At 39.7% G+C, this 288358-nt stretch overlaps 4 protein-coding genes across 14 annotated transcripts; 2 read left to right on the top strand and 2 right to left on the bottom strand.

Moving 5' to 3' along the window:
* Positions 1–6521: 6521 nt before the first annotated feature.
* DDX28 (DEAD-box helicase 28) lies at positions 6522–9707 on the bottom strand. The gene is given in 4 exon segments (XM_023495058.2): positions 6522–8085; positions 8088–8600; positions 8603–8862; positions 8864–9707. Coding segments are annotated over 4 exon segments (1719 nt in total). The 5' UTR covers positions 9673–9707; the 3' UTR covers positions 6522–7948.
* Positions 9633–70718, top strand: DUS2 (dihydrouridine synthase 2). Of its 5 annotated transcripts, XR_004231644.1 has the most exons (17): positions 9633–9796; positions 27016–27158; positions 36606–36651; positions 44206–44297; positions 45330–45373; positions 46886–46946; positions 48436–48483; positions 49800–49865; positions 50158–50228; positions 52627–52713; positions 54144–54312; positions 57238–57359; positions 59751–59894; positions 61766–61853; positions 67343–67416; positions 68054–69314; positions 69461–69506. XR_004231644.1 is itself a non-coding variant. In XM_031950228.1 (16 exons), the coding sequence occupies exons 2-16, from the start codon at positions 27033–27035 to the stop codon at positions 68289–68291; spliced, it is 1476 nt and encodes a 491-aa protein (XP_031806088.1). In that variant the 5' UTR covers positions 9633–9796; positions 27016–27032; the 3' UTR covers positions 68292–70718. The 5 variants fall into 5 exon arrangements, 4 of the variants coding, with proteins under 4 accessions (XP_031806088.1, XP_031806090.1, XP_012395784.1 ...); XM_031950228.1 differs by having other exon boundaries at positions 68054–70718; XM_031950230.1 differs by lacking the exons at positions 9633–9796; positions 27016–27158 and adding an exon at positions 32804–33352 and having other exon boundaries at positions 68054–70718.
* A 23783-nt stretch (positions 70719–94501) lies between these two features.
* Positions 94502–244097, top strand: NFATC3 (nuclear factor of activated T cells 3). Of its 3 annotated transcripts, XM_031950221.1 has the most exons (12): positions 94502–94573; positions 95057–95308; positions 136738–137872; positions 148845–149007; positions 176373–176572; positions 178830–179002; positions 179480–179620; positions 188445–188500; positions 189408–189534; positions 202971–204014; positions 220778–220882; positions 241133–244097. In XM_031950221.1, the coding sequence occupies exons 2-11, from the start codon at positions 95209–95211 to the stop codon at positions 220876–220878; spliced, it is 3240 nt and encodes a 1079-aa protein (XP_031806081.1). In that variant the 5' UTR covers positions 94502–94573; positions 95057–95208; the 3' UTR covers positions 220879–220882; positions 241133–244097. The 3 variants fall into 3 exon arrangements, with proteins under 3 accessions (XP_031806081.1, XP_031806080.1, XP_031806082.1); XM_031950220.1 differs by lacking the exon at positions 94502–94573 and having other exon boundaries at positions 94967–95308; XM_031950222.1 differs by lacking the exons at positions 94502–94573; positions 220778–220882 and having other exon boundaries at positions 94967–95308.
* A 2502-nt stretch (positions 244098–246599) lies between these two features.
* Positions 246600–259119, bottom strand: ESRP2 (epithelial splicing regulatory protein 2). 5 transcript variants are annotated; one of them, XM_031950225.1, is made up of 17 exons: positions 256678–256841; positions 256408–256572; positions 255996–256124; positions 250387–250500; positions 250180–250294; positions 249898–249993; positions 249717–249771; positions 249529–249639; positions 249317–249449; positions 249175–249217; positions 248654–248955; positions 248353–248574; positions 248051–248249; positions 247768–247957; positions 247405–247570; positions 247112–247220; positions 246776–246851 (listed from the first exon to the last, which is right to left on the bottom strand). In XM_031950225.1, the coding sequence occupies exons 1-16, from the start codon at positions 256792–256794 to the stop codon at positions 247131–247133; spliced, it is 2247 nt and encodes a 748-aa protein (XP_031806085.1). In that variant the 5' UTR covers positions 256795–256841; the 3' UTR covers positions 246776–246851; positions 247112–247130. The 5 variants fall into 5 exon arrangements, with proteins under 5 accessions (XP_031806086.1, XP_031806083.1, XP_031806087.1 ...); XM_031950224.1 differs by having other exon boundaries at positions 246800–246883; XM_031950226.1 differs by lacking the exons at positions 247112–247220; positions 256678–256841 and adding an exon at positions 258958–259119 and having other exon boundaries at positions 246600–246883.
* Between the last annotated feature and the right edge of the window lie 29239 nt (positions 259120–288358).

The raw sequence follows: 288358 nt of genomic DNA, 5'->3' as shown, positions 1-288358 counted from the left end.
ATGGACTTGTGATGAAGAGAGCCATCCGTACCCAGAGAGAGGACTGTGGGGACTGAGGGTGAATCACAACATAGTATTTTCACTTTTGTTATTGTTGTTTGCTTGCATTTTGTTTTCTTTCTCACTTTTTTTCTTTTTGATCTGATTTTTTTTGTGCAGCATGATAATTTTGGAAATATGTATGGTAGAATTGTACATGTTTAACATATATTGGATTACTTGCCATCTAGGGAGGAGGTGAAGAAGGGAGGGAGAAAAAAAAATGGAACACAAGGTTTGACAAGGGTGAATGCTGAAAATTATCTATGCATATGTTTTGAAAATAAAAAGCTTTTTAAAAATTTATTGCTAAGGATTGTAAAGCTTAAAAAAAAAGATTTTTAGCCATATAAAATGCCTTTTACTAATACCTGACATTGATGAATCATTTTAAGATTTACAAAGCCCATTGATTACAATATTTCATTTGGTCCTCACAACAGCATGTTTTAGGATAGGCATATCAATTGATCAATAAGTGCCTAGTATGTTCTAGAACCTGAACCAGGAGCCAGAGATACAAATTAAGAAACTGGGAAATTTTCTGTCTTCAAGCAATTTATATTCTAGGAAGCATTTTCACAGTTAAGTACAATCTATCTCCAAAGCAGGGGTGAATGTTGGGGATGGGAGTTGAAGTAAAGGCTTCTAAGGGCTCACTTCTAAAGAGTGAGAGCTAAAGAAGAATAACAAAGGGCACAAGAGGTATCCCAGACAAAAGCCCAGAAGAAGGAGACAGGCTGGAACATTATAAAGGGCTCTAATTACTAAAGTGAGAAGTTTATATTTTATCCTGAAGGCATTAAGGAGGTACTGAAGTCCCTTAGGGAGGGAAACAAGGTCAAATTTGTGTTTTAGAAATTTGAATTTGGTAACTGTGTGGAGGTAAGATTGGGGGAGAAATACCCATCAGGAAGCCACTGAAATATCCCAAGCAAGAAGTGTTGAAGACCTAAATTAGAGTAGTAGATATGCAAATAGAGAAAGGGAACAGATGTGAAGTATTATGGAGATAGAACTGAAAAGGTTTGGGAGAAGCAGCTAGATGGAGCAGTGAATAGAGCATAGAGGACCTGAGTCAAATTTGACGTCAGATACTTAACACTTAATAGTTTATGACTCTGGACAAGTCACTTAACCCCAATAGCATCAGGGTAAAAAAAAAAAAAAAAAAAAAAAAAGAAAAAGAAAAAATAAAAGATTGGGGAACTGATTGAATATGGGAAGGTAGTAATAGAGAAGAGCTGAAGATGACATTAATTCACTGTTGATGAAAACAGGGAGTTTTTACTATAATTCTGGAAGGAAATTTGGAACTATATCCAAAAAGCTACTATGCTGTATATAACTTTCAACCTCCCAGCATGGTACCATTACAATAACTACACCCCAAAGATATCAAAGAAAAAAGAAAAGAACTCATACATACAAAAATATTTATAGCAACTCTTTGTGGAAGCAAAGAATTAGGAAGTATTCATTATCTGGGGAATGGTGGAACAAATGGATGTATGTGAATCTAATGGAATACTATTATGCTATAAGAAATGATGAAAGAGATGGTTTCAGAAGAACCTAGGAAGACTTATATGAAGTGATATAGAATAAAGTGAATAGAAGCAGGAGAACAATTTATATAATGACATTATAAAGACAATTTTGAAAGATTTAAGAACTCTGATCAACAAAATGACCAACTGCAATTCCAGAGGACCAACGATGAAGTATGCTACCCACCTTCCAACAGAAGTGAAGCAATTTTTCTTTCATGGACAAATTTGTTTTGCTTAACTATGCATATTTGTTGCAAGGACTTCTCCCCACCCTACCCTGCAACAGTGATGGAAGGACAAGGATAGAAAAAAGAGGTATAAGGGAAAGAAAACAGATTTTTTTTCTAAGTGAAATAAATTTAATTTTTTTAAGCAGAGGGTAACTTCTAGGTTGTAAATATAAGTGAATAGAAGAATAGCAGTGAGCTCTTCTCAACAATGTGGTAATATAAGACAATTCCAATAGACCTATGATGGAAAATGATATCTGCATCCAGAGAGAGAACTATGGAGACTCAATGTGGATCAAAACAGTTTTTCCTCCTTTTTTGTTTTATTTTGTTTGATTTTTCTTTCTCATGGGCTTTTTCTCTTTTGGTCTGATTTTTCTTGTACAACATGACAAACATGGAAATGTGTTTAAAAGGGTTGCATATATTTAATCTATATTGGATTTCTTGCAGCCTTGGGAAAGGGAGAGGTAAGGGAGAGAGGGAGAAAAATTTGAAACTCAAACTCGTACAAAAATGAATGATGAAAACTATCTTTACATATATTTGGAAAAATAAAACACTATTGAGAAAAAATGGAAGAATAGTAGTAACTCAATAGAAATAAGGAAGTTAAAGAAAGGGGTAAAAAATGAGCTTGATTTTTGGAGGGAGATGTTGAATTTGAAATGCCTATTGGATACCCCACAAAAATCCAACAAGAAGTTATAGTTATAGAATTAGTGCTCAGGAGGAAGATGAGATTTGAGAGTCATTTGAATAATAGAACCTACAGGAACTGATGAAATTATCAAGACTCAATCAATCACAGTATTTATTAAGCACCTCTGTCTCTTGGCATCCTTAATTTCCTTCAAAGCTATAGTGGGCCTTTTGACACAACACTAATTCCTGGAGACATCAAGAAAGACAAAAGACAAGCTTACAGTCTAAATAGGAGAGACCAGATAGAAAGATATGTTGGAGATAATCTCAGAGGGATGGCACTCAGATGAAGGAGGACTAGGAAAGGCTTCTTTCAAAGGTGAGAATTTAGCTAAAACTTAAAGAAATCCAGAAAGCCAAGAGATACAGATTAGGAGGGAGAGCATTCCAGGCATGGGAAAGAGCCAGTAACATACCTTAGAGTCAGGAGATGGAGTGTCTACTTGGGAGACTATACAGTATCACTGGATAGGAATATAGAGATGGGAAGGAAGAGGTGGTATGAACAAACTGGCTGAATTTGATGTAAGACTGGAAAGGTAGCAAGGGACTAGTTTATGAAGGAGCTTGAACACCAAATAAAGGATTTTGGATTTGATCCTGGAGGCAATAGGGAGTGATTAAAGTTTATTGAATATGGGTTCACAGACTTTCAGTGAGGGAAGTTAGAGAGGAACGGGCCCAGGTACACCCAGGAATAGGGGACAGAATAAGAATTCTTATCCTGCAAAAGAGATGAAAAAGGATTTGTCAGATAGGCAAAAAGAGAGCCAGGAGAGAGCAATGTTACTAAAACTCAAGAGAAAGAAGTATCCAGAAAGAGGATGACCAACAGTTCTGAGAAATTCCATTAGATTAAGCAATAAAGAAATTATGATTTTGGAGAGAACAATTTTAGCTGAGTGATCAAAAGGGAAGTAGTTTGCAAGGAATTACAAAGCAGAGACAAAGCAAAGGAGACATCTTTTCTAGATGTTTGACTGTTAAAGGGAGGAAAAAATATAGGATTAAGGAGATAGTAAGATCAAATCAAAGTTTTTTAAGGATCAATGAATCAGCAAGCATTTATTAAGCACTGAGTATGTGTTTGCTGTTGTTGGAAATACAGAGACAAAAACTAGGTTATCCATAGTCCCCTTAATTGTTGTCTTGCCATTGGACCCCATGATTGTTGATTCTGGAGGAAAGTAAGGCTAAAGACTTGCCTCACTTAAATCCAATTCACTTGCAAGTCAATACACCCTCCTCCTGATGTCATTGTTCCTTTCTGAGAATGGGAGAGTAAAATAACAGTGACAAAAATCAAACAGTGCCTACCTTAATACAGTACACATTCTATCGAAGGAAACAAGAGCACTCTGTACTTTGCCCTCATTAGGAATCTATTGTGTTCAGTATAAACTGCAAGTTTAAGCAAGATGTTCATAATCTGGAGAATATTCTGAGAAAAATCATGTTACATAAAGATTGGCTAAAGCAGTAGTTCTTAAACATTTTGGTCTGATGACCCCTTTATACTCTTAAAAATTATGTAAAACCCTGCCCCCAAAAGCTTTTGTGTATGCAGGCTATGTCTATTGGTATTTACTGTATTTTAAATTAAGACATCTTAGTTATTAAGAAAATAGTTTTGACCTAGCAGACCCCCTGAAGGGCTCTTGGGTATCTCTCAAGGATCTCCAGACTACATTTTTAGAATCAATGGGTTGAAAGGATTAGAGGCATTTAGCTTAGAGAAGAAAATACTCATGGAGGTACATATATTAGATTTCTTCAAGAATCTGAAGGGCTGTCATGTGAAGGAGAAACACGACTTATTTTGTTTGACCATGGAAAGTACAAATAGGAAAAATTCCACATTCTATGGATGTGTGTGCAATGTATGAAAAGTGAATGGAAAATAATTTTGAGGGAGAAGACAACTGTTAGTGGCTGAGGAGAGATAATCAGTTACTAAGCATTTATTAAGTATTATGTCAGGTTTGCACTAGGTGCTTGGAATACATACATAAAGAATAAAATCATCTCTACTCTCAAGAAGCTAACATTCTAAGTATATAGATATAATATATATGCATCTATATTATGTGTATATGTAAGTATATAAATATAATCTATATCTATACCTATATATGTATATGTATATGAATATATTTGTGTATATTCATACATATATATGCAGTGTAAATATAGAGAAAATAAATGCAATTAAATACAAGGTGGTTGGGGAGGAGGTACTAGCAGTTGGAAGGATCAGAAAAGGCTGTCAAAGTATTTTAGAGATCTCCTGTTTCCCAGAGTAAAGCCCAAGCTGGCTGTTTCCTGAGCTTGACATAATTCTTTGTGAAGAGTATGGATCACAACATAGCATTTCCACTCTTTTTGCTTTTGTTTGCTTACATTTTGTTTTATCTCTTTTTTTTCCTTTTTGATCTGATTTTTCCTGTGCAGCATAATAATTGTATAAATATGTATACATATGTTGGATTTAACATATATTGGATTACTTACTATCTAAGGGAGGGAGGAAAGGGGGATGAATTTGGAACACAAGGTTTTGCAAGGGTCAGTGCTGAAAAATTATCCATGCATGTTTTGAAAATAAAAAGCTTTAATAAAAACAAACAAAAACCAATTCTTTGCACTCAGGAATGTATCACCTCTAACAAAGTATATTGTTTGGACTAGCACCACGTATTCACTGAGATATTTAACTCCCCTTATTACCCAGGGCTATCCATCACATATTAACAAGCTCTGTTCTTTGCCACTGACAGGTACTACACTTGTTTCTGTCATAGAACTGATTCTGTGCCTTGAAAAGTGACTGTGACCCCCAAAGACTTGAGACAATACTATTCTCACAAAAAATGCAAGACCTAAAAATTATGTCATAATCCAGCCTATTTGTTGATATATAAGAGTTGCCTTTGGTCCAACATGAAGTCCTCCTATTGGGAGGGATTCCACCTGAAACTAAATTACTCTGTCCTTTCTTATCTCTAGCTTGCAATGTTTTGCCTCCAAAGACCCAAAGATTAGAGGCGGGTTCTAGTCTAGGTGACACTTCATATAGATGATGTTTGAACTATGTCTTGAAGAGAGGGATTCTATGCAGAAATGAAGAGGGAGTGAATTCCAGGCATGAAGAACAATCAATACAAGAGCATGGATGTGAGAGAGAATGGAGACTGTAGGAGGGGAAGTCATGTCCAATGAGGCTGGAAAGATAAGGGCTAGGTTGGGTAGGTGTTGAAGAGCTAAACAAAAAACTGTATGCTTGTTCCTAGAGGTAATAGGGAGACACCGAAATTATCTGAGAAGAGTAGTTTGATTATATCTGGGCTTTGGGAAAATCATTCTGGCAGCTGTGTGGATGGATTGGAGAGGAGTAAAGATCAATTAGGAGGCTGGTAATAATCTAGGTGAGAGGGGATGAGGTCCTGAGCTAAAATGTGAGCTGTGTGAATAGAGATGAAATGTGATATTGTTGCAATTAAAATGGCAGGATACCCATGACAAGAAAGTATAAGGACTCAGGGTTAAATTCCCTGGAAAATGGTGCTGCCCTTGATAGTAGTATGTATGTTCATTTGAAAAGATGGGTTTTGAGGAAAATTTTGAGGAAAATTTAAAAAAAAAAAAGAAGAAGAAGAAGAAGAAGAAGAAAAGGTGAGGTTTGAGGATCAGCAAAGATCCAGAATAGAAAAGTAGTATTTGTTCAGCTTTGAAGGAAACTAGGGATGCTAAAAAGCAGGGGTGAGGAGCGAGTGAATTTGTTGTGAGGGAAAACATGCAAAGACACAGGACTGTTGTTCAGTCATTTCAATTGTGCATCTTTGTGACTATATTTGGGGTTTTCTTGGCAAAGATACTGCAGCGGTTTGGCATTTTCTTCAACTCATTTTTCACGTAAAAAAACTGAGGCACACCGGGTGAAGTGACTTGCCCAATCACAGAGCTAGGTAGAATCTGAGGATGGATTTGAACTCAGATTCTTCTGATTCCAGGCCAGTTACTGAGCTGCATACCTAGCTGTTATACAATAAGGCAAACTGACTGGACCACAAGGTGGATGACAGTCAGTCAAGTATAGTAAGGCTGGAAAGGGAGGATGGAGCCCGATTGGAAAGGAGTAATAGCATCACAGATTTAGATTTATAATAGACTTTAAAGGCTATGTTGTCCAAACCCCTCATTTAAACAGGAAACAGAGTGAAAGGACTTTCATGGTCACAGAACTTGGTACAAAAGATGGGATGTGAACACCATTCCTCTTGACTCTAAACCTAGCTCTTTATTCATTTTATCTAAAGCTTTAAATGCTAAGCAGGAGTTTTCACTTGACCCTATTATTTAATAGGGTGCCCAGGAGTTTGATCAGATCTGAGGTTTAGGAAGAAGAGATATGGTCACGTTTGAAGAAAGGAGGAGGCAGTGGACAAGATAGACATTTTAAGAAAAAGGATGATGGAAGGAGCAAACTCTCAAGACAAGTCAGCAGGACGTCCAGCCCTCTATTCATTGCTTATTTCACTTTGCATCACTTCCTATAATTTTCCAAGCTATCACGTTTACAGCTTGTATCACAATATTTCATTTACATGCACATTACAATTTGTTTAGTCATTCCCTAATGAATGTTTCCAGTTTTTTGTAACCAAAAAAATAGTTTGGTGTATATATTTAAGGCCGATCACCTTAGGATACATCTAGCAGTGATATCTTTGGGTCCAAGCATATGTATGGACACTTCAGATGATGGGGCAATGATGGAGCAAATTATGGTATGTAAATATAACAAATCCTTCTATAAAGTAATGTGGCAAGTGCTGGACAAGAACAGGCTTCAGAATGAGCAAGAGCAGGATTTTTTACTACCTAAAGCAACTAGCCATCAAGCCAAAAGTTGCTAAGTGTTAAAGATCTGCAATCATAGAGAGTTGCCTACACCCACAAAATCACTGATCTGGATACCAAGAAATTTAAAAAAAATCTTGAGAAATACGAGGGGAAAAAATATAGGGCATAGTAAGCAGAACCAGAACAACTTACATGACTACAGAGTTGAATGTGGAAGACCCAGGTTGACATAGGCGCTCTATTGCTAAACTGTTTGTTACAAGAGGAAGGATAAAGACTATATAAAGAAATGATTGAGATGTGAAAAAGACACTAATAAAACCCGGAAAAAGTAGGCTATATTTTGCCATATAGAAAATTCACATGGCTTGCACAATTATTCATGTATTGCATATTAAAAAACTTTGGACATCCCCACCCCATACAGATAGAACAGGTGATTAATGATTGAGGTAGTTTACACTAAATGCAAAACAGTTAAATTAGATTTTATTGCACAAAAGTTGACCCTAACAAGTAGAGCTACACAAAATCCATCCCTGAAGTTTGGCAACCCTCCTATAGAGAAAGACTTTTCCCGTGGCACTTAAATCCTCCCCTCCCTCTGAAGGGGGCTCTTTCACCTCCTTGGACAGCCAGAAGTGTCCTTTGTTCACAGTCATAAATAACTGCATTGTTAGCATCACTGGCTAACCAGTCAATTCTACTGGGGGTAAAGGTTCCTGAACGACTGTCTTGATTCCTGGGAGGTTTCTCCGCCTGCGAGCAGCCAGCTCAATTTTCTGGACCAGTTCTACGTCCCAAGGATGCGTCACAAAGCTGATCACAGACCCGGGCTGCTGGCTGCCCACTCGGCCCACTCTGCCGGCTCGGTGGATGTAGTCCTGCAAGGTGGGCGGGAAGTCGTAGTTGATCACCAGCTGCACCCGAGTGCTGTCCAGGCCGCGAGAGGCTATGTCTGTACAGAGGAGAACGTCCTTGAGGCCGCTCTGGAAGGAGCGGAAGACGCCCGCTCTCATGGCCGCCGGCATCTGTCCCTGCAGCCGCCAGTGTGCGACCTTGTGGTCGTCCAGGATGTAGCCCAGCCAGTTCACGGTGCTGGAACTGTTACAGAAGACCAGAACGGCCCCCGCGCGGCCCGGCCCGGCCTCTGCGTGCAGCTTGAGGCTCCTAATCGCCCGCCACCTTCTGGCCTTTGAGCCGAGGGAAGGCGCCCCACGTGGGGCAAGGAGGCAGCCGGGGCTGGGACGGTGCGAGGGGCTCAAGGCCGTGGACTCTGCCTCAGCAGCCTCCCACCCGGGAAAGGTGGCCCACCAGCACCACGCCTGGGGCAAAGGGGGTCCTCCAGCCGGGGGTCCCCGCCACGGGGCTCTGGTCCAATGTACCGCGGCCCGGGTCCCCGCAGGGTGTCCGCTTCGTCCAGAACCAGAAAGCGCAGCTGCTCCAGGCTCAGCAGCTTCCCCTTCAGCGCCCCAGGGTTGGGGGGCCAAGACGCCGGCAGGCGGGAGGGCCAGGTGCCGCCGGACGCTGCCCATGCCCCGGCCCCCGCCGATCTCCCGCACGCACAGCCGCAGGGCCTGGCCCAAGGGCGCCGCCACCGCCCGCACCTGCTCGGCCAGCTCCCGGGAGGGCACGAGGACCAGGCCGCGGGGGGCAGGGCGGGAGGAGGTCAGCGCGGGCTGCTCCAGCAGGCGCTGCAACAAGGGCAGCAGGTAGCTCAGCGTCTTGCCGCTGCCCGTCTCGGCGGCGCAGAGCAGGTGGCGGCCGCGCAGCAGCGGAGGCACGGCCCGGAGCTGCACCCACGTGGGCCGCACCACGGCGGGCGCCGCCTGCTGCAGGGCCTCCAGCACGCGGGGCTGCAGGCCCAGGGCGGAGAAGCCGGCGCAGGCGGCGCCCCCCGCCCCCTCCTCCGCCTCGGGCTCAGGGGGCAACGCCGGCACTTGGCGGGCGGTGCGCTCGATGGAGAAGTGGTCGCCACGCGAGCGCCGGTGCTTCCACCCGCGGGAGGCCAGCGGCGCGCGCTCCCAACGGCCCACCGTGAGACGCGCCGGCTGGTTGAACTCGGGCCTCCGCGCGGCGATCAGCAGCGGCCCGGGCCGAGGCACCGTAACCCGCGGCGCGGCCCCGTCTCGGATCCCCGTCCCGCGCCGCGGCTTTAGAGGCTGCGGGACACGGATCACGGGCAGCGGCTCCCGAGGCCCCTCCGAGGCCAGGCCCCGGCTGAGCACCGCAGGTGTCGGCCAGAGCAGCAGCACCCGGAGCGTCGGGGGTCGGAGCGCCATGACCGCGGTGCCGCCACTCGAGGAGGCGCGCGCGGTGACGTCACCGGCGCGCAACACTGACGCGCTACGGAGGCCCACGTGCGAAGGGCCGTCTGCGGCATCGCCTGATCGCCGAGAGAACTAGGTCGGTAGTCAGTCCCTGGCAGCGCGGCCGGTCGTGGGGTCTGCTTTCGCCCTAGCCCCAGAGCTCGCCGCCCCGGGGTTCGGCTTGGCGGAGGGTCGGGGTTCGTCGGGGCAGGGTTCCCTTAGCCTCAGGTGGGGGGGAGGGGGGCCGAAGGACCGGAAGCTGCGGAGGCCCGCCGGCGGGGCGGGCGCCGGGACCCATGGACGCTTCTGGTGGCGGCCTGAGTCCGGGGGTCCGTGGTGCCAGGCCGCTCCTCCCTGAGAATTCGCGGAAGGAGCTGCACGGGCCCGGGGGAGCGGACCCGAGATCTCCCCCCCCCACGGACGTCCGTGTCCGCGAACACGAGCCCCACCCACGAACATGCGTTCTTTGGGAGGAGTCCGCAGGCTTCGCCCAGGCTGGCCCGGGGCCTCTGGGCAGGGCCTGCGGGTCATTCTCCCGCGGCGGGCCGGGGGCCCGGGACAGTGAGACCCGGCCGCGGACGCCGGTGGCGTGGCGTTTAAGCGCCGCCCGCCTCGGTTTCCTTAACTACGTGGGGCTCCTCAGAACCTTCCTCCCTAGTCCTGCGAGTTACCTTAGCAAAGTACCCGGCACGCGGGAAGGGCTTAATAAACGCGCTTGTCGCTCGCGCTAGTGTCCGCTCACATGGAAACCTGTTGCTGTGCATTTTAGGGCCGGCCTGGAACCATCATTCTTAGACTAGCATCGCCTTTGTCTGGTTACTGTCCCGCCCCGCCCCCCTGTGTTGCTCCAAGCCTTCATGTTCTGTAGGTGGGCTCCCTCTGCTTCTAACTAGTCATCTTCATCCCCGTCCTTACGGCGCTACGTCAAGTCCAGTCACCCTCCGTTTGGTCCGTTAGTAGTTATTCTTCTGGCCGGTTTGGCGGAAAGGGAGTGCACTTGGATTCAGGAAAGGACTGCGTTTGAATCCTGGCTCTGAAATTTGCCCGTGTTATGATCATGGACGAGCCACTTTCATCTTTTGATTTCTTTTAAATGTTCTAGTGTTGTATCATTTTACAGAGAAGGAAACTGAGGCAAACAGGATTGAGTGATTTGAGCAGGATCTCAGGGGTACTAAGTCTCTGAGACCAGATGTGAACTCAGAAAAGGAGTTTTCCTGACACTATTGTGACACGTTGTGCCATCTCTTTGGTTTTGGTTTTGTATTATGGACTTTGGTTTGGTTTGGTTTTTTTGCAAGAAAGTTGGGGTTAAGTGACTTGCCCAGGATCCCACAGCTAGGAAGTGTTGTGTGTCTGAGGCCAGATTTGAACTCAGATCCTCCTGACTCCAAGGTACTCAATCCATCTGACCATTTAGCTGTTTTCTGTTGTGCTTTCTAGCTAATTTATTCCAGATAATTCATGAGAATTGTTTTTAGATATTTGCATTATTCATTAAAGGAAAGGAACAAGCATTTATTAACCATCTGCTATGTGGTAGGCACTAGCTAGAAACTTCACAATTATTTTATTTAATCCTCACAACAACCCTTCCCCCCAATCAGTAGTATTTTATTTTTACCAAATACATGTACAGATAATTTTCATCATTCATTCTTGTAAGACTTTGTTATTCCAAACTTTTTCTCCATTTCTCCCTTATGTCCTCCCTTTCCCAAGACAGCAGGCATTCTGATATAGGTTAAATATGTGCAGTCCTCTTAAACATGTTTCCATATGTACAACAACTCTTTTAAGGAGGCGTTTCTGTAATCCCCTTTTTCCAGCTGAGGAAACTGAGGCAGAGGATATGTTTACACTGCCAGCAAGTGCCTGAGAACAGATTTTAATTCAAGTCTTTCTGAATGCAAATAGAGCCCAGTTCGCAATCCCCTCTATCACCTTGCTGCCTCAGGTTAATTACATCCTTATTGGCTCCAGCAGTTTTTGTTCAGGGCAGTTGGGTAGTGGTCCAGATGGTGACTGCCATTTGACTCATGGGGCACCTGCTGTCCTTGTCTCTCCTTTAGTCACCCTGAAGCTCACCTGATTTAACCTGCCCCAGAGGTGCCAGGTGATTGGCAGTTGAGGATAACTGGCCCCTTTTAAAGTGTATTAAAAAGGCAAGAGTGTTGGATTTTGAATTAGGAGACTTGGATTTGAATCTTAGCTGTATTTTTTTTTTTAACAAATCTCTAAATTTCTCCATGCCAGCAATCTCTTCCTGCCTAAAACGAGAAGAATGAACTAGAGGAATCTTCCAGTTCTAAATGAGTGACTTGTAACTGAGGGTTTAGGGGAAGTTCTCCCATAAAACCAGGATAAGTCCCTGACATTGGGATAACAGGATTGGGAAATAACTAAGGTGTGCAGTTCAGTTAAGCATATTTATTAATTATTAGTAATAGTGTCTACACTCTGCTTGAAAGGGGGACAGAAAAATGATCAATAATGGATTCCCATTGCATAGGAATAAAACATGGTTCCTTTTCTCTGGATGCTCAAGGGAGCACATGCATGTATATTGGACAGTAGACCCTAGTGTGCCGGGGACAGGGGAGGGGCAGAGACAAAGGAAGACACATGAGAGAAGGAGAAAGAAAGAGGAGTGGGAATTGGGGAGGGAAGGGGGTAGGTGGCTTTAGCAGTCTGGGCCTGGAATTTTTCCTTGAGGGGGCCATTGGGACTGGGACCTATGGGACAGATTTACATTTATCTTCTGCCAAATTAGGCAGGAAAGGGTGGTATGGGCTTGAGTAGAGAGATAAGCAGCCGGAAGTTCTGGGAAAATGTGGGGTCAAAAATTACCCTTGTTTTCTTGAACTGTTGCCACCTCTTATGCCACTTCCCTTCCTGTCACTTTATCAGTCACTGTTTGAAGCTGCTTTATTTGCTACCCACGCAGAGTTGTCTCTGAGTAAATAGCTGATAGCAACTCTGAATTTTAAGTTTTGTTGTAATGCTTTGCAAAAGAAAAAAAAATCACCCATGGAAGTTGTTTTAAACATCAGAGAGAAGTCACCTTGCTGTGTAATTTTTCTTTAGTGTTGCTAATATACTATTTGAGGTGATCCATACATTTGAACCTCCATTAGTCATCTTCTAGACAGCTAGGTGGCACAGTGGTTAGAGGACTAGACCTGGCATCAGGAACACCTGAGTTCACATCCCGCTGGATGTGTGACCCAACTGGATAAGTCACCTAATGTCTGTTTCAGCTTCCTCAGCTATATATTTCCTCACCCTGTCTTGCAGGGTTGTTGTGAGGATAAAATATGGTAATGTTTGTAAAAGTATTCAGCACAGTGGCTGGTACTTAGAGATACTATATTGTGATGATGATGTGGAGGATGATGATGTCGTTGTCGTCAAGGTGACCCTGGACTCCTGATGCTTGAGTCACTAGAGCAAACATTCTGATAGATCTGATGAAACTGAAAAATCTCTGAATATGGCCATACCCAGTGAAAAATTGGGCATATTGTCTATTATGTCCAGGATCAAATTTAAAGTCCTCTGTTTTACTTTTATAACTGTTCAAATCCACACTCCCTATACTCCAATTTAATTGCCCCTTACCCTGGCCACATATTCTACTATTTAGTGAGGTGGCTTTCTTTGCTGTGCTTCCAGTAAGTCACTCCATCTCCCTATATTTTTTTCCTAGTAAATTTATTTTTAATACACATTGCTTTGTAAATCATATTGGGAGAGAAAAATCAGAGCAAAAGAGAAAAACTATGGGAGAGAAAAGAAAAAAGAAATGAATTTACATTCAGTCTCCTTAGTTCTTTTTCTGGATGCAGACGGCATTTTCTGTCCAAAGTCTATTGGGATTTCTTTGGATCACTGAACCACTGAGAAGAATCAAGTCTTTCATAGTTGATCATCGCACAGTCTTGCTGTTACTGTATACAATGTACTCCTGGTTCTGCTTGTTTTGCTTAGCATCAATTGATGTAAATCTTTCCAGGCCTCTCTAAAAATCAGCTTGTTTATTAATTTTTCTAGAACAATAGTATTCCATTACCTTAATATATCACAAGTTGTTCAGCTCAACTGAGGAGCATGTATTCATTTTCTTTGGTACCACAAAAAGAGCTGCTACAAACATTTTTACACATTTGGGTCCTTTTCCCTCCTTTATGCTTCACTACTGGGTCAAAATATATGTACAGTTTGATAGTCCTTTGGGCAAAGTTCCAAATTCCTCTCCAGAATTGTTGGGTCATTTCACAACTCCACCAACAATGCATTAATGTCTCAGTTTTCCTACATCCCCTTCAACATTTGTTATCTTTTCCTGTCATCTTAGCCAATCTGAGAGCTGTGAGGTGGTACTTCAGAGTTGTTTTAATTTGCATATCTCTAATCAATAGTGATTTATAATATTTTTCACATAATTAATTATATTAATAAATTATATTAATAATTCGTGCTGAAAATTGTCTGTTCATATTCTTTGACCATTTATCAATTGGAGAATGACTTGTAGTCTTCATAAATTTGACACAGTTCTTTATATACTTTAGAAATTAGACCCTTATCAAAAATACTGGCTATAAGAAGTTTTTCTCAGCTTTAATCTTGTTTGTCTTGGTTTTGTTTGTGCAAAACCTTTTTAATTTAATGTAATCAAAGTTGTTCATTTTGCTTTTCATAATGTTCTCTGGTTCTTCTTTGGCCATAAAGCATCTCACTATATTTTCACTGGCTCTCCTCCATACCTGAAATTCTTCCTTTTCCTTATGGAATCTGAATACACATCAAAGCATGCTATTGTTAGTGTGTGTATGTTTCTGTTTCTTTTACAGCATGGCTAATATGGAAATATTTTTACATGATTGAACATGTATAATCTATATCAAATTGCTTGCTGTCTTAGGGAGGGTGGAGCGCAGGGATACAATTTGGAACTCAAAATCTTATAAAAAAAATGAATGCTAAAGATTGTCTTTAGATGTAATTGGAAAAAAAAATTAAATTCTCCCTCTTCATTTCTGCTTCCTGGCTTCCTATAGTTTCCCAGCTAAAATCCCACCTTCTATAGGAAAACTTTGTTGCTCCTCTTCTGCCTTCTGTTGAATATCATTAATCTCTTCTGTTCTAGGCATTTCTTCTCCCTCATCACACTGTGAGTTTCTTCAGGAGAAAATTTTATTTTTCTTTGTAGCTCCCGTGTTTGGCCCAGTGGTTGGCAAATAACAGACACTTAATGTTTCTGGCATTGTCATCTCTATCCTCAACTACCCCAGCAAAGTTAGAAAAGGATTTTATCATCAAAAGGTTAGACTTGGAATTTGAATCCTTCTGGCGACATTAACAAATTAGGCTATCTGCTAAAGCACGGAAGGACTGTGATCCATATTGACAAATGGAATGGAATGACTGAGAACAATCACAGCTGAAACTCATTTTAAGATTTACAGAATATTTTAAATATTTTATCTCACTTGTTCATCTGCATTGTAGCAAGTTACTGTAGTTTCCTCATCTGTAAAATGGGGATGATTTCTCCTCTAAAACTGAAAAAGGTTCATTTGAGAGTCATCCATCAGCAGATATCTATTGAATACCTCCTTTTTGCTATGTATCAAGTGCTAGGAGATGGGAGTACAAGTAAAAAGAACGAAAATGCTAATGTAAGGAGCTTATGTTTCTAATGAAGGAGGCAAGTACATGTAAAAATATGTGCAGCATAAATTCAAAATTAATCCATACAAATAGTTTGCAAGAGAGGATACAGGTCTGTGCCAAAATGTTTGTGGCAGCTTTTTTTGTAGTGGCTAGAAACTGGAAAATGAATGGATGCCCATCAATTGGAGAATGGCCGAATACATTGTGGTATATGAATGTTAAGGAATATTATTGTTCGGTAAGAAATGACCAGCAGGATGAATATAGAGAGGCTTGGAGAGAATTACATGAACTGAATGAAATGAGCAGAACCAGGAGATCATTATATACTTCAACAACGATACTGTATGAGGATGTATTCTGATGGAAGTGGATTTCTTTGACAAAGTTAAGATGTAACTCAGTTTCAATTGATCAATGATGGGCAGAATCAGCTACACCCAGAGAAGGATCACTGGGAAATGAATGTAAATTGTTTGCATTTTTGTTTTTCTTCCCAGATTATTTTTACCTTCTGAATCCAATTCTCCCTGTGCAACAAGAGAGCTCTTCAGTTCTACACACATATATTGTATCTAGGACACACTTTAACATATTTAACATCTATAAGACTGCCTGCCATTTAGGGGAGGGGGTGGAGGGAGGGAAGGAAAAAGTCGGAACAGAAGTGAATACAAGGGATAATGTAAAAAAAAAATTTACCCAGGCATGGGTTCTGTCAATAAAAAGTTTTAATTTTTAAAAAAGAGAGAGAAAGGATACAGGTCACAGCAACAAGATTATTTGATGATCAACTGTGATGGGCGTGGCTCTTTTCAGCCATGAGGTGATTCCAAACCATTCCAGTAGAGTGGGAGGGAAAGCACCATCCGCAGACAGAATGTGGGTCAGAGTATAGTTATTTTCTTCTATTTGTTGTTGGTTGCTTATTGTTTTTTCTCTTTGATTTTTTGGACATGACAAATATGGAAATATATTTAGAAGAGTTGTGCGTGTTTAACCTATATCAAATTGCTTGCTGTCTTGGGGAGGGAGTAAGGATGAGGGAAGGAGAAAGATTTGAAACACAGGTTTTGCAAGGGTGAATGTTGAAAATTATCTTGGCATGAGTTTGGAAAAATAAAAAGGTATTTTAAAAAGAGAGAGGATATAGGCAGTCGGTAATAAAGTTTGGAAGATGGAGTATTGTGTTTGAGCAGTAAAAAGAAGACGAATTTTATTGATTGCAAAATGCAGGAGGGATAGTAATGTCCAAAGAGGCTGGACCTAATTGTGAAGGGCTTTAACGCTAAGCAGAGGAGTTTCTATCTGACCCTGGGGGTCCAGGGAAACCACTAGAGTTAATGAGTGGGGAAGTAACAGTCTTGTACTGAAGGTTACTTTATTACTTACTGGAGGAATGATGGAATGGAGTAGAGAGCCTTATGGCAGTGAGGCTGTTTGAGCAGTTTAGCAGACTACTCAGGTGGTAGCCCTGTTAGGAGCCCTAACTGGGGGAGAAATGTTGTGAAGGTAAGAAAGATTTGGCAACTGATAGGCCGTGTAGGGATGATGGAGAGGAGTTCAGGATCACCTGGAGGTTATAAATCTAGGAGCCAGGAAGGCTTGTGGTGCCCTTCAGAAAAATGGGGAAGTTTAAAAATGGGAGATGATTGGGGAATTTTGTACTTGTTGAGTTTGAGACATTTCTAAGACAAATAGTTTGAAATGTCCAATAGGCAAGTGGTGAAGGCTGTGCTTGCAAAAAATTGTGTTCCAATTTTTTTTCTCCCTCCCTTGGATGGCAAGTAATCTGATATGTGTTAAACGTGTGCAGTTCTTCTATACACATTTCCACAGCTATGCTGCACTAGAAAAATCAGATCAAAAGAGGGGAGAAAATGAGAAAGAAAACAAAATGCAAGCAAACAGCAACAAAAAAAAGTAAAAAATACTATATTGTGATCCATACTCAGTCTCCACAGTCCTCTCTCTGGGTGCAGATGACTCTCTCCATCACAAGATCATTGGAAATGGCCTGAATCACCTCTGTTGAAAAGAGCCATGGCCCTCAGAATTGATCATCACATGATCTTATTGTTGCTGTGTACCATGTTCTCTTGGTTCTACTTACTTCACTCAGTATCAGTTCATGTAAGTCTTTCCAGGTCTCTCTGAAATCATCCTGCTTATCATTTCTTACAGAACAATAAAATTCCATAACATTCATATGCCATAACTTATTCAGCCATTTTCCATCTGATGGGCATCCACTCAGTTTCCAGTTCCTTGCCACTACAAAAAGGGCTGCTATGAACATTTTTGCACATATAGATCCTTTTCCCTATTTTATGATCTCTTTGGTACATAAGCCCAGTAGAAACACTGCTGAATCAAAAGGTGTGTAGACAGACAGATAGATAGATAGATAGATAGATAGATAGATAGATAGATAGATAGATAGATAGATAGCCTTTTGGGCATAGTTCTATATTACCCTCCAAAATGGTTGGATCACTTCACAACTCCACTATTAATTAGTGTCCCAGTTTTCCCACATTCCCTCCAGCATTCATCATTATCTTTCCCTGTCATCTTAGCCAATTGATTGATATTGAAACAACAATAATGTTTTAAATAGTAGTCATTGTTGGTTGTCAGATCTCGTTATATTGACAAAATCTGATTTCAGAGATAGTCTAATATGATATATAATTGTTATAATAATGATGCTGTTTATTTTTTTAAATTTTTAATAGCTTTTTATTTACAAGTTATATGCATGGGTAATTTTATAGCATTGACAATTGCCAAACCTTTTGTTCCAATTTTTCCCCTCCTTCCCCCACCCTCTCCCCCAGATGGCAGGTTGACCAATACATGTTAAATATGTTAAAGTATAAATTAAACACAATACTAGTATACATGTCCAAATTGTTATTTTGCTGAACAAAAAGAATCGGACTCTGAAATATTGTACAATTAGCCCGTGAAGGAAATCAAAAATGCAGGCAGACAAAAATATAGGGATGGGGAATTCAATGTAATGGTTCTTAGTCATCTCCCAGAGCTCTTTGGCTGGGCGTAGCTGGTTCAGTTCATTACTGCTCCATTGGAACTGATTTGCTTCATCTCATTGCTGAAGATGGCCAGGTCCATCAGAATTGATAATGATGCAGTTTTGAGCAAATTTAAGACCCAACTATTCATTGCTGATTACTACTTCTCTTAATTTGGGAGTGCATATAAATGAGCAGGCTGTATGTGTAGCTATTATTAGTGATCCACCCACCCATGCAAGCCAATTAAATACAAACATTTATAACTTAGGAGCACTGCTTACAAAACAGGTTAGACCAGACCAGGAAAAGCTGAAACATGTCCACAACTCCATGGAAAGGCAGGCTGTAAACCTACTGTAGAAGTACTTGGGTATTTGTTTACTGACTTTTCTTTTCTTCTTAGATTTCCTGCCAAGCCTGCAAAGGTTGGTCTGAGCACAAAAGGGATATAGAAAGGAGAAAAGCCAGCAAACAGCGACCACTTTCAATAACACCTGTCCAGGAACTAGGGGCTCTATGTTCACTTTTTGCTTTCCATTTCTGAGTGTCCAAGATTGGAAAAAAACTTAGTTTAGCAATTGAATTCAAAACATTTATTGGGCACCTCTTATGGATAAGGCATCTTGCTTAGTTTTAGGGTTAAGATAAGAACCCATTATGCATTTAAGTATAATGCAAGGTAGGGAGTTTGGTGTATAATGTAAGGTAGGGAGCAGGGCAAATGAGAGACTCAGGTGGGTGCTCTGGCAAGATTGAGAAGGGAAAGAATACTTGGAACTGAGGGAATATTGAGTCACTTTTTGAGGGAAGACTAATGAGTGAAGATGAGAAGAGAGTATACTTCAATTATAGTTTGTGGTCTGGAAAAATACAAAAGATGGTAACATGAGCCTGGAGCTACAACCTAGATAGTTCAGAGGGAGGGGAATAGTATAAAATAATATAGAAAAATGGATTCAGATTAAATTAAATGGAGACATTTAAATGCCAGACTAAGGAATATCTGTGTTTTACTCAACAGGCAATAAAGATATAATGAAGGTGGCTCCATTGTTTTAACTGTATTTACAGATACTTTTGAGCAAGAAATCGTAGGAGCTATAAAAGTGAGGAAGACAATTTGCCATCAGAGTTTAGGGTCTATTAGTAGTGTTACAAGTTTGGTTGGAGTGTTAGATGGCTATATCTCAGTTGTTTGACAACACAAAGTACAAGGGGAGGAGGGAGGCAGAGGTTAAGTGGCTTGCCCAGAATCATACAGCTGGAGTCTGAGGCTGAATTCGAACCCAGATCTTCCTGAGGCCAGACCCAGTGCTGTATCATCTCACCACTTGTCATCCTTCAGTTCTTTTGGTGCCTCATGATGACACCGAGGTGACCCTGGGTTTCCCAAATCCTGCCAATGGATCCAAAAGCCTTGTGAGCCCCACCGTGCCTGAGAAGCTTTGGGATACGTCGGAGTCCAGAGACCAGTTCAGTTTGGCTAGGTTTGCTGCATGATGTTGATTTTTTTAGCTGTAACAGCTCCCAAAGTCATTCTAGTGCAGCTGTAGGCAAGTCATGGCTTGTGTAGTGGAATGGATACCCCCCTACCCTCATGAAATCTCAGTGTTTAAGCACACAGACGATTGAAAAGGAAAATAGGCAAAGCCATGGAATTTCCTCATTTCATAAAAATTCATTTGTGATTAACAGATATCTGGATATGGGTGATGAAGCAGAGGACAATGTCCTGCTGCACCTTCTCCCCCCTACGGCTCTGTCCAAACTGGGAGCCCCAGATTGTAATGAGCAGAAAGTTGGCCTCGGAGCCGGGAGCACCTCCCTCCAGGGTCTGACTTCTTGATGCGCTAGCAGTTCTGAGCCCATAGGCTGTTCTGGAAGTTACACGTTATTAAAGCTGAAATCATCACGAAGGTTTCTTAAACATCCTTTATAAATTGCTGTCAATATACCAACTTGAATTGCTAAAGGGAGTCTGTGCATTTGGGAGTATTATCAGTGAAATAGCACATCTGATTCCTATTCTGATTTAATGGCTAGATGATTGGTTCTCAAAATGTAATCTGGGGCCCCTGAGAGTCCTCAAGACTTTAGAAAGGGTTTTGGGGCCAAAACTTTTTATGATAATAAGATCTTATTTGCCTATACTCCTCCCTTTTCCAATTGCATTTCTGTGTGAGGTTAGATTTTCTTCAACCAAAACAATATATTGCAACAGATTGAATACAAAAGCAGATATGAGAATCCAGCTTTTTTCTATTAAACCAGGCATTAAAGAGAAACAATGCCATTTTCACTAAATTTTGTCTTAGAAGTTAATTTTTTTCTTTAAAATATTATATATATACACATATAAATTGTATATCATAATAAATATTTAAGATTTACTAGTTTTAATTTCTGAATATCTATAAATATAAACCCACACAAACAAAAGCTCACTGGGTATAAATCAATTATTATTTTCATGACACCTTTATGCTCTTAAAATCTTATTGAGAGCTATCGGGGTCCTCAAACTTTTTAAATAGGGGGCCAGTTCACTGTCCCTCAGACTGTTGGAGGGCCGGACTATAGCAAAAACAAAAACTTTGTTTTGTGGGCTTTTACATAAAGAAACTTCATAGTCCTGGGTGAGGGGGATAATTGTCCTCAGCTGCCGCACGTGGCCCTTGGGCCATAGTTTGAAGACCCCTGGAGTATTCTGCTATAACATACTAAAAGTAAAATGTCATTACGAGGAACATGACAGTAAACAGGTCTGCAGAATTATACTACCACAGGAATCTTGTTAATAAAAACCTATTCAGAGGAATTACACATGTTAAACATATATATATTGGATCATTTGCCATCTGGGGGAGCAAGTGGGGAGAAGGGAGGGGGAACAATTAGGACACAGGGATGAATGTTAAAAATTATCCATGTATATATTTTGAAAATAAAAAGTTTTAATAAAAAAAATAATCTCTTCATCAGACCAATCTTCCTTGACCATGACATTGATCATGTCATTCACAGAAACCTTTCTTTTGTGTATAGGACAAGCTCTTTAATCTGATGTTCAAAGTTCTCACAATCTGGCCCCTTCTGACCTCTCCAGCTTTATTTTTTTCTCTTAGCTTTATGGAGCACTGCCAGCCTGGTCAGTTCTCTGGGCCTAGAACACATTTGGCACTTTGCTACCCTTCACATTTTTGGTAAGGAAACATGATATGGAAGAGTGCTGAGCTGGAGGTTTGGGATTTTAGGGGTAAGGCCCAGGCACAGCACTTACCAGCCTGGTGATCCTAGGCAAGTCATTTGATTGGGCTGAGTCTTATTGTCCCCTAAAATGGTCTCTAGAGTTCTTCATAGATCTAAAAGTCTGTGATCTATATATCTAACTGCAAAATTCAAATTTTCCCTTTTAAATTTAGTCTTTCCTAAAATATTTAGAGAAATGTACTTTAGAGCATTATAATTATTAACTCATATGGTATGCCATTTATCTATGTTTTCTCCATCATTTTCCCAGTAGTTTATATTGATATAATAATTCATGTTTGTGTGATGCTTTCAGGTTTACATAGTGCTTTCTTCTCAGCAGTCCCATGAGGCTTGTAGTACAGGTGTTAGAGAGGAGCAAACAGACTCAAGAAGTTGCTAAATGATTTGCCCACAATTACACAATTAGTATCAGAGTCACTACCCAATCCCAGGTGTTATGATTTGAGTCCAAAGGCCGTTCCCCTATTCGGGGCTGTTCATAAAATGTTTTAATTTTACCATGCTGTGAACTGATGCTGAGTGAAATGAGCAGAACCAGAAGATCATTATATACCTCAAAAACAATACTGTATGAAGATGTATTCTGATGGAAGTGGATTTCTTCGACAAAGAGAAGATCTAGCTCAGTTTCAATTGATCAAGGATGGACAGAAGCAGCTACACCCAAAGAAAGAACACTAGGAAATGAATGTAAACTGCTGCATTTTTGTTCATCTTCCCGGGTTATTTATACCTTCTAAATCCAATTCTCCCTGAACAACAAGAGAACTGTTCAGTTCTGTACATATATATTGTATCCAAGATCTACTGTAATCTATTTAACATGTATAGGACTGCTTGCCGTCTGGGGGAGGGGGTGGAGGGAGGGAAGGGAAAAATCAGAACAGAAGTGAGTGCAAGGGATAATGTTGTAAAAAAATTACCCTGGCATGGGTTCTGTCAATAAAACGTTATTAAAAAAAATTTTTTTTACCATGCTGCACTGTGAATATTTGGAAGGATATAGAGAGGCTATAGAGATGAGAAGCTGTGGATGGCTTGTTCTCTGCACTGTGGGAGAGAATATTACTTAAACCTGTGAAATTATGATTCTGTCGCATGGGGAATGATGTCATCTGATAGCAGATGATGTCAGGTTCATTCTTCATCTAATCTATACCTAAATCAATTAATCAACAGGCATTTATTGAGCACCTACTGTGTGCCAGAGGTTAATGTTTATATACCTAGTATATCCTTGCAAGCATATTGGATGAAAGTCTAATTGTTGCTTGTATTGTCTAATACCAATCTCCATCCAACTTTAGATAAAGCCTCCTTAATTGGGAATGACATTTTGAAGTTTGGCTGTCCCTTGCAGCCTCTGACAGTGGAGATGCACATGGGGGTTCCTTATGTGCAATTCAGGTATAACTCAGAAGATTGCAAACGATCAGCTGTTGTGTATTGGGTGTCAGTGTTTACAATTGCAGTGAGACTCTCTCCTCCCTCAGAAGGAAAGCATCTCAGGGTAGAAGTAAGCAGTTTTTTAAAGTTGCTTGAGTGGAAAGAATACCTAACTTGGCTTGTGTGATGGAGGCTTCTGAGAAGGATGATTGTGCAGGTTGGGAACCGGGCCGCCTGGGAGCAAAGCTGGTGCACTCTGCAGAAATTAGGGCAGGAAGGCATGTGCAGCAGAATGTGCCTCTATTGGGAGTGCCTGCCAAGGATTAAGGCAGTTTGTGTAATGAGGGAGTAAATTAATTGTTAGTGGGACTCCACCCCCTTGCCCCCAGCCTTCCCCACAATGCCAATGAGCCACGATGAAAGGTGATAAGATGGATTTCACTTCCTACAGTACGTATGCATTGTGTCTTCTGAAGGCCCTCCGGGGTTCTGTTGTCAATGGAGGTCACCAGGGAAGGGGGCCCAGAATTATTGAGATAATGGGACATCCTGTCTCTCACCTCCGTCCTTTCCATTTACCAATACTATTATTGCTGTTAATATCAACATTCTGGCAATGATGCTATATATCTGTGAATATGACTTGGAATAATGAATGCCATTGTTTCTGAAGAATTAAGGTTTCAGGTTATCTAAAGGGGAATGGAGAGATAGGTGGTAGATGTGAGCAGCCTTCAGCACTTACCACTGAAAAGTTCCTTGGTAGAAAGGCCATAAAGGGTATCCGTTGGGAGATCTGTGAGCTGGTCATATTAAGATGGCTGTTCACAAGAGAGGTAGAGGAAGGCCTTTGGAGGAGAGGATCAGAAATCATTTATGGAAAGTGTGAGTGGCTACACGAGGCACTCACACGTGGGAGATCTGGACCTGCATCTCTGCTGATGTGGTATGATCCCCAAATAGACATTACACATCACAGAATATTGTATTCTGTAAAAACTCGTAGTTCAGCATCATGCAGAGGGCAGTGGGAGTGAGGACTCTAGTGTGAGGATGACTCCTAGCTTACATAATGATTTAAGGCTTTAAAAATAGCATTCCTCATGATAACCCTGTGTGTGCAGAATACTGTTGTATCCTTTTTATAAATGGGGAACCTGAGGCACAGAGGTAAAGTGGTTTGTCCAGGGTTACTCGGCTAGTAAGTGTCTGGGTCAGGGTTTGAATTCAAGTCTACTGAATCCAGATCTTTTCCCCACTGCGCTCTCTATGTAATTTCATTTGTGGCTTTCCCTGGGAGGCTGTAATTTGTAATTAGTCTGAAAGCCCAGAAGTTTTCTTTCTTCTGCTGAGTGAGTCATTTTCCCAGGCAGACAGTGTTTTAGGGCTATTCAACTTTTGGTTGAAACAAAAGCTTCCTGTCCCAGAAGTGTCTGTGTGAATAGGTCTTTATCACCTCTGTCTGCTACCATGTATGTGCTAGACTGACCTTCTCAGTGACAAAATGTATTTTCTATTGCTCAAAGATGCCTTGTGGGATATATTTGAAAATCTAGGGATTTCAAAATGGACTTTGAAGTAATTTTTGGTGCAGTTTTTGGTCAACCAAAAGGAGGGAATGCTCATTAGCTTTCATTATAAAATTAATATTAACAAAAGAAGAAAGAGGGGAGAAGGATAAAGGAGAAAATAAGATACTGTTGGTGTAGTCCACAAACCTTACATATACTTTATAGTGAGAGAGGAATCAAATTGAGTATTTTGAAGCTCAAAGTTTTATTAAAATTTTATTTTAACATTTTAAATAAATTTTATTTATAATAAATTATAAACATTCATGATAATATTTATAATAAAACTTGAAAAGAAAATGAATATTTAAATAGATATTTGGAATAGAAACAGTCAAATCTTTGCTCTTATCTTTATTTCTCCCTTGATAGGTTTTTTTCTTCAAAACTCAAATGTAGTATGATCTGACTTCCTCGCAAGATCTCTTATTCAACTTAATTGCTTATAAATTTCCTAGCTTTCATCATCAATTAACAAGCTAAATCAGGGTTAGAAAAATAAGTATAATGATCAAGAGACCCAAATCTATGTCACATAGATACAGAGTTTAAGGTACCAAGGTTGTTTATTTTAGAATAAGTAGCCTTAGGAGGGACCAGCCCACTGTTTTCAAATATTTGAAGGATGTTCCATGGAGGAAGGATTAGCTGTTTTCTGTATGACTCCACAGAGCAGAATGGTGACCACAGGGAGACAAATTACAGGAAAGTGTAAGGAATGGCCATCTAACCATTAGAGCTGCCCAGCTGTTCAATGAGCTCCCTAGTGAGATACTGAATGTCTTGCTTCTTGCAAATGGTTCTGGACAATCATTGGTTGAGGATGTTTCAGTAGATATTCTGCACCAAGTAGGAGTTGTCTAAGAATATTTTTGTGACATTTTTTCAGTAGTTTATTATGGGGCCTTAGACAGATTGAGTATGTGTTGGCCAAATACTAATCTAGCTTCATTTGGAAAACTTATTATCGCTGTTAACTACAAGGTGACCAATCTCTCTGCCAAAGCAACTTTTCAGGGAGACCAAAGTTGTAGAGAGGTTGCTGTCTGCAGTTGGGGGTGGAGAGAGGAGGTAATGCTCTCAATGACAAAGTCATAAATCCCAGTTTTCCTTCCCATAAATTCCAGCTAACTTCATTTCCCACCAGCTATGTTTGCTTCGTTTAGATGCCAGGAACATCATGCTTCCCCCAGCATAAATTTAATTTAGCTTTCATACTCTTTCCTTTGATTCAAATTTTTTTTGCTAACTTCATTTTGTCAACTGTGCTGCTTGATTTCATCATGGCCTAGGAGCTGAGACCCTCTAGCATCCAACATCTCTTTGACAGCAGGGGCTGTCTTTTTCTTATTTACATCCTCAGCACTTAGCACAATGCCTGGCACATAGTAGGAGCTTAATAAATATTTATTGACTATGACTGTGAAGCAAATTTCATAGTAACATTGTAGTCTATTAATAGGATTTGGATTCTTCTAAAACTCAGATCATTAAACCCAAATAATTCCTATGGAAGCTTAACTAGCTTTCTTTTTTCCTCATCTGCAGACTTTTAAAAATTATTTCTTTCTCAGTCAGCAAAAATCTATCTTCTCTCCTTCCCATCTCCTCCCTTCCCTTATCCCCCACTGAGAAAGAAAGAAAAACAAAACCTCTGCTGCAAACACAGGCAAGCAAAATCAATTCCCTTATTGGCCATGGCCTCCCTGCCCCCCAAATCAGTCTCAGTTTGTTCTCTAGGTCAGTCACTTCTATCTAGAAGAGGACACTATGGTTCATCATTAATTCTATGTAATCACAGCTGGTCATTGTGTTGATCAGAATTACTAAGTTTCTCAAAGATGTTTTATCTTTTTAATTAGGTGATTATTATATAAGTTGTTTTCTTGCCTCCACTCATTCATCAGTTTGTACAAGCCTTCCGCGTTTTTCTAAACCATCCCTTTTATCATTTGTTATAAACCAGTTAGATCATAAAAAATTGGGCTTCATCCAGTCAATTTGTTCTCATCTCCAGTGAAACCAGGCAATAGTTTATGAATTAAGGCTCCAGTGGCACAGCTGTGTACAATGTGTGTGTGTGTGTGTTTTGTGCATTTTAATTCCTATGAGAGCCTCTATGACTTTGGGGAGAATGAGTCAGGTATTGTTGGCTGACTATTATTATTCTCTTCCTTGAGATATACTGATATAATATTCCTGCCTTGATGATTTTTTTTTTATGGAGCTAACTAGTTAGATCAAAATAAACGAGGTAAATCGGGGCGCAACAAGGAAATCAGGACCAGATATAAGATGAAAATAAGAATTGTCACTTTGAATGTTAGAGACAATTTTCTCTCTCTGACTCTTGTTTCCTATTTCAGCTCACAGTAGAGGAGGAATGATTGTGAACAGTCTCACGCTGTGTTACCAAGGCAAAGTTATCCTGGCTCCTATGGTTCGAGTAGGGACTCTTCCCATGCGTCTTTTGGCCTTGGATTATGGAGCTGACATAGTCTACTGTGAGGTAAGAAAACTCCAGAATTTCTGAGAGAGGTTTTCCCATGGTGGTTCTCCCCAAGGTATGAGAAGATTCACCAAAGCCCTTGGACTCATTTTTCAGAGACCTCCTGGAGCCACACAGAAGAAAGAAATGTATATTTAATATAGAGGCACACATGCACCCACATGATTTTCCTGAATGAATAGTGTTGACTAAGGAGATCTCATCATTGGGAGCCTGGCATTATTGGGTACTCACCATTGAGAGCCTGGCATTACTGGGTGCTTGGTGTTGAGAGCCTGCCATTACTGGGTACTCAGAAGCAAGAGCCTGGCATTACGGGTACCAGGTAGTCTCGGGGCTCTGGCCTACTCTGTCCTTTGTAGGCATGCTGTGAAGCCAAAGGGAAATGCGTGACCACCTGGTTGGAAGTCTTTTTTCCCTCTTGGAGACTCTCAGCCCCAGAAAAGGAGGTTGACCTGGGAACCTGGCTCTGGTCAGATCTGCCTTGGTGAGGAGGATACATAGATATGTTCTGGAATGGCTTTGGGTCTGAGAGACTAGAAATCAGAAGTGGGCCTGAAGGCTGAGGTCGGCCCCCACACTAATCTAGGGCCATGGGGTCCCGCAGGAGATGAAAGGATTTTGCCTGAAGTTAGGCCAGATGTAAGTTGCTTAGTCTCACTTTGCCTCAGTTCCCTCTTTTATAAAGTGAGGAGGTCCGACTAGATGAGGTCCAAATTCTGTGATTTAGATCAAGTCCATGTGTGCATTAATTTGAACACTCTTAACAAAAACATCCCGTTTGCTTCCATGACACTTTTTCCTTCTCCCTTGTAGAGTTTGTGTGTTCCTTGTTCATTTTTCAACAGTTATTCTACTTTCTTCACATTGCACTTCATCTATGTTTTCCCTCATTTGGTTTAGATTCCTCCTTTATTAATGTCCTTGGCACTTAGGAGAGAGACAAAAATGAAACGGGCCGTATCCTTGAAGAACATACATTTTGGCCAGGAGAAACAATATATATGTAGAATATTCCACACAAAATCTATACAAGTAATTTCTGAGAGGAGGGAGGCTAGCTGCTGTAGGGATCAGGATACATTTCTTGTACAACAAGGCTTTTCAGATAGAATTAGAGAGAGCAGGAGGTGAAGGTCAAGATGAGGTGCACTTCCTGTTGGGGATGACCTGAACACAGCCTTAGGTAGAAAGTAGATGAAGGAGAGTTGATAACCAGTGCCTGGGAAGGCAGAATGGAGTTTAGGAGCCAAGCAGAGGAGTGTGTGTCTTACCCTAGAAGAAAGGCAGACTATTGGGATTTTTGAGTAAGGATGACATTGACTGACTTAGGCTTTAGGAATATTAACTTTGTAACTGTGTGGATGGATGTAGAAAGGAGAAACTTGAAGCAGGGAGTCCAAGTAGGAGACTGCTGGAACAATCCAGAGAAGTGGTGATAAAGGCCTAATCCAGGATGGCGCCCTCGGGGGAAGATAAGGGGACAGATTCCAGGTAAATTGTGGAAACCCCAAGTGCCAACTGATTGGATGTTAAATGGGAGTGGGAGGAAAGTTTCCCTGAGTGACTATTTCCAAGAGGACTCTGACATCAGAGAGGGGACGCCATGACATACAAGGGAACTGGATTTCAGTCAGGGAGACTGAGCAAGGTCCCCTGCCTCACTTTCCCCTTCAGAGCCTTTGAGTCCAGTGGCCCGCTACATGACTGGGGATGGCCCTGGATGCAGTGGGAGTCCTTGGTCTTTTAAGCTAAGGTTTCTGACAGATCTCCGTTTGACTGAGGCTGCAACCATTCAGCGATTAAGGTTAGGTAGCAACTGAGGCAAAGAATCTCCTCTTCAGCTTAGTCCAAAAAAATCTAAATAAATAACTGATGAATGAATCTAAGAGGGGAAGACCCTCTGGGTTTCTGCCAAAGCAGAAATGATTGCTATTTACATTCAATCTGAGTCAGTCAGGACCCTATGGTCCTATGACCAAATGGGGCTTCCTGTAGGACTGATTGTGACCAATTAGAATCAGATTGGTTTTGGTTTAAGGCATGATTCTTAAGAAATCTAGCCAAATAAACCCCAAGATATCTTGGGAGAATTCAGAGGTGCAAAAGAGAAAAAGTGTTTTTAAGAGCATCTGTAGGTAAGAGTATGATACCCTATGTGGATAGAGGGAGAGAAGGAAGACCAAGAACAAGTGGTGGTAGGAAGGAAGAGAATGAGCAATAATATAAAATACCAGGAGCGGCCATGCAGTCCGGGAGAAAGAGGACCAGGAGAGAGTGATGATAGGAGAGGAGAGAGCTGCAATATAAAACACTGCACAATGGAGGAGGACTCGGAAAAGACCATCTATTTGATGTGGCCATTAGTTGATCATGGAGAGAACAGTTTCAAATGACAGATGAGATAAAAAACCAGATTTTAAGGGGTGGTAAGATGAGTGTGAGTGGAGAAGATAGAGGCAGTTCATGTAGAACAGTTTTTCTAGGCATTTGCCTTTGAGAGGGAAGAAAGATACTGGATGATGACTTGTGGGGATGGTAAAATCAAGAGATGATTTTTTTTAAAGATGAGTGGCAATGTTTGTAAATAGTAGATGAGAAGAGTTTGCTAAATAAAAATACCTGAAGATGATCCAGAACAAACTCTCAGAAGAGAGTATATCAGTACCAAGCCAGAAACAGAATCGCTTCCATTTGAATTGTCCCAGGAAGATTTTGAAGATCAGGTACCAGGCACTGAGCTCCTTTCTGGAAGTAAACTGCCAAGTGTTCCAACTACCGCAGAGAGCACAACTCCATTGGGCTGATCATATTGTTCGAATGTCAAATGTATGCTTGCCCAAAAAAGATTATTTTATGGAGAACTCACACAGGGCAAGGGTTCACCAAGTGATTAGAAAAAACGATTCAAGGATCTTCTCAAAATCTCTCTTAAGAATGTTACAATCGATTGTATGACACAGGAGGCACTGGGACAGTACTGCCCAGCATGATGTGCCCTCATCAGAGAAGGTACTGTGTGTGCTCTATGGGCAAAGCAGAATTGAATTAGCTCAGAGGAAAATTAGAGGAGCCCCCAAATGTTCACATGAACTATTGGTATCTGACCTGTGGCAGAGCATTCCAAGGTTGTGTTGGTCTGATTGGCCACAGTTGGACATGCTGCACCTGGACTCTAACATAGTGATGACGTTTTGGTCCTCTTCAAGTACAAAGGACACCAGCCAACCAACGCGGAAGAGATGGGAGAGAGTAGAATCGGGGTACTAGTAGAGGGTATGGCATTTGGTATTTGTCTAACATAATTTCTGGGTAATTTAATAATTTTATTAATAATGCCAGCATCCTGATAAAAGGGCATCATTTGGCTTTTCCCTCTTAGACCAAAGACAATCAAGGCAGTGAACTCCTAAGTTTTATGCCCTTCAAAAGTAGATGTTGTCTAGGGTGGCAGTTAACTCCAAGTGGTTAACAATTAATGAGAAGAGTAAATATTACTGTGAGGCGCTGAGCCTGAGCTTTGATTAAGCCATTTACATCTAAGTTAGCCCCAGTTTTGAGCAGTCTAGTCAAAAAATTTATCCCTACCCAAACCTGAGCAGAACACTTTGGGTGGGTTCTGAACAAAAGTTAGTCCAGTTAATTTTCAGTAGTGTCCTTTCAGAAATCAAACGTTTAAAATCAAGACACTAGAAAAAGAAGGGAATTCTGGATGTCCCCAGATCATTGGTTATTATCATTTTGTTCAAAGGGAAAGGATCACTACAACCTCAGAAACAAAGTAAAGGCCAATGGAGTGGGGGATGCCAGTGAAGTCATTTAGGGTTAGAACTCGGGAGCAGAGGGGGCTGGTTCAGTGGAAGGGAGGAGGCCCTGAGAGGAAAGTTTGAAGCAGGTGCTGAGGTGGGGGGGAGAGAGAGCCTGTCAGTGAAGACTAAGGCATCAGGGAGGCCCAGCCAGGATCGGGGAGCCTCAGTCCATAGTAGTTCTCAGGGACAGCACAGGTCCTTCTTCCATCATGTTCCACAGGAAGTTTTACACAGGAAGGAGAGAGGATCTGTGGTTGTAATGAACCTGGGCTGGGTTTTAAAAGGGGATGACTGGAGGCAAGACCAGCCTCCCCAGTAAAGGGCAGGGGTAACTAGATGAGAGAAGAGTTCTTGCCAGAAGCATTTGTGGGTAAGGAAGAAATAGCAGTCTCTTGGATAAAGAAGGTAGAATGAAGATGTGGATCTTGGGAGCTAAGTTTTGTGAGGGTCATCAAAATGTAAATGGAAGTCCCTGTGTGTGAAGGCAGGGGTGGGGAGAAGAGGAAGACCTTATTTCTTTACATTTCCTGTTTCTCATTTCTTGGGGCACAGTAATATTCCATTACATTCACATAGCACAGTTTGTGTCACCCCTCCCAGATTATTCAACACATGGGTTGCTACCAGCTTTTGTTTACACAAAAGTGTGTATTTTATGCTTTCAAACTCTAGCTGCTCCTGTGCAAGTTAACCAGGAGGGCAAAGCTGAATACTTTTTTTCCGATAGTGTAATTCTCCATGTTTCAAGATGAGAGAGAGAGAGAGAGAGAGTGTAAACCTATCTAGACCTGTATACATACATAAGTACACATGAGTGCGTGGAGTATGGGTGTACTAGTATGTATATATACACACTCATGTGCAAGCATTTTTTTGATGTGTGTATAAGTATATCTGAATACCTATACATATGTGCACATATACATTTGCATGACTACATGTGTATATATATGTATAGATGATTGTAGAGTTCTTCTGTACGTATATTCATATACCTGGATGTATAGAGAATGTGTATGTGTTAAGTTAGCCTGGCATAAGTGACAGAAACATATCCTCAAGAGTCAGGAAAGCCTAAATTCTGCTCTTAACTGTCACATTGACTGTATAGTCCCAGAAAAGTCAATAATTTCTCATTGCTCCAGACTACTCATGCCTGTCAGCATTGGTAGTAGGGTTTTCCCCAATGCAGTCCCTTATATCACTGAAATCCCCGTATTAAAAAGAAAGAGTGTTAGTAAATGCTTGATACCTTTTCAGGACCCATGAGAAGATTTTGGTTATTATTATAATTGTATTAACTAATATTAATTTAGCTAGTCTAGTATTAATACTAGAAAGAATAAGTGGATCAATTAACATAAAAAATTACTTTGAAACAAAGAATTTTATCCTATTTTGATTTCCTCTGCCTTGTGAATTAAGGAAAAAATGTTCTGTTTTGATTCCTCTCAGGTTGGTCTTTCAAAGTTTTCTTAATTTCCAGCCTTTTGGGTATTAATATACAGGACAAAAAAACAATGTCTTAGCTTATTTGTGTCTGTTGACATTTTCTTAGTGTTTGAAGCATTTTCCCTTGAGCATCAAAGAAGTTGGAAACTTATAGGAAAGAAGCTTCTCCACTGAAATGACAAGGAGAAACACTATCGTACTCCCTGTTGAATAGGGCCATGCTGTAGAGGAGTCCTTGCTAGTGTTGGTAGTAACAAAGAAGATTTTTGAAAGCTCAGTTCTGATGAGAATTTTTTTTTTTTTCAGGATTTTTTTTCCATTTTAAAAATTGTGGTCTAATATAAGTTCAATTCAGTTTCTTTCATGCTCTTTACCAGTCACTTTTTAGGGGGTTGAAGATGTATGGTTTTAATTAAAGAAAAACAGTTTTTAAAGTTATAGGCTAGAGACCTCCACATGGCAGAGTGAATAGGACTTGCATACAACCACTCTGACAGTTCCGAATAAGAAGAGCACCAGGCTGAGAGAGGACCACGTAATCTGAGGGCCTTTCTTCCAGTCCGAGGTGCCACAAGGAGATAGCCGGAGGCTTGCAAGCACTTCGAGAAGGGGTCCAGCCGGGAAAGGCTGCCCCAAGGGCAGGAGCTCGAACGCCGATCTGGGAAAGGACCGGAAGCAGGCGAGGGAATCTCGGAGCCTGCGGCGGCCTCACTCCGACCTCAAACCGGGATTAGGGGCCCTCGGGGCTTGGGTTCAGAGAGTCCCTGCCTGAGCTTGCCCTGAGGTCCCTGAAGAACTCACCACTTACAAGGAAGAGACTCTGAGGGACCCCGGAGGGATGTATCGGGACCCAAGTAGGCCCCGCCGCTCCTTCCCACGCCCTACACCTGCCCCTGACTCGGATCCGTTCTTGTACCGCGACTGGGAAAATAAGTAAGCAAGGGAACGTGGTGATAAAGAAACCCCGGGGATCCCGGCTGCCCGAGAAGGGAGAGAGAGCCTCCGCCTGTGAGCGCTACGTGGTGATTACGCCCCGAGGGGGCAGTAACTGAGAGCCCGAGAGCGGCAGGGAGGGGGAACCACACCCGAAAAGGGAGCGGGACGCAGGGGAGCTGCTTGTCCCCCACCCCCCCGGGGGTGCGAGAAAACACAGGCGCGGGGGGAGCCTGGGACAAGGAGCTGCTCCGCAGAGCTCGCTTTCACTCCCAGCAGAGGCCCTGTCCGCGCACGGACTCGGGGCCGCGGCACCAACCCCAGCCGGAAGTTGGCGGGAACGGGGAGAAGGGAGGCGGAGCCGAGGACGTTCCGGCGAGGGCGCCGCTTCGTGGCGGAGTCGCCGGCATGGGTCTCCGTCACTTGTTTGTTGTGGCCAGTGACCGCGCGTTGGTGTTCTCGCAGCTCCCCGCCCTCCGCAGGCTCAGCTGGCGGCTGCACCCTTAGTTATGTAAAGCGCCTCCCCGTGTTCTCGGGTCGGGCTCGCCCCCAGCGGCCGGTCCGGGAGAGCCAGGCCCGGGATCGCTTTGCCCCGAGCACCAAGTGCAGTCTTCATTGGGGAAGAGAGAGGGAGCACGCGGCTGCCTCTTGGGTTTGCATTCTGCGCAGGCAAAGGGACGTGCTGCCCCCTGGCGGCTGGAAGGCTGGCTTTCCGCAGCCCCGGCGGAAGCCGGCGAGCGCGGAACCTCGGGACTCGGGTCTCTCCTTAAATCTGCAGAAGCAGCCGGCCCCGGGGAGGCAGCGGGATTCGAACCCGCGATCTCTGGCTCCGGCGCGAGCGCTCTTTCCCAGCCGCCCCTGGGTCCGGCCAGCCCTCTGTTCCGGGGACAGGGACAGTCTGTTCCGGACCTGGGTCCCCAGCACAGATGATAGCACCGGCCGCACGAGGCCCGGAGGAGGGCCGGGCGGCGGGTGCGGCCCAAGCAGGGCTCCCTGCGAATCGCGTCCTTCCTTCCCTTCCTCCCGTGTCATGGGGAGGAAACCGGGGAGAGAAGCTGGCCAAGGCCCGCGGCTGAGGAGCGCGCTGGGAGCCGGCCTTCTCCGGGGCTGCCGGCTGGCCGCCGGAAGTCGCCTTCGCTCCTGGCCCCTCCTTTCCCTGGCGGCGCTGGGAGCCGGCCTGCACATTCCCGCCGCGTGGGGGTCCGGGGCGGGCTGTTCGCCGGCGGAAGAAAGTGGGGGCGGCCGTGTGGGAAACAAAGTATCACTACAGTGACGCTAAAAGAAAGCGTTTTCGGCTGTCCGAAACGTTGGCACGGGGCTGGTCCTCCGGTGACGGGGTTCGGCGCAACTCGGTGGGGCACCTCGTGCATGGCAGATCCTCTGGCCAGTGAGGCGCCGTAGAGGGGGAGTGCCCGCGGGTCTGGCTCCGAGGGGGCGCGCCGGGTCTCTCGGAGAAGGCTTTGGGACCAGGCTAGAGGAATCGGGAGGAAATGCCGGAGAGAGGGAGGAGATGAGGAAGGGAAGCTTCGGGGAGGAGACGAGACAGGGAGGTGTGGAGGGGACTTCGTGTCAAACGTGAGGAAATGGCCTGCTTAAATGGGGTGAGAGCGGGATGAGCTGGGAGTCCGGCGGGAATGGAGCAGAGAGGGCAGGAGCAGAGGTGATAAGGAATGAGGCTGCAGCCACACTTTTGGAGGGCCTTGCTTACTAGGCTGAGGAATTTGCGTTTTACTCGCCCAATATAGGGAGCCTTAGAAGGTTTTGGAGCAGGGAAGCAACAGGATCAAGGGTGAATACAACTAATTTTGCTGCCTGAACTCTGTTCTTGATTGGGTTCCCTCACCTTGAATCTGGTGGGCACAGTGTTTTCCAAGATAAAAGATTTAAGTGTGGGCAGCTAGGTGTCATAGTGGATAGAGCACCAGCCCTGAAGTCAGGAAGACCTGAAGTCAAATGTGACTTCAAGCACTTCACACTTCCCAGCTGTGTGACTCTGGGCAAGTCACTTAAACCCAATTGCCTCAGGAAATTAAATAGATAAATAAACAAGCAAACGGACAAATACATAAATAAAAATAAAAAAGATTTAGGTGACCAGAGAAAAAGAAAGAATGGTTTATTCAGACTGTCTGTGAGCATATGGCATTCTTTTTCATTTTGGTAGTGCATTGTTTATACTCAAAAATGGGTGAAAAAAAAACTGAGATTCACCAAACCATGCACAGCAGCTGAGATGGCATGTTTCAAAACAAAGCGTGATGATGAACAAACATCAGCTGTAGCTCAAGAGGCCTGTCAGCTGGTCAGAAGGGAAGCTACTGTGTGCTTCTTTGCTGATTGAATCAGAAACACTCAACTCAATACCCGGGGTCCCTGGATTTGGGCCACCCAGATTTCTCCCTAAATTGAAGATTGGTAAATTAGGCCATCCCATTTTTATATCTCTTGGAACCTTGGAAGAGAAGGAAGCCCCAGGAGTCATCAAGTCCAAAGCTTCTTAAACTGGGGGTTGTAACCATGTGGGCTCATGTAATTGAATGAAAGGGTCACAGACTTACGTTATCAGTTAATGTTTGATTTGTGTACCTATTTTACAAAACTATATCCCCAGGGTCACATAAAAAATTTTCTTGGGCAAAAAAGGGTCATGAGTGGAGAAAGTTTAAGAAGCCCTGACTTAGTCAATCCCCTGAGAAATATGAATGTCTGCAACAACATCCCAAAAGAAGGATGACCTTCGAGCTACCGCCCATCCCACCCCTCAAACAGCCCCATGCCATTTCGAGATAACTCAGATTATTAAGTCCTTTCTTATTGAACAAAATATCTTTTTTTCAGTTTCCACTTGGTAGTTCTCATTCCTCTCTCTGGGACAAGGCAGAGTCATCCCTCCTCCCCATGACTGTCTTCCAGATGGTTGAAGGCAGTCCAGGAGCCCACCCCCTTCTCTTCTCCAAAATAAACATCTGCAGTTCCCTCAGAGGGTATGGTCATCCAGACCCCAAATTGGGCATGCCATTCCTAAAATGAGGTCCCAGCATATGTCATCAGCTGGGCTCTGATGGGTGCTGAGTATTTAGGAGAGGATTCATGGTCTTGATGCTGTTGTCTCTGATTACCTTATTTTTAAATGTTGTCACAGGCACAGGCGCTGCTCTGAGAATGCTGGGAAACATCCTTTCCCCCCCCTCCCCCAAGTGGGAGAGCTCTTCCTGCCAAAGGACTAATTTAGTGTACTTTCATTTCTTGACAGGAGCTGATTGACATTAAGATGCTTCAGTGCAAGAGAGTTGTTAATGGTAAGCACAGGGCTCTTCCCTGGCTCTTTTTTGGAATGTTTTATATTTCATATTCAATTTGTGATGGCTGGTTTTAAATAGATTTTCATTTTTCCCATGTCACCCCCTTCCCTACTTTTTAATTTTTTTTTATTATTATACATGTAAATTAATTTTTAAATACACATTTCTTTACAAATCATGTTGGGAGAGAAAAATCAGAACAAAAGGGAAAACCCACAACAGAAAAAAAAAATAGAAAAAGAAAAAAAAAGTGAACATAACATGTATTGATTTACATTCAATCTCTATAGTTCTTTTTCTGCATGTGGATGGCATTTTCTACCAAAAGTTTATTGGGATTGCTTTGGATCACTGAACCACAGAGAAAAACCAAATCTTTCATAATTGATCATCACACATTCTTGCTGTTATTATATAAAATTCCTGGATCTACTTATTTCACTCAGCATCAGTTCATATAAATCTTTCCAGGCCTTTCTAAATTCAACTTTTTTATCTTTTTTTTAATAGAACAATAATATTCCATTACTTTCATATACCACAGCTTCTTCAACCATTCCCCTACTGAGGGGTTTCTACTCTTTTTCCTATTCTTTGCCATCACAAAAAGAGCTGGTGTTTTTGCACGTGGGTCCTTTTCCCTCCAAAATTTCTCTTTACTTTTAGAGGCAATTGGGGTTAAGTGACTTGCGGGGCTCAAACCCAGCCTCAGGTACTTAACTAATCCTGTGACTGGGCAAAGCACTTCAAGGCTTAACCTTAATCTTCTCTTCTGTCAAATGGGGTTAATAATAACACCTGCCTCCCAGGCTTGTTGTGAGGATCAGTTAAGATAATAACTGCAAAATGTTTAGCACAGTGACTGGCACAAAGTAGGTGCTAGAGGAATGTTTCTTCCTTTCCTCTTCCCTGATAAAAGCCTGCTTTTCTGTAAGAACTGCCAGCAGGTTGCCATTGTGTGTTACTGATATGTGACAAACTCACTTTCTCATTTTGTTTTTTTATCTTAAATTTCTATAAGATCAATCTGATTTCTGAAGGTGTTGATAAATGTGAAAAGTACTAGAAATATCTTTCATCTGTAGATATTAGGAAATACTACTTTGTGTCTGAAATGTAGTTGAATTTTATATAGAATTAAGAATGGTATGTTCCTGCTTGCCATCTGGGGGAGGGAGTGGAGGGAGGGAGGGGAAAAATCGGAACAGAAGTGAGTGCAAGGGATAACGTAAAAAATTACCCTGGCGTGGGTTTTGTCAATAAAAAGTTATTTTTAAAATAATAATAAAAAGCTTGGGAGCAAAAAAAAAAGAAAAAAAAGAATGGTGTGTTCATAGCTAATTGATGAAGTTGAAGTTTCTATCATGATTAGCATCGTGTATTCAGCCTTGTGGAATTCATGATGTGTAGGAAGTCTAAAGTTTTCCCCACTTAAGTTTATGCCTCATTTTAAGAAAATCCAGCATACAAAAACATGAATTTACAAATAGATAAATAGGATCATGACTGTGTCATAAAATAACCCATCACAGATTTTCTTTATTAACTTTCTATTCATTAAAATTTTATTTACATGAACTTTTTTTAAAAGAGAAGCACATTTGTTATTATTATTATATTAATATATTATGTTAATATATATTAACATAATATATTATGTTTTTAGAGCTATTAACAGCTCTAATCAAGGCAAAAAACCCTAAATTTAGATAAATAAGCTTCTCAAGTAAAAAACTAAAGAAAACAATAGAACATTCGACATATCTTTTGAAAATCTAGCATGCAAAAAATCCGTTACATGCTAAGTGATCCACACACAGTCTTGCTCTCAAGAGCTCAAAGCTCAATTTCAAGTTTTTCTTGTTTGTGCTTGTGACTTTATCCAGAACTGGCTGTATCTGTGATATTTTCTTATTGATAGGAGTTAGGCTATAAAGGATGGACAAGGGAGGATATTCTCAGTGTAAATAAGACATATAAGACATGCAGCATGTCAAAGGGCCCTTGGAGGGAAGCATGGACAACTGGGGGAACTAGGAAAGGCTAATATAGGAAATATTATTATCTGAGGTCAACCCTGAAAGAAGCTAGGGATTCTCAGAGGCAGAGATAAAGTAGGACCTCATTCCAATTGGACTTCAGTGAATCATTTACAGAGCACCTCCACTGTGCAGGGGTATACAATTACAAAAGTACCTGGTCTTAAAGAGTTTACTTCAATCAGTCAACATTTATTAAGTGGCTATTATGTACTAGGTGCTGTGCAAAGCACTGGGAATACAAGAAAAATAAAAGTTCTTGCCATTGAGTATCTCACAGTCTAATAAGGTAGACAACAGGCAGACAAATATGTACAAACAAGTTGTGTGTATAAACTGGAAATAAATAGGAAATAATTAAAAAGGGAAAGCACTAGAATTAAGAGGTATTGGGAAAGATTTCCTGTAGGAGATGGGATTTTTGTTGGGACTTAAAGGAAGCCAAGAAGTCAAGTAGGCAGAGTGGAAAAGGGAGAAAGAGCATTTCAGGCATGGGGGACAATCAGAAAAAATATTTGGAACCAAGGAGGGGTGTAACTTGTTTGTGAAACAGTAAGGAGCCTAATGCTGCTGGTTAAAGAATATGTCTCTGGGAGTGAGGCATGAGAAGTCTGAAGAGGTAGCAGGGGGCCAGATAGAGAAGGACTTTGAATCCCAATCAGAGAATAATGTTTTTACCTTGGAGAAACAGCCCATGACTGTATATTCATAAATGAGTCAATACAGTGGCAGAAACTAGGCATGGACCCACACTTAACACCATGCACCAAGATAAGATCAAAATGGGTTCATGATTTAGGCATAAAGAACGAGATTATAAATATATTGGAGGAACATAGAATCGTTTGCCTCTCGGACCTGTGGAGGAGGAAGGAATTTGTGACCAAAGAAGAACTAAAGATCATTATTGATCACAAAATAGAAAATTTTGATTATATCAAGTTAAAAAGCTTTTATACAACCAAACCAATGCAAACAATATTAGAAGGGAAGCAATAAACTTTAAAGAAGGGAAAGGGATCCGTATGTGCAAAAATGTTTGTGGCACCCCTTTTTGTAGTGGCTAGAAACTGGAAATTGAGTGGATGCCCATCAATTGGAGAATGGCTGAATAAATTGCGGTATATGAATGTGATGGAATATTATTGTTCTATAAAGAAATGACCCATAGGAGGATTTCAGAGAGGTCTGAAGAGACTTACAGGAACTGATGCTGAGTGAAATGAGCAGAACCAGGAGATCATTATATCAACAACAATACTGTATGAGAGGATGTATTCTGATGGAAATGGATATCTTTGACGATGAAAATATCCAACTCAGTTCCAATTGATCAATGACCAGAACCAGCTATACCCAGAGAAGGAACATTGGGAAATGAATGTGGACTACTTGCATTTTTGTTTTTCTTCCCAGGTTATTTTTACCTTCTGAATCCGATTTTTCTTGTGCAACAAGAGAACTGTACAGATGTATACACATATATTGTATTTAATATATACTTTAACATGTTTAACATGTACAAGACTGCCTGCCATCTAGGGGAAGGAATGGAGGAGGGAAGGGAAAAGTTGGAACAGAAGTGAGTGCAAGGAACAATGTTAAAAAGTTACCCATGTATATATTCTGTCAATAAAAAGCTATAATAAAAATAAATAAAATGAGTCAATACAGGATATGTGCAAAAGAAATACAAAGAAATAAGACAGGTGGGGCAGCACAAACAACTTAGGGCAGAAAGGCCTCGCAAAGGAACATCTGAGCAGAACCTTGAAGGGAGATCCAAGATGGAATGGACTGAGGTGGAAGAGCATTTCTAGCAGAAGGAAAAGCCTGTGCAAAGTGAATTCAGTTCAATACATAAACAATTTCTACCACAGAGCCAGATTCTGAATGAGTGACAAATGCAATTAATTGCATCTAAACTGTCAGGGAAAATGAAGAAACTGAAGTTCTTAGAATTTAAACATAGGAACAAGAGAAGGAAACTTATTCTTAGACAGAAGAAAAGTTTTCCAGAAACACTTTTTTTTTTTTTTTTTGGCCCAGATACCTTACTTCTAATCATGGAAGAATGCCAAAAGCATCAAAGCCTTAAAGCTATTGATTTAAAGTACATGTAAGTTTTGGACATGACTTGGCCTTAAAACCATTGAGGCTGATTTTATACTCTTCTGAGGAATCATCCTAAGATATCCTTTGGGCATATATGATGATTGATCTTCCTCCTGGATCATCAGAAAAGGTTAACACTGGCTAGTGGTGATTAACAGGAATAATAGCATGACAGAGAAGAGGAGGGGGCTCCCAGCATGGTAATTCCCTCCACTGCCTCAGCTTGGTATTGTCTGGGCTTAGTGCATAGAGCTGAGGGATGGACCTGAGGCACATTTAGAGCTGGCAGTGCTTTTTCCAGCCCCTTCATTTTACAGATGAATTTCAGAGAATTGAAGTCAAATCTTCCTGTGGGCCAGGTACTGTTCTGAGTACCAGATTTATCCTAGGCCTTCAAGCAGTAAGTAGCAAAGCCCTGCTTCCAACACAGGCCCTCCCTCACCCTTCCCCAACTCTAAATCTAAGATGCTTTCCAAACCCCCCCCCCCCCCGTCCCCCGTCCCAGAGAGTGGCTAGTATTTATTGTGTCACATTACCTCTAATAGAATTATTATTATGATAGCATTCCTATTACTAATTGTCATTAATGCTATTGGAATAAGCTTCAGTTATCAATCAGTAAAAATTAAACTCCTACAATATGTCAGGCACTGTGCCACTGAGGACACAAAAAGAAGCAAAAGACAATTCCTTCTCTCAAGGACCTTACCGTCTAATGGGGGAGACAAGAAGCAAACAATATATACAGGCAAACTATATCTACAATAAATAAGAAATAATTAACAGAGAAGTCACTAGAATTAAAAGGAGTTGAGAAAAGACTTATTGCAGAAGGTAAAATTTTGGTTGAGGAGTCAGAGCGGAGGAGGAAGAGTATTCTGGACTAGAAAATGCCTGGAGCTGAGAGATGGCCCAGAGTCCAACTTCACTCAGTCAGAATATATAGTGGGAGTATCTTATGAGAAAAGTAGAAAGATAGGGGTGGGCTCGGTAATAAAGGGCACTAGGGAGCCCCTGGAGTTTATGATTGGACCACTGTTTTAGACTTGGCACGTTAGTGGCCAGTTAAAGTGGGAAGAGACTCTGCTGCAGGCTATTGTAGTGCTCAGAGAGTGAAGTGAAAAGGGTGCCCCTGGGGATGGAGAGACTGTGGGGAGGGAATCAGCAGCTCTTGGCAACCAGGAATACCAGGGTGTGAGAGAATAAGGCATCCAAGAGGACTCCAGGTTTTTGAGCCTGCAGGGGGGAATGTCTGCCCTCTACAACCACAGGGAAGGGAGGAGGGAAGGAGGGCTTGGGGGAAGCATGATGAGTTGTATTTTGAACACATTGAGTTTAAGATGTTTCTTGGACACCCAGTTTGAGATGTCTAAAAGACACGTGGAGATTCACGAATTGAGGTCAGCAGAGTGGTTGGGGCAAGCAGAGGAAGATTTGAGAAGCATCCTTATAGTAATAAAATCCATGGGAGCAGACGAAATCACCAGTGAATCAATACGGAAGAAGGAGAGAAAAGCCTCTGAAACAGAACCCTGTGGGAGACCCATGTAGGGGGCAAAATCTGGAGGAGGAATTGTAGAGGAGACAGAGAAGGGCCACACAGAGAGGAAGGTAATATCCTGAAAACCAGTGTCAAGGAAGAATGGGTGAAAGAGCCCAGGAGAGTGAGAACTGAGAAAAGGCCATTGGATTCAGCAATGAGATCATTTATAACTTTGGAGAGAGCAGTGTCAGAAGAAGGATGAGATTGGAAGGGGATTAAGAAGAGAGGAAGAGGAGAGAAAATGGGAGCACCCCATTTTGTAGTTATTGCAGATAGATCAAGTACAGGGGTTTTGTGGTAGTTATCTACAGGATGGAGAAACATGACCAAGTTTGTAAGTACTAAAAGAACCATTAGACAGGGAGAGTTTGAAAATAAATGAAAGAGCAGGAATGACAAAAGGGGCAGTGTGGAGGAGATGGAATGGAATGGGATCTCCCAAATAGAGGGCTTATCCTTGATAAAAAGGAAAGAATGGCTGAAGACACCAGAGTGATAGGAAATGAGGAAGAAGGAAGAACATGGAGTTCATGGCGAATGACCCCAATTTTTTCTGTAAATTATGAGGCAAGTTCTGAGCAGAGAGAGTGAGTAGAGAGCTGAGGAGGTTTGAAGAGTGATTCAAAAGTTTGAAAGATCTGTTGTGGAGTAGGATAGTGAATTGATGAGAGATAAAATAAGATTAGCTGGCAGCAGGGGCTCAAATATAAATTTGTAGTGGACTCAGACTGATTGTGTGTTTCTACCTTCCTTTAGCTGTACATGTGTAGGAGTAAAGGTGACAAATGGCAGCAGGAGCAATTCAATGCTGAGGCTTGGCCAGATGTAATCACCATATACTAAAGAATCTAGGGATTCAAGTAAAGAGTAGAGATTTAATCAGTTCACTAAGGCATCAAGGTAGAAGAGGAAAAGTCTCTCATGTCAGGGAGATGACCTGGGAGAGAATTGACGGGTCTAGGGATTGGAGGTCACAGTGTGGACATTGAGTAGGGTTATCTGGAAAATTCCCTTGTATAGACAATCCAGTTCCACATGGTGCTGAGTCATTAAGATATTTCTGTATGTGAAAGTTGTGTCTTCTACCTGTCTATAAAATCTGAAAGGCAGTTACAGATCCATGTAAAATAATATGTTTTTCCTTAATAAGAATTAATTTTTGATCTGGAAGAGCCTTTAAAGTTCATTTATTCCCCAAACCTCATTGGACAGGTAAGGAAACCAGCTGCAAGATCATTGACTTAAGCATCCATTCTCTTCTTGTAACAATGATCCTTCGCTTTCATTTGATCAGTAGAGCCAATGAATATACTTCAACAACAAGATCAGTTCTAATGGATGCGGCTCTCTTCAACAATGAGAGGATTCAAATCAGTTCCATTGATCAGTAATGAACAGAACCAGCTACCCTCAGTGAAAGAACACTGGGAAATGAGTGTGGACCACAACATAGCATTTGCACTCTTTCTATTTTTATCTGCTTACATTTTTGTTTTTCTTCCCAGATTATTTTTACCTTCTTTCTAAATCCGATTTTTCTTGTGTAACAAAATAACTATATAAATATGTATACATATATTGTATTTAACATATACTTTAACATATTTAACATATATGGGACTATCTGCCATCTGGGGAGGGGGTGAAGGGAACAGAAGTTTTTGCAAGGGTCAATGTTGAAAAATTACCCATGTATAGGTTTTGTCAATAAAAAGCTATTAAAAAAAAAAAGAATAGCCAATGAGAAAATATTGTCAATAAGTATAAAGAGCTTTCTGTGTTCCAGGCATAGTGCTGAGATTGTTGTTCTTCTTTGATTGCATTACTTTTTGTTTTTTTCTTCTTTCCACACAGAGGTGCTGGATACCATTGACTTTGTAGCACCCAATGAGAGAGTAGTTTTCCGTACCTGTGAAAGAGAGCAGAACAAGGTCGTCTTTCAGATGGTGAGACTAAAGGCACTACCTCACTTGATTCAGCCCAATGGTTTCCTTCCCTCTCTCCATTATGACTTAGGATGCTCTTGCTAACCCATATTCTGAACATCACTTCTGCACTTTTGACAGCAAGACTATTATTTCTAAAATTTGCTTCATCAGTCAAAACATTGGCCATCTCTTATGGATCAACTGTGATAACATATGTAAAGCAACCTGCAGTCTCTAAAGTGCTGTATAAGTATCTATTGTTTATCATCATCATTGTTAATTATATCATGATGCCGTTGTGGTCTGTAAGGAACAAGTTGTAGTTTTTCTGAGAATTATAAACACATATTATAGTCCATTTTATTTGAGCTGGTGTATTTTTCTGTTTGAGAATTTAATTTTTATATACTTAAAAGGAATAACTCACCTGTTTGACATGCGTTATTTATCTTTAATCCCTGATATTCCTCACGACTCTTTTCTGGGTCTTCATATTATTCTCTTCTCTGTTTCTTACAGCCAAAATTGGGTTTTTACAGAGACTGATACCCAGATTTTTCCCTCAACTTGTAAAAGATAAGTTTTGGGGGGAGAGAATTTCTTCTCATATCTCTGCCTCTGGGAGGCAGCACAATGCAAGGAAATGCCCCTGGATTCTGGAGATGAGGGTCATTTCACACTTTACCACTTCCTCCCTGGGTGACTGTGGCACCTTAGTGAATCTCTTTTGTCTCAGTGTCCTTATGCTTTAAAGAAAAAGGTGAATGGGTGGGTAGCCTCCCTTCCATGCCGGGGTTTATAATCCTCCCTCTTTATTTTCTGATTTGAACATTTCACAAGTAGATCATCAATGCCCTTCCAGCCTTAAAAAGGGTCAACATCAGCTCCATCCTCTGGTTTTCAAATATTCTCATCCCTTTAAACAGTAATATTTATACAACAACTAATGACTCTGATGATCGCATCCTTGAAAAAGGGAACAGTAGCCAGATTATATTATGACTATACGCTTGGCAGGCTTGTTATTAATGTCTTATTTTTTGTCCCTAGGGATCTGCAGATGCGGAGCGAGCCCTTGCTGTGGCCAGACTTGTGTAAGTTCTGCCCCCCGTTTGTCATTTGTCTTTCTGACAGCACAAGGTACCTGAGGCACCTTACCTCTGCATCGGTATTTCAGACTTCCCTCCCACAGCTCTGACCCAGTGTGGGCCATTCCCCTTCTGGCCAGAGATGCCTCGGTCCCTCTGATGAACTTTAAAATCAAAGCCAAGGTACATGGCTACCCCTGGGACTGAGGGGCACCCGCAAGGATCCGAAGTGGCTGACCTGCCTTCTGAGCTGCATGGGCCAACTTTTCAAACGAATCTCTTCTAAGATACCAATTTGAGGGAGGCTTAGAGTCCCGCATACAGCAGCGTCCAATGGGCTGTTTGTAAACAAGTGTGGGGCTTGCAGATCCCTTCCTAAGTCAGGGCAGACTTAACTCCTTTTTCTGAACATGTAGAGTGTCTACTATTTATATACATGACACCAGGTAGGACAACCTGCTTTCTTCCCCTTTTGTGTGCTGGAAAGCCCATGAGTTGTCCTTGATCTTGGAGCCTCAGTTTCCCCTCTTTGCATAATGCAGTTAATCACCTGTTGTCCCACCAATTCTTGGGGCTGTGGTAGGGAAAGTGCTCTGTGAGTTACTGCATGGGCTCCAGGACGGCCCCTCTAGCCATAAAAGCTTTACCGTGGAGCTCCCAGAAAGCATGGTCTGCGTGGCTGATCGTCAGGCCGACAGCTGCGTTGGGTTCTGGGGGGCCTCCCCCATAAGGGCCATGGGGCTTTCCAGCTACAGCAGCTCCTGATGGTGCACTCCATTCCTAAAGCGGCTGGGGTCTGCCTTGGTTGGGGGCAGCCTGCACCAGAGGAATTGTGGATAGAAAAGGAAGTAGGTAATCATGGCTTCTACTGGAAAGCCCATGTGCCCATCCTTAAGGGGCAGCAGCTCTGGGCCCGAGTGGCTTTCAGCGGCCCCCCTGGAAAGGAAGCTCTCCTGGCTTGTGTCCTGGAGACTTAACGATTGATTGTGCACCTGAGGTCCTGGGGCACATGTGGCTTTGGAGGGTCTGACCTCAGCAGGGAGGGCTGCATCTTAGGTCTGGGGCAGAATAGCCAGGACTTCCTTCTCTCACCGTGATCAAGCACATGCTCAGTAGCAGAGCTCCTCAGCTTCCTTACTGCCTAATAAAGTTGTCATATGTGTCCCTGACGTAACTGAAGATCTCTGGGCACACTCCTGCTTGGAGAGGCTCGTGACAATGCCTTGTGCAGTCCTCCCACCAGTGCGGGCCGCAGCCCCTCCCCATCTTTCCCTCCATCTAGCGCCATTTTCTTCTGCATTCTTGGAGAAATCCTTCACAGAGGATCGCCCTGGCAATTTGCAGGGCTCCTTAGGGTCCTTTTATTTTCCTGGGAATACCAGTATAGTTCTCAGATGACCCTCTATTGCCTCTAATTGTTGCATGATTAGCCTGACTGCCCCCCTTGCTTTTTCTTACTTATGCTTTCTTCTTTTTTTGAATTAAAGATTTCTTTCCTTTGTTCCTTTTTTTCCATAGAGAGAATGATGTAGCTGGTATTGACATTAACATGGGTTGTCCAAAAGAATACTCCACTAAGGTAAACTGATATTTCCTTTTTGATTTAGAAATGTAGAATAAAACATGTGTGATTTCTATGTATTTAATAAATCCTTATACTTATTTTTTATTGAAAGTCATGAGTTCAGTTACATCTATTTCATCTATATCATCTGTTTTTGTCTTTGAAATGATAGTCCAAATGTGACACCCTGAGTGACTGAACTATCTGGTTCAACAGAATATGTTGTTCCATAGTCCCAACTCCATGGGGTAGGAAGATTTGTTTTCAATTACTTTAACAAGTACGTTTTACCTTTTGGGCTGTATAATGCTTTAAGTATCTTTTATTTTGTCTGGGAGGTACAAAGGTCAACAAACCAAGTACAATCTGATGGCCAAATCCAGCCTGTCACTTGTTTTTGTACAGCTTGGAAACCAAGAATATTTTTTACATTTTGAAATGTAATTAAATGTTTAAAAAAAACAAAAAAAAACAAAAACAAAAAACCTCATGTCTCAAGCTGTAGAGTCCAGCTTCATGTGGCCCTCGGGCTGTGGTTTGCTGACCCCTGGTATAGCTTCGTGGAAGGCAAGGGTCTGGACAGCTGGCCTTGCACACTGCCTGGCAATGTGGCTCTGGGCCAGCAGCTTTTCTGCTTGGAACTTCAGCATCCTCAGGTGGTTGCGAGGCTTGATTGAGATAATGTACATAAAGCTTGAAAGTGCTCTCTGGGTCAGTTAGGTTAAGGATAATGTTCCTTCTGAGAACTCTTGGGACCATCTTCTAGCTCTTCATACCTGTCGCCTGTGACCAGATTAGAGTCTCAAGTCTCAGCTGCAGGTGGTCACTCAGGACACATCCACTGGCATCATAGATTCGGCTTGAATGAGTCTTTACAAGTTTAATTATCCCTCTGATACTTAATCTGTCTTCCTCAAATGTAAAAACTAAAGAATAATTATATCAAATAAATCTTTTGAATTGTCCCATGGGCACTCATTAATTCTTGGCACATGTGTTAGAATAATTCCTGCTTGAATTCTGTCCCTCCAATCCCCCATACTGCCATTATGGGGCAGCATGCTAGGCGAGTCATTGGTTTTCACAGTTTTAGATGCTTCATAAGGCTAATGGCCTCCATTAGTTAGAGCTTGAATTGGATTTGATGTCATAGGTTGGGAAAGAGGAGAAGAGAGCTTATAAAACCTTAGACTTAGGATGTTTTAGGTGGACAAGGGAGAAACAACACTGGGCAGGTTGACCCCTCCAGGCCTTCCATTTGTTTTTGTTTTTAATACTTTTCTTACTTACTATGGGATTCAGCTGCACTGTCTCTCAAGCCCGTATATTTTTAGCTCTAACGTGGGCTTTTCTTCTAAATGCAGAGGAGGTATTAATGAAGAGTAATGCTGTCCTTTGATGATAACTTGCTCAGAAGTAGGTCCTTTGCAAGAATGAAGATAATACTGAGAGCCAGTAGGTGTATTGGTTGTAATAGATCTTTTCTCATGTGCTTTTTCTTAAGGGAGGAATGGGAGCAGCACTTCTGTCTGACCCTGACAAAATTGAGAAGGTGAGTGAGTAATTCACACGTCCCTAACCTAGACCACATCATATTCCTGCTAACCTTCTTCAGATTCCAGAAATTACCTCAAATAAAAAGCCTGCCATCTGTTCCCAGCTTGGACAAGATGTCAGCCAAGGTCCTGACCCTTCCCTCACCATATCTTTCTCTGTGCACACTGGGCAAATTGGGTGAATTCCAAAGCTTTCCTACTTAAGTTCACTGCTAGTCTGGACATTTATTACTATTCTTAAAGTGTTCAGACTTCATCTAAATCTGAGATAGAACCCCCCCCCCCCCTCCCCAGAGCTATTATGCTACCAGAGAGATAATCGTAACAGCTTGTGGAGAGGCACTTCAGTTCAGTGGATAGACCCATCCTCAAGCCCTGCCTTTGTGACCAGGACATCACCCAACCTCTATTGCCCTGGGCAGCACTGGGAGAGTATAAACCACAAGGGAGATATTAATGCATTTGCATTTGTTGGGCAAAATGTCTTTTGGATATCTTGTTTCATCCTCACAATAATTCTGTGAGGTGGTAGGTGCTGTTATTTTCCCCATTTTACAGATGAGGGAACTGAGGCAGGGGTTAGGTGGCTTCCCCCATAGTGGGGCCCGATTTAAACTCAGGTCTTTGTAACCCCAAACCCCAATGCTCTACCTACTACCTCCCCTAGCTTCTTAGAAGCAAGGAAAAAAATCATAATCTCTTTTTTGACCCAAAGAACAGTGGAAAGCTAGCTGATGGCAGGGGGTAGAGCACAGGAAAACCTGGGTTCAGACTTGACCTCGGGCACCAGCAGCATATCTTTGAGCAAGTCTTGTAACTTTTCTTAGCCTGTGCCCTCATTTGTAAAATGGGGATAATAATAGCACCCCCTCACAGGGAAGTTGTCTGGATCAAATGAGATGCTATTTGAAAGTCTTAAAATGTTATGTAAACACTGGCGTTGATGATGGTGATGATGGCTGCAGTGATGGGGATTGAGCATAAGTCGTACAGCCCGTCGCTAAGGCTGTCCGGGCATGCGAACAGGGTGAGATGTCAGGGGGATGCATGAGCAGGAGGGTCAGAGGCGTGACTGGCTGTAGGGGGCCGGGGCCTAGACCCTAACAGAAGGGAATAGCAGGCCCAGGGCTGCAGAGGGCGCGGAGGAGGCGTCCAGGGGATGCAGGGCCGACCACAACGCCCCTTCTGCCTCTCAGAGAGGCTAGTTCCTGGGGTTATGCAGGTCTCGTTCTCACATCTTAAACAACTTCTGTAACAACTTGCTGTTTTTAACTAAGGAACTAACAGATTATATTTCTCCCCCTCTCTGTAGATTCTGAGTACCCTTGTTAAAGGGATTTGCAAACCAGTGACCTGCAAAATTCGGATCCTTCCATCGGTAAACACAGTTCCTTACATTCAGAAGAGCTTGTCTAACTCTAATGAAGTTGGGGGGAGGAGGGAGGTGGCAGGAGGAGATGATTAGATGGTAAGCTCCTTGAGGGCAGGGGCTTCTTTTACTGCTTCTTTGTAGCTCAGTGTCTGGCTTGTAGTAAGGCTTAATAAATGTTTATTAGGTTGGAGTTGGGGAAGGTAGACAGAACAAGCTGAGGTCCCTTGTGGGTTAGGTGACAGTCATCCAGTTCCCACAAAAATTGAGTATTTTGCCCCTTCTTGGTCACCTTCCTTAGCTTGAAGAAACACTGAATCTTGTAAAGCGGATAGAAAGAACAGGGGTGGCGGCCATTGCAGTCCATGGCAGGTAAGTACATCTGATGGGAAAGGGGAATTTCTAAGGATTCTCTTTTCATTGGCTCACGGGGGAGAAGGGACTTCTCCAATGGGGCAGAGCTGGGATTTGAACCCAGAACTGACTCCAGTTGTCAAGGCCTTTCCTTTGTCCTGCACTGCTTGTTAGGGAAAAGGAATAGGTCCTTCTGCATCATCAGGCCAGGTGAGCTCCCCTGTCCCTCAGCACAAAGCTCCAGCCTTACACACTCATAACTCTTGTTAGTAAGGATTGAATGAGCTTAGCATGCTCCTCTCAGCTATATAATAGGAAGAGTTCTTTCTTGTTTACCATCGTGGACATTGTTTCTCCATTTTTATTCAGGCTTCTCAGCTGCACTCAGGTGAGCAGCCAAGCTCATGAGACCCTAAAAGCTCCTACTACAGGTGGGGTCCTTGGGGGTCCCACAATCTTGAGATGGCTCAAATTTAACAGAACACCCTAACAGAAGGAAACCAGGGGCTTCCTTCTTCTGAAGATGAGTTTATAGTGCAGAAGGGCTTCTCTGGTCCCCTGTTGTACAGAACGCTCTCTGTGTTGTCCTTGTCCTTGGGCGCTATAGGGCCAGGAGCTTCGCATACAGAATGTAGCGCGGTGACACCATTAGGACCTGCTTGGGTGGACAAGGCTGTTGGCCCAAATTTGCCAATTGCCTTTCTTTTGCCTTTTTCTTCCATGGTCACTTACCACAAGTCTCAATGTCTGATTTGGGCATCCCTTAATAACCAGTGCCCCTCTGGGTCATCACCAGTCAGTCATCTTCCCCAAGCCAAGACAAAATGGATGTTTTCCAAGAAAAAACAAGGAACCATCTTGTTGAGCCTTTGAGCCTCTTGACTCACTCTTGTAGTTTCCTGCCTCTTCCCTGGGTGGTGGTGCTCTCCTGGGGAAGGCTGCTCCCCCTGTGCTGGCTTCTGGATGGCAGAGGATCTGCGCAGCCTCTCGGAGACTGGGGGAGTATAGAAAAAGGTCATCTTGGAGCAGCCATAAATATAGCACCTTGTCTGACTCCTGGTGAATGAGGCAGCCCTGCTCTTTGCTTCATAATCAAAGAGCTCCAAAGCCAAAGGGGCAGTCCTGAAAAAGACTTACCCTCCGAGATGTGTGCCTCCTGGAATGTGATCTGTAACCAGCACAAACATTACCATTTGATTTCACCTCTGTGTCAAAGGAGAAATCATTTACAATTAGTCTTAAAGCATTGAGAAACTTCAACTTTCTTATTGTCATTTTCACCGATAACCATAAATAACTGAGTGATCAGGATCATAATAGGCCATAAGAGATGCTAAGTAGAAAGCTATTTTCTTTAACTTAGCTAACTGAACTATTATATTATCGAATGTCTGAGTATGTTGTATCTCTAATTGAGCTCGATTCTTAGGCCAGAAGTGTTTTGTAATTCACTGGGAGTACTTGTCTATGAGAACTAAGGCTTCAGATGATCTGTGGGTCCCACAGGTTTAGGAGCTGAGTGATGAGGCTCTAGCGGGCCGTTGGGTGGGATCTCTGACTCACATAGACCCCTGGAGTTTCCTGATGAGTAGTGGCCTGGGGTTCTCAGGGGCTAGACTAGGACATTATGGCTGGCTGCAGCAAGCTGCAGTGAGAGCACAGAGAAGCCTCTGAAGCACTTAGCTCGTCTCTACTGAACCTCCCAGGGGTCCTGCAAGAGGAACATTTGGGTTTCCTCATTGGGCAAATGGGGAATTGAGCCCGTGAATGATCATGTATGGTTATGCAGCTTATTTTCTTCTGTCAAAGGCAAAATTTGAACCCAGGTCATCTGCCTATAAGTCAGACACTTTTCCCACCATAACTCGCTGCTTCCTACCAAAATTTCTCTGTCATCCAAAGGCCCATCCACAGTACTATACTAATTTTTGAATGTTCTGACTAGTGGTCTGTTTGTGTCCCACAGACCAGGAGACCCAATATTTGACCATTGTGCCATCTGTATTCAACCTCCAAGGTTGAAAAGATTAATGAATCCAAAGCGATCTTGATACAGAACCAATACAATAAGATAGAAGGTTCTAGGGTCCTCTCTCCCCAGCTCCTCAGAGAGTAATTCCAGAGCTTTATTTTTTTGTAGCTTCTGTCCAGAGATGTGAGTCACGTCCATCTTGTTCTCTCCCCCACCACCAGGGTGCCTTTACTCTTGCCCCACGTTGATGTTGTGCTGGGGAATCTGGGACTGCCAGCAGGAGCATTTGCACAGAAGCACCCTCCACTTCGCAAGGTGCCTTCTGCTTTCATCAGGGGTCAGGCTCTCCAGGAAAAACATGGTTGTGTTACCTGACAACCCAGAGAAAGTTTTGGGTGTGTTTTGTTAACTTTGGTGTTTTCTCTCCCTTCTTTTGTTGTAAAGGAAGAAGGAAGAGAGACCTCAACATCCTGTCCACTGTGATATTATCAAAGCCATTGCTGAAGCTGTCTCCATTCCAGTAATAGCTAAGTAAGTTTTTCTCATTTATCAGTAATTCACTGTGATCCAAATTGGACCTGGATGCTAGCCCATGGAAATTTATCTGGGTAACAGAATGCATTTTGTAGGAATGGGTCTCCTCTTTCTGTCAACATGAAAGCACAGGTTACCACTTATTTTAGAGACAGGGGCCAAGAGTTTGAGAAATCACATGCCTAGTGTGAACATCCTCCGGGGATCTCTTCTGGGTTTCGAGTGGCTCCCAATTCAGTTCTGTCCTGCCTTTTGCAAACCCAGGAATTGTTCCAGGTTCTCCCTTTTTTGGCTGCCACCACTTATTCTTCCAAGTGAGGTTTTCCCTCTTCCAGCATCCACTAAACAGGATCCAGCTTTTCCCTGTGTCTATGAAGAGATTTTACTACTTTCTCTGACTTTACTACCAAACTATTTAAGTTGTTTTACTACTGTGAGGGAAACATGTTAGAAATTGCAAGCTTGGGAAAGTTGAAAGAAATTGCTGCTGTAGACCTATCTGTCTTTCAGCCCCTTTCTTTAGCTCCTTCACTACATCATCCTTGTCTTGCCCCCACCAAGCTCCTTTTTTGTTCTGAGACTCATGGTCTAGGGTTTTCCTTTCCATCCCATATAAGGAGGTTTTACATCTCAAAGGAAACTCTAGGCTACCATCTCTGTTACAATATCTTGCCATTCCACCAAAGACATCCTTTTAGTCACTCCTTGAAGCAAGGTAAGGTTGTAATGTAAGACAGGAGGGGTAGGTAGAGGAACAGACCGGATGGGGGGTAAAGTTGGTGATGGGGGGAGGCCAGAACCAGGGAAGCTGTCACATCAAAGCACTAAGTCAGCAGGTGGTGGGCAAGAACTGGAGAGTAACAGGATTTAGGGGTAGTGTGTACAGTGTATTAGGGAGACCTGCAACAAACCTGACATTAGTATGGCAGGACAAAAGCCAAAGATGTGTCCTTCCTCCCCACCCCACCCCCAGCCTGCAGGTGGGACCATGGGAGCCATGTTTGGGAACCGAATGTCAAGTCAGCTTGGCTGAAAGCAGCAGCTGCTGGTCTCAGACCTAGTTAGGGTGACTGGTCCTCTCCAAGAGGGAGTTGGAGGTGCTTTTGGGAAAACAGAAATCCCCTCCTGGTGCCCACTCTTGGCCCCTGATGCAGGCATCCAGGTCTGGTATTTATGACTTTCATCCTTATCGCAGAAATGTCAGAGGTGGGACCGTGGGTGTGGGCGTGTGATAAGCCAGCTGCTCAGGGTGTCTGGCTGCAGCCTACCAAAGTGGCCTGTGGCTGCCATATCCCTGGATTCCCTGTTGTCTTGTCCCCCACAGGGACTCTCGCAGCTCTCAGGCGGGGAGGTTGCCCAGCACTACTCTCTTGGGGGGGCAGTTCACATAATTGCATATAGCGATAACTCCCTGTGTTGGCTTTCAGTGGAGGATCTCACGACCACATCAAAGTATATTCAGACCTAGAAGCCTTCCGGCAAATGACTTCAGCATCTTCCGTGATGGTGGCCCGCGCAGCCATGTGGAACCCATCCATCTTCAGGAAGGAGGGTCTGCAGCCTCTGGAAAGGATCATGCAAGAGTATATAAAATATGTAGGTCTCCTTACTTGTCAAAACAGTCATAGAGATGTTGGAAGGGACTTTAAGGGTATTGTCCAGAAGTGGAAACAGGCCTTCACTACCAAAGTACTTGTCCAAGGTGATAGAGGTAATTGTGGAGCATTGGTCCTCTACTTTACTCACCCTCACCTTTTTCCATTGTACTCACTTACCCATCCACCCCAGTCCTGTGTGTGTCTGTGTGTGTGTGCGCTGATATTTATGTTGTGCTTAAAGCTGCCAGATTATTTTATTTATACATTATCTCACCTTTTCCCTGTTCATCATACTGCCTCAGGTTAAAGCTTTTTTCTTAAAATTCTTTTCATTCAGGAATATCATATTAATCTATACCCCTGGCCTCCTGCTCTCAAATTTTTTCTTTTCTTAGTTTTTTAAATATTGCTTTTTATCTTTCCTCTGGTTGACTCCACTAAAACAGGGAAGAGACTAAATGAAAGGTCAGTAGAACTGTTTACAGGACTGGCCAAAGACTCAGTTGTTCACCTCAGTAAAGTTTTGTATCTATCTTTTTTTTTTTTTTTTTTTTTTTTTGAAAGAAAGAAAGAAAACATAATTTCTGCCCCAGGAAAGATAGTAATATTTAGTAGTAGGGAGAGAAGGAATGATATAGACATGAATTTTTATAGCACACACAGAATAAACAGCTGCAACAGCAGATTATCCCACCCACAATCTAAGAGTAAATTATGGTAGAATGACCAGAATAGAGGGGTAAGCAGGGTAGAAAGGGTTAACCTAACAGCTGTTGTGGACAAAATTATCTCCATGGCAATGTATCTTTGGGCCATTAATCAAAACCGTTTCTAAGAACCTACTGCTTCATTCCCAGAATATTTTAAACCCATGAGCCAGGAAGGTGAGATTGAGAGTTAGCTATTCCTAAACCAGTTTCCCTTGGGGGGGAGGGCTGGAAAGAGCTGCCAGATGCAGTTATAAATAAATCCTTAATGAGCATAACTAGGTGAGGGGCAAGGGGATAACATTTGAGCCAGAAAGGAGGTTGCTAAAATGTTGTGTCTGTATTGCTTTCATCCCACTGACAGAGGGACCATAACCATATCTTTGACTTGAACAGTGACACAAGTTGGCCGAGTACTGGAGTACTGAATGGTTCTGAGTGACAGAGGGTTACTGGGCCCAGTCTGGAAAGTCTGGGGCAGACCCGTGTTCAACAAGGCCAGTCCCTAAAGCCTGAGGTGGCGTGGCGTGTCCACTCCTGAGCTCAACTTCCTCCCATGGAAAGTCAGGGAGCACTGACATCCTTAGTCCCCGTACTCTGGGATGCGCCCTAGCCACCAGCTGCAGTGGCTTTTTGGGTATTTCAGAAGGGAAATGAGATTAAAAGGGAAAAAGAGTAAGTGGAGCTTGCAAATTTGAAAAACATAAAACTGGTCAAAAAGAGGTGCTCTCTCAGCCTGTGGTTGGCCCATGAGGTTCTTCTCCAGGGGCATGCTGTCACATAGAAGCATCCCACCATGCAGAAACAAGGCACAGTCGCAGGGGCTGCTCCCCGGGAGCCGGTGACGGCTCCTTTCCCACCAATAAGATGCTGAGACAGAGAGAGGGATGTGCTTGGAACAGGACAGAACATGCTCTGGCTGCCAAATGGAAGCAGCGGGGACTGGGGTGAAGCCGTGGCGACCCAGTGCGTCAGCCAGAGGAAATGGGATAAGGCTGGGCCGGGGGAGCAGAAGCAGAGGGCTCATCTCCCCTTCTTCCCTGGCCTGAGTGTACTTGCTGTGCAAAAAGCAAAGACACTTGATTGGTTGCTCTCCATCAGTAAAGGAACAGCCCCTGGAGGACAGGAAAGGGGACTTAGCTCTGCCACTTACCCCCTTAGGCAAGTCATGTAAAATGGGAGAATCAAATGGCAGGGGCCCCTTCCTGGCCTAAAGCCTGGACTTCTGTAAGGTAATGCGTCTGGTGAGAGCCGAGCCCCATGGCCTACTGCACGAGGGTCTAACCAACCACTAGGAGTGGGGGTGAAGGGCTTTCCTGGGAAGTGGGAACTCTGTCATAAAGGACTGTGTGCTCCCTTGGGTCTCTACACCCTAGGAAACATGAATCATAATGTTTATTCATCATCTAGGAAGCATCCTGAAAGCTATAAGTTAGGGAAAGGAACAGTGGAGATAGTGGACAGCAACCTTTGCCCTCACGCTGGGTTCTTCACCCCTTACCTAGGAGGACCAAATACTTGGTTTAAGATACAACTTTTTCTGTAAAAAAAAAAAAGAAACACTCTCCCATTCATGAGAAGATCCCAGGTGTGCAGATTCCTCTGAAAACTGTCCTAGAGAGTCCTCTTGTCGCCAGGGCCTGCCATCTTTGGGTTCAATCAATTCACAATTGTTACAGAATGAATTTTGTTTCTAAGACACAATTCACTTAAAAGCTTAGAAATGGAATAAAAAATAAGTGATACATATCATGTTAAAAAAGAAAGAAAGGAAAAGAGGGAGGGAAGAAGGAAGGAAGGGAAGAAAGAAAGGAAGGAAGGAAGGCGAAAGGGAGGGAAAGAAGAAACCATCTAACTCTGGGTTCAAGTCCTGACTGTGAAACTGCCTAGGCGTAAATATAGTGAGCATCCTCTCACAGCCATGAAAATGTGCATATCATTATTACTCTAACCACAGTGATATCAAGAAAGCTGATCTCTTTCCCCCACTCAGGGTAGATCTCTACAGCAAAGGCTCCCCAAGGTCAGCCAGCCCAAGATCTTACAGATAAGAAAACCGTTCACAGGAGTGGGGGTAGAGGTGGAGGAGGGATCATGGCTTGCTCAGATCACCCAGACAGGAGCTGCACCTCACGAAGGATCCTAAAAAAGGATTCTCTTTTCTCCCTCCGGACTCTTCCTCAGCCTAAGTCTCCTTCTTTTCCCTTTCCTCCCAGGCGGTGAGATATGACAACCACTACACGAACACCAAGTACTGCCTGTGCCAGATGCTGAGAGAACAGCTAGAAACTCCCCAGGGAAAGAAGCTCCATGCTGCTCAGTCTTCCCGGGAAATCTGGTGCGTGTTGGGGAGAACCAGAGAGGTCTGCCTTCTGGGGAGGGGGTCCCTGGACCAGAGCAAGGCCTAGCGGTGTCCAACCTACAGACTCATTCCTTTCCCTCAGGGTCCTTGTCAGCAGTCTTTATTAAGCACCAGCTGTGTGTCAGGACATGAAAATACAAAGACAAAAGCCTGAACCAATCCCAGTCCTGAGGACTTCCACGTCCCCTGCAGAGGGCCTGGTGGAGCACCTCTGAGGAGTTGCTGACACCCTAAGGAGCTTCTTTCCCCTTACTTACATTCTAGAGGCAGGTTTCCTTCTCTGAAAAAGGTGATGACTTTTGTTGTCTGGAACTCCCTATGCACAAGGTGGTAAAGTTCTAGTGGTTTCTGGGAAAAATCCAAAGGAGTGTGAAATCTAGTCTCTGCCCCACACGTACTAAGGTGAAATAGCAGTAGAGGGCTGACATGAACATGTGCTAATAGGAAATGAGAGGGGTTTGCAGCTGTAAGTGCTGGAGAATTTCGGGGGGCAGAGTTGGTACAGGCTCTACTAGGCTGATGGTTAGAAGGGGCCTCATTCAGTGCTCTTCCAGAGCAGTCTGAATCTTCAGAGCAATCTCCTTAAACCAGTGGTTGTCCAGACTTCCCTTGAACCCTGTACTTGAAGCTTACAAAGGCCTTATAATCTCATTCCTGAAGCTGCGGCACAAGACTGAGCAGCTTTTTGGGCTGCCCTGTCATCCTGCTAAATTACCTATAAATCCCCAAGATCTTTTTCAGACAAATTATTCTATATATTTCAGAAGGGAAATGCGAACCCAAATATAAATTGAATTTGGGAATCTGAAAAACATAAAACTGAGTAAAAAAGAGACTCCTCTCTCAAACTTTTTGGTTAACCCATTAAGTGATTCCCTATGCTCTCTTCCAGTGGGCCTGTTATCACATAGGAAGGAAACATCTGGCTTATTAGAGCAAAGCTCCTCTTAGCTTGCCAGATGTTGCCTGCAGAAAACAAGCTAAAATAATTAACCTACATGGCCTTGGAGGCTAGCCTCCCTGCCAGGTACCCATCCTCTAGTGGCGAAATTGATTTTTTGAGCCCTTGTAAACTTTTACATTGGCCCCTATTTAGTTTCACATTATTCAGTTCAGCCCAGTGCTCTGTGTGCTGAGATCTTTTTGGAACCGCCTCTGACAGGCAGGCTGTCATCTGCACATTTGAAGACTGTGCCTTTATCAAAGTCATTAATGAGCATGTTAAACCAGAAGTATTGAACATGTGGCCCACAGCCCTCCAAAATGCTGCCTGGCCTCTAGTAAAGTTAATTGGGAAAACATTGAACAAAATAAAATACAGTAAAACATAAGACATAACATTTTAAAACCAAGGCAGCCACAGGTTCCTCTGGTCCAGATATTTCTATTTGAGTTTGACACTTTTGTAAGAAAGAGCAGAGCATCCCTCAGGGATTTCATTCACTCCTATGTCATCATCCCCTCTGTGCTTGGGATTCTTGTATCCATCAAGCTTCAAATTCAGAATATCCCGCCCCACACTGCATGGGCTTTTCACACCCCCACCCATGCATTGCTGGCTTGGGTGAGTCATCTCTGACTCCCCCTTCTCCTGGACTTTCCCTGCCATCTTTCTCAGGTGCCTCTGAGGCAGCTGCCCCACCCTCTCTTCTCTGGGGGTCTTTTCCCCATGCTGCTGCATCCTCAGAGCCTCCTGCTTGGTCCCATTCCCTGGATGGGAGGGGCCTGTGGAAAGGAAGCTTCCGAGCTGCCAGGGTTTGGGTGCGACAGAGACCCCCCTCGCTGCCCTTAGAAGTGGTTGGCGGGCAGCAGCTTGGCCAGCGGGCCCCCTCATGCTTCTAAAAACCCTCATGCCATCAGGATTGATGGACAGTCTAAGGCAGGCCGAGGGAACCTTTTTCTATCTTTTTTGTCGGCCATACAAAGTTATCAACCCACAGGACTCAAGCAGGGGGAGGTTGTTGTACCTGGGCTTCGGACCGTTGTTACCTGGGGCTGACTGGGCAGACTCTGTCGCAGCCTCCTGGGCCCTGGAAGTCAGAGGTTCCCCACCCAGCAGCAAGACTGCTACAGGGCGCTTCCTACCTGGCCGGAGGTGGCCAGGTGTGTACTTCCAAGGAACCACAGTGCCGTCTTGTGGTGGGGATGAACCATTGCAGCCCCCTGCAATTGATAAACTGTTGGCAGTCTAGGACTTGTGGCCCCTTTACAGCCCCTGCCTGAGTGCGGACCAAGGAGCTGTGACGTGTGGTGGGAGCGCAGCCTGGTCGGGAGAGGGAAGGGGCAGAGGGTGAGCGTGGGCCGGATTCTGGGGGGCCGGAGGGGTCAGGCCCAGGGTTGCGATGGAGGCTCTGGTGTCTTCCACAGTGAGGCCTTCGAATTGGGCAGCTTCTACGAGAGGGTGACGGCAGAGCTGGAGGCCAAAGCAGCCAGCCTCCGGAAGGAAGCTCAGGAGGAGTGGGACCAGGACGCTGGCCCCGACGTCATCCAGATGGCCGTGAAGTTTGACAAGTAAGGCACAAGCTGGGGGGCGCCCCAGAAGGGGCAGCAGGGTCCGCGGGAGCCCAGCAGCAGGGCCTGCCCGAGTCACAGGCTGCAGAAGATGCATTAGGAGATGATCCATCGGGAAAATGGGGCTAATGGTGCTGGGGAGAGAACTCGGGCCACCTGAACACATAAGAATGTGAACCGCTACTGTTCTTGGGTTATTGTAGCAGACCCCTTCATTGAATCAGCTGGGAAGCCTCTCAAGCCTTCGTCAGTGGCCTAGGGCCAAATCCTGATTCATCTTTTTGATCACGTGGAAACAACCTTGACCTTCTGGAATTTCTTTCTCAAAGTATTTGTGTGGATTGTGTGGCCTCTCTGGGAGTCCTCTGGGCCCAGAAGGGAAGTTTTCTTTGGCTTACATTAGGAAGCCTCTCAAAGAAAACCCAAACGTTTCTTTTGTTGTAGACATATCTCTCCCAAGAAAGGGCAGCTTTCGGAACCGAGAAACTCTCCTTTCTGCTAAGAAGTTCGATGAGAGCTTACGATGGCCTCCCTCCCCTATTATCTTCCTGCAGCAGAGCAGCAGGGTGCTGACTAAATCCAGGAAGCCACCTCCCTGCCCTCCCCCTCACTGCCCGTGCTGGGTCTTCTTGCTGGAGGAGGTTGGATCCTCTCAGGGCTCTGGGACAGAAAGTTTAGACTCGGGCCAGCACTGCCTGCCTTCTCCCTCCCGGGCTGCCTGGGCTCTGAGGGCTTTCCCAGAGCCTCTTGGAGCCCCTCTGTTTTCCTGAATCTGTTGTCATTTGTTAGACTGATCATCCTGTTGTGACAGCTGCACAGGCTGCCTAGGATGCTCCTGCTGGTTTTCCCCTGTGAGTCTCTTTGCTTTGAATCATGAATTTCATCCCTGCTTGGGATTCTCCATTCTTTGTGAGATGGGATCTGTCCCTTCCCCCACGCCCTGAGGGCAGGTCTGATGATTGCAGGGCTTTCATTCTGGAGGCCACTTCAGAGTCCAGGGCCAAGGGACGCACCTTTTGTATATGTAGAGGAGCAGCAGTGGGCTGGCTGTCACCTTGTAAGAAGGCCATCAGGTGGTAGTGACAGCAGCTGACTTAGTGGAACATCCAGGTAACAAGGCACGTTAAGTCATGATGCTTGCCTTCCTCTCCCCCACCTCTCACAGCATTTAAGCTGTTCACATCTGTAAAGGTACTTTTTTCCTGTCTCATAGGCCTGATGTTGAGTCTGGCAGTCCTGTGGACCAGAGTGCCTAACTCCTGCCATTCTCCTCGTTCCCGCCCCCCCTTTCTGAATCAGATGGTGCTGCTGGTCACAGGGAATAGAAACTTTGTGAGCTGGGATGGCTCCTCTTGGACTGATGTCCCTGCTCAGTGGACAACTGGACATTGAGAGCTAGAGCTGGGAGGGACCTTTGAGGTGCTTTAGTCTAGCACCTTCATTTAACAGATAAGGAAAGTAAGAACACACGGTATTCAGTCACAGAGCTGGTGTCAAACCCAAATCCTCTGGCTTCAAAGCCAGCGCTTTTTCTGCTTCCACAGCAGTGGGGCTTGGGGAATATTCCAGGAGTTCTCAGCCTCTCCGTAGATGAGTGAGAGATCAGTGTTGCAAGGAGAACTCCCATTCCCACAGCTCACCCAGGTCCTCTTACTGCTCCTCTTGCTCCTCAGAACCAGACATCTGAGATTCACAATCACTATAAGGGAGAACCCCTGTGAGCCACCTTGCAGTTAAACTGCATCCCATTACAGTGTATCCTTTTGTCTTGCTTGCACCCAGGAGGGAAGGAAAAATGAACTGGTTGACCATGTTTCCCCTTCTCTCTTTCTTCCCTTCTCCACTCAGTTTTGACTTTTTTTCTCCTTCAGGAGACAGTATCCACCCCAGATCACACCCAAAATGTGCCTGCTGGAATGGTGCCGGAAGGAGAAGTTAGCCCAACCAGTGTATGAAACAGTGAGTTGATGGTGGGAGTCCATTCTGCTGTTCTGCTGGACAGATAGGAAAATCCATTTCATAAAAATCTTCAGTGAGTTAGGGTAGGCCTATTTGAGACAGCATTTTAGCCCAAAATTAGCTGAAAATAACCCATATTGGTTGATTGGGAGCTAGGAGTGGGTAAAAGTCAGGCTGGTCCAAAGACAGATTTAGGAAGTCTGGCACTAACAAAAGCTTCCATGAGCTCACTAAGAGACCCAATCCACAAATTCTAAAACTGAGAGGAACCTTTCAGAGATCTCAGTCCATCACAGGGCCAGGACAGTGATGATGCCTTCTTGTAACATGTATTTTGCCTTGTTAATGCTGTAAAGTTACCCATGTATATATCCTGTAAATAAAAGGCTATTAAATTAAAAAAAAAAACAAACAAACAAACAAACAAAAAAAAACATGTATTTTGCCCACTGATGAATCCTGATTAATTAAAAAGTTAATTATTAAATTAGAAGCAGTTATCCAATATCTGGCAAAAGCTACTATCATAATTGGTTCCTGGGTGATGATATAGCTAGGTGAATTTTGACCTGATTGATCAAACTTAAAGATTAATAGGCCAATTTAGAAGGAGGTTTCTAGTGGGATCTCCTGTGCCATTCAGCATTTTTTATCAGTGACTTGCAAGGTTTAAAGACACAAATGAAGCTTGCAAGTCTACAAATGACAAAGCCAGGAGGAAAGCTAGCGCTGTGGGTGACAGAGTCGGGTTAAAAAGATCTTTGTAAGATAAGATAAAGTAGTAGACCAAATCAAAATAAGGCTAAATTGGATAGGAATAAATATCATGTACTTGGCTTCAAGAAATCAGCTGCCCAGATAAGGAGGGGAGGAGGCATAGCTAGGCAACCATTTGTGTAAGAATGTTCTGGGAATCGTAGTATGTGGCAAGATCTAGATGATTCATCAGTGGGATAGCGATCTTCTAGGGCTGTCTTAGGAGATGAGGTCAATACAGTCTTGCCTAGGCAGGCCAGATTGGGTGCAATGGGGTGCTCAGTACAGGGGCTCCATTGTGGGAAGAACATCGGCAAGCTGGGGACTGACCCATAGGTACAAAGATTTGAGTGCACATCATTTGGTGAGAAGTTAAAATAGCCAGCAAAGTGACCAGTGCAGAGGTGACTGTGGCTGCACAGACAGCACTGAGCTTAGGGAGATGAGGCCCAGGCCTGGAATGGGGGTTAGGGGGGACCACTCAAACAAGATATAATATGTGATGGTGGTGATGGCCTTGATCTAGGGCTTTAAGGTCTGCTAGGTGTCTTATATATACTTTCTCATTGGATCCTCACAACAACCATGAGATGTAGATGCAATTAGTACCCCCATTTTATAAATGAGGAGACTGAGACAGATAGGTTAAGTGACTTGCCCATGGTGAGCTAGCTAATACATGTCTGAGATCAGATTAAAATTCAAGGCTTCCTGACTCAGGTTTGTGAGGCAGCATTGTACATTAAGGACATGTATTCATATTAGGAGATCCAGGAATCAGTGTGGAAATGTGGTGGGGAGGAACACTTGGGTAAAAATTGATGGAAGCAGAAAAAGAAGTGGTTTTTTTTCTTTTTTGTGTGTGTGATTTCTTTGTTTTTTGTTTTTTTCATTTTCAATAGTATTTTATTTTTTCAACTACATGTAAAGATAATATTCAACATTCATTTTTGTAAGACTTTGTTCCAAATTTTTCTCCCTCCCTTCTTGTCCTCTCCCCTCCCCAAAACAGCAAGCAATCAGATACAGTTAAACCTGTGCAGTCCTTTTAAATATATTTCTATATGTGTCATGTTGTACAAGAAAAATCAGACCCCCCCCAAAAAAAAAAAAAAAAAAACACAAAAAAGAAAAAAAAACAAAGATGAAAACACTGTGCTTTAATCCACATGCAGTGTCCATGGTTCTCAATCTGGATGCGGATGGCACTTTCCATCCCAAGTCTATTAGAGTTACTTTGAATCATTGCATTGTTAAGAAGAGCCAAGTCCATCACAGTTGATTATCATATAACCTTGTTGTTACTGTGTATGATGTTCTTTTGGTTCTGCTCAAGAAATGATCTTTTTGTTAATAGATTTTAACATACCACATAGACCAAAAGGGAAATAAACAAGCTCAGGAAATAAACATGAGCCTGGCCTAAAGGCATAATCTACTAGTGGTGGAGAACTTCAGTTATCCAGACAAAGCAGCTAACAACTTCTTGAATTTGCTTTAAGTAGTTCATCCTTCAAAAGGTGGCAGAAGCACCAAAAAATTCTAGTTTGGATCTGATTCTGAGTAATACAGAAGAATTGATTGCTAAGGAGAAAGTAATGGGAACACTGCAGAGAAAAGTATTAGCTCCTCAGAATTTGTGATAAAGCTGGAAAGGAAAACCATGTATAATCTGACATTCTACTTTGAATTTTGAGAGAACATATATATTTCAGGAAAGTATAAATAGGATCCTACAATTAAAATTGTAACAAGGAAAACCACCCAGAAAGGACATGAAACTCTCAATAATTAAATTTTGAAGTCACATAGAAAAACAATTCCAGCAGAATGAAATACAGGGAATTATCTGAAGAGAACAATATAGGTACACAGAGAGCTTACCCGCCAATTATAATTTTCCAAAGATAAGTACTGAATATGGAAGCAAGAGCAGGCAACACAGGACTGATACAAAGGACTGGCATGATACAGTAAGAATGGCATCAAGAAGGAGAAAGAACATCTCAGTCCAACATTATCATTTTTCAGTGAGAAAGCTGAAGAAGAATTCACTCCAAGGGGCGTCCAGTGTTCTCTTCCCTTCCACCTCTCTCCCTGACTTTTGGGCTAAAAAAGACAGAACAGAAATGGCCGGTAAAGGGTTTAATATCTAGTCTGCTTTAAGGCACTGAGATGCTGAGATATTCCTGATGAATTCAGCTCACCTGGCCCAGATGAACTTCATACTCAGGGACTAGTGAATTTAAATATTACATCACTGTCAGTGAGAGATGAAGGATTATAGTGAATGAGAGGATAACCCAGGGCTAAAGGATAAATGTCCCAATTTTGAAAAGGGAGAAGCAAATAGGATCTGTGAGCTATACATCCATGAGCTAGCTAGACTTAAATTCCTTGCAAAATTCTAAAGCTTTTTTAAAGAGATAGTGAGAGTGTGAAAGAAAAGAAGCAATAATCACAACCAATGTGATTTCAAGAATAGGACATAAAAGTCCAATTGTATCTTAGATTGGTGTGACCATTTGTCAGATATGGTTGTCATAGAGTTTCTGTTTTACATATTAATCAGACTAAATGAACTTCTTTTGGAATTAGTTTGTGGGCAAAGGATGGTACCCTTGATACAAAAGAAGTTTAGAAGATTTCAAAGGAAAGATAATGAGTATGGACATAAATATTTTGAAATGCTTGTGGGGCATCTAGTTAAGATGTCTAAAAGGCAATTGGTAATAAAGGAAAGAGACCGAGCCAGATAGACAAATGATTCTTAAATTTGAATCATTTTCTTGAATATGATCATTAAACCTATGTGAACTAATGAGAATACTAAATGAGATGGTATAGATTAATGATGTCAAACTCAAATAGGAATGGTGACCACTGATCCATATATGATGATCCCTGTGGGCCATATATTGACTGAGTTTTGAAATATTATCTGTGTAAAATGTAAATTGTAAAATGTAAATCTAGGTTTTATTGTATTTTATTTAATTTTGTTAAATGTTTGACAGTTACCTTTTAATTTGGTTGCGGCTGCACTAGAAATGTTGCAGGCTGCATGTAGTCCTTGGGCTGAATATTTGTTACCTCTGCTAGAGAGTGAAGAGAGAAAAGGATCCAGGAGGAAGGTCTGGGTCAAGATCCAGCAAGGGGATAGTTAGATGGAAGAGAACTAAGAGTAGAGTCACATATCTAGGGCAAAGGAATCCAGAAGGAAAAGGCTGTCAGCAGTACCAAATGCTATAGAAGTCATACATGAAAATGGCTATTAAATTTGACAGTTAAAAAAGTAATAACCTAGCATTTTCATCTTTTTTGTTGTTTGCTTGGTTTTTTGTTTCTCTTTATTTTTTCCCCTTTTTGATCTGATTTTTCTTGTGCAACATGATAAATGTGGAAAAATGTTTAGAATTGCACATCTTTAACCTGGGTTACTTGCTGTCTAGAGGAGGGGGAGAGGTAGAAGGGAGGCAAAAAAATTTGGAACACAAAGTTTTGCAAGGGTAAATGTTGAAGATTATCTTTGCATGTATTTTAAAAATAAAAGGCTATTATTAAAATGTTTTAAATAAATAAACAAAAAGTAATAACCAAATTCCTTCCATGATACAAATATATTCTGAATACCTAAACTAGGGAGGCTCAAAACAGAAATAAAACTATAAATCAAAATCCCTAATTAACACTGATGCTAAAAATATTGATAAGGACACTATTTTTATGGCAGCATACCACAAAAAGATATACTATATACTAATATACACACACATACATACTACATATGATATATTATAACCAAGCTGGATTAATACCAGGAGCACAAGGCTGGTTCTATATTAGGAAAATTATTGACCATATTCATAACAAGAGCAACAAAAATCAACAGATGCAGAAAAGGCTTTTGATAAGATATAACCAACAGCCATTCCTGTTAAAAAACACTGGAAAGCATAGGAATAAACAGATCTTTTCTTTATATGATTAGTAACCTCTCATCTAAAACTAAGATTATCTGTATGCATTATCTTTAATGGAGGTGAAGTAATGGCCTTTACATTGAGTGTCCATTATCACCATTATTATTCAACATAGTACTAGAAATTCTAGTTATGACAATTGGACAAGAAAAAGAAATGGAGGGAATAAACATAAGCAGAGGAAAGAAAACAATCACTTTTTGCAAAGAACCTTAGAGACCCAACTGAAAAAAAGTAAGTAAAAATAACCCATATAAATAATTAGTATTTCTCTATGTTACCAGACAAAATCAGAAAGAGATAGAAAGAGAAATTCCCTTTAAAACAACTATAGAAAGTATAAAACAATTGCTGACATACCTAGGAATTCTAATGAACACAATGACAAGAAAAGTGGTGGTAACTTAATAACTTCTCTCTGCCTCAATTTCCTCAAACTAAAATGGGGATAGTGTAGCAGTTAGCTTATTGTGAGGATCAGATGATCAGATTTATGAAGCTCTTAGCAGAGACTCTTAATAGTGACTCTATTAAGAGTCTCTGCTAAGAGCAGCTTCCTGATGGCCTCCTCAGCCTGCCAAACCCCCCTCAATGTGGGGATGGGAGCTTCTGGCATTTTTCTTGGGGCACCCTCCTGTTACTCGTGAGGGTGGACAGCATTGCTCTAGGCTCCCTGCAGGGCCACTTCTTGCTTCTCTGAAGCCGTCACCTGCAGTCTCCATGCCCCCTCTGTACTCTTTTTCCATCTAGATCCAGAGACCAGTGGACCGCTTGTTCCGTTCCATCGTCATTGTTTCTGAGCACAAGTACTGCTCAGCATTATGGTAAGTGGCAAGATTTCACCTTGTCCCACCTACTCCCCATCCAGGTTTAGGTAGAGAGGCAAGAAAGGGGGGCATAAGAAACTTGAATTCTCACCCCACTTGATGCTGACTGTGATCCTTGACCTCCATAGCCTCAGTTTTCCCATCTTTAGACTAAGAATAATACCACCTCATCATTTGGAGTACAGAGGCATCATGGGAAGTAGTCCTGTTCCTCTGGGGGAGCAGCACAGACCCAGAGAAATAAATAGAAGAATAGGCTTTGGGGTAGGAGCAGTGCAAGGGGCAGCCGGCCTACTCAGGGAGATCACCAAGGCCCCCCGAAGCACAGCTACGTGTCACAGTCCCAGAGCTTAGAAACAGAAACCTGTGTGAACCAAGTGCAGATGGTCCTTGTCAATCATCTCTTGTCTCAAACAAGATCCAGGGTAAGAGGCAAAGATCCCTCTTACATGCCCCCCAGTGAGCTCTTGGAGGTAGCCCAAGGAATGGCATCCGTGGTGGTTGGGTCCTGGAGGGAAGGGGCCTGAAAAGTCATCCTTCAGGTCAGGGGCTATGAAGAGCCAGGCCTACGCTCTGGTTGGCCCCAAGACCTTTGCCTTAACCGCCTGTCACTCTGTGCCCGCTCCTCCCCTAGGGACAAGTCCAAGAAGCTGGCGGAACAAGCTGCAGCCATCGTCTGCCTGAGAAGCCTGGGTCTCCCAGAGGGCAACCTCGGGGACCCACAGAGCCCCCTTATGCACAAGCGCAAGGTGGAGGAAAGGGAACTTTGGAAAGTCACAGACGATGAGGAGACTCTTCCTGGAGAAGCCCCTCACAAAAAGCCCCACCTGACCCTGGGGACCAACAACAGCAGCGTTCTGGACAGGCCGTGACTCTTCTCATTCTTGTTCCATGCTCCTTGTCACCCCAAGGATCCCAGAAGGCAGAGCGGCCCCATGGAAAGCCCTGGGCCTTCTTGGAAGAGTGGGGCTGGGGGTGGAGCCTGGGACTCAGGGACTGGGGCTTGGAGCTGCTTAACTTGCTCCACCTCACCAGGTGCAGGGAAAGCCGACTTGAACTGTTTGGCTGAATGTGGAGATGAGAAGTCTGGCTCACCCTTCCAGAAGACAGGTCTGAACACCACCGGAGGGAGTGGGAGGCAGCTTTCAGGCTGTGCACAGGCCAGTGACCAAAGACCTTCATGTTCACCGAGGACGGGCAGAGGGAGTGGAGGGGGCGAATATTGAGTAACAGTGTCTGGAGGCCTGGGGGAGGGGGGGGGAGGGGGGGAAGGTTGGAGAGGACACGGGGATAACTGTTGTCTGGGGCTGACGACACGAGTCCAGAGTCCGGACACTCCTGGTATTTTGTTCCCTGTGGCACAGGCCGTCCCAGAGAGCCGCCTTTTCTGCTTTCCTCAGTAAAAACACCCCTCTCCACTGAGTTGAGCCTTCAGCCCTCTAAGTATCTCAGCCCTCCCTGAGGCTACTGGAAGCACAAAAAGGGCTTTCCTGCCTTGTCTTTACCAGGGTGGTCCAGAGTTTTGAGGGCCCAAACAATGGGGGGTCTTTCTCCTTACCTCAGGTCCAGGTGGGGAAGAGCAAAAGGCTTTCTGCCTTTCCTCCTTCCTGTCTACACACACGCACAAGCACATCGTGCTCCATCTCCCAAGGGAGGTAGTTGGAGCAAGTGAAATGTATCTACTTGGGATGTGATTGCAGTGGTAGTTGGCTGCCATCGGCCATTAGCCATCTTTGCTGCTGCTCATTGGGAGGCCCTGGGAACCGACAGATAGCTGATGGTCAGAACCTGAGCAGCCCTTGGAGCACATAGAAACCTGACAGGCACTCTCCTACAGCCCCAGATGATGTTGGAATTGGGAGCCACCCAAGGGAGCCACCCACTCCTCACCCAAGGTGAGGTGTATTCATGCCTTCTTTACCTCCTTGCGGTCTTTCCTTGAGGAAGGTCATTTGGGTGGGTTGGGTGTCCAGGAGGAGAATTAAAGAGAGTTAATGCCTTCCTATCTGCACAAAACCCATGGTCCCTTTTTTACTAATAGCAACACTGACAAATTGAAGATAAAAACGATCCTTGGAACACGACTGGAAAAAAACACTGCAGACTTTGAGAACCTTTGTAATGGCTGGAGATAGAAAGAAGCCCAGCTTTGAGTCCCTCTTGGGACTCCACCCTTGTGTGCTGGTGAAAATCACTAATCCTAATCTCATTGGGCTACCTGAGAGGAGAGTGAGACTTCCAACTATCCATTCACAAGGTCTCAAGGCAAGTACTTTGTAGAAGTAGAGGCTGCCCTGAGGAGAGAATAGCAAAATTGAAAGTAAACCCACTGGCCTAATAAAACTAGGAGTTACTCTTTTAAAAAATAAAATAGATAAACCATTGGCTAATTTGATTTAAAAAATAAAACAAATTACCAGTTACAAAAATGAAAAAGGTGACTTCACAATTAGGGAAAAGAGCAATTATTAGGAACTGTTTGGTTTGTCTGTTAATAAAACAATCTCAATAAAATGGATGAATATTTGCAAAAATATAAATTGTCCAGATTAATGGAAGAGAAAATGGGATATTTAAATAATCCTATCTTGGGAAAAAAAATTCAACAAGTCATATATATTAATACCCTAAGGGAACAAAACAACCCAGGACTGGATGGATTTGCAAGCTAATTTTACCAAATATCTAAAGAATTAGTTCCAAAACTACATAAACTCTGAAAAAGAATAAATGAAAAGTCTATGACACTAATTTGATCTCTGAACCCAGGAGAGTCAAAACCAAATTCTAGGCAGATTTCCCTTGAGAATATTGATGCAGAAATTTTTAATAAAATACCAGATCATCACACCAATATATCAGAAAGATCATATGTTATGACCAAATTGGATTCATACCAGGAATGCAGGACTGATTCAATAATAGGAAAATTCTTAAGCATCATTGGACACAGGACAAAAACAAAAGTCATTCACTAAATGCAGAAAAAAGCTTTTGACAAAATATAGTATCAGCTAGTAGTTTTGTTTCCTGCTTGGTCCAGCTCTTGCCCTTGCTGGAGATTTCCCCGGAGAGGGTGCTGGGATGTGATGTGGCTGATGGCTCAGGCTAAGCCCAGGGCTGGCTCCCATAAGTAGAGTGGAGAAGGATGGGTGCCTTGGGGTCACGGGCTAATGTGCTTATTGCATCCAGTGCTTCCTAGGTTTTAGAGAACTGTGTGGGTAAGGATAATGGACTGTGGTCATGGTCAATGGTTTAGAATTAAGTAAACAAATGAGAAACCTGGGGAAATCCTGCATGTGGGGAGCTAGGTGGGGCGGGGGGGGCTGGGGGGGGGGAGGTATGGTCTGCATTCAGCAGCTATACAGGACCAGGGAATACTGATTGAGGTCTGCTTCCAAGAGAAGGAAGCAAACAATAGTGCAGGAGTAACCTCCAGGCCCAAAGATTGTGCAGTTCCTGTGGAAAGGGGGGGCGGGGGGAGGGAGATACACCCTGGGGCACTCCACGAAGTGAGCAGAAGGAAGAACTTGTGTGCCCCGGCCTTGGGTCCTGTGCCCCCACCCTTGAGTTCCCCAAGTCCCTGGGTTCCTCCTGCAAGATTGGCTGCTCAACCTGGAAGGAAGTGGCAGGTTCTCATTAATTTCCTCCCAGTAAGAAACAAACATCTCTGACCACATCTTGCGCTGCCTCCCACACTCCTGGCCAGGGAGGGGGTGGTAAGGTTCTTTTTAAAGGTCATCCTGCCAAATCAGCCACCCCAGCTTCCTAAAGTATAAACAAGGTCCCCACCCCTACAGCCCACTGGGGGGAGGGGAGCCCCAACTCCTCAACTCATCTTTCCTTTGCTTAAACAAAACCCACCTACCCCCATTCTCCCAGCTTAAACAAGCTAACTCCCATAATGCTTATTACCCCCATCCTCCCCACACACTTCTGATGGGTCTCCTCTCCAATCAGTGCCTTGATGATGGATAACAGGGGAGACTAAACTGATGATACAGAAGGCAATCAGTCATTCCTGGCCCGCAGCAGGCCTGGAAAATGTCCAAGCTTCAGATTGGTCAGTTTGACTCATCTGGGGCCTTCTGGTAAACCTTGGGCCGCTCTGAGCCAGGTTCCTTATCTGTAAAATGGGAGGTGGGAGGAGATTTGCTACAGGGAGGGAGAAAACGTTGAATTAGATTATAAAATTCCAGCTCTATTATATACTAGTAGGTTCATTGCCCAGGGCTCAGGCAGCAGCCACAGTAACCGGTATACAAAGTAGTCTCCGTGCCCCTGAGCACCCTAATCAGGAAGGAGTTGGATGGAGGTGGGCCCCGGGGTGGAGTTGGGGATGACCTAAATTCCCTCCGTGGCTACGCGTTGGAGAGGACGCACGGATTACCGTCCTCCAGAGCCTCCTTTTCCCGAATTTGATCAGGGTGGAGGGTAAAGGGTTACTAAATACTTTTTGGTTTGCATAGAGGGGGGAAAAAACCTAGCCTGTGATCACGTCCCAGATCCTCCATTTAAGGAGGCCGCCCAGGACGTGGTCCCCTCTCAGCAGCTTCAGGAATTCATTGTGCCCCCACGCCGGGTACCATCTCTTCCCTCCCCCACCTCTTCTGGGTGTTCCTCCTCTAAGCCCCTGAAAGGCAGGAACTGTCTCGCCTTCCTTTGTATCCCCAGGGCTTAAGCTGTGCTTGGCGCGCTGTGGATGTTTAATAAATATTGACTGTTAACTGCACCGCAAGCTACAGAGAGACTCTTGGGGAAAACAGCACCGTCACCACCACCTTCCTTCAAAGAAAACAACTGAACCGAGCTCGGCCCGGGACCGAGAACTGGACCCTGGGCCCAGAAGTTCGGCCCAGCACCCGAGAGCTCTCTAGTCGCTGCTCTGTGGGAGCTTTGAGATGGCCCTGATACTGCTTTGCTGGGGATGTATAAGTATGTCATCCGCCCTCCGTCTGCTCCGCCAGTGGGGAGAGAGCGGTTCTGCCCCGGCTAGCGCGCTCAGCCCAGGGGCCGGAGCTTTAATCTCTCTGGGAAGGACGTTAAAAGGGCATCGGAGTCGGAGAGCCTCAGGGCCGGACTTTTTATCCCGACTCTCCAACCACGAAACGCGGAGCTCTAGCTCTCGGGGAGGACGCTCTCCTGCCACGCTGAGCGCCCCCATCTCGGGTCCCGAACCGTTTCTGCGGGGGTTTTGTTTTCTTACGCGGCCCGGCCCCACACCTGGGGAAGCGATGTCGCCTGGGAGAAGGCGGGACTCTGGGGGGTGGGGGGTGGGCAGAGGCTTGGTCCCCGACCCGCTGAGCTTGTCAGTGGGGGGCCCGGCTCTGGTCTGGCCGGCCAGCATTTCCTAGGAAATTGGGGGACGTGGGAACAAGTGTTGTCTGTTAGTTCAGCTGTGGGCCCTCCTACGTGTCTGGAGAGGAGACAACTCGGGGAGCCGGCCCAAGCTTAGCGGGCAATCCCACTTCCCAGCCCCCACGCGTACACCAGCGGACAGCCGGCTCGGACGGGCGTCACGTGGCCCTAAGCCACCTGCGCCCCCCTCCCAGACCGTGCCCGGAAACGCAGCTCCGCCCCCAGACCCGCCCCGGAGAAGCGAAGTCCCAGTTAGAGAAGCGGAGGGCTCTGGGACTCCTGGGGCGGCCCATGTGCACCACGGGGACGCCCTGGGCGGGGGAGCTTGCTGGGCTCCTTGTGTTCTCCCCCGCCTCCTTACAGACAATGGACCACTCCTCCAGGTGGGCCGGGAGCGGAGACAGAGCAGGCTCCCAGCATCCTCCCAGGGGGGGAGTCCGGGGAACTGGGGGAGGGGAGGGCAGGTGGTCCCGAAAGGGGAAATGAGAGATGCTCCGCCCCCGCCTCGTCCTCCTGAAAGAATATGTGTCAGGCTGTGCGTCAGATAATTCTCTAGGGGTTTCGAGGAAGCTTGTCACTGGCTTTTTTTCTTGCTCTGGCTTCTCTCAGAGTAAAGTTGGCGCTTGAGAGGAGGTCCAGAATTACATTCCAGAACGCGAGTTCTTTGAGATCAGGAAATTTTAATTTGGCTTCGATTTATTTCAGTTCCACAAGCGTTTATAAAGGCCTGCTATGCATCAGGCACCCCACTGCCTCCCCATCCCCCCCAAAAATCTGGAGATGGGGGGAGCAGGAACAAAACTCAATGCAACCTTTACACCAAAGCACAAAATACCGCTCTTTTATAGGTTGTGGGTAATAAAACCCGGGGAGTGGGGCGGGGGGGACTCTCAGGACCGAGCCACCAGCTTAGCTTTGAAGGGACTTGGGAATTCCAAGAAGCAGGGGCCCGTTTGATCAGGGATAGCAATCTAGGAACATGCCAAGGTGCTGGGCAGGAGATGCCGGGGCGTTTCTGATAAAGGAGCCTGGCAGAAGCAAAGACTACGTGGGGAGCATCAGGATGTAATACATCTAGAAAAATAAACTGGGCGAGATTACAGAAGGCTCTTTTCCTCCTTTCCCCGATCTTGGTTTCTCCTTCAGTTTTCAGTTCCCTTTTAGAAGCTGGCTTCTCTCATTAGAAGCTAAGCTCCCTGAAATCAAGGAGTGGTTTTTTCTTTTTTCTTCAACAAGTGTTGGGCATGTAGTGCTTAAATAAATGCTTGTTAATTTGGTCTTAAAACAGAGGATTCACCTTTTATCTTAACCTAGGGATAGTAGGGAGCCATTGAGTTTCAAGAACAGGGAGTTGATAGGGTAACACTAACTCTAAGAACTGTCAATATGGCAGTGATGTAGAAGCTAGACTGGAAGTCTGAGAGATTGGAAAAGGGATAACAATTAAGAGGATAATTCAGTTATCATGATGAAGGGTGCTGAAAACCTGAACTAGGGTGATAGCTATCTCTTGATGTAGGGAGTCAGGCATATAATTAGGCTATTGCAAAGCTTCTTAATCTATGGGTCACAATCCCATCAGAGGTCCTCAAACTACAGCCCGCAGGCCAGATCCAGCAGCTGAGGACAATTATCCTCCTCACCCAGAGCTATGAAGTTTCTTTATTTAAAGGCCCACAAAACAAAGTTTTTATTTTTACTCTAGTCCAGCCCTCCAACAGTCTGAGGGACAGTGAACTGGCCCCCTATTTAAAAAGTTTGAGGACCCCTGCATGAGATAATGCAGCTAAATATGAGCATCCATTGTGAAATTGATTTATTGTCAGTAAATGTTTTATTTGCATACCTATTTTATGTTCCTATATACGGTAAAAATTTCTTGGATGAAAAGTGGTCTTTGGCAAAGAGGAAGCCTGCCTCTTCCTCCGAAGCTCAGGGAGTGAAAAAGAAAAAATGGCATATCTTTCTATCTCCAAAGCTCAACATAACACCTGCCATACATAGAGCAGGCACAGAATAAATGATAGATTATCCAACCTTCCCCAGAATGCCTCATTTTATGGAGGAGAAAATGGAGGCTGATGGCAAAGTGTTGAAGTTCCTTACATAAAATATAGTATCAAGTTTTGAAAGAAGGAACCTGAACTCTTTGGGTCAGTTATTTAGATCCCAATTTCTTTCCTTCCTTCCCCTCATCCTCCATCACCCCTAACTACCTCCCAGAACAGCCAGAGTCTTAGAGAGTCTATTCTCAGACTAGCCTCCTACATAGCTGGCTGGAGACTAGAGACTTGGGGAAAGCAGGAGGTGGGGATGGGAGGAAGATGATAAGATGAGGAACAAATAGTAAGGTTTGGTTTGGTTTGGGCTGCTTGGGGTTCTTAATTTCCTTCCTCTTTTTATTTTTTTCTTGCTCAAAACTTTCTCTTTATTTTTTGTTTTGTTTTTTTACTGAGGCAATTGCAGTTAATTGACTTGGCCAGGATCACACAGCTAGAAAGTGTTAAGTGTGTGAGGTCACATTTGAACTCAGGTCTTCCTGACTTCAGGACTGGTGCTCTATCCACTGCGCCACCTAGCTGCCCTTGTTTGTTTGTTTGTTTGTTTTAATAATGATAGTTTCTTATTTTTCAAAATACATGCATGGATAGTTTTCAACATTGACCTCTGTAAAATCTTGTGTTCCATATTTTTTACCTTCTTTCCTCCCTTTCCCCCTCCCCTAGCAGCAAGTAATTCAATTTAGGCTAAACATGTGCAATTCTTCTAAATATATTGCTACATTTGTCATGCTTGTTGGAGAAAAATCAGATCAAAAGGGGGAAAAAACAGAAAGAAGGGAAACAGCAAATAAATAATAACAACAACAAATGGTGAAAATACCATGCTTTTATCCACATTCAGTCTCCATATTTCTCTCCCTGGTTGTGCATGGCTCTTTCCATCCCAAGTCTGTGGGAATTGGCCTGAATCTCCTCATTGTTGAGAAGAGCCAAGTCCATAAGACTCAATCATCACATAATCTTGTTGCTCAGTACTCGGTTCTAGCCACTTCACTCAGCATCAGGTCATGTCTTTCTCTCCAGGCCTTTCTGAAATCATCCTGCTGGTCATTTCTTACAGAACAATAATATTCCATTACATTCTTATACCATAACTTATTCAGCCATTCCCCAATTGATGGACTCAGTTTCCATCATAAAAAGAGCTGCCACAAACATTTTTGCACATGTGGGACCTTTCCCCCTTTTTTTTTTTTTTTTAATCTCTTTGGGATATAGATCTAGTAGTGAGACTGCTGGATTAAAGGGTATGCACAGTCAAACTTTTCTTGATACAGATTTTGCCTCCTCACCTTCTTGTGTCTCCTCCTCACTCACCCCACCCCCAAGGATGCTGTCACTTTTTTTTTTTTTGCTATCTCTGGGAAAACTGGCCTGTTCCCCGCCCCCCCCCATGCATATATTTCTAGTTTCCTCCCACACTTGGAAAGAAAGAAAGAACACTATAACAGAAGCATAAAATGGAATCAGAGGCAATGGGATTGCACGATCCCAGATCTGGTACTTAGTAGCTATATATAAATATAAACTTAGAGAAGTCCCTTACCTTTTCTGGTCCTCACCTGACCTGTAAAAAAGGTCCTCAGCTCACCTCACCACAACCATCAATTAACCTTTCAATTTTACAGATGAGAAAACAAGGCCTAGACAAGTTGTGCTTTTCTCAAGGTCTCACACATGTTAAATAGCATCACCCAGGTCCATAGTTTTCATACACTACATAACACTGACTAGAATTCAGGATTCTTAACATGGAGTCAGTGAACTTTAAAAAAAAAATGTTTTTTTAATGAATGTATTATAATATAGGTTGATTTCATTTTAGGAATACCTGAGTTCAAATTCAGCTTTATTTATTAGCTGCAGGACCCTGAGAAAGTCCCTTAAAATTGTTTACTTCAATTTCCTCATCAGTAAAATGAGCTGGAGAGGGAGAAGCAAAGATTTTTGCCAAGAAAATCCCCAATAGGGTCACAAAGAGCAAGCACAACTGAAATAACTGAACAACATTTTATGTATAGAGATACCTCACATGTAGTAAGGTCCCACATGTGGCAAAGGCTGTCCCCCCTATGTAGTATGGGGGTATCATATAGCTTGAAAGGAGGCAGAATAGCCACCTTTTTCCTCCCCCTTCTCCGAGGGACTTTAATTCCTGCCAGGAGAGGAAGCAGGAGATTGGGACCAGAGGTCACTCTGCTCTCCTCAGAGAGAGGGAGTATCTGACTAGAATTATATCTCTCTGTTCCCATAAATATTTTTAGTCTTGAGGTTATGGCCAGATTCCATCCAGCTTCTGCTCTCTGAGTCATTATTGGGGGGAAGGAAGACCTCAAGTTTTCTCGTTAAGAATTGACTCCTTTTCCACATCTAGATCTAGAGCAGGTAACCATTTATCCAGATCAGCAGCAAAGCACAAATCGGAGAAGTGATACAAAGGAGAATATATACTAGACAATGCAGAATGAAGGAGCTCTGCCATGCAAGATAATTCAACTCAACTAAGTTCAAGTCTCATCTAGGGGGAAACTCCAGGAAGTCTTGAGAGTAGCAAATTGGGGATAGGGGCAGAATGGAGATTGTCAGCTCCTCTCAGTTTCTCCCAGAGTCCTTTCCTTCAGCAACCTGAAGTAGCCTCTTCTATTTCCCTCTGAAGATGGAGGCCAGAAGTATCCAAAGCAACTTGACACTTGAAGTACATCAAGAACTGAAGCTTTTTCATCACCAACTCTATCCAGCTTCTCACGGAGGGCAAAGCATTCACTTCCCCTACCAATGGACTTTGGGGACTGGGGCTACCTAGTACATTTAAAAACAATCTGAGAAGGCATCCATAGGCTGCTAACGGACTTCATGACACAAAAAGGGTTAAGAACCTGGGATGAGATGAAGTTCAGAGCTTCTTCAGACTCTGAATCTATCTATGATCCTATAAAGGAGCTTTGAGAAGAGTCTGTACATAATAATTATGATTCACATATCTATAGGACTTCGAAGCACCTTCCTTCTAAGAGAGTAAGGGAATAGCAGTTAATAGTCAATAAACATATATTAGGCAACAACTATATAGTATATAAAAAAAGACCACAGACAATCTTTGCCTTCAACAGGGCTTACATTCTAACGAGGAAGATCACAAGCAAACAAAGATGTACAAATACTGACTATAAATAGGAAATAATTAAAAGAGAGACGGTACTAAAATTAAGACATGTTGGGGGAAAAATTTCCTGTAGAAGATAGGATTTTAGTTGGGACTTAAAGAAAATAAGAGAAGCCATAAACAGAGATGAGAAAGGAAAATGCCTAAAGCAGTACCAAACATTATTATCCTGTCTCATTTTTGTCTTGTATCCCTAGTGCCTAGCATAAAATATGCATTTAATAAATGTGTATTGAGAGAAACAGAATTAGAAGCAGGGTTAGAAATAGAATTAGGGTTAATTCTATTAGATATAAATTCTGTTAAATATAAAATTCTGTTAGATATCTATTAGACATAAATTCTGTTAGATATAAAATTCTTTCATCTAGCCCAGATCTCTTCACTTCATGAGAAATAACTTGTTCAACAAATATCTTTTAAAATTAGGCATATTGCATTCTCTTAATCCCCTTAAAGCATGAACCTAGGAACCTTTTCAAAACAGAAAATAAGACTACTCTGGCTTGAACTCATGTTTGGCTTGTAGTGTTCATGACAGTTATGTTTAGGTACAGATGTCTTTTTTTATTTAATTTTTTCTCAATTATATATAAACAAAGATTTTAACATTTAAAAAACAAATTAAGTTCCAAAGTTCCTCCCATCCTGCCTCCTCAAGAAGGCAAGTAATTTGATATAAATTACATATGTACCATCTTGCAAAACATTTCTATATTAGCCATATTGCTAAAGAAAATTCATTCAAAAAACCAACACACAAAAATAATGAAGACAGTTTTTTAAAAAAGTATGCTTTAATCTACATTCACTACATCAGTTCTTTCTCTGGAAATGAATAGAATTTGTCATCATAAATCCTTCAGAATGGTCTTAACTCTTTGCTGAGAATTGCTGAGAATACTAAGTCATTCTCAGCTGATTATTATAATGTATTAATATTACTGTGTACAATGTTTTTCTGGTTCTGCTCATTTCACTTTGTATCATAAGTCTTCCTAGGTCTTTCTGACACCATCTTGTCCATCATTTCTTATAGTATAATAGTATTACATCCCAATTATATACCACAACTTGTTCAGCCATTCTCCATTTGATGGGCATCCCTTCAATTTCTTTTTCACCACAAAAAGAGGTACTATAAATAGTTTTGTATAAGTAGTTCCTTATCCTTAAAAAAATCCCTTTGGAATACAGACATTGCAGTAATAATGCTGAGACAAAGGGTATGCATAATTTTTATAACCTTTTGGACATAATTCCAAATTGCTTTTCAATTCCAAATTGGTCGGCTCAATTCACAATTCCATCAACAATGCATAAATGTCCCTATTTTTCTACATTTTGTCCAACATGTCATTTTCCTTTTTTGTCATATTAGCCAATCTGATAGGTAAAAGATGGTACCTCAGAATTGTTTTAATTTGCATTTCTCTCATCGTTAGTAATTATAGCATTGTATAAAGATAGCTTTATTTTCTTCTGAAATCAGGAAACTCAGAAAAAATTTTACAAAAATTTTCTCTGATAAAGGCCTCATTTCTCAAATATATAGAAAAATGAGTCAAATATACAAGAATATGATTCATTCCCTAATTGATAAATGGTCAAATGATATGAGATAAGAATATCCAGAGTATCAGGAGAGAAGCTTAGGGAGGAATGAAGAAGGAACTGGCCTGGGAGTCCTTAAAATAGAGTTTATGAAAATCAAATCAAAGGGAGTGGTCCTTTGGACAGAGCACTTTATATATGAGAAGTTCAAAAGCAAAGTAAACTTCCAGGCAAAGAAATTTCTGTAGCATGGCAGAGAAAGTCCTGGGAATCAGTAGTGCAGCCTAGGGAGCTTATAGTACAGAAGCTTGTAGGTTAATCACATATCCAGATCAGCAATGACATTAGCATCTCTTTAGGACAGCAGTAAGCATGAATCTGAGAGGCAGAGAGGGATATCAGCTGGGATTTAGCCAGGAATGTATGTTTAAGTGTTTAACAACCAGCTCTCTGAAAGGAAAAAAATGAATACACAACATGCTTTTAAGTTTAATCTGCATTATTAACACTTTCACCAACATTTTCTTAAGTCTAGAAATTCTAGAAAACAAAAGAATAAATTAGTCCAGGATTTGTAGCATTTCCTGATTTCTAAGGTGTAAAGGCTGTTGAAAATTTAACAATCAGCTCTCTAAGGCTAGTTTGAGTTAACTCTAGTACATCCCTGGAAAATAGAGACTAGAGTTTAAGTTCCTCTATCCCACACACATTCCCTGGTTATATCTGTTTTTTATGTGTTTTCTATCCCAAAAGAGATATGGGAATTTTATAGAACATGAATTTTAAACTGGAAAGGTCCTTGAATGTCATTGAATTCAGAAAGTATAAATTTAGGGGGGAGTGGATAGAAGGAGAAAAGTTTCTCATCATTTCTTTTACTATGCTGTTTTGCTAAATATCCTTTACATTTAACTAATAAATCCTATATAATAAATATAGCATTTATTAGGCATTTACTATGAATGAAGCATTATGCAAAGTTCTGAGAACATCCACACAAAAAAGTTTCTGCTTTCAAGAATCTTCCATTCTATATACTGTTCTGGGTGAGAGGGTCCTTATCCCATTTCATACTCACTATGGCAAGTCAGCTTCCCGACTATTGTTCCCCCATAGGGCACTAGTTGTAACTCCAAAGGATCACAGGCTATTGGTCCAAGCCCCCATTTCTGGTGAATTTTCCCAAAAATCATTCCCCATTACAGTCAGTATCTTCCTACATCACTAGTTGACCCAGTAATTAACTTTCTAACAGAACCATCCAGAAATAGAATGCTCTACCTTGAATGGTATTGAGAAATGAATGGAGGTCTTCGAACAAAATTTCAATAACTACTTCCTAGGGAACTGCAAAGGACATTTCTGCTCAGTGATGGGACTAGATCATCCATCACTAGGTGACACAGAAGGTCGCTTCCAGTTCTGAGATTCTGTAAACTTACAAATGTCAGTTATTTTTATTGTTATTCTTTAACAGGCTTTTGAGCAGACCCTGAATGGAAGGTTCATGAAAAGACATAGAGAAGATGAAAAGGAGTGTGTAAATTCTTCTATACTGGCAAAAGGAGCTCCCACATGCTCCTAGGAAACAGAGAGGGTTTCATTTTTTGTCTTTGTACCTTCTCCCTAAGAGGGGAGTATGGGGTGTCCCAGGCGGGTTCCACCAGGGCTGCTCATCTACCTGTGGGGTCCACCTTCACCCAGCTTTCACCTGGGTCTCACCCCAGCAAACCATTTCGGCACACAGACTAAACCAGGGTGAGGGTAACCAGCAGACCTCAGACCATCAGTGAGTTAGGCGGTTGTCCACCGGAGCGTGTGAAGACTTCCGCTGGTGGAAAGGGCAGATGAGAACGACTCGTTCCAGTGGCCGTGAAGGCGGCTAGGTAATGATTACCATTCGGACAGACATCAAAGGCATTCCTGGACGTTTCCAGACATCTTGACTGTTTCCTTGATTCTGGCTTTCAATGACTGGAAGACAGTGTAAAGCTGGTCTGTCCCACTTTGAGCCAATTCTCACCAAGGAAAGACATCCCCTGTGATGACACCGGTCCCCTTCAGAAACAAAGTATGAACACGGAGAACCCAAAGGGGTGACTGGCACAGAGCAGGTGCTTTGTGGATCAGTTTGTTATGAGATGCGAAAAAGAGCACAGCCAGCTTTGGAGTCAGAAAACCTGGCCACAGATCCCAAATCTGCTACTTATTTATTACCTGTGTAAATTTGGGCCGACTGAATAATTTCTTTGGCCCTCAGCTTGTTCCTCCCAATAAGTGCAAAATGATCCTTGAGGTCTATCTCTAAATCTATGGTCCTACTGATGAGGCCCTCTAGCCCTCCTTCCAAACAAACCTCCAGGCCCTTGATGTTTAATCAGTCCCAACACAACATAAAAGCAGCCTCGAAGGGCTGATTAAACACAGGAGGAGACAGGGGGGAATTGCTAATGCACAAAAATGCTAATTTAAAATGTTTTTTTTTTTTTGTCTCAACCTCTCTCACTTTGCCCTCTAACCTTTGTATTAGGGCCCTGTGGTTGGTCACTCAGAGGGGTAAGAGCCCAGATATTCTCTTACTTCCTTTACCCCCAACACACAACACATGTATTCCATCCCCAGGTCTGATCTACTTTCTCTACTCTGTCTCACTCCAATCCTCCACTTCTCTTTCATGTCCTTTAGAACAGGAGGAACCTGAGTCTTGAAATACTTACCGAAATTCTTCCTGCCACTCTCCCTCCCCTTTGGCTGATGACCTTTCTAAATGGGACCCATCCTTCACCCCAACATCTCTGCCCTAAGTCTGAGACAGAGAGGGAGTGAGACTTAGCATCCCAGGGCTGGCAGATGAGGTTCCAAGGGCTATGGTGGGGGGCTGGGGGAGAGAGATGTCGCGAACCAGTCCTTGAGGTCAAGGAGAGGAGTTCCTATGTCTGCAGCAGATGGTGCCGGTCCTGGGAGTGACGCAGGGCGAATTCATCCCCAACGTGACCTGAATAGTGTTGTCTGTCCCATCTGTCCTACGATCTGGGAGGCTCGATAGTTCAGCTGTCTCAGCTCCCCCATTTCTATCTCTGAATCACCTAGCATTTATCTAATAAGCACCTACTATGTGCCAGGCATTGTGCTACCCTAAGGGGATATAAAGAAGGCATTCACAATCTGATGGGGGATGCATCATGCAAGCAGTTATGTACAAACAAGAATTATACAGAATAATGGAGGATAATTAGCAGAGGGAAGGCACTGAGAATGAAGACTGGGAAAGGCTTCTTGCAAAAAGTAAGACATTAGGAAAAAAGGAAACAAGCATTAATTAAGTGATTGCTGTGTGCTTTACAAATATTATCTCATTTGAACCACATAGCAATTCTTGTGATGTAGGTGCTGTTCTTATCCCCATTTTAAATTTCAAATGAAAAAATATTTATACAAAACGCTTAGCACACATCAGTGCTTATTCTCTGTTCTGCCTTCCCCATTCCTTCATTTCATAGTTGGAAAAAGTGAGGCAGAAAGAGGTTAGGTGATTTGCCCAGGATTAAAACTGCCATTAAGTATCTGATGCTGCATTTGAACTCAGATCCTCTTGACTCCAAGCCCAGAATTTTATCCAAAGTCCTTTCTGACTCTGATAATCCATATTCAAAAGCTCCTTCCAGCTCCAATATTCCATGATCTAAGGGTCCTCTCTAATTTTATTTCCCATGATCCTTTGATTCCTACCATGTTCTGGTTATTAGGGGAAATACTGTAGATCAAGAAGACAGAGTCCCTTCCCTTTTTAGAAATTTAAATCTAGGAGAGATAAAACAGTATATCAATAACTACAGTACAAAGGGGAATGTGATAAGTGTCCTAAGAAAGGTACAAAGTACCCTAGGGATTTGAAGGAAAAATCACAGTTGATTAGGGAGAAGGAAGGGCTCTAGAAGGAGGTAACATTTTCTCTGAACTCCTTGGATTTCTCTGACTCAGTCACTAAGTCCTCTAGTTGGGCATTTCTCCTCCCAGCCTTCTGCTTTTTGATTTCCTTTTATGTTATGTTTTCCCCCTATTATACTGTAAATTTCTTGAAGGTAGGGACTTCCTTCCTCCCTCCCTCCCTTCCTTCCTTCTTTCCTTCCTCCTCCCTCCCTTCCTCTCTCCTCCCTCCCTTCCTCCTCCCTCCCTTCCTCCCTTCCTTCCTCCTCCCTCCCTTCCTCTCTCCTCCCTCTCTTCCTTCCTCCCTCCGTTCCTCCCTTCCTTCCTCCTCCCTCCCTTCCTCTCTCCTCTCTCCCTTCCTCCTCCCTTCCTTCCTTCCTCCCTCCCTCCCTTTCTTCCTCCTCTCTCCCTCTCTTTCTCCCTCCCTCCCTCTCTTCCTTCCTTCCTTTTTTCCTTCCTTCCTTCCTTCTTTCTTTCCTTCCTTCCTTCCTTCTTTCCTTCCTTCCTTTCTAAAGCATTCATTTGTCCTCCATTTTTGAAGAATGCTAATGGCATCCCAATGTAATAGGTGATGGCTTTACTTTCTGGGAAATTGGATTTAAGTGAGTCAGAACTGTGCAAAGTCATCATTCTCACTCTCTCTTCCAGAGTGATGGAGGGTGTCAATGATCCGGGATGTAGTATATAATCATGGTATTTGATGTTGGACCAAGCTCGAATTCTAACCAAGCTGGTTGCTTCAGCTGCTTTACACATCTGGAAAGGCTTATATTCAAATTCTGCCTCAGTAACTCACTAGCTGTAGGACCTTAAGCAAATAATTTAATTTCCTTAGGCCTCAGTTTCTGCCACCTATAAAATGGGATAATATATTTTAGTGGATCATTGGGAAACCAAACGAGAACTATAAAGTGCTTTATAAACATCAAGCCCTTTATAAATATTAGTATTTATTATTAATAATCCCAATCATTTTATAGATAAGAAAACTGAGGCCTAGAGATGTTATGATTTTCCTAAGGACATATAAGTAACCTATATCAGAAATAGGATTTAAACCAGGTCTTTTGAACTTCAGAACAATTTTCATCATGGGTTCTTTGGAATAGTCTTGGATCACTATATTGATTAGATTAGCCATCTTTCACAATTGATTATCATTATAACATTGCTGTAATTATGTACAATGATCTCCCATTTTTTCTCACTTTACTTTATATCTGTTCCTATAGGTCTTGCCATGCTTTTCTGAAACCATCCCTTTCCTCATCTTTTTTTAAAAATCTTATTTGATATTTTATTTTTTCCAATTACTTTATAAACTCTTTTTAACTGCTCTAATGATGATAAAGTTCTTCAGAGTTATATGTATCATTTTCCTTTATATGGATAACTATTAACTATCTTGACAATATTGAACAATATTCGGACCCTTAAGGCCACTCTTTGATATTTATCTTTTTAAGCTTCTTTTGAGTGTTGTATTTGGAAATCAAAATTTCTATCCAGCTCTGATCTTTTCATCAGAAATGCTCAAAGATCTTCTATTTCATTAAATATTCATTTCCCCCCATGAAAGATTACATTCAGTTTTGCTGACTAGGTAATTTTTGGCTGTAATCTTAATTCCTCTGTCTCCTAGAATATCATATTCCAGGTCCTCCAATCATTCAAGTTGGAAGCTACTAAATCTTAAGTAATTCTTCTTCTAACTCCAGGATATTTAAATTTTTTTTCCCCCTGGCTACTTGAAGTATTTTCTTTTTGACCTGGGAATTCTGGAATTTGGCTATAATATTCCTGGGAGTCTTCATTTTAGAATTTCTTTCAGGATATGATCAGTTCATTCTTTCCATTTCTATTTTACCATCTGGATCTATTATATTGAAGCAATTTTCCTTTATAATTAAAAAAAAATTATGTCTAAGCTTGTTCTTTGATAATGTCTTTCAGATAGATCAATAATTCTTAAATTATCTCTCCTCAATTTTCCAAGTTAGTTCTTTTTCTGATGGAATATTTCATATTTTCTTTTTTTCATTTTTTACTTTGTTTTATTTTTCTTGATGTCTCAGAGTCATTTACTTCTACTTCCCCACTTCTAATTTTTAAGATATTATTTTCTTCAATGAGATTTTGTACATTTTGTTTTCCAATTTGGCCAGCTCTGTTTTTTATGGAATTCTTTTCTTCAATAAATTTTTGTGCCTCTTTTACCATTAGGCCAATATTGTTTCTTAAGTGACCTTGGCTATCAAGCTGTTAATTCTCTTTTTATAATTTGTTTGCATGCTTCTCATTTCTTTTTCCAATTCTTTCTTTAGTACTCTTATCTCTTTGAGTCTTGCAGGAATTCTTGCTGGACTTGGGTACAGTTAGCATTTTTCTTTGTGCCTTTGTCTATAGCTCTTTGTCACATTGTTATTTTCTTCTGAGTTTATGTATTGTTCTTTCCTGCCCCTATAGCAGCCTTTTATGGTCAAATTATTTTTTATTGTTTGCTCATTTTTTCAGCCCATTTCTTGAATTTGAATTTGATGTTAAAGTTGGTCTGTGCTCATCCGAGGATAAGGAGACAGTGTCCCAAGCTTCAGGCTTTTTTGTGCTGCTGTTTTCAGAGCTAGTTCTGGGGTTCTGCAAGTTTTCTGTGCTTCTAAGTTGGTGTTATCCTGGGAGAAGTGTGGTCATTGTTCTCTTGGTCTGTTCTCTGGTCTAGTCTCAGAAAGGTTTTGGGTCCCCTGCAGCCACAATTGTGACTGTGGCCATGGCCCCTACTTCCTTGTAATCCCTTGTAATCCTGGATCTGGCACAGTGTTTGGCACATAGCAGGCACTCAATATTTGTTGATTGATTGAAAGAACATTAATTAGCATAGTGTGTGCAGGAAACTGGCTAAAAGGATGACTTTAGGGGATGAGCAAACATTAGAGCCGGAAGGGATCTTGGAACACAGAATGCCTGAGTAGAGGAAATCTTCCAGACCATCTACTCCAACCTTCGTTTTACAGAAGAGGAAATTGAGTCCCAAAGAGACAAAGCGATTTGCCCAGGATGACTGGGTATTCGGTGAGGGCTATATTTGGGAATAGTGTTTTTCAAACTACCCAGACAATTTCCACCGTAATAACTGACCTGTGTCTGTCTCTCCTGCTTCCCATCCCCATCCACACTCCTCTGCAAACTCTGGCCTGATCCCCAGCCTTGGAAAAATAAAGGAGAATCAATGCAGAGCAAGGGACCTTGGAGACAATAACCTAGAACAGATGACTTACACAAATTCTTACTGTGGCTAATTGGGGTGGGGGAGAGGAGGTAGTCAAGCATGAGAGGGTGAAGTCATGTCTGGGGAGACAGCAGGCAAAGTCTGACTTTGTGTCTAACAGGAGAGAGAGGCAGGAAATACAATGAAACAGCTGTGCTGGAGGTGGGGATGGGGGGAGCAATCTCCAAAGTGTTATTAAGGGTTTATGGGGAGTGAGTCTGTTAGAGCTCCCTGAAGCCTGGAGACCATGTGCAGAGTCTTGGGGGTCACGTTATAAGGGAGGCACCGATGGGGGCGAGGGCATTGCCAGCCTGGGGAGGTGTTAGAGATTAGATGGGCTAGGGACCCCAAGATGGAGGGAAGGAATGACTTGCCCCAACTTCAAAAGAAGTGAGGAACTAGGGAGGGAGCCTGAAGCAAATTTGAAGGGAAAATTTAGTGGAATCCAAAATCAGAAAATATTGAATACATTCATTAAAGGGTCATAGTATCATTATATATAAAACTGGAGAAACCTTACAGATCATCAAATCTAGCCCCTTATTTTATGGAAGATAAAAGTATTTTGAAGAAAAGAGAATATTTAATGATTTGGAATCAAGTCCTTTTCCTTTGGGAAATGAGCTTCTTCATCTTTCAAAGCTCAGTTCAAGAGGCCTTTCATGAGTGGTTAACACTCCTGTCCCTTGAATTGTTTCACAAATATTTTCCTTATGTTTCATATTTGCAAATATTTTTTCTAGGCTGTTTCCCCCCCCCCCCTTAGATTAAGTTTCTTGAAAACACAATTATTTTGTTCTTGTTTTTATATCCTTAATACCAGTTATCATTCCTTTCACTAACCTTAATTCTGAGATGCTTAATAAGTACTTGCTGAATTGAATGTATTTGAATCTGTAAAATTAAAGGGTTGTACTCAATTATTTCATTGATTCTTTCCAGCTATGAAAATTTTGTGATTTTTATTCTTTTCACTTGTGTCTCTCAGAAGTTAAGGAAATTATTAACCAATCTGATCAGGCTGTGAATTGAGGTGGGCTCAATTCACCCTGCAGATGGGCCCAGAGAAAGGAAAAGGAAGAGAAGCCTAGATTGCATTTGGAAACCTGCACAGCACTTTTAACAGTTTAAAGTGACTTCCTGCTGTAAAAACCTCTCTCTCTCTCTCTCTCTCTCTCTCTCTTAAATGCCAATATTAGTTGGGGGTTGCAAATCATAGAACTCCATAATTTCTAGAGAATCAACATTTGAGTGAGATCAAAGGTAATGGAGAGAGACCCTTGGTGAGTTTAAAAATCATCTGGAGAATTTTACCTAAATAAAACTTGGAATCAAGAAAGAGATATCCTAGAAATGAACAATGGGAAAAGAGATAGCGGGTCCCAACACATAAAAGAACATAAATGAATGAATAATAGAAATATATGAATAAGTACATGTATATTATATATACTTTTATATATGTATGTATCTATACTGTAAATACATGAATGAATGAATGTGTGGATACTTATCTACACATTCATTCATGTGTATATATATATATATAATATATATATACACATATATATTACACACACATATATGTAGATATACATCAGTAGTTCTCATATCTTTATGCTATTAAAAATATTGAGGATCTGTTAAAAAAAAGTTTTTGTTTATGTGAATTTTATAATACATTTATAGATATTTACCATATTAAAAATAAAAAGTAATTGTGGATTTGTAGAACCTCTGAAAGGATTTCAGAGAGCACTAGGATTCTCCGAATCCTGATCTCACTTTGAGAACCACTGATATGTACATGTACACACACACATGTGTCTATACACATGTGCACACATGTGTATATGTGCTGTATATATCACATGTGTACATATACATGAATAGATATGTATAAACAAATATATACTATATAATATATATCTGTATATACATATCTATGTATACTGAGTTGTATATACATGTATGTATATATTATATGTTACATATTACATATATAATGTGCCTCTGTATTTGTATGTGTGTATACACACACACTACATTCATATTGTCATAAAAAAGCAAGGTAATCTGGGGAGAGGGAAGTAGGACAATAGTGAAGAGATGACTCCAGCAAGAGACTGCTTTTTGCTGCCTTTGCTGAAGGCTCTGGCTTCAGTAAGATTGTTACCAGATAACCCCTGTTGAAGTCGGGAATATCTGTAAAGGATTCAGATATGGAGAATAAGGGGAATGAAATTATACACATGAAGAATGTAGAATATGACTACTTACTATTGTACTTTAAATTTTTTTTAAATAATATAACTGCTTTTATTTAAATTCTTTTTCTATTCCACAATGACAAAAGTTCTGAGAGAGTTTCAAGTTTTGTAACCATTTTAACTACCTCTTCTCCTCTTTTTATAAATTTACAAAGCAAAGGAGATCAGAAGCCCAGTTATGGACGGTGTCCTATCTCACCATGGATCCAAAAAACATATTAAAAAAAAATAAACTCTTATTTTTTTACTACCTGTTTTGGGTATGAATGAATATTTTTATGGAAATGCCATTGGAAACCTTGGTTTGCTAATCGAAGAATCAGCTGAATACATTGGAAGTGAACTATGTTTCTGAAAGATTTTAAAATTGAAGTCGAGCAAGCTGAACCAGAAAGGGTATTATGAGACAGGAATCTGCCAGCAGGCTGTCGAAACCCAAGGAATGGTAAAAGACCCGGAGGAAGGCCTGCAGTATGTAATATTCTGCATAGCAGTGGATTTATTGGAGACCAGGAATGGGAATCATCCAGCATGAGGAGGCATGTTTGGGCTGGGATCTGTATTGTTGGGGGAGAAGAGGATAGGGGTGAGGTCAAAGATCAGCAGAAGTGTTTTAGAATTAAAACCTCCTCCGTCCCATTCCTCCTTGGCCATAGGCTCCATGAATATCTGGAATGAAGAGTTAAAAAGGATCCTCAGAAGTCATCTAGACCTAGGCGAACAGCGTATCCAAAGTCATGACGAGAGAAGCAAAATCAGAATTTGAACTCAGATCCTCTACAAATTAAGTGCTCTCTCGATCCAATCCTGTTGCCTTCTCATTCTTTCCACATCCATTCTAATGTGCACATAACCTTTGAGACACTGTGTCTGTGAGTTTGGGGGCATGAGTGCATGCATAAACATGTCCCCATTGATGCTCCAAGCTTGGGTTTGCTGTCCCTGACTGGCTGCATTCTCAAGTCCCAGACTTTCCTGCTCAGCTGGTAGCCATCTCCTCCAAATCTGGGGTCCCCACTAACCAGGGCTGGGATCTAGAGGGTCTAACTTCAGGTCCTGGCTTATCTATGCTCATCGCTGCATAGCTACCCAGGGTCTTGGAGATGTTCTGGGCCAAACTCCTCCTTTTGGAGATGGGAAAACAAAGGTGTCCAGAGGAATGTGAGTTGTCTTAAATTGAAAAGATTACACTAAGTGGAGGAACCAGGGCTAGAATTCAGGATATACAGGGCCATATTCTGGACTCTTGCCAAATCACTCACATGATGGATGATCAGAGAGCCTGAAGCTCCTCTGAGGAAGGTTTGGAAGAAGGGAAAGGAAAGGGAACGGAGGCCAGATTGAGGGGACACAGTGAATCCTGCCAGTCTTGGGGCCAGGAGGATAAACAGAGTGGACCTCCTTCCCCCATCTTCTGCTCTTGGAGCTGCTTCCTTTTCCTTGCTTTGGTGATGAGGGTTTTGTTAAGGAAAGAGGGGAGCTGTTGGGGTTCCAAAGCCAGGCCTTGGAAGGGTAGAGGGCAGTGGGCGTATTTATGCTTTTGTTTTTGTGTGTTGCTTCCCCTGAGAGTCTGTCTGAAAGCTTTCTTCTTCTATCCTCCCCTCCCCATCCATCCCTTTCCCCGGCCTTTACCCTCGGGGGCGGGTGTGGGGGGGGGGGCTTCACACCTGCTCTCCAGGGGATGTTTCTGGGACACCTGCCACTTGTGGCGGTTGGGTTCACTTAGCAACCACTTCACACCTGGAACTACCCTGTGTGGCTTCCCTGGCCCTATTTACCCCTGGAGGTGGTGATAATGCAAGAAAGAGGTTAAGAGAGGATCACAAGGAATCTGAGAGTCATGTGTTTGCCTCTTCCCAGGGCCTCCCAAACACCCGGAAAGCTGGGTCATGCTGAGCTGCCCTAGAGATTCCTTCTGTCTGGGCCCTGTTTGCCCCTTTGTCTAAAAAGGATCCTCTCTCTTTGGAGGTAGGATAGAGCAGGGCTTCTTAAACTTTTTCCACTCGAAATCCCTTTTCATCTGGGAAATTTTTATGTGACTCCAGGTATATAAAATAGGTATACAAATCAGACATTTACTGATAATAAATCATAATTTTGCAACCCACACAGCTAGTTACAGGACCCCATCTGGGACCCCAAGACCACAATTTAAGAAACTGGGGGATAATAGAATACTAAGCTTGGAGTCAGGAAGTTCAGATCTAATTAGGTGTGTAACCCTCACCTGCCTCAGTTTCCTTATCTGTAAAACTTTCTTCAAAGGTTTATGATGAGAACCAAATGAGATAATAATTGTAAAGGACTTAGCACAGTGCCTGACACACAGGTGCTTAACAAAAAAGTTGTTGACCGACTGACTAAAAACCCCATGAGTCCTTCATGTGAGCAAGGTGAGGATTTTTTTCTTGAGTGAGTAAACAAGCCAGACCTTACCTCACCCCTCCTGAATGCTCCTGTGCGACCTCTTCCAGGACTCCTGGGAACCCACCCTTTGGGGATGGGGTGGGAGGAAACTTCAGGCTGCCCAGCGATGTTATTAGTTCTCCTGCAATTAAAATGTCAGGAAGGGCTCCCAAGGCCCCAGGACAAGAGCTACCAGGGCCCACTGGGTAGTGAGCTCCATCCTGAGGTAATCCATGAGTTCTTTTGTCCAGGAGGAGCTGAGGGCTCCTTGGAGATTCAGCTGAGGCCTTGGGGAAGCTGGTAACAACAACTCAATAACTTTCTCCCTTGTAGGCCTGTGGCTCTCTTTAAGGCTTTTGAAATTGTTGTTTTTTAGAAACCATGAGACATAGAGTAGGTAGAGAGAAACTCTCCTTGAACCAGATCAGGAGGAAGGGATTACTATGATAACTCCAGGAAGACAAAAAAAAAAAAAAAAAAAAAAGATTTTGGTTCAATATCCAAAAATACCCAATAAAACACTGTAATATACTCACCATGGGCACAATGGGCCCACTCACTCTAGTAGAACAGCTGACATTTAAGCTTTACAAAGGCTCTGAGCTGCATGGTGGCCCTGCTGGTGTTTGTCCTGGAATTGGAACTGGAGTCCAGAGAATGCTGACATTCCACCATACGGGCCATGGAATCTGCTCTGTCGAAACAGGGTGTCTGAAAATAAGCCTGTGCTGGAGTTAATTATGGCCTGGGTAGGCTGTCCAAGCAACACCTGAACTAGAGAGAGGCAAGAGGTCGAGGGAAGATGCTGGAAGTTGGGGTCAAGAGGAGAGACTGCTGACCACTAGCCTTTAGGGTGATAAACTGGAGGCTGGTTCTCACCTTAGCTCCCATTTACCTCTGCTTCAGCCTGATTTCTAGTTCATCACATGACCCGGACTGACCCGAGGTAATCCTGCAGTGATCAGCTCCTAGGAAGATTTCAGATAGATCACCTTGGGTCACTTCCTGTTGGAAAGAATAGTCCTGAGGGGCATTAAAAGGAGTCCTTCCCAAACCCCGGGGTTTCAGGAAGCCTCAAGCAGACACAGTTAGCTTTGATTCTTGAGGGTCAACAGGGCAGGTTCTGAGAAGGGCCTGAATTGTGAAGAGAAAGTTTTCTTATTCCTCACAATTCATTTTGTCACTGATCCTTCCACTAGAAGAGTGCTGGGTTTAGAGTTAGGTCCTGGGTTCAAATGCTGTTATTGCTACTTTATCTGTGGCACCTTAGACAAAGCCCCTTACCTCCTTGGATATTTGTGGCACCTTAGACAAAGCCCCTTACCTCCTTGGATCTCAGCTTCCTCATTTGTCATGAGGATATTGGACTTAATGACTTTCAAGATCCATTCCAGCTTTACATAGATTATTGACCAGTGGTCTCTATGGTCCCATTTATATCTATAACCCTAGTCCAACCTTCTCATTTTACAGATGAGGAAACCGAGTTAATTAAGGCCTACTGACTTGCTTAGGGTCTTGAAGCTAGCAAGTGTCTGGGCCCAGATTTGAACTCAGGAAGATGAATCTGACTCCAGGTCTGCACCTATCCACTGTACCTCCTAAGCACATGTTAGGAGCTCAATAAATGCTTGTAGACTGAATTTTTCCTTTCTACTATGCTGGCTCTCCTTGGAATTCATGGAAGATGCTGTTGTGACCTGTTTCCCTCAGATAAAGTTATAAAATATAAATGTGTGGTTTTATATATGCTAATGTTTGTGCTGAGAAGAGGGTGGACTAATGTGTGGGCTGGGAGGGGGTACTAATTGCACAACTTGAGTTGGGGGGAGGTTAAAAGGGATCAAGATGGTGAAAAGGGAGGAGTCACAGCACATTAGGATTTGGTGTTAGCTGAAGGACTGCAAAATCGGCCAAAAAGGAGCATTTTATTCGTCCAGGGGCAAGTAAATCAGCTAGAAAAGTCCTGAAAGCAACAAGCAGTGAGAGAAAAATTTCTCTTCCTAGTGAGAAGGGATCCCTGGAGCTACGAAGTGCAGATATGTCTCCTGAACATCGTTCTGTGGTGTACATGAAGAGTAATTATAATCATCATAATTATTCTGAAGGCTATGGCCATGGTTGGAGTACGTTGCCAGGTTCCAGCCAAGTTGTTAGGGCCCGTGGAGTGGTGTTTATCAGTCAGAGAATCAAAGATTCAGAACTCACCGGGTCTAACTGCTTCAAAATACAGATTGGGGAACTGAGGCCCAGAGAGACATCACTTAGTGATGTACCTATGGTTTACACCAGTGGTTTTCAAAGGGATATCTAGAGAATCTCCGTAGATTCCTTTCAGAGGGGCTACACAGTCAAAATTATATTTTTCTAATATGGTAAATGTCCTTAAATATGACGTACATGAACAAACTCTTTGGAGAGATGCTCAACGATTGCCACTAACAGAGATACTGAAAGCAACAGTTTGAGAACCACTGGTTCACACTTTGGGTTAAGCAGCAGAACTGAGGCGAGCCATCCTGGCTCTGGGCGTTTTCCCTCCCCAGCAGGAACGCCCCCCTTCCGTCTCGGCCTCGGACTCCGTGGGCTCCCGCTCTAGGAAGGAGGGGCGCTTGGCGGGGTCAGGAACTTGGGGGCCGCAGAGAGCATCCCGCAAACGGCCAGTCCGCAGAAGTCCGAGAGGGGGCGCTCGGCGACGGGCCCCGAATACAAAACAGGGCCCGCCCGCGGGGAGTTTCAGCTCCCGGGCCACGGCGGAGACTGCAAGCCTACAATTTGCCCGGGAAATAAAAAAAGAATGACAGGAATTCTTTCCCCGTGTGCCGCCCGGGGGGTGGGTCCTTTGTCCCCTGACGGGCTACTCCAGAGCAGAGTCAGACACAGGAGAGAAGCCCCAACGTCCAGGGCCGACGGGAAGGCTCTCCGGGGCTCGGTCCCCACTCGGGCGCCCCCCGGGTCTGCCCATATTCCGCTTCGTCCAATCAGGAGCAGGCTGCCCACCCAATAAGGTGTGTCCTCTTCTTCTATTGGTTGTTGGAGGCCTCTGCCTCCAATAAGGGGCCGTTTACTTTCCTCCTCTCAGCTGCCTCCGGAGTGAGAAGCGGACTTGTTTTCCTTTTCTGCTTCATAGCCTTTCGGTCTCGGGGATTAGGTAGGCGGGGACACCGAATACGAAGGTTCTTCCCGGGACCTTGGCAGGCGCAGAACTACAGCTCCCGGCAGGTCGCGCCGTCTGTCTTTGGGACCACGTGGTTCCCTTTGCTCCTTCCCCCACTCTGTCCCTTGCCCCTCAGGCTCCTCGAGTCACGCGGGTGCAGGGAAAGAGGGCGGGGCTGAAGGGCAGAATGCCGCCTTGGTGACCAATAGGATGGGCCGGGTAGGGGCGCCCTCCCTCGCCCCCGGCCGTGCGCGCCCCGGCGCGGGGCTGGAGGGGAGGGGGAATGTGGAGCGGGGCGGGAGCGCGCCCGGCGGCGGGGGCAGCGACGGCAGCGGCGGCGGCGGCTGTGGTGGTGTAGGCGGCGGCGGCAGCAGCAGCGGCGGCGGTTGGGGGCGGGCGGGCGGCCGTTGGAGGCGGAGGCGGCCCAGCTGAGGGGCGGCTGTGCTCACTCGCTCCTTCACTCCCTTGCGCTGACAGGCAGCAGGCCGGAGCCCGGGACAAGGCCGGGAAGTTTGCGGCGGAGCCAGGCATGAAGCGGCACTGAGGCGGAGCCGAGCCGAGCCGAGCCTCCGCGCCCGAGGAGAAGGAGGCGCCGCCGCTGCCGCCGCTGCTAGTCCCCGGCCACGCCGATGACTACTGCAAACTGCGGCGCCCACGACGACTTGGACTTCAAGCTCATCTTCGGGGAGGACGGGCCGCCGCCGCCGCCCCCGCCCCCGGGGCCCGCAGGTGAGGACGCCTCCGACCCCCAGAGCCCCGCTCCCGCGAGGTGGACCCTCGCCCCTCCCGCTCACTGTCCGCAGGCCTGCCCGCGGGGCCCGCCCGCCCAGGAGTCTGCGCCTTCCTCGGACGGAGCCGGAGAAAAAGAAAAGAGAGAGAGGGGGGGGGGGAATGAAGGAGGGAGCGGGGGTGGGGTGGGGGGGCCGAGAGATGGGGCGGGGGAGGCAGAGCATGGGAAGGGGGCCTGGCTGGCCGGCCGAGAAGGGCGTGTAGGTGTGAGAGCGGGGAAACATGGCCCGAACGTTGCCAGCGTTAGTGTTCCTGTGGCGTGGCTTTACTCCTGGGTCCCGAGGGCGCGTTTGTGTGTGTGGCTGGGGAGGAGGGGTTGGAGAGCCTCATCCCCCGCCACCCTTCCGCCTGGCTGCCCCGCTGTATTTGTGAGTTCGGAAAGCGCTCCCTGCGAGCCGGTCTGTCCGTCTGCTCCTCCAAGGTGAGAGGCGTCAGATGTGGGCTCAGTGTTGCAATGCCTGGGTTCTCGCGACCCTGATGCTTTCTGCTCAGCGAAACCACTTAAGTAGAGGAAGACCGAGGGGCGTTGTGGAAAGAACTTTGGTTTTGGAATCAGTCCCTGGGTTCCTATCTGACCGACGCAGCGGGGTCAGTGTGTTCTCTTAGCTCAGATCTCTCCTGGCCTCAGTTGCCTCATCCGTAAAACGAAGCTGCGGGATCACATCATCTTTTGAAGGCCACTTTCAACCCCAATTCCATCAACTCCTGTGGTTGCCCGTTAGAGAAAGTGAAAAATAAAAACGGACACAATTGCATTCATAGTTACTTTTCTGCGTCCTCGCTGTTTCATTTGGATTAATTTATGTAGTGGAGTCTTTCGAATTTATGCCACAAAAATAGGGCTTCTCCTGCTTGAGTTTTGATTGCTTTATGTGCCATCGGGAATGGACTAATGACATTTTTTTCCTTGATAAATCATAGAAGTTATGATGAAAAACTATTTCAAGCTCTAAAGTGTAAAAGTTTTCAGTATTTTCTGTAGCATAATAGCAGTTGTCAGTAGCTTTTAAATTTCAAAGACCAAAGTGGAATAAGAGAAAACATAAATGAATTTTACTGATGTGAAAGTAACAAATGTTGAAACTTGAAATCTAACGATTAACACTTCATTTTGGAATGCCATTTGGTAGAACAAATGCAAGATTAAGAACAGATTTTTAAATGCTTTGTTTTGTTGACCCTGTTGAGAACAGTTTAATCTTCCATACCTTTTCGGAGGGTAGCATATTGCCAAGAAACTAGTGGGAGAATTCTTTGAAAATTCAGTGCTTTTTTGGGGGGAGGCGGGGGAGTACAGTGTTTATTGTGCTTTTTCGATCTTGGAGTATTTAATAATTTGTGAACATGTTGGTAAAATCTGTACTTAGTTTTGCCAAGGAGGTAAGAATTGTCATTGATCTATTTCAATTTTATATATTTATGGAAATCTAAACCAAGTTTATTTTAAATTATTAAAAGTTTTCTGAGGGTGTATTGGAAGTTGACATTCTTTATGATTTTGCCCCACTGTTCTGAGAATAGGTGTATTTTTTTTTTGTAAGAAAAAGTTCATTATGAAAGATAAAGCATTCTACTATAACCACTTAACTAGTTTACAAGGAATTTTGGAGGGAGGGGAGACCAGTGTATTACTCAGAATCCCCTTGTAATAGTTGTAAGGATTGACCAGCCTTCTATGGAAACTGCTCTTGAGACTCAGGTTGGAATCCTGAGTGTGGGCAACCTTTAATTAGGCTTCATATTGTGCATTTGAATGGTGTAAAATGAGCTAAGTTATTAGAGGAAGTTCAGCAATAAATTGCTTTATTGTAGTCACATTGGTCGAATCTGAGTTAGATTTACATAAATCTATTAGAATTGTCGAGGCTGTTTAGACCACATAAAGATAGATTATGCTTGGAAACAATCTTTTTTTGATCACTTTATCAATGATAGCTTCCTTTTCAACATCAGAAAGACAATTTCAACCCATAATATTCTTAGGTTAATATACATAATATATTTAGGTTTTCATAGATAATTGGATAAACATTTATTACAGAAGAAATCAATCGATTTTTGAATTCTTCCAGCTCTGAATTCTGTGATTTCTGGCAGCAGTTAATAATGAATATTATCTTGTCTCTATATCTAGTATGTTAGAACTTTCTTATCACTATGCCAAAAAAAAAAAAAAAAAGATAGTAATTAAGGTAAAAAAATATTGTGTATTCATCCATTGTTTCTGAAAATAGAGCTTTCCATCATAAGGGGAGAATCCCTCTGATATATTTCATCCTTTTTATTTAAAAAAAAAAAAAGCTTCATTTTGTTTTGACAGCAAATATTTCTTAACAGTCCCCTTTATATAAGTACATTCCACAAATGTCATTTTATTGATTTTTTTTTTTTATAACTGTAAAGGAAGATTCATTTTGCAATTATGCTACGAACATTGAGGGTTATACTTGATTAGAATTTTGTAGTTGTATGCCTTTCCATAGTCCTCTAAATTTTTCATAGTCATCATACCTTCTGGTGCATTGTATATGCTATTCTATCCATCTTCCATAATTTGTTCTGTCATTCCACAATCATTGGGTACTATTTTTTGGATTTTACCTTTTTGTCATTACAAATCATAATTCTGTACATATGATCTTGTTTTTGTAACTTCCTTGGGGATATAGTTAGAGTATTGATAAATCTGATTATTGAGATGGCTAAGGCAAAGGGTATGAACAATTAGGAACTTTTTTTGTGTAACTGCAAATTGTTTTCCAGAACAATTAGGTCATTTACCATTCAGCCTTACCTGATTCAATGGAGAAAGCTTCTTATATTTTAACAATTTTGCTAATTTGTTAGATATGAAAGGCCTAGGCATTTATCAGGCAAAGATATTTTTTCTCCCAAGCCTCAGCTACTGATGTTTAGCGTCATCACTTTTTTTGGAGGTGTCATGCGTAGAGCTTTAAATTAATATACTTATTATGTTTTACATGACTACACATGTGTAACTTGAATAAAATTCTTAACTTCTCTTTGGAGTGGAGGGGGGGAGGGAGAGAGATTTAGAAATTCAAAAAAAAAATTAAAGCATGTTAGAAAAGATTTTTATATATAACTAGGGGAAAAAGTAAGATATAAAATTAGAAAAAAATAACATAATTGTGATTATAATATGATTTCTTCTTTTTTTTTGATGACAGATCTTTGTCTACAAACAAAAGATCTTTCCATTCTCTAATTTTTCTATGCATTTTTAAAAATGCATATTCATTTAGGGTTATGGCATAAGATGTCCTTTTTGTGTGTTTCTTCTGTCATTCCACAATGTGTCCACAATGTGAAAGATGTATAACATCTTTCAGAAGAATTGTGATTTTAGAGTATGTTAAGATTTATTCCAAGAATTACCCACAATCCTAGTATGTTAGAGGTGGAAGAGACCTTACTTAGATGCTTTACAGGAGCATAGTGACCATATAGTCATTAAGTGAAACTCTTCCTTCCATTCTTTTGGCACTTTAGAGTTAATATCTAAAGAAGCAGTTAAAAAATTCAGGGATTAAAATTTATTTGCATGCGAAATCAACATATGTTTTGATGTTCATTATTTTGATCTTTGAATAAATTATAATTTGAAGTAACCAAAAGTGAGTTTAAGAGATTTGCTTTTAGGATGAACTTGCCTGCTAAATTAGCCATAACAGTTTCTGGGATTTTCTGCAGTACAGTTAGTTTTTGTTAAGTAGTCCTTCTTGTCTTTAAGCATGTAGACTTGTTACAGCAGAGGAATCTGATGAAAATTTCTTTGTTTTTTAGTAAACTCCATTTGTCTCAGTTTGTCAAATTACAGATGTGTACTGTTTGAGCATATCCTAGTCTGTCTGATGAACTAGTGTGGTTTTAGATCTTGCTAAAGGTTTATTACCACAACTGAAAATCTATTTGTCACATAACATAAACACAAAAGGAGATTTCTGTTTCTCTAAGAAACCCTTAGGCTTCTTGTGTAAGCTTATTTTGATACCTTTTTACAAATGGACATTTAAAAGTTGGGAGGAAGAGAAAGCAAATCAAAGGACTAACCTTCTATATTAAAGTTATTGTTACAATATAAATGTTCAGCATGCCGAAATGTTTCTTTAAACTATATATTTTTGACATTTTTGACATTAGCTCTTTCAAGGTGGTATTTTTACTAACTAAAGATGCTTGAAATTAAAAGAACTAGTGTTTTGCAGAAACTGACTAGTTCCCTAGATTTATGATATAAGCTTCATAGTGAATTAATTGCCTCGATTTTAAGTTTTGTGTTATCTTTACAAACTTTAAAAATCTTAGACCTAACTTTCAACTATGATACTTCAAATACTAAGTAGGAAACTTAAAATAATATGAATTATCAGTTCTTAGTAAATACTTTGGCTAATATGTTTTATTCATTTCAAAGAATAGATTCCTTGATGAACTTTTGTGAACTTAATCTTAGGGCTTTAATTTAGTTTGACATTTCATTATCTTTATTTTTATGTTTTATTCTCTATATAGATTCAATAATTTTTTCTTCTGGCTAAATTGCTATTTGTTTTCCCTAGGCCTAAGTATTGAATTTCTAGGTCTAAATAGTAAGGAAATTGCTAATATTAGGAAACTCTGGAGTGATACTTCTGCCTTCCCCCATTTGATTCTGTAGTTTCTCCATTTGGTATTTTCTTTGTTTCTTTTTAAAAGAAAAATAATTGGTTTGGTGCATGTTTTTGGTAAGATGTTAAAAAAATTAATTTTAGGCATATACCTATGAGCTACTCTTTCCAACACTCAAAACCACATTCATTCTATTGGAATGCTGGGGGAAATTTGTATTTTCATAATTTCTTTACCTTTATAATTCCCATTCTTCAGAGAATGAAAATAATATTAGCCCTAAACAGAGTTTTTCTTCCTTATTTTTTACATAGTATCTTTGTTTTATGTCACTTTTTAGATTATTTATATATATAGGGCTTTTCTTTATTTTTTTCTTTTTGTTTTTAAAAAATACAAAGAATTTTTAACCTTCACCTTTGCAAGACCTTGCTTTCCAAATTTTTCTACCTCTGTTCCCTCTCCTTCCCAAGACAGTAAGTAATCTGATATGGGTTAAACATGTGCAGTTATAAAGATTTCCATATTTGTCATGCTGTCGCCCCCCCCCCCCCCCCCAAAAAAAAATCATATCAAAAAAGGAAAGAAAAAGCAAAGAATAAGAAAAAGTGAAAATGCTATGCCTTTATCCACATTCAGTCTTCATAGTATTCTGTCTGGATGCAGATGTTCTTTTCATCACAAGTCCACTGAAATAGCCTTGAATCACCTCATTGTTAAAAAAAAGAGCAAAGTCCTTCAGAGTTCATCTTCACTTAATCTTGTTGTTCTTGATGTAATCTTGATGTTCTTTTGGTTCTGCTTACTTCACTCAGCATCAGTTCATGTAAGTCTTTCTAGGCTTTTTTGAAATCGGCTGCTTATTTCTTATAGAACAAATATTATTGTGTTGCTATATATGATGTACATTCATATACCATAATTTATTCAGCCATTTCTCAACTGGTGGACATCCACTCAATTTCCAGTTCCTTGTAGGGCTTTTCTTTAAATGATACTAAAACCCTACCCTAGAATCTTTTGCTTTAAGCAAATAAACAGATAAGGAAAGATTATATGAATATATCCAATTTGAAGTCACATAGTTTGGAATAGTTGAATTCTTGTTTAGTCCCTCTAATTCTGTTTTGATTCTTTGATATGTTTCATTTTCTCTTTTATCACTAACCTCTAGCTGTGAGTACTAATATTCATGTTTTTGCTTGTTATTTTTAAAAGAACTTTTATCTCCTTTGTAGAAATAGGGATTACTTTTACTAAATTTTGTTTTCTTTTTTTAAATTTTTTGTTATAAGGAATGTTATAAGATGGTATAAAAACAAAATATCAAAATGTATTAAAAGTAAAGAGAATTTGCCCATACTCTAGATGAAATTTAATATTACATGTAGAAATCTTATGAAGCATGGAATTATCATCATCATGCTCTACATAGTATCTATATATGCTAGGTACAATGCTAAATATTTTATCAAAATTATTATTAATAGTGGACCTTCTATGTATAAATAAATATTTGGAGGGGTGTATGTGCGTACACAAGAAGACTGCCTTTAAAGGATCTCATGTTACTAGTTTAAAAAAAAAAAACTTACTGTAATTAGTACTGTTAACTCAATTCTTTCTTTGACTTTTCCCTTTGCCAAATTATCGAAGGAATACCTTGGCATTTTTCCCAGTCCCACTGTTAGAGAAGGTAGCTTACCATGTACTAAATTTACAGTTACATTAGATGTTATAACATTAAAACCTTTGTCATCTATGTAGCAACAACTAAAACTTTCTGGGTCTTTAGTAAGAATTGTACCTTAAACTGAAAAAAATTGTTTTAGTATCATAAGAGAAAAAGTCTTAGGCTCAAGAAATCATTTAGCATTCTTCAGTTAGACTTGATTCTAATCAAATTTTATTAGTTCTGACATAGTCCATCTGTTTCTGTTTAAATGTACAGTAAGGGCCCTGATTTGTTCTAGTTTTGTTGTTGCTTTTTGGGGAAGGAAGCAATATAAAGTTATTGCTTTTGTAACATATTTTGAAATTATTTTATGTTGCTGCAAATGGTAACTAAAAAGCCACAATATAAAATTGGAGCGTTTTACAAAAATGTTTATTGTTAACATTATGTAACCTAGAAAATAGAATATGATGGAAATTACTTTTCGCTTTTGCTAGTGCAGTGACAAATGATTCTTCATTACAGTATTTAGCTTTAAATAAGGGAGTGGTGTAAGAATCAATAGTATTGCTCTTAAAGATGTGAGAAACTTGAGTAGGTTGGGCCTCATTTGATAGTAAGCAGCAGTTTGACTGTTCACAGTAGTAACATAAATAAGGGAGGTGTTGTCTAAAGCTGCCCTGGTGGGTCAGGGGAATAGACATCGCAGACTTGGCAGAAAGCCTGGCCTCTAAAACAACATCCAAGTCATCAAATTTGCCCAGGCACGCCGTGTGAGGTTCAAATGACAGTGGAATTTAAGATGAGTGAAATGATCAGTGTGGCTTAGGAGAATCACAAGCAGGAGCAAGCTTTTTAACAAGCCATCATTCTACTCAAACTTCACATGGATTTGCATGTTTTTTTGAATTTGTGTTGTGTTTGTACAGTTTTATGGCCCAATTGTCACCTTCCTTAGTAATGAAATTATTGTTGACTGGCAGAATTTGCCTGGCTTTAGGAAAGACAAACAAGTAAACCTATAAGATTTAGCCGGCATTATGAATCGACAACCTACCAGAAGCTGAAATTTAATCACTGTTATAGTAGTTGAGTATCCTGGTATCACTGCCTGAAAGGGAATTGCAAGTTTGGTAAAGCCAGAAAAATCCTAAGTAAATTGGAAGATAATTTCCAGGTTTTTTGTTTTGTTTTGTTTTGTTTTTTCCAACTATAATTGGATGACACCAGTATGCTTTGTGCCACAACAACAGGTGAGGCAGTTTGTGTGTGTGTGGTGTGTGTGTTTAAAAAATTATGACATGTATTTTTTTTTAACATTATGTTGAATTTTTATTAGTTTTATTAATTTTATATTAGTCAAATAAGGTATAAAATTGGGTTGATTCGAAATCTTTTACAGTAGAACTCTTCCATGTTAATTGTTTTGTAAGAGAAAATGCTGAAGTTGAACCTCTTTTTTAAAAAAGTTTTTCAGTAGAGCAAACAGTGGTCAAAGTATTTTGGTTAATAGCATGTGACTTGTATTTAAATATGTTTTTCACTATACTGTATTTGGAAAAATATTTACTGTAAAGGCCTTTTAAATAGATTTTTGCTAACTATGCAAATTCTTTTAAAATCAAGTTCCAAGATAAGAATAGGAAAAATATTCATTCTACCCCTACTCCTAAAGGATTATGTAATTAAAATAGCAAAATGTCAAGTTGAGTATTGCTTTATTAAGTATATATGTCGTAAAGAAATGAACAAGGCATATGTTGTTTGAAAAATCTGATTCTCATTCATCTTGAAATTTTACTGGGTAGGGATTGGGATTGAGATTATAGCTATGTGGAGGTGGAAGTATGTGGGAATGCAAAATGCTTAGATGGTGTACTCTTTGAGCAGTGTATGTGATTGTGGGTTTAGGTTTTTTTTTGGGGGGGGGGTAAGGGAGAAAATTCTGGTTTACAATTTGGTGCTTTAATTCCAGCTGCCTATGTATTATTGTCACTGAAATGAAGGAAGCATTTATTTATATTTTTATTTTTTTTCTAAATTGCTTGTAAATTTTTTACCTGTAGGTATCTTGTATATAAGGATAGAATTATGAATTAGTGCCACTATTTGAGTTATCTTTTATGATCCTCTGAAAACTACAGTGTTGCTTTGAGTTACAAAACTAATTTTTGTTTGTTGTAAGATTATTATTGAAATAGAGGTTTTGGTGTCTTATGAGGGATAAGGGATAAGATCAGGAATAATGAAGAGAGATTTTCAGTTGGTGAATTTTTTAAGCAAACAGCATCAGTTTTTTTAGATTTTTCCATTGATGAGGAACCATATGCAGTACTAGGAAAAGCAACATTTTTATTGTTAGTAGTTCATGCATATTAGAGGAGAAGAGATAATGTGATATCCATTTAAGGTACTACTTTTATTATTGCAATATCAAAATATTAAGAACATTTAGTGAATGTTCCATCTGACATAACTGCTTAAACTGGGAAATTGGGGTTATAACATTTTCTTGCTATTTAGGTTACATGTCTTCCCTCTTTCACCCATTCCTTAGTTTCTGCCATTTTGTAGAGGCTCAGTGATGTTGTGACTGCACTTGTGTTCAAGAGGCCTGGGAAGGAATCCTCCTCAGGTAGCTTATTGTCTTTGCTATTTGGGGTTTGGAACCTTTCTTTAACTGCAAATTGAGGGTAACATTTGTACTAACTATTTTACAGGAAAGTTAGGAGAAAAGTACTTTGCAAATCTTAAATATGTTATAAATATCTTTGTTTTTTAAAATCTGCTTAGTCTATCATATGTAATTCTGTTACTGTTTCCTGAATATCTACTTTTCACCTTTCTTGAGGCTAAATTCTTAATCTGAATCTTTGGTCTCATTGAGAATACTGTCATATTGTCACAAGGCTAGATTACATTCTGGTTGATTTATCAGGACCATACTCCCACCAACTGTTAATAGGAGTCTTTCCCATATTTCCTCAATTCCATTCTACTTGTGGAATATCATGCATATAGAGAGAGTCAGGTTTTTCTGGATGTATTTATCAGGCCCATAGTGGAATATCATGTATTATATATATATATATATATATATATATATATATATATATATATATATACACACATACACACACATATTATATAAAACGTCAGTTTTTTGGTGGGGATGTATTTATCAATTTTGCTAGGTTTGGGGGGATGTTCTTTTAAAATTTTTATTATAAGGATAGTTTTCGGGAAGGGAAAGGAAAAGGATGCAGGGAAAATGTAACAGATATAAATAAAAGTATTTTTTAAAATGCCTTTATCATATCTTATATAAATCATCTTTATTTTTCTACCTAATTTCCTGCTTTTTATTTACTTTCTACCTGTCAGTAAAATTTTTATATTTTTAGATCACTTAGAGTCTATTTTTCTTAATAAATACAAGTATATGAACCATCTGATTTTACTAGTATTGGAATTCTTACCACCAAGGTCAGAATACAGATTGCAGCTCATCTATGGCTTTGTAGATATGTCCTGGGGAGCTTCCTGTGTGTCACAATAGAAATTAAGCTGCTTAACTCACATGAATCCTGAATGTCAAGAGTGGAATTGAAATGGAAGCAAATTAGTCTCCAAGCCTAAAACCCTATTGACTGTGCCATACACACTTTCTTTAAAATATATTCTAAACATATTAACATTGACTACACAAAAATAAAAACTTACTCATAAAAAATTATAAACTCCACTATTTGTAATTTACTTTTTAAAAGATGAGATGTCATTGTGAGCCCAATTGAGGGCAGAAACTATTTTTTGCCTTTTATCTATAACAGTTAATTCAGTACCTGGCCCATAGTAAGCACTTAATAAATACTGACTGACCCTGATAGTATTTAGAGATTTGCCTGGGACTCATTAAGTTTGTGAATTGCATAAAAGTTATCCTGTGTATCAGAGGCAGGACTTGAGTGAGATCTCTGTAGTTCAAGGCCAGCCTTTTCTAGTTTGTGTATCAGACTGCCTCTCACAAGTTACAGGTCACAGTTTTTAAAGGTAAATGTTAATTTTAAAAAGTACTCTTTCCTTTTATGTTATGCAGATTGGTGGGACAATGGATGGAGTATTGGTCTTGGAAGCAGGAAAACCCTAGTTCATAATAGCTGTGTGACCTTAGGCACTTACCCTCTGTCTGCCTTGATATCCTCAAGTATAAAATGGGATAATAATAGTATCTATACTGTGCAGAGTTGTTGTGAGGATCAAATGAGAGATAGTATTGGTAAAGTGCTTAGTATAGTACCTGACACATAGTAGGTGCAAAGTAAAGTGTTTTCTTCCTTCTCTTTTGAAATTTTTTTTTAACGTATGTTCAGATTTTGTTGCTTTGTCTTTATTTACATCATAGTTTTTATACATATCTTCATTTTGTATCACTTTATATATTTTCCCATATTTGAATTCTTCACATTTGTAATTTCTCGTGGCACATTATGGCTCAGCAATTCCCTAAATTTTATAGTTGGGTTGTTTCTTTTTTTTTTTTTGCTATTACTAAAAATGCTGCATTTATTTATTTATTTAGCACAGTTCTCACTAAAAGCCCTAAAGATGTTTAACAAAAGAAGACACGACAGATCTCTGGTTCAAAGAGTAGGAACAGTTTTGAAGCTTTGATTTTATAGTGCTAATATTGCTTTCCAAAAAGACTTAAGCTGCTTCATTGCTGCACCAACATTGTAAATCATTGTATGTTTCTCTACAGACTGATCAGCATTGAATTTTAATATTTTTTTAAAAGTCTCTTTCACAGTTTAATGTATATATGATGGCTATGAGCATGGATCTTTATAGCTGGTCTAGTCTGGCATCTCACTTTAAGAGAAGATGAAGTTAAGTCTCAGAGACCATAAATGACATGTAGGTAGGCAGAGCTGAGACTTTAATTCAGGTGTCTCAACTTGATCAACGTTCTTTCCATGAAATCATATTGCCTGCATTCCTATAATTCTTTTTCTTGTTCAATTAATAACCTTTTCTATTAGCCATTATTAAAAGATCTTTTAAAAATTACTTCTTACAGAGCCTTTTAAATTAACTGGAAATGAAGTATTTTGTGAGTTCCTTTCTCCAGTAATAATACAATAATAATAGCTAGCATATATGTAGTATTTTAAAGACTCCCATTTATTCTCATAACAACCCAAAGAGTAGGTGTAATTATTATCTCCATTTTACCTATGAAACTGAGACAAAACAAAATTAATATCGTGGCTCTGGTCACATGGTAAGTGTCTGAGGCAGAATTTGAATTTAGGTCTTCCTGACTCCAGGAACAAAGCTTTGCTGGCTCCTAATTCTGATGCAGTATACAAACACTGGGAGATCAAATGCATTTTTGATAACCTCTTCCTCATCTCAGCCACACACAAAGATGATTATACCCTTGATCTTGCCATCATCCACAAATGCACCACTTATGAGTCATAAACCCTGAAATTTTCTTATATAATTATAATCAGCTTTCCATTTCGTCCTCTACCTTTCGATACCAAGCCTTGCTCTTTGTCCACAATGTGATCTCTACTTCCTCAATCCCTCAGTTCATCACCTCTGTACTAGCTATACTCTGCTTCTACATCTGTCTTATCAACTCATTGTCACTGAAGTAGTTCTTCTAAACCTATTCATCCCCTTTTGGACCTTCCGTTGGTCACTCTCTCCAATCCTCTCAGCTGACATTAACTTCATATTTTATTGAAAAAAATTGAGGCCATTTACTGAAAGTTCCCTCTTCCCTTCTCCACCTCATCATTGATGCCTTCTGTCACTATCTCACTTGGTCAGGTTACCCTTCTCTTTGTCAAGGCCAATCTTACCACCTGCACAAATGATCCCAATCAGCCCCATTTCCTCCAACAAATTAAATCCTCTCTATCTCCACTCTCATTTCTCTTAAATCTCTCTGCTTACTGGCTGTCTCTTTACTAGATGCAGACTTGTCTATCTTCCCCAGCACCTCAAATTTTCAACATGTTTACTTTTGAATTCATCTTCCCCATCCAAACCTTTCTGATTCTACTTCCCCCATTTCTTTCTAAAGGTATCATTTTCCTGTTCACTCTGGCTTGAAAACGTAATTTTTTCTTCTTTCTTCCCAGTATCCAATTAATTACTAAGCCTTTATCAAGTCTGCCCCTGAAATACTCTTCCATTAGCTCCTTTCTGTTTCACTCCTTCCACTGCATTCTAATTTAGGCATGTGAAAATCATCATAAAAAGAGCTGGAGGGGTTTAGGTGAATGCAAGCTCAATATAAGAGGTAGCATTGTGATTGGCAACCAAGAAAACTAACATTAGATCTTAGACTAAATTAAGACAGAAATATCTTCAAGAATAAGGAAGCAGTAATCCTCTCTATTATGTCTTAGTTAGATCTTATCTCAAATATCTAATTTACCTTTGAGTGCCATATCTTAAAGGAAGAACGTGATGAACTGGAAAATATCTAGAAGAAGCAAACAGGGTGGCAAAGGCCCTTGAGCTCATGTCCCATAAGGTTAGGTTGAAGACAGTAGGGATGTTTAGTGTAAAGGAGAAAAGGGGAGAAGAGAAGACAGCAGACTGGTGAAACACACTAGCTGTCTGCCACTATTTGAAGGGTGGGTATTGAGAGAGATTAAAATTTGTTGGCATTGGAGTAATGGATAAAGGCTGCAAAGAGGTAAATTTAGAGTTGATGCTAGGGAAAAAAACTTTTAAAAAAGAGAAGTCCAAAAGGGTAGCCTCAGGAGGTAGTAGGCTTTCCCTCTCTTGAAATCCCAAAGTAGAATCTGGACAGCTGCTGTCCAAAATTTATTATGTAGAGGAATTTCCTGTTCCGGCACAGATTGAACTTGATGACCTCTGAAGATCCTTCTAATGCTTACTATTGCTTTTTAAATGTATGATATGTTTAGTTTCAGCTTTCAAGACTCATTCTGGCTCCTTCAGATTACTTTTCTGTCCTTATTTCATAGTACTTCCTTCTCTGTATTCTTTGAGCAAACTGGACTATTAATTCATTGTTTCCCAATTTCACTTTGCTCTGCATTCTAGAGCTTGACTAAGGCCTAGGGGGCCATGTAGTCCAATTTTTTCATTCATAGAGTTAAAGAAATTGAGACCCAGAAGTTAAAAGTGATTTTCCTAATCAGGCAAGATCTAGAAAGGTGTAGAAGGACTTATCTCTCTCTTAATTCCTAAAATTTATGCCTTAATGCACCCCAAGACATTATTAGTCTTTTGACTGTCACACCATATTGCTGATTCAGTTACCTTGTAGTCTACTAAAATTCCTAAATCTTTTTCAGCTTATTGCCTTCTAAGGTTTGGATGGGGAAGATGAATTCAAAAGTAAACATGTTAAAAATTTGAGATGCTGGAAAGATAACAAGGTGAAGTGTTTTTTTTTTTGTTTGTTTGTTTGTTTGTTTGTTTTTGTAAGATTATCCTTATTGGATTTTGTCATTTAGCTTAGTGCTCTAGTTTGTTAGGATCTTTTTGAATCCTTATTCTATACTACATTACTTTTGCTATTTCTCCCAAGTTTGCCGTTTCCTGTACACTTGGTGAACATTTTATTTATGCCCTTCATCCAACTAATTGATTTTAAAATGTTAAACAATGCAAAGCAAAATATAAGTCCTGAGGGTACTTCTCTAGGGAACTTCTAGTAAGTTGACATTGAAATATCAGTAAATTTTCCTTGAGTCAGATCATTTTATCAGTTCTCTATTCATCTAATTGTATTAATTATCCAGTCCACATTTCTTCATTTTTGTCCACAAAAATAATATGAGATCCTTTAGCATATGCTTTGCACAAAGCATATATCTACATCATCTATATCTACATCATCACTATAATCTGTGTCAAAACAGGAAATAAGGTTAACTGGCATGAATTGTCCTAAAATAAAGTCATACTGTTATTTTTCCCTTTTCTTGCCTGCTCCTTATCTCATTAACAATTTTAGAGAATTTTCCTAGTAAATTGGAGTTCATCTCATTGGCTTTTAGTTTTCAGATTCTGATTTCTTCCTTTCTTTTGAAAATAGGGGCAATATGTGTCCTCCTTTAGCCTTTTGTTAACTCTTGTTTCCCATGATTTATATATATATGTATATATATACATATATATATATGTATATATATGCCATTTTGATATTTCTGAAATACAAATCTGACTCATCTATTCAGTTTTTAGTGGCTAATTTGTTTCTGGGATAAATTACAAACTCCTCAGTTTCACATTTAAAACCCTACATATACAATATGGCTCCAGTCTACCTTTTATTTCATATTACTTGCTTTTAATCACTTTCCATTACAGTCAGACCCTGCTGTTACCTATCCACACAGTTCTATCTTCTACCCTTTGGGCTTTTTGAAGGTAATCTCCCATGTCCAGATTATACTTACTCTTTATTTCTACAAACTCTTAGCAATAGAAATAATAGTAATAAAGTGAAAATAACAATAGCTAGGATTTATATAGTGTCTACTGTGTACCAGGCAGTGTGTTTTATGTACTTTACAATGATGTTCTCATTTGATTGTCACAACCTTGGTGGAAGGGATTCTATTGCTTACCCTATTTTCCATCGGAAAAGATTGAGGCACAGTTTTAAGTGATTTGCCAAGGATCAATCAGTGTCTAACACTGGTTTTGAAATCTGGTGTTCCTTACTTCTGGCCCAGTGCTCTTGTTTGCTGTGCTACCTCATTGCCTCTAGTGCTGAGCATCATTAATTTCCTTCTGAGCTCAGGTGCCATCCGCTATGCAAGATCTTTGTTGTTCCACTGGACTTGAAATCATTCTAATTACTTTAGTATACATTTGGTATTATCTCTTTGTATATTGTATCCCCTAGGACAATATAAGCTCTTTGAGGGGAAAGACTGTTTTTGACTTTGTGTTTCTGGTATCTGAAGTGATGCCATTCATATACAGTGGGTACTTCATAAATGTTTGTCATGTCCAGTTGCACTGACTTTTTCCTTTTTAGTAAATAGATTTTCTTGGATTTTGTGCCTGAGTCCCAGAATATTTATCCAAGTTTTATAAAAATTGCATTCTGTTTTTAAAAGTGCAGATTTAATACTTTAAAGTATTCATGCAATAAAAATGGGCATACATGAACCTTAAGGAAATGAGTCATTTAGGATAGTAGATAGTCATAGACCTAGAGCTTGAAGGGAACTCAGAAGCCATCTTGTTGAGTTCAACCCCTTCATTTTAGAATTGAGCAAACTGACTGAGATCCAGGTAATAGGCAGAAGAGGTAGGATTTGAACTGACAACTAATTCCTTTAATAACTAAAAATTGTTTATCATCATCTATCATAAAAGATGATTTTTAAAAGCTTGCGATTTTTTTTGGCTTGTCCTTTGTTGATTTTTATAGTTGATAGAACAGATAGATGATAGAGATAGTATGGAAGGTAGGTGGATTAGGATAACCCTATGACTTTTTATCCTCTTTGTCTAATATATTAGTCTGAAAGGGAAAAACATCTCATTGATTTAATTATCTTTATGGTTTTAGCTATACTAAGTTCATCTACATAACTTTGTGATTCAAAGTCTTCTTATTTAAATTAGTCCTTTCATTTGAGGTAGAGCTCTCAGTTTAGCCAACTTGATATCTTACTACTTTTACCACATTTAATATGTTTTTACAAACTTGCAGAAAAATTAAGAACAAAAGAACAGTTATCTTGTTAGATTCTAATAGTAGCATGGTACAGTGAAATCAGCCCTGTGGTTGCAGTCAGGAGAAACTTAGATTTGAATTATCCTCTGAGAATGTGCTAAATCTGCACATTGGGCGAGTCACTTACCCTTTCAGCCTCAATTTAATTTGTTGTGCAATGGGGATAATTGTAGTACTTCCCTTAACTTAGTGGTTGTGAGGAAGACTCTTTGCAAACCTTAACATGCATATAAATAAGCAGTAGTTATTAATGCCACAAAACTGGGATCCTGGGTACTTAGTTTCATTGTAACTACTGCCAGTGCAGTCGGTTTTTTTAGTCACTTGGTCATTTATGATTACCTAGAGTAAAAAAAACATTGAGTAAGGAGGTTTAACCTCAGCTGATTGTTATTAAAGAGATGCAGTGTTCATCACAACATGTTAAACTGGGGCCCCCTAGTGGCTGATACAAATATTTTAGACTCAGAAGGTGCTGTGTTTTTACAAACTTAATCAGAATGAGATGTCTGGAACCATTTGGTCCAACCTATCCAAAAGAAATCCCCACTATTATTACACACTGAAAAGAACAGAAAAGGAAATAAGTATTTATTAAGTACCTACCATATACCCAGCATTGTGCTGATTGCTTTACAGATCTTAATTTGATTGTCACAATTACTTGTTTGAAGACTTTTAAGGAATTAGCAACCCACCACCTCTCTAAACAGTCCATTATTCTGTCCTTTTACCACGTTTGAAGTAACCTTGTATTCAATATCTTTTTTTGTCAACTCCTTGTACACCTGACCTTAGAAACTTCCCTTGGTTTTAGTTTTAAATACTCATTAAATTCCCCTCTGTTGTCAAAAAATCCTTTACATCCCCACATCCTTTGTGAAAGCCAGTGGGCTTTCATTTTGTTATACTGACAGAATGTGGAATTCTTTGGCATGGCATTATATAGAAGCAGTATTACTACAACAGCTGATCTACTTTACATGATTGGGATTTATGGTAGATGAGTAATATAATCCATCTTATAGGCTGTTTTCTTACACTACTATTTGTAATGCAGTAGGTTTTTATGTCCAAATCTCAGAAAACTAAATTAATCAGATTTCTAGTTGATTGAGGCTTTATGAAAATTGACTAGACTTAGAAGTTAGACTTTTACAACTGTTACTTTTTAGAAAAGTAATGCACATGTGTAATAAAACTTTGGCTATCTGAACTCTTTGCAAAATGAATCTTCTAGATAATCAATTCAAAATGCTTTATTTAAACCACTTTGGGTGAAAATGTTCCTAAAATATATACTTCTTAAATAAAGTAAAACTAAAAAGCTAAACCTCATTTCTTTTTTTTTTTATTTTATTATAGTAACTTTTTATTGACAGAATCCATGCCAGGGTAATTTTTTTTACAACATTATCCCTTGCACTCACTTCTGTTGCGATTTTTTCCCTCCCACCCTCCACCCCCTCCCCTAGATGGCAAGCAGTCCTATATATGTTGAATATGTCCTAGTATATCCTAGATACAATGTATGTGTGCAGATCCAAACAGTTTTCTTATTACACAGGGAGAATTGGATTCAGAAGGTAGAAATAACCCAGGAAGAAAAACAAAAATGCAAACAGTTTACACATTCATTTCCCAGTGTTTTTTTTTCTTTGGGTGTAGCTGCTTCTGTCCATCATTGATCAATTGAAACTGAATTAGGTCTCTTTGTCCAAGAAATCTACTTCCATCAGAGTACATCTTCATACAGTATCGTTGTTGACGTATATAATGATCTCTTGGTTCTGCTCATTTCACTTAGCATCACTTCATGTAATTCTCTCCAAGCTTCTCTGTATTCATCTTGCTGGTCATTTCTTACAGAACAATAATATTCCATAACATTTATATACCACAATTTACCCAACCATTCTCCAATTGATGGGCATCCACTCAGTTTCCAGCTTCTAGCCACTACAAATAGGGCTGCCACAAACATTTTGGCACATACTGGTCCCTTTCCCTTCTTTAGTGACCCAGGGATAATGCATGGAATGAGCACTAACTGGAATCAGAAGCCCTGGAGAGCAAGTCCTAGCTGTGATATTTGTTATTCTGTGGTGACCTTGAGATAAGTCATTTTAAAATTTAGTTTACTCATCTGTAAAATGAGGGAAGGACACAACGTCCCTTCCAGTTCTACATTTATGTGTGATCCTATAATTCAAGTTTAAATTCTGCTTCAATATTGACTAGTCCATTAGATTTACCCTGTGTAAAATCAATCTTTGTGACTTAATTTCCTTCTTTATAAAATATTTGCATTATCTTATTTTATTTACTTATACAATCTATTCCCCCAAACTTGTTGCAAGGAAAGCACTTTGTAAATCCTAAAATTTCAAAAGAAATGAGGTTTAGATCTTCACAGTTAAAGGTTCTGATAAAGGCCTCATTTCCAAAATATATAGAGAGCTGACTCTAATTTATAAGAAACCAAGCCATTCTCCAATTGATAAATGGTCAAAGGATATGAACAGACAATTTTCAGATGATGAAACTGAAATCATTACCACTCATATGAAAGAGTGTTCCAAATCATTATTAATCAGAGAAATGCAAATTAAGACAACTCTGAGATACCACTACACACCTGTCAGATTGGCTAAGATGACAGGAAAAAATAATGATGAGTGTTGGAGGGGATGCGGGAAAACTGGGACACTGATACATTGTTGGTGGAGTTGTGAACGAATCCAACCATTTTGGAGAGTAGTTTGGAACTATGCTCAAAAAGTTATCAAACTGTGCATACCCTTTGATCCAGCAGTGTTACTACTGGGATTATATCCCAAAGAGATTATAAAGAAGGGAAAGGGACCTGTATGTGCACGAATGTTTGTGGCAGCCCTTTTTGTAGTGGCTAAAAACTAGAAACTGAATGGATGTCCATCAGTTGTAGAATGGCTGAATAAATTATGGTATATGAATATTATGGAATATTACTGTTCTGTAAGAAATGACCAACAGGATAATTTCAGAAAGGCCTGGAGAGACTTACACGAACTGATGCTGAGTGAAATGAGCAGGACCAGGAGATCATTATATACTTCAACAACAATACTATATGATGACCAGCTCTGATGGACCAGTCCATCCTCAGCAACAAGATCAACCAAATAATTTCTAATGGAGCAGTAATGAACTGAACTAGCTATGCCCAGAAAAAGAACTCTGGGAGATGACTAAAAACCATTACATTGAATTCCCAATCCCTATATTTATGCACACCTGCATTTTTGATTTCCTTCACAAGCTAATTGTACAATATTTCAGAGTCTGATTCTTTTTGTACAGCAAAATAACGTTTTGGTCATGTATATTTATTGTGTATCTAATTTATATATTTTAATATATTTAAACATCTACTGGTCATCCTGCCATCTAGGGGAGGGGGTGGGGGGGTAAGAGGTGAAAAATTGGAACAAGAGGTTTGGCAATTGTTAATGCTGTAAAGTTACCCATGCATATATCCTGTAAATAAAAGGCTATTAAAAAAAAAAAAAAAAAGAACTGTTCATATCTATTGATGACTTAAATCCATTGATGAATGACTCTCAGTTTTATAAATTTGTTACTTCCCTGTGAATTTTGTCTGCATGTGTCTTAAAAAAAATTTCAAGTTGTTTCTCCCCACCCCCTGGGAGTTTATAATTTAATAGGGAAGAAAGCAAGCAAACAAATTTGTACAAATAAGTTACATACAATTAAGGGTATTTTCAGCAATTGCTGATTTATGCCTCCATACCTCAATTGCCCCCACTTCCTGATTGTGGTAATACTTGTATCATGCTACAAGTTGAGCTCCTATTTGAATTATTTCAGGGGTTCCGGTCTCACCTAGATCTGATTGTAAACTGTTATCTCAGTCTTCTCACCTCCTACATCTAAATCCTAAAAACATACACCTCATTAGCTATAAGAATTCTCCTTCCACTGGACTTTGGGCTAGACATATTCTATGACTATAGTTTTATAATAATAATCAGATGGTTGTCAAATATCTTTGTTATTGTTTTTTCAAGGAATTTTATATGACTTTCATGTAGATAGGAAATACTTTTAAGAAATTTTAATAGTCAACAAACAAGTAGAGTAATAGCTAATTTTCCTATGCTTTCAATAAATTGTGTGAAGGTAAAGTTGTAGTATATTCTGAAATATCCTTTGTGAAAACCTACCTTTAACTTTTCATACCTTTTTCAAGATGTAATAAATAGACATGTCAATTGTACTCATGCAAATTTAATAGGAATGGGAAAATAGGCACATGATAATTATTGGTACGTTTTTCTAAATTGGACTTTAAGTAGTAACAATATTTGTCATTTCCCCCAAATATTTAGTATCCTCTCATCTTTCAGATATCTTGAAAATCAATCTCACAATGCCCTCAAGACTAAAGTACACCTAGAATATACCTTTTGACTACATTGTCTGCTCTTCCCATTTATTTTCTTTGGGATTTCTACTTTCTCATATAGTACAATGAAGGCTGTGCATTACATTCCAAATTAAGAAGCTCACTTATTGAGAGAAATTGTTTCAACTCTTGGTAGATCTTGTTTTCAATATTACCCTGTTTATTTTCCTGCTTCTAGTTTTATACTAAAGTGCTCTCAGAATGATCTGAATTGACTCTTTCTGTAAACTTAATTTCAATGGAGTCTTGTATATCTTTCCAGCTCAGATACTAAATTATTATTAATGTAACTTCAGATGTGTCACTTAATATGTTTCCTTATGCACAAAATGATACTTGTCTTAACTGCATCACAGGGATCTTATGACAATCAAAAGAGAGAATGGTATCTGTAAAATGTTGTGATAGTCCTTAAATGCTAGATAAATAATCATCTATTATCATCCTTAAAGAGATTGAGATGGGAGACTTCAGAAATAATCTTATATAGCTCATTATTTAATAATAATTAATATTAATTAATATATTATTAATAATATATTAATATCAATAATACTTAATCAATAATTAATAAATAATCTTATAGCTCATCTCTTTTTTAAGAGATAAGTCAAATTTTGGGATAATAATTTATTTCATTTTTTTCTCTTTCATTTTTAATCTTTACACAAGGAGTGCCTTGCTGGAGAGAGAAATCTATTCAGAAATGAATGTGATGCTATTGATTAGAGAAATACAGATTGGCTAAGATGACAGGAAAAGGAAAAATAAATGTTGGAGGGAGTGTGGGAAAACTTGAACACTAATGCATTGTTGGTGTAATTCTGTACTGAACTAGCCATTTTGGAGAGCAATATGGAGCTATTGCCCCAAGGCCTATAAAATCATGCATACCCTTTGATACAGCAATGTCACTGGTCTGTATCCCAAAGAGATCTTAAAAGAGAAAAAATGTCCAAAAATTTTTGTTACAGCTCTTTTTGTGGTTGCAAGAAAATGGAAATTGAATAGATGCCCATCAATTGGGGAATGGCTACATAACATATGGTATATGAAGATAATGGAATATTATTGTTCTCTAAGAAATGAACAGACTGATTTCAGAAAAGCCTGGAAAGACTTACATGAACTGGTGCTGAGTGAAGTGAGCAGAACCAGGAAAATGTTGTATCCAGTAACAACAAAATTGTAATGATCAACTATGATATTTAGCTCTTCTCAGCAATTCAGTGTGATCTAAGACAGTTACAATAGACTTGGGATAGAAAATGCTGTCACATCTAGAGAGAGAATTATAGAGACTGAATGGGATTGAATCATACTATTTTCACTTTTTTTGTTTGCTTTTTTCTTTCTTGTGGTTTTTCCCTTTTGTTCTGATTTTTCAGAAGACTTTGAGAAGGCAAACAATGTGATACTGATTATACATGTGAAATCATGCAAAATGTTTTCCTGTTGGAAAAGAATAAACACACGTATACATGCACACTTGAAGAAGTTAAAAAGAAAAAAAGAAAAGTAGCTCTTTTTGTAGTGGCAAAAAATTAACAATTGGATGGATGCCCATCAGTTGGGGAATGGCAGCATAAGTTATGGCATATGAAGGTAATGGAATATTATTGTTGTATAAGAAATAATGAGCAGATTGATTTCAGAAAAGCTTAGAAAAACTTACATAATCTGCTATTAAGTGAAGTGAGAACAGAAAGATGATGTGATGATCAACTGTGATGGATTTTTCTCTTCTCAATGGTGTGGTGATCTGAGACAGTTCAAATAGACTTGGGATGGAATATGCCAATAATCAGATCCAGAGAGAGAACTATGGAGACTGAATGTGGATCGAAACAGAGTTGTTTTCACCTTTGTTGTTTGTTTGCTTTTTTTTCCCTCATCATTTTTCCCCCCTTTTGGTCTAAATTTTCTTGTACAACATGATAAGTATGGAAATATGTTTAAAAGGGTTGCACATGTTTAACCTATATCAGATTTCTTGCTAAATTTGGGGGAAGGGAAAGAGAAAATTTTGGAACACACAGTCTTACAAAAATGAATGTTGAAAATCACTGCAAAAATAAAATATTATTGAGAAATTGAAAAAAAATATGCTTCAATCTGCAGTTGGAGTTCACCACTTCTCTCTCTGGAAATGGACAGCATTTTTCATCATGGGTCCTTTGGAATTGTCTTGAATCATGCTCTTGATCTGAGTAGCTAAGTATTTCACATTTAATCATCTTTACGATGTTGATATTACTATTTACAGTTTTTTTTTGGTTCTGTGCACTTCACTTTGTATCAGTTCATATAAATCTTCACAGGTTTCTCTGAAGCTGTCCTTATTTTATAGAGCATGACGGTATTCCATCACAATTTTAGACCACAACTTGTTCAGCCATTCCCTAATTAAAGGATATCCTTTAATTGACATGTTTTATTTTTTTATGTCACTCCTTTCTGATTATATTCATCTCCCTCCTATAGTCAGTTACCCATCTTTTTTTGACAAATTTTTTAAAAAGGCAGTTCAGCAAAACCACTATATTAATTAAGCATGTCTGACAGTATATGTAATATTCTCTACCTTTAGTTCCTCTCCTGCAAAGAGGGGCGGGAAATAGTCTGTTCAGTTCTTCTGGGAGCCAAGATTTTTATTTTATTTTTTTTTACTTCTTTTTTGTTATGGCTTGGAAAAACAAAATAACAGGGAATTTGAGCAAAGTATGTGAGGTGGGGGACTTGAACCTTGCAACTTCCCTTGGCAGCGCATAGATCATTTTTGCTTCCTTTTTGGTTTTTGAGCCTGTCTTATTTGCTTAAAAGTATATGGAAGATGTCAGTTTTCAAATAAATATACCCTTAAATTCAGACAATATAGACTTTGTTGTACATAGCACAGTGTCTAGCACATAGTAGGTGTTTAATAAAGTTTATTGATAGATACTGATTGGATGGAATATTTGGAATTCTTAAAATTGCAATGAAATATAATTATTATAGAAAGTCCAATATAAGGCAATCATTTACATTTTGTACTTGTGGAGACACTTTGATATAATGATAAGCACTGTGTTAAAATCAGAAGGCTTGGCTTATAGCCCTCGTTTGCCTACATTTTAACACTGTGATGCAGCAATATGTTAGTATGTTGCAAGTGAATGCACAAGAGAGGTCACCAGGGTCAGCCTCTTAATGGTGTTCCATTCTTGCCTCAGAGTACCTACATGATATAAGTGAGAGGTCACTTTTTGACATATGACTGTAAGGACACCAGTGTTAAATATTAAATATTAATAACATTTCCTTTCTTTTTAATTTTTAAACTGATATTTGTTAATTTATTTTCTCAAAATTCATGTAGGCATCAATTATACATTGCTCTTGTTACATCTTGTTAATTAAAAACAACTAATTTGCTGTAAATAAATATTGGGGGTTAGCTAGAACCTAAATGTTACTACTGGCAGGTGATGAATACAGAAACAAGCATTCCATTTGCTTAAGGAAATTAAGTTATTAGGATATTACACTAGAAGGATGATTGATTGGATTAGCCTCTTTAATTTACTATGTCACCTGTTGTTTGAAATATAGAGGGAGGCATATTGTGGTGATCATTCTGGAACACTTATTTAAATTCTACTTATTAATAGATCATCCTGGAGTATTGCCTTGTTCTGAAGGCTATTTCAGAACATTCTTTTTAAACCACTTGTAAATAAAAAAGCAACCATAATTCTTCAAGTACTTTTTTTTTTTTTTTTTTTTTTTTTAAGAAAAATAATACTGTCTAACCAATCTTCAAGTTCTCTTTCTGTATCATTTTACATATACTTGGTGGCTACTTGGATTCTAGTTCAAAACTCTGTCACAGAGTTTGAAAGGAACATTTCCTGTTCGGCTGTCTTCCCGTATTTCTTGGATTTGATATCCTGAAATGCCTGAGCTGTTAAAATGTTACCTTCTTTTATTAGGAGCATCTAAATTTAGTAGTAGGTTTAATTCTTTATCCAAGGGGTCTACAGCAGGCCATAAGGGGGAATGACTTTGTGACAAATTTGAATAACATGATTTTGAGTCTATCTTTACTTTTGTACACTAGACTGATGACAGCACCAGAGCACTGGCCCCACCGGATGGCTCTTAGCGGTGTTCCTAACCAGTCCCTTGCCACTTTCCACTTTATTCAGTTTTATTTGTAGGAGCTCTTGAAAGTTTGAAGCTTGGGGAGAGCTGAAATTATATGGCCATACTTGGCACACAGTGAAAAAGACATTGAGTATTTGTAATTTTTATCTTGAGCCTGTGGCAGTTTTAATGATGGTTTTAGGATTTGAATTTCAGAGAAGCTGAGCTAAATTTTTTATGAGATGCTCTTTGCTCCCAAATTACCTCTATTTATTTTGGTATTTAATGTATGAAGGCTGTCCCTTGTAGAAAGTTTCTTTGCTCACAGGTATGTTTAGTAGCTTGTTCCCCCATGTTTTAGCTGCAGTGCATCTGTTAGCAGAGGGTACCATTATTCTCTTCATTTGTAGAGTTAATGTTGCCATAGCTCATATAAATACTTTAAATCAGATGTAATATTTCTTGAAACCTTTTTTTTCCCCCCATTTAAGCCTGATGTCAGGTCAACAAGCATTTTATATTAAGTACCTATTTATGGGCACTGTGCTAAGAGCTAGAAAGAGAGCTAGTTACTACTCTTAAGGAGCTCCAAGTATAATGGAGGGGGCAATATGCAACCAACTAAATACAAACAAGCTATATATAGGATAAGCAGAAGTTAATTTAGAGGGAAGGCACTGAAATTAAAGATCAGGAAAAACTTCTTGCAGAAAGTGGAATTTAAGTGAGATTTAATGGAAGTCAGGAGTGGGAGATGAAGTAGGAGAGTTCCAGACATGAGGGACAACCATTGAAAATGCCAAGTCTGAAGATAAGAGAAATAGTAAGAAATCCAGTTTTACTGGATTGTAGAGGGGGTGAGTAAGGTGTAAAAAGACTGGAAAAGTAGAGTGGTTAGATTCTTAAGGGCTTTGAAAACCTAAGGCTTTAAAAACCTCCTGATTCTGAAGGTGATAGAGAGCCAATGGAGTTTATCGAATAGGGGATAAAATGATCAGACTAGGTGAGACAGGATTGGAATGGGGAGAGGCTTGTGGCAACAAAGTATTGGATTTTTGTAGTAATCCAGGCTTGAGGAGATGAAGGTCAGGACCAGGGTAGAGGAAGTGCCAGGAGAGAATTCCTGTTTCTTTGAATTCCTCTTTTTTCATTTTATATTATTTGATAATCCATTGCATTTCTATGCCATCTTTTTTTCCATCCATTTTCCTATTCAAAAAGTATTCACTTTGTTTCTGGTCATTTGCTACCATAGATTGCTGTTATAATTGTTTTGGTATATATTGAACCTTAGTTTCTTTGGGCTTATTACTGTCATATTTTTATGGATGAAGAAATTGAGAGGTTCCTCACTGAGGTAGAAAGAAGTAAAGCATTTTTATAGCTGTAAGGAATCTTAATGTTCTTTTACTATGTAACTCTTCACAAATAAGAAAACTGAGAGATTAAGGATTCAGTTTATCATTAAGATAATGGGGAGAGCTGATGTGCAAAGTTCAGTGCTTATAAGTAGTTACCAGTATCTTCAATGCTTTGATACATATACTTGGTGTTTCTTTCACCGTAAACTATGGTGCATGCTTTAAGGATTGCATGGTCCCTTAATGATTTTCATTTTTTCAATATAATTTGAATGGGCCAAAATATGCCTTAATTTTTTATATTCCTCAATGCCATTATATCATTTCACTATAATAGGTGTTTAGTCAAGAAATTAAAATTATAAATGAAAGATTGTTGAAATGATTGTGAAACTATACTCAATCACTTAAGTATAGAATAGCTGCTAGGATATTATAATTTTGAAGCTGGAGAGAAAAAAATGCTTGTTTTTCCCCAGGTGAAATGATTTGCCCAAGTTTACATAGTGAGTCATTGTTTACAGAATCTAGTATTCCTAAATTATAGTATAATGAATTCTTCTAGAGCAGTTAATAGTAAACTAAACTACTTTTGTAAATAACTATTTTATAAGAATAGCTTTAAAACTAGCAAGAATAGTAAAGTTTAATCTGATTTGCCCAAGGGTTTTCTTGAAACCATTGGCTTCCTGTGTTATGAAATTTAAGATGATGAAGCACAACAAATGTGCTTTGACCCTTCTCCCTTTTTTCTTTTTTACATAATTTAAGATCCCCGTAGGGCTTAAAGTTGAATGATTCACAGATAAACAGCAATATTTTGTGAAAGGAAAATATTTATTATCCAGGCAAAACTGAGAGTAATTTAAGTAAAATGATTTAACTGCCCTTCTTTTTGCCTATTTATGCCTTACATTCTTACTCTTAACAGAGTTCTTTCCGGACAAGAATCTCAAGGTAGAAAATTAAAGCAAGTCATGTATGACTTAAAAGCAACATGAAACTTTTGATATCATCTGATCTTGTTTTCATACCATCATACCATCTGTTCCACTTTTCCTTTGAAAAATATTTCATGTTTTTCTTATATGAAGCCTTTCCTGATTTTCCCAGTAAATCAATATTCTCTTTTCTCAAATTACTATCTTTGGAATCATCTATGCACACATTGTATCCCTTAATCACTGCCCATATTAACAGGGATTGTTAATACATAACATGCATAGTATATTACCTTGCATATAATAGATTCATAATGTGTTGTTGAATTGAAAGAAAATAAACACAAAGAACTTGAGCTAATAATGAAGACTTAAATGATGATGTTACATGCCTGTATGTGTATATGTATATATGTAAATCTGTATATATGTGTGTGTATGTACATACACATACATGTGGCAGATAGGTAAAAAGGAAGACAACTGTTTTTGCACGTGAGAAAAGTGAGAAAAACATTATGATTTGCTAAAAGTCATTTTAGAAAGGCAAGTAACAGTTTTTTTTTTTTCTTTGCCAAAAGTTTTCGCCTTACTTCTTGGCAAACTATATTATTTGAAAATGTATTAACACTTACATACTGGAGTAATTGAATGTTTTGCTCACATTTTTAGGGCCTCTCCCCAGTGTAAAAATTATTATAATTAATAAGAGTTATGTTCCATGCAACATTTTACTAGTACTCTTATTCATATAATTCTCCCCAGTGTGGTCTTTTAGGTGTGGACTAAAGAATATGTCAAAAAAAATTTCCATATTGATTATTTTTGTAAAGAACTGTTTCTCCCCTTCCTTATCTTTGTGAATTTGCTTATCAGTGTCAAAAGAGGGTTTATTTGACTGAAATTTGCTTTATAGAAATTGGAATTCATCTATTTGGTGTAAAGGAACAGTGCTTTGGTAGTATAAATTACAAAGGCAGCATAATGTTGGACAGAGTTGTCAAAACTAGTCAACCAGTCACTCTCACACTATTTCCACACTACCCCATGTGGCTGGAACCAGATTAAATTGTAATTGGGAAATGTCGGTTTGTGGCCTGCAGGCATCCTCTGTTTCAATGTGAGTTTGATACTGCTAGTGTACAGGATAGAATATTGGACTTGGGGTCTGGAAGATCTGGATTCAGATCCTGCCTCAATCACGTAAAACTTGTATAACCATAGGTAAATTATTTAACCTTTCTTGCTCTCCATTCCTCATTTGTTAAATGAGATTAGAATCCTTCATTCCTCATTGGTTAAATGAGAAAATTAGAATAGATGGCCTCTCATAAGAGATTGTTTTATTAATATTCTTTTGGTCCACCAAAATTTCTTTCCTTCTTTTACTAAAGGTAAAGTGATTTTAGGGTACTGTTATGTTCTTTAGTTAATGTATTTTTCTGCAAGCCTTTGCACAACACATGGCATTGATTTTCATGGTTTTTATTATCTTTATTGGTACTCCTAAATTTACACAGCCATTTCTATGTCTTTGCCCTTTTTTTTTTTTTTTTTTTTTTGGGGCAAGGTAATTGGGGTTAAGTGACTTGCCCAGGGTCACACAGCTAGAAAATCTTAAGTGGCTGAGGCCAGATTTGAACTCAGGTCCTCCGGACTTCATAGCTATTGCTTTATCCACTGTGCCACCTAGCTGTCCCCTACCCATTATCTTTTTGTCTTTTTTCAGCTTGTTTAATTTCTTTTAATCCCACTGCTTTGTCACCTCCTTTTCTATCTTTTGTAATCAAAAATAGAAAGGAAAGGTGAGTATGTGACATAGAAGTATGTAGAAAATGATTGGAAACCTGAGTCAGATAGCTTAGTCAATGTGTTGAAGCAAATAACTTCAGGTGTCTTAGAATTTTGGGTCATGTATCGTAGAAAAATAAACCTTGGTGGCAGAAGTTGAACTAGAAAAATTTTTTCTTCTTTTGAATTGTTCTGTATACAAAATAGTTCTTAATTCTTTTGGTATTAGTTGAAAAAGAAGCTTGATTTTTTTTTTTTTTTTTTTTGTATTTTCAATAGAAAGTGAAAATGGATAATTTTGGTAGTTAAAACTTGGAAAATGTCTTATTTTAGTGATATATACCAAAATTGTGCTGGCAAAGGATTTCGTCCTGGCAGCTTTCTGTTGCTACAGAAGCCAATAAATGCCATTAAGGTTTTGGTTTTCTTTCTATTAAATACTACATAGTGATTATCAATTTCAGATAACTTCAATAATTCATATAATTTTGGCTGAAGATACATTTTGGATTGCTGTAATAAAGGCAGTTTGTAAACATTGCTGTGTTTAAAAATAGCAAAGTTAACAAGAATTCTAATCAAAACAACAAGATTATGAAAGTACTGTCACATAGGCATGACATTTTAGAATAATGACTGTGCTGCATTAGGTGGCTTTGGAGCCCTGTCGATTTGTATAAATTTAGTTGGAACTGCTTGAATTTTTACACTGCCACGAATTAGCAATATCTTGTCATCTCACTGTATTCTTTGTCCCTACTTCTGGTAAGTGGTCCAGTGCTTTTGCTTCCTGTTCTCTCCAACTGCTGATTGAGTATAGATTAATTCTGCTGCTTTCATCTGAACTCAGTTTTATCTTTGGCCCTCTCTAATTCTGCATTATTAACCTCCCTTAAAGTTGAACCCTACCTTGTAACAAAGAGAAAAAAAATTAAGCAGAACCAATTTGACTTAGCAGCCTGTTTGACAGCTGTTGCAACATTTCACAACCAGTCCCCCTACCTCTACTGAAAAGGAAGGAAGGGTGTTTCACCATCTTTTCTCCTGGACCAATATGGAACATTCCAGTTAATTTGACTTAAGCTGACCTTCAGTGTTTTCATTTTCATTTACATTATAATTGTATATACGCAAATCTTAGTTTTCCTTGCTTCACTCTGTATTAGTTTACATATATCTGCCTGTCTGTGTTTCTATGAATTCCTTATGTTTATCATTTCTTACGTCACATTATCATTATAAAGCTTAGCATGACTACAAAGTTATTTCATTACATTCAAACTTGGAGTTTGTTCAGCAGTTTTCCATTTGATAACCATCTACCTTAACTCCACTTTCTTTGCTACTACAAAAAATTACAGTTATGTTTTCTATCTTGTGTCTTATAGAATTTTGACTTGTGTGAAATTCCTCATCATCCTAAAACTATTTCATATTTTTTTTCCTGCCATTTTCTTGTACTCATTGAAACTTGAATTTGAAGATGCCATGTGCCCTGTTCTCTTTTATGGACAACCTCATTCTTAAGTCACTTAACAGATGAGGATAAAAAGTTGATGTGCTCCTGGTTCTTCAGTGCTTCTTTTTGATCATTGCGCTTTCACCTTTTTTCCACTTATTGAAATCCACGCAAATTTGTCTCTATTATCCTCCTAAATGACCATTGCTGTTGTATATTATCCTTTATTTCTATTTTCAGAAATCATTTTAGCACCTTGTTTAACATTCTTCCCTTTTATTCTTTTTTATCTTAGGAACTCCAGCATTTTATTTTAATAAACTGCAAAACCTTTTGACCATGTAATGCCTTGACCTTGCAGACTTTTATCTCTTGTTCTATGTCACTCATGTTACCACCATGGTCACAACTAGACCTCATCAGCAGGAATTGTTCATCTTTTCAGATATTTGACTACTCTGACCTAAAATTTTCTTTACACCTCAAATTTCTGGAATGCATCTATTCTGTAAAATGAAAATTTTCTGTAGTTGCTTTGATTTCCTTAATTATAGCACCTAATTTCCAAAGTAGTGGTGAGCATCAAATTAGACAACATGTATAAAGTCTTAGCACAGTCAGTGCTAGATCATAATAGGTAATTAATAATTGTTTCCTTTCTTCTTTCTCCTCTTATCATAGAATTCCTTTATGACATTTTTTACTGTTATTTGAAGTTCCTCATTTGTTATATGTTGTATCCTACTCTTAACTTGCATCTTTACATTGTCTTCTGTGTGATATTTATTTTTAATTCTTTGAAGACAGTTGTATGCCATATAGCAATAGCAATAGGTAGAATGTGAATATTAAAAAGATTAGTCTTTCATAGGCATTTCTTGAGTTTGCAAGTTGCTGAAGGCAATCTTGACTTGAAGGTAATATTATTTGATATTAACAATATTTCTGTCATAAATACTTTTTGTCACCTTTATCAAGAATAATGCTATCCCCAGAAAAAGAACTGATGAGCTCTGAGTGCATATTGAAGTATACTTTGGGTTTTTTTGCTTACTTTTTTTGGCAATGTGACTAATGTGGGAATATGTTTTGCATGACTTCATTCATATAATGAGTATTTTTCTTGCCTTTTCAATGGTTAGGGGAAGGATAGAAGGAGGAGTTAGAATTGAAATATATAAAAATAAAAAAATAACATATAAAGTAAAAATAAAAATTTATTTAAAAATTGTCCATTTTATCTTCTCTAATCCTCTTTGTTTACTGATTGGGCAAGAACTCATCTATAAGTGAGAAAAATATTAACTTTTCTTCTAGTTTATTGTATTACCATTTACACCTACATTCTCTATCCATTTTATTGTGGTGGATTGGGTGAGATGTTGGTCTGAAGTCTTTGAGGCTGAATTCCATTTTCCCAGTATAAATACTAAGATCTTCTAGTATTTATAGTCTTTGAGTTCATTAAATATCATCCTACTGTTTTCAGTTACTTTAGTTATGTATCTATTAGTTCCAATGATAAACTTATTAAAAATTTTGAAAACAGTTGTAGTTTTAATGATCACTGCTTTTTAACTCTGTATTTTTCTCCCCATAATTTCCTTTGTTCCTTCAGATGAATTCCATTTTTTTGTTCTAATTTTATGAAGTTTAAACCTTTTGGCAGTGTGTAAATGAATTTAGATAATATTGTCATGGTACACATAATGTCTTTAGGATTAAATAATTTAAAGTCTCCATTCAAGATTTAATCCTTTCTTCAAGGCATAGCTTTATTGGGGACATATAAAGAATGAGGAGGAGGGAAGAAACTTGAAATAGTTATGATCTCAGGAAAATAAAAATCTTACTAATTTGAAAGTGTATGTATTTATAGAGGCAACATTGCCCATTCTTGCATGCCTCTGAATATACATTTATCTGATTTTAACTCTATTTTAAGTAATAGGTAGGACCTCTTAGAAGTTTTTGTTGTTCAGTTGTGTTCAACTCAAATAAGGTGAAGTGACTTGCCCAGAGTCACACAGCTTTAGGGTCATTTTTGAATTCAGGTCTTCCTGATTCCAGGCTCACTGCTCTATGCACTGCACGACCTAGTTGCATCTAGTTGTTTTATGTGTTTTTATAAATGCTGAATTCAAAGATAGCTTCTATGTCATTTGAATTTTTATTGTTCCTTTGCTTTTGGTAGAGGGTATTACAGATTTCACAAGATTTATTATTCATTTCTTTCTTCTGTGCTTCTAAAGAGAGCCAGTCTTTCACTAATTTCTGTTTATATCTTTAGTCTTTTCTCTCAGATCTTCATAGTTTCTCATTCATAGGTATCAGCCTGGCACAAGTTCTCTTAATCTCTCTTAAAATTTCTATTTTGTGGCATCCTCCTTTCTCTTCTGTCTCTTGATTTAGCTGACAGGCTGTGTCAAGCTTTCTTAAATGCCATTTTGGTCATGGAAATATCCCTACTCATAAATCTGTGTGGCTTCCTGTTGTTTCTCTGTCAGATTTAAACTGCTTACCATGTTCTTCAATGTCCTTCCAAGGTTTTACTACTCTAATTTCGCATTACTTTCCAGCTTGGAATTGCTTTATTGGTCATGCAGATATGTTTGCTGTCTTCAACACACAAACACTTCTGCTTTCAAAACTGCTCATAGCTTCCCTCTCCCAGAAAAGTTATTTCTTTTCTGGCCGCCTGTCTTTTAGACTGTTTCTTTCTTCCTTCCGAATCTACTTGTTTCTCTGAAGCTTTCTTTTTTCCTTCCAGATTCCCCTGATTTTTTTTTTTTTTATAGTATCCTTTTAGCACATAAGAAATAAATTTCAAATACTAGTTTTATGGAATAATTAATTAGCTACTTATTGTTTTAAAATCTTCAAGCATAATAATGATAATGATAATAAGTAATAAATAATATGATAGCAAACATTTATGTAGCACCTGCTATTTATTTACAAGGTACGTAGTTTAAGCACTTGATAGTTATCTCATTTGATTCTCTTACAACAATCCTGGGAGGTAGGTGCTGTTTTTAACTTTAATTTTACATGAGGAACCTAAGGCAGAGAGAGGTAAGATGACTTGCCCGCAACTAGTAATAGTTTAAGGGCAGCAAGATGATGCCATAGTGCACAGAGCACAGGCCTGGAATCAGACTCCTCTTCCTGAGTTCAGATTTAGCTTCAGATATTTATTAACTCTGTGACCCTGGTTAAGTCATTTTAACTTGTTTGCTTCTGTTTCCTCATCTTTCAAATGAGCTGGAGAAGGAAATGGCCTACCATTCTAGTATTTTTGCCAAGAAAACCCCAGATGGGGTCGTGAAAAGTTGGAAGTGACTGAAAAATGATTGAACAATTCTGAAGTAACCATATAAAGCTGGATGTAAACTCGAGTCTTTCTGACTCAAGATTCAGTATTCTACTCATTGCATCTCATTGCTGGCTCATATAGATAATGTGTCCTGACTATAGACAGACTGCAAAACAAATACAATTCATGGTACGTTATTACTGTATTACCAGTTTAGCTTTGATCTAGTAATTCATAAACGCCATTTTGGATTCCTTCTTTGTTACCCTACAGGGGAAGTAATGGTGCAGAGAAAGAATGCTAGAATTTGAGTCATAACATCTGGATTTGAAATATAGTTCTAAAGCTCAAGATTTGCAGGAACTTTGACCAAGTCACCCTTTTGGGTCTTCAGTTTCCTTATCTCTTAAAATGGGGATATAATTTATGGTCTTAGCCGACTTCTATGTCCCATACTGAAGGATTTTGAAGTTGAGATAAAGACTTTTAGAAGCTTGAAAGACTTAAGATGAACTGATGCTGAATGAAGTGAGAAAAACTAGAAAAACATACACAATAAGAAGATTATATTAATGGTCAGCTGTGATGGACTTAGCTCTTTTTAACAATGTGGTGATCCAAGACAATTCCAATAGACTTTGGATGAAAAATGCCATCTGCATCCAGATGGAGAATTATGGAGACTGTAGATCAAAGCATACTATTTTCATCTCTTTTTGTTTGCCTTTTCTTTATTATTGTTTTCTTCTTGTTTTGATTTTTCCTTCATAACCCGGCAAACATGGAAATGTTTAAAAGTATTGTACATGTATAAACTATATCAAATTAATTGTTGTCTTGGGGAGGGGAGAAGGGAAGAAGAGAAAAAATTTGAAACTCAAAACTCAGTCTATGAGTCTATGAATGTTGAACACTATCTTTACATGTAATTAGAAAAATAAAATAATGTTGAAGAAAAAGAAAAGATTTTTAATTCTCAGGGACTTTATTTTATTGGGGCAATTAGCCACTAACACATATAATTGTAAAATGTGATATTGCTAAGTGCAAAACAATCTATGTTGGGTCCAATTAGAGAGAAGGGTTATATAGGTTTGCCACAGAACTTTGGGGTCTGTTTTTAGCTGCACGTTTTTTAAAAGCAGTTCTTTAGCCCTGCCTAGTACATTTCCTTGTGCCAGAGTCATTTCTGTAACAGTAAAGACTCATTATATTTGAAAAAAGCCCATATAACATTTTGGAAATGTTTATTTACCCTTGTTGATAGATACAGCTTTGAGATTAAAATTTTATATGCCATTTTTTCTTTTTACCCTGATTTGTTGCTTATAAATAATGTATATATTGAGTTTTATAGAAAAAGCTTTATCATAGTCCTTTTTTGCTTTCATGTCTAATGAGGTTTAGATACAACAGAAATTATGATGTCTCACCAATGGCATTAAAAACATGCTTCCTCTAGTATTTTTTTAAGATAAATTTTCTATTTTAGTTTCAACAGAATTTTCTTCTAAGAAAAATACCTTTTTTTTGTAATATATATAGCTTGAAATAAAAATGTGGTATAGTTAGAATTAGTAGGATCAATCTACTGGTTTTTTCCTTTTAAAATATATGTAAATCAAATATAAAAATAACTTGTAAATATTTGATCATCTTTTTCTTTTAGATCTTAAATTTCCTTAAAAAAAAAAATACTCACATCTTCTCCATTTTTTCAAAGTATCCTGGGTATTAAATATATCAATTGGTCACAACTCAAGTTGCATTTGAAAATATTAATTTGTTTGTTCTGTTTTAAGGCAACAAGACTCAGAGACTTTAAGTACCATTCTTTTTTATTTATTTATTTAATTTAGTATTTTATTTTTTCCTGATTGCATGTAAAAACAATTTTCAACATTTGTATTTAAAATTGAGTTCCAAATTCTCTCCTTCCTTCCCTCTTCCCAATTGAGAAAATAAACTATTTGATATAGGTCATCTATGTGTAATCATGCAAAATATATTTCTGTATTAGTCACAGTTTTATTTTTTATTAAAGCTTTTTATTTTTCAAAACATCTGTGGACAATTTTTCAACATTAGCCCTTGCAAAACCTTGTGTTCCAATTTTCCCTCTCTTCCCCCATGCCCTCCCCTAGATGGCAAGTAGTCCAATATATGTTAAACATGGTAGAAATATATGTTAAATCTAACATATGCATACATATTTATATAATTATTGTGCTGCACAAGAAAAATTGAATCAAAGCAGTAAAAAAAAAAAAAAGGCAGAATAAAATTCAAGCAAGCAACAATAAAAAGAGCGAAAATGCTGTTATGAATCACATTCAGGTCCCACAGTCCTCTCTGGGTGTAGATGGTTCTCTTCATCACTGAACAGTTGGAACTGGTTTGAATCATCTCATTGTTGAAGAGAGCCATGTCCATCAGAATTTTTTTTTCCATTTCTAGCTCATTATTTATTTATTTATTGTAACTTTTTATTGACAGAACCCATGCCAGGGTAATTTTTTTTTTTTTTACATTATCCCTTGTACTCACTTCTGTTCCGATTTTTCCCTCCCACCCTCCACCCCCTCCCCTAGATGGCAAGCAGTCCTATATATGTTGAATATGTTGTAGTATATCCTAGATACAATATATGTGTGCAGAATCGAACAGTTCTCGTGTTGCAGAGGGAGAATTGGATTCAGAAGGTAAAAATGACCCGGGAAGAAAAACAAAAATGCAAACAGTTTACATTCATTTCCCAGTGTTCTTTCTTTGGGTGTAGCTGCTTCTGTCCATCATTGATCAATTGAAACTGAGTTAGATCTCTTTGTCCAAGAAATCCACTTCCATCAGAGTACATCTTCATACAGTATCGTTGTTGACGTATATAATGATTTCCTGGTTCTGCTCATTTCACTTAGCATCAGTTCATGTAAGTCTCTCCAAGCCTCTCTGTATTCATCCTGCTGGTCATTTCTTACAGGACAATAATATTCCATAACATTCATATACCACAATTTACCCAACTATTCTCCAATTGATGGACATCCATTCATTTTCCAGTTTCTAGCCACTACAAACAGGGCTGTCACAAACATTTTGGCACATAAAGGTCCCTTTCCCTTCTTTAGTATCTCCTTGGGGTATAAGACCAGTAGTAGCACTGCTGGGTCAAAGGGTATGCACAGTTTGATAACTTTTTGGGCATAATTCCAGATTGCTCTCCAGAATGGTTGGATTCATTCACAACTCCACCAACAATGTATCAGTGTCCCAGTTTTCCCGCATCCCCTCCAACAATCATCATTATTTTTTCCTGTCATCTTAGCCAATCTGCATGTCCATCAGAATTGATCATCATATACTCTTCTTATTGCTGGGTATAAAGATCTCCTGGTTCTGCTCATTTCAGTTAGTATCACTTCATGTAAGTCTTTCCAGACGTCTCTGAAATTATCCTGCTGGTCATTTCTTACAGAACAATAATATTCCATAACATTCATATACCATAATTTATTCAGCCATTCCCCAACTTATGAGCATTCACTCAGTTTCCAGTTTCTAGCCACTACAAAAAGGGCTGCCACAAAGATTTTTGCACATACGAGTCCCTTTCCCTTCTTTAAGATCTCTCTGGGATATAAGCCAAGTAGTAACACTGCTGGAGCAAAAGGTTTGATAACATTTTGAGCATAATCCCAAATTGCTCTCCAGAATGGTTGGATCCATTCACAGTTCCACCAACAATGTATCAGTGTCCCAGTTTTCTCACATCCCTTACAACATTCGTTAATATCTTTTCTTGTCATTTTAGCCAATCTGAGAAGTGTGTAGTGGTATTTCAGGGTTGTCTTAATTTGCATTTCTCTGATCAATAAGGATTTAGAGCATCTTTTCATATAACGAGAAATAGTTTCAATTTCTTCATATCCTTTGACCATTTATCACTTGGAGAATGGCTTGAATTCTTATAAATTTCAGTCAGTTCTCTATTTTAGAAATGAGGTCTTTATCAGAACCTTTGAATGTAAAAATGTTTTCCTAGTTTATTGCTTCGCTTCTAATCTTGTCTGCATTAGTCATGTTGTAAAAGAGAACATAGACTAAAATACCCTCCCCCCCATAAAAGAATGTATAAAAAGTATGCTTCACAATACTATACCTAAAACTCTTATAAAGAAACAGTTATCAAATCCATCTGGTTCTGGCTGAGAGAGAAATATGGTGGATCAGTGGAATAGGTTAGGTACACAATTCACAATAATCAGTGACAATAATAATTACTGTTTGATAAAGTCAAACAAAATATTGCAGAAATTAATGTTTAAAACTATCTTTGCATGTTATTTGGAAAAATAAAATACTGTTTTGTTTTGTTTTTTAAGGAGTTTATATTCTTTTGCAGACCAACATAGAGTACAGGTTCTTTATTTTATAATAGTGTGCATTTGATTTTTATCCAGTTAGAAATATTATTCTGAAGAAGGGTGTGTAGGCTTCACTAGAATGCCAAAGCATGTATAAAAATGACAAATAGTGATTGCAGAGGCAAGAAGGACATTAGTAGATGGAGATCAGGAAAGGCCTCATGTGAAGGTGACACTTGATATAGGTCTGAAAGAGTGTAGAGAATCTTAAGAGGCATTGATGAGGAAGAAGTACATTTAATACTTGGAAGGTATTCAGGCACTGCAAAAGCATAGAGGAATGAGAAAAACAATGAGAAACCTGGTTAGTCCATTAAGACTGTGAGGCAAATTATATGAAACAAGTCTGAAAAGGTAGGATTTTTTTAAGTGCTAAACAGAGGAATTTATATTTGACTCTTGAGATAATAAGGTGCCAATGGATATTTCATCTGGATTTTAGTGAAATCATAATGAACTGTGTGGAGGATGTGTTCAAATTGAGAGAAACCTGAGGTAAGGAACAAAAAAAAGTTGAGGGTGATGATTCTGTGAATGTAGAGCGAAATTTAAGAAATACTGTGGAGACAGAAACAATCAGTTTTGGCAACTAATATGTGGGGTGAATGAAAGTGAGGCATCAGGGATAAAACGAATTTGCAAACCTGTGGATTATAATTCCCTCAATTTATCTTCAGTTTCCCCTATGAAATGTTCCTTAAGTGAACCTTTAATGTTCACTTCCTCTGAAAGTCTATACATTCAGTATATAATCTAACTCTTAATTAGAGTCAGCTAGATGTCTTATTATATATGGAGTACTAGACTTAGATCTAAGTCCCAAAAAAACCTAAATTTGAATTCTTCTTCATTCAACAGTCTTAGATGCTTATTAGTATGTTCCAGGCACTGTGCAAATAGATGGAAATATAAAAAACAGCAAAAGCACAGAATTAGAATAAGTTAGAAAACAGAGGATTTCAGACATGTTAGCTATATGTGCTTCTAAGACTCAGTTTTCACCCCTTTAAAATGGGGATAATTACACCATCTATGGAATTATAGAGAATCAAATGAGAACATATAAAGGACCTTGCAACCTTAAAGCACTTTATAAATACTATTACTTTTTAATGCCAGAGATAAAAATCATCAAGTTCAACAACATAACTGGTATGACAGTGATACCTTACGTAGCATGCTAGACATTTTAAAAGGTTTTAAGTATTTATGTTATAGAGGAGATGGCAAACCAGTCCAGTAGCTTTACCAAGAAAACCCCAAATTTAAGAAGTCAGACATGACAACAACAGATATTTATATCATTAATAAAGCTGATTGTAACTAATTCTATTTTAGTAATTATTGAACTTATAGGATGTTTATATAGGGAAGATAACAAGGAATACTCAGTAGAGCAGGGGTCCTCAAACTTTTTAAATAGGGGGCCAGTTCACTGTCCCTCAGACTGTTAGAAGGCCAGACTATAGTAAAAACAAAAACTTTTGTTTTGTGGGCCTTTAAATAAAGAAACTTCATAGCCTTGGGTAAGGGGGATAATCGTCCTCAGTTGCCGCATCTGGTCCGCGGCCATAGTTTGAGGACCCCTGCAGTAGAGAATATGGTATGATCGTCTTGGATTGAAATATTCTAGGAAGGATTTAAACTTTTTATGTGAAGATGGTGTGCTTTGAATTACTTTGTAGAAGTTGTGATAGATTTCACTGAACCATCTATTTTCTCTCTCTCTTTTTAAATTATAACAGTAAAAATGCTGGGTGTAATGCAGGGATGCTGAAGAATCATTCTCTCACTCATTGTTAGCAGTGTTGATTAAGCATGTATTATTCATGCAGAGGTTTAGGTTGACCTAAAATTTTTCTTACATACACTGTGTTATTAACCTTATTTTTTACAGTTCTATAAATGTTAGAAATACAAGTATATGTGCACAAATGTAAAAAAATCTCTATTTGACTTAAAATGTTGATTGGAGGTTGGATGATAGGCTTTTTTTTTTTTTTCTCAGTCTCCATTTTTTCCAAATTAATAAATTTGGTTTTTTTCTTCCTCTTACTCCCCCCAACCCCGAACAATAAAAAAAAAAGGAAAACCTTCATAACAAATATGCTTTCTCAGATAAAATAAATTGCTACATTGGCCCTGTCCAAAGTAGATGCCTCGTTCTACTTTTTTAAGCCCATCACTTCTCTGGAAGAAGCCATGGCTTGCTTGCTTTATCTTCATTCTTCTGGAATCATGATCTGTCATCGCATTGCTCAAGAGTTATAAAGTCTTTCAAAGTTGTTTCTCTTTAATACTGTGATATTTTATAAATTTTTTTGGTTCTGTTCATTTCATTCTACTAGTTTATCAAATTCTTTCCAGTTTTGTTTGAAATTGCCCTTTTTTTCTTTTCTTGATTTTTTTTTTTTTTTTTGCATGCAACAATCCATTACATTTGTGGCACAATAATGTTCCATTACATTCTTATACCATAATTTAGCTCCATAAGTGAGTGCTATTTTACTTTGCCATGAAAAGAACTATCATGCATATTTTTGTACATATGGATCCATTTCCTTTTTACTTTGTTCTTTTTAGAATACAAACCTACTAATGGTATTGCTGAGTCAAAAGGCATGTACATTTTGATAACTTTTGGGGGAATAATTCCAAATTGCTTTTCAGAATGGCTGTATCACTTTGCAACTCTACTAGAAGTGCATTTGTGTTCTTGTTCTCCCATAGCTCCCCTGACATTTGTCATTTTACCTTTTGTCGTTTTTGTCTAATTGATGCATGTGTGAAGTAGAACTTTGAGTTGCTTTAGTTTGCATTCTCTAATTATTAACAATTTGGAATATTTTTTGTATGTCTGTAAATAGCTTGAATTTCTTACTTAAAAAACTTCTATCATGTCTTACTATTTATCTACTGGAATTGTTCCTAGTTTTATAAATTTGAATCAATTTCTTATATCTTGGATATGAGACACTTGGACAAACTTTCTGCTAATATTTTTTCGTTACCCGTTTTCCTTCTAATTTTACTTAATTGGTTTTGTTTGTGCAAAACTTGTAAATTTCTACAAACTTGTCCATTTTATCTTCTATGAGTCTCTTTATTCTTTAGTTTCTTTTTAAAAGTTTTATTGATGAGTTTTGTTTTTAAATCAAATGATTGTCTCTCCTTCTTTCCCTCCAGCCCCAATTAGTTCCTCTTTGTAACAAACGATAACTACCCACTAAGTGTAGTGACTGCATCTTTAATTGTGTACAACATTTCATACCTATAGTCTCCTTTCTTTACAGAAAGGGAAGAGGTATTGTATTCTTTGAAAACCAAAATTGTTATGACGATTAATAAGTATTTGGCTTCATTTTTATGTTTTTCTTTACATTATTTGTAGTCATTGTATTTTTTTTCTTTCTCTGCCAGATACTGAACCAGCTGAGTGTGCATCCATTTACATCTTTAATGTAGATCAACCTCCATCAACTGTAAACCAGCCAATTTGCATTCCTCACCATGGATTACAGTCTCATACCTCAGTTTTGTCACCACCTCTTCAGCTGCAGAGTCACAAAAACTATGAAGGAATTTGTGAGATTCCTGAATCTAAGTATAGTCCACTAGGTGGTCCCAAACCTTTTGAATGCCCTAGTATTCAAATTACATCCATTTCTCCCAACTGTCATCAAGGAATAGATGCTCATGAAGATGAACTGCACACAAATGGCTCTGAAGGCGATTATTTGGAAAGACCTTCTAGGGATCATCTATATCTTCCTCTTGAACCATCATACAGAGACTCCTCCCTTAGTCCAAGCCCAGCCAGCAGCATTTCTTCCAGAAGCTGGTTCTCAGATGCTTCTTCTTGTGAGTCTATCTCTCATGTTTATGATGATGTAGAGTCTGAGCTCAATGAAGCTGCTGCCCGATTTACACTTGGGTCTCCTTTAGCTTCTCCCGGTGGTTCTCCAAGAGGTTGTCCTGGTGACGAATCTTGGCAACAACAGTACGGATTTGGAAACTCATTATCACCTAGGCAATCTCCTTGTCATTCTCCTAGAACTAGTATCACTGATGAAAATTGGCTTAGCCCTAGACCAACATCCAGGCCTTCATCAAGACCTACCTCTCCATGTGGGAAACGAAGACACTCCAGTGCTGAGATTTGTTATGCTGGTTCACTCTCACCTCATCATTCACCAACCCACTCTCCTGGTCACTCTCCCAGGGGAAGTATAACAGAAGACACATGGCTAAATACTTCTCTCCATGGTGTGCAAACTCTGAGTCCTGCACACTTTTCATTTCAGTGCTGTGCAGAGACTGATATCCCTCTGAAAACAAGAAAGACTTCTGAGGATCAAACTGCCACCTTACCAGGAAAAATAGATGTCTGTTCAGATGACCAAGGAAATTTATTACCATCCCTAGAAAATACTATAGATGATAGTCCTGGGTCTCAGCATCCTTTAAAGAAAGATTTGTCTAGTGACCAATTTCTTTCAGTTCCTTCGCACTTTACCTGGAATAAACCAAAGCCTGGCCATACCCCTATATTTCGGTAAGGGAATACAAATAAGTAAATATGATTTCTTCTTAGGAATACATTAGTTATATATCATGGAATTTATTTAATGTAACTACTGTGCAAAGTAATGTATTACATTTTCTTTAGAGTTAATAGCTTAAAATCCAAGTTAAAATTTTTTTATTAAGGTGTTTTAGGGTGATTTTTGATACTTTCTTAGTAGCTAGCCATAATTTTAAAATATTTAAATGGCAGACAGATTATACTGTAGTGTGAGACAATGATTTTGGTGAGAGGATATTAGATTGGCAGAGTTCTGATTTTGACTCTGCCACTACACAGCTCTCTGAGCTTTGACAAATTAATATTTTTGTCAAGCAGTTTATCTTATCACCATTTAGTACATAATCTGTAACTCTTTCTATCTATACTACTTTGTCTTTCTCTACCAGTTTTCTTGTATTTTTTTTTTTCATTTCCATTTTATCTGTATGTTTCCCCTGGCTATTCTTTTCTCTTTTTCTCACTAATTATAATAGAGAATTGAAATATATAATTTAGCATTATGTTCCTTGGAAATTTTTTTATACTTTATGCTTATGCATGCTTTAACTATTGTTTTTTTTCTTATGATTCAGTGAACTTTGCTTTAAAAAAAAAAAAACCCCAAAACCACTGTATTCAATAACCTCCTCCTTTGGGTTTGAATGGGTAGAGTAATGGGATGGAATTAGTGTGGGCCTTAGATTTTTTTTTTCCCCTTAGTAAATGTATTTATTTTTAATATACCTTTATGAATTATGTTGCAAGAGAAAAATCAGAGCAAAAGGAAAAAACCATAGGAGAGATTAAAAGAAAAAAAAGTGAACATAGCATGTGTTGATTTATATTTAGTCTCTTTAGTTCTTTTTTTGGATGCAGATGGCATCTTGTTGGGATTACTTTGAATCATAAACCACTGAGAAGAACCAAGTCTTAAATAGTTCATCACACATTCTTGCTGTTATTGTGTACAATGTATTCCTGGTTCTGCTTGTTTCACTCAGCATCAATTCATCTAAATTTTTACGAGCCTTTCTAACATCAGCTTGTTCATCATTTTTTTACAGAACAATAACATTCTATTATCTTTATATACCACAACTTGTTCAGCCATTCCCCAATTGATGGGCATCTATTCATTTTCCAATTCTTTGCTACCACAAAAAAAACCCCCAAAACCTGCTGCAAACATTTTTGTACATGTGGGTCCTTTTCCCTCCAAGCTTTTGATTTTTAATACATGTCAAGAAACTTTGTGTGGGAAAAACACTGTACGTTGAAAATTTCCTGGGGTTCTAAGCAGTTAAGTCCTTGTCTGTGGTTATATAACCACAGCTGGTCTGTCTTTGGAGGAAGGACGAATCTTTCTTGTCATGTCTACTATCAGACTTTTCAATTCTGTGCATCTTCTTTTTAAAAAATATTTCAGATATGGTAGAGAGGTATTGTAATACTTGTTTAGTATCTAATCACTGATAATAAAGAAATTTATTCTGCACTATGTAGTTTATCTTCTTTATCAATTATTTTGTCCTTTTTAAAAATTGATTTGTCTGTCGTGTAAATTTTCATATGCTTCAGAGCAAGTGATAAATTCCTTAGCTTTTATCCAAGTTTAATAACTTTATGAATGACATTTGTTTTACTATTAACAACATTTTTGGTTTTTCTAAACTTTTATTTCACTCCTCTACTCCACAGTATTCCTTAAAGTAGTCCCTTATCTTAATCCAGTCCCTGTCTTTTTTTTTTTTTTGGCAGAGGCAATTGGGGTTAAGTGATTTGCCCAGGGTCACACATCTAGGAGGTGTTAAGTGTCTGATGCCAGATTTGAACTCAGGTTCTCCTGGCTTCAGGGCTGGTGCTCTATGCACTGCACCACCTAGCTGCCCCATCCCTGTCATTTTTCACCCAAGTTATCATAATGGCCTCCTACTCAGTCATTCTCTCTAGAGCTGCTAAAAGAACCTTCTGTCTCCTATTTCACACACAACTTATTCTACTCATCCTCCCTTCAATAACTTTCATTGGTTTCCTCTTGCCTCTAGAATAAAAATAAACATTTCTTCACCCTACTTTGATTTTGCTTTCCCACTTTAATTCCAATTAGTCCCCTTTATCCCTTTACATTCTAGATTACTTGTGCTTTGAACTGTTCTTTAAACTCAGCAATGTACTTCTTGCTTTGGAGCCTTCCTTCAGCTATCCTTGGAAATCTTATATGCCTTCATCCCACTCAGAAGTTTGATTTTCCTTCAAACTCTAAAGCTCCTATCTCTCCCCAGTCCTATCTTTCCTGTGGTTATCCTTCTTCCTCCTCTGATTTGTCCACATGTGTATTTTATCTTCCTTGCTGCCTAAAACTGTTGTATTTGCTGTCTCTGTGTTTCCAAAACCTTGTATAATTCCTAATAGACTTAAAAGTGTGTGTGTGTGTGTGTGTGTGTGTGCGCGCGCTTTTAAAAAAAAAAAAACCAAAAAACTAAACCAAAAAAATGAAATCTGTAGTTTTACTAGGCACTTGATCAATATTGAATGTGGCAAAGTAATTGCCACTGAGCTTTTACACATTAATGTATTCTAAATTAAGGATACCTCAAGAATTTTACCATTCATGAAACATGGCTTATATGTGGACAGATGTAAAACTTATTTTAAGTCTACTTATCTCATATTGAGTTCTTGAGAGGTCAGTGGTATTGCGCACCCACTGCTATACTGCAACATCACCGTAATTTTGCTTTCAGATTTCCATGAAGTTTGGAAGTTTCCTGAAAACAGTCTATCCTTTCCAACCTTTGGGGCCCAGTTTCTTATCCATCTTTATTAAATGTTCCAAAAGCTGTACAGAATATCCAAAAGCAGTTTGACATCTAGGTAATAAATATTATAGTCTTCATTATTTAAAATGTAGCACACAACTTTTAAAAATGTCCTGATCAGCATTTAGTGGTGTATCTGCCTCCTGTGATGTGAACATTATGCTTTATACAGATCCTGCTAGTAGCTTTCTTTTTTCCATCCCCTACTTGATAGTATTTTATTTTTTCTAATTACATGTAAATATATTTTCATCATTTATTTTTATAAGTTTTGAGTTCCAAATTTTGCTCTATCCTAAGACAAGACAATAAAGAATTTGTTATAGATTAAACATGTATAATCATAAAACATTTTTTCCATATTAGTCATGTTGTAAAAGACAAATCAGAACAAAAGAGAAAAACCATAAGAAAGAAAAAAAGTGAAAATAGTTGGCTTCACTCTGTATTCATATTCTATACGATTTTTTCTCTGGGTGCAGATAATTTTCCTTCATGTGTCTTTTGGAATTGTTTTGGATCTTTGTATTGCTGAGAAGAGCTAAGTCAATCATAGTTGAACATTGCATATGGTTGCTTTTGGTGTGTCTTTATGTTCTCTTGGTTTTGCTCATTTTTCACTTAACGTCAATTCATGTTAAATCTTAAGATTTTCTGAAATCTACCTGCTCATCATTTCTTACAGCATAATAATATTCTATAATATTCATATACCATAACTTGTTCAGCCATTCTTTAACTGAGGGACATTCCATCAATTTCCAATTTTTTGCCACCACAAAAAGACCCTACTACAAATATTTTTGTACATAACGTTTTTTAATGATCTTTTTGGGATACATACCGTTCACAGTAGTGGTATTGCTGAATCAAAGTATTTGCATTGGACGTTTGTAGCTCTTTGGACGAAATCTCAAATCATTCTCCAGAATGGTTAGATCAGTTCACAACTCTACCGACAATGCATCAATGTTCCAATTTTGCCACATCTTCTCTAACATTTATCATTTTCCTTTTCTGTCATATTAATGAATCTGATAGGTATGAGGTGGTATCTCAGAGTTGTTTTAACTTTTATTTTTCTACAGTATTTTTTCATATGACTATATTTAGATTTGATTTCTTCATCTGAAAACTGATGATATCTTTTGACCATTTATCAATTTGGGAATGATTTGTATTTTTATAATTTGACTCATTTCTCTATATATTTGAGAAATGAGGCTTTTATCAGAAATACTGGCTAAAAACATTGTTTCTAAAACATGAAGTGATTCAGGCCAGTTCCAATAGACTTGTGATAGAGCCATCTGCATCTAGAAAAGGGACTGTGGGGAATAAATGTGTCTCACTATAGGATTTTCACCTTTTTTATTGTTGTTTGCTTGCTTTTTGTTTTGTTTCTCATTTTTTTCCCTTTTTGATCTGATTTTTCTTGTGCAGCATGATAACTGTAGAAATATGTATAGAAGAATTGCACATGTTTAACATATATTGGATTACTTGCTATCTAAGGGAGGGAGAAGATTTGGAACATAAGGTTTTGCAAAGGTGAATGCTGAAATTATTTTTGCAGATATTTTAAAAATAAGAACCTATTATTTAAATAATGTTTCTTAGCTTTTTACTTTCCTTCTAATTTTGGTTGCATTGGTTTTGTTTGTGTAAATTTTTTTAACTTAATGTAATCAAAATTTACCATTTTGCATTTCATAATGTTCTTTATCTCTTGGTCATAAATTCTTCTCTTGCCATAAATTTGACAGGTAAATTATTCCTTGCTTGCCTAATTTGCTTATGATATCATTTTTTTATATTTAAATTCTGTGTACATCTTGACTTTACATTGATATATGGTGTGAGATGTTGGTCTATGCCTAATTTTTGCTATATTATTTTATTATTTTCCAGTTTCCCCAGCAGTTTTTGTCAAATAGTGAGTTCTTTTTCCAGAAGCTGGTGTCTTTGGATCTATCGAACAGTAGATTACCCTTTTATTTTATTTTTTATTATTTTTTTAGCTTTCTTATTGAGTGGATTGATTATATTTTAGATTCATTAAACTTGCTACCCAGAATATCCATTCTTTTTCAAGTCATGCCTTTCCCATTATATATTCATTTAAATGTAAAAATTTATCTTTATGTCTGTTTATTTTATGATGGTTTCAGCATAGGATAGCAAAGTTTATTTCCTTTTATTTTGTTAATTTCCTTTTTTCTCATTATAGTGTTCTTATTGTGTCAAATTGTGAAATTAGATTCCATTATTTCTCTGCATTCATTATAGGGTCTTACAATAAAGAGTCTTTATCATTTGTTAGTGTCATTCATTTTTTATTTTTGAAGGTCAAATAAATTCAGAAACGACTTATGATCTTGTGTGTAATAATCTAAAGTCACATCTCTTTTTATTTTTCTATACCTTTGTCCTAGGAAAGTATATGTGACTATAACTAGTTTTTAATTCATGCATTGCCTTTTCTGAAGCTTTAAGCATTAAAGAGATTTTAATTGAACATTTGAATTTGAATAATATTCTATTTAAAAGCTGGAGTAAAAATGAGATTTTAAAAAGAACCCTTTATTGTATAATTGTTACCAACCAGTTTTAATATCATTTATATGACAAGTTTATATATTGTGTCATTTATTTCGGTTGTGTCCAACTCTTTGTCATCTCATTTGGGGTTTTCTTGGGGAAAATACTGAAGTGATTTGCCATTTCCTTCCCTAGCTCATCAGGAATTGAGACAAACAGGCTTAAGTTGACTTGCTCAGATCATACAGTTATTAAGTATCTAAGGCCAGATTTGAACTCAGGAAGACTCTACTAGTTCTTTCTCTGGAGACAGATAACATTTTTTCATCACGTCCTTTGGAATTATCTTGCATCATTGTATTGTAGAGAATAGCCAAGTCATCCATAGTTGATAATTATACAATATTATTGTTATTGTGTATATTGTCCTCCTGGTTCTGTTCTTTTCACTTAGAATCAGTTCAAGTCTTCCCAGGTTATTCTGAGAGCATGCTACTTGTCATTTCTTATGGCACAGTAGTATTCCATTATAATATTATGCCAGAGTTTACTCAGCTATTCCCCATTTGATGAACATAGCCAATTTTTTCCCGCCAGAAAACGAGCTGTTATAAATATTTTTGTACAAATAGAATCTTTTTCTTTTCATTTGATCTCTTTTAGATACCGACCTAGCAGTGGTGTGTATGATTTTAGGACCATTGGACATAATTCCAAATTGCTCTCCAGAATGGTTGAATTAGTTCACAACTCCGCCAGCCATGCAATCATTGTCTTAATTTTCCCACATCTTTCAGAATTTTTTATTTTCCTTTGCTGTCATTAGCCAATCGATAGGTGTGGGGTATCCTCAGAGTTGTTTTAATTTGCCTTTTTATTTTTTTATTTAAAGCCTTTTATTTACAAAACATGCATGGATAATTTTTCAGTATTGGCCTTTGCAAAACTTTCTGTTCCAAATTTTTCCCTCCTTCCCCTTCTTCTTGATGGCAGGTAGTCCAGTACTTTATAATTTGCATGTCTATAATGCAAATGTGATTTGCTTGCTTAGTGACTTAGGCATTTTTTCATATGACTGTGGTCATTATTTGATTGCTTCATCTGAAAACTTTTTGTTCATATTCTTTGACCATATATTAGTTGGGGAATGACTTGTATTCTTTAAAATTTGATTCATTTCTCTATATATTTGAGAAATGAGGTCTTTATCAAAGCAGTATACTGAATTTGTTTTCTCAAAATTATTATTACTAATGGCATTTCCTCCATCCTATTCCTCTTTGTTTAAGAGTCTTAAGAATCTCTCTTCTTTCACCTTGTCCATACTCAAAAGTACTTTGCTTCTAACTGTCTTCCCCAATCTGTCCTCTTTTTATCTGTTGCCCCTCTTCTACTTTCTTGTGGGGTAAGAGATTTCTATACTCACCTGAGTGTATTTCTTCTTTTTTTTTTTCTTTTTTGCTGAGGCATTTGGGTTTAAGTGACTTGCCCAGGGTCACACAGCTAGGAAATGTTAAATGTCTGAGGTCAGATTTGAACTCGGGTCCTCCTAACTTCAGGGCTGGTACTCTATCCACTGAGCCACCCAGCTGCTCTTTCTGAGCCATTTTTAACAAGAGTAAAGTCTACACACTTCATCCTATGTCTCACATCTTCCCCTCCAATGTAAAAGCTCTTTTGCATCTTTTTTATGAGATAATTTGCTCCATTTTACTTTCTCCATTTCTTTCAGTGCGTTTCTCTTTCTCATTTCTTAATTTTATTTTTTTAGACAATCATCCCATCATATTCAACTCATATCTTTGCCCTTCTCTCTATGTAAATGCCTTCTAACTAATAACGAGAAAGTTCTTAGGAGTTATAAGTACTGTCTTACTTGTACAAATGTAAACAGTTTAACCTTATTGAATCCCTTATGATTCTCTTTCCTGCTTACCTTTTTTATGCTTCTTTTGATCTTGTATTTGAAAGTAAAATTTTTTCCTCAACTCTGATCTTTTCATTAGGAAGCTTGAAAGTCCTCTATTTCATTGAATCCCCATTTTCCTCCCCAAAGGATTATGCTCAGTTTTGCTGGGTAGGTGAGTTTTGGTTATAATCCCTAACTCTCTTTTGCCTTCTATATCATATTCCAAGTCCTCTAGTCCTTTAATATGCTGTTAAAATCTTGTGTTATCCTGTTTGTGGTTCCATAATATTTAAATTGATTCTTTCTGGGTACTTACATTATTTTCTTCCTGAGGAGGGTACTCTGGAATTTGGCTATCAAATATTCCTGGGAGTTTTCATTTTGGGACCTATTTTAGGAGATGATTGATGGATTCTTTCAGTTTCTGTTTTTCCATTTTGTTGTAAAAATATCAGGGCATTATTCTTGAAATTTCTTGAATACAATGTCTAGTCTCCTTTTTGTTTTGTTTTTTTTTGTTTGTTTTTTTGGTTATAGCTTTCAGATAGTCAATAATTATAAAATTATCTGTCCTTGATCTTTTTTTCCAGAAAAATTGTCTTTCTAATGAAGGATTTCACATTTTCTTGATTTTGTTTTATTTTTTCCTTGATGTCTTATGGACTTGTTGGTTTCTAGTTGCTTAATTCTGATTTTTAAGAAATTATTTTCTTCAGTGAGCTTGCACCTCTTTTTATTTTGGCCAATTCTATTTTTTTAAGCAGTTCTTCAGTAAATTTTTGTATATGTTTTATCATTTGGCTTATTCTGCTTTTTAAGCATTCTTCTCTTCATTGGATTTTCCCCCTTATTACTTGTCTTATTCTTTTTTTAAGGCATTATTTTGTTCGGTATTTTTTGTGCCTCCTTTATTGATCTCATGATTTTCTTGCATCACTCATTTAGTTTTCCAATGTTTTATTTACATTTATATTTTAAATATCCATTTTGAACTTTCCCCAGAATCCTTTTTGGGCCTGAGAACAATTCACATTTTTCTTTGAGACTTTTGGGTGTAGTCATTTTGATTTTGTCGTCTTCTGAGTTTGTTTTCTATCTTCTCTTTCATCATGGCATTTTCTGTGGCCAGGATCTTTTTTTTCTCTAATTTCCCAACCCATTTCTTGACTTACATTAATGTTGGTCTCTGTTAATGGAGTGGAAGCTTTAGGTTTGTGTGTGACTGTTTTCAGCGGTAATTCTGCGAGCTTGTAAGTTTTCAATTCTTCCAAGGTGGTATGATCTAGGAAGAGGTGTATATATATTTCTCCTGGCCTTGGTTCTGGTTTGTGACCAGAGCATTCTTTTTTTGCCTTGGAAAAGGGTCCTTGCTCCCTTGGGGCTACAAATTCTGGTGTATTAGTGCTCCTCCTTGCCCTGGACTACAGATCCAATATGAGCAATGCAATAGAGTCCTTCCAGTACCAATAAAAGAACTCTTGTAATTTTTTTTCCTGACCAGTTGTCTAGTCCTCTTACTATCTATGAACTGAAAGCTTTGGAAGCTATTACTGGCTCTGCCAATTCACCACAAAAGGCCAGTTGTTGGTTTGCTGGTGTGTGTGGTTTCTGCTGGCGCAGTCTATGCTAGAGCATGTTCCACTTTCATCCCTGTATGACAACCTTTCTTGATGACCTGAGTGGTCATGGACTGGGGAAAAAAAGGACTCCGTTCTTTGGAGGGTTTCGCCACTTCAGAATTTCTTTTGAGACATTATTTAAAGTTGATAAGTGGAAAATTTGGGGGAGAACTCAGGCAAGTTCATGGATTTTCTCTGTCAATTTGGCTACCTCTAGTATAGTTGTTTTCTAGTTTCAGTGCCATTTGCCTGATCAACTCTATCACATTCCCAATGGCAGCTATTTTCTCCCTGGGTTGCCTCTACCATCATTGCCCCATTTCTTCTTATAGACACCTTAGCATACACATCTCATCTGGTCTTTCTTGGTTTTAGTTACAGAGGATAAGATGGCCCTTCCTGCTAACACCAGCCTTTATTTTTATGCTTTTGATCACATTTATACTCTATGGTCTTTCTGGAGCTTTTCCTTTTAATAGCTGTTCCCTCTCTTACTTTTTAGTAGTATTTCCTGATTCTTTCCTTGCTGCCTTTAAAAATGTCCAGATCTTCCTTAACTTTATTGCCCCATCAAGGTATAGTCCCTATAACTCTTATTTTCTTTTGTATCCATATTTCTATAGAAAAAGACTTCTCTGTTCACTTTCTCTTTTTGTTTTTTTATAATTTTTATCTTTTCATTCTCTAAACACCTTTAAAAAAAAAGCCTTGTTAAATACAACCAAACACAAAAAGAAGATTCTGTATCAAACTGAATTGTTCTCAATTAAAAGTAGGAGTTTTTAATTAGAGGGGCTTGGATCCCTGCAAATGACCATTGAAACATTTTTTAATGTGTAAGCAAAAGGAAGTACTGAAACAACAATTTTGAAAGTAATGTCTAGAATTTATTATACCTTTTAAAAAGTAAGTAAACTTTTAAAAAGTATAAATTAGAGATTAGTGGTTTCATATACGTTGATAATTAAATGAGAAAATAATTTTATAAAAAATAGGGGAGATGTCACATAGGTTTTTCTAGAATTCAGTAGATTTGAAGAGGTTAAAGGATGAAAGAGAATAGAGAGGTGAAGGTGGAAAAAGGCAAGGAAAGAAGGGATGGGGCAGTAGATAAGAGGGAGCAATTTACTGGAGAAGTTGTGTTGAAATTGTGACCCAAGATACATGTAGTTTGTAAGTTCACAACATATTTTAGATTCTTTCCCCCTTTCTCCACTAACCTAGACATTAACCCTGTAAACTCTATTATGTGTATATACATGTGGGTGAAAGGTGATCTCAGAGTTAGAAAGAGCTACCTCAAGTGGTTAAAAAGAGGTTAAAAAGTAGGAAGGAAACAACTATTAAGAAGAAAAGCTTCAGAAAGACCATGGAGTAGATGTGATCAAAAACATAAAAATAAAGGCTGGTGTTGGCAAGAAAAGGACTGCCTTATCCTCTGCAGATAAAACCAAGAAAGACCACATGAGATGTATAAGTTAAGGTGTCTATAAAAAGAAATGGGGCAGTGATGGTAGAGGTAACCCAAGGAGAAAACAGCTGCCATGGGGAATGTGATAGAGTTGATCAGGCAAATGGCATTGAAACTAGATAACAATCATACTAGAAGCTAGTTAAGATGGCAGAGAAAATCCAGGGACTTCCCAACCTCTGACACATATTGGCTCTATGACCAGACAAGTCATTTAATCGAGGCACCTCTTTAAGCCTATAAACCACAATTACATATTGCATTGGTAGAGAAAGTTTTCTTAGCATTTTTGCCAGTAAAATCATAGATCTGGACAAAATAGGATTTGGGTGTTATTTTCCAAAATATTAAAAGTCAGAACCCATTAAAAGCTCAGAAATAATTATTTTCTTATATCTGAAAAAAAAAACAATTAGAAAATGGGAGAGCAACTATAGTTTTTATTATTTTAAATGAGTGATTTTGCTTAACTCAGTTTTTATTTTTTAAATACTTTATTTCTGAGATCAGTTTAAAATGCTGGTGCTGGTAAAATAGTTTTGTGTTTTTTTTTCCTTTTGATAATGGTAAAGCAATATTCACTTTTGTGTTTTCTTTGTAGCACATCCTCATTGCCTCCTCTAGATTGGCCATTACCAACTCATTTTGGACAATGTGAACTGAAAATAGAAGTACAACCCAAAACACATCATCGAGCCCACTATGAAACTGAAGGTAGTCGGGGTGCAGTAAAAGCATCTACTGGAGGACATCCTGTTGTGAAGGTATCAGTATTTTAAGGTGTGATTTGCCCAGGGGACAGAAGCTTGTCTGTTCTGCAATAAAAAAATATGAATCAATCTTTCTGTCTGTCTAAATCTATCTCAAGATTGTTGCTTGTGGGCCCAAATAGAAAACCTATTCCAAGAAACATTACCAATATGGTACTGTTATGAAATATGGAGAGATTTTCCTTAAGGTAAGTAGTCGGCTTCAAATCCTTCAGAAAACTTTCCAATGTGGAGAGTTTCTGTAAATCAAGGCCTTTAGGCTCAGGTCTGTGGTTATAGATAAGGCACTTTTGGAAAAATTGGCCGTTTTTATGTTGGTTGCCTTTAGGATTCTCATAATTTGTTTCAGAAGTGTTTCCTGCCTTTTCCCCCCTCCATTTTGTACTTTAAGAAAAGATAGATCAGTTAGTGCTAGTGCTTGGACATTTCTCTTTTGCTTTATGATTCTGCTGGAGCTAGATTTCTCCTGTTATAAAGATTATTATTAATTCTGGTCACAAAGTATAGCACAAGAAGTAGAAGCAATATAGCATTTTCTTAGAGATGTGGAAGAGTATATATATTGTACTAAGCTTGAGCTCTACTGTTCCCTCCTTGCTATTTCAAAGATACATTGTAAGAACTGCTTCTTTATGGAGCTTCTGATAACTAAACCAATAATGGTGGAGGTTTGAATGATATTTGAATGAGTCCTGACCTGACTGGTGGCAAATTGGAAAGTAAGCTTGAGATCATTTCAAAGTTCTTCCTAGGTTTAAGGGAGAGGCACCCTTAGATAATTTATAAAATTCATCTTAATTATTAATTCAGCCAATTTCTTTATTACATTGCATTGAATTGAAGTATTCAGATTTACAAATTAGAAAAGTAAGATTCTGCTTTTTGGTTCTTCTAATTATGTTCTCAAGAAACTGAATATAAACTTATCATATTGCCATAACTTCCCTTGTATGGTAGAATAGGGTAAGTGTTAAAAATACCAGTTTTTAATTTAAGGGTCTTTGGATTTTGTATGCTTATACTATGAACTAAGGAAGAGAAATTGTAAGTTAAGCCTTTTTTTGGTGAGTTAGAAGAAGTTTTTTTCTTTTTTTTATTCTTTTTTTGCTGAGGCAGTTGGGGTTAAGTGACTTACCCAAAGTCAAACAGCTAGGAAGTGTTACGTGTCTGAGACCAGATTTGAACTCAGGTCCTCCTGACTTCAGGGCTGATACTCTGTCCACTGTGCCACCTACCTGCCCCTAATTTTCTTTTCAAGTTAATTAATAATACTGCATTATACTTGTCATTAGGAAACTAATCTTAGCGAAATTAAAATAGTATATAATGAGTGTTTAATTAAATTGGCTTGTTTTTTTCGTACCAATGAAATAAGAGAAAATTGTCTATTTAAACTATATATTTCTAATTGTTATTGTCAGTAGTAAAATAATATCATTTTTGTCATTAAAAAGATTTGTTTTGATTTGTTTCTTTAATTATTAGTGATTTAAAGCATGTTTTTGGTATGAGTATTGACTTGGATTTCTTCTGAAAACTATCCATTCATATCTTTTAACAATTTATCCATTGTGGAATGGCTTGTGTTCTTACAAATTTGACTTAGTTCTTTATATGTTAGAAATGGATATTGTCCTGATTTGCTTATATTAATCTTTATGTTTAAGTCATTTATCTTGGTATATATATGCTGTGAGATTTTGATCTTTGCCTAGTTTCTTCCAGATTGCTTTCCCAGTAATTTTTGTTTTTCTAGCAGTTATCCATTAGTGAGTTCTGTGCCTAATAGCTCAAATCTTTGGAATTATTGAACATTGGTTACCGTGTTCATTTGTTTCTACATATTTGAATATCTATTCTATTGATCTAATCTCTTCCATAATCTATTCCACCCACTCATTTCTTTGTGATATCAGATTGTTTTGATGTTTACTGTTTTGTTAGTTTTTTAAGGTATTGTACTTTCCTTCCTCCATTTTCTTTCTCTCATTAATTACCCCTGATATTCTTGACCTTTTGTTCTTCCTGATGAATTTTTTTTTCTAGCACTATAAAATAATTCTTTGGTAGTTTGATTGGTATGCCACAGAATAAGTAGTAATTTATGTAGTCTTGTCGTTTTTATTACATTGACTTGACCTATCAATGAGCAACTAATTTTTTTCCAAATTGTTTAAATCTTTATGTGAAAGGTGTTTTATAATTATGTATATATAGTTCCTCAGTGTGTCTTGGCAGGAAGATTCCCAAGTATTTTTTATTGTTTACAGTTAATTAAATGTAATTTTGCCTTAATTCTTTCTGATGGCTTTTATTATTTTATATATATAAATGTTAATGATTTTTTGAATTTATTTTATATCCTGTATCTTTACTAATGTTAATTTTTCAACTAATTTTTTAGTTGTCTCTAAATATACCATCATATCATCTTCCAAGAGTGATAGTTTTATTTCTTTGTTGCTTTTTCTTACTCCTTCATTTTCTTTTCTTGTTGCTATAGCTAGCATTTCTAATAAAATATTGAATAATGATGTTTATGGACATACTTATTTCACCCCTCATCTTATTAGAAAGACTTTTAGTTCATCCCCATTACAGATAATCCTTGTTCTTAGTTTCACTACTTATCGTTTTAGAAAAAGCTGTTTTGATTTCTCTGTTCTGGGTTGTTTTTGTTTCTGTTTTTGAAGGCAATTGGGGTTAAGTGACTTGCCCAGGGTCACATAGCTAGTGTCTGAGGCTGGATTTGAACTCAGGTCCTTCTGACTTCGGGTCCAGTGCTCTATCCACTGTGCCATATAGCTGCCCCTGCATTCACATTTCAATATTGACATTTCAGCAGCAACAGTATCTTTTTATTGTCAGGTTATTTTTGTTGTTGCTTTCTTGCTTGCTCATTTTTCCATCCTATTTCTTGACTTTGGACGTTACATTAGAATTGAATTTTGCTTTTCCTTGTAGTAGGAGTGAGGGGTGGCACTATTCTGAGCATTAGGCTTGTTTCTCTATTATTTTCATAAATAGTTTTGGATGCCTTTAAATTTCCAGTGCTTCCAGGGTGTGATGTGATCCAGAAAGATGTGTGATCACTGTCTTCCTACTCTGAACTACAGTCCTTAATTATATATTAATTAGCCCCTTCTCCCTTGTGACTGCAAATATTCCTTTCAGTCCTGTTGCCCAGAACTGGGTAATGGGCAGTGGAGCTGCCAAGTGGCACTTGGTCCTATAGACATAGCTAACACAAAGATCCTGTAATCTTGACTAGATAGATGTTCAGTACCTTTTCCATATCTGGGTTGTGAAAGCTCCCAGTACTTCACTTGCTGTACTTTAAACATCAGTTGAATCTGATGTTAAATTCAATATCCACACCCTAGACTCTCACTTTTGCAAGGAAAACAAGGAAGTGCTTTTTCTCTTCTCTTATTTGGAGGCAAACTAGATTGTAACTTTTAGTTTAGTAAAGTAATTATAACTTTTTAGTTTAGTAAAGTAATTATAACTTTTAGTTTTAATTATAATCTTTTAGTTTAATTTTTTTCCTGGTCCTTCTGTTTGTCTTTTAATTTTTTTATTCTGTCTCTAATAAACACCAGATACAATAAGCATTTCCATACTGTCAGTCATTAGAATGTAAACTCTTTGAGGGTTTTTTTGGTTCTTTTTGTATCCCTCAGGTCTTAACATAGTGCCTGGCATATAGTAGGCCCTTAATGTTTAACTGACTATATTCTTTAAGAATACTTAAACCTCCCTTTTTCTGGGGGAGGAGAGAACTATCATCCCATCCCCAATTTGGGGGGGGAGAGGGGAAAAACACAAAACTTTTATATACATATATATTACCTGATAAAGCAAAACAAATTTCTTACTTTGGCTATGTACAAAACACATACCTCATTTTTCAGTTTGAGTCTGTGACCTCTCTGTAAGCTCCATCCTCTGTCCACTGGGATACAGGTTGAATATTGCATTGATCAGAGTTATAAAGTCTTTCAATGTCATTTTTCTTTACAATGTTATTATTATATATATAAATTATTCTTGTGCTCCTCACTTCACTGTTTTTGTCCATTCTTAAATTTGTCTAGGAAATTAGCCCTTTATTCATTACTTAAGGTACAGTAATATTTCATTATATTCCTATACCGTAATTTGTTTAGCAAGTTCACTTCTTGTTGGACAGCCCTTTCATTTCCAGTTCTTTGCTATAAAAGAACTACTATAAATACTTTTGTATACATGGGTCTTTTTCTTTCTATCATCTCCTTTATTTCTGTCTTTAATCTTCTTGGGATATATGTCTAGAAGTTCCTGTTTTTTATTTTTTTTACTTTTTTATCTTTTTTGACTTAAGGTTTAAAAGATGTCTTGCTGATTAAACTGGATTATATTGGTTTTATGGAATAGTTAAAAGTAAATGAAATTTTTTCTACTTCCATTTCAAGTTTCCCTTGTTGGCATTTTACATTTCTCTTTTCTCCTTGAGTCTTCTAAGACACTAATTTCCCCAATCTATCTTTAATTTTAATAAGATAAATTTCTAAGGTGGAATAAAGTTAAATCCCTCCCAATTACTTGGTAAGAAAGAAGGGACAGATTTAGTTTAAAAATAAGACTTTAAGGTAGAATTATTAATAAAAATGGGAAATTTTTTTAAAAAATCAATTGAAATCTTAAACAAGAAGAAGAAAAAACTGATAATAAAATTTAGGATGAGAGTGAAATTTGTGTTTACTGGACTTGGAAATAGAAGATACAGGGCTTCCAAAAGCCTTAGTACTGAGACTTTTGCATGTCTTCAGTCCATTTTATTTATTTATTTATTTATTTATTTTTGGAATTTTGGGACACTTAAATTTGCTGAGTCACATACAATGCTTCCTTTTCTTCTTTTCTTTACTTATCTCTTTAAAATTTCCATTCAGTCTATTTTGTATTAGGACTTGTTTTTTAATTGAGATGTTATCAGTTTTATACAAAAGATTATTAGCTACTTATATAAAAAACTAGAATATAATCATAATTGAAATAAATTATAATTACTTCCTTTGACATTATTGTAGTCTTCTGGGACTTTCTTTGCCTTTCCCAGAAGTATATTATGTTCTAAGATACTGTGGTTATAATGTGAGGGACTCAGTTTATCTTTTCATATGTCCTATATGCATGTCATTCCCTACTCATTTGTTTGTTTTTAATCTTGCAGCTTTGTTAGATCATTTACAGGTTCGTATTTCCAACTTATATCTTGATTTCTCCTGTTCTTTTCCATTTAACACAGCATGGAGATAAATCCTGCATTTTGATTAAAAGTTGTCAAAGGAGAATCCCACCAAGCTCAGAGCATTTCTTATATTCTCTCCCATTGTCCTGTCATTGCTAATTTCTTTGTGAATCCCAACCTGGCATTACTAACCCCACCTGCCTTCTTCCCTCCTACTCTTTTCTTGTGTCATACTGTGATACACTACAAATTTGTTACCTAATTTCAGCTGATCCCTCATTGTTTTATTTCATATCTTTTTATTCTTTTCTGATTGATTGTCTACATTCCATATAGCAACTAGTCTAAACTTTCTCTTCTCTTCAGACTCTTCCAATATCTTAGCAGATGTTCAATCACGCAAATTTCGCTGGAAAAAAAGATTTTGAGACCACCTCTTTTGAACTCATTCTTCTCAGTTCCACGCTTCAAATCATTTCTGCATTATCCCCAAACTTCTAGTCTTGATCCCATCCACTCATATGTCCTCCAGGAACTTCAGTCATCTTTTCTTTTGAATTTTCAGTTTCTTGGTATTCTTTGGGTCCTCCTTTGCTCTTTCAAAATATGCCCAGATTTTCCCTTATCCTTCCTCCTTTAAAAAAAAAAAATCCTTTATTTGGATCAACAATTTTCTTTTAAGTCAATCATCTTTTATCTCCTCTCTTTCACATTGAAATGTCTAGATAAAACTGTTTACACTTAGTGTTTACACTTTCTCAGCTCTTAACTCACTTTCTAACTTTTTTGTAATCTTTTCATCCTCATTGCTACATTAAAACTACTTTCTCCAGAGTTAGCATGTTCATTATAAAATGATTTTCTTCTTTCTTAATCTTTCTACAATCCTTCCTCTTCCAAATCAATTTATATTTGTTCGTTTTCAGCTTACATATGTGTGCCTAGAGGGTAGGGTCTATTTGTATCATTACTAGTGCCTATCAGAGTGACTTAACCTTAAATTCTTAATAAATGTTTTATTGGTTGCATATAGGTTCACTTGTCATCTAGGCAGTTCACCTAGGTAAATTCAGAGAGGTTTATTATCCTATTTGCTTAAGGTAGATAAATTATTAATATTATTATTATTTGGCTTCAGCAAAAATCAACCATGTATTAAGGAAAGATTACAGGTAAGCAGAATTGTGAATTATTGAAAGTGTACTTAAGTTGAATAATAACTCACCGTTCCATAATGATTTTACATGTACAAAGTGCTTTCCTTACAGAATCTGAAATATGTAATGTAGATATTATTCCACTTTATGTGGGGGAAATTGAAGATAAATTGGTTTTAATTTGCTCAGTTATATATTTAGTGTATGACAACCAAAATTTGAACCTAAGGCCCTTGATTCTAAATCTAGGAAGGAAAGAGTAAGATGGATTTCTAATTACTAGTGATCTTTAAATCTTTAAATGGAGACTTAATGATTACTCATAACAATTTTGTTTTTAGGTAAAGATACATCCAATCTTACTATAAGTTGTACTACATAGTTGTTTGGGTCCCTTCTCTCAAATTCTGTGATCCCTGATAATCTAGGATTCAGTGTAATTTTTCCTCTAATCCAAATTAGTAGATTTGAAAAGGCCCAAAATAATTGCTGAGAAAGTTTCTATCTGTAAAATAAAGGTACAGATAAAAATAGTAGTTTTTCCCCATTTTAATAGTATCTTATTTTTCCAATTAATGTAGTATACATTCATTTTTGTTGTAAAATTTTGAGTTCCAAATCTTTTTCTCCCTCCTCCCCAGGAACATCAAGCAATCTGATATAAATTATACATGTACATTCATCTTACACATATTTCCATGGTAGGAAAGAAAAATCAGAACAAAAGGGAAAACAAAAATGTAAAAATAGGATGCTTTGATAACCATTCAGTCTCCATAGGTCTTTTCTAGGGTGCAGATGGCATTTTCCATCTCAAGTCTGTTGGTATTGTCTTGGATTGCTGCTTTGCTGAGAAGAGCTAAGTTTATCATCATTGATCACCACATAGTTTTGCTATTACTATGTACATTTTTCTCCTGGTTCTGCTCACTTTATTTAGCGTCTTCATGTATGTCTTTCCAGGCTTTTCTGTATTAGCCTGTTGATCAGTTCTTATGAAACAGTAGTATTCCATTATATTTATATGCTGTAACTTATTCAGTCGTTCCCTAATTGATAGGCATTCATTCAGTTTCCACTGTCTTGCCACCACAAAAAGAGCTGCTACAAACATTTTTGTACTTGTGGATCCTTTTCCCTCTTTTATGGTCTCTTTGGAATAAGTACCCAAAGGCACTGCAAGATCAAAGGGTATGCATAGTTTTATTGCCCTTTGAGCTATCGTTCCAAATTGAACTCTGATGCTCTTCAAATGGCAGGATCAGTTCATAATTCCACCAACAATGCATTAGTGTCCCAGTTTTCTCACATCCCCTCCAACATTTATCATTTTCTTTTCCTGTTATCTTAGCCAATCTGGTAGGTGTGGGGTGGTACTTGAGAGTTGTTTTAATAGCAGATTTATTTTTAATTAATTTAGATGTTGGTGTTTAACAGTTTTGAATTTTTTTATCTTACTGCCACAGACTGATTTATTTAAATGATGATTGTTACTAAGCTATTAATCATAGATTATATTTAAAATATATTTGATTTCAGAATTGACCTTTTAAAATAATGGTTTAAGCAGTAAAGTTTGATGTCAACATCAACATTAATGCACTATCTGAACATTTTAAGAAGTATTTTATGTTCAAAAAACTAAAAAATCAGAGAAAATTAAATTTGTAACAGTTTGTAATTCAAAATATGTAACAGCTGCTGCATTAAGCCTCTTATTTTGACAAATATGTCCCAAGAGATATAGACCACAGCACAGAATTAGAATAGTCTTTAAAATTATATAATGATAAATCCCCCTCCCCCCAACAAATCACATGGGTGTTTTAACCAAAAGCACTGTGAATATTAAGAAAGTTGACAAAAAATGAAAGTGAAAAATATTGGAGGGGCTGCAGAATGACAAGTACATCAATGGTCTTTTTGTGGAGCTATGAATTGTCATAACTATTCTGGAAAACAAAAGATAGCAAATAGCCTTTTGACCTAGCTATACCAAATCCAAATGCCAAAGAGATCAAAGAAAGTTTAAAAAGGATCCCCCATATACAAAAATATTTGGGACAGCTAGGTGGCATAATGGATAGAGCATAGAGGACCCGAGTTCAAATCTGGTCTCAGACACTTAACACATCTTAGCTGTGTGTCACTTAACCCCAATTGCTTCAGCAAAAAAAAGAAAAGAAAGGACTCTGAGCACTAACTGGATAGGTTATTACAGTATAATTGAGGAAGGGTTCGAATCTCACTATAGGCCCGCCCAAATTTTTGTATTTTTCTTTCTAAAACCAATCTTCTAGGAAAATAAAGATTTGAAACAAAGTAAAATGTTTCCCCATATTGAGTTGTTTGAGGTATATTAGAGTTGTGCATAAATCTGCAATTTTAAATAACATAGTATTTTTCAAAAGTTTCTTTACAGTATATTTTCTGATTCCTAGTGCATTTACAAGATCCTACAAGTAATTCAGTTAAACTGATAATAGAACTACTTTGTATTGAAGCTGTTCTAGCTTATCCTGTAGTGACCTTCAGTCTTCAGCCTGCCAGCTTTATTTTAACTTATGCAGGCACTGACCTTTGCTATGGAAACGTTACAGAAACACAAAAACAATTTGGCTGTGCTTTCTTCTACAAAGCAGTGGGTGGTGTATCTCAGTATACTGTTACTAGATGGGGGGTTTCTTTCCCCCACCCCCTAAGAGTTTAGTACTGATAGTTGTAATAAACCTGCTCACTATATGCAACAAACATTCCTTCTGGAGATAAAATCTAGTTTATTTGGTGTTTTTATAGTACATGAGAAGCAAGCTTTATTTGTCCTATACATGAATAAAACAGACTTTAAACAAAATACCTGTGTTAAAGTATGCTCTTTTTGTAATACTATACTCAGAATTCCCTTCCCCCAATTACCCGTTCAGCTTACTATCTTAAGTATAAAGAACATGTGGTTTATGTCTTTGCCAAGCTGGTATTAATGTCACTAGTCTAGTGTGATTGAAGATTCATTGGCTCTATAGTACTTACTAGTATGTTGTATTGGATAGTTTACATGGCCAGGGATATTTTTATTCATGTTGCTTTTTAAGATGCCATTTAATTTTGAGAAAATATTGTTGTCCTAGAAAAGGGCCTATTTTTGAAATAAATGAAGTATCTCTTCTTCCACTAGATCAAATTTTGATTTTTTTTCTCTTTTTCCTTTAGATAGGTGAGTTTTTCCTCCCATAGAAAAGTAATTGTTTACAAAGCTTTTGTGATAAGTAGAATTGAACAAATTTTACAAGGTCATAAAGTTTTTTAAAAAGACCATATATATCATATAGATCAACTTGGCTCTCCTCTTCATCTTGCAGATTAAGAAACCGAGGCTCAAATAATTGAAGTGATAACAGAAGGAGTAGTATTACTAGGAGCAAAGGTTATGTCATTCCTTTCTGGAAACATATATGTGAAGGACTTTACCTTTTTTTTTTTTTTTTTTTTTTTTTTGAAACAAAACCCCCTCAATCTTCATAAGACCCATTGCTCTTTCCTAGCCATGATCTTCATTTTCTTTATAGCATATAGATAGTCTCCATTCATACAGCCTCCATTTAATGGACTCTTATCTATCTTTAGCCCACTGTGGTTTACTTTTCTATCTCTTCAACTCGAGTAGTAGAAACTACTTCGATAAACAAATAATGAAATATCCTTTTCTCCTTATGGGAGAAAAATAGGGAGTAGAACAGAATGTTGTATTCTTGGTACATTATAGTCACTGTTTTTTTATCAATAGTCTTTGTCACCAAAAAAAAGAATTTGTTCAATGTTTTCTTGAAGAAACATTGAAATTACTATGGTGAAAACAAAAGCAAGAAAATGATATACATATGTTAAAAAGAAATTGTACTAGTTCCTTCCCTCCCAAACTAGCATATTTAATTATCTTGTATATTTTTCTGTATATTTGTATTTCATTTGTATGTATTTATGTATGTATTTTTTAATTTAATCTTTTATAATGTTAGCTCCTCTAGAATAGAAATGGTTTCATTCTTTGTGTTTATATTCCCAGTTTCTTGCCCTTTCTTAGACTTTATTCCTTTTTTATTGTTGTTTTATTGGTCACTCTCTTCATCTTGAAAATTCCTTTTCTCAGCTTCAGTGAAATTCTATTGTCTTGGTTTTCTTGCCATACTGATTACAAGTTTTCTGTCTCTTTCAATAGATTATCTTCTTATTCCGGTCTCCTGAGTCTGAACATTAACCCTTAGCACTTTTCTCTTCACTTTTTTTTTTTTTTTTTTTTTTACACTCTGGTCCATTTCCTTACTTTAATAACAACAATAATAATGATAGGCAAGCATTTATATAGCCAGTTGTGTGCCAGACATTGTGCTAAGTTTTTATATATATATAACTGCCTAGTTATACCCAGGTATTTTATACATATTATTTTCATCCCTTTGTGATTAAGTTGCAAATCTCTATCTTTGACCCTAATCTTTCTCTGAACTCTATCTCTGCATTTTTAATTTCCTTTTGGACATTTTCACTTGTTTGTCTCAAAGGTATTTCAAACTCAACATGTGTATTCAGTAAACATCATTACAGGGCAAGGCATTATTTTAAGCACTGGGATTATAAAGAAAAGAATGAAATAGTTCCTGTCTTCAAGGAGCTTATAGTCTGTTAGAAGCTATAGTAAAATGGACAAAAACATAAATAATGAAATGCAAAGTATATATAAAAAGTAGTTTCAGAAGAGAGAATATATGAATATAATATAATATATGAAGGGGACCAGGAAAGATTTCTTGTATTGGTGCTTGAGCTGTGCTTAGAAGGAACTCAAGGAATCTATGAAATATCAGTAAGTGAAGGAAAGTGCATTCCACAGATAGGAGAAGGAGGCTTTCTTTGAAAGGCATGAAGGTGGAAAATAAAATATCATTTAAGGGAAATAACTAATTGTCACCTCCTTTTGCTAGAATGAAGATTGAGTTAAGGAGAGTGATATGAAAAGGTACATTGGTAGGGATAAACTATATCGTATACACTTTAAATGCCAATTAGAGAATCCTTTATAAGTATTTCATAGGTAAGAGAAGAGCTTTTCAAAATGTAATAGGGTAGGGATGGGATCAGATTTATTTTAGTACCATGATTTCGCAGCAATTTGAAGGAAACATTGACTTTTTCTAACACTACAACTCATCATTCTCCTAAAAAGATGTTTTTCCTTTCTTATATTCAATCACTATTAATGTTGCTATTCCTTTCCTTCAGTTCACCTTGAATTCTTACAGTCATCTAGGGTTTCTTCTTTTTCTTACTTGTTTTAAATAACTTTTAAGTTTTAAGTTTTGAATAATTTTTAAAAATCTTTGTTCACTTAGACCTCCTGCCACTTTAAGGCCACATAAACTTTTTTGTACTGGGCTCTTAGTTTCCATAGTGCTAGGCATTTCCTCATTCAGTCCATTCTTCATACTACTGCTAGATGAATCTTCTTAAATTACAACTTTGATTATACCATTTGATTGAACTGTTTGGCCACAGTTGCACATACTGTAACTCACTCTTAACATTGTGATGTCATTTTGGTCCTCTGAGAAGGGACACCAACAATGTCACAAGAAGAAGTCATGAGAGTATTGATTGGAAGTCAGATCTAGATTTCAGTTCTTACTGTGGTATTTATCATCACCACCAACATCATACTATATATATATATATATATATATATATATATATATATATATATCACTTTACTTTTGCAAGGCACTTTTTACAAATTTCTTGTTGATCCTCCTAACAATCTTGAGAGGTAGGTACTGTTAGTTATTATCATTATTTTACAGATGAACCAACTGAGACAGATTGAGGGTAAGTGACTTGCTCAGGTTCATAAAGTTAGGGCCTGAGACAGGATTTGAACTCAGGCCTTCTGATTTTAGGGCCAGATAAAAGCTAATGGAACTCTGCTGGCTGCATATTGGTTTAGAAAACTACAAATCAACATTATCTGTGTTTTATTTTGCTAAGCATTTCCCACTTATATTTTATCCACTGCACTGCCTGCTTATTAGCTATGTGACCTGGAACAGATCACTTAACTATTCCCAGCCTCAGTTTCCACATCTATAAAATGAAGATTGTAAGGTCTCTAAGGTTTTTCCTAGTTCTAAATTTGTGATCCCAAGGCAAATAGTATTATATTGATTTTATATATAAGGAAGTTGAAGCCAAGCTTGTTATTTGCTAAGGAGTCGCCTAACTTAGAAGGTTGATGGACTGGGACTGGCACTAGAACACAAATTTTTTATATTCTTTCTATTGAGTCATGTTTTCTATTTTAATTCTCCTTTCCTCTATCCTTTTTTAGTGGCTTCTGCTGACATCTGAACAAATTAAGACAGTAGCACAATTGTTGCTCTTTGTTCTTTGTTTTTGAAGATTACCATTTTATGTATGTAGTTTAAGGGTTTTCTGGCCTTCGATGAAAAAAATAATTTTCAGTGGGTCAAAGTGGCTTGATTATGAAAGAGAGAGAGAGAGAAGGAAAAGAAAGAGATAATTTATGGAATTGCATTGTAGTTTAAAGAACTATTTTAGCACCATTGCAACAGCTTTCAAACTACCATGGAGCATAATATAAATGGAATATACCTTCAGAATGCTACTACAATATCATCTTACATTGAGAATAGACACTCCTAAGGAAAAGGATTCAATGAGACAGAGCAAAGTGGTATGGGAAACATCAGTTACTAAGCACAAAGACATCCGTGTTTGGGTGACCACAGAATAATTTCTTCCATAGAGAATATTTTTTATTAAATAATTTATTATTATATATAAACATATATTGATAATATTTTAATATACAATTGTTATGATTCATAATTTTACATATGGTTTATTTTTATATTTATACATTATACTTAATTTTAAATTAATATTTATATTATTTATAAATTAATATTTAATATAAATAGCAAGCCATTCAATATAAGTTAAACATGTGCGATTCTTCTAAACATATCGTCAAGCTGCACAAGAAAAATCAGAGTAAAGGTTTGAGTTCATCACTGTCCAGACAGGGAGCAGTTTTGTGGAGTATGACCCCTAGGATTAGGGGTGAGGTTCAGGATTTGTTTCTTTTTCTCCTCCCCTCTCTCTTAATGGCATCCAGTAGAGAGTAATTTAGAGTTCAAGGCACAGAACTAAGGTACAATTGAGGTGTATCCAGTATGAAGCAGAGAATTATTCCACACATATTCTCTATGGAAACATAAACATAAAGATGAGCAGTTATCAGCTTCAAGGAAAGCAAAAAAGAAAGCCTAATATGGATTCAAACAAGAGCTAGTCCCTGGTAATCAAGAGTAAAATCTTTGAGAGAAACATAAATGGAGGAAAGCAACTTGAAGACTTAATGAAGAAAGAACAGTCAGGACTCTGTAATACCAAAAGCATGAGTTATTTTGACTACTTGTGTTTCCCTTTGTTTGTGACTCACCACCAATATACTTTTAAATTTTGTGCTCCCAGTTCTCATAGACTGTGTTTGCAGTTGTGTGAGAGTTTATCAGGAGAATGTTTCAGAGATGCTGTTCTTTCTGTGCCAGCTTAGCAAACACCTTTGCTTTAAGATAATTGTGTCTACTAACTGACTATTAAAGGTAAGTTCACTGGTATGGAATTATGTGCTTCCCTTTCCTTCTGCCCCTACCCTTGACCCAAGGAGTAATCACTGCTTTGAGGACCCATATGGTAAACCTGTGAAAGCTGTATCAAGGAAGTATATCAGAATTTGCTGTAAGCAAATTCTTAATGTAGATTTTAACTGGTGGTACAAAAGAGATGATTTAAGAGAGGGGAAATTAGTAATTATTTAGATTAGATGAGCATCCACTCTTAATCAGAATGGCAAGAAATTGTTGGTATTAAACATGGAGAAAAAGTTATAAAACGAAAAACAAGATTGGAGTCGGCCTGGAATAACACAATACCATAGTGATTTAAAATCACAAAACCTAGATTCATATTTTAGCCTAGCAGATTATTTATCTAGTCCTAATCTCTCACCTGACCTCTAACCTTGTTGGAGTGACTTTTAGTCACTCATTCAATAAACATTGATTAAGTGTATACTGTATAGCAAAGTGTTGTGCTAAGCAATGAGGATACAAAAAGAGCGAAAAGATAGCCCCCTGCCTTCTGGGAGCTGATGATCTAATTGAGTGGACAACAAGAAAACAAACATGTACAAATAAATTATATAGAGGATAAATAGGGAAAATTTTAAAAGGCAATCACTAAAATTAAGAGGAATCGAAAGGCTTCCTATAGAATAGTAGTTAACAATCTCAAGTAAAAGCTAACAGATCTCTGCTGGCTGCAATATTGTCTTAGAAAACCACAAATTAACATTAGCTGTGTTTTATTTTGCTAAACATTTCCAAATTATATTTTAACTGATTTAAACTGCATGAGTAGAGTTTGACATCTTCCCTGTAAAATATGGCATTTTAGTTGAAACTTATAGGAAATCGGGAAAGCCTTTAGACAGTAATGAGAAGAGAACATTCCAGGAATGGGGGACAGCCAGAGTAAATGCCTCGCACCATCATATTAATGAAATATCCAGGAAGCCAGTGTTACTTTTAATTTATTCATTTAATAGTATTTTTTTTTCCAATTAGATGTAAATAATTTTTAACATTCATTTAAAAATATTTTTGAATTTCAATTTTTTCCCTTCTTTCCTCATCATCCCCTCCTTAAGATAGTAAGCAATTTTATATAATGTATGTGCAGTCATGTAAAACATTTCCATATTAGTCATGTTATGAAAGAAGAAACAAGCCAAAAGAAAAGAATCATGAAAAAAAAAAATAAAGTGAAAATATTTGAATTTGCATTCAGACTCCTGCAGTTCTTTTTCTGGAAGTGGATAGCATTTTCCATCATGTATCCTTTGGAATTGTCTTAAATCATTGTATTTCTAAGAAAAGCTAAGTGTTATAGTTGGTAACATACAATGTTGTTTATACTATATATACAATGTTTTCTCTCTCTGTTCCTCTCACTTTGCCTCAATTTGTAATACGTCTTTTATTCTCTGTTATGCACTTTTTACGTTATTCTTTTCCCTCCCCCCACAAGAAGACTACACACATAAATATATATAGATGTCTTTAACCATGCACATCTATACACATACACATTCATATATACATCTATGTAAGACAAAACTACACTTGTTTGTCCTCTTTTTCCTCTAAAGATGGATATTATCCTTCCTAAGTTCAAGTCTTGTATGTTTTTTTAAATCTACCAGTTCATCATTTCATATACCACAGCAATATTCCAACTTTATACCATCTTGTTATTTTAAACAGTCTAAACAATACTGATTAATATGGCTGATCTATACTGTGGTTTATTTTCTCTTGATTTAAATCTATTTTAGCTTTAACTTTGAGATCAGTGATTACTACTACTTTTTTTTTCTAACAAATTCTGCTTCTAATCATTATGTTTTTGTGTGTCTTTATTTTTTTATTCCTTTTGACCTCTCTACTTTACTTCTACCCACTACTTTGCTTGCTATTATTTAACCTATATTCTCCCCCATCCCTTTCTTGTCCTAACCTTTGCCTCCCTCATCCAATTCTTGTTAGTCTGCACACCGCATTCCATCCCTGTTAATCTATATACTGTTCTATACCACACCTTATCCTATTCCTTTCCCATTTCACTATAAATTAAAAAGACTCAGACCCTTCTATATGTATGTGTGTTTATGTATATATTTCCCCCTCTTTAACTCATTCCTGATGTGAGTAGGATTCTAGAAGTACCAGCCTTCCTCCCCCATCTAATTGACTCTATATCAATTGCTCTCACATTCCTGCATGGTTTTGCTTTTTAGAATCACATCATACTCAGTTCTCTCCTAGTTTTTCTTTAAAACTACCCACTTACTAGTGACAATATCTTAGATCTTAGATACATGGTTTACATTTCCACATATAAAACATAAACAGTTTGCCCTTATTGAGTCCCTTGAATTAATCTTTTATGTTTGCCTTATATTTCTTATGGATTTTACAAGTCAGATTTTCTGTCAAGTTCAGGTTTTTTCCCCAAGAAAATCCTGAAAGTTTGACAATTTATTGACAACCCATTTTTTTTTTAAATTCAGGATTATGCTTAACTTTGCTGAATATGATATTTTCAGCCACAATCCTAGGTCTTTGACTCTTCAGAAACCTGCGGTCCTTTAATGTAGCCGCTGCTAGGTTGTGTGTGATTTTAATTGTGACTGCATCATATTTGAATTTTTTCTTTTTGCTTGTCATATTTTTTCCTTACTTGGATTTTCAGAATTTAACTATGATCTTGTAGGATCTCTTGTAGGTGGTGATCAGTGGATTTTTTCCACTTCTATTTTCCTCTCTTCTTTTAATACTTCAGGACAATTATCTTTACTTATTTCTTGTATTATCATGTAAAGATTCTGTTTTGGGGCTTAGCTTTCAAGTAGTCTAATTATTTTTATGTTTTCTTTTTTTCTTTTTTCTTTTTCTTTTTCTTTTTTTGATGAGGCAATCAGGCTTAAGTGACTTGCCCAAGGTCACAGAGCTTGTGGAATATAAAGGGTGTGATGCTGTATTTGAACTCAAGTCTTGCTGACTCCAGGACTTCTCTAGTCCACTGTGCTACCTAGCTGCCCCAATTGCTTTTCTTATGAGATATCTTACAATCTCATTTTTTCCCATTTTTTATATTTTGTTTTATTTCTTGTTTTCTTATAACGGCACTGCTTTCCCTTGTCCAATTTTAGTTTTCAAGGCATCATTTTCTTCCTTAAAGATTTTGGTTCTCTTTTTCTAGTTGGTTGACTTTACATAATGTTTTTCTTGGATTGTTGATATTTTTAGTTTTTCCTCAATCTTATATTTTTTAAATTATTTTTTTAGTATACATTTAAAAAATTTTTTTAATATACATTTATGAATCATGTTCAGAACAAAAGGGGAAAAGCATGAGGTTTAAAAAAAAAAAAAAAACAGAAGAAAAGGAGAACATAGCATGTGTTAACTTACATTAGGTCTCCATAATTCTCTTTCTGGATGCAGATGGTGTTTTCTATCCAAAGCTTATTGGGATTGCTTGAATCACTGAACTTCTAAGAAAGAACTTTCATAGTCGATTATTGCACAATTTTGCTGTTACTGTATACACATATTCCTGGTTCAGCATCACTTCATGTAAATCTTTCCAGGCTTTTCTAAATCAGCTTGCTCATCAGTTTTTTAATAGAACAATAATATTCCATTATTTTCATATACTATAACTTATTCAGCCATTCTCCAGTTGATAAGCATATACTCATTTTCCAATTCTTTGCCACCACAAAAAGAACTGTTACAAACATTTTTGCACATATGGGTCCTTTTCCTTCCTTATGATTTCCTTGGATTACAGTACTACTGGATCAAAGGGTATGCATAGTTTTATAGTTCTTTGGGAATAGTTCCATATTACTCTCCAAAATTGTTGGATCATTTCACAATTCCACTAGCAATACATTAGTGTCCCAGTTTTCTCATATCCCCTCCCACAATTTATCGTAATGTTCTTCTCGGTTCAGTTTTCTTGGGGTCTCTGGGAGCAGCCTTTGTTTCAGTTGAGTAATTACCACAACTGCAGCCAGGTGTTAAAGTCCAAATCTTTTATTGTCTCCTTCAAAGTCCTATCTCCTTCACTTGGGGCTTGGCTAGTTTTCTTAGAGCTCTATCTCTCTCCTTGGTTCTGAGAGCTTGAGCTCCTGCCTCCTTCTCTGGCTTCTGAATCTCCCCAAATCAATTCTGGCTGAGGCACCTAGCTTATATGCTCAACACTGAGTATAAACCAATCATCATTTCACTAGGAAACCATTATTTGTTGTAGGATTAAATCAAAGCTAAACTAGATTTAACCATTGTCTCCTCAATTCCACTTAGTACTTTGTTTCAAGTTCTGGCCCATAACAATTTATCATTATCTTTTCCTGTTATCTTAGCCAATCTGAGAGGTGTGAGGTGCTACTTCAGAATTATTTTAATTTGTATTTCTTTAATCAATAGTGATTTAGGGCATTTTTTACATGATTGTAGATGGCTTTAATATTTTAGAAATGCGGTCTTTATCAAATACTGGCTGTAAAAATTTCCCCCCAGTTTTGTACTTCCCTTTTATTCTTTTTTTGTGTTGGTTTTGTTTGTGCAAAATCTTTTTAATTAAATGTAATCAAAGTTGTTCATTTTGCCTTTCATCATGTTCTCTAATTCTTCTTTGATCATAAATTCTTCTCTTCTCCAAAGATCTGATAGGTAAATTATCCCTTGTTCTCCTAATTTGTGTCATGCTTTATGCTCACATCATGTACCCATTTTGATCTTATTTTGGTATGGAATGAGATGTAGATCTATGCTAAGTTTGACATATTATTTTCCAGTTTTCCTAGCAATTTTTGTCAAATAGTGAGTTCTTATTCCAGATTCTGAGTTTGGGGGTTATCAGATTTCAAAATTTCACATTATTATAGTGTCATGTATATCTAACCTATTTCATTGATTTGTCACTCTTTTTGTTAGCCAGTACCAAATGGTTTGATGATTGCTATTTTATAATATGGTTTTAGGTCTGATACTGCTAGACTACCATCCTTTATATTTTTTTTTCCATTAATTCCCTTGATATTCTTGCCCTTTTGTTATAATTTTTTCTAATTAAGTAAAATAATTTTTTGAAAGTTTGATTGGTATGGCACTAAACAAGTAGACCAATTCGGTAGCATTGCCATATTAGCTCAGCCTATCCATGAGCAATTTTCAACATTTTCCCAGTTGCTTAGATGTAACTTTATTTGTATGAGAAGTGTTTTATAATTGTTTTCGTATAGTTATTGGGTTTGTCTTGGCAGGTTAGCATCTAAATATTTTATTTTGTCTACAGTTATTTTATTTTTTTGTTTGTTTTATATTTTGATTATTTTATTATAGCTTTTTATATACAAAACATATACATGGGAAATTTTTCAACATTAACCCTTGCAAAAACTTCTGTTTCAACTTTTCCCCTCCTTCTCTCCACCCTCTCCCCTAGATGTCAAGTATTCCTATACATGTTAAGTATGGTAAAGTATATGTTAAGTACAATATATGTATGTATATTTATACAGTTATCTTGCTGCGTAAGAAAGATCAAGAAAGAAGGTAAAAACAACCTGAGAAGAAGAAACAAAAATGCAAGCAAACAATAACAGAAAGAGTATAAGTGCTATGTTATAATCCATACTCATTTCCCAGTGTTCTTTCTCTGGGTATAGCTGGGTCTACAGTTATTTTAAATGGAATTTCTCTTTCTATCCCTTGCTGCTGGGCTTTGTTAGGAATATATAGAAGTGTTGATGGTTTGTATGTTTATTTATATCCTGCAACTTTTCTAAAGCTGTTAATTGTTTCAAGTAGGTTTTTGAATGATTTTCTCAGACTCTCTCAATGTATCATCGTAGTATATACAAAGAATGACAGTTTTATCTTCTCATTGACTATTCTAATTCCTTTAATTTCTCTCGTATTTTTAAATAAATAATAGCTTTTTATTTTCAAAATATATGCAAGCATAGTTTTCAACATTTACTCTTGCAAAACCTTGTGTTCCAAATTTTTCTCTTTCCCTTCCCCTGTCTCCTCCTCATTCAGCAAGTAATCTAATATATGTTAGACATGTGTAATTCTTCTATTCATATTTCTACATTTATTATGCTGCACAAGAAAAATAAGATCAAAAAGGAAAAAATAAATGAGAAAGGAAAAAAACTGCAAGCAAACAGCAACATAGTTAAAATACTATGTTGTGAAAAAAAAATAAAAAAAATTTTAAAAAAATTAAAAAAAAATACTATGTTGTGATCCACACTCAGTTCCTATAGCCATTCCCTAACTGATGGGCATTAACTCAGTTTCTAGTTCCTTGCCATCATAAAAGGGCCTGCTGCAAACGCTTTTGCACATGTTGGTCACCTTCCCTTTTTTATGATACAGATTCAATAAAGACACTGCTGGATCAAAGGGTATGTGCATTTTGATAGTCCTTTGGGCATAATTCCATATTGCTCTCTAGAATGATTGTCCTTTCATAATGTTCTCTAATAATTCTTTGGTCATAAATTCCTCCCTTCTCCAAAGATCTGATAGGTAAACTATCTCTCATTCTCCTAATTTGCTTATATTTATCAACTTTTATGTCTAAATCATAAACCCATTTTGACCTTATCTTGGTATAGGGCATTATGTTTCATATATTTTTAAGTTTTTAAGTTCTTTCATGAATTCTTATTAGGCAGGTAACCATTTAATGTTAGTCTTTGAGGTAGGAGAGTCTTTTTAAAAAATTTTAGTATCTTATACTAAAGATCTAAAGATCTTCTTTATTATTCTCTATTCCTATAATAACTTCCTATGGTTAGGTTCTTTCTCCTTTTCCTGCTCCTTTTGTAGCAGTTATTGGTTGTAATCACTTCTAGTTCTGGGGCAAGAGGGAAGAGTGCCTCTGTGCTCAGGTGGTCCGTCTTCATTTTTACCCTGACATAGAACCCAAAACCAGGCCCTTTTCCCTTCTGCTAGTGTCCACAGACAGCAGTCTTCTTGTCCAGTCCCTGGGAATGTGTTGATTCCTTCTCACACAAGTCTGTGTCTCAGAAACATAGCTGGGCCTGGTATTGCTTTTCAGAAGAGCTTCCCTCAATCTTCCTGGACTCTAATGACAGACTTGCCATCGTGTCTGGGACATAAAAATTCCTGTGGCTGGGGTAGAGGCTACTATTCAATCCATCTCACCCCAGGGTGGTTCATTGCTTTTTCACTGGAACTAGCCTGGAGGTGTGCAGCCAGGCCTTCACAGCTCTGTCCCTGGTATTTTTCTTTGGATCTTTTCTAATTGTCCCTGAAGGAACTTCTGTTTTGTGCCAATTCTTTTATCTATTTTTAATCATTCTACAATCCCCGAGGCAAAATTTTTACTTCTTTGTGGGGAAAATCTGGAAAATTTAGAATTTTCTGACTTACTCTACCATCTTCCGAGAATCCTCTTCCTGTAATTCCTTTTCTGACTGACTTATGAAGTTAATTTAAAATTTTGGTAAGAAAAAAGGCAATTTCCCATCCTTGGAACAAGTTGCTTTTCATAGGGATTATCTTCATTCAGCCTTTCAGGCAAGATTAAAAATGTTGTGGCAAAAAAAAAAAAAAAACAACTTATAAAATAGTTTTTCTGGTTTCAAAAAAAAATGACAAAATGAAAGCTTTGGGAGGAAAACTAAGTAGAATCAGCAAAATAAATGATCCACAGTTTTCTAAATGAACTATCTTCCAGCTAAATGTGGGGTTTTTTTGTTGTTGTTGTTTTGGAAATGGGCTGCCCTTAGAATTTAAATCAGAGAATCTGAAAGACTATTTAAGAATATCAAATGGATGTGTGTTCCAAATGAAGTAGAACACATTCTCTAATCCTAACCAACTGGCAAAGTATGAGAGAATTGTGGGAAGAAAAGCATCATTTGAAAAATGGAAAAGTTCCTCGAATAAGAAGAGGAAATCTACTCAAAACGTGACATACTACATACTAACAAGTGTGGCATACCAAAGGAAAGAAAAAAAAGCATTAAAGACATCTTCTGTGTGTTGGGCGCTGTGCTTAACTCTTTACAAATATTATCTCTTTCATCAGCTGGGGAATTCTTACTCCATTTTATAGATGAGAAAACAAGCAAATCAAGTTAAGTGACTTGCTCATAGGGTCACACAGGTAGTAAGTGCACATGGGTAGATTTGATCTCAGGTCTTCCTGACTTCAGGCCTAGCACTTCAGTCATTGCACTATTTTTAAGACCATCTTGTGAGGAAGGGTACCCCCAAGTTTTGATAAAAAAAAAAAAAAGTTCTATTGATTATTTAAAGGGCTTGGAAGCCAGATAGAGGATTGAACTTAAGTATCATAACACCGAATCTCACATTTGAAAGGAATGTCATTGTCTAATCCATACTTGAAAAGGAATTTCTCTTATAAGAGCCCTGACAAAGCTTAGCTGGCCCCGAAGATATCCAGTGAAGAGGATAGTCTTCTATCTACTATCTCTTGAGCTATCCATTCCAGTCTTGGAGAGTTATTTGAAAGTTGATCTTTCCATCAAACCTAAATTTTCTTCTTTGCAACTTCCACCCCACTGTTCTAGTTGTGCCCTTTGGAGCCAAGAAAAACAAGTCCAGTCCTTCCAAGTGACATCTTCAAATATTTGAAGACAGCCATGACGTTCTTCCAAGTTATCTTAATGTACTCTGGGTTAAATATCCTTAGTCCCTTCCAGTGATCTTCTTGTGGCATGATCTGAAAGTCTTGAAAGCTGAACAAGTTATCGATGTTCTTCTTAAAGTGTGGTTTCCAGAACATAATATGGTACTCTGTGTGTAGTATGATTAATACAAAGTTAAGTGGAGGTATTACCTGCTTTTTACTGGAAGCTATGCCTCTCAGTGCAATATAAACTTTGTTCTATTTTTCTCTGCCATATCTATTTCATGTTATTCACCTTATAGTCCCTTCATCTTCTTGAGTCTTTTTCAATCAAACTGATATGTGGTCACGTCTGTCTAGGAAATAGATTTTTTTTTTTTAAATCCAAGTGTAAGCTAGGTATGTTTCTATTAAACTTCATGTTTTCTAATTTGGCTCAATGACCTAGCCTGTTCAGAGTTTTAAAAAAACAAAGTAACTGGGGCAGCTAGATGGCACAGTGAATAGAGCCCTGAAGTCAGGAGGTCCCGAGTTCAAATCTAGCTTCAGATACTTAACTCTGCCTAGCTTGGACACTTAAGTCACTTAACCCCAACTGCCTCAGCAAAAAGCAATAACAACAAAATAACACAACTATTTTTCATATAATATCTTAGTTATTCCATCCAGCTTTACATTTTTTTCACGTTTGATAAGCAAGCTATCTCTGTATCTCAAGTTGTTGATTTAAAAAAAATTTTTTTTTTTTTTAAAAATAGAACCGGTCCAAGCACATATTCCTGTGGCATTCCATTGCAGACCTTCTTTAAGTTAATGTCAAACTTTTTTTGTATTCAGCTATTTAGCCAGTTTGGAGTATATCTAATTCTTCTAAATTCTAACCCACATTTTTTCTGTCCTCTCCACACTATCTCTTAATAGTAGCATGAGAGACTTTTTTCACATATTTTTTGAAATCCTAACTAAACTATATAGCATTCCCTTGGTCTTCCATACTAATAACTCCTTCAAAAAAAAGGAAACAAGTTTCTCCTACCTAACTTCTCAATCTTTTGCAGTCTCATGCATTTGTTCTGAAAGTGTCTATTATAACTTGTACATATTTAACCTATGTTAGATTGTTTGCTATCTTGGGAAAGGAGGGAGAAAAATTTGGAACACAAAGTCTTACAACAATGAATGTTGAAAACGTATCTTTACATGTATTTGGAAAAAAGAAAATATTATTGAAATTTTTAAAAGTAAAAAACAAATTTATGTTACACATCCTCAACTGAGCCCTCAGTGCTGCTAGGCAGTTCTGTTATACTTCCCTTAACTCACTGTCCTTCTCTCTATTGTGACTCTTCTAAAGCTTTTCATTTTTCTCAAATCTCCAGTGGCTCCTCCTCCCCGTTCTCTTAACTGAGAAACTTATATTTTACAGAGAAAAATTTCATGTGAAGAAAAAAATTGAGGCTAGTTCCTGAGAGCTCCCTTTTCTCCCCTCTTTTTCATCTCTTTTCACTCAGGTGTGTTCTACTTTCTTCATGCCCATCACACATGGTGAAGCAACTAAACCCTCCTCCTGTTCAAGTGATCCAGTTTTATCCTATCTCCTGCAATAGATTCCTCCTTCATTCCAAGTTTTTTCATTATTTAGTCTCTCTCTGTCCACTGGCTCATTTTCTACTACCTACAAATAATGCTCACATTTCTTCTATCCTGAAAAAAAAAATCTTAAAAAGCATCTTAAACTTTTTATTTTTAAAATAAAACCAATTACTTTCCTCCCAAATCCTTTCCCCTCCTATCTTGACCCTGTTGCTGTAGTGGGCAACATCATCTTCTCAGTCCCTCAAGATTACAACCAAGGTGCCATCTTGTATTCCTCACTTCTCTCTCATACCCTTCCATCCTCAGTATCCAGTCTGCTGCTAAGGCTTCTCATTAATAGCTTTTGAATATGCTCCTTTCTCTCCTCTCACACTACAGTCACTTTAATACAGGCCTTCCTCACTTCATGCCTAGACTATTGCAGTAGCCTGCTAGTGGATCTCCCCACTCTAATCCATCCTCCACTCAACCATGAAAATAATTTTTTTTAAAATTTGTGTTTGATCATGTCACCCCTTCCCTCAATCAACTTCAGTGGCTCCCTGTTGACTCCAGAAACAAATAAAAAATGGTATTTGGCATTCAGAGCCTTTCATAAGCTAGCCTTCTACCTTTATAATCTTTTTATACATTAGCCCCTGATTCATATTCTTTGTTGCAATGACATTAGTTTCCTGGTAATTTCTCTAAGGTCTGGACATTTTTCTCTGGCCATCCCTCATGTCTGGAATGCTCTAATTCTGCTCTATGATCCTTCCTACTTACCTTCAAGTCCCAATGAAAACCTCATCTTATATAAAAAGATTTACCTAACTCCTCTTAATTCTAGTGCCTCCCCTTTATTAATTATTACCTGTTCATCCTGTCTATAGCTTGTGTATATATTTGTTTACATGTTGTCTCCCCTTATTAGATTGTGAGCTCCTTGAAGGCAAGAACTGTCTTTTTATTAAATTTTTTGTATCCCTATCTTTTAGCCTGGCACATAGTAGGTGCTTCATAAATGCTTTTTTGATTGATTGACCTATGCTCACAAACTAATAAATGGAAGATTTAGAATTTGAATTAAAGTTTCTGGCTTCAAGTCCATATCTCTTTCTACTGTAATGCCTTAAAAGCTAGATACTAAAGAGAAGTTGGATAGAGAAAAGAAAGAACATTTCAGAGTAGGAAACAGAAAGAAAAGTTTATTGGCAAGGATGAGCATAGTGTTATTGTTAGACTGACTTGAGTATACTTGAGAAGGGCTTGTGAATTGGGGACAAATGCAGGACTTTGAAAGTTATATGGAAAAATTTTGAAGCTTTTTAAACAAGTATTCCTTTATAGACACTAGCATATACAATAACTCTCTTTGTAATTAGGTAAGCGCATAAAATTAGTCATATGGCAGCAGAAGTTTTTTTTAAAGTAATTCTTTCTTTAGTCTTACTCCTTAATTTAAGTGCATCTCCAAGTATAGATATCAGTGCCTTGAACTGAAGAACCTAGGAGCTATTTGGTGATAGGAAGGTAGGGATAGATGATCTTTACAAAACAGGGCAGGCAAATTCCCACAAATCTGCCTCTTAGTAAAGTCTTAGAGCAGTAGACCACTATTGATTGTCCATAAGCTCTCCAGATTTAAGTCCTGAAAGAGAGAGAGACCCAGTACTTTTTACATAATTGACTGAATCATTAAAGTTGACTGTGTGTTATTCCTCAGCCTTTACTCTTCCCTTTTAGCCTACCTGTAGGGCACCACTTCATACTTCCTGTTTGCTTGTAATGATTGTCAGTTTCTACAATGTTGATTGAAAGAGGAAAATGCACCTGAAATAGTTAAAAATAGGAAGCTGGAATGTATAGGGTTTCAGTGTAGTGCATAATAGTAGGCACTTGGAGGAGCTTAATAAATGAATGTTGAATGATAAAAGTGAAAAATCTGCAACTAAGGTAAAATTATTCTACCATTATTGAAGCATTTTAGCTTTATTCCTTAGCTATTGCTATATGTCTTCTTCTGATGTAGCATGAGAAAAGCTAAGAAACCTAGAATTGAGTAGTAAAGTAGAAAAGCAGAAAATCTAGCTGTTATTAAAAAAAAAAATCTTTAAAATAATAATGCAAAGGGGGAGAAATAGTTGGTATATATATTTTATGAAGAAAATAGTAGTTTAAAATCACTCCAACACAGAAAATTGCATCTGCTTTCAAGGGTACTTTGCTTTCTCAAAAATACATAATACTTGGGATGGAGCCAGAGAGCAGCTTACCTCTTTTAAAATTATTCATTTAAATAACCTGATCTTTAAATGGAAAAATACTTTACTTTTTTGCTAAGTGGTTTTCTTTGTTATGTGGTGCCAATAACTAATCAGAATGTTAGCTCAGCAATAGCGTTTATCAAAAATCTCAAAGAATGGTCATTACAGTTACTCACTATATTATTGAATAACAAATGACTTATCTCAAATTAAAGAAGTAAGTTTACTTTTTATTGACCTATGAATAAACTTCCTGATAGTCAAATCAGAAAAGTCTTTAAATACCTTCTGTGTATGAAATCTGGGTCCTGAATAGAGTCTGTTGAAAAAGTATAGAGTATAGTCCTTGCCCTGAAGAGCTTACAATAAAATTATAGTACTGACTTCTTTACATTCCTGTTTCTAGCATATTCTGCTTATATGCAATGTATTGAGATCCCTACTTACTGTTTACTCCAAACATGTTCTAGTTTCTCAGAAATAAAGTCTTAGGAGCTGTGGTATATTTCTTCTTCTGCTCTGAGTCCTTTATCACTGTTAAAAAAAAAAAAAATACCCCAAATTTGGAATCTATGACTATAAATTTACCTAAATCACATTTTATTCATATGTTATAAGACTTTGATCAATCAATTGAGTATTTATTAAATAACTACTATTTGTCAGACTCTGTGCCAGGGACAATAAAATAGTAAAAAAAAAAAAAAAAAAAAAAAAAAAATTAACCATACTATCACTATTCTGTTATACTTTGGAAACACAAATGTATTTTTTTTTTCTATTTAGCTTCTGGGCTATAATGAAAAACCAATAAATCTACAAATGTTCATTGGAACAGCAGATGATCGCTACCTAAGACCACATGCATTCTATCAGGTGCACCGAATCACTGGGAAGACTGTTGCTACTGCTAGCCAAGAAATAATAATTGCGAGCACAAAAGTTTTAGAAATTCCACTTCTTCCTGAAAACAATATGTCGGCCAGGTATGTTATTTGTTTAATTCCATATGGACTGGAAATTCTATGATAATGAAGAAAAAATAAGAGAGAGAGAGAGAGAGAGAGAGAGAGTTATACAAATAGCCATCATATATACCTTCATTTTTGCTTAATCATACTATATTACATTAGAAAACATATATCTATATATTTTAAGTATTCTTAAATATTCTGGACTGTAAACAACTCTAGTTAACCAAATAGGAATAAATTTGAATCACCATTAATTGGGCTTACTTGTAATTTTTAGCTCTGCTTTAGACCAAATGTCATTGAAGTTCCCGGGAAGAGATCCAAGAAAATTGGCCAGAAAGCAAAAAAGACAAATAAGCTTAGAATTAGAAGTCATTTGGTCTAACTTCTTCCTACAAATAAGGAAATTGAAGCCCAGACAGTATAAGAAACCTGTAGAAGGCACCTAGGCGGGTACAGTAGCTAAAACACTGGGCCTGAAATCAGGAGAATCTGAGTTCAAATCTAGCCTCAGACAACTTTTTCAGCTGTAACAACACAATTATATTACCTGTCTTTTGGGATTGTTGTGAGGATCACATGAGATATTTGTAAAACTTTTACCATAGTATTTGGCTCACAGTAGGATCTTAATAAATACCTATTCCCTTTATTTCATTGGTAGAGCTGAAAATCTGAACCCAGACTCCAAATCCAGGATTTTTCTCACTGTATATTTCTTCAATTCACATATAGCTTTCAGCATTTATTTTGAAAGACTTGTGTTTCAAATTTTTCTTCTTCCCTCCTTTACCTCTCTTCCTTCCCCAAGACAGCAAGCAATCTGATAAGTTAAACATGCTGAAACACATTTTAAATAAAACTCTTATTAAATGGCATATGTACAATTGGGACTTAACACTTACTCTTTCCCTCCTCCCCCTCTTAAATTTTTAATAACTGCAGTAAATGAAATTTGTTACCTTCTCAAATATGTAGTTTTAACTAGCATTTAGTACATTTCCCCCCTTCCCCTATAATACATACAAGTAGTACAATTTGGCATCTTATTCAGAAAACAATAGCAAATGCTGTTACTCCAATCTAAATCTTCATAGTTTTTCATCTTTATGAAGTGAGGATTTTGAACTAAAATGAATTTAAATGCCATAAGCCAGAATCATTGCCTAAAACTTTCCAATACCCTACATAAAATAAAATTCTGTAGCAGAACTGAGACCTGAATTTTGTCACGTTTACATGGTTAATCACTGCTCTTATATCTTAATAAGCATCTCTAGAACTGGAAGAACAGCAATTCTTTTTATAAAACTTCACTACATTGCTGCAAATGGTTTCTTTGAAAACCTCATTTATTTTCTGGCATTTTATCTGTATATTTGAAAATGATTTTAGATTTAGAAATTCACATTAGAATATGAAACAACTTACCTAGCTTTCTCAATTCCTCTTCCCTTAATTTTCATTGCTAATTATCATCCTTTAAGCACTTTAGGATTCAAGGTTACAGATTGGTTTCTGACTACAGATTGTGCCTTAAGATAGAAAACAAATAAAACTGTAATCGAAAACAACAGAGAGCAATAAGAGTTAACTTAGCTAATTTTAATTTTTGACCAGTACTCTGTTGTTCTTATTCTTTCTTTATGTAAATAACAGCAATTTGCTATAGTTTTTATTGTTTATGCTTTTGGCTGGCCTTATATGTTAATATAGGATATTTTGTTAATAATAGTAGCCATTGTTTAGAAAATTGAGTTTTAACATGGAATGGTATTTATTGATACATACACTAGTCCATAACTAACCTTTAATTGATAGTGCTATTTTAGCTTCACACTTGTACTTTCAAAAGCATCTTATCCTTGTTTTAAGTTAAATGATAGTTGAACAATCAGGCCACCACCATCATACTTCTTTTCTAACACTGGAGTGTAAAATTTTTCAGGAGCTATTCTAAAATATTCCGATTCTAATTATGAAATATAACTACGGGTTCTCAAAGACTATACCAGTGAAAAGAGAATATTTTGGCAGTTTCTACCAAGGTTTTAAATATGACTACAGCAGCAACATATTTTGTCTATTGCCTTAGGACTAGTCTTGCTAAATGTAGAAAGACTTGTTAGAAAATTAGCCAATAGCTGATGAGTGTTTTATCTATAGCAACCTATGAAAACAAGATTAAAAATACGAAACTAAAATTGCTGGGTTTTCTATGACTTGTTGCTTATGAATCGGAAAGTAAAGTATTATGTTTTTCCTCTAGTATTGACTGTGCAGGTATTTTAAAACTTCGCAATTCAGATATAGAACTTCGAAAAGGAGAAACTGATATTGGCAGAAAGAATACTAGAGTGCGCCTTGTCTTTCGTGTACACATCCCCCAGCCTAGTGGAAAAGTCTTGTCTCTACAGACTGCTTCCATACCTGTTGAATGCTGTAAGTGAGTATGATGGTATCTATTTAAAATTTCCTTAACAATAAGCAGTAGATTGCCTTCTCTTCATTTGCTATCCAAAGGTTAAGTCAGAAGAGCAAATTTAGACACAGAAATTGAATAACCTTCTGTGATAATAAAGTAACCAAGCTAATTTTTATGTTTGGTTTATAAAAATAAAATGTGATAGTAGAAAGTATGTTGGACTCTGAATTCAAAAATCTTGGTTCTAGCCCCATGCCTGAACATGTAAATGAATAATGGTGGTATAACCATATCCCTAAATTACATTGTCTATTGTAATTAAATAATGTAAAATTATTTTAAAAATCTTAAAAGTTTAGCAATAAAATTACTGCTAAAATGTTAATTTATTAAGTGTAATTTTTCTTAGTTTCATTTTTAAAAAATATATTCTTTGTGCTTGAAACCTACATATTAATACAAGCTTTTATTCAACTCTTTGGTGGGGAAAATAGCACAGCGATCTGCTCAAGAACTTCCTCAGATTGAAAAGTACAGTATCAACAGTTGTCCAGTAAATGGAGGTCATGAAATGGTGGTGACTGGATCAAATTTTCTTCCAGAATCCAAAATTATCTTTATTGAAAAAGGCCAAGGTAATGGAATATTTACTTCGAGGAATTTGGGAAATTGGGAGGGAGGGTAATTTCAAGAAATTAAAACATTTATCCCTAAGATTTTCTAAGTTAATTAATTCACAAGTGATTTCTGATAAACTGTCCTTATATTTTGCAAATAGAATTCTAACCCTGAGCAGACTTAGCACTTGAAATTTTGAGCAGCTTGATTTTTAATTTTTGAAACTAGATCTCCCTATGTGAAATTCATATAAGGCTAGAACTTCAGTTATCATTCTTAGTGCTGATTACCCTGAAAGACTTATCTATTTCTGACCTGGGGCAGTTACTGATTCTCTTTCTTAGGCAGTTTAGCAAATACTCCAATTCTATGGGTTACCATGTTGTTGCTCGTCTTAGTGTTGGGTGTTTACCCAGTTGGTTTTATATCTACTGTAGCTTAGAAATTGTAAGCTGAAACTGTCTGCCACAGTGGTTTTCAAAGTCTGGTCCAGAGCATCCTGGGAATCTCTGAAATCCTTTCAGAGAGTCTACAAATTCATAATTAGTTTTTATTTTTAATGTGATCAATATCTATAACTATAAACCACATAAACAAAACTCTTTGGACAGATCCTCAATCATTTTTAATAGGATAAAGATATTGAGAACAAAAGTTTGAGGACCACTGACTCTGGCAGCTAGAAGGGATTACAGGCAAATGTCACCATGCTCAGTCAGTAATAGCAATAGCACTTTTTTCAAAGAAGTTGAAAAACTGTACTTATTCCTAATTTCTTTACTAAAGTTGAATGAGAAACAATTTATAAAGAACGAATTAGTTGTATTTTAATTTGTGTATTGAATGTTTCCAAAACACCGCGTGTTAATATTAATTCTCATTTTCACATTGTTTTATGTAATTTCAGAATATTTTTCCAAGGGGATGCTATGGTGTATGAAATTTGGCTACCTGATATAAATACTTTTTTTTTAAATACTGGAAAAAATGTAAAGTAAACCTAAAGGAAAAATATTGATTTACATTATTATTATTAATTTTGATAAAAGATTTATTTTTATATCTCGTGTGTAGTTATAATATTCTATTTTATGTAATAACTATTTGTAGGCGCATCTTAACTGCTTAACTAAATTATAGTTTCTCAAAGAAACCGAAACTAACTTATTTATCCTTGCTAAATTTTAGCCCCTAGCACATTTGAATATATGCTATCCCTAGCACCTAGTATACATGATTCGCTTTTTAATAAATGAATTTGGTCTTTTTAGTTGAGCTTATCTGACTGTCGATTCAAATATAAGCCATTAAATAGTCATAAGGTATAATCAAAAGTTCTGTGGTAAAGATTTTGAGTTAGAAAAGTGTGAGAGTAAAGTGAATATTTATTATTGGCCAGGATATGCTGCCAACTGGCTCTGTATTTTTGGTTCCTGTTGCCAAGTCATTGAGTACATGATTTTTTAAACATCAATAAGCTTATCTGTAGTGGACTACCCAGGTGCTATACTGACTACCACAAATTGTCTTCAGAAAATTGGATAAATATTCTTTGGATTGTTTATGGAAAAATATGGCTAATAGCTGCACAGAATGAGAAAGGGTTGATGATTTGTGATTCTCTATAGAAAGAACATGCATTTATACTGTGTGGGATGTACAAGACCTTACCCAAAATGACTACTCGTAGATCACTCAAAGTAGTAGAAAGGCAGAAAGGTTGTTTATTAAACCTCTGGAGGATGAGCCGTCCCATCACGAGATAAGGGAAAGAGAAAGCTCGTGGTAGGAGGGCTAAAGAAGTAGTAAAGATACACAGCTTTTATACAAAAGATTACATCACAAGTAAGAGAGCATTGAGAAGGGGAGGAGGAGGCATCTAATTGGTTGTTGCTATCCTGAGAGATTGGAATGGAAGGTTTCTGTTTCCCCGAAATCATCTGATTTCTAGGAAACAGAAAATCAGGCCTTCAAGCTTTTAGATAATTAAACAGACAGTGGTCAAGCTAATAGACTAAATATCAATAAATGTCAAATACTGATAAATGTCATCAGCTCAGGTTAAGTAAATATGTTTATAGCTGGCCAAGGCTCAAGTAAATATGGGCCTGCACATGTTATACAGGTCATAGGGGAAACACAGAAATAATGAAAATTCTTTACCTTATCTCTCTATTTCACACAATACAATCATGTTGAAAAATTAAGTATTTTACATTGACTTTATATGACTTCTAGGTACTCTTCAGAGAGTACAAAGTCCTATAAAATGAATTGTGTTCTCAAGGGTTGAATAGAATATTAAGAGAAGATTGTTCCTAAATTAGGATTGATTTTAGTGTAACCTAATTTATCTTCACTTCTTGATATTTAGCTTTCTGAATAAGGGGCATTTTCAGCCTCTCCATCAAGGGCCAGTGAGTTTATCACTGAAATTTTGTGTATTCTGGAAAGTTCCTTCTGCATCAACTTCTACAATACAAGGTTTCCTGAACAGAAGAAAAGCCCAGTTCTCTCTAGAATTTTGTCATTGTGCTTGGGCCTAAAACTAGTGGTTTTCAGCTTTGTCTTATATAAATTTAAATTTTAATATAATCTACAGCCTCAAAATTAGAAGCATTCTTCATTTATGTTGTTACATTTAAGGATCACATAATCTCAAGCCAAGTCACAGGGATAGGAAGAACTTGCTTAAAATGTTCACCCTATGTGGATCATGGCCACTTGGCTCATTGGTTTCCTTACCTCTAACCAAGGAATTTCAACATTTATCTTGTTATTTCTTCAACTCTAACATTTTACTTCCTCAATCCCACTTTACTTTTAACCATGCACATGGATAGTCACACCCTCGTTCTCACCATTTCCCACAAGTATCCTACTTTCTTAATCAGAAACAATGACTTTACTCTAAACAACTTATCCTCTATCATTCCATCTCTTGACTGACTCCCCCTAAACCTAAATTTTACCCTCATCATGACCTTTAATTCTTCTATTTGCAACTACTTTTTAGGTCATTAACTTTTGGCTTTTCTCCCTCCCTAATGTTGACCACTTTAGTATTGTAACCAGTTCAACTTTATAGTGCCTTCTGTTCTTCAGTCCTTCACCCTTGGCTAAACTGAAGTTCAGCTTCCTACCAGTCACCTCTGAATTACTACAATTGCTCTGATGTATATCCTTAACTGGACTCTCGTTATACCTAAGGAAGTCTTTGTCTCTTTCATAGTTGAATTGACTTTAATCCCATCTACTCCTGTCTTCTCTCTATAGCAGATTTTCTCCCTCAGTCATATCCCATTCCACTTCAGTCTTCAAACTTTTCCTGTTGTCACTCTTTCCTTTCTCTGTTATGTGCCCAAGCTTCCCTAATCTTTTAAGGGGGGGAAAAAAACGCACTTCATTAGATCTATCACCCCCTTGACTTTTTCCAAATTTTACCTCATGAAATGTTTTACATAACTTTATATCCGCTTTCTCGATAGGAGGGGAAAAGAAAGATAATCTGGAACTCAAAGTTAAAAAATATATATATTTAATAAAAATTCTTTTACATGCAACTGGGAAAAGTAAAATATTAAATAAATGGATAAATAACCAAATTTTAACTCCCTTTCTCAACTAAGTTCTCTATAGTAATTGCCTCTTTTCTTTTCTCTTCTCAACCTGTTGTATTCTTTTTTTATGGCCTCATCAGTGTTACTAATGTCGTCTACATGTAAGAACAGTTTTTAACATTTGTTTTTAAAATGTTGAGTTCCAAATTCTTTTCCACCTCTGTTTTTCACTCTCTGAAACAGCAAGCAAGCAAGGTTATGCATGTGCAAACATGCAAAATATTTCTGTATTAGTCATCTTGTGAAAGAACTGCAGACCAAGAAAAAAATAAAGTGAAAAATAATATACTTTGATCTGCATTCAGACTCTTTATCAGTTCTTTCTCAGGAGGTGGATAACATTTTTCATCATGAGTTCTTTGGAATTGTCTTGATTGCTGAGAATAGATAAGTCATGTTAATCTTCATACAGTTTTGTTCTGCTTAATTCATTCTGCTGCAATTCATATAAGTCATTTCCAGGATTTTCTGAAATCCTGCTTATCGCCAGATATGTCTTTGCTAAATCCAATGATCTTTTCTCAGTCCTCATATATCTTGTTCTTTCCTCTCTGGATTTTCATGATAGTACTCTTTGCTGGTTTTTTTTCCTACCTGTCTGATTTTCTCAGTCTCCTTTGCTGGGTCAATATCCATATCATGTCCTCCAAAGCACTGTCTTGGACCCTCTTCTCTTCTTTCTCCACATCCATGGTGACCTTATCAACTCCATGGGTTTTAACTTATACCCATATTTATACATATATTTATATACATGATCCACAGATCTATATATCAGTCACAGGATCTCCCTTGAATGTCTCTCTTACATCACTAATTGCCTACTAGACAATTCAAACTAGATGTCCCCAGAGATGTAAGTTCAGCATATTCAAAATTGAACTAATTATCCTAGTCCTTTGCCCCCAAGTGTCTCCTTCCTCCAAAGTTTTCCCATTTTCTGTTGAGAGTACCAAGATTCCTTCGGACTCCCAGATTTGTAACTAATACTATTCTTAATTCTTCAGTTTCCTCAAACTGCATGACCAAGAGTCAGTTGTCTAATATTGGTCTTCAATTTCAACATCTCTTTCATTTGACACTGTTTCTCCTCTCAAAGCTATCATCTTAGTTCTCACCCTGACTACTGTAGTGATCTGGCCTTCCTGGCTCATCCATTATATTTTTTGCATGGTTGAAGTGATTTTCCTTATTCTCAACTCTGACCATGTGTCTAGCACCTTATTGACATATATAGGTATTTGATAAATGCTTATTGATTGACTGACTTGTTGATCTTAGAGACCATCTTAGTCAAAACCATACCTCAACAAGAACTCCCTTTAAAAGCAAGAGTTTATAACCTAGAGTCTGTGAATCCATGAAATATCTACAGATGGATAATTTAATCCAATAGAATTAGTTTCCTTTATAATCTTATTTGTTTTATTTTTAAAATTTAAAAACAATCTGAGAAATAGTTCTATAGACTTTACCAAATTGTCAGATGGGTCCATGACACAAAGAAGATTTAGTGTAACCCATACTCAACAGCATACCTGACAAATAGTAATCTAGCTTTGCTTCAAAGATCTCTAATGAAAAGGAATAGCATCCTACCTCCTATTATAGCAAATTCTAACTTCTGTGTAGCTCTAAGTACTGGAAGTTGGAAAAGAAAATGGCAGACCTCTCCAGTATCTTTGCCAAACAAACCCCAAATAGGATCATGAACATTCAGACATGCATGAAAAAATTCCAAACAAGAAATGTTAAGGAGTTTTTCCTTATGTTAAGTTTAAGTCTTCCTATGTATATTTTCCTTGCCTTATTCCTCTCTTTATCATCTAGAAACTCTATAGTCTATATTCCACAGGACAGCCGTCCAAATACTTGAAGACAGCTGTCCCATGTGGTTCTTCTCAACAGTGAGATGATTCAGGTCTGTTCAATGATCTTGTGATGAAGAGAGCCATCTATACCCGGAGAAAGGACTGTGGCGACTGAGTGTGGATCATAGCATAGCATTTTCACTTCTTTTGTTGTTGTTTGCTTACATTTTATTTTCTTCCTCATTTTTTTCCTTTTTGATCTGATTTTTCTTGTGCAGCAAAATAATTGTATAAATATGTATGCCTATAGTAGATTTACACATATTTTTTTACCATCTTCAACATAAAAATAAAATAAAAAAAACAATAAAACTATCACAGTGGGGGGAAAAATAGCTGTCCTATAATATCTAAAACAACTCTTTTTCAGGCTAAATATCCCTAGTTCATTCAACTGATTTTTGTATGACATAGTAATAATAATAATAAGCATTTATATATAGCACTTTAAAAATATTATCTCATTTTATCTTATCTAAGTAATAACCCTGGAAAATAGGTGCTATTATTCCTATTTTAGAGATGAAGAAACTGAGACAGAGCTTGTCAAGTGACTGCCTCAGATCACACAGCTAGTAGATTTGACTCTTGATTGCCTTCTGGCTATCCTAAACTTACCTTCCTAACATATGGAGTTCAGAACTGAAAAGAATACTCAAGTTGTCCTGAAAGTTTTGAGTGTGGATTAAGGAGTAGCTTCTTCTGAGTATGAATGACCCTAACTGAAGATGGATTCAGAATTTGCAATCATATTAGGCTCTGATAGTCAAGCTGCAAAGAAAAAGAATAAATTAACTACAAGATAAAATCTGTAGTTTTATGCTTTTTACTTAATTATGTAATGAACTAATTATTCTATCCCTCTGCCCCCAAGTATACTCTTCCTTCAGATTTTTCCCATTTTCTGTTGAAGGTACTAAGATTCTTTCAGACACCCAGATTTGTAACTAGTACTGTTATTTTTAATTCCTTACTGCCCCTCAATTGGCATATCCAGGACTAATATGTCACAGATTATTAGAATTGGTAAGGATTTTGGAGGGCATGCTGTAGTATCTGCTACCTCTGAAGAAGCTATTCTGTAGAAAAAGTGCTAGGATTAGAACTAAAGGATATAAATTCAGGTTGTGGCTTGTTTAGTACCTCTTGTACAAGTCACTTTGCCTCTCTGGGCCTCAGTTTCCTTGCCAGAGATTAGTGTATTAGATAATTTTTAAGTTCCTTCTAGCTACATCTTATGGTTTATGTGTTTCTGGTCTAGATAACCTCAAATTCTGACTTCCCTGTCATTGTTATTTCCTTACCAGAGTTTTTCAGTTCAGTGTATCAAATTTTAACAGTATCCATGGAAATATGTTCCAGTTGGTCAATGGAACTCAGTGAGAAAATAGTTAGCAGAGGTGTCAAACTTGTGCTCTGTCAACTTGCAACTCTTGAGTGAATTATATATTTGATTAAAATATAATTGAAGGGGCCGCTAGGTGGCGCAGTAGTAGAGCACTAGCCCTGAAGTCAAGAGGACCCGAGTTCAAATGTAGCCTCAAGACACTTAACACATCCTAGCTGTGTGATCCTGGGCAAGTCACTTAGCCCCATTTGCCTCAGTAAAAATAAATAAATGTATTGATGGATGAGAAAATAAATAAAAATTTTAAGAGAATATGATTGAAAAATGTTTAGCAAAATATATGAAAATATAATAAAATAGAGATATGGTTAATTTGTGATTCCCTAAGCCAATTTGACACCTGCAGGAATCCATTTCTACCTGAATTTGACACCACTGACTTTATAGAAATTCACATTGAAAATAGCTTTGGAAATATGTTTCTTACATAAGATCAGGAAAACATATTCAACAATGTGGTAAAAAAAATTTTGTGTGTGACTTAGATGATTGAAATCTGTTTGTTAACTGGCTTCAGAGTTAACGTATCACAACTTAATTATGTTTAAAAAAATCACTACAGAATTTTTTTAAAGTGTAGATTGAAAAATAGTATAGTTTAATTTACTTCCAACTATCCCCTTTTATTATACCACAAATCAATAATTTTAAAAATACATATAAATTAAACACATTTCTTTTGTGTTCTGTGATTGTTTTTTCCTTCCTCATTTTGAGTTTTGCTCATAATCTTAAATAAATTCATAGTGGAAATGAATTTTAGAAAGCATCTTTTTTTTTTTTTTCATTTTAGAGGTAATGGAGAATTTGATTTTTAATTTGTATACTATAATGATTTTTAAAACAATTTAAATTTTCATGATTCTGTTCAAGTTAATATACCTACTAAGTGCAAGATGCTGGGGATATAGAAATACAAGAAGATAATCCTTGCCCTCAAGGAGCTCAGATTCTGTTGGGGGATATAAAGTATACAGAGTTCAAATGAATATCAAGTCTTTTGAAAAGGGAAATGACACTTAGGAAAGGGTCAAGAAAGATTTTGGAAGCAAGTGGCACCTGGTTTGAACCTTAAAGGAAAGTGAGGAGTCATGTGTGAGTTATGAGTGCAGAGAGGTGGAAGATGGAATGAGAAAGTAGAGAAAGCATCATAGGGATAAGTAATACCAAGACAGCCCTGAAAATGGTATTGTATGGAAGCCACATAGTATGGTGGAAAGAATGGTTTATTTGTAATTGGAACCTGGGTTTTTGAATCCTTGGCTCAGCTATTTGCCACAGATATGAACTAGAACAGTTTGGTTCACTTTATTCTGCTGGGGTATCAGTTTTTTCATGTGTAAAATGGAGATTTGGTCCCTGCTGCTTCTAATTCCTGTTATTTTGTGTTCTGTTAACTTTGCCTTGGATTAAATAGATTGTTTGAATGGTGTAGATTTATGAAAATAAGAAAAATTCTATTTGTAAAATTTAAGGCTGAAAATAGTTTTTCAAAGTAAAATATTTATGGTTTTATTCATCTCTAAATTTGTTCAATATTAAATTATAAAATTAGTTCTTTGAGACTATCTTGCTGATTTTTAAAAGCTATACATAAATCCATCTATACTTTTTGATGCACTTCTAGAAGCCTAATATGGCACTGAAATGGGAATCTTGTGACGGTCTTTTAAAATCCTATACATTTGAAATAATCTAATGCATATAGTTAGATATGATTTTTCCTTAAGACACAAATGAATTAAATTATTTAGGAACTTTGATATTTTTTAGGGGAAATGCATTTCTTATAATGTTTATGTATAACTATATATTTACATTTTGCTTTAAATTTAATTTTTAAACTTTTTTAAAAATTAAACTTCTAATAAAAGTCTTATTGAATGCTTTTGTGTGCTTTATAACCTGAATTATTTGTAAATAGAATCATTTCTTTCAACAGATGGCCGTCCTCAGTGGGAAGTAGAAGGAAAAATAATTAGGGAAAAGTGTCAAGGGGTGAGAAATTTAATTTTCTTCTTTTAGAAAGTATTTTTGGTTAATGTATTGAAATAGGAAAGCTGCATTAATTATGTGCTGTTCTTTTAAGTCAGAAGTTTTTTTCTCAGGTCACTGAAGTAATTTAAAACCTCAGTCTGATAGCAATAAACATTTATTTGATCCCAGCTGTATTCAAGGCAATATTCTAGGAATTAGAAACAAAGTTAAAAATGAAACAGGTCTGGCTCTTCTAATACAAAAGTGAAAGGGGGTTAGTTAGTTAAAGATAGAGAAATTAACTTTCAAATAATTCATAAAATTTAATTTTATAATACCTAGTTTAGAGTGAGGTAAGGGGGGAAGGTAAGAGACAAACTATGAATGAACTGCTCAGACTATTTATTGTACTCAACTATTTATTGTTCATAGCATTTCAGCTACCTCAATCTACCTTCAGAAATTCCATTTTGAATGGGATAGTCATATAGCAATCAGCTTGGGGCTTAAAATGGGAATGGGGTTGTGAAAAGTAGGAGTGGTATTTATTCCTTGATTTTATACCATGGGTATGCAGAAAGCATGGACCAAGTGCACTGGAGCCAGCTCAGGAACTTCTAATATATCTTTATATAGGTTATTCTAAGGCCCCAGTACAATTTAAACTTGATGATTGAGGGAAAATTGTTTTTGTGTTTTGCCCCCCAAAAAATTATGGGAAAAACTACATTCAAACTGAAATATAAGACTTAAATTTTTTCATATGCAGTAATTTATTTAAGTTTATTTTTAAGTTTTATTTAAGCAAGTTATTTCTAGTCATTGCCCAAATTATTTAAAGTATTTCCACCTTATTCTGTTAAATTTGACAAGTGCTTTTCATTTTTACCTGTAAATGTAATACTATCTTTTTTAAATTTTCATTTAGGCAAACATTGTCCTTGAAGTTCCTCCATACCATAACAGAACAGTTAAAGCTGCAGTGCAGGTGCAGTTTTATCTTTGTAATGGCAAGAGGAAAAAAAGCCAATCTCAACGTTTTACTTACACGCCAGGTACAAGGAGTTATTGTAATGCTTTCTTAAAAGATTGCTTTAGAACAAAGAAGAATAGATTTAGAAGTAATGAAAATCTTATCTTATTTCCATATTTATTGATCTGATGCTAAATACTGACCTAAGGCATAAGTAAATTATTCTTTGACCCTTAAGCATTGGTGTCTCACAAAACACTATCCCAGGTCCTCTGTTATTTCTATACATTCTCCCTTAATGATATCATTAGCTCTCGTGAATGGAATTTCAATTGTGTGTAGGCATGTCCTTGATCTGTCTGTCTAGCCTTCATTTTTCTCCTAAACTTCAATGATGTTCCGTTAAACTGCCTGCTAGACATTCTAATCCAAATATTCTTTCCTTAAATTTTGTATATTTAAAATTGTTCTATCAACTGAACCCATTTCTTCTTCAAATTTCCTTATTTCAGTTGAGGATAAAACTTCTTCCATTCACTTAGCATCATCTTTCACTCTTCTATTCTCTTTTCTTCCTATCTAGTCAGTTGCCAAATCTTGTAGAATTATTTCCTTCTCTCGGTTTAATCCTGAGCTGGTTTATCTTTCATATAAAATATTGGAATCTCTTAATTTATCTTCTTCCATTCTCCTCTCTCCAGTCTATCCTTCACATAGTAGTTGAGGTAATTTTTATGATGCCCAAGTCTAACCATATCTAACCTTATCAATCCCTGGGCCAAAAATCTTCACTGTCTTTTCACCCTACCAAAAATCTATGCTTAGACTTAAAAGAATGAAACATGATTTTGTAGACATCGCCAGTGTAGGAATTTGTTTTGCTGGATTATACATGTCTTATGAAAAATAAAAATTCATTTGCTACCTATTACCTTTAGATATAAATACCTATTCCTTAACCTGCCATTTAAGACTCTTTTATCTTCCAACCCAATCTGTCTTTACAAACATTTCATATTAGTCTTGTTCAGGCATACAATCTTTTAGCCAAAATGGCCTACTAGTTGTTCCTTATACTCAACACTCTTTATCTAGTCTCTGTGTCTTTCTGTGGCTTGAATGCATTCCTTCACCTTTACCTTATAGAATTTTTATCTTCCTCTATTTGGTTTTTAAAATCCTTCATAATCTGGCCTTTTCTTATTTACCCTTCACCTCTACATGCTGTACAGTTTAGTGATGCTGGATTCCTTATTGTTTCTCAAACTAGACACTTTGGGCATTTTTACTGGCTTTCCTTTATGCCTGGAGTACTTGCCCTCCTTGTCTCTGCCCCCTAACTTTGCTCAATTTATTCTCATTTTCAGCAAGAAGTCCTACTCAATCCCTTTATTTTTTTATTTTTAACTTTTTATTTTAATTTTGAGTTGCAAATTCTCTCCCTCCCTTTAGCCCCTCTCCCATGCACAAGGAAATTATTAAGATGTCAACCAAAGATGTGAAATCATGCAAAATATATATCAGTCATGTTGCCCCCCCCAAAAAAAAAAAACAAACAAACAAGGAAAATAAAGAAAATATGGAAGGCTCTGCATTAAGAAAAAGCTCTAAGGAGAATGAATGTAAATCAGCACATGCTATGTTTACTTCTTTTTTCTGTTTTTTCTTTCTCCCAAGGTTTTTCCCTTTTGCTCTGATTTTTCTCTCCCAACATGATTTATAAAGCAATGTATATTTGAAATACATAAATAAACTTACTACAATAAAAAAGGAGAAAAAAAAAGAAAGAAAATGAGATGGCATAGTTTAATTTGCATTCAGAGGTAACAGTTCTCTCTGTTAGAGATGAATAGCATTGTCTTTATGGGTCCTTTGGAATTTATCTTGGATTATTGTTTTGATTAGAGTAGCTAAATCTTTCACAGTAGATCATTGTTACAATATTGCTTTCACTATGTACAATGATCTGGTTCTGCTCAGTTCACTTTGTATCAGTTTGTAGAAGTGCAGGTTGTTTTTTTTTTTTTTTTTTTTAGTATATAATATTATTTTCCCAGTTACATGTAAAATAATTTTTTATATTTATTTTTAAAAATCTGAATTCCAGCTTCTCTCTCTCCCCTCCTATTCTGCACCCTATTAAGAAGGCATATATGAAGTTATGAAAACATTTTCATAAAAGTCATGTTTCAAAAGAAAGCATAGATTCTCTCCCCATCCCCAAGAAAAATAAAGTTAAAAAAGAAAGAATATGCTTCAGTCTGTATTCAGATACATTAATCTGTACATCTGTTACTAGAAATAACTTGCTGTACATACATCTTTGGGTATGGATTGCATTTTTCATTTTATGTCCTTCAGAATAGTCATGGATCATTGTATTGCTGAGAATAGCAAAGTCATTCATAGGTGATTATCCATCCCACAACATTGCTTTATTTTGAACACAATACATTTCACTTTGCTTCAATTCATGGAAGATTTTCTAGGTTTTCTGAGAGTATCTTGCTCATTTCCCATAGAAAATAATATTACATTATAGTTACATATGCAATTTATTCAGCCATTCCCCAATTAATGGGCATCCCCTCAATTTCCAATCCTTTGCCCTGAGAAAAGAGTAACTGTAAATACTTTTATACATATAGATCCATTTCCTTTTTTTAAAAAAATTCTCTTTGAGGCTTCATGCCTAGTAGTGCTATTGTTAGGTTAAAGAATATGCATGATTTTATAGCTCTGAGCATAATTCATATCTCTTGATCATTTATCACTTGAAGAATGGCTCTTTTTTAAAAAAAATTGATTCTTCCCTATTCATTTGAGAAATAAAGCCTTCAGAGAAACATGCTTCAAAATTCTTTCTTACTGTTGTTAACTGTATTCTGCCCCTGGCCCCTGTGTATTTTATCCTCTCTCTCCTTTCACTTTGATCTTCCTCAAAAGTGTTTTGCTACTGACTACCCCCCTACTCCCTCAATATGCCCTCTCTTCTATCATCCATCTCCCTCCTCATATCCCTTTCCCTTCCTCCTTTTCCTTCAGGGTAATAGAGATTTCTAAACCCATATTGAATGTGTATGTTATTTCCTTTTTGAGCCACTTCTGATGAAAATAAGGTTCCCTCATTTCCTCTTTTCCCCTTCACTATGAAAGCTTTTTCTTGCCTCTTTTTTTTGAAAAATAATTTACACTTTTTTCTCTTTCCTTTTCCCCGTCTCCCAGTACATTCTTCTCTCACCCCTTAGTTTTATTTTTTTAGATATTCTCTTTATTTTTAACTCATATCTGTATACTCTGTTTATATATACTCCTTCTAATTGTCATAATAATGAGTAAGTTTTTATGAATTACAGGTATTACCCACCCTTGTAGGAATGTAAACAGGTAAACCTTCTTAAGTCTCTCATGATATCCCTTTCCTGATTATTTCCCTATGCTTCTCCTGAATCCTGTATTCAAAAATCATATTTTTTGTTCTGCTCTGGTTTTTTCATCATGAATACATAAAAAGTCCTCTATTTCATCAAATGTCTATTTTCCCCCTGAAGGATTATCCTGTTTTGCTGATTAGGGGATTCTGGGTTGTAATCCTAGCTCCTTTCCAGAATATATCATATTCCAAACCCTCCAGTCCATTAGTGTAGAAGCTGCTAAATCTTGTGTTATCCTGACTGTGGCTCCACTATACCTGAATTCTTTCAGATGCTTAGAGTATTTTCTCCTTGACCTGGAAGTTCTGGAATTTCGCTATAACATTCCTGAGAGTTTTCATTTTCAGATCTCTTTCAAGAAGTGAGGGTGGTAGATACTTTCAGTTTCTATTTTACCCTCTGTTATGGGCCAGAACTCTATACTTGAAACAAGGATTCTTGCACAGTGCTAACTCAGTGGATTTGATAAGACAATGGTTATCTAGTTTAGTATGGTGATTAATAGTTCTCTAGTTCAGTATGATTCAGGATATATCTGATTTAAAAATAAATGCATACTCTGTCATTCAAGAGTTTGACTCTTCAGGTCAAGAAAGGAAAAGATACACTCCTTTTGATCTGGAAATAATTAAGGATTTGAAAAAGGGTTGCACTCTTTATGGGCTACATCATCTTATGTTAAAATGATATTAGAGAATTTGACTTATGAAATTTTAACCCCAAGTGATTGGAAATCTATAGCAAGGACTTTTTAGAACCTGGATAAAATTTGTTGTGGTTTTCAGAGTATGATGAACTATGTAGAATACAAGCCCAATGAAATAGGCAAACTGGAGTTAATATACAAATCACCTTTGACCAACTAGCAGATAAAGATCAGTATGCAGACGCTTTAGCACAGATTAATTACCCTTTGATAACATGTGAGCAAATTGCTGCTGCTGCTATAAAAACATGGGGTACCCTCCCAGGAAAACAAGATAGAGGGGAAACCTTCATGAAAATAGAGGACGGTTCAAATGAATACTTTGCTGATTTTGTAGGACATTTGCAGACAACTGTCACAAGAAGCATTGGTGAAAATGCAGCTACAGGAATTACGATAAGACAACTCGCTAAAGAAAATGCTAATAAAGTTTGCATAAGAATTATTCTAGGACTACACAAGGATACTCCTTTAGAGGAGATGCTGTGCCACAGTGAGCACAACTACCTTTTATACCCAGGCTATGATGCAGAACATGGGAAGACGGGGTCCTCTTTTAGCAAGGGACTTCCAGAGAGACTTGTCAGTGCTTTCAATGCTTTCAAAGTAGGGCATCTAAAAGCTCAATGTAGGCATAGAAACAAAGTGAGAAGACAAGATGAGAGAAAACCCAAAACCCTATGTCCAAAATGCAACCGAAGTTTCCACTGGGCCTCAGAATGTAGATTGACCTAGGGAAATGAGAGGTGGAGTCCAACTCTAAGAGGTCAAATAAAAAACAGGTGGGGCATGATGGCAGCTGAGGTTACACCCAGAGAGTCTTTAGAAGTTCAATACTCTGATATATGATCAATCAGATGGCAGAAAGGGATTACAATTGGGGAGAATACAGGCTTTTTAACCCAACAGAAGGGCACTGTCCAGTGCGAGCAGCTCCAGTGTAATTGCCAGTTGATGTGTAGAGATCCAGAAAGTGATGAATGGAAGGGACTAGATAGGTTAACTGCCTGGGGCCCATGCTAGCTTGGTCTCAGTGGAGGAAATGTAGGAGGATAGACTAGCCACCATAGTGGTGTGAGATGGAGTGAATCTCTCTCCTTGGCTCTGAGAGCTTGAGCTCCTGTCGCCAGGCCTCTGTCTTCTCAAAGTCTAATCCTGGCTGAGTTTGTCTCAGCTCATATGCTCTATTATAATTAGATCATTTACAGTATACTGAGTATAAACCAGTCATTATATCACTAGGTTACCATTACTTGTGGTAAGATTAAATCAAGTCATACTGAACTAGAGAACTATTAATCACCATGCTAACTAAATTAGATAATCATTGTCTTATCAATTCCACTTAGTTAGCACCTTGTAAAAATTCTTGTTTCAAGTATAGAGTTCTAGACCATAACAACCCTCTGATTCTAGAGTATCAAGACTGTTTTCTTAAATTATTTCTTGAAAGATGATGCCCAGGCTCTTTTTTTGATCCTGACTTTCAGGTAGACCAGTAATTTTAAAATTGTCTTACCTGGATCTATATTCCAGATCAGTTATTTTTCCAATTCTAATTGTATTTCTCATTGTTGTTTATTTTTTCATTCTTTTGGTTTTGTTTTGTTGTTTCTTGAATTCTCATAAAATAATTAACTTCATTGCTCAATTCTAATTTTCTTTCTTTTTTTTTTTTTTTGCTATTTTTATTTTTTTATTTTTTTTATTATAGCTTTTTATTGACAAAACATATGCATGGGTAATTTTTCAACATTGACCCTTGAAAAAACTTGTGTTCCAACTTTTCCCCTCTTTCCTTTCGCTCCTTCCCCTAGATGTCAGGTGATCCCATACATGTTAAATATGTTAAAGTATATGTTAAATACAATATATATATATATATATATATATATATATACATATTTATACAGTTGTCTTGCTACACAAGAAAAAACGGATTTAGAAAGAAGGAAAAACAAAAAACAAAAAAGGGGGAAAAAAACCAAAAATGCAAGCAAACAATAACAGAAAGAGTGTAAATGCTATGTTATGGTCAATTCTAGTTTTCAAAGAATTGCTTTCAGTCTTCTTTTGTGCCTCTTTTCCCATTTGGTCAATTTTGGTTTTTAAGGCATTCTTCTCCTTATTAGTTTTTTATTTTAACTTTTTCATCACTCTCATTTCTTTTTCCAATTTTTCTTCTATATCTCTTACTTGATTTTCAAAATTCCTTTTGAACTCTTCCATGGCCTAAAACTAATTGTCATATTTTTTTGGATATAGGAACTTTAACTTTTGATATCTTCTTCTCTGAGTGTGTTTTGATCTTCTTGGTCACCTTAGTAACTTTCTATGGCCAGAATTTTTTTTTCTATTATTTGCTTATTTTCCCCCAGTCTATCACTTGGCTTTTAACTCTTTCTTAAAGTAGTGCTTGTTTCCAGGGTGGGCGGGTGCACTGTCCCAGGCTTGAGGGATTTTGTGTAGCTCTTTTCAGAGATACTTGAATTGACTTGCCCAGAAGCACTGTTTTCTGCCCCAGAGCTATGAGGAGAATCCTTGCCTCCACTGTGACTGTAAGTTCTAGTGTGCTGAAGCAAAGGAGTCCTCCTCAGTGCTAGTAAGGAAACCATAGTGGGGGAGAGGAGGGGAAGGATGTGAGGCCTCTGGAAGCTGCCACCTTTGCCACCCAATCCTGGTTTGTTGGTTTCCCAAGGCCCTCTCACCCTAGTTGAGGCAGACCTTTCCTGCCAACCTTCCAAGTTGCCTTTTTTGATGTCTCTGGACTGGGATATACCTCCCTACTCTTCTCCTTTATATTTTTCTTAGATGTTTTTTATCACCCTATTTATGTGCCAGATGTTTCCAAAAGTTGAATGTAAAGCTACTTGAGGGCAGGTTCTGGTTTTATTTTTTCCTCATATCTCTAGCGTTTATGTATTTAATAAATGTTTGTTGATCAATACAGAGCCAACCTCTAGTAAAGAAGACCTGAATATTAGAGGAAAGTTGTATAAATATAGATGGCACTACAGAAAATCAATTGATCCAAATACTTTGAAATTTATTGTTACCAAACTCTTTATAATGATTCCATTACTAGAGTTTGTCCACCAATCAAGTCAAAAATAGAAAGATTCCATGTATACCAAAGTAGTCAACACTTTGGTTGTTGTCCAGCCATGTGATTTAAAAAAAAAATTTTTTTTTAATTTTAAACTTAGAACACCAAAAAAGAGCCATTTTGTACACACAGCAGGGCTAAAAAGGAATTTGTATGAAACCATGAATTTCCATTTCATACTACTACTTTTAAAAAGTGCATAGAAATTGTTTTAACTTTGTATATTATTATAATTTATTGATTTATTGAAACTTTGAAATTTGCCCTATTTGTCTATACTTCTGAGCTTCTTTCTGTTTTCTTCTGTGTATTTAAAAAATGTCACCTCTTTTTGGTATCATTGTTGCGATCCACATTTCAATTAAGTGAAAGATAAAAAAAAATTCCTCATGATAAATAAGCATAGTGAAACAAAATGAATCCCTGCATTGATGCCATATCCAAAAAAGATTTCATCTTGTATCTGTCACTTGTTAGGAGGGTGGATAATGTGGTCCCTCATTGATCATGGAGACATGGTTGCCATTTTTTTGATCCTATTTCTTAAGACTTCCAAACTAGTTTTTCTTTATCCAGTTTGTATAAATAGATTTTTTTTTATACACCACTTTCTTAAGTGTATATAATTAATGTAACAGTAAATCAAGTCCTGGTTTGTAGCATTAACAATTTCTAAGGAGTAAATTTGCAAGCTGAAAAATTAATAATTGACTTTCCCAAAGGAACAGGCTCCAGCACACCTCTGATTTCTTCCCTTTTAATTTCTCCTTTCTTCATCTCCAATTGTTTTCCTGGAGAGTTTGGTGTATTTTACATCAAATTTTGAGTGTGTGTTTACTTCTCTTTTGTCCATTTCAGGGAAATGTAAGATTCATCTGATGTGTACTCCCCAATCCCTTTTTATATACTTCAGTTAGGAGAAATAGCAAGTCTCTCTCCTTTGTTCCTTCTTTCTTCACTTGGCTTTCTCTTATTTTTCAGTCTTTTCAAGACTAATTCACTTTCAGTTTATTTGATTTTCCTATTGACTCTTTCAGTGTCCTTGGGAGCTTCTGAAGAGACGCTTCTTTCTTTTTCCCTATCATAATGTTAGCACTATATATATAAGCATTCAGTTACTTCCAGTTATAGAAAGAAATTTGACTTCTTAAGTTTCTTACTCAGCTCTATTTCTTTTCATCCAAGATAACTTGAAAATCCTCTATTCCATTCCTAATCCGTTTGTTTAAGATTATAGTCAACTTTTCCAGGTAAGTTATTTTTGGTAATATTCCTATCACTTTTTGCTTTTTTAGAATATTGTGTTCCAAGATCACTTTTTTTGGTAGAATAAGTTAATGCTTATATGAACCTAATTGTAGTTCCTTGGTACTTCAGTAAATGCTTACTGAATGTTTGCCCTATTTTTTCTTTGACATTGGTATTCTGGATTTTGACTGATATTCATGAAACTTTGGGACTTCTTTTAGAAGGTGATTGGTGTGGATTCCTTCCGTTTTTTCCTTACTCTGTGCTTCTAAAAAATCTCAGCAGTATTCATTTATGTTTTCTGGACATACTTGAACAGAATTTTTTTGTTGTTGTTGCCATATTTTCCAAGTCATGTTTTCTTATATCAAATGCTTATGTTTTCTTCTGTTTTTTGTTTTTTGTTTTTTTTTTTTTCAGTTTTTTCTTCTTGTAGTATATGTTGCTATATCATGGAGTCTGTTCTAGTTCTCAGGGATTCCATTTCTTGGGTAAAGTTTGCCTTTTTCTATTTTCTTTTCTGAGCTACTTATTCTCCCTCTAATTCTTTCCTCCATAGCTTTTTAATCTCTTGTGTCTTCCATATATTCATTTGGTTCTTATGGAAAATCTGGTTTTTTAAGTCTCTTTGCGGTTATTAGATTTGCAGTAATTATTTGTACTGGTTTGATTTGTTAATTTCTCCAGCTTTAGTGTCTAAATTAGGGCTTTGTGCCAAAGCCAGGCTTTACCTCCTGCTGCATTTTGGAAATAGTAGGTCCTATTCCTACTATTCCCAAGGACCTACTACTCCCTTATTTCCCAGGGCTGATCTTTACCTTCCAGAGGTTAGTCTCCCTAGAGTAGTTCAGAATGTTAGATACTGAAGGCCCTCTTGAATTTCAGGACATAATATTAGGGACCTCAGAGCTCCAAAACTTGGTCTATCATAGTCTGTGACACTGTGTCATGGTGACTCCATGAAGCCTCTAAGGTGTCTATCCTAGGCTTTCTGACTGCACTGGAACTTTCTTAGGAATCCGCCTTCTATTCTTGATGCCTCTGGACACAAATATAAATTAGTCAAAAACCCACTTCTTCTGTCATTTCTAAGTACTTGGCTTCTAGGGTAGAACATGTCACTTAATATAGTTTCTCTTGTTATTATTCTGGGACAAACCTCAGGGTTTTGCTAGAATTATTGTGTGGCAGCTTCTCCTGTACAAATAGTTATCTCGGAAGCCAAAGCTATACTTAGTGTGACAATTAAGGGGAAAAAAAGGAACAAGTGACTTCTGATTGAATAGAAATGTAGTTGAACTGATTGTGGTATATTAGCTTTATTAATGTGTCATAAGAAATATTTTGTTGTTCAGTTGTTTTTCAGTGATGTCCAACTTTTTGTGACCCTATAGGATGTTTGTTTGTTTGTTTTTGAGAAAGATACTGGAATGGTTTGCTATTTTCTTCCTCAGCACAATTTACAGATGAGAAAATTAAAGCAGATAGGGTTAAGTGGCTAGCCCAGGGTCTGAGGCCAAATTTGGCAATCAAGACTCCAGGATTGTTGCTCTACCCACAGTCCTGTTTAGCTTCTCTTAAAAAAATGATAAAAATAAAAGAATTTTTAAAGAGGGGGGGAATTTACATGAACTGATGCAGAATCAAGAGACTAGTATATATAATGACTAGAATATAAGGTAAATGAAAAGACAACATAATTCAAATTGTAATCAAGGTCCAACCTTACTTCTGGTTAACTGATGATGAAACATATTGGTGGAGAGATGATGCAAATTTTTGAACATACTATTGATAATAGTAACCATAATTATTTACTTAATTCTTTTTTCCCTTTATTATAACTGAGAGTTGTATTTAAAATTGGATAGCATTTTGGAAAATGTGTTGTTTTTTTAAAAAGTATCAGTAAAACCATTTTTAAAAGAGCAAAAGTAAATCATATTGTTCTTATGAGGAACAAATAATGAGAAGGCAGGAAAACAAAACAAAACAAAACAAGTTAAATTTAACCTGGAATTGCTTTATATGTACTTTAAATATCTAGCTTCTGAGTTTGTATCGTGTAGTTTTGTTTATTTTTGTATTAAAGTGATAACTTGGGGGCAGCTAGATGGAACAATGGATAGAGCATCAGCCCTGAAATCAGGAGGACCGGAATTCAAATCTGGTCGCAGACACTTAACACTTCCTAGCTGTGTGACTGGGCAAGTCACTTAACCCTAATTGCCTCCAGCAAAAAAGGTGGGGGGGGGCAAGGGGGAAAGATATCTTGACTCTAGAAATTTAGTTGATGTCTAAGGAAAGAATGTTCAATTATGGAACTTTCCTGGAAAAGTAATTATTTCTTTTGCAAGTGTTAAAATTTTAAATGTTGAGCTTTCTTTTCATCAATGCATAGAATATTGTGAAATCTGACAAATCATCAATTCATCTCAGAAATAGGCAATTTGCAATCTCTGATTTGTCAAACCACACAGATAAAATTGCTATTGTAACTCTGCATCCCAGCTACCAAAGCCTTCCATGTTATTGCTGGAACTTCTGCCTGCTTTCTGTCTCCACTTTGCGGAGTTGATATTATGAGAGCTTTGAGGAACTGGTGTTTCTTTACCCAGTTGTGAATCTATAGAGCTCACAATAGGAGACTTTGCACAATGATTACAACCTTTAATCTACATTATAGGTTAAACTAGAGGGTGGTAGAATGATAAATTGAGAATTTTAAAAAAGACTAGGGAACATTTCTTCTAAATCTCTTATTTTGCAGATGAGCTGAGAGCAGATTGGGCAAATCATTTCAAGTAACTTTACCTAAGTCAAATGAACAGTAAGGAGCAAAACCAGGATCGAATGACCAAATATAGTTGTCTTTTTGTCATCCTACTGCACTGCCTTTCAGTCTGTCTCTACAGTCTTCCTCTTCTCCATGGAGGTTTGGAGGTGATCATAATTTCCCAGGAAGTATGCCAAGTTAAACTGGAAAGACTTCAGATATAACCCTAATGATGCTTTTTACCATACACCTAGAAAAGGTTGTCCTGACTAAGTGTGGAAAGATTTGTCACCAGAAAGTGGTTCAGTTTTGCCAGAACAATTCAAGAAGCTAGAAAGACATGAAGAAAGTAAGATTTAACTCTTGGAGGGAATTATCTGTATTAATAAGATGATTGGACCAAGAATGGGTTAAATAGGACTATTGGTGCTTAATCTGGAGATCTCACAATGGTCTAGACTTGATTTCTTGCTGTTACTCCCATATGATATTCCACCTCCAAACTCTTTGGCTTAGACAAACTGTTTCCTTAGGCTGAGGATGTACTTTCTCTTCAACTATGCTTTATACAATCCCAGATTTCGTGTTTAAAACTGAGCTCAAAGTCAAACTCTCACAGACAGAAATCCTTCTGCTTTCTGCATCTGCTAGATTCACATGACATTCCCTCCCTCTTCTCCCCTTCCCTCTCTGTTAGAATGCATTTTTTGTTCCCAAACCCACTTCTTTTGTGAATTTCTCTTTCTGTCAAGGATACCATGTTCCTTCTAAGGTTCATGACCTCTGTCATCTTTTATTCTTTATTTTACCTCATCTTGAATATCCATTTAGTTGTAAAGTCGTCTTTATTCTACCTTTACAACATATCTTACCCATGTCCTTCTCTTTTCACATAGCCACCACACCCTAGTTCAAGCTCTGTTAACTTTCATCTGATCTATTCCAACAGCTTTTTAGTTACTTTTTAGTTACTTTTAGTTAGCCTTTATCCTCTGAGCTCCTTTGAAATACTTGACACTACTCTCCACCTCTTCCTTCTGTATACTGCTTCTTGCTTTGATTTCAGCCTTCACTTTCCTAATTCTCTTCCTGTCTCCCTCTATTTATTCTTTTCCTCTTTCCCTCACTTCTCATCCTCTTTCAGATGGTGTAAGTTGGATGTTCCCCCAAGGTCCTGCCTTGATCCTTCTATTTTCTCTACACTCTCATTTAGATATTCATTTCCAGAATTTCAACTATACAAGAACTCCCACTTCTGTGTCTGTCAAACCCCAGACTTCCATCCATAGCTGCTTAATTGCATTTTCTACTAGCATCTCAGACTTACCTTGTCAAAAACTGAATTGCTTCTCTCTGCCTTCAATTTCTGTTAAAAATATTGCTATTCAATTGTTCTCTGAAGTTTATAACCTTGCTGTTGCCATTGACTCTTTCTTTACTTTCTCTCAGCCAATTATTAAACCATGTCAGATCTCCCTCTGTAAGTCTCCCATCCTTTTTTCTTTCCTCCCACTAACTAGCACTGCATACCCTTGCCATCTAATTGTAATATTGAAATATCACTCTAAATGGTCTTCATTGTCTCTGCTTTCTCTGCCTTTCAACTCATACTTCGCAAATTCCTTTGCTAGACATTCAATACCCTCCTAAGTCTGGCCATATCCTAACCATAAATCTCATACCTTTTAGCTTTACCTACACTCTGTACCAGCTGAATCTCACATTCACCATTTATAACACAACTCTGAAATAGCCTATGCTTTCCTGTGTCTTTGCATTTGTTCCTCTTCCTCCCCTTCCACCTGATGAATCCCTAACAGTCCTTTAAATCCCAATTCAAACACCACCTTTTCTAGACTGCTTCCCCTAAATTCCTGAAATAATGGGGTATTTTTATTTCTTGACTTTCATATGGCACATTACTTGCCTATGTATTTACATTTTGTATTGTAGGTTTAAAAAATGATCTATGTCTTTATTAGGAATTATTTATGAAATAGTTATGAGCTTTCGGGAGGCAGAAGCCTTGTCTTAAATAAATGTTAAGCTTTCATCATGATTTCGTCATTGACAGAACTTAAATGAATTGGAGATAGCAATAGTTGTGCATGTTTCCTTCATCATTTTCAAAGCAAAATGATTGGAGAGGTTGGACTATCATATTATATTCTTATGCTACTAGTAACAAATATCTTAGTTACGTAGTGATTTTGTTGTTTTCCGTTTTGTTTTCATTTTGTTTTTACAGTTTTGATGAAACAGGAGCATAGAGATGAAATGGATTTGTCTTCAGTTCCATCTTTGTCTGTGCCTCCGAGTGGCAGTGTTCAAGCCCTGCATACTGTACGGACACCATCACCTTCCTCAGATCCAGGGCAGCCACATGACAGTTTATTGCCTAGAAGTCTTGTTTGTCCTGTCCAACAACCATATACATCAATGGTGACCCCCTCAGCATCCCATCTGTCCCATATGCAAAGTAGGAACATCAGTCCTGGTGAAGAATGTCATGTGATGCCTTCTGTGCTACATCAGTCTTTTCAAGCCACATCAGCACCTCCTGTGAGGTCTTCCTACCAGCCTATGCAAACTAATGTTATGTACAATGGACAGACTTGTCTTCCCGTTAATGCTGCCACCAGTCAAGGATTTGATGCAAATTCATTTCAACAGGACACAGCTGTACCCAATTTAATAAATCTTAGCTGTCAACCTCTGCCACAAATACAATTTGATTCTTCAAATTCGGGGTCACTGTCGTCATCTGCTACAGGAGCAGGACATCCCTTAGTACACACAACTCATTCAGGACAGTCATTGCCTCACCTGCAGCCAGTGGTATACCATTGTTCAAATGTGGGACAGGGTCCTGTTACTTCTCCAGCAAGCCAGTCCTTAGGACAGCCTTCTCCTCAGTTACAGCCAGGAGCGTACCATACTTCAAACCCTGGGTCTACTACAACTTCCTCACCAACAGCCTCTCATCCCTTGGTCCATTCACCACTATCTGGACCCCCATCTCCTCAGTTACAGCCTATGCCTTATCAGTCTCCAAGCTCAGGACCTGCTTCATCCCCGTCTCCAACAACCATGGCTCACTCTGGACAACCCTCACCTCAAGCACACAGTCCTGGAGTGGGAGGTATTTCTGTATCTTCAATAGTATGTCAGCAGAGATGTGATTCATCTTCATTTTCACCTGATGGAGCAGCTGTGAACATTAAACCTGAACCTGAAGATCAGGAATTGAATTTTGAAACCATTGGTCTCCAGGATATCACATTAGATGATGGTGAGTTAATGCATATGTTCTTGTCATTAAGACAAATCTGAGACCATCATTCTTAAAAAGTTGTTAGTTGCCTTTCATGCGTTTCTATAGTCTAGATTTTGAAATACCTTCATTTTTCTTGAAAATATAATATTGACAAGCAGCATTTTTTAGCAGGTAAAGAACTGACTTCAGTGTCAGGGAAACCAGGGCTCAGTGTCCAGCTCTGATACTGTGTGAACTTGGGTAAAGTAGTGTCGTTTTTCAGAATTCAGAATTCTCTGCCTTAGTTGCAAGTGACTTCTCAAGGTTCAGAGAAAGAGAGAGAATGCCCAGAGATAGGTAGTGTCTGTGTGTGTGTGTGTTGTGTTGTGTGTGTCTGTGTGTGTGTGTATGTATAATTTAAATTTCTTTGATGATACTGGAACACATTCTTTATAATCTGCAGAATCAACACTGTTCTACCACTAATTTTTCACTACTAGAAAAGAGTTGCATTGTTCTAAATTTCTTTCAAAGTTAATGGGATCTAGGAAATAAATAAGGATGAGGGGGGAAAATCATTGTTACTCATTCAACATACTCATTGGGAAGAAGTATGTGTATGTAATTTGGTTCATTTCATTTATTAAACTTGTGTCCCCAGTAGAAGTAATAGAGAAGAGAGACTAGTTTTCAGATATTTGCTGTCATAGTGACAAGTCAAAAGCTGGCTCTTCCCTTGTTGTTTTAACATAAGTTGACTTGTTAAAATGTGATTTTATAGGATATATAAACCAGGGAACAAACTGAATATCTGTGTCAGTGATTGAATATTCACTAGAGTCACATTTTCAGAATAGTTAACAGGAAGGAAAACAATCTGGACTTTGAGTCATCCATGGATTTATGTCATTATTTGTCTATGTATCTACATTTTGTATTGTAGGTTTAAAAAATGATCTATGTCTTTATTAGGAATTATTTATGAAATATTTACGAGCTTTTGGAAGGCAGAAGCCTTGCCTTAAAATAAGCTCATTTCTTCAGAGTGTGTTGTCTTGAATAAGTGACATCACACTTTTTTGAGTTTCAGTCTCCTTTTGTAAAATAAAGATAATACTTGCCATGCCTTTCTTGTGAGTATCATGTGGGGTGACACATTTTTATTACAGTGCTTGTCTCCTCAAGTATTGAGTATAATTTTTAAAATACATATATTTTTGAATAAGCATATGTGGTGAAGGTGATCATGAGCACTTATATATAAAACCCACTTTCAAAATCCAAGAAAATAAGATCCTAAAATATAAAGGGTTTCAATTTAGTGAAATCCACTTCGAGAAGAATACACCATTATAACTATTTGATCTAACTGAATGTAATTTTTTAGTAATTTGACCTAAAAAACCTGAAGTGTCTTAGAGTATAACCTAAAATAAAACACTGCCCTTTGAACATTCTACTTGTGTTATTTCATTTTGATAATCCTTTTTTTTAAAAGTTAATATTAAAAAATTAATACCAAACCACTGGATAAATTGTACAAATTAAAGAGAATACTTTTAAAAACTAAATTCAGTACCTTTAAATCCTCTTTGAGTCATTTACTTGGATTGAATAGGCTTTAAAATACTTAAGTAGGATTTCTTATAACTGGGTTTAAAATTTTTTATATTTTTTAATACTTTGGGCAATATAATTTCCATTGAAGTTTTCTGTAGTAAACAGAAGAAATCTTTGCATTAACCCTCTTTGATGATTAAATTATGTAATAATTTAATCATCTAATAGGATTAGTCTGTGTGGTGGTGTTCAGTCATTTGAATTCTTCAGCTTGTGGACTGTACACCAATTCTCTCCACCAGGTTTTTTTGTTTTGTTTTGTTTTTGTATTATAACTTTTTATTGACAGAACATATGCAGAGGTAATTTTTCAACATTGTCCCTTGCACTCATTTCTGTTCCAACTTTTCCCTTCCTTCCCTCCACTCCCTCCCCTACATGGCAGGCAGTTTCATACATGTTAAACATGTTAAAGTATATCTTAAATACAATATATATGTACATATCCACCGGGTTTTCTTGCCAAGGATATTAGAGTGGCTTAACATTTCCTTTTCCAGTGACTTAAATGAAATAAACTTAAATGACTTGCCCAGGGTGACACAGCTAGTATTTGTCTGAGGTCAGATTTGAACTCAGGTCTGCCTGACTCCAGACCTAGTGCTCTATTCACTGAGCCACTCAGCTGCCTGATAATTATCTACTGATAGGTTAAAAATGAAGGTCACTGGTTAATTTTCATTTTTTGTGAACTTGCAAATTGTAGTAATTGACAGATTATAGTACTACTCAATGGTGTTGAATCTCTATAATAAAAAAAAAATTAAGGTACACTATTGTTTTAAGATTTTGATTATAAATTTCCTTTGGCCTGGCCTTAAGATGATGTTCGTGATGATTCTCTCTCTCCTACTGTACTTTACTTCTCTTCTTTTACATAGTTCTCTATCTGGCTGATTTTAGTCTAAAGATCAAAAGCTTCAAATTAACTACATGACAGCTTCAGACATTTTTTTGACTGGACATATCAGTAATTATTTCAAAAGAATGATCTGGAACTATTTTCACAAAAAAATTTTTCCCCCTTTTTGATTGCAATTTTTTCAAAAAGTATAAGAGTTGAAATACTTTGTCATTAACGATCTTCATATTTCTAGGTAACACGTTTTAGTCCAATGATTAATCGTGACATAAAGGCTAAACCTGCAAAACTTAATAAGCACTGTCAGGTTCCACCAAATTACAAAGGCTTCTAGTAAAAGTCTGGTCTCACATGTCAGGGCTGGCTGCACAGTGAAGATTTTTTTTCAGCCACAGCAATTTTCAGAGTCATATGCAAAATTGGGAATAGGAGTATAGGGGTGGTAATTACCATTATAGGCTCTTAAAGTATTAAAACTGTATGTTGAGATTAAGAAACCTTTTATCCAAAAAAATTATTATATAACTATTTGTTGTTGTTTAGTTTTTTCATTTTATGTCCAGCTCTTGTGACCTCATTTGGGGTTTTCTTGGTACGCCAATTGGTGTACAGTGTTAAATGTGGGTCAGTGCCTAGTTTCTGCCATACTAATTTCCAATTTTGTCAAATAGTGAGTTCTTATCTCCAAAACTGGGGTTTTGGTTTGCCATTTACTTCTCAGGTTCACTTTATAGATAAAACAACTAAGAAAAATAGCCCAGGGTCATACATCTCTTAAGTATCTGAGGCCAGATTTGAGGCCCTATCCCATCTTTAAGGAAATAATATTTATTATCTCAGTATTTTCTAAACTCATTTAGCAGAAGAATAGTTTGAACTTGAAAGCTATTGTAGGAACACCCAGATGTTCTTTTTTCAAGTAGAGAAAGAGAAGGAATAGGATATAAAGGGAGGAAATGGGGACCTTTTGGAGTAAAATGTATGAAATTTTCAGTTTCCAAATAGACCCAAATTTGCTACTTAGAATTTTTTTTTATACATACATAATGTCATACTTAATATTTTAGCATGGAAAATATTTCTAATTTAGAAAGTCTTGCTGAACACATTCAGGAAGGTCTGAATTATTCATGTATTTCATAAAATCAAAATTAGTATTGGTAAAATGCTTAGGTAGGAAATTATTAAACTGGGCAGCAGTATTAATGTACATTTCTTAACATTCTGAATTCTCATTGTGAATGGAATGCCTTGGGGAAAAAATGCTATCTAAAAATTGCAAGATATAAAATAAACCCACATAAGTCATCAGCATTTTTATATATCAGTAACAAAATCCAACAGTTAGAGTTATAAAGAGAAATTCCATTTAAAGTAACTAATGGTAGTATAAAATATTTAGGAATCTATCTGCCAAGGGAAAATGAGAAACTTTATGAGCAAAACTACAAAACACTTTCCACACAAATTAAGTCTGATCTAACCAATTGGAAAACTATTAAGTGCTCTTGGTTAGGGCGAGCAAATATAATAAAGATGACAATACTACCTAAACTAATCTATTTGTTTAGCACTATACCAATCAGACTCCCAAAAAACTATTTTAATGACCTAGAAAAAATAGCAACAAAGTTCATATGGAAAAACAAAAGGTCAGGAATTTCAAGGGAATTAATGAAAAAAAAATCAAATGAAGGTGGCCTAGCTGTACCAGATCTAAAATTATATTATAAATCAATGGTTACCAAAACCATTTGGTATTGGCTAAGAAATAGACTAGTTGATCAATGGAATAGATTAGGTTCAAAGGACAAAACAGCCAATAACTTTAATAATCTAGTGTTTGACAAACCCAAAGACCCCAGTTTTGGGGATAAGAACTCACTATTTGACAAAAATTGCTGGGAAAATTGGAAATTAGTATGGCAGAAACTAGGCTTTGACCCACACCAAGATAAAATCAAAATGGGTTCATGACCTAGGCATAAAGAATGAGATTATAAATAAATTGGAAGCGCATAGGATAGTTTACCTCTCAGACTTGTGGAAGAGGAAGGAATTTATGACCAAAGAAGAACTAGAGATCATTATTGATCACAAAATAGAAAATTTTGATTATATCAAATTGAAAAGTTTTTGTACAAACAAAACTAATGTAGACGCGATTAGAAGGGAAGCAATAAACTGGGAAAACATTTTTACAATTAAAGGTTCTGAGAAAGGCCTCATTTCCAAAATACAGAGAGAATTTATTCTAATTTATAAGAAATCAAGGCATTCTCCAATTGATAAATGGTCAAAGGTTATGAACAGACAATTCTCAAAGAAATTGAAACTATTTCTAGCCATATGAAAAGATGCTCCAAGTCATTATTAATCAGAGAAATGCAAATTAAGACAACTCTGAGATACCACTACACATCTGTCAGATTGGCTAGAATGACAGGGAAAGATAATGCGGAATGTTGGAGGGGATGTGAGAAAACTGGGACACTGATACATTGTTGGTGGGATTGTGAACACATCCAGTCATTCTGGAGAGCAATTTGGAACTATGCCCAAAAAGTTATCAAACTGTGCATACCCTTTGATCCAGCAGTGTTTCTACTGGGCTTATAACCCAAAGAGATACTAAAGAAGGGAAAGGGACCTGTATGTGCCAAAATGTTTGTAACAGGTCTCTTTGTAGTGGCCAGAAACTGGAAACTGAGTGGATGCCCATCAATTGGAGAATGGCTGAATAAATTGTGGTATATGAATGTTATGGAATATTATTGTTCTGTAAGAAATGACCAGTGGGATGATTTCAGAAAGGTCTGGAGAGACTTACATGAACTGATGATGAGTGAAATGAGCAGGACCAGGAGATCATTATATACTTCAGCAACAATACTATATGATGATCAATTCTGATGGACGTGGCCATCCCCAGCAATGAGATGAACCAAATCAGTTCCAATAGAGCAGTAATGAATTGGAACCAGCTACACCCAGTGAAAGAACTATGGGAGATGACTATGAACCATTACATAGAATTCCCAATCCCTCTATTTTTGTCCACCTGCATTTTTTATTTCCTTCACGGGCTAATAGTACCCTATTTCAAAGTCCGATTCTTTTTATACAGCAAAATAATTGTTAGGACATGTATACTTGTATTTAATTTATACTTTAACATATTTAACATCTATTGGTCAACCTGCCATTGTGGGGAGGGGATGGGGGAAGGAGGGGAAAAATTGGAACAAAAGGTTTGGCAATTGTCAATGCTGTAAAATTAATTACCCATGCATATAACTTGTAAATAAAAAGCTATTAAAAAAAGAAAAGAAAAAGAAAAAATGCTATCTAAATATTAGTGATCTAGGGAAGAGATCAGTTAAATATGACTTGCAGACCAAATCCACTAAAATTAAAAAGAAAAAAAAGTAAATGCCATTGTTGACAGTACCGAAACAGGTGGCCAGTCCTCAATAGTTTTCTGGCCCTTGGTCTAATATTTAACCCTTTAATGGGAAAGTTTACAAGGCTTATTCCAAATTAAGTCTTAAGATATTAAACGTTTTGTGATAAACTTTAAATAATAGTCTGTAAACATCTATTATCTGCCTTATAGTGATAAGTACTGTAGATACAAATAAAAAAAAGAAAGACATTCCCCACCTTCAAGGAACTGATAACCTAATGGGGGAAAAGCAGTGCCCAAAAGAAGGCTGTGAAACACTTTGAAAGTGATCCAAGGTATGGTAGAGTTTAGGCCAGAGAGTAGAACTGGTGGGAAATAGCTGGCCTTTGAACCCTAATAGAGTTCTTTGCCCTGCCATCCACCCTCCAAAGAGGGATTTAGAGGGTACTAAGGATACTGGACAGGATGATGAATTTATTGGTAAAAAGGCTACATTATCATACATCATCAATTTTAATTCCTAAAATGAGATTGCTGTTTTCAGTATAGATATATAATTCTTTGGCTATTTTTTAGTGCAGTCATAAGAATTTTTAAAGCTTAATATGTAAACACAAGAAGCTTGATCAGTCAGATCATCAAATATTTATTAATTGCTATCACCTACTATGTGCCAAGCACTGCCAAGTATAAAGGATTCAAAAAGAATCAAGGCATCCAAGACTGTGTGAAGTATGCAAAGTATAGGAATACTGGAAAGGGTGTAGGGAAGTTACCTTAGTTATAAAGGTCTCTGAATGCCCCACAGATTTTGTATTTGATCCTGGAGGTGATAAGAAGCCACTGGGGTGATATGATTAGATACCAATTTCAGAACAATCACTTTGGCAGCTGAATTGGAGGATGGAATGGAATGGAGAGGCAGACCAACTAGAAGCCTGAGAATCATTCAGGTTTTGAAGACCTGTACCAGGAAGATACAGTGTCAGGAGAGAGAAGGGATTGTATTCCAGTGATGTTACAAAGGTGAAGTCCTTGATAGTAATGGGAAAGTTGGGGGTGGGGGAAGTTTAAGGGAAAAGTTCCGTTTTAGACATGATTAAATTTAAGTTGTCTACTGGACATCCAATTTTCAGATATCTAAAAGACAATTGGATATGGGAAGCTGAAGGTCTTCAGAAAAGGGAAAGGCTGAATAAGTAAGATTTTAGAAGCACCAGCCTAGAGATGGCAATTAAATCCATGGTTGCTGCTGAGATCAGCAGGTGAAATAATACATAGGAAAGAGAGAATGACTGGGACAGAGCCATGTGGGGCACTCCCAGTTAATGGATTTAACCTGGATGAGAATCCAACGGAAGGGCTGGAAGAGTGGTCTGATAGGTAGGAGAAGAATGAGATGTCCTGAAAATCTAGAGAATTTATCAAGGAAAAGATGGTGAGTGACAGTGGCTGCAGAGAGGTCCAGAAAAGTGAGGATTGAGAAAAGGTCATTGGATTTGGCAAGTAGAAGATCTTTAGTAGTTTCAGAAAGAGCAATTTCTTTGGTATGTGGAAATTGGAAACTGGATTGAAGGAAGGAGATTAAGAGAAGTGAGAAGAGGGGAGTGGAGGGCATCTGTTATAAAGAGAGAGCCTTTTCAAAGAGTTTAGCCACAAAGGGTAGAGGACAATAGTGGGGAATGAACTGATCAAGTGAGGGATTTTTTTGAAGATGTAGGTGACATGGGCACATTTGTAGGGAGTCGGTTAGAACTGTTCAGGGAAAGACTAAGAAAATGATATATGTTGGAAGAGATTGGGGATGAATGAGATCACTTGTGCAGATAGGAGGTTTGCTTTGGCAAAGAGTAAGGTCACCTACTTATCTGAGACAGGGGAGAAGGAGAAAGTGGCAGAAGGCATCTGAGTGATAGGGGAGAAGAGGGAACTCTCAGAAATATATACTCGGTGGCTTTTTCTGTAAAAGATGAAATTAAGGGAAGCCTTGATATGTTTGAGGAAGAATGAAAAGGTTTGAGAAAGCCACAGTAGAGAGTGGTATAGTGAGTTGATAAGAGAGAGAGAGAGAAGAATTGAATAGTAGTGATTCCCAGTTCAGGTTGTATGATAAAATTTTGTGACAGACTTAGTAAAAGTTTTGTGATTTATTTTTTGACACCTTCATTTAGCAGTATGTCCATAGGAACAAAGACAGTTAAAGGCAGGTAGGTTGCACAATGGATAGAACACTGGCTCTGGAGTCAGGAAGACCCAAGTTCAAATCCAGCCTCAGATTCTTTCCTTACTGTGTAACCCAGGGCAAGTCACTTAATTTCAAATTGTTTATGATTTTAGTTGCATTGATTTTGGTTGTGTAAAACTTTAAATTTTTATACAATAAAAAATTACCTATTTCATCTTTTATGATCCTTTCTGTTGCTTAACATCAAGTTTTTTCTTGTCTGTAGATCGTAAATCATTTCTTCCTTGTTTTTCTTATTTAGTTATCAATACACACCCATACTTTAATTTGCTTTTGTGTCTAAATCACATATTTGGAGTTTACCTTGCATATATTGTCTAAACCTAATTTTTTTACTAGTTAGTATAGTTTCCTTTATTATTAGGGAGAGAATACCACTACCATAAGAAACGAGTGGGATGCATTTGGGTTTTATGCCATAGTCATTTTCTAGTGTATTCATTCCTTATCTCGTCTCCCTTTTAACAGAAAAAGAGACAGATCTACTTGGCAGAGACCACGTCTGACATTATATATGCATCATCTCATTCTATAATAGTCATTACTCCCCTTTCAGAAGGACAGTGTGTTTGATCTGCCTTATGAAACTAATATAGGTCACATTTCATTGGAGTACAGATGGTTTTTTTAATGTTGTTTTTGTCTGTATTGTAGTAATTGTGCATGTTGTTCTTGTAGGTTTTTTCTTCTCTCCATTGGTCTATACAAATCCTCCCTCTTTTCTGAATTCTTCCATTTAGTCATTCTATTACATCAATATACCAGGGGTTTCTTCAGTTATTCCCAGTCATTGGAGAGCATACTTCATTTCTCGCCATTTATTTATTTATTTATTTTGCTATGTGGGGTTCAATTTGGCAAACTTTTATTTATTCCTGAATATAAAAGATATTTATTGCATTTCATTCCCCAAAGCATATAGGTATTGAGTTTCATATTTTTTGCAGGTTAGATCATATCATCAATAAACTTCAGTAGTTCCCTGTTGCCTTTAGAAGATAAATCACAAATTCCTTTGTTTGGCATTTTTAAGCCAATCTGTCCCGGCCTGCCTTTCTGGGCTGATATAACATTACTTCCACTTGTCCACTCTGTGTTCCTTATTTTAAAGTGGCCTATATTTAGAGTTGGATGTCTTACCTCTTTGCCTGTGTAGAGGCCATCTCCCATGCTTAAAATGCTCTCCTTAGAACTCCTGGCATCCTTGAAGAAGGTGACACAAGCTAAATCTTGAAAAACCTTTTCTGATTCCCCTAGTTTTTAGTTTCCCCTTGCCCCCGTCACTGTATATTTATTTTGTGTACATTCTGTGAACATTTTTATATCCCAAGTAAGCTTCTTCAAGGCAGAACTTTCACTTTTTATATCTCTAGGCCCAGCTTCTATCCCAATATCTATTGCTAAGACACCTCATGGTTGCTTAACAAATTCTTGTTGAATGAATGATTAAAGAGAGAAATTTAAAACAGAAACTTATTCCCAGTGACTCCTGGTGGTAGTTCATTTGAGTCAAATCAGTGCCTCCTTGGCTCCAAAGGAACTTCAAACATTTGGGGAAAAGCATCCTATCCAGGTTTTATAAGGCAAATTCATTTTATTTAGATAATCATTTAAAACTTATTGCCTTCAAAACATCCTGAGAACCTGTCATTATTACAACAGTGTTGCTTTTACTCAAATCATTTTTGGAACTCTCATTTTGAACTTACTTACCCTGTTCTCCACTATGTATTCCATTCTTTTTCTAATGTCATTGCCTAACCTTGAATAATCTACTTTAATATTTACCAAGTTAACACTGAATTTTCATTCAAAAATTGTTGCCTTCAAAACAACCTGAGAGGCGCTGTCATTATTATGTCAGTGTTGCTTTTACTCAAATCCTTTTTGGAGCTCTTATTTTGAACTTATTTTCCATGTTTTCTACTATGTATTCCATTTTTTTTTTCTAATGTCATTGCCTAACTTTGAATAATCTACTTTATATTTATCGCATATTGGGGAATTGTGAATTTTTGTAAGAATATGGATTATACAATGTGGTGACTTATGCCACCCTTTTCTTGGAATCATAATACCATACACTAATAATACCAACAATAAAAATATTACTATCTATAATAGCTTTAATTTGAAACATTTTAATTATTATTCTAGAGCTTTGAATTTAGTCTTTCTTAGACCATTTTGATCTAAGATATACTTATATATAATAAAGATAAACTTGTGTAAAATCTGACTAAGCCCTGATGCAGCTTGTTAGGGACAGTTCCTTGCCTGCCATATTCCCTCCCTTAGATCACAAGCTAACCAAAATCACAGCTGCATCCCTACTGTAGAAGTAGAGTTGTGTTAAATATAGCCTGCCATGCTGTTGAAGTGAAAGTTGACCCTTCACTACTGAAAGTTGTGTGTAGTCAAGAGTCAAATTACACTAAATTTGTCTTGTGTAATTATGGTGATTTTTGTCATAAACATAGCTGTTTTTGCATTGCAGGTAACTAATAAGCAAAATATGAAATATAGGTTATATTCTACCCTTAAAAACTCAGTAACTTAAACGCTAGACAATTATTTTGTTAATGGAAATGTACATCATGGGAATAATATAGTGAGTGGATTTATAGAGTGTTGGAGCTAAGAAGGAGCACATAGATAAACTTATTCTCATCCCCTTGTTTACAGGTAGAGAATCTAAGGCCCATAGATGAGAAATGAACCATTAATAAATAGTATTTGCCTTCCTATTTAAATGGCAAAATTTTTCTCTAAGTGTAACTTTTAATGACAAATTACAAACTTTAGCTTTAGCTGAATCTTTATGTTGAGTACCTAGTGATAGTATGAAATAATTTTTTATTATGGCACAGGAATTCAGGCTGTTTAATGAGAAACTGATTTCTCTTGGAAAGCAGGTGAAACAATACAGCCATAGCAGAAAAACTAAATTTGGAGTCAGAAGAGCTGGTTTTTTAATTTTGGCTCTGCTACTCAATACTTATATGACTGTGGGCAAGTCATTTAAACTTTTGGGGCTTTAGTTGCCTCACCACTAAATTGGGAGATTATATTAAATGCTCTCCGTGGCTTTTACTGTTTCTGCATTTACTAGGATTGCGTGATTCTATGAAAACAAGCTTATTGTTGTTCTTTTAAAAATTATCTAACTTGATATTACCTGTCCATTCAGAGTATGATTGTTGAGTTTTTTAACTTCTGCACAAACAAAAATCTTTGAAGTGGCTCATGCAGTCTCAGCCCATTCCTATATTCTTTTACCTGAAATCATTGAAATAAAAGGCAACAAAAAAAATTAGTCACCGGGCCATGCCCTTACATTTTTGGGGCTAGTCTACCCCAGGAAATACTGAAAACAACAGGGAAGGGGGGAAAAAAAGCCTTCCCTGAGGGGCCGCTAGAGGGCACAGTGAATAGAGCACCAGACCTGGAGGACCTAAGTTCATCTATGGTCTCAGACACTTAACACTTCCTAGCTGTGTGACCATGGGAGAGTCCCTTAAACCCCAATTGTCTCTCTCCCCTTCCCCCCCACAAAAAAAGCCTTCTCTGGGTAGGTAGTACCTTTGAATATATTTTCATTTTCAGCTCAGCAGCAAATCAAAATGCTCGTTGTTTTCCCATGGTAAGTAGATCAGAAACAATACCTGTTCATCCTTGGAATAATAAAAGAAACCACCTCCATTACACATAGTCCTACCTTCTGCTATATATCATGGTGCCTCCCAGCTTCCCTGGCTTCTCCTATAAGAAGATTTATCAGTCAAGCACTGTGCATGCTGGGCCAGACTAGTCCCTTATTACAGTTACAAGACTTATAAAATGAAAGCTTGCAGTACACTAATCACAGTGGCAAAATTAACCACATGAAGCACACAGAACAATTAAATGTTTAAAGAAGAGATCTTTGTGGGGCGAGCAAGAGTCAGCAAAATCCAGTCTGCATTTTTATACCAGCCTGTAAGCCAAGAATGGTTTTTACTTTTAATTGAAGTTTTGTCATTTTTAAAATGGGAAAAAAAAAAAAGATTATTAATTCATGGCCTATTCATAGCCCACCGGTCTGTGGATTGCCAGGCCCTGAACTAAAGGAACAAATTGTAAAGATCTAATAGGAAAATAAATTGCAGAAGCCCTAGGAAGGTTTCCCTCTAAACCAAGGATTTTTAATTTGGAATTTGTGAATGGATTTCAGGGGATCTGCAAACTTGGTTGAAGAGGGGAAAAAATGACATGGAAAGTAGATTTTGCATATTGGATCACAATAATGGAAGGGCCCTCCTTTAGATAATTTTACTTTTTTCTAATTACCTCCTACATCCCATATTTCCTATGGGAGGGAATAGAAGTTGAGAATAAGTGGTTTCATACTGGACATTTCCATTATTCAGGAAATCCTATGCTATATGATCTTTTTCTTCTGTGATCTTTCTTGGAATGAGAAGCATTTATTAAGCCCTTATTATAAGATAAGCACTGTGTTAAGTGCTGACATTACAAATAGAAAGACAAGACAACTGCTGTTTTCAAGAAGCTCTAGCTCTAATTGGGAAAGACCCAGCCCATGTCAAAGTGTTCAAGATACAGGGCTAGTGCAGCAGGGTCCTAGGTTTCATCAGCAATCTGGAACATATAATGACCAAGCAGAGAATCATACCAGTAGTGTCCTCCACATTACCTTTCCTGCTCATTCAAGTGATATCTAAAAGTTGGAAGTGAAGGGCCTCTACCATGGGAATAGGGAACAACTCTTCTGTCCCCAAATTGTGCCATATTTTTCTTAAAACAAATGTCACTGAATTAAGTCATTGTGAAGAGGGCCAAAGATTTATATTGTAATGATATAGATAGTTGAATGTCATAGAACAACTGAATAAAAGACTAGATACTTTCTCAGATCATTATGATTTCTCAGGCCTCTCCAAAATATGAATTATTCCCATGAAATAAAACAATTTCTGATTGGTCTTAAGACACTTAAGAACTCTAACAAAAATAAACTAACAGCAGAGAAGACTGATCTCTACTGTGCTGACTTATCCTGGCAATCCACAGTGGCACAATAGGATTTAATTCTCTCATCCCTCACCTGTGGAAAACCAAAAGGCAAAAGCTTATTGTAGTTGGCACTGCCATGTGGCAGTTGCCATATCACTGAGAAGAGGGGCAGGATGCCACTGCCAGGCCTGCACAGTAAAGGAAATTTATTCCCAACTGAAGTTAGTTTTAGTCTATCAAAAGTCATTTGGGGTGGAGAAATGTGTCTTTTCCAGCATGGGAGGAAGCCTAAGACAGCTTTGAAATCCAGCCCTCAGAAAAATTGGAATTAACAAACAGATAAACTAATGGGGAAAACATATCAGTAATAGAGTCTAAACAACTATGAACAAATGTTACTGCAGAGTGGAGACTCAACAACTGAAGAGGCAGAGGATCTTACAGATTCTTAAGGGAACATGGAGTTACAGTGGGATGATCCCAAATGATTTAAAAGAGAAATATTAATGGTGAAAGCCAAATTCATGGCCTGCAGAGCAGAAATAATTAACGATACAAAAACTTGAATCTGTGATGGCAAACCTCACCAAAAAAAGCAGAGAACAATTGACTGGAAATGCAAGTACACAGAAATAAAGGGCCATCTAGAAGAAGAGAAACAAAAAACAATAATGTTAAAAGAAAGCATGATCTTCATATAAGTAAAATATATTGGTCTCAAAGACAGATGTGTTAGAAACAATTTAAGGTCTGTGGGTTTCCAAGAAAAATTGTGACAAATCAAAAAACCCCAAATACCAAAATGTTATAGAAATAAAATAAGAAAATTCCTCAGAACTTCTGAACATAGACAACAAGATGCCAATGCAAAGCTTCCACAGATTACCTTCAGGAAAATACCTTGTACTCCAAACTACGTAGTTGTAATTTTGCAGAAACTAGGAGAAAGATTTTCAAATATGAATGAAAAGAAATTTAATTAACATGCAACTATTCTATATCCATCAGAATTAATTTGTTCCAAAAAGCAAAGGAGCTCAAGATAATATATTCTGCAAAGCTGAGCCTAGCTATTAATGAAAACAATAGACATTCAATTTTAAAATATTTGAAATATTCCTGCAAAATAAATCATATCTGAACACATTATGTGCTTTGCAAATACCTGAGACAAATGAGAATACAAAAAAGGTGAACAAATAAAGCTACCAAAGAAAGCACAGGTAACAAAATTATCCCCAAAAGAAAGAGTTAGAGGGATGACTTAAAGACTTATGGGATTAAGAAGTAACAATAGAAACTATTAAAAGATTTTTTTCCCCCTAAAAGTACACAATGAAGACCAGGGTTGTAAGCAAAAGTCAAATAGAAGTGAAATCTCATAAAATCTCACAGTATTAATAGGTGAATCAGTATTTTTAGATGGACTGAATTAGAAAATGGGAAGGTGTATAAAAAGATAGAGAGGAAATTCTGTCATTCAGCAATTATGAAAGAAAAAAATTTCTATTAGGAAAATGAAAGTCTGTAGGAGAATGGGTGAGGAAGCAGTGAAAGAAATTGAAACAAAGAGAGCGAAATCTCATGACAAGGGCTTCCACTGAAAAATACTTCCATAAGGAAAGAGAAGTGTTCTATAATGGGAGCTGGAGACCTTACAGTGGATATAATCTGCATAAAGCTTGTGCATAGAGAAACCCCTTGTTCTGCCTTAAGAGATGAGGAATCAGAGTTCCTGGGAGCAACTGCCATCCAGAAGAATAGAAAATTATGTACCCAGAGAGATTTCATGGCACATAAAGGGAAATTCTTTTGGGAGGAGGTTAAAACCATGGTACTGAACTGCATAATCAGGGACATAGAAAAATTCTTATAATACTTCTGTTTTCTTTGTTACTTGAGGCATGATAGAAAAAGGGATCAACATCTATATGGCACAAAAACATAGAAGCTGTTTATAAGAAACTCAAAATAATTCGGATCAATGCTATAAATTTTTTTTAAATTTTGAATTTGAGACCTCTTAATATATACATGTTCACATATGAACACATACATCAGATCCAGAAGTCAATATTTTGCCATGCTCTAGTAAGTAGAATGAGTTAGGTTATTTGACAATGTATTAGTTGGAAAAACTTGAGAACTTTTTATAAAAGATTTGTCATGATACTCTTGAAAGCTGCTTACAAATCTAGTTTTATAGAATTTGAATGAGGAAAGCAGAGTGACTTGCCCAAACTCAGAATTTTAAATGAGTCTCTTCTCTGCAATGTACTTTTCAGAAGCTGGTTTCTCTTTTTTCCTTTACTTAAAATTTAAGATGCTCATTAGAGTGCATTTGGAATACAGTATAGTGGAAGATATCTCCTTTGATCCTGACTGCTGACCACTCTTATAGTAGGAACTGTAGAACCTCATCAAAATGATGAAAATCTGTTGCCTCTGAAATAATTATCCACACATTTAAGAAAACCATTCTTGCCTCCATTTTATATATAGAATTACTTAAATCATTTTTACTTTTTAAGGATAAATATTTGTAAAAAGGAAACATAGTGAATAGAAATTAGCCTAGGAGTCAGGGAGACCCGAGTTGTGAGTCCTGCCTCTGGCATTTATGTGTGACTGTGGATGAACATTCAAATCTTGCCATGCATGCTTCTATAAATAGTGTCACTTTTGGCTGGTTAAATTCTCTTACCTCACTCTTCTCATCTCTAAAATGGGACTAACGATAATACCTTCTTCACAGACTTGAGGATCATATAAAGTCATATGTGTAAAACTACAGATCTATATGAATTTTAGCAATTATGATTAACTTCTCAGTGTCCAAATTGTTTCTTGACACTATACTTTATAAATTGTCTATCTGCATTTGTAAATGCCATTCCCTGACACAAGTAAAATTACTACCACCAATCCCTGCAAACCCCATCCCACCCCCAATTTGCATATAGGGTTACTTAGGGTATTTTAACTTAAAAAAAATTCTATCTATTATTCAGGGAATTCAGTCTCCATCTAAATTTGAATTTCAAACTCCATTAGAATAATTTAAACCATTGACAATATTATTTTAAACTGGAGAAATACCTTTGATAAATAAGAAAAGTCAACTGTTATTCCCTTCTCACTCCTTCCTCTAAAAGGATCCACAAGGTCTCTTATGTAGCAGAAAAAATACTGAATGTACAGTCAGAAGAGATTGGAATTGGAATTTCCATTGTGTGAGGGTGGACAAGTCAACTCTTCATGATACTAAAATGATGACAGTGCTTCTAGTAATTCCTTCTTTTGATTGTTGTGGATCAAATGACTTAACATATATAAAACATTTTATAAATGTTAAAATAGTGCACATAAATGTCAATTCTCTTTTTTTATTATGATCTAGGAACAGTTACTTAAACTGATGTCATTCTGTTGAGAGTGCTAATTAGCATTAGCAAATGTAGAACTACTAAATCCCTATCCTTAAATATGGTAGAACCACCAAGATTCTTTATAAATTAAGGATGATTCCAATTTAAAATGAACTAAACATGAAATTCTCTGTGAGTTCTTCATCAGGCAAGGCACTGTAGTAAATGACCATACTTTGTGGTTTGCTCCATTCAGTAGCTATGTCTTCTTCTCTGACACAGACCATTTTATTTCTGACTTGGAATACCAGCCATCAGGTTCAGCCAAGAAATGGATTCAACACAGTCAGCTCTCATATCCAACTCCTTTCTGGAGAACGTAGAAGGGTGAGTGTTTATTAAACTGCTTCAGTTTTTGTGTGCACAAATCTGGTAATTGCATGCACAAATCAGGTAGTTAAGCATGCAATTACCTGATTTGCATGCGCAGAAGTGAGGGTGTGCATGTGCAATAGTAAGTATACCTTTTTGCAGTTTTATCCTTTGTCCTGATAGCTAAAATTTAACTGAGAGACTCAGCTTTTAAAACTAACCACATTGAACTTCTTAAGCTCTCCTTAAATTATAGTGAAAGTTTGAACTACAGGCAAATACTTGCTATGATTTATTAAACTAAGCTGAAGGCAATCCAAATAGCTTTTTCTCCAGAGCTTAGGTTAAAAGTTCTCAGAACCAGGGCACTGGACTGATCAGTTCAGAAACCCAGCCGTAGCACCTGTGACTATTACATGAAGTCATTTGCTCTTTAATTGAAGATCTGATCATCAGTATTTTCCTCTAAAATTAAAAGGTGAGATTAGAGCTCCATCTGTGACATCTTGTGAAGTTTTAACTGCCTCTGAGGGCTAATAAGGTGTGTGAGCTTAACTTAGTCTAGGCTGAAAGATGAATACAATTTTGTAAAAATGTGGCAGTGTGAAGTAAGAATGATGTTTTTAAAAATTATGATTCCCAACAATTTTCACCTTTTTAGAAGAAAACTTTGCTTTGTATTTGACCTATTGGCAAACCTAAACCCTTTGAAGCTATAGCCTATATGTTGGGTGGTTCTAGTCAAGGAGCTTTTCTTTTCAGGTAGTGATTATCTGTCCTTTTATACAAACTAAGACCCTAGCAGATACTATAAAAGTGCAGTTATCAAAATAGATTTCTTTGGTTTTGTTTTTTACAGTGCCATTTGAGGCTTAATTAACTCATTAACCAATTAACATTGTTTTGTTTTGGTTTTTTAAGTCTTTTTAGTAGAGTGGATAATTAGAATCACTTCTAACAAATGAGAAAACAAGTCCAGCAGGATTAGTTTTTTGATTTCCCATTCAATCTTTGAATTTCATTTATTTCCTATTAGGTAGTTTGTTTTAAGAAGATGGTGTACAAAAAAATCTTACCAAATACAAATCAAACTAAAGTTGTACCATACCTTCTTTATGCTTAACTTTTCCTTTATGAACTCTTTAAATTTTTTTAAAGATTTTCTGACATACTTCACACTTAATGTTTATTTTTAGTAAGTGCATTGTCATCAGAAATTCTTGCCCATATTCAACCAGTAGAGTTATATTTTGTGATGTCACAGACTTTGAATGTAACCAGAAAGTCATCTCTGTACTTTTTTAAATCAGCGTTCAAGTTTGCTTTTCATCAGCAGAATGATCCTTTGATCTTCTGTTACAGTAGTCAATTAGCTAGAAAGTCACCTGCTGGTTCTCTTAGGAAGTAAACTAGTAATGGAGAGTGATAGCTTCAAATCACTTATTTTGTCATTCCTTTGATAATAAACCAAAGTAGTAATATCTTTTTTTTTTTTCGTGGTTGGATTTTATCTTGATTTCCATACAAATTTTTCTTTTATATCTACTTAATTGTAGATAAATAAAAGATGCTAGTCCTGTAGAAACATCCTGAGCTATCTTAGGACAATCTTTTAGGATGGATCTTAAATCCTAAACTCTAAAATCAGGACAGCTGCATGTGTGTTTGGAAGGTTGGAGATGGGGCAGATCAGAGTCCAAACTCCATCTATTTCCTAGGGTTTACAATGGGAATTTCTTAGTACTTTAAGATAGAGAAACAAAATTCTTTTTGTCTTATTTCTTCACTTTAGGAAATTGGAACCTTCAGGCTTTTACCTTATGACTTCAAGAACCGTGTTTTTATAATAGCTTTCTAAAGATTTGGGAACAGCTGCAAATGGTAGAGATCTTTTATGGGTCTAGATTCTCTACTCAACACTCTCTTGATTTTTTTTTGTCTTGATCATTAATTCTTCAGGGGATCATTTTCAGTAACTTTACATTATTTGTCAAATTCCTATGTTACAAGAGACCCAGCTTTCCTTGTACCACTTGAACACCTTATTTTATCCTTATTCCCTTGGTGGTTCTTTATGCTCTCATCTTATGATCATCATGACTCTTCTCTTGGGGCTTTGTCATCATCTTTCCCGGGATGTGAAAAGGATATAAAGGGACCTTGTTTTCCCATTTCTACTTGAGCTAATTCTCTTCCTTCTATGAGTTCCTAAGATCCCTTGGATTCTTTCCCTTGCTAATTAGAAGTACAATAATGAATCTCTCCTCATACTTCAGGCCTTCAGACATGTAATTTTGACCACAAAAAAAGTACTTAGGCACAAATTTTAAGTATATATCTATTAATCATGTTTCATGGTTTGAATGTGTTTAATGCCACAGAAAAACCACTGAATTTGTAATCAGAGAGCCTTGGTTAAAATTTTAGCTCTATAACTTCTCAGTAGTGACCTTAACTAATTTCCTTAAATCTCTGTATCTATTTTCTCATCTGCAAGATTAGAATAATACTTGGGTCACCTACCTCACAGGTTGTAAGGCTCAAATATACATAAAACACTTTATAAACAGGAAAGTGTTATATGAATGTCAGTTACTGTTATATATTATATTAAAGAATTCTGTGTAAACCACAAAAGAATATGGTATGGTGAAACAGCAAGGGCTTCAGACACAGGAAGATTTAAATCTAGTCCAGTCTTTGATACCTGCTGCCCTGTATTGCCATTTAAACTCTTATGACTCTGTTGTACAAGAGACCATTCTTGATGCAAATGAAAGCACGGGTCTGGATCCAAGCAGTAACCAAAAAAAAAAGTTGTAAGCTATAGAAAAAAAATTTTATATCTGCCTAAAACTGCCTAATGAATGCCCAACAGGGTAACTTTGTAGTATAGTAAAAAAAGAACACAAGATTTAGATTGAAAAGAACCTGAGTTCAATTTTAAATCTAACTGCTAATTACTTTCCATGTAACCTGACAAGTTGTACCACTTCTCTGGACCTTAATGTCCTTGCCTGTAAAACTAAGGAGTTTAGATTAGACTGGAGCATTAAGATAGATGTTGTATATATATGAATGCTCCATAAATACTCTAGACATTAAATCCCCTTGACTTAGAACTGTAACACTTTTTCATAAAAATGTTGGAAAAGTTAATAAAAGTAAAGATCCTATCTGATAATTTTTTCAATAAGCAAATATTTATTAAGTGGTCTATTAGAAGGTAAAATTTCAAGTAAAGAATAAATTTTTTTATTATAGCTTTTTATTTATAAGATATATATGTATGGGTAATTTTTCAGCATTGACGATTGCAAAACTCTTTGTTCCGATTTTTCCCTTCCTTCCTCCACCCCCTCCCGCAGATGGCAGGTTGGCCAATACATGTTAAACATGTTAAAACATAAGTTAAATACAATATATGTATACATGTAAAGGATAAAATCTTAAATAATAGAGGTCAACCTGGTTGTCATGGTTTTTGATAAATTAAATTAATTTAGTTAGTTAGTTAATGTGATTGTGCTGTAGTATTTGCTATTTCTAGAATGCTCTTTCCCTGACACCACAAATTTCTGACTTCCTAGAGCTCAATTGCTTGGGTCCCACCTGCCAAAAGGCTGAGAATTTCATGAGAACTCTCTCCTGTCTGTTCATCCTCTAGCACCTAGCACAAGGCTCTGGCATCAGAAAACTGTGAAAAAATAACAATCAGAATTTGATCAATATACATAAAGTACATAGTTTCAGCATTTGAAGCTGTGAATAAATAAGTAACTTTTATATATAACTTGAAAGTTTGTAAAATGCTCTACTTATATTGCCTCATTTGAATCTCACAACAACTCCATGACATTGGTGACAAAAGTAACATTATTTTCTCCATCATATAGATGAGAAAACTCATCTCAAAAAAAATCTTAAATGATGGTCACACAGCCAGTAAGTGTCAAAGAGAAGATCCTAATCCAGGTCTTCTGACTCACATCAGCACTACACAACACTGGGTCATTCATTTTGGTACTTTGTTCATCAACCTAAAAATCCATCTTGAGCTTGCTTGGAAGGGCCACTGTGTTGGTGTACCATTTCTCCATTTTCAAGTGTTTCTATTGTTGGACTTCCAAGTTAGGGGGAAGGGAGAGATAAACCAGTTGGTCAGAAACCAGCGACCTCCACTCACTAGGTGATCCTAACTAAATAGATTTTGGGTCCTCCAGTGAAAAGGGTAACAGGCCATTTGTGTCTCTTTACATAGTAGCAAGAGAAAATTCAAAAATTTGGAATATTTTAAAGTCTAATAGGTATCTTGGTATAGTGGGGGGCGGGGTAGAGATTGGATAAATTAAAATAGAAAGATACCACAGGGAGGTGGATCTCCTGCCTGCCTCCCACCCTGCCTCAATCTTTCCTTTCCTTAGCAGTTGCATCCTGAGATTACTACCCCATTCCTCAGAGGCTTGAGGTCACTTTCCTCACAAATTGAATCTTTCTTAAAATTAATTGGGGACATATTTCATATAGCTTTGCCTACCTCAGGTATATTTTCTGAAGTTTACCCTAGGTCCCAAAATTACTAGATATAGCTCAGGCTCTTTTAGTCTCATTTTCTTTTTCTGTAAAATGAGAATAATACCTTACCCACTTCATAGGACTTTGGTGGAAAAAAAAAAAAAAGCTGAGTCATAAAGTGCTGTATAAACATAAGACATCACGAGGAAGACTGGGAAGATCCTAGAAATGATATCTGTACTAGAAGGACCAGACTCCAAGGAACTTTGTAAATCAAACTAAGAATGAGTTTAATTTAATTTGATTCTCATGCCTGAGTTTACAAAGGCTCTGTCAACAGAACTCAAACTTTGGCAGGTCCAACCAAATAGGAAAAATTTTGCATATGGTCTCAGTGATAGGCAGAGGTCCAGGTCCAGCTAGATTTAGAAAAACTCATTACCAAAAGAGTGACCGTTAAAGGTTGGATTCCTTATTGCCATATTCACAATGATCATTATTTACTAAGTTTTTAGGAGTTGTAATTTACACTGATGAAAGGAACAAATATCTATACTGATTAAGATCATGGCACTTCTGAAATACTGAAGTATGTAATTTTGGAGAAATAAGTTTAAGAACCTAAGTCAGCTAAAATAGCGAACTTCGCAGGAGACATGGAAATATTAAGGAGCAACAAAGGCAGTCCTGCAGCATTTGATCACTTTCTACATGCTCTCTCCCCTCCTGTTTTTCCTGATAACTGCTCTTCAATTCTTTTCCTGTCTGTGTACTCTGAGACTCTTCTCTGGGTTCTCTACACTCTAACCATGACTTCAGTCAATTCATTTGAATGCTGATTATTCTCAGATTTATATATCAGGCTTACCCTTTCACTTGAGCTTCCAGTACCATATCACTAACTGCCTCTATGGTCCTTCTGATCCGGTGTCTATAGGAATTTCAGATTCAGCACGTCCAAAACTGAATTTCTTTTTCCCAAAAAACCAATCCCCTTTCCAAATTTAACTGTTTGGTCAGGAGTACCATTGTCCCACATTCACAACCTCAGAATTATTCTTGACTCCTTACTCTTACTTCATTTAGTTAACAAATTTTATCAATCTTACCTTCACATGTTTTGCATCCATCCCCTTTTCTCCACACAACCACAGTGCTATTTCAGTTCATTATTTCACCCAAATCTTTTCAATATCCTCCCACTTTATCTCCCTGCTTCCAGTCTTTTTTCTTTCAAATCACACAGGTGTCAAAATTGATATTCCTAAAGCACGGTTCTGACCGTGTCACTTTCCTTCTCAAAAATTTTCAGTGGTTCCTATTTTCCTTTTGGATTAATTACAAGCTCTTTCTCAATCAGTTTTTAAAGCCCTTTTCCATTTGACTCCAGCTTCTCTTCCCAGGCTTACTACACCTAGCAATCTTATGTTTCCCCTTCTTCTCATCTCTATCCTTACCATTCTTGTAAGATTATCCTGCTTGTTCCTTTACAGGACTTCGTATTTTCTGTTTCACAGTTTTACTCTGTGCCTGGAATGTACATCTTCCCCACTACTGTCTACCTCATAGAGAATCTAAGCTTCCTTTCAAATTCCATTTAAATGCTACTTCCTACACAAAACCTATCCCAATCCTAATCCCCTCATTGGTAGGGATTTCCTTGCCAGTAAACATCAGTTGCTCTTTATCATCTCCAGTATAAAATGTAAACCCTTACCCCTTTGTTGTTGTTCTTGTTGTTGCATTTAAAACTCTTCTAACCAACCTACTTTTTAAAGTACATCATTATATCTTCCCATAGACTGTGGTTCAGCCAAAATAGTCTTTTAAATGTTGCTCATGCATAGTACTCCATCAGCCATTCCTATGACTGACTCTCCCTTGAGCTTGGAATACATATTCTTAAATTTTCTCACTTTTTCTCTTAAAATCTCGTTTCCTTTAAGACTCAACTTGAGTACCACCTTCTACATTAAACCTTTCCTGATCCCCCAGCTGCTGATGCCATACCCCTAATTACCTTGTACCTATTTTATATGTGTATACACATACATGTTTTCTTCTCTGACACCTTTATAGTGAAGGTGTATTTTACTTTTTTCTTTGTAGTCCCCTATTACCTGGCTAGCATAATGCTTGGCACATAAATATTCAACAAACATTTGATTAATTAATAAAATAAGCCAATAAGCATTACCTTCTTTTCAAACCAAGAGATAGATAAATAGGAAGCTGGGGTTTTTTGGGGTTTTTTGTGTTTTGTTTTTTTTTTTTAATCTTGATCCAGAAGACTGAAGAGAAAGTTGTCAAGTCTTGTGGCCTTACTGTTGCAGGGTAGGAGATGTGATGATAATCCATGACCATGCTAGCAAACAGATCAGTTAGAGCAATGCATGCAGCTTCCATAATCCTAAATCTTTGGCAATCCTGATTGAATTCATCAGTTTTCTTCAAATCCTATATCTTATTTGCTGATCCAGTACTGACCACTAACCTGAATTTTCACTTTGTAAATTGGTTTCTCATTTAAGTCTGAACTCCTTAAATTTTGCCTCTCTGAAAAAACTTCAGTATCAGTCGGTATTATCTTTTTGGTTTGTGCTCATTTAAATCCTGATTCCAATTTTCCCTTTTCCTCCAGATAAAATTTTTCATCCCACTTCCAGGACTCTCTTTCATCCCTGAGAGATGTTATATAACAGAACATATCTGAGCATTGACAGAGAAAACATTGATGAAATGAAGAAATGAGTTGCCTTGAGATTTTCTTTAAAGTTAATTCCCAGGGAAGTTCAGAAGTCTTTCCTAACCACCCACCCCACTGAACCCCAGGGACCAAAACTATAGTGATCTTCAGAAGGGAAGAGGCATTGGAAAAAGACGATGGATTTAAGTTAATTTGGGCTTAACAATCAGTTACTAATTATAGAGACCATGTGATTTAGTGAAAAGAATTCCGTACTGTTGGTTAAAAAAAAAAGTCTTCTGATCCTATTTATTACACTTACTAGTTTTGTAACTCTGGACAAGTCACTGAAGCGCTCTATAACGCATTCTAACCTATAAAGTAGAGGTGATGAAAGTACTTATCGAAGAAGTTAGCTGTGAGGATCATTTGAAATAATGCATGTAAAATATTTTGCAAACTTTTAAGCACTATAGAAATGTCAGCTCTTAATAATAAAATCTACTTTCTCAATAACCTTATAGGAACGTTTTTATAGTGAGGGATTCTGAAATGAAAATTTTTATCTTTTTAAAATGTCATTGTTATTATTTGTTCCATGGCAGTTCTCATAAGTAACTTTTTAAGTGGCTATAGACTTAGAGATTTCAGAATTCATGATGTTTTTAATATTCTGATTTTTTCCTTAACCCTAACTAAGCAAAAAAATCTCCATTAAAAATAGAAAAAAAAAAAAAAATCTACATGGAACCTTGTATCTCTATTTCACAATGCTTGATTTTAAAAAAAAAAAGTAAATTCTATAAATTAATTTCAGAACTGTCCTGCTTCTCTGTATTTCTCTCTGAACTTCCTTCTTTTCTTATCTATGCATTTTAAAGAAATGTCCTAGTAGCTTTAGCTCCCTCTCATGAAAAGGGAGGGAAGGAAGACTGACCTTTGTAAATAAATAGTAAGCATTGTCAAGCAAAAATGAATATTCTTACTAGTCATTTTTAAAAACTTAAATACTAAATAGAAAAAGAAGAAAAGGGAAAAAAAGAAAAACATTGTCATGTACATAGAAGACCATAAGACTCAAAATATAATGATACATTTCCATTTCAAGAAAGCATATGGAATAATAGAAGACATTTTGTTCAAAACATTCTTTTTTTTTGTTTTTTTGGGTTTTTTTTTTGTTTTTTGGCTTGTGTGTTTTCTTTTGTTCTCTACTGTACGCTTTTTGCTTTATTCTTTTTTCCCCCTTTTCCCCATTTCTCACTACCCCCAAGTAGACTATAGTTAAGCATAAATATATTTATGATGATGTTGTTTTTAATGCATATATTTATATGCACACACACTCCTAAACAAATATATCTAAAACAATATTAATATGGCTAACATATAATGTAGATTTCTCTCTTTTGGTCGAATCCAAAGTACATGCAAAGATAGTTTTCAGCATTCACCCTTGATTTCCACATTTATCATACTACAGAAAAATAAGATCAAAAAAGGGAAAGAATGAGAAAAAAACAAGCAAGCAATCAACAACAAAAAAAAATGGTGAAAATACTATGTTGTGATCCCACATTCGGTCCCCACAGTCCTCTTTCTGGATGTAGATGGCTGTCTCTATCACAAATCTATTGGAATTAACCTGAATCACCTCATTGTTGAAGCACCAAGTCCATCATAGTGGATCATCACATTGATTGAATCTTTTTAAACTTTGACTTTGAGATCAGTGTTTATTACCCCTATTTTTTATTCTAATAAAATCTATTCCTAATCATTATTATTGTGTTTTGTGTATATCTCTTATTTCTTATGCCTGCTATCTCTTTACTTATTACTTCTCCCCAGTAACTTGCCTTGTTATTATTTAACCTATCCCCTTTCTCCCTCCCCCTTTTACTATCTCCCCCCATTTTTTCCCTCTCTTTTTATCCTATTCCCATTAATCTACAGTATTATCCCACTCCCATTAATTTATTTACGTTTCTATAGCTTATCTTATCCTATTCCCTCTTCTTGTATAAAATCCTCTAAAATTTATCTACATATCAGCCCTTCTCCCCCATCTAATTCCTCTGTGTAGATTCTTACTCTTGCATACAATTCATATAACATAATTACAGTTTTTACTTTTTCCTGCATGGTATTACTTTTTAGAATCATATCATATTGACTTCTGCCCCAATTTTTCTTTTGAAACGATCCAATTTCTAATGACAATGTTAAACATAGATTTTTTCATTTCCCCGTGTAAAACAGAAACAGTTTGTCCTTATTGGGTCTCTTGAAATTCAAATTCATATTTGATGTTGACTCTTATTTGTTAGATTTTCTATTTGTTTATTTGTTTGTCACAAAATCCTCATAATCTGGCAGTTCATTGAATCTGTACTTTGTATCTATTACCTCTCTTTCCAAAAAGTGGGTAATCTGCTACTTCGTCCTTTGGATGAAGGTAGGTTTTTCAGTTAAAATGTTTCAGAACTGGCTTTCTTTATAATGTCACTGCCCCAGCATAAATTGTTCTCTGGGTTTTGCTCACTCAAGAATCTCTGAAACCATCTCTTTGTCATTTTTTAGGGTTCATCAATATCCCATTATATTTATATACCACAAATTATTTTTATTCCCCAGGTAAACTAAAGCACTTCTTAGATTAAATTTACTTAATTTCTTGTCTTTTTAAAATTTCCTCTTCAAGATGAGGAAGTTTGTGTGGTTACAGGTATTCCCAATCTTATTATCTTCCTCTTAACTAACCTTCTGCCTCTAACCTTTTTTAATCCCTAATTTGACGGACACAGGAGTTGACTGGTTCCATTTCCAACCTGTGCTTGTTCACCCCTTCTCAGGTATCCTAGTAGCACCCTGTTCCTATGGGGCTCTCCATATTAGTCCTGAAATTAGTATAGATATTAGATTGGCTTAGTCCACTTGCTGCAGCTCAGAATTCATTTGCCAACCTCATTTTTTCAATAGCAGGAATTATAGGTGTGTACTATCACTTTCCCCTAGATCTCTGATGTTCAGAGTGTTGGGTTTTCAGGGGTTCTCTCTGGTATCTCAGGAGAGGGTGCTGGAAACCTCAGAGCCCAAGGGCTTCTTAAGTTGCATGCACGTTTCTTGCACTCCCTGGCATGTCCAAGTTTCCCATCCCAGGGTTTCCTGACCACTCTTAGACTTTCTTGGAGGAGCTTGCTGCCTTCAGATGTAGAAACTGATGGATCATACAAAATTCTGGAAGTCTGTGGTTATACAAGTTATTTCAGTCTAAATGTCAGCTGAGGAAGTAAAACTAATTAGTACCATCCAGTTTTGTCAGGTATATATAATGTCAAATAGAGCTGGAAGGGACCCTAGATAACAACATCTAATAATCCATTTCTTTCATTTTGTAGAGAGGGAAGATTATGATCTAAACAGATCAAATGAATGCCTCTTTTGTCTTACAGGGAGGCAGTATCAACCAGCCATAGGATATTTTATCCCACTGTACCAGGCTATCTCAGAAAATCAATTCTTTATTTGGCCATCATAATTCCTCTGACAGTTACTGAGGGAGTTGTGCAATATTGAGTAGTCTCTGTCATACAAATCAATCTTCTCAACTACTCTAAATACTTAATACATAGTACAGCAATCAGATAAGAACACCAAAAAATGAGCTAGCAAAAATCTTTTTTGTTCTTTGAAGTAATCATATCCATTTACTGTCTTGAAAATGGAAGCAATGGAGCACTTAGCTTGGCTGATGTAGTTCTTTCAAAAATTTAATAAGAATTGTTACTTGAGGAACATTTAACTGTTGGTATTCTAATTAAGAGATGCTTGTCAGATGACTATATTGATACCCCTCTGAAGCTGAATCATACCATTACTGAACTCCTCAGTATAAAAGAAGCGAAAAGGTATAAATTGTAGATGAACAAAAGGATGGTTCACAGGTTCGGCTTAGTCAATTTTTAAAATTAACGAATTAATTTATTTTTTTTAATTTATTTTTTATTTAATAGCTTTTTGTTTACAGATTATATGCATGGGTAACTTTACAGCATTAACAATTGCCAAACCTCTTGTTCCAATTTTTCACCTCTTACCCCCCCACCCCCTCCCCTAGATGGCAGGATGACCAGTAGATGTTAAATACATTAAAATATAAATTAGATACACAATAAGTATACATGACCAAAATAACAAATTAATTTAGCTTGACCAAAGGCAATAAGAAATATTGTTGGAGGACACTTACTTAAAGCGAATATCCTTCCTTTCTGATAATAAGTAGTAATCAAAAATGGAAGAAAAATGTATTGTTAGTACAAAATAACTTATATTAAGTGATAGGTGGATCAACACAAAATGTTTCAATAAAGTCTCTCAAAGCATTTTGATTGAGGCAGCTAAGTAGTAGCACAGTGCTAGACCTGGAGTCAGGTGGACCTGAGTTCAAATTTGCCCTAGAAGACCCTCAGTTGCTGTGTGACCCTGGGCAAATGACTTAATCCTGTTTGCCTCAGCTATCTCATCTATAAAATGGGCTAGAGAAAGAAATTGTAAGTCTCTACAATGTCTTTGCCAAGAAAACCTCAAATCAGGACATGACTGCAACAACAATAAGGTCATTGAAACTCCTAGTATTCAGTCTGCCACTGACCAACTCCTTGGACACCGGTAAAATGAGAGGATTTGATCTAGATACGATGGAGAATAACTATAATATAGGAATATAGGAAAAAGAAATTCCAAGTTTTCAAAGGCCTTGTTATCTTTTGGGTATCAAAATTTAGTTAACCAAACAATAACAGGAGGAGGTAAATTTGATGCTTCACAAGTGTCACTGAGACTTAGTGGAATGAAATCCAGAACCAGAAAAAACATGATTGTTTTAAAAGAAAGAGGTAGTTCTTTGTGTATTTTAAATGAAAATGCTTGTTGATATTTTTTGTTTTCACATCACCTTCATTTCCCAATATATTCCTCTTCTCTTCCCCCTTCTGGAGAGCCATCCCTTAAAACAAGGGGTTGAGGGAATAGGAAGAAAGGCAATTCAGTAAAATTGACCAATACATAAATCAAGTCTTATATGTAAGCGGTGCTTCCCACCCATTGTCCACCATATCTGCAGAGAAAGGCCAGCGAGTAGCACAGAAATCCAGCAATTGGAGCAAAAAGGAAGCCTACAGAAAAACAGAAGCATTTTTTGTCTTCAGAATATACTACCACCCTACTGGAAAGAAAGGAGAAATAGAAGAGTTCAGAAAATAGATCACAAATCTGATACAGAGGTATATCATCGTGGTGGGGATGTTTAATTATCCAGACATCTCCTGAAGTGCTCTCTTCCAAAAGTACAATAGTTTATAATTTTCTGATTTGCCTTACTGATAATGTCATTCTTCAAAAAGTGAAGGAATCGATTCTATTCTGGATATGATTCTCATTGACAGGGAGGACCTGGGTATTGGGGTGGTAATCAAAGAAACATAAATCTAGAGCTGTGAGGGACCTCAGAGGACATGATAGTTCAACTTTCTGATTTTATAGTTGAGGAAACTGAAACCCTAGGGAAGGTCAAGTAATTTCCCCCACCCTTTCCCCATTGTTCTGAAGTATTGGCAGAAGGGGAACAACCATGCCCTCCTGTGAGTCCATGATAGAAGAGAACAGGACATGGTTTGATACATGAAGCCCAGATTTTGGGGAAAGGCAATTTTGGAGGATTGAAAGGAAAGATAGGATCTCTGTTAATTCTTGGAAACGCTACAGAGCAAAATTCTGAAGAATCAAAGGAAAACAATTCCAATGGAGAAAAACTAGAGAGTAGCCTGGGAGGGGAGGGAGGAGAGAGGCACAGTGCCTTGTTGTATACAGGAATGGACTCATTATTACTATGTTTCACTAGAGAAGCCTAAAGGCTCACCAACTGGGGGGGAGGGGGAAGAGAGGGAGCCTTCACTGACCTGAGGGCTGTCATGGGAAGGCCAGCCTTGGTCCCCGAGGCAAAACTGAGGTAGGATTTACAGAGGGTTCTCATCAGAGATAATGGTAGAAAGTTCTCCTTCCTAGCAAGTTCTAGGCATCTGTCAGATATCTTATAGTGGAGGACCCATGGCTTTTTGGTTTGGATCATCCTTAATGACTATGCTCTCCAATTCTCCAGCTCTCCAATTCTGTCACTGTGTGATTAAAATGGTTTATAGGCCAAGTGAACGACCACCTTCCCTGCTAATTCACAGCTATTACCCCCTCCGAGGTCCTCGCCTCTAGGAAATCTTCCCTAACCAGTGAGCTATGTACTCCAGTGGTTATAGCCCTGGACTTCAAATCATTGAGACCCAAATTCAAATCTGGCTTTAGACATTTACTGGCTATGTGACCCTGAGTAAGTCACTCATCTGCTGTCTGTTTTCTCATCAGTAAAATGGGGGTTATAATAACACCCACTTCCCAGGGTGGTGGTGAGGTTCATATAAGCTAACAGAGCACCAATTTGGCTGGATTCCAACTCAAAGAGGGACAGTAATGTCTAATGAGGCTGAAAAGCTAAGTTTGGGGCCAGGTTGTGTCAGACTTGAAAAACTAAACAGAAGTGTTTGTGTTTGGTCCTGGAGGAAATAGGATACCACTCAAGTTGATTAAGTAGGGGGACTCACGTAGTCAGGTGTCCACTTAAGGAAAATTATTTTGGTAAGGACTGTGTAAGGTATAGAGAAGCAAGAAAAGACAAGCAGGGACAGCAATGACAAGGCCACTGCAGTAACCTTAGCTGGATGAGAAGCCGAACTAGGATGATAACTGTTTGGTCAAGAGAAGGGGTCCCCTAGAGGTGATGATGGAGAGGCAGAAACAGCAGTGCTTCCTGCGTGTCCTGCTGGGGTGACAACCAGTGTTTTCCTCATTTCAATTCATTTAGTAAACATTTGTCAGACTATATTGTTTGATTTAAATTAATATTAAATTGATTTAGCCACAACTTTCTTTTTCTTTCCTTGTTTATAATTATAGTTCACATTTACATAGTGTTTTCTATGTAAAAAACTGTCAATGCAGTGATAATCCTTGTTTTACAAGGAGCATTTGTGCATGGTCAGATGTAGAAAATGGGATTGGATATTATGAGACTAATCCTTCTGGACTTAGTGGATTTTTATAGCTTCATGTTGTTTTATTCCTGACAAGAATATAATCAGACATCTTATGCCTGTTCTTGCCTAATCCTTATTAGATGGAATACTGATTGATCTTGTGGAGACTCTGTCTAATGCTGCAATGTCCTTTTGCTCTTGGACAGTTTGTGGCCAGAAGAAATGGGGATGGGGATGGAGGCAAGTGAAGCTCATTAATTGGGTAAAACTTTGACTCATTTCCCTAAAATGACACTGAAAGGTTTTTGAAACATAAAACATTTTCACAAGTAGCAAAAGCTCTGGGGAAATAAAAATAAATAAATAAAGATGTTATTGTTCAGTTGTGTTTGACTCGCTCTGGACCATAACATAGGACCCTTCTGTCCTCTACTATCTCTTAAAAGTCTTTCCAAGCTTCTGTTCTCTGCCATCCCTGTCTCTTTTTGCCTTCAATCTCTCTCAATTTCAGGGTGCTTTCCAGTGAGTCCTATCTTCTCACTATGTATCCAAAATATTTCAGCTTTTTTATTTGTCCTTTCAATGAATAGTTTGAATTAATTTTTTTCAAGTATTGATTGAATTGACCCCTTTGCTGTGCAAAAGACTCAGAAACTTCTGTCTTCTCCAATACTGTAATTCAAAAACATTGATTCTGTGGCACTCAACTTTCCTTATAGATATATCTTCCTACTAGAAAAACAGCTTTTTAACTCTATTTTCTTTGTGATGTCTTTGCTTTTTTTTTTTTTCCTGAGGCAATTAGGGTTGAATGACTTGTCCAGAGTCACACAGCTGGGAAGTATTAAAAGTGTCTGAGGTCAGATTTGAACTCAGGTCCTCCTGACTTTGGGGCTGGTGCTCTATCCACTGCACCACCTAGCTTCCCTCCACCCCTACTTCCCCATGGTTACTATCCCCACCATTATGCATATTCAGAGAAAATCATATGAATTTCTCAATATGCCAGATGTCATAAAGAATATTACAAGATTTGGCATGGCCACAGACTTCAGAATCATGGAGAATATGAACAGAGTGGATCCTCTGTGAAAGATTTATAGGAGAACATGGCTGAGTCAAAGGAAAAAGTATGTGGAATGGTTGCTGTCATCATTGGAGGCAGTGTCCACATCTGTGAACTCACAGACAGGCCTATTGAAAGCATCAAAGTATCAACTCTTGACATTTTGATCCTCTGTATATGATACTCATGTCATTTGCTCATATTTGTCTCTGGAGGGAATAGGTTCATAAACATTGAAAAAAAGAGAAAGCTAAATATGAGGTCTTATAAATATCTTTGAAAGACTTAAGAATTCTGGTTAAATGCAATAATCAATGATCTAGTGTCCAGGATCATGCTACTTGCTTCCTCAAATTGCAGGATAAGACATGTATTTTTGATCCTAACCAATGTGTGAATTGTTTCTTTTTTCTTGTTCTTTTTTTCCCCAAGGAAGAAGCGGCAGGATGAACATGGGAAGGAAAATAAATAATTGTTATGGGCGGGGGGGGAATTTTTTTTTTAAATAAGTATAATGGTCTTCTCAGGAAATGTGTATCTCAAATGGGCTCACTGAGATTTGTTCCAAGTTATTGTTTTTATAACATGAGTGCTAAAGTCATGAATTTATTTAATATTTTCAGTCACTTCCTTTCTCAAACTTCACTAGCTTTTATTGATAAATTCATCATTCCCGCTCCCTCTTCTGTACCTGGAATACATTCCTGCACCCTTTTATCACATTCCTAAAATCCTGAGTTTACTCCAAGACCAGGCTCAGTCCTATATAAATTCTTTCTTGCTGTCCCTCAAACACTTGTTCATTGTTTAGAAGATCTTGCATTTATTTGTCTATTCCTAGTTGGAATAATTAGCAATTAATAAACCCACATAAATCATCAACATTTTTATATTATATTACCAATAAAATAACTGTAGATACTACAAAGTACTTGGGAGTTTACCTGCCAAGACAAACCCAGGAACTATATGAATACAGTTATAAAACATTTCATCCAAAGGTCTAACCAAGTGAAAAAATATTAATTGTTCTTGGATAGGTCAAGCTAATAAAATGACAGCTGTACCCTAAACTAATTTACTTATTCAGTACCATACCAATCAAACTCCCTCCCCCAAATTATTTTATAGAGCCAGGAAAAAAATCATAAAAAACTTCAGGTATATCAAGGGAATTAATGAAGACAAATATGAAGGAACGGGTCCTAGCCATACTAGATCTCAAAGTGTATAATCATCAAAGTGGTAATCATCAGAACAATCTGAGACTAAATAAGAAATAAAGTGATAGATCAATGGAATAAATTAGGTAACACAATGCACCGTAATGACCACCAGCTGCTGGTGATAGCTGTGATAGGTCTAGAGATCTAGAGGCTTTTGGAACAAAAACTGCCAGGACCACCAGAAAATGGCAGAAATTAGGTGTGGACAAAATCTTACCAAGATAAAAATTTAGACATAAAAGGTGATAAATTAAGAATCTAATTTACTGTGATCTATAAATAAGAGAATAATTTAGGACCAAAAAAAGGAGAGAGTGTTACAAGATCACTTGAACAGAGAAATGTAAATTAGTTTACAACTCAAATTGGTTGATATGACAAAAAAGGAAATATTGGAGTTCTTAATTAATGCATTGTTGGTGGAAAAGCGAATTGATCCAGCTATTTATGCCCAAAGGTAAATTTGAAAGAACTTGACATTAACTATGGGAAGGGTAATTGAGGAGTTGAGGGTGCCACCGAGGGTGCAGATCTGGTGCCCTCAAAGTGTAGAGCCCCATTCCTTTTAGGGAAAAAATGGTGGACATGGTGAATTTGAGGTTTCTGTGTCTAGCCAATTTGAGATTTCCACTGGGCAATAGGAGCAGCAGAGAGCGGAGCAGATAGTTCTGAATAAGTAAATCTGGAAGTCATCCAGTGAGGTGATACTTAAATCCATAGTAACTGATGGGATCCCCAACTGAAGTGGTAGAGAGGGAGAAGAGAAAGGATCCCAGAAAGTGCCCTGTGATACCTGCGGGAAAAGGACAGTCAACAGTGTCAAGGACTGAGGGTATATGTGGAGGATAAAGTTTGAAAAAAAAGGCCCTTAGAAGTGGCAATGAAAAGACTGCTGATGATTCTGGAGAGAAGCCTGTTTGTTGAATGGTGAGGCTGGCAGCCAGGCTGTTGTGCAGGGTAGGTGACTTTCCTAAGAAGTGAGGGCCACCAGGAGTAGAAGAGATTTGGGATGGTAGTGGGAAGAGGAGGGTATGAAGAGGGGAAAGAGGTGGGCAGAGCACGGGAAGAGGGTAAAGACTAGTGAGAAGGGGGATTAAGGGAGAGGAAGCCATTCCTGGAATGAGATCCATGATGTGTGTAGGATTTATAAATGACAGGCTTTGGTAAAGCAAGGAATTAAAATAGGTTATCTAAAATGATTAGCTGTGAAACTATAAGGAGCCATTTTGAAAAAATTGGGTGTTTTTGTTCCAGCTTTTCAGTTGTGTCAGACTCTTATTTGAAGTTTTCTGGGCAAAGAAGGATTCCCATTTCCTTCTCCAGCTCATTTTACAGATGACGTGTACTAAGGTACACGGGATGACAAGATTTGCCTGTGGTCACACAGCTGGGAAGTGTCTGAAGCTGGATTTGAACTTGAAGGGGAGTCTTTCTGCCTCTAGACTCTGTGCTCTGACACCTAGCTATTCTTTGCGTATGAGATAAAAACTCCATACTTAGCTAGGGGAGGCTACTCTTTAGGGCCTCCCGTGGAGACTTTGAATACCATTGTGTATTCTGAGGAGTAGTAGTTCACACTCAGTTTGGCTGGATTCTTATATAACAAAGGATACCTGTGAATCCTCTTAACCAATAATAATGGAGCAAATCAGAGTTTGCGTTTACATTGGTATATGTCCAGCTCCCTCAAATCAGAAAATTTAATCCTACTTAAGTCACACTGAAGAACGTAGTAAGCCCTTCAAAATGTTTCTAAGTAAAGAATGACTTCCACACAAATGATTTAGAAATGCTGTCCCTATGTCAAAAAATGGCAGAAAGAACGGTAGAATGACGATTGATCACCAGCCATCCTGCATTTATATGGCCTAATGATCTCTGAGGCTCGCATTAGTGTTTAAGGTCATGTTCAGTTCTGACATTCTAGCACTCCATGTCAGTACTCAAAACGCCTTAGAAATCTGCACACTAATTGGGGTTTGGCTTAATGTTTTCTTGAGTGACTTAAGAAACGGGTAGAGAAAATGTTAATAAAGCAGATTAACTTTAAAAGCATGTTCTGCATCTTTGGGTTGCCTATTGTTAAATATTGACCAGGATATCCTTACAAGGTTCCTATTACACTGAAGGATTACTTAATTACAAAGTGTAGGTAGGGTGACCAGTTCTGAAAAAGCAGCTGCTCCTAAGAACACTCTGAAATCTCAATTCCCCGAGTTGCCACTCCTACCTAGTGAGGATTAAAATTCCAGCTTTGCTACACACACGGATAGGGGATTGCTTTTAGGTTGTGCTGGGAGCTGCAGGAAGCCAGGCTAGATACCCTCAGGCATTGGCCCCGAGTGATCCTGGATAAAGCAGGCCTTTGGCTTGAAGTTGCAAGAGTTGTGTTGGTGGAGCAGAGTTTCTCCATGGAGAAATCACAAGTCTGGACAGATTGAGGAAAGCAGGCATTGGTTCAACCTAACAGAGGATAGGCTGGGAAAAAGGAGCAAGGATGGGTTCCTAGGGATTAAACCAAAGCAGAGCTACTGCAAGCTCAGACGGCCTCTGATGTCTGTCCTGTCAACGTTGAAGATTGAACCTTAGGCAATTGTTTTTATATAAAATACACTGGACCATTCATTCAGTAACACGTATTGCTTTTCTCTGGCATCTAGAGAGTTGGTGGGGAAAAAAAGACCTTGCCCCGAATGTCACAAGGCACAAATAGAGTGGAAAATGGGAGCACTACAATTTCTTTCCCAAATCCCATACTGTTCGTATTTAGTGATAGTGAAATAGTTTTAATTCCCTTAACCTGATGTGAAATAGTTTTAATTCCCTTAACCTTATGTATTATCTCCAGAGTGCTTTTTCCTTTTTTTTTTTTTTTCCATTACTCTTTTCAATGTGTGTTTACCTGAAAACACATACAAGTTTCCTTAAATAGCCTGAAAATCTTAGATCCAAAACAGTGTTTGTGAGAGATGCTGGTAATGGCCATAATCAGACAATCTCAAAGAGCTGATGTGTTGTTGAAGTCTCTTAGTGGGTTGCAGAAGATGAAACTTTACTCTGAGAATAATGAAAGCTGAGCATTTTTCACTGGGAATCATGGGAGGTTTTCTGTGGGGTGCACTTAGGATCTTGAGCAAGGCTCTTCTTTGGGCCCTAGTTTGCCTTTCTGTAAAATGTGAGGGATGGACTAGATTCCTTTGTATTATGCAATCTTTCTGATCAGTATCTTTTCCATATAAGAAGTAAAGGGAAAATTGAGATACCTTTTGGAGGAAACACCTTGTATACTTTATTTGAAACTCATTTTCCCTTTTTTCTTATGCCACCCAATTTAGAAATTTGAACGTGGGCTTTTTATTGCATGGCTTTATAGGTATGTGAGTTGAACATCTACTGGTCATCATGCCATCTGGGGGAGGGAGTGGGGGGAAGGAGGGGAAAAATTGGAACAAGAGGTTTGGCAATTGTCAATGCTGTAAAGTTGCCCATACATATAACCTGTAAATAAAAGGCTATTAAAATTTTTTAAAAAATAAAAATTTCCTGCCAAAAAGAAAAAAAAATAAAATAAATCTACACTCAGACTAACAGCAAAAATTATTCCAAAGTTGCATGTCATAATTGGCATATGCCAATTCAATTAAGGACTATGAAAATAACATTACCTTTTTTTCTTTTTTTCAGTAAATGAAATCATAGGAAGAGATATGTCCCAGATATCAGTTTCACGAGGAACATCAGTGACAATTCAGCCTCCGTCATGAGATCCCAGATTCACTGGATTCAAGAATATCAGATGGAGTCTAGAAATGGTGACCCTTGCAACTAGATGTTCACTTCCCTGAATAACTCTTTGTCTACCATTTCTTCTTTGACCTATTGTGCTTCCAATTCTGTGGCCTTCATGAACTGGAAACTGTGTTCTTTGCATTGCCCCTTTTGTGGGTGCCATTTTTTGACATAGGGACAGCATTTCTAAATCTTGGACAGTGTACAAATGAACTTTGTAAAAACCAAGAAACATAGGATATTTGTGCTATTTAAAAGTGAGCTTTGCTTTTTCTGCATTTAAAGAGAATACTTTTATATCAGGGGTGCTTTAAAAGTGTGAAGGTGTGCTCTGATAATCCCAGCCTGCCCTGAATTTGAGGAAAGATCTAATCCACCTTCTTTATGCAGCTTTTTTTAGGCAAGCTTCATAGAATAGTTAGGAATGGTTCCTATTGCTTCTTATCATTAGAAAGGCCTTCCAGCTTTGATGTTTTAAAAAGAGAACCAGGGGCAGAGAGACCCACCAGCCGAAGCCTCTGCACAAAAATGACGTCTTGGGGATGTTGTAGATCGATAGGAAGTAAAGCAAACTGTAGCTCTGCACTTCTTTATAAATGTTATTTGAAGAATTGAGAAGAGCCCATTCCATCATTGCAAGTGTTGGGATAGAAATGACATTCCAAAATGCAAATTTTTGATAACTTTAAGGTAATCTTCTCATACAGCTTTCATACCGAAATTGAGAGTCCTCACTCAGAGTCCTGTGTAAAAGTTGGGATTCTAAATGAAATTTCTCCTTCACAGCTTTTTCTTAGAGAAAATAGGAAAACATTTGCAGAAGCTTTATTCTTGCTAAAATTCTTCTTTGTAATCCTTTTCAGAGACTCTAGCTTTCTCTAAGCGAGGCTCAAAGAAACTCTGATGTTTGGTTTTAGGAGTTTCCTGCTATTGACTTCAGTCTTCTCCCTTTTAAGAATCTATCGGCTGTCGGGATGAGTGTACCTTTGAAAAGTTATAGTGGTAAGAGCATAGAAAACATGAGAATATCGAGTTAAGAACTGTTTTTAATTAAATAGGTCAACTAATTGCCTCCTAGAAGAATTTAAAATTTGTTGAGCTGGTATTACATAGGCCAGGGCCTGCCTGCCACACGTTTGAAAATGGGTTTCTTTCTATAATCTGAATTAATTCCAACATTACTACCATCTATGTTAATGGCTTAAATTTTTTTTTTAATCTAAGGGGCTTTTTGTTTGGGGTGCTGAGGGTTCTTTGTAAACTTCATCCTTGATAGAATAAACCATGATTTTGTAAAGCTAGTTTTAGCCAAGTTGGGACTCGGTTGTTCCTGAGGAATTTAATTGCTGTGGAACGTAGGGTGAGTTTTTTCCCCACTGTTAAATACAGCTTTACCCAGGAATATTATTTCTCCTATGGCTGACTTCTTTTTGGAGTGATTACCACTAATAATTGAACAAGAACTTGCTACCGAGTGTACATTGAGATATAGACAATATTCCTGGGATTGAATCTTAAGTGTCCTCAGGTATTCCCCTCAATTCCCTTCAGGATAAAGAAGTTTGTTTTTAAAAAGCATTTGCCAGTGGTATTCTTTAGAATGGGTTTGCTCTTCAAGAAAATACTGCCACTTATGAATTGTCATCACAGTTGATCCACGCTCATCATTATGGAGACTTTTAAAAGTCTTTTTTGTAATTTCAAGAGTGGGTTTGCTTTTTTGATGAATACTATTCACCTTTTCACGTGAAAGTCACTTAAGAGGGACATCCCTTTAGCTTTGCCTGAGCTGCCCCTACATAGCATAGTCATGTTTTTTTGTTTCCTGAAGCTACTTTCCTCACCTATTGTTGGCAAGTTTCATAACTGTGAATAATCTGTCTTGAAGGACCTGTAGTGGGGAATCTGCATGAGTAAGGAGTTTAATGCTCTCAGTGTAGAGTATCTAGAGCTCCCAAACCCAGAAAGTTGCTGGGGACCTTCTCAGTTAGAATCACTGTAGTAATCCTTAGTGGGGCTCTGCAGTAGGTCAGTGTGAAAGCCTGTACAATCCCAAGTTGCTATGCACTAAACTAAATTTCCTGATGCCTTTAAATACCTTGATGCCTGTAGACCTAGAAATGCTTTCCTATATAAAAAAATGCTTTGGATATGTAAACAGTTTTGTATCTGCCTTTTAAGAGCTTCAGTATAAAGGGTCTTAATATTTTTCTGGCTTGTATCCTAAAGACTGTTAAAAAACAAACAAAAAACTATGTGCAATGTAATGGTCTAAAAAGCACACGACCCTCCATTGTTGGGCTATGCAAATGGTGCAAATGGAAGTCTTCACAGAATCCACAGGAGGGGAGGTGGCAAGGCTTGGGCGAGTCTGGGAGACAGGATACACTAGCCACCCAGGTGGGAGGGAGGGGGGACAGGACTAAATTAGGAAGCCCATGGGATTTCTGTGCATTCGATAAGTGGGCTGCGAGCAATTTTCCGAAAAACAAATCCCCGAAGTGTCCATTAGCTTTCTCCTGGTAACCTGACCAGGTCGGTGGGACTCCTTGGCAAACCAAAGAGAAAAAGGGACTAAGGGCTGAGCCCGACCCGTGCTTTGAAACTATTTTTGATAATTCAGAATGGACGTCATTCCTTGAGGCTTAGAGATGGGTCCGCAATCTTTTATATTTAAAGATTCATAAACTGTGCTAGATTATGTTTACAGAGCTACGTAACATTGTAATTTCATGTACATTTTGTATTTCAAACATTTTGTAAGTTTTATGATTGCAGTGCTACTTGCATAAAATAAAGGGAAGAATTAGTATTTGAGGCTTTTCAATCATAGTGCTGAAATAAATGATGAAAGATCAAATGTGTGTCCTCATTTAATCAACAGTGCAAAGCCACAGGCAAAGGGCTTTTCCCTACAGCCTCTCCCAACCAGGAAAATAGCCAGTAGTCCAAAAACAAAACAAAGGAAGCAAAAAGGCCATCATCTCTTCAGGATTTCCAGTGTAACCACCTTTGTGCTACAACGGCATGGGTCACACCGCCAGAACCTGAATGCCAGACATTTACACTTGACCAAGTTGCCTCGTGTCCCGATGCTGTTCCAGATTCTTTGTGATTTTGGTCAGAGTCCAGATTATAATGCCAAACTCCATTCCTAGGCCACCTACTCCTTTCTGACTCTGCCTTGTAGTACCCTCTTCCAGCCACCTATCATTTTTAAAACTACCAAATCTGAAACATATACATGTTTTTGTGGTGGAGTGGTTTAACATTTCCTTTCCAGCTTAAGATGAGGAAACTGAGGCCTTGCCCAGTTACGCAGCAGATGTGTTGTAGGCCAGATTTGGCCTTGGGATGTCAAAATCCCTGGCCTAATGTTTCATCCATTGTGTTGCCAGCTGCCCTTAGAAACGACAGACAGGGTCTTTTATCTAAGTCAATTTTGGGTAGGTTTTTACTAGCACTTGTTCAGACCCATTACATTTGATTTATGGAAATCTCATATGACTTATTACCTCATGGACGGCTTCATTTCATCAAAAACATCTAGAGGGACGAGTTCTCTATCAAAAATAATACTTTGTCAAGTTCTCACGAAATTAATCATTAATATGGTCAAGGGAACATCCTCACTCTGATAGAGACAAAGTGTTTCCAATTGTTCCCCTGCTTGCCCAATCCTAAACTTCCCAATTGCTTGTTGACCAGTATCACAACTTGGAAGTGGAAGTCACCTTTGGTTTTTCCCTTGGCTTGAGAATTTGCATACTTTGTCCTTAATTTTCCCTCCTTCTCATGATGAACACTCTTCCACAACCAGAATCTATCAACAGTGTGTATATAAAAAGAAAATTCCCTTCTCTGTCTCTCTCCAATCCCTTCCCTCTTCAAAGTCTCATCTCTAGGAAACTATGGAAACTATTCCAGCTTTTCTGAATTCTTCCTATTTCTTCTAATGTAAAGAAATGACAAAGACAAAGAATTCAGAGATGCAAAACCAAACTTATACAATCATGTACAGTCATGGAAACCACCAAATTTCAATCTCTACAGTGACCAATCCCAACCTTAGGAGAGAGTAAAACATCCCTTGTTTTGGCAGAGGCTAAGTGACCCTGGGTACAGGATGACCTGTACTGTCACACGTACGTGACTAGAGTCTGGGCTTCCTATGCTTAATTCTACTCTGCTAAAGGGGTCAAAGTACCACGGGAAACAAGGGTCACTGGGAAGTTAACACTTGTGGGGAAAAAAAGACATCACTAACGTGAAAAAATAAACTTCTGGGTCATAAAAATCTATAGTGGCGCATAAACGAAACGATTGAGACAGCATCACACCAGGCCACACTCTGAAACATCACCCACCTACAGGACAAGGTTCGGAGGTCACATTAAGGCATAACGGGCCAAAAGAGCCCAGCACACCTCCCTGCACTTGGGCCAGGATGTACCTCAGGCCGAGGTGAGCCGCTCACTATGGCTCATAGAAAAACAACGTTAACTCAACATTCAGTCTTCCTGTCTAACCCCCTCCTTCTCCAACTAAATCGAGGCCTGTGAAGCCGGACAGCTAGGCTCGAGACAGAGCGGGTATCGCACAAGCAACACTGCCTTCCCTGGGAATCCACAAGGGGGCAGCCTTTCCCGTTGCAAGCATCCCTCCTCTCGGCAGAGGGAGGCCGGGATGAGAGGTCAGCAGCCCCAGCCTCGCGTGAGCCACCAGTGCCCCCTGCTGGGGCTCCCAGGCTCTCCCCAGCCCTACAAGAGCAGCAGCAGCCAAGAGGACCGAGGGCAGCCGAGAGGACCGAGGGCAGCCGCTCCTCCCCGGGGGGCTCCAAGTCCCCTCCCCACAAATCAGCAGAGGCAGGCTGGGTGTTTGCATCTTTTATTCAGAGGCTCCTCCCTTAGGCTGCCTGTCGGCGGGGGCAGGATCAGAAGGGCTCTGCCACAGGCCCCATACGCACACCCGTGGGGGGAGGGGCGGCCAGGCCTGGGGAGGGGGAGGGCTCTGAAACAAGCCTAACAGCTGGCCCGGGACACCTCCCCCTCCCCCCTCCGGACCCGGCGCTCTCCCCCAAAGCAGTCCCACATATGGGCACAGCGTACAGGGCACACACGTGTAAACAGGGCCTCCCTTCTGCACTGGCTTAAATTAAAAAAACGTATAACTTAACGGGGCTACGGCCTGGCAGTGCGGGGGTGGGGGCCCCCAACCCCCTGATCGGGGCCAGGCTTGCGGCGGGCCGGGGCCCAGAGGCACCCGCAGCTGCGGGGGGAGCCAGGGATCGGCAGGGCGCCCGCTTCTGCAGAGCTCGGAGGCCGGGGGGACCCCACGGGAGGGGGGGGGGGGGGGCCCCGGGGGGGGGGGGGGGGGGAAACTGTGTGAGGGAGGGGGGAAGGAAGGAAGGACCCTCCGCCCTTCTCCCCTTCAAGGCACTTGGGTGTCAGAGACGAGGGTCGGCGCCCTCCGCCCTGGCGTGGCGGGTCATACCAGGGAGAGCTGGACGTGCTGACCACCCAGGGTCCGGCCATGCTCCTCAGCCACAGCCCGCCGCGCGGCGTCCAGGCTGGGGAAGGTGACCAGGGCGTCTCCCCGAGGCCGGCCGCTGAAGCTGTGGAGGACCAGGACAGAGTCTGCAGGGAGCTGTGGGGGACAGGGGAGCAGGCGCTGAGTGCTCGCTGAGGGCCCCTCCATCACAATCCCCCCCGGCACGTCCCGAGCACAGCCCCTGGCGGGAGGGGGCAGAGCAGAGCAGGGGAGGCCCGCGCCCACCCGCCCCCAATCACAGCCCCGGCCCTCGTTAGCTGATTGGCGAGAAGAACCAGGACGTTAGTGCGCCAGGCGGGGGGCGAGGGCCCCGCGGCCGCTTACCTTGGCGGGTCCCTCACAGCTACAAGCACACCCACTCTTTGGGGGCCTGTAGGACAGGGCGGGGGGGGTCACCCACTGGGACCAGATTGGCGTAGTCATCGGGGGCAAGCTACGGAGGGTGACACAGGGTCAGGGCGGGGCCGAGCCGCCGGGGAGGGGGCTGGGAGCGAGCAGAGCCGCCATCCTGGGCTGCCCGGGGCCCAGCTCGGAAGCCCCCCTGGGGAGGGCCCAAGCCATCCCAGCATCCCGCGGAACTCCCCGGCCCCCTCCGGCGGCCGCCCGGGGACTCTCACCTGGTAGCCCTGGAAGAAGCTGAGAATGTCCTTCACCCCGGCCGTGTACGGGAGCCCCTGCATCCTCACCAGCGCCCCCGGCTGCTGCAGCACCGAGGCGGGGGCCGGGGCCACGGCGGCCGAGGGAGCCGTGAGGTAGCCCACGGTGGTGGGGGAGACCGGGGGGCTGAGGGGGAGAACGAGAACGGGACGGGTGGGCGCCGGCGGGCTCGGAGCCTGGGGCGAGGCAGGGAGGGAGGGCCCGCAGGGACCACCCGGGCCAGGCAGAGGCGCTGACACAGGAGGGGAATGGGCAAAGGAAGGCCCGGGGGGGTCGGGAAGGGCAGGGAAGGGCCAGATTCCCTGGGCAGGCCCCGTTCCTACCTGGGGTAATAGGTCGTGTAGTTCATGTAGAGCTGAGTGGCCGGCGGGGGGTAGTAGGTGACGGGGGTGGGGGCTGAGGGAGCCCGCGCTGCAGGGAGAAGGGCTGACGGAGGGTAAAGGGCGGCCGTGGCCTCGGTGGGGATCACGGCCGTGGCCGTCTGGAAGGCAGCGTACGTGGGAGGGGAGAGGCCTGGAAACAAAGAGCTCGAGTCGGCTCTGGCATGGGGGGTTAGGGAAGTGACCAGGAGCCTGGGTCTGCCCCCCACCCAGAAGCCTCACTCACAGGGCAGCTTGCAGGGTGGGGGGGACATGCCGCTGCGGCTCAGGGTGCCCCCCATCAGCACCAGGCTCATCTCCTCCCCTGAGCAGGGAAAGACCTCCACGTAGCGCTCTTTCATCATCTTTTTGTGGCACCTCTGGGCGGCCACGAGTGCTCGGTCTGCAGATTTCATCTGGATGAAGGCATCCCCCGACGGCCGGCCCTGCGGGGCCGGTGCTTGCTCAGAGCCCTTCTGGGGGGCCCACCTCCCGCCTCAGTGCTCCCCCCCGCACTCCCCCTCCCGTGCTCCCTCTCCCCCAGCTCACCTGCTGGTTCAGCACCATGTGCACCCCGTGGGGCCGGATGTCCCCGGCCGCCTCCCCCAGGAAGCCCAGGATGTCGTCGATGCTGGCCGTGTAGGGCAGGCCCCGCAGCCGCACGCAGTCCCGCACACCTGCGCCCGCCAAGGGGAAGGGCGCGGGCAGCACCGGGATCAGGGGGGCCGGAAGCGTGGGGATCAGCGGGCTCGACGTGTAGCGGTTCAGGACCTGGGGACAGGCGGGCAGAGCGCGCGTCAGCGGCCGGCAGGACACGGCTGCCCCGCCTGCGCCCGGCCCGGGCCCGTACCTGCTGAACCTCGGCCGCCGTGCTCCGGAACAGCTCGATGTAGCGCTTGCCCAGGATGCCCTTGTGCTTGCGCAGCGCGCTCTGGGCCAGCTCCTCGCAGGCGAAGAGCGCGAAGGCGTCCCCCGTGGGCCGCCCGTCCGGGTAGCGGACGAAGAGCAGGCCCTCGTGCCCGCCGGTCACCGGGCACTCGGGCCCCAGGAAGGCCAGCACGTCGGCCGGGGTGGCCGTGAAGGGCAGCCCCCGCATGCGGATGATCACCTGGTCCTCCCGAGACAGGAACTGAGCCACCTCGTGGGACGTGCCTGGGGGAAACCGAGCCGGGTTGGGAGCCAGAGGGGGGAACGACGGGCGGGGGCTACACCTGGGGTCCAGCCCCGGGCTGGGGGCCGCTCCCCGACGCGGCTCCCTCAGCTGCAAGGCGGCGTCTCCCGGGCCCAAAGAGCCTCCACGGGCTCAGTCAGACAGCTCGGGGGGCCAGCTCTGCCCCCTCCCCTTTCTATGCCCCCCAGCAGGTCACTCACCCCCAGCGATCTTGAGGAACTCTTCCCCCGAGGCCTTGTACACCTGCCGAGCGGGACGCACACATCTCCCGTGAGCCCGGCGTGAGCTCGGCGCAAGCCCCCCGCCCAGCCCCGGCCCCCCCACCCGTCCCCCCACACACACCTCGATGTATCGGGCACCCATGTGGTGCTTGTGCCGCTCCAAGGCCAGGTCCCTCTGCTCCGAGTCCACAAAGCGGACGAGCGCTTCCCCGTTCCTGCGGCCCTGGGCGTTCAGGCACAGCGCGACGCCGCCCCTGGGAGCCCGCGAGAGGGAGCGTCAGGCCCCACCTGCAGGCCACCCTCCCCCGCCGCCCCCGCCCTGTCCCCCCTCACTTGGCAATGTTGAGCCCCTTGAAGAATCGGGCGATGTCCTGGTCGGAGGACTGCCAGGGGAGGCCTCTGGCCCGGACCACGGTCTCGTTGTCCACCACCTCGGCCTTGCTGCTGCAGGGGGACACACGGGGGCGTCAGGGGCCCTCCTCGGGACCCCCCCGGCCCCCGGCCCTGTCCCGATAGCTTACCAGGGTCCAGAATCGTACTTGCACTTGACGATTTCCGGTTCTGTGAAACTGTGATCTGAGAGAGAGAAGTGGGTGAGCGGCGGGGGTGGGGAAGAAGGGGGGACGGACGCAGCAGCGGGGGTGGGGAGGGCAAAAACGGGGGGTGGGGAGGGCAGACACAGCAGGGGGCGGGAGCACTCACTCTGTTCCGAGAGGAGATGGCAAATGATGGTCACCATGGTTTTCACTTCCCACACACCAAAGTCATCCTCAGCAGCATCTGTTTCTAGCCCCAAGTCTGGGAAGGTGGAGATGGGTGAAGGAAAAGCCCTGGTGGAGGCGTGAGCGAGGAGCCCCAGACCAGACCCCCATGGGGCCCACCACGGCCCCCGGACCCGCACACAGGGCACGTCCCCTCTGCCCAAAGCGGGCTCCCCCTCGCACCCCCTCCCCCCCCCCAGCGACCCCGGGAGGGCAAGGATACTCTGCGCCATGGCGGCCACGGTGAGGTCTCGGGCCGGGCCGGCCTCGGGCCGCTGCGCGTGGAACTCCCTGCGCAGGTCGTAGAAAGAGAAGAAAGAGCCGGGCAGCACCAGGTTCTGGAGGCGAGGGCACGGCGTGAGCTGGGGGTCAGGAAGCGGAACCCCGCGAGCCGCGCCAGCCCCCCCGAGAGCCCCGGCCCCCCTCACACCTTTCTCGAAGCCTCCGGGTGGAGGACCTGCCGAACCAGGAGCGGCCCATCCGTGCAGAGTGTGTAGGAGCCCCCGCCCAGGAGCTCCACGTCCCCCAGGACCAGCTGTGAGAACTAGGGGAGGAAGACCAGGGCCGTCAGCACGGCGCCAGAGCCCCCGGCCCGGAACCAGAGCCCCGACCCGATTCCGAGGCCTCAGGAAAGGTCCGGATTTCCAAGCCAGCCTCGTCCGGCTCCCCTGTGGGACCAGCCTCCACTCTCTCCCCCCTGCTTCCTCCCCAGCGGCCTGGAGCCCCAGGGAAGAGGCCTTGGGGGGGCCCAGAGGGAGGCACTGGGTTGTAGGGCATCAGGAGAGCGGCCCCTTCTCTGTCCTGGGAGCTGGGAAGGAACAGGAGGCTCAGGATGGCTCCGCTCTCTGCACTTGGCAACCCCCCCCGCCACTCCTGGGGAGCCGCTCCTGGGCCAAACCAAGCCCCATCCCCCAGCCCAGAGTACAGGAGAGTCAGCTTTCTTCAAAGACTCGACACCCCACTGCCTCTGAGGGGGTCTTGGAGAGCAGTCCCCCCCCACCCCCCCAGAACTCCCTGCTCCCCGGGAAGGCCAGGACTCCAGGAGATCAGGCCGGGGGCAGCAAAGCAGCCTTAACCTTGGCCGCGCCGCTCCCCCCCAGCCCCCAACGCCGCCCCTCGGGTGTGTGTCCGGGTGTGTGTTTGCGCACACACAAGCCTGGGTGCACAAGGCACGTGGCCACATCTGTCCACATTAAGCAAGGGAATGGAGAGGATAAGGGAACATTCAGGCTGAAAAACTGGTCCAGCAAGATTCTGTCACCGGGCCACACCTGGAGAGAGAAAGAGAGAGAGAGAGAAAGAAAAGAGGGAGGAAGGGGGAAGGAGAGAGCGAGACACACAAAGGGGGAAGAGGAAGAAAAGAGAGGAAGGGGGAAGGAGGGAGCGAGACACACAAAGGGGGAAGAGGAAGAAAAGAGAGGAAGGGGGAAGGAGAGAGCGAGACACACAAAGGGGTAAGAGGAAGAAAAGAGAGGAAGGGGAGAGAGCGAGACACAGGGGGAAGAGGAAGAAAAGAGAGGAAGGGGAAAGGAGGGAGTGAGACACACAAAGGGGGGAGAGGAAGAAAAGAGAAGAAGGGGAAAGGAGGGAGTGAGACACAAAAGGGAGAGACAGAAAGAGGGAAAGGAGACAGAGAGGAAGGGGGGAAAGAAAGACATACACAGAGACAGAAAGAGGAGAGAAAAGAGGAAGGGGGAGAGAGACAGTTAAAAATGGGGGGGGGGGAGAGAAGAACCAGAGAAAGAGGGAAAGGAGACAGAAAGAGAGACAGGAAGGAAGGAAGAGGTGTTGGAGAGAAAGAAAAAGAGGGAGGAAGATGTAAAGGAGACAGAGATGGAAAGAAACAGAAGGAAGGAGGAGGAGAGGGGAGAAGAGAGGAGGTGGGCAGAGCATGGGGTGGCAAGGGGGAGAGAAGCTGGAAGCAGACTGGTCCGCCTGCCTTTGCAGAGACCAGACAGCTACTACCTGCAGCCAGTTCAGATGGGAAGGGGAGAGGTGTGGGGCAGGAGGGAAATCCGGGGACAAAGGCCTCCCCAGCAGAGTTTCCGTGGGGGTCCGCACTGGGGCAGCCAGGGGGACGTGGGCAGCTGCTCCACCTGCAGATGGCGAGCACCCACCTCGCAGGGTTGGGGCAAGGACCAAGACAGACATTTACCTTAAAGGACTGTGATCGCTATCCAGAACGAGCCCCCCAATAGCTCCAAGGAGTGCCTGCTAGCAGAAGGCCCACCCCTACAGGCCCGGCCCAACAGCCGCACCTCCCTCCCCATCCCGGGGCCCACAGAACATTCGGGGAGCCAGGCCGGGAACCCCAGGGGGGCCGACTGGGGCCCGACAGGCTCAGTCCTGCCTGCACTGACCAGATGTAGCCACAACTACCACCGGGCCCCAGGTCTGCCTGCCCAGGGGCACCCAGAGCGCAGCAGGACAGACTGGGACAACCTCAGGGGTTCCCTCTTCCCCCAGAGCCGGGGGAGCCTGGCTCGGCCCGGCTCTCCCAGTGCCCCTTCCCCAAGGACAAATTCCCGGGCCCTGTGAGCTTTGGCCCTGGCTGTATTGACATCCACCGAGTACCAGGTAGTGTTTGCTCATGAGACTGGGGGTGGGGGCAGGGGGATGGGAGAGAGCTTCAAAAGCCTCCTCCTTGCCTGGGCCTCAGTTGCCTTGACCCACGTTGGGGAGGGGGCCCAACCCTGCCCAGGGCTCGGCTCCTTCCCCTCCCTGGCCTGCCCCTGTCCCAGGGTTCAGTAAAAAAAAAACCCTCTCATTGGAGAGTGGGCCCTGAGAAGGGAGGGCACCAGAGGGGGCAGGCTCTCAGGGCTGGCCAGGGTCTGCCATCCTGCTTCCCCCCCCAACTGCAGGAGGAAGCTGCCGTTCAAGGCCCTCTCCCAACAGGCTCTGGGGCACAGGCCCGCCCTCCTGTCCCTGGCGATTCCCGGCCCTGCCAGCCTCTGCCCTCAGCTCTAGCCCACTGCCCCCCCGCCAGGGTGTCAGCCCCCCGGAACTTCCGGCCCTGCTCCTCCTCTGTGCCCGTAACTGCACACGGCTGGGCCCGGGCACGCGTTCCCACGTCCCTTCGGAGGGCAGGGCCCAGCCCCGCTCTGGGCACCCTCGCACAGGCCCGTAACTGGCCACTCCGACAGGCACTTAATAAATGCTGAATCCGGTCCAAAGCCTGCTGTTTGAGGAGGGGAGAGAGCAGCCGACTTAGGCAAGAGAGCCCAAGGGCCGGGGGCAGAGGCGGCAGCCAGGCTCAGACAGGCCCGGGCTCGCGAAGGCGGCTCCCCCAGTTGGGCGTCTGGGCTGGGCCAGCCTCCACAAGGGGAGCGTTCTCAGGGCGGAGGCCCCTGCCCACACACCTTCACTGGCAGGGCTGCAGCGGGGCTCCCAAACGTGGGACCCAGAGCACAGAGAGCGGGCCGGCTGCCAGGGAGACGCCGTGGGGGAGGGGGGGAAACGTGCACTTATCGGGCACCTACTACATACTAATGCGCTCTTCTACAAGCATTATACTACACTCACAACTCTGAGGTTGTGGCCCTATTATTCTTGTTTTACAACTGGGGAAATGAAGTCACTCGCTCAGCACCACAAACCTAGGATCAGAGGCGGGACTTGTACCCTGGACTTCTGAATGTCAGGAAATCCATCCTATCTCCAACTGCCTCCAGGGCAGGTGATGAAGAGCTCTCTCAGCGGGACCCCCTTCTGGGGAAGGGACAAAGGAAGGGGCTACTGGGAATAAGGTATCAGAACTCCTACAACATACAAGGGCCTGTGGAGGATGGGGAAGGACCATTCCCAGTGAGCCCTGCCAGAGATGGGATCTGAGAACTGGGGAGCACATTGGCGTCCCTCCTCTGGCGCCCTTATTTTAAAGAACCAAAGACCTGGGATCCCAAGGCTAAGACTCCTTCCACTAAAGGGCCCCCTCCCCTTTTTACCCCAGCACACACCTAATCCCCTATCCCCTAGGATGGAGGAGAGAAGCTGGAAGGGTGGCAGAGGAACACAGCATTACAAAGACGGGGGTCACAAATACATTCAAACATGATACAGCTCCAGGTCACAGGAACCTCAAAAGTCAATGGAGAATCCCCTTTGGGAACAATCCCAAAGGAAGATGATGTGGGAACCCCCATGACCTTAGGGGATCAGGAAACCATCCCACCTCATCTTTCTCACTCTAGACTCCCCACTCCCAACTTCTGTGCTGATCAAGCTATTTCCATTGGAAAGGAGAGGGAGGGCGGATCGTGAGTAATGAGTCACTTTCCCTTACCTATAAACTGAAACCCCTTTTTGGGGAAGGGAAAGGGGGGGGGGGTGACACACAAGGAGCCAGCCACTGAGCAAGAGCTCAGCTCCCTAGTGGGAATGTCATGAACACAGATCTCACTGGCATTGCAGCAACCTTGCCTCAAGGGGGTGGGAAGGGAAAAACGGGTTCCAGGTCACCCGTGATGCTTAAAACCCACTCCCCCAAACTGTTCCTGTTCCATCTGCCTCCTGAAAGTAAAAGGGACATTCTCCCCGAGGCAAACAGCCCTTCCAGCTTTTTACCCATTACCTCTCACTATCTCCCAGAGATTATCTCCTTTTTCAGGGAGGAACCTCTGGTCTTGTGGACAGGAGAGATCATGGTGTTGAGTAATCTCATGGTCCCTCTATGATTAAATAAATCCCCCTTCTGAACAGCATCTCCTTTTTGATTCATGAGCAATAGCTGGTCTCCCTAAGGTTATCTCGTCCCTCCCTCCTGCTGTTCCCTCCCACCCAGGGGTAAAGGATAAAAATCTAGGTTTTCTCCCCCCAACTCGGGAATCCGGGGCTGAATTTTCCTCCCTAGTGACCTGGGATATGAATATATGGTGGATCTGGCCCTCGGAGAGCCCAAGCCACAAGCCCAGGGGCAATTCAGTCAGCAGGGAGCCAAGAACCCAAACAGCCTGTCCCTACGACTTGATCCTCCCTGTGCAGAGGTCAGGGCAAGGTGCCATCGGAGAGAGGGGTGCGAGAGGGAAAAGCCACCCAAGCTACCAAATCCTAGAGGAAAAATCCCCAGCGCCCTCTTTAAGATGAGGAAACTGGGGTCCAGGGACGGGACTTATTCATCTGAGGCTTCATAGCTAAACAAACGGCCCCGCCAGGTCTCCGGACCCTAGATCTGCCCCCCCAGAGCCTGTCAGGCGCCAATCGCAGGAGCCCAGGAGGTGACCCCTGGGGGCCCTGCCCCATCAGGGTGGGGAGCAAGACGCGGGGCCTCCCCGAGGCCGGGCGTCCAGCCGAGCGCTTCCGGGGAGCAGCCTCGGGAGAAGGATTCCCCCCCCCCCCCCCATGGGAGACAGCCCAGCCTCCGGGCAGGGGGACCCGGATGGAGGAGCCAAGCCCGGGCCTGACGCCGGCCAGGCCCGTGAATTACAGACTCCGCCCAGCCGGGCCCACCCACCGCCCCGGGGCCTTCCTGGCATCCCACCGGCCCAGCCGTCAAGGGGTTCGCAGCAAAGGATAAATATACCCCCAGCGGCTGGCGAAACCGTGGGCAGGCCCGGACCTGCGCGGTGGGAGGGGGCACCTGCCCGCCCCCTCCCCGCGCCCGGGGCAGGGGACCCGGCTGGACAGGAGGAGGGGCACCCCCAGGCCTGCGGCGCTGCCCCCCCTCCGCAGAAACTCCCACCCCTCCTCCGCTGAAAACCATCCCAGTCACCGAGAGTTTATAACAACAGAAACTCGTTCTACTGCCCCGGCAGGTTTAGCGCGACTACAAGGGGGCAGCCACCCCCCCCCCCCGCCCCAAACAAGCTGCAGCAGCAGCAGCTCTCCCCGCCCCCAAACCGCCGCCCCCCCCCAGGCTGGGGCTCCCCCGGCCTCCCGGGGTGCCTGACGCTGGGGGGGGAGCTTCCCGACGGGAGAAAGCCCGGCCGCGCGGGGGCAGGGGCAGGCGCACGTGCTGTAGGGGGTGAGGAGGGGCGGGAGACGGGACCCAAGCCGCCCAGCCCGAGGGGGCGGGACCCCAGCCCGCGCCAGTTAACCCTTCACCTGCTGCAGCACTTTGTCCAGCGGCTCGGCCCGGCCCAGCCCCTCCGCGCTCAGACCGCTGGCCTCCCGGCACTGCTCGCTCAGCTCGCTGTCGTCCGCGCGAACCAGGGACTTGTGCAGGGTCCCCACCTGCGGCCGCCGGGGAAAGGGGGCGGTCTCCCCCGGCCCCCCCCACCCCCCGGCCCCCCCCCGCCCCCCGCGCGGGCCCCCCCCCCCCGGCCCTCCCCCGCCGCCCCCCCCCCGCCCCCCGCTCAGCCCGCAGCCGCGCCCCGAGGGCAGGGCCCGCCGCTGGGGCCCCGGGCCCCCTTCCCGCCGCCGGGGCCCCGCCCGCAGCCCCCGTCCGGCCGCCGCCGCCGCCAACCACCACCAACCACCGCCACCGCCGCCGCCGCCCCGGGCCCGCCGTCCCTACCTTCCGGCTGCGAAGATCCACAACTTGCCACACCAAGAGAATTAGCTCCCGCTCCTCCGAGCCCAGCTTAGCCCCCAGAGCACCAGCGGTTGCCCCAAACAAGACCACCAGGGAGTCGGGGTGCGGAGGCGGCGGCGGCGGCGTCATGGCCCGGGGAGGGGAGGGCTACAATCAGAGACACGGGTCAGCGCCGGGGGGCACCCGCGGGGCGCTCCGGGGGACGGGAGCGGGGGGGGGGGGGGGGGCGCGGCCCGGACGGGGCGGCCCTACCTGAAGCCAGGGCTGCTGCTCTCCGCGGCCACCGCCGGCCCCGCGCCCGCCGCCTCGCCGCTCGGGCCCGAGTGGAGGCGAGGTGACCGTGCTCGGGCTCTTCCCCTCTGGCTTCATGGCAAGCGCCCAGGCAGCTCCGGCTCCCCCCACCGCCCCCGCCCTCCCAGGAGTTACCTGCCCCGGCCCGGCCCACGTGACTGGAGGCGGCTCCCCTAGGGAGCGGGCATTGGCTCCCGGGGGGAGGCGGAGGAGGGACCTGGGGAGGGGAGGATCGGCCCCGCTCAGCTGGCCTGATTGGTTTGGGGAGGGATCCGAGCAGGAGGAAGAGGAGGAGGAGGAGGGAGGAGGGAAAACGCCCGCCCCCGGCCCCCGGCCCCCGGCCCGGCCTCGCTCCTCCGGATCCCCCCGCGTCGGGTGGAGAAGCCCACGCTAGGCCGGTAGCCTCGCACTGGCCTCCGCGCCAGGTGCGCCCAGCTTCTGCGTGCCCCACCGGACGAGAGAGGGGACGGACCGCAAGGTCACGTTCTCCCCCACCTGCTGCCCCTTCCAGGAAGCGCGCAAAGGGGGGCAAAAGGGAGCCTGGGCCTGCCTGAGGTCGCCCGGGGTCAGCAGGGCCTGCCCGGGGTCAGCTCCAGGTCAGCCCTGCCCGGGACCGCTTCCCCGGGCTTGCTTTCAGCGCTAAAGAACAGGACAAAGATCCTCCCTCGTTCTGTAGCTGCTGAGCCAACCTTCGGGGCCCCGGACTGCAGGTAACCCTGACTCCCATCAGTGCTACCTCCTGTTGGTTAAGGGGGCGCGGGTCCTGGCCCCCTGCTAGATTGCACGCTCCTGGCGGGCAAGAAGCAGGTGTTCCCCATCTCTGAATCCCCCTGCACCTTCCCGATAACTCGGCGTGAGTGCCCGCCGTCCGAAGAATGGGTGTCTGTGAGGCCGCTTCTCCGGCCCAGCTCACTTGGTGGGTCAGAGGCTGCTTAAGCTAATGCTCAGAAGGGCTGGCTTTCCCGGGCCTCGCCAATTAAAGATAACTTCTAAGGCCTTTAAGCCAGCAAACTATCTTGCACACACTGCCTCTCTGGAAGTCGGGTCTCACCAAGCTCCTCTACAGTATTCTCCAGTCACTCCCATTCATCACCTGCAGGGTCCAACACCCAAATCCTCCCATCACAACCTGGTCTCTTGCTACCTTTAGTCACACCTTCCTCTCAGATACTCCAAGGCCTCCTGGCTCTCCCTCCCCCGAAACATGCCACTCGGGTCAGCATTTCTACTGGCCGTCCCTCACGCCTGGAATTCTCCCCCCTTTCTGCACCCCCCCAGCTTCCTCCCACCCCAAATAAAATCTGACTTTCCTTAATGGCTTCCCTCACACTCCCCGCGAAACATCCCGTCTGTGTCTTGTTCCCATCACGGCCTCCTCCGCTAGACGGGAAGCTCCTGGAGAGCAGGGACTGATTTTTTCCGGCTCCCCAGTGCTCCCCCAGCTGTCACTCAGTAGGTGTGGACCAGATGCTTACGGACTCGATGGGTCTAACCCCGGGAAGACCCGGAGTGTGAAAAGCGCATAACGCGCATGTGAACCTCATGCTCTCCACCACTCGCCGGGATCCCGAATGCAAATGTTGCCGCCATTTTAGGGGCCAGAAAAGGGATGTTGGGAGTCAGGAAAGGTCACATCGGGGTTGGACGAAACAGATCCTTTACCCGACCGGGGGGAGGGGGGAGAGACCCGGGCGCCCAGAACCTAAGAACTGAAGGGCTCCTGGAGTCCGGGACGGCAGAGCGGGCAGGGACCCTCCGGCGGTCCAAACGCCCCCCCCCCTATTTTTTTTTACAGATTCCCCTCAATGAATAACAAAGAACGGATAATGGCTCCGCCACCCGACAGGTGACCCCGCGGGCCGCCCAAAGCCAGCCTGGGCCAGCCGGCGACCCCTCCCCCCGCAGTGCCAGGAGTCCCGGGCCGCGGGAGCACTTCTGGAGCCCCCAGGGCGCCTGGGGGCAGGCCCGGGGTGGGGGACGGGGCTCGGGATGAAGGCTCCCGAAGGCAGCGTGGGGTCGAGCCCGGCTGCCGTTGTAGAAAGGGCTCTCCCCGAGGGTTGGAGCCGGGCCCTCCAATCGGGGAGGGAGCCGCCGGCCAAGCTGCAACAGCCCGCCCGGGGGTCCCCTCCCCCTCTCGGAAGGCGCCGGGCCGAGGGAAAGGCTCCCTCCTCCCCGGGCAACGTCCGGGCCGAGTGGGAACCGAGAGCGGGGACGGGCTACAGGGCCCCCGGGCCCGCCTACCTGTACACCTGCCTCCCGGGCCGCCGCAGACGCCCAGCCCCGTCCCCCAGCGCCAGGCCTCGGCTAATTTGTAAGCTGCCGGGGCGGGGAGCCGGCGCGCTCCTTCCGCCACCAGGTCTCCCCTCTCCCGAAACTTTGGCGCTCTCCGGCCGGCGTCCGGAAGCTGGGAGCGCCCGGCCCACGTGCTCGCCCCGCAGGTGAGCGGGCCGACGGCTCCCCCGCTCCGCCCCGGGCCCTGCCCCGTCCCGACCTCCCTCTTCCTACCCTCCTCGGAGCTCCGCACCCAAGCCTTCTCCTTCCCGACATTCCCGGCCTCTTCCCGCCGTCCCCGCTGCGCTCCGCGCCCCTGCGCGGGCTGCTGGGACCCTGGGGGGGGGGCTCGCTGTAGGACCGTGCGCGTCGGGAGCGCCTGCTTCTTCGCCGGCCTGTGCCCGAGGCTCTCCTGGAGGGCCCGGGAAAGGTGGGGAGGGGGAGCGGAGCATTCGTGTGGCGCCCGCTGCCGTGCAGGGGCTGCGCTCCGGGCTTCGGAGGTTCCCTCGTTCGGGGGGCCCTGGAAAGTGGGGAGGGGGGCGCTCCGCTACAGGAAATGGGCACTTATGGAGCGCCTGCTGCTGCGCTGCAAAGTTCCGAGCGCTTTTCTCGTTGCGCGGCCCTGGGAAAGTGGGGAGCAGAAAATCTCACTGGAAAAGACCAGTGCCTACTCTTGCAACTGTTGGAAGCACGCTACTATAATCTCCTACGAGCGGCGCTTGCAAAGTGGGGAGGGGGAGATCTCCTGGAGGAAGAGAGCAGGTCGCTCTTACTCGTGCGCGGGAGCTGGGCTAACCCCCCCCCCCATAGTATTTTATTTTTCCAAATATCTGCAAGACGGCTTAGCATTCACTTTTGTGACACTTTGTGTTCTAGCTTTTTTCCTCAGCCCCTCCCCAAGCCCGCAAGCCGTCCGATGTAGCTGAAAGTGCGCTGTGCTTTGGGGGGCCCGGGGAAGCGACTCTCACCTACTAAAGAACGGGCGGGGGAAGGGAGCCCGGAGGGACTCCCCCGCAGGAGCGCCACACCTTTGTCCCGAGGCCAGGGCGTAGAGCTCGCAGTCCCCGCCCCCGGCTGCTCGAGGGGAAGGCCGGGATTTGCTGGATGCCCTCTCTGCCCGCCCCCAGCCCGCTAGCTAAAGGCCCCCGGGTCCCCCTGGAGAGGGCCCGGCGGTCTCCCCTCGCGGCCGGCCCCTTGCAGCGTCCTCCTCCACCCCACGGACGCGGATTGTCGGGGACCGCGGGCCCGGCGGGGGACTGGCACCGGGGCGGGGGAGCCCGCGGGAGACGGTTTGTTTGGCTCGGGCGAGGAGGTCCCTGGGCTCCGGTTGCCTGGGAACTGAGGAGGAGCCGCAGCCCCGCCCCGTCGCTGAAGTCGGGGCCGCCGGCGTGCGAGGGAGTCCTTGGGTGTGCGGGCGCGAAAGGGAGTGTCCGGCGTGCGCGGGCAGGGAAGCGCACGGGAGGGGGGCGGGTCCTAGCGACCCAGGGTCTGGCAGGCTTGTACCGAGCGAGCTCGCCTCTTCTTTGTGTGGGTGCGCGGCGTGTGTGCGCGGCTGCCGGCGGGGTCTGGGGGAGGGGGGCGCTCCATCTTCCACTTCAAAGCTTTGCCCCCCTTCGGAACTCGGCGTCCTCCATCTCCCCCTTTGCGTTCTTGGTCCAGTGAGCGGGTCCTCCTCACTCCTCTGCAGGTGTAGGATATCGCGTCTGATGCAAGTCTTAGAAAAGTCCTTTTCTACAGGATGGCTGGGGGAAAGCAGAGGGAGGGATGCACAAGGAGACTTTAAAAGGCAGTTTATGAAGACAAAATGTGTCAAATCTATTAGCAAAAAGAAGGATTTTGAATTGAACAAGTTTTTATTGATATGAAACTTTTAAAGCGTCTGCTATGGAGGGGAGCTCCCAGCCTGATGGGGAAGACGAGGTGGAAATAGCAAGATTCAGGGTTAAGTTCGAGAAACAATCACCAGAGAGAGGAGACGGTGCAGTTTTAAGGAGGCATCTTGTAGAGAGACTTTGGCTGTGATTTGAAGAAAGTCAAGAATTAGAATTTCCCAGTCTAGAATAGACCCAAGTCTGGAATTGGGAGATGTCCGGTCTAGAATTTCCAACTGCCTGTCGGACCTATGGAACTGGATCCAGTCTAGGAAACGCCTAAGACTCAGTCTGACCAAAACTAAGTACGGCTCCCCTTCCCTGTTACTGTGTAGATCATACCTTCCGCCTTCTCATCCCCCAGACTGGGATCATGGGTGTCCTCCTCAGCTCTCCCCTGCCCCCAGTCGGCAGTCGTTTGGCAAACCTTGTCATTTTACCAGCAGAACAGCTCTCCAGTGTTCTCTCACCACCACAAGGTTGTATCTGGCTCTTCTTGCCTCATCTGGTTTTCTTTGCAAAGATGCTGGAATGGCTACCCATTTACAGAGAAGGAAACTGAGCCAAGCGGAGTCAAGCTAGTAAGTACCCAAGGCCAGATTTGAACTCGGGGAGGTAGTTTTTCTGACTCCTGGAGGTCTCTCTGTTTCACCCTCCCCCCCCTTAAATATTCATTAATGCCTACTATGTGCCAGAAATGGTGGTCTACCTTGGGGATACATAGACAAAGGTTAGCCCCTTTGAATGGGTAGATTTTTAGAATCATCAATGTAAAGATGATGATAATTAAATCTTTGGTGCTGATGAGATCACCCAGAGAAGAAAGTATAGAAGCAAAAGAGAATTCAGGACAGATGCTTGTGAGAAACTTTTGTTTCGAGGCAGTGAATTGGAGGAGGATCTACGAAAGGAGAGACGGTGGTCTCTCAAAAACCTAAAGAGAATGTGGAGGAGAGGGTAATCCCAAGAGGACGTTGGCTTTGGTGATTGTGTGGAGCAGTCAGTGGAGTGATGAGGGAAGGGGATAAGGAGAGAATGAGACAAAGTGAAAGCACCTGCTGCAGGCTGGCCTTTTAGGGAGTTTAGCCATAAAAGGTGGAAGAGATAATAGGCAGGCCGGGACTGGTGATGGGAAAGTCAAGGGAAGATTTTTTGAGAATGGGAGAGACATGGACATGTTTGTAGATGGTAAGGAAAGAGTCGGGGAGAGATTGAAATTAAGTGATCGAGAAGACGACGTGGAATGGGATTGTTTGAACAGGTAGAAGGAATAGTCTTTGTAAGGCTCATCATGTGAAATGGGTGAAGGAGTTAGTGGTAAGAGACATGAGTGACGTGAAACATGGAAGAGAACCAAACAAGAACCTCAACTGAGAGCGAGTGAGGGCCATGGCAGGTTGGAGGAGGGATGTAAGGATTTGGAAGAGCTGCTGTGGAGAGTGGGAAACTGAATTGATAAGGTTTAGTTGGATTGCCTGACGGTCCAATGAACAGCTCAGTTAAATAAAAATATATTTGTAGCGGACTAGTGAGAAGGGTTGCATTATCCTCATCACCTGAAGCAGATTTTTTTGTTTGGAGCTTCCTCTCCCTCATTGAATAAATACCAATGGCTTCCTCTCATTTTTCAAATTTTAATTTATTATTAATTTGTGAAATAAAATGAGAGTTTCTATAATTTTTGTAAATAATATTTAATTTTTTAATTACATGTAAAGTTTAAGATATTCATTATAAGATTTTGAGTACCAAATTTTTCTCTTCTCCATATTTCCCCCCTCCTTGAGATAGCAACCAATCTGATATAGGTTATGCATGTACAATCATATTAAATACATTTTCTTATTAGTCTTGCAAATAATTTTTTTTAGGATGAAATATAAAATCCTTCCTGTACTATATCTCTAGTACTTAGCACAATGTATGGCACATAGCAGGTGCTTAATAATAAACACTGGTCAACTTTGACTGATGCTCAAAACAGCCCTCCACAATTCCAATAGATTTGGGGTTTTTTGATTTTTTGGTTTTTGGTTTTTTGCTGAGACAATCGGGGTTAGGCGACTTGGCCAGGGTCACATAGCTAGGATGTGTTAAGTGTCTGAGACCAGATTTGGACTCGGGTCCTCCTGACTTCAGGGCTGGTTCACCACCTAGCTGCCCCCAATAGACTTGTGATGGAAAGTACCATCCATGTCCAAAGAGATAGACTGAATGTGAATCAAAAAGTATTTTTATCTTTGTTGTTTGTTTGTTTGCTTGTTTATTTTTCTTTCTTGTGTTTTTTTCCCTTTTGATCACTTTTCTTTTGCAGCATGATGAATATGAAATGTCTAAAACAGTTGCACATGTTTAACTATATTGAATTGCTTCTATTAGGAAGTAGGGGAGAGGAGAAAAATTGGGAACATGAGATTTTTGCGAGAGTGGATATTGAAAATTATTTTTGCCTGTATTTGAAAAAATAAAATACTATTTTAAAACAACAATCCTTCACAAGTCTGTCATGTAATTTTTATTATCTTTGAGGAAATGGATGTACAGAGCCAGAAAACTGACTTGTTCAATAAAGGTCAGTAAGGGGGAGACACTTAAACTCGGGTCACTTCTGAGACATGGATACATTGGTGGACAGTAGGGAATCGACCAATCTAGGAGAGAGGATGGGATGAGGATCACTCAGGCACGTAGAGGCACTTGTGCTGGGTTTTGGGGATGCAAAGGTAAAAAACTGCCCTTGTCTCCCACACGCTTAAAAGGAACCACCTGAACACCTAAGTGAAAAGACAATAATGCTGAGAATAACTGGCAGTCATGGTGCCTGCTGTGTCCAGACACAGCTAAGCACTGCCACAGCTTCCTTTTTTCATCCTCATAGGAACCCTGAGAGGGAGGTGCTATTATTATCTTCATTTTACAATGAGTAAACTAAGGCAGAGAATGGCTGGCCAGGGTCACCTACTTAGTGAGTGCCTGAGGCTGGCTTTGAATTTCTGTCTTGACTCCAAGCCCATTGCTTTATCCACTGATCTACCTAGCTGCCAGAAAATATTTATTAAGGGCTACCGGCATTTTGCTAAACCCTGGGAATATTAAAAATGCCCAAACATTTCTTAGCCTCAAGGATCTCCCTGGCTAATGAGGGAGACCACATGCAAATAATTATGTACATAAGAGATATTAGAGTAAATGGAAGTATCTGGTACACAGACGGTAACTGGGAGATGGGGAAAGTCTCTTGTACAAGGTATCAGCCTAAAGCAGAGCCGACCTGGCTAAGTACTGAGAGGGGCAAATACCTCAAATAAATTTTTATTTATTATTAAATTTATATAATTTAATAATAGCCTATTACCAGCTAGTTGCCAGGTCTTCCTATACTGCTGCCTTGACCCTTGCATCTTAACCGGGGATCTCCACTGTTACTCCCAGGCTTCTGGCCCCCTCCCCACCCACTTATAGATATACCTGCCCAGGACCGATAATTGAGACCACAATACCTTGACTGCCCGGGAGTGTATGACAATTTGCTGTTCCATGGCCCTTCGGAATCCCAGTGATTAAATCAAAGGCTGCCTAAAGAGATCCTCCAGGCCCTGATCCCCACTCCCACCTTTCACATCCTCAATCTTTCCCCCATTTCCCTTGTGTCTCAAGACAGAAATCTGCCTCTCCTGGACCACTGCACCCCTGGCCATCCTCCCTAGCATAGAATGGAACCTCATTATTCTTCCCTTCCCCTCCCTGAGCCAAGATGAGTAGACCCATTTCTAGCTTATTACACTTTCCATATTCTCTACTTGGCAATCTCTCTCCTTTTGAGTTCTGCTCCATTCAAATATATTGGTGTATCCAGATCCCTGTGGCTGTTCCATCAGCCACCATAATCCCACTAAATTATTCTAACTTTTTCAGGAATTCTGTCTCTAACCCAGTTTTCCTCTCTGGTAACTTTCTAAGTAGAGAAGTTGATACTTCAGATACCCTTTGCCTCTCATTTAACCCCCTCAACTCTGATGGATACTTACAGCTGATCCTTGAACTTCTCTTCCCTTACTACAAGTGTTCCACCTCCATCATCCATCATTCACCCTTAATCGTCCCTTCTTCTGTCTCTCCCAGGGCTTCACCTAAACCTTGCTTTCTCAGGTCATCACCTGTATTCTATCTCCCCCCCCCCCAATTCTCTTGGAGTTTTCTCCCTCCTCCTGAAATCCCACTTACTCAGGCTGGATGTCTTAGTGTTAAGCTCAGCTCCCACCTTGTCCTGTCAATTCTGCCTTCATCACTCTGTGAGCCCCTGAAAGCAAGGACTGACCCAGAACCTTTCTTTGGGTCCCCAGGGCTTAGTATAGTGGATGACACATAGTAGGCACTTAATTATTAAGTGACTAATGTCTTCCCTTGCTGCCCTCTGACCCTGGTCTCTTGCCTGGACCGCCACAATGCCCTGAGGTGTCTGCCTGCCTCAGAGCTCCCCTTGCCACTGTCCAGCTGACATTTTCCTACCACACTGATCTTCCTGGACCACAGGGATCCATCCACATTTCTGATCATATCACCTTCTAGTCAGTAAACTCCAGGATCAAATGTAAAACCCACCATTTGGCTTTTAAAACCCTCTATACCCTAGTCCCTTCCTTCTCCTCCCCTCTTCCTTATCCCACTTCCCCAGGGAGTCGATGCCATTGATCTTTGCTCTCTGCTCCTCCCCTCATCACTTTATAAGACCCTCCATCTTCTAACTTTAAGCATTTCCCCTGGCTGTCTCCTCATGCCTAAATTTCTCTTCTTCCTCATTTCCTTCAAGTCCCAGCTAAAATTCCTATTTTTGCAAACAAGCCTTTCTCAGTTCCCATCCCCACAGAGCATCCCCAGTATATCCAATATCTCGCTTATGCAGAGTTCTTTGCACGTTCCCAGAATACAGAAAGTGGGCATTTTGGGGTTTGGTTTGTTTTATTCCCTGTGCCTAGTGCTTAGCCCCCTAGTAGCGGCTTGATAAATCTTCATTGGCTTCCATCCCTTCAAAATCTTGTCCTGATAATTACCCACTGAACACTTTCTTCCATCCTTTTCCCTCTGTTGAATGGACACTCATCCCTTTCTAAACTTCAGTCCCACCATCTAATTTCTCTTGCTCCTGGATGCATGTTTGGATGGGAAAAGTCCTGTAAGCGGGTTGATGGAGATGACTGCCAATGTATTTGATGTAGTCACAACTGTTGGGAGCCATCGATCTTAGATGAAGGAACCCTCAGGTCAGCCGCTCTGACCCCCACTTAGAACCCAAATGGGGCCCACAATCCTATCAGAAGTGCGGTTTGAACTCGAGCCCGTTCTCAGCTCTTTCCCTGGTAACAGAGAAGCCTGATTGATTTCTCTGTCCCACTGCCCTCAGCATTTGTTCCAAACCAGCTACAGTCGCTCGGACCACTGACTTCTCTAGGAAGAGAGCCCCTCCTTGCAGCCTCCCACCTCTGGAGTCTTCCTTCCTTCCCTTTCCTGCCCCTTCGTCACACCCAGTTTGTTGCCCCCCAACTCTCTCCTCTCCCATGTTCCCTGCACCCTGCTGCGAACATGATATTCCCAAAGCATAGGGAACTTCACCGATTCCGTTTTATACGGGGAGATGGCTGGATAAAATAGGCTCCACTGAGGGACTCTTAGATCTGGCTCCTACCCGTTTTCCCAGCTTTATTATGGATTATTTCGCAGAATTTGCCTTCTGGCCAGTCAGTCTGCTTGCTGTTCTCAGTGTATACAAAGAGGACCTCTAAATCTGGCCGTTACCTGGTATAATAGAGAGAGTGGGAACTTGAAGTCCAAAAGTCTCGAATTTAAATTTTGCCTCAGATGCTCTGTGACTCCTTAGGGTCCCTGGTGCTTCAGTAATTTATTAAACAGGGACAATAATCCCAACTCCCTCCCTAGGTGTCAACACATAGAGCTATGGGCCTAGAGTCAGGAAGACTTTTCTTCTTGAGTTCAGATCTGTCCTCAGACCCTTATTAGCCGTGTCTGGGCAGGTCATCCAACCTTGTTTTTCTCAGTTTCCTTTTCTGAAAAATGAGCTGGGGTAGAGGGAAATGGCAAACCACTGCAGTATTGTTGACAAGAACAGTCCAAATGGGGTTGAAAAATGACTGAACAACACTGAATTGGGAATCAAACGAGTTAACTTATATAAAGCACTTCTGGATCTGGAGTTCCCCAATCAAGGAGCTAGCCAATTATAATTATAAGGTCTGGAGTTCCCCAAACAAGGGAATTCTGAGCCTTCCCCCTCAAGCAAGGGGCAAACTCCATTCTGAAGAAAGAGTAGGAGCTCCGTGATTATACAAGTCCTTTAATAAGCATCTGGGTTCCTTACACAGGGCCTTGCTGGGGCAGCTGCCAGGTGAGTCAATGGGTCAGTTTCTCACCATGCAGTCTGAGGTGGATCCCTACAATTGTCAGGTCTGGAGTTCCCTAATGGAACCCCGAGCCTCCCTCAATCAAGGGGCACTTGCAACCAAAGGGCAGATCTGTAGACTGGGGCAGCAGCCGGAGTATTCAGTGGATTCCCCAGAAAAACCTGGGAAAAGTTCCATGGTAATTACAGGAATCAAGCTAAGGGAGGAGGAGCTAGAGAGTGTCACGTATACATTAACGTAATTTGGGCTAGAGTTTTGATTAATTGCTCAGTACCAGGCTGGATTCCAGAACCCAGGTACAAGGCCAGTGCAAGTGGTTAGATGTTTAGACACTCAAGGCCGAGGGCTGGTTAATTGTTCCTTGGGGGGGGGGGGGGGGGGGGGTGTTTTGGTTTTGGGTCTTTTTTAGTATGGCTTTCATCGATTGGAAGCCCACAATTTCATAATCTTAGGGTACTATGTAATATCAGTTATTATCATTATTTTAAAAAGTGAAAATACTATGTTGTGATCCACATTCAGGCTCCTTTCTGGATGCAGATGACTCTCCATCACAATTCTATTGGAATTGGTCAGTCACCTCACTGTTGAAAAGAGCCAAGTCCATCAGAAGTGATTATTATATAATCTTGCTGTTGTTCTCTTGGTTCAACTCACTTCACTTAGTATCAGTTCATGTAAGTTTCTTAATTTGCATTTCTCTAATCAATAGTTTTTAAAGCATTTTTTCATATGACTAAAAATAGTTTAAATTTCTTCATCTTAAAATTGTCTATTCGTATCCTTTGATTATTTATCAATTAATTCCAAGCAATTTCAGTGGCTCTCCCCATGCCTGGAATTCTCCCCTCTTCATCTCTACCTCCTGGCTCCCCTTAAATTTCAGTTATAATCCCACCTTTTATAAGAAGTCTTTCTTGGTTTTAATCTTGGTGCTTTTCCCTCAGAGATTGTCATCACTTTTTTCTGTAGCCTATTTGTGCCTGTTTGATTGTGGGTTGGCAGGGAGTCCTTGGGAGGAAAGCACCTGGAAATAGCAATAAGCAGTGGTTATTTACTATTGAAAACTTGTGCATCTCATGACCTCATTGCCATCACTGTCCTCTGTTTATCTAAACACAATAAAACTTCACGGATACACCCTTGCAGCAGACATTGGCATTTAATAGTCTATGTGATTGTAAGGAGAGGAGACAAGACAGCATAGAATGTGAGAGTGACAAAGGCAATGTGTGGTACAGACTGCTGGACTGATCATAGACTTATCTTCCCCAAACTGAATATTTGTATTAAACTTAAGGCTGTGCAAAATTATACGATGGACGTGACACTTCTCAACAATGAGATGATTCAGACCAATTCCAATGATCATGATATGAAGAGAGCCATCTGTACCCAGAGAGAGGATTGTGGGAACTGAGGGTGGATCACAACATAGCATTCTCACTTTTTTGTTGTTGTTTGCTTGCATTTTATTTCTCTCTTTTTTTTTTTCCTTTTTGATTTGTTTTTTCTTGTGCAGAAAGATAATTGTATAAATATGCATGCATATATTGGATTTAACATTTTTTTATGATATTTAACATATATTGGATTACTTGCTATTTAGGGGAGAAGGTGGGAAAATTGGAACACAAGATTTTGCAAGGGTCAATGTTGAAAAATTATCCATGCATATCTTTTAAAAATTAAAAAGCTTTAATAAAAATTAAAAAGAAATAATGCCAACAAATTAGAGACTTCTCTGGGAGGGAGCAGTTTGTTGCCAACTTGGTGGGTAAGTTGAGTCAAAACTCAAAAGCAGAAAAGGATTGGGTAGCTTTAAAACATTTGGGGTACAGCACTGCATTTGCTCATCTGTTTCCCCCATTAAATTGTGAGTCCTTTGAAAGGATTGATTTCTGATTTCCTTTGTATTCCCAGCACTTAGCACAGAGTTGGGCTTAATAAATGTAGGCACTACATACCCTTTGATCCAGCAGTTTATCTACCAGGCTTATATCCCAAAGAAATCTTAAAGGGAAAGGGACCCACATGTGCAAAAATGTTTGTGGCAGCCCTTTATGTAGTGGCCAGAAACTGGAAACTGAGTGGATGCCCGTCAATTGGAGAATGGCTGAATAAATTGTGGTATATGAATATTATGGAATATTATTCTTCTGTAAGAAATGACCAGCAGGATGATTTCAGAAAGGCTTGGAGAGACTCACACGAACTGATGCTGAGTGAAACGAGCAGAACCAGGAGATCATTATATACTTCAACAACAATACTATATGATGATCAATTCTGATGGATGTGGCCATCTTTAACAATGAGATGAACCAAATCAGTTCCATTTGTTCAATAATGAAGAGAACCAGCCACACCCAATGAAAGAACTCTGGGAAATGAGTGTGGACCACTATGTTGCGTTTCCAATCTCTGTTTTTGGCCACCTGCATTTTTGATTTCCTCCACAGGCTAATTGTACACTATTTCAAACTCTGATTCTTCTTGTGCAGGAAAATAACTGTTTGGACATGTATTCATATATTGTATTTAACTTATACTTTAATATATTTAACATGTATTGGTCAACCTGCCATCTGGGGGAGGGTGTGGGGGAAGGGGTGAGGGGAAGGAGGGGAAAAATTAGAACAAAAGGTTTGGCAATTGTCAATACTGAAAAATTACTCATGCATATAACTTGTAAATAAAAAGCTATAATAATTTTAAAATGATTAATGTAGAGTTGAGACAAAATAAATAAATGTAGGCACTAAATAAATGCCTGTTGCTTGACTGTATATCATCCTGACAACAGTCCTCAGGTCTAGGTCCTGTCCTTAGCTCCAATTTATAAGGGGGATTAGAGACTTGCTTACACAGTAACTTCCCTCAAGCCCATTTCCGATGGACTCCAAATTCACTGCTCCTCCCTCCCGCTCCACGTCTCTTTTTCATCTCCTTTCAGACCAGGGATTCTGTCCTCCCAAGCACAGGCCGTCTTCCATCTCCATTTTATACACCAGTCTCCTGCACCTGCAGCCAGCCACCTCTTCCTCCTCTTCTTTAAGAATCAGTCAAAGCTCAGCTTAGGTGCTACCGGCAGATCCACCCTCCCCACCCCCAAAGTCCCTCCTTACTTTACCTGCTTCGTCTGTGACCTGCTTATAGCCTAGATTGAGTTTTTCCCACAGGGGTTAATCTTCTTTATATACATACAAAAGGAGCTTGATAAATGTTCAACTGAGGAAGGGGGTGGGGAAGGATTTGACCCAGACCCAGAAAAGTTGCTTTTATTGTATCAATTTCAGGTAAATGATAATGGAGGCCATGGAAAAGTCCATCAAAGGCAGTTTTTTGGGCAAATTACTGAAGGAAGGTCAGTCCTCATTCTCTTTCCAACTCCAAACTGTGATCCCTGAGCTTATCTTCGAAGAACTGAGAGAGGGGTGCAGGTGATGGAGGGAGGCCTTGGGATGGCCCTCTGCGCGTGCACAGAATTAAGAGACGGCAGGTCAAAATTCCGGGGAGAAAAATACCTCATGTACAGCAAGGTGCTGTATACACTTGCAGTCCCTTAATACCTGCTATGAGCTGAGATTTGCAAAGACGGTCTCCTCAAAAGCGCCCTGAGGAGAACCGGCGCAAGCATTTTTGTTTTTAATTTCCATTTTCCTGATGGGGGGGAAGGGGTTCAAATGTGAAATAGACCCAAGTCCCGGCAGCGCACCCTAAAAAGTCCTTGTCGAGTTTGCATTCTTCTAGATGCCTGGGTAAGAGGGGGGGCGACATACGCCCTAATGAGTTTTATTTTTTAATGAGTATTTATTTACAGGATTATTTGAGAGCAGCCGAGTGGCGCGGGGGAGAGAACCCTGGGCCTGGGCGCAGGAAAACTGCCCTCCCTTCCTTGGAGTCTGGCCTCAGGGCAGTGCGGCCCGGGGAAGTTCGTTGCCTCAGTTTCCCAGAGCTGGCAGACTGCTCCAGTATCTGCCGAGGACCCCCGTGGGGGTCACAGGCGGAGAAGGGGACCCACTTCTGGGCTGGCCAAGCGCGCTAACGGCAGACAGCCCCCCGCCCCCGCCCCGGGCTTCTGGGGTCAGGATGAGCCTCTCGCACCGAGCACGATTACGAAGTGCCTTCGTGTGGCCCATTATCACTGTCACTCCCGCTTCCCCCGCGGGAGAGCCGCTTTTGGGGGAGATCCGAGAGAGAAAGTCGGTAGCTGCCCCCCTCGGAGGGATTTACATGCTCACAAGTTCCGTGACGGATTCCTCCGGTGGAATTTTAAGTACCGACACCTGGACCTTCTGGGCACTCCCGCGATTACTGGGCCCGGCCGCCCCCTCCCCACCCGGGGCCGCCCCCTCCCCACCCAGCCGGGCCGCCGCCCTCCCCCCCCCGGGACCGTCCCCTCCCCCCACAAGGAGCCGCCCCCTCCCCCCACCCGGGGCCGCCCCCTCCCCCCACCCGGAGCCGCCCCCCCCCCCCCCCCGGGGCCGCCCCCTCCCCCCACCAGGAGCCGCCCCCTCCCCACCCGGGGCCCCTCCCGTCCCCGTTTGGGCCCCGGCTTCTGGGCCGGCATCTTCATCCGGGTTCCATCCTCCCCCTTAGAAGGCCGGCGCACAGCTCAGGGACTGCTCCGTGCCCGGGCTTAGGCGCTCGGCCGCGTCGGAGGGAGGGGATCAGGGGCCGGGTTCAGAGAGAACGGGGGCCGAAGCGGGGACGGCTTGAGCCCCGATTAACTAGGACTAAAGCCTGAATGGGAGGAAGGGCTAAGGAGCGAGGGCAGGGCCTGTGGGCAAGGCCCAAGTCTTCAAACGGGGGGAGTCTGAAGCCGGAGATCGGGGTCCGAGAGTCTGCGCCCGCCCCGGCTGTTCCAGCGACGTGCCCGCGAAGGGAGAGGCCGGGGTGTGGGGCGGCCCCGGGGAGCTCCGGAGCCCCTCGCGGGGAGCCGGGGTCTGAAAGGGGGCGGACCGTCAGCGGGACCCAGGACTTCCCGGGGACTTCCGCCCCCCGCCCCCGGGTTAATGACAGTCGCCCCAAGCCCGACTCCTTTCATCTGGAGATCTCCGGGCCCCGCCCCGCTCCCCGGCCCTGTTTGTGGCTGCTTTTTACTGCAGGTTCTCACGCTCCCTGCTTTGATTTGGCCAGACTGGGAAGAGTAACCGAGGAGCCTCCAAAGTAAACGGGACTCCTGGGTAGGGATTCAAATCGTGGGGGCCCAGGGGGTCCCGGTTAGCAGATAAAGGGGGGGGCAACTAGGGAGTTAGCAGACTCTCCTAGAATGTAAAGCTTAAGACAACTCTGAAGCTTGAGGACCCTCGGCACAACGTGTCGCTCACCTATTGCCCACAAAAATAAATGTTCTTATTACAGAAATTAATCCATCAAACGGATCTGTTGAAGACTGTTGCTTAAAAAGTCCAGGGTCTCCCACTGCACCCAGAGCCATCTCCAGTCTCTTGACCTGTATCTGGCCACTGGATCCAGATGGGTCTGGAGGGGAAAGTGAGGCAGGGGACCTGCACAGCCCTCCCTCGCTGAAGTCCAGTTCTCTTACAAGTCATAACATCACGGCCCTGAGGTCCTCTTCCAGAATGAAGGACACACAACAATCGGCTAATATTTGTTAAGCTCCCACGATTGATAAAGTCCTGAATATTGGTTTTGGACCAAGAGAAACTAAAGACTTGATCCCCGAGGCAAGCAGGATCTGACAGATCACTTTAGCTCCATGGTCCCACCCTTTAGGGAAGTAAGTAGTCCAGTCGGAAACCCAAGTAATGTCAAACTCTTAAGACCCGCCCTCTGTAGGGGTCCAGCAGTCTCACTCTGCCATCCCCTGTAGAAGCCCCAGTCATGTCCCTTAAATTTTCCCTATAAAACCCACTTGTGGGCCATCCCATGGCTGCTACCTTCCTTTGGGTCAGTCGTTCAGGGTTCACTCTGCCTCCTGGTGTCTTAACCCTTTTCCTTCCCCCATGGATCTCCCCTAACTCCACTACTTCCCAACCCCACTTCTCCTCCTTACAGCTAACTTTTAGGGTGCTCAGTTCCCTTTCAGGATTTAGCCTGCCCCAACCTTATGGGTGCTCCCCTTCTCCTGGGTAACTGTGAGTCTCACTGTGAAATTTGCCCTTCATACGCTCTCTCTCAAACCTATTTTATATTTAGTATTCCCGGTGTCTACTGTATGCTTTCATTTTCTCTGTAACCTCCCCTAAGTAAACCTGCCTTTTGCCAAGGAGAATGGCCATTGTGAATTCTTCACGTGATGGAACCCCAACTTTTGGTGTCTGCCATCATTTGGTGCCCAACCCCACATCATAGACCACGTCCCTGTGTTCAAGGCACAGTGTTAAGTGCAAAGGAAGCAAAAAAGTGGAAAAAATAATCCACGCTCTCAAGGAGTTTACTGTAGTAGACAATGGAAAATACAAACATTTATGTAAAGCAAACTATATTCTGGATAAATAGGAAACAATTAACTGAGGGAAAGCACTTAGAGTTAAGAAGGGTCAGAAAAGGCTTCCTGTACAAAAGTGGGATTTTAGTTGAGACTTAAAAGGAAGCCAGGGAGATCAGTAATAGGATGAATGTTCTTGGAACAGCCTTGAGAACTGAGTCACTAGAAAGAGAGTATGTGTGGAGAGCAAGGTTGGAGAGAATACCAATTAAGTTGTAAAAAAGCTGAAGGCACCAAGCCCTGATTAGCCCAGGGCTTTCTCTTCATCCCCAGCTGTGGTCCCAGGCTTCTTTGCCCCTGGCCTGGGCCCAATGTTCTCTGCAGCCATCCCTGGTCTGGCCTGCTTTAGAGAGACACACCTGATTAAGATGACCCAGCTTCGAATTTGTCTGCTACTAATTACTACTTGAGTAATGAGGCTCCTCCCTGGGCCTGTTTCCTTCCCTGTATAATGAGAGGGTTGAACTAAAAATGTCTAAGGTCACTTCCAGCTCTACATTTTTTGATCCTTCTTAAATCTGACCCCTAAATCTGGGTCGATTCAATTCCACAAGATCTAAAGTAATTTATTAACCTTCTATTAGCAAAGTGCCAAGATCAAATCTTGCCCCAAGAGAGCCTAGATAACCATCCTGAAAGTTTCATAGATTTAGGATTGAAAAACTTGTCAGAGGTCATCTCAGCCAACCAACCTGTTTTAACAGATGAAGAAATTAAGATCGGAGTTTACATGATTTGCCTGGCATCACTTAGTGTAAATGGTCAGAAGCTACCACTTTTTTTTCTATTTTAAATTTTAATATTTTCCTCTAGTGATATTTAAAACTTTTTTTACATTTGTTTTTAAAGCTTTTGAGTTTCAGATTTTCTTCTTTATCCCTACCTCTAGCTCCCACTAAGAAACCACATGTGAAGTTATGGAAAACATTTCCCAAAAAGTCATGTAAAAATACAAAAAAGTTAAAAAAGAGAGAGAGACAAAATCAGTTCCTTTTCTGGGTATGGATAAGATTTTTCATCATAATAGATCATTGTACTGTTGAAAATAGCAAAGTCATTTACAGCTCATCATCTCAGAACATTTGCTACTATGTGTACAGTACATTTCATTTTGCTTGATTTCATGGAGGACTTGGAGGGTTTTTTGTTTTTTTTTCTGAGAGCATCCTGCTCATCATTTCCCATTTATTCAGCCATTCCCCAATTGATGGCATCCCCTCAATTTCCAACTTTTTGCCCTGAGAAGAGAGCTGCTATTTTTTATACATCTCTTTATAAAATCTCTTTTGGTATTTATACCTATTAGTGGTATTGTTAGGTCAGAGGATAGACATGAATTTATAGCCGAGGCATAAGATAATATCTCGTAATCATTTATCAATTGGGGCATGGCTCTTATTTTTTATAAATTTGATGCCATTCCCTCTGTGTAAGAAATAAGACTTTATGAGAGAAACTTGCTTCAAAATTCTTTTTACAATTGCATTGCTAACTGTATTTCCCTCCATTTATTCTCTCTCTCCTTTTACCCAGTCCTTTCTCAAAACTGTTCGGACCACTCCTTTTCTCAATATGCCCTCTCTTTTATCACCCTTCCCCCTTCCAGAATCCCATTTCCCTCCTATTTTCCTTCAGGTAAGACAGATTTCTATAAGCCATATTGAGTGTGTATGTTATTTCCAATTTGAAACAATTCTGATGACAGTAAGGTTCACTCCTTTAATTTATCTTCTCCCTTCTTCCCTCCATAAACCCCCCATTCTCAGAGGCTTCTAACTTTAAAAAAAAAAAGTGTACCTAGTCTCCAAGAATGGTAGTGATATTTATAAAGCACTTGTGATCACGTTCTCTCTTGACTCCTATTGTCCCTAGGATAAGATACTAGTTCCTCTATCTCATAGTTAAGGCAAAGGCCTCTCAGACTTGTTACACATTGTTTCCCCACGTGAACCCCACTGAGAAGCCAAACTGACCCGCTTAATGGTCTTCCCAAACAATATCCCATCGCCTTTTTCAAGAGTCTGTCCAGCCTGTCCTCATGGCTCTCTCTTGATCAGAATCCCCAGCTAATTTCAAAGCTCAGCTCAATCATTACCTCCTCCAGGGAGTCTTTTTTGGATCCCACTCAGCTGCTAGGGCCTACATTCCTCCAAGTTACCTTGTATTTGCTTTGTGTAGCATGTTATCTAAGGCATTATCCCAGATCCCTCTTTCACAGGCAAGTCCCCAAAGTGTGCTGCTACATCCCTTCAGGGAGTTGGGGAACTTGGGTTGTTTTTTCTAGTATTTCTATTTTCTAGTATTAGAGTTCATGAGCCCCCATCAGTGTAACTGGCATCTTAATTATCAGTCGTACAGTAAATACTCCTTTCTTTTTAAACAGTTTTGTTTTCCCTAGTTACTTGTAAAATAATTTTTTTGTTTGTTTTTTAAAATTTTGAGTTCAGATTGTTCCCTTTCCTCCCCACATCTCTCCCCCTGAGAAGGCCCAAGTGAAGCCATGAAAAAACATTTCCATAAAAGTCATATTGTAAAAGAAAACATAAATCTCCCTTCCTACAAAAAACAAAAACCAAAAACCAAAAACAACCAAAACCTTCAAGAAAGAAAAAGAAAATAAAAAAATATGCTTTAGTCTGTAATCAGACATAATCAATTCTATGTCTGAGTATGGATGGTATTTTTTCATCACGGGTTCTTCAGAGTAGTCTTAATTATTGTATTGCTGAGAATAACAAAGTCATTCCCGCCTGAAAATCTCATAATTTTGCTATTATTATATACATAGTATATTACATATATATTATTATACTGTATATGTATAATACATATATGTATTATATATATAGTAATATATAATATATATATATATACTATTTATACATAGGCATCCCCTCAGTTTCCAAATTTTTACTCTGAGAAAAGAGCGACCATAAATATTTTTATACATATAGATTCTTTTTTTCTGTTTAAAATCTCGTTTGGCATTAATGCCTAGTAGTGGAAATATCCCCTCTCTAAAGTGCTATAGTTGATACAAAACATCCCCCAATAAATTAAAACATACTCTCCCACAAATTTATACAAAGAATTCTTTATGTACCTATGTATTTGTCCACAAGATGTTTTCCTTAGATATAAGATAGCATTTCTTATGAGCTCTTTATAGATCCTTGAATCTATTTATCTCAGCTAATCTTTCTTTGTCTCCTGATACAGATGCTTTCATATGCTTCTGAGATACTGATAGGAATCTATAGAAAAAGTCTAAATTATCTTGCTCCTTTGAAGTTCGGGGTGCTTCTCTGGACTTTGAGGGGAGAGAGAGAAGAGATGGCCACTGAGACTTGAAAAGCTTTACTTTTCTCTGGGCTAGGTGGTGCAGGGAATTTTGGAGTCAAACTCCTCTTTCTGAGTTCAAATCTGCCTCAGACACTTACTAGCTGTGTGATAAATCACTTTACCCTGTTTGCCTCAGTTTCCTCATCTGCAAAAGGAGCTGGAGAAGGAAATGGCAAACTATTCCATTATCTTTGCCAAGAAAACCCAAAATGGTATGGCTAAGAGTCTCCCATAACTAAACAAAAAGTCTCTCACTCAATCTGAATAGGTTTCCCCTTAAATCTAGTTGAAATATTGATTAAATCAGGGAAGTATCCAGGTCAGGTTGATAACTAGTGAACCAGATCTTATCATTTAATTTTAAGTATTTCTTTGTGTGTGGGTGGAGATGGTAACTTGATTGGTTTACATAATCTATTCCCACCCTTCTATGTATTTTGTAGATTAAGGTGTATTTGTATCCTGTTGTACAATAGAATTTGAGACTCTTGAGGACAGTGTCTTAGTTTCCCCTAGGACTAGTACTGTGCAAGAAGAAATCTTAATGTTTGCTGATTGAGGGGCTGATCTAGGAGGTGCACTTAGACTTGCACGATTGATCTGAGTAGAGAAAGATAATTAGTCTCCAGAGGTTAGAGAATATTTCCTTAGAGGGGGTATCATTAGGACTGGATATTACATGTGAATTTGAATTCATCTTAACAAATGCAGAATGAAGCGAGTTGCACCAGAATAATTTATTGCAATAACCATAAATATAAAAATAAACTTGGTGGTGATGGACTCAGTATATTGAGACAATGTTTTTTGGTCATGGCCAATGTGGGAATATGTTTTGCTTGAATCATCATGTTTATAACCGGAACTTTGTTTTTCTTTTATGGGGCTGGGAAGTAGGGATGGGGAAAATGTGGATTTTTGTGAAAGAGCATAAAATTGAATAAAAAAGAAAGAATTCAATGGATCCAGAGGTTCTATCTCATGGATTCTAGAGAGATTCTCTTTGAAAGGTTGTCAAGTTCCTACTTTTACTTGGGATTTCTCCAGGAAATCCCTCTTCCCTCAGACTTTCCTTGCCTTTCATTATCAGAATGCATTGTTTTCATAACCACCCACATAGGATTTAGAGCTGAAAAGAACCATAAATAATGTCTAGACTCAAACCTTCTCATGCAACAAATTAGGAAACTGAGACATAAAATCATCTGCCTAAGAGCACAGAACTAGCAAATGACAGAGTTGAAACTGGAATTCCTGTCTTAGGACTCCAAATTACCTTTTCCATGTACTTCCCATTTCAAGGTCCTTTGGTGAATTGCCATAGGACAGATGCTGGAACTCCCTCTTCTTCCCTAGACTCTGAACTTAATCTCACTTGTTTCTGTCTTTGGCCAGTATTTATTGAAACTTGTAAGGCACTGAATTGGTTGAGGTGGGGCTGTGGGAAGATACAAATTTGGATAAGAAACCGGTCTCTGCCTACAAGAATTTTATAGCCCAATTGGAGAGAAAAGATTCATGAACAGATAACCTAGAAAAACAGCGTCTGGGAAAGTCTTGGGGAAAAGAGACTAAGACTGGGATAAATTCTAACTTGGCAGGACAGACAATAAGGCCATTCCAAGAAAGGGATGACACTGACCTATACTGTGTTGGGGGGGGGGGGGTTTAAGATTTAGACTGTGGTGTTTAACATATTTTGGATTATCTGCTATCTTGGGGAGGGGTTGGGGGGAAGTGAGGGAGGAAAAAAAATTGAAATACAAGATTTTGGAAGGGTGAATGTGTGTTTTTGGTTATTTTGTTTTTTGTTTGTTTTTTTTTGCTGAGGCAATTGGGGTTAAGTGACTTGCCCAGGGTCACACAGCTAGGAAATGTTTAAGTGAATGAGATAAAATTTGAACTCAGGTCCTCCTGATGAGGACAATACAGCCAGTCCAGAAGAGTATCTGCATTCCCTGGGAAAGACTCTCTTCTCACATATTATGCACCTTTTGGATGCAAAACCTACATTTCCCTGGGAAAGATTCTCTTCCCACACATTATGCACCTTTTGGATGCAAAATCTACATTCCCAGGGAAAGACTCTTTTCCCACAGCCTATATCTCAAGTATGTTCCTTTCGGATGCAAAACCCAAATTGTTTTGTTTCTGTATATAAGCCCTGAGAAAATGTCTCTGCAATTCTCTAACATTGCCCACTAAGAGAACATCTTTGTGCCTTTCTCTCTTTACTAAAGCGCCTTTTCTTATCACAGCCTTTTGTGTAGCGTTTCTCACTGCGAACCCACCCTTACTTGGTGTTTTGGAGAACTAGGAGACCAACCCATATTCCTGCCACGATCCATACCTCATCACTCCTGACTTCAGAGCTGGCACTCCATCTACTGCACCACCTAGCTGCCCCTATGCATGTGTTTTGAAAATAAAAAAGCTTTATGAAAAAAATAATTTAGATTGTAGGGTCAGTGAGATGGCTCAGTGGTTAGAGCACCACTCTTGGAGTGAGGAAGACCTGAATTCAAAAGTGGCCTTACTTAGATACTAAACTGTCTGACAATAGGCAAGTCAACCCCAATTCCCTCGAAAAAGAAAAAAAAAAAAGATTTAGCATTTTTGAGGTCTGGATCTATATCAGACACACTTGAGACTTTAACTGTGGATATGGACACATCACTTAATGGATCAATCAGTCCAATTTCTCATCTAACAGGGTTGTAGATTTATTGAGTGGTCCAAAGGAGAGTGAATAAATCTAACATAATCAGGTGACATATATACATATATATGTGTGTATATATGTGTGTATATATATATATATATATATATATATCCATTCGATTTTTCACATAGTGGGCAATTAACACCTACTTGTTGGATTGGGTTCACACTTTAAGTAGAATAATTTGGTTTGCAGGTAGATGATGAATTGCAGGAGATAAATCTGGAAAATGGTAAATTGAGGGTAGAATTGTGGACGGTCTTGAATACCAATGGATTTCATCTGAGTTTTGGATGCTTTTTTGTTTTTGACATAGGAGGGACTTTAAATGCAGCATGACCAATGAGATAAAGGGCTGGCCCTGAAATCCAGAAAGACTTTAAATCTCTCTTCTAGAATTTATAATCTGGATAACAATTTCTCTGGCCTACTGTTTCCTCATCGGTGAAAGAAATGAAATAAAATTTGGAATCCCAGGCTCTCAGGGTTAACTATAAATGAGATAATGGATAGAAAACAAACACTTTACAAACCTCAAGGCATTCATGTGTAAGGAATTCATTTCCTGAGTGCTGTATGCATGGATAAGAGTCCATGGGTCCTTGGTTAAGCGTATGGGCCCCTTCTCTTAATATTTGTTTAAATGCATAGGAGTACAGGGATACAAAGAATACAAATTATATGCTATTGAAATAAAGATGTAAAATTTCCCATCCACGTTGATTGTTTCCCCTGAAACCTAGGTGTAGGCCCCTTGAATGGGGGGAGACTCTGGAAAGCCCAGATTAGGAATGAGATCACACAGGCAGAAGATCAAGTTAAAGAGTAGGAGCCCTTTGATCTAGCAGTATCTTTACTGTGTCTGTATCCCAAAGAGATCATAAAAGAGGGGGAAAGACAATTCCAATAGACTTGAAATGGAAAAGGCCATCTGCATCCAGAGAAAAGCACGGAGAATTTGGATCAGAGCAGTTTTCACCTCCTTGATTATATGCTTGCTTTTTCTCTCCTGTTTTTTTTTATTTGTGTCTTTCATAATATGACTAACATGGGAATATGTTTAAAATGATTATACCTGTATAATTTATATCAGATTGCTTGCTGTCTTGGGGAAGAGAGAGAGGAGAAAAAATGTGGGGCTCAAAATTTTACAAAAATGAATGTTTTGGACAGCTAGATGACAAAGCGGATAAAACACAGGCCCTGGAGTCAGGAGGACTTGAGCTCAAATCCGGCCTCAGACACTTCACACTTGCTACCTGTGTGACCCTGGGCAAGTCACTTAACTCCAGTTGCCTTGCTTAAAAAAAAGTGAATGTTGAAAATTCTATATGTAATTGGAAAAATAAAATACCATTGAGGGAAAAAAAAAAGAGTAGGATTCCTCCAGATGTGAAAATATTTGACCTGGGAGGAGCGGAGTGGAAGGACAGAGATTAAGCGCTAGAAGGGATTTTGGAGTCCAACCCTCTCTTTTTACACATGGGGAAAATGAAACCGTCGGGGGTAAATACAGGGATAGGATATGAAGGCAGGTTGCAAAGACAGAGCCCTGGTCCTGAGTCCCTAAGTCCAAACTTGGCTTCAGCCACTTACTGCCTGTGTGACGCCGGGCGAGTCGCTTTAACGCTCCTTGTCTCAGGTGGCTCACCTGTCGGATGAGCCAGAGAAGGAAATGGCGACCCATTCACCTCTCCTTGCCAAGAAGACCCCAAAGGCGGCCACGAGGAGTTGGAAATGACCGGACCTTCCGCTCTAAAGACCGCTCTTCGCAGCGAGAAGTTGGGGAGTGAAAAATCACAGGCCTGGCGACCAGTAGAGGAACCAAACTTTCTTGGAAACCAGGAGTGACTGGGTTCCTCAGTGACAAAGCGGAGACCCTCGGGCTCCTCCCTCTCCAGTTGTTTCTGTGCCGGTCGGTTTCCCACCGCGCTTTCCCCACTCCCATCTCTCTGCCTCTATTTCTTCCCCTGGGGGCCATCCCGGACTCCGTTCTCTCAGCGTTGTGGGCGAGAGACTTGTCTCTGCTTTACCTTTCCCCCCCCCCCTCCCCTTTGCACGCCCCAGGCTTGTTCTCTTGCACGACGTCTGTGGTTCCGGATTATAAAATTCTGAGTCACCACTTCAGCTCTGGATTGTGGGTCAGGGTGCACCGTCTCCTGGGATGGGGTGGTGGGAGACGGACTGAAGGCGTCGCGGGCCGCTCGTCCTCCCTGGCTCACTCTCCCGCGCCCGACCCCCCTCATCCTTTCCCGGATAACCCCGGAATGTTAAATATTTGCTCATGGGGTGGGCCGCCCGCACGCCGGGGAGCGGAGGAGGGGGGCCGCGCGGCCCAGCCCTCCTCCAGGAAGTCAGGGCCCATCCCCTTCCCACGGCGAGGGCGAGGCTGGAGGGGAGGGGCGGATTCTCACGCCCCGATTTTCCCCAGCTGGTGGGAGAGGCGGGGACCCAGCCCCGCCCCGGCCCCCCAAAGGCTTCCCAGCTGCTCCCTGGGACCCCTAGAGGGAGCCGAGAGCTGGGGCGAGAGGCTCAGCGTCCGAGTAGTCCGCCGTGGGAGCCCAAACTCGCAGGATGTTTTTTATTTTGACTTTAATGTAATTGATCATTTTTGTTTTTACATGACCCAGTTTTCTTCTCCCTCCCAGAAAAAAGATTCAGCAAAACACATCAAAAATATCGATAAAATCTGGCCTTAAAAAACGGAGGCGCTTAGAACCCAAGTGGGAGCCCAAACTCGGGAGGAGGTTTTTATTTTGACTTTAATAATGCAATCGATCATTTTGGTTTTTACCTGACCTAGTTTTCTTCTCCCTCCCAGAAAAAAGATTCAGCAAAACAGATCAAAAATATCGACAAAACCTGACCTTACAAACATTTCACAGCCCCATGGATCTCTACTTCTGCAAAAGAGGGGGGAGGGGCGGACGGGTCAACTCGTAGGACCAATCTTGTTCTTTATGCTCCCGCGTGCCTTTATTATTATTATTGAGTCAGATAACCACTCTCCGTGTGACCCTGGGCGAGATGCATAATCCCTCTCCGCCGGCTAAAATGGGCATGTCAATAACACCTTCCTCCCGGGATGGTTGTGGGGGTCAAATGAGAAATTCACAAACTCTTTGCATCCTCTAAATCGCTACATAGATGCTAGCTATTATTATTATTATTATGCATCTTTTTTTTTTTCATGGGTTGCAAAGAGATGGAAGGATCCTTGGCTTTTATCTAGTATAATCCTTCCTGAGCCTCTCCCCGCTTTAAAGGCAGAATTGGAAACTAAAGGCTGGGGGGGGGGGGAAGGGAGTAGAATTGGGGGAGGGGGTTAAGTGATTTCAGTGACGTAAATAGCAAAGCCCAGGGATCAGAAACGAGGTTCTCCGGTTCCCCAACGAAAGGCTCTTTCCTCGACCATTTCCTCGCTTCAGCTCTCCGCGAATTTCGTGGTCTCTCCACCGACTCTAGTTTCAACCTCTTTTCAACAAAGCTTTATTCGGGACTGTTTACCAGACGGAAAAACGAGGAAGTCCTTGCCCCTAGTGGATTATTTCATGAATTACTCCAGCCAGTTAAAAAAAGAATCACACTTTAACATGGTGACGAGTCTCATCACACCAGGTTGAACAGCCTGTGGACTCCTGCCCTCACCTCCCTAGTAGTAACCGTTCCAGGAGTGTAGCACCCGCCAGGTGGGTCACCCTTACACAAGATTATAGCCTTATTATTATTAAAAAAAAGACACAAAAAAGGTGGGAGAAAATGGAATATATCTTTATTGTGGAGGAAAAGATCCATTTTTTTTTTCTATTCAACGGTAAGAATTTTTAGAGAGATGCTTTTGACTATATGGCCAAGAAAATTCCATGGAAAAAACCCGATATAATTAAAATAAACTTGGAGAGCAACGATAGCTCATAGAAAGTTACAAAAATAATCCTAGTCCATTATGGAGGCATATTTAAAAAAAAATTTACCAAAAGCGAACTAAAAGAGTTTACTGTTCAAATATTTTCAGACTCCCAGGGAGCATTCATTATAAGTAACCTTATTGGGGGAACCCATAAAGGGATGGTGAAATATGTTGCAGAGAATTACTGTAATGGACCCTTATAATTCAATTAAGACGAACAAGTATGAGGAATACAAAGAAATCTGGTGAGATCTTTATGAAATGAATCAAAATGAAGATAAAGCAGAATCAGGCAAGGGGACTCATAGTAATTATGGCTATACAGAGGAAAAAGGAAAAGAATTTGATAGCTAACCAATCCAATAAAAGATTTAGAAGGAACGACTGAAAAATACTTTGTATATTGAAATAAGCTTGCTAGTTGCTTAATTAAATTTAGTTACTAAATACATCTACTTGGTCATTAACATTCAGTGTTGTTTTTAATAAAGCTTTAATTGAAAGATAAATATGATTATTAACAACTTACATTACAGAGCATTTTGAGGTTTACTAGGGATTTTCCTCATAGTGATAAGAGGAAGTAGAGCAGGTATTATTATAACCGTTTTGCAATTGAAGAAACTGAGGCTCTTAGACTGGCCTTTTTTTGTTTGTATATATCCACCTCAGCTCTGGGTAATTATGGGAAGGAATTAGGAGAGCTCTATCTCCACTGGTTCTGGTTCTGTTTCTCCAAACCTAACAGATTTTGTGCTGAAAGCGCATCCTGAAGGGTGTCTCAGGGTATTGTGTAATCTCCAAAATGAAACATATCATTAGCCCCAAAGAGTCTTTTCCTAAGGAGCCCCATAAAGCATCCGCTTGTCTCAAACTCAGTCTAACTTTGCTTTCAGTTCCTTTCTCCCAGGCTGTGGTCCCCTGGAAAGTAAGTCTTTGAACAGCAAAGTGTCTCTTCTCAGGAATTCCCCTCTTAATCCTTTATTCGGAAATGGCCTATTTCCTGAGGTAGGTGTGTGGGTGGGTCAGCAAGTATGGGCCATGGGAGAAAATGGAAAAATAATGAGGATGACAAAAACTGTACTACTTTCCTCCACCCCCAGCCCCAATTCCTAAATACTCAGACCCAGGATAGATTGAGAGACTTGTCAAGGAAATCAACCTTAGGGAGAAAGAAGCAGAGAAGCTGCAATCTCAGAACTGGCTGAGCCATAGAATCACAATATTAACAGCTGGAATCTTTTTTAGATAACTGAACTCCGCTCTAGAGATGGGAAGTGGCCACAGCTAATTAGTAGCAAAATCCAGACTTGATACAGGTTCGGCTCTTTGGCATTATTCCCCATATCAATGAAGTCTTCCTACTATATGCCATGAACTATCCTAGGTCCTGGACATACAAAGTTTCTCCCAATCTATCTGGAGAGAGAGAGAGAGAGAGAGAGAGAGAGAGAGAGAGAGAGAGAATGATTAAGCCCCTTACTGTGTAATCTGAATTGTACTCACAGCATAGTATTCTTAATTAGAAAACTGGGATATATATCATTTTCCTTCATTATGAAGGGCAATTTTAATTAAATCTTTTTTTGCCAATAGTTATTTATTTTTCCAAATATATATAAAGATAGTTTTCCATGTTCATCTTTGTCAAATTTTGAGTGCTATATTTTTCTCTCTCCCTCCCTTACCTCCCCTTGCCAAGATAGCAATCTGATAAAGTTTAAACACCTGCAATCCTTTTAAACAATATTTCCATATTTGTCACGCTGTATAAGAAAAATCAGACCAAAAGGAAAAAAAAAAAAAACCCATGAGAAACAAAACAAACAAACAAAAAAGTGAAAAGACTATGCTTCGATTTCCATAGTTCTTTCTGGATGTGATTGGCATTTTCCATCCCCCGAAGCCTATTGGAATTGCCTTGTAATTCAATATTCTTTTGTTGGGTTCTTTGCCAAGTTCAAGGCCTGTTGTGTTTTGAATCTAGTACTTATGTGTAACAGGTACCTTTTATTTGTTTTGCAAAAATCATACTTAAGTATGTTGGGTAACAGCTTCATTAAACACATTTTTAAATAATGCTTTTAATTTTCCCAAGTACATGCAAAGATAATGAAAAATTTGGAACACAAAGTTTTGCAAGAATGTAAAAACTATCTTCCCTTTTACTTTTAAAAAATAAGCTGATTTTGATATAAAATTCTCAATGTCACATCAAAATGAGCTAAACTTGGAACAGTCTCTAGAACACCCATAGTCATTCACCACATAAGCAGTGGAAAAACCTGACTAAATACACTCCCAGTAGGTTGATTTTGCCCTTTTAAATTCAAATAAAATTCAATTCAAGAGATGTATTTCACATTCAATGCCAAAAGATAGAGGAAGGGAAAAAAAGATACAAATCTTAACAAGTCACAGTTCCAGCGCTTCTATAATTTAGAGACTAGTAAAGGAATAAGGGATATATAAGATAACCATAATATATAGTGATTTTTTTTTTTTTTAAGTATGAAAGCATTAGGGAAATATCAAAGTGCTATGTAAGACTTAAAGGGGGGAGGGGAAATTGTTACAACAGAGAATATCTTTTTTTTTTTTCTTTTTATTTAATAGCCTTTTATTTACAGGATATATGCATGGGTAACTTTACAGCATTAACAATTGCCAAACCTCTTGTTCCAATTTTTTACCTCTTACCCCCCCCCACCCCCTCCCCTAAATGGCAGGATGACCAGTAGATGTTAAATATATTAAAATATAACTTAGATACACAATAAGTATACATGACCAAAACGTTATTTTGCTGTACAAAAAGAATCAGACTCTGAAATATTGTACAATTAGCTTGTGAAGGAAATAAAAAATGCAGGTGGGCATAAATATAGGGATTGGGAATTCAATGTAATGGTTCTTAGTCATCTCCCAGAGTTCTTTTTCTGGGCATAGCTGGTTCAGTTCATTACTGTTCCATTGGAAATGATTTGGTTGATCTCACAACAGAGAATATCAAAGAAGCTTTCTGGGTAAAAAAGTGAGCAAGCTTTAAAAGATGGGCAGGAATTCAAATGAATCTAGGAGGTGAAGGAAGACATGCCAGACTAGGAAACCTGAAATAAAAAAAAGGGGTGAAATGGGGGTAGGAAGGATGGAAGCCTCTTTCAAGGTTATTGCTGTGCCTTAAGAATTCAAAGCGAATGTGTATCCTCAGGTAGGTAGAAAACACCCTAAGCCTCAGTTTCCACATCTATAAAATGGGAATCATAATAATTGATCCTCACTGGATCATTTGAAATAATGAATAATAAATAATGAGACTGAGAAATAGCCCAACCTAGAGCAATAGTGGACACCCTAAATTGGTGGGGATAACTTGAATAGAAATCTAGCAAGGGAGCCTAAGGAGAAGCTGTCAAATAAATACGTGCTGAAACAAGAGTCTTAAAACCCTAGAGAAAAAGAAGTATCATTGAAAAGCAAGTAAGAAACAATGTTAAAGGCTATAGAGATATCATGAAGGATGAGGATTAGTTTAGCACTGTATCTGGCACATATTAAGTGCTTAATAAATGTTCCTAAATCTGCTTGATTCTCTTTGGGTCAGTTTATACTACCCAAATTTCTCTGAAATCATTTCATTCATCATTTTTTATTTCATTCATGTTCCATTATATATGTATTTTTTCTTTTTTGCTGAGGCAATTGAGGTTAAGTGACTTCCCCAGGGTCACACAACTTAACAGTTGTTAAGTATCTGAGACTACATTTGAACTCAGGTCCTCCTAACTTCAGGGCTGGTGTATTATCCACTGCACCACCTAGCTGCGGTATGTTCCATTATATTAATATGCCATAATTTGTTCAGCCATTCCCCAGTTGTTTAAGAAGAAATCTAAGAGAACCCTTAAATTCTTTCCTTCCCTCATCCTTTTTTTAATCTATCTCTTCAAGTTCATGAAACTTTTTTACATCAAGTGTGCTTGTAATTCACCTCTCTATGTTTCATATAAGAGTGCTGTTCACGATGCTCCCCTCACCTCCCTTCCTCCATGTTTGTATTTTTCCAATTATGAGAATTGGGAAGTTCTACCCCTTCTTCCTCCTTTTATTAGTTTTATTTTCCTTTTTACCCTTCCTTCTCTTACTTCAGACCCTAGAACAGAATGAATTCACCCTGAGGATTTCTATTTCTCTTGTTTTCACTTCCTCAATACCCTTTGAAGACATGAAAGTTCTTAAGGGACACAACCTTTCCCTTATTCAAATATTAGCACTCGATCATCATGCAGCTCCTTTCAATTGCTAGAATAAATTTACCTTTCTAGGTTTCTTTGGACCCTCCCCTTCACATCTGAATACCTTGTGTCTATTTATATATATGTGTATGTGCTTGGATTTTTATATATAAATAAATATTTTACATATACATAGGACTATATATACATATACATGCTTTATCATTATATAAATTTTGTTACATTATAATAACATTATTTGAATTATATAAATCCATTATTTTTTAAGTGTAGAGCCGGGATTCGAACTCAGATCTTCCAACCCTTAGCACTGGGGCTGGTACATTGTTGTTGTTTAGTCCTTTGCAGGAAACTAATGCTAATAAGTTTAGCAAGGTTGACTTGCCGGGTGTTAAAC

This window comes from Sarcophilus harrisii, chromosome 2, assembly GCF_902635505.1.
Source record: "Sarcophilus harrisii chromosome 2, mSarHar1.11, whole genome shotgun sequence".
Lineage (NCBI taxonomy): Eukaryota > Metazoa > Chordata > Mammalia > Dasyuromorphia > Dasyuridae > Sarcophilus > Sarcophilus harrisii.
This window is presented reverse-complemented; position numbering and strand designations above follow the sequence as displayed.

What these genes read in the sequence shown, in the direction of transcription:
- DUS2 (XM_031950228.1), top strand. Translation starts at nt 27,033, where the DNA reads ATGATTGTGAACAGTCTCACGCTGTGTTACCAAGGCAAAGTTATCCTG. An exon ending in ACCCTGACAAAATTGAGAAG is followed by an intron (nt 48,484 to 49,799) that starts GTGAGTGAGTAA and finishes CCCTCTCTGTAG; the next exon opens with ATTCTGAGTACCCTTGTTAA. An exon ending in TGCAAGAGTATATAAAATAT is followed by an intron (nt 54,313 to 57,237) that starts GTAGGTCTCCTT and finishes CTTTCCTCCCAG; the next exon opens with GCGGTGAGATATGACAACCA.
- NFATC3 (XM_031950221.1), top strand. Translation starts at nt 95,209, where the DNA reads ATGACTACTGCAAACTGCGGCGCCCACGACGACTTGGACTTCAAGCTC. An exon ending in TTCCATACCTGTTGAATGCT is followed by an intron (nt 179,003 to 179,479) that starts GTAAGTGAGTAT and finishes TGGGGAAAATAG; the next exon opens with CACAGCGATCTGCTCAAGAA. An exon ending in GGATATCACATTAGATGATG is followed by an intron (nt 204,015 to 220,777) that starts GTGAGTTAATGC and finishes TCTCTGACACAG; the next exon opens with ACCATTTTATTTCTGACTTG.
- ESRP2 (XM_031950223.1), bottom strand. Translation starts at nt 256,794, where the DNA reads ATGAAGCCAGAGGGGAAGAGCCCGAGCACGGTCACCTCGCCTCCACTC. An exon ending in CGGCGGCCGAGGTTCAGCAG is followed by an intron (nt 248,575 to 248,653) that starts GTACGGGCCCGG and finishes GCCTGTCCCCAG; the next exon opens with GTCCTGAACCGCTACACGTC. An exon ending in TACACGACCTATTACCCCAG is followed by an intron (nt 247,571 to 247,767) that starts GTAGGAACGGGG and finishes TCTCCCCCTCAG; the next exon opens with CCCCCCGGTCTCCCCCACCA.